The sequence below is a fragment of the Callospermophilus lateralis genome, chromosome 8, assembly GCF_048772815.1.
Source record: "Callospermophilus lateralis isolate mCalLat2 chromosome 8, mCalLat2.hap1, whole genome shotgun sequence".
NCBI classification, from domain to species: domain Eukaryota; kingdom Metazoa; phylum Chordata; class Mammalia; order Rodentia; family Sciuridae; genus Callospermophilus; species Callospermophilus lateralis.
Window position 1 is genome coordinate 88,166,860 of NC_135312.1, and position 286,499 is coordinate 88,453,358.

General features: G+C 35.8%; 2 protein-coding genes and 1 pseudogene across 3 annotated transcripts; 2 read left to right on the forward strand and 1 right to left on the reverse strand.

Annotated features, from left to right (window-relative positions):
- Nucleotides 1-768: 768 nt before the first annotated feature.
- Arhgef38 (Rho guanine nucleotide exchange factor 38) lies at nt 769-140,489 on the reverse strand. Its single transcript, XM_076865152.2, has 14 exons — nt 140,294-140,489; nt 112,261-112,448; nt 86,635-86,758; nt 45,918-46,065; nt 40,375-40,392; nt 30,760-30,959; nt 27,712-27,845; nt 22,806-22,910; nt 21,112-21,234; nt 17,709-18,020; nt 11,112-11,255; nt 10,080-10,278; nt 9,679-9,938; nt 769-954 (listed from the first exon to the last, which is right to left on the reverse strand). Exons 1-14 carry the CDS (start codon nt 140,487-140,489, stop codon nt 769-771), a joined length of 2,337 nt encoding a protein of 778 aa, XP_076721267.2.
- On the forward strand, nt 116,350-117,152 carry LOC143406392 (bifunctional methylenetetrahydrofolate dehydrogenase/cyclohydrolase, mitochondrial pseudogene; annotated as a pseudogene).
- A 61,015-nt stretch (nt 140,490-201,504) lies between the features above and the next one.
- Ppa2 (inorganic pyrophosphatase 2) lies at nt 201,505-273,606 on the forward strand. Of its 2 annotated transcripts, none has more exons than XM_076864361.2 (12): nt 201,505-201,719; nt 211,022-211,089; nt 213,372-213,416; nt 217,715-217,768; nt 222,103-222,222; nt 229,401-229,487; nt 243,994-244,120; nt 256,808-256,935; nt 259,270-259,355; nt 261,639-261,708; nt 272,281-272,320; nt 273,355-273,606. In XM_076864361.2, exons 1-12 carry the CDS (start codon nt 201,545-201,547, stop codon nt 273,435-273,437), a joined length of 1,083 nt encoding a protein of 360 aa, XP_076720476.2. In that variant the 5' UTR covers nt 201,505-201,544; the 3' UTR covers nt 273,438-273,606. The 2 variants fall into 2 exon arrangements, with proteins under 2 accessions (XP_076720476.2, XP_076720478.2); XM_076864363.2 differs by having other exon boundaries at nt 201,507-201,719; nt 273,409-273,606.
- Nucleotides 273,607-286,499: the final 12,893 nt, after the last annotated feature.

The window sequence follows — 286,499 nt, forward strand, 5'->3', positions numbered from 1 at the left end:
AGAACTATTTGTACTCTATAGTATACATTCAATATCAGATATTAATATATTTTTCAGGGTTTTTTTCTTTGGGTTGAAAACCTATATTGGAGGAAGTTTCTATATCAAAGATTTCTAGTTGGCTGTTTATTAATCTTATTGTGTATATGTAGTATATGCTATGTATGATATTTGTATAATCTGTATTATACAGATGTGTATAAACTGCATGGGCTGATGATGTAACTCAGTGGTACAGCATTTGCATAGAATGCTCGAGGGCCTGAGTTCAATCCCTAGTACCACGCGCACAAAAAAATAATAGTGTTTGCCTAAATTGCGTAATTCATATGATGTACATGTATATATAAACATGTGTATATGCAAGTGAGTAGTATGAAAAACAAAAACATGTTTGAGGCAAAATATATAACCGTGAAAAAATTACAGTAAACTGAAAAACCTTATTCTTAGATCCAGTCTTTCATGATGATAAAAGAACTACATTTATTCTTTCAATAGATCTCCACCTTTAGCTGGTTTATAATTGGAGCTTGGGCTATTTCCTTTGCTCTTCTGTTGGCTTAGTATTTCCTTCAACATGTATTTATTGAACACATTCATGAAATAATCCTGTTAGGAAATATAGTCTTCCTTAAAACCTGGTGCAGTATCAGTTCATGAATTTGAAGCTTTCTTACTTTCTGGCCCAAAGTTTCAGAATGTCAGTTTTATGAGGTAGTCAATCATCAATTTGCCAGGAAAATGAAGGTCAAAGGCTTTATTTCCTTAAGCATAAGTCATCTTCCCAAGGTAGTTAGCTGGCACATATCCTTTCTGTCCTTGAGTTTCAGCTAACCACCACTCTTTATTCCCACTTAGATCACAAAATCTAAGTATATGGACTCTTTGGTACTCCTGAAGGCTGAGTTCATGGTCACTCCGTGCTTGAAAAGCATGAACTGCATAGAAAATCTAGACAACAAAGCAAATGACATTATTAGAACAAAACCCAAAAATTTAGAGAAAAATAATAAAGATTTTTTAAGATTTTTAGAAGCAATGTCAGTTTTCTTATTTTTCAAAGTCATTGCCCAGATCTTTCTGTTGGGCTTATTTTGCTAAAATATGACCTCAATTAAGAATGGGGTGAAATAGTATTCTTACTCTGTTAGAATAAGTTTAAATTGTCCATACTTGAAGGCAATTAGGCAGTTTCTATTAAAATAAATTAATGTTAATTCCTTTTGAATCAATAATATCTCTAAGAATCTCTTCAACCAAAACAAACTCTAGCAAATAGTCTTACACAGTAATATTACTGTAATATTTATATGGAAGGTAAAAAGAGGGATGTGGGAATGTTCTAAATGTGCAAGAAGAGAAAAGTTCAATTCTAGACTCTCATACTGAGAAAATTTGTAGTCATAAAAATGTTATTTCATGACACTAATAACAGAAAATGCTTATGATGAAATAGTAAAAGAAAAAGTATAAAATTAGGGTAAACAATATATGTCTAAAATTGCTAATTTCTTTGAATGGTGGGATGATAGGTAATTCTCATTGTTACTTCTTTGTTTCTTTGTTTATTTTCCAGAACTTTATGACATTATATGAAATTTACAAGTTTAAAATTACTTTAAGTGACTTAGAAGAACTAACAAACCATATTGTTTCTGTTCTCAAAAGAACACTGCATAATTAGATAGGAAGCTCTAAAATAGAGCTTCCAGTAAAATCATATCTGATAAAAAATTTAGCTATATATAAAATAAATCAATTGGCTAATAATGTTCATAAACTAATTTATTTAATCAAACATTATGAAGTGCCCACCAAGTGCCAGATGTTATTTTATCAGAGACCCTATTAGAGTTCAGCTAGAAAAATAATGTCAACAAGGCAAAACAAAACAAACAAACCCACAGCACCTCCACCAACAACCAAACCACATATAGGTGATATATTAACTAATTGTGAACTGTATTTCAGAAGAAATAACTACATAAATGACAAAGTTGACAAAGGCAGAAAATATGTCATGCAGAGATAAATATATGAAAACAATATATAGAGAAAGGCAATCAGATTAACTTTCAAAATTTAGTGCTAATTGATAATGGGAACTATGAGCAATAAGGCGACTTTATTGAGCAAGGAAAAGAGGCTGGGCAGTGTGATATGGGGGGACTATGTTGTAATTTAAGTTCTATTTAAATATTTAATTATTTAACTTCTGATTAAATTATGATTCTATTGCTTGCTTTATTGTCTTAGCAACTAGCATAAGCTGCTCTTCAAGTAGAGGAATTGCTATTGTCTGATTATTTTCTTCCTCCTAAAATTTGTGTGTTGAAATGCTAACCTTCCAGATGAGGATATTGAGATATGGAGCCTTTGGGAAGTGATTAGTCATGAGGACAGAGCCTCCAGGCATAGGATTAATTCCTTTAAAAAAAGAGGCCCAGGAGAGACATCTATCCCTTCCACCAGGTGAGACCCTCACAAGAAAGTGCCATCTATGTACCAGGAAGTTGGTTCCCACCAGATCATAAAAATGCCAGTGCCTTGAACTCACACTTCCAGCCTCCACAATTGTGAGAAATTCCCCTTATTTGTAAGCCACCCAACTTATGATAGTTTTGTTATAGCTGCCTAAATGGACTAAAGGTCAAAATTAAACTTGACTTCACTCACATCTTGGTACACAGAAAGAATTCAAATATTTGTTGATTTGACTGCAGTTAGGCTGAAAGTCTTGGCTATCATACAGGAGATTGTCTTGTATCATACAAGATAACTACAGAAGATATTGTTGGACATGCATTATTGTATAATAAAAAGAAAGAAAAAGGGAACACTATAAATTCATCAGCATTGGAATGGTAGAAATAATAAAGACCTTTTATAGAGCTCATGTTAGTTTACATATCACTTGGGCTTTATCCTCAATGATTCTGAATTGAGACTTGGAGAAGAAACATACTTTTAATCATTGAGCTAATGAGTGCTACTAGGTCCCATATCTTCTAACTCTAAATCCTACTCTTGGTCCATGTTTCATAATGCTTAAACCATATTCTTGTTCTAGCAAGCATATTCAGAGTGTATTCTTGTGGAAAGGAACTGGAGTCCCTAATAAGGGACTGTTTGCAAAGTGAAAACACTAAACAGATCCACAAAAGCCAAATGAAAGATTTGGTTTGCAAAAGCATTTAGGAATGTGATGTGATGTAATACAGCCCCTGAAATAATGTTCAAGAGCCTACATTCATAGTTGCTAACCATCTATTGGAATTTTTGAAATAATATGTATCCTTCACCAATGAGGCAATAGATTTTTCAGCAGGATGGATTATCTACTAAAATACCATTCCTAAATATTTGTAGTAGTCTTTCACTTTGGCACAAATTCTCTCAAGGGGAATATAAAATCTTCTACCTAGATATTTAGTATGATATTATAGTTTATATTTTAAACATTAAATATAGATTCTCATGAAATCATAAATTTAAACTATAAAACATAATGTGCATTCGATACTTTAGGTGATCATGGTTCAAATTTATTTAGGTTGAACTTTTTCCAGTTTTTATATAATTTATGTTAAATGGAGACATATATCCTATACTCAAAATGGAAATAAATTTTACAGTCATCTTTTTAAAGTCTGTCTCTTATTTTAATCTTTTTTAGTATTTTTTTAATGTTAGACTACAAATTAGAAGTTTTCCAACTAAAATGTATTTTGGGAACTGAAAGTTTTCTCATTATTTTCAATACTTTAATTTTTTTTATTTTTCTAACTTTAAATTTTATATTTTTTGGTTCAGATACATTAATTAAAATGTTATTAATTTGAACCATTGTAATCTAATGCTCTTTTATTTTTCCTTAGTATTTACTAAAATATATTTTATTGGTAGCTTTTTTGCACTCAGAAAAACTCTGGCTCATTTTATTGATTCTGTGAATAAAACCCATTTCTCCATGGTATTTACTGTTTCAAAAAAAATAGCACTCTGTATTATTGACTCATACCCAATTTATTACCCACTGTTGAGAACCATCAGATCTTTTCCTGTGGTACCATTGTCAGTACAGCATTCCCTTATTCTATATATTTGTGCATTTAACTTCCTCTTGTGGTAAGTCACATTACCTGTCTCCACTAAATCTCATTTTATTTATTTTGTCACTGTTCTCCAATTAACAACAAAATTCATATTTTAATCTTCTTTTCCAAAACAATATATATATAGTGAGCATTTGAAAATGTTTTTATATCAATAAATAGCTCTCCAAATCTTCATTTTAATGACTACTTAAATACATTATAATTCTGTCAAATTTTTGAAGGACTTTCTAAATAATAACATTCTAGCCATGTAGTATCAAAATGTAGATATTGAAAGGGAATTTGAGAAACTCAGAAACTAGGAAGAAAAAGAAATGACTCAATATTCTCAAGCTTCAAAAAATAATGACCAACAGTGGATTAATGAAGCACTAAATCCATCTCCATTAAAATAAACAATAAGAGAGGGAAGTCATTATTGTCATTTTCATTCACCATTACTTCAGTGATTCTAGTGAATTGATCAAAAGTTGCTAAAAAAGGTACAAGACCAGACTATGAACTTAGAAAAAAATGATAGCAAAGCAACTGACTTTTTACCAGTTTTTAAAAAAATGTACTTTCAATAATATTTATATAGAAAAAAAGCACTGATTCTTGGATAATTATCTGCCCTCTAAAACTAGGTTTCCATCATTATTAAGCCTGATTCTCTTTGCAAACTGCCAAGGACAACATTCCACTGACCAAACAAGGCACTTAGATGTGGTGGACCCCAAGATTCCCACCTATATAATCACCTTCCTTTGATTATAGATGGCACTTGTTAATGTGATGGGATTTCACTCCTGTTGTTAGGTTGTGTTACATGGTTACTGTTAAGACATTTTGCAGAAGTGCCTGATAAGGTTCCTGAGAAAATGACTGAATTAGTCAAAAGGGAGATTATTTGGGGTGGGCCTGACCTTATCAAAAGAGACCATTAAAAGAGCATTTGGGTCTCTCAGAAGGAAAGCCAAAGAGATGTTCACTAACATGAACTAAACAACTAACAATGAAGAAATAACCAACTCTGTAAACTGTCTATAGATCTGAAAGCAGCCCTTAGTTGCTGTCTAATTTAGCCCTGTCTAATTTCCAGCAAGAAATTGAATAGCTGAGTCCTGCTGGAATATGAAACTGAATTCTGTCAACAATCATGAGCTTACTAGAGAACTTCAAGTTTCAGGAAAAAGCCCATGCAATGCCTACATTGTAGTTCTGTGAGATTCTGTGCAAAGCATCCAAGCTTGGACTCTTGACCATGGACACTAAAATAATAAGTTTGTATTGTTTTAAGTCACTAAGTTTGTGATGATTTTTATGCAACATAGAACACTAGTCATATTATGCCATTACTATTTGATGGACAAAGGAAGAGAATACATTAGAAGTAGTAGGCATATTTGTTTGACTGCTTTGGTTGCATTTGTTGATCCAGCAAAAACAGTGAGTGCAAAAATTAAGTCCCTTGGTGTAAATCAGTACTGTCAGGTTGTGAACATCTAATAGCTCATTCCGATTATTCAACAAAGGCTCTGGACCTTAATTTAGGAGCACTCCAAAAAAACACCCAGAATAAGTCCATGCTTTCTTTGTGGGATGAGGATGCAGGACCCTGAGTGGATTGGTTCTGAGGTCCCCAAAAGTAAGGTAATCATACCTCCTGATTATACCACAGAATGTCCTCCATTAAGCACTTCCATTAAAATATGTATCCCATTAAAAATAGTAAATAATGTTTTTGCCCTTCCCATAAGACTCCTGATCCAGAACTAACCTAGAAACTATCCTAGAAAATGTCTTTCCCAACAATCTCTCTTCTTGCTTGAGAGGGAGAATGAATAAGCAAATTAAACCTCTAGAGAAGTGATTTCTTTCTTTTTTTGGAGTAGGGTATCATGGATTGAACTCAGGGATACTCAACCATTGAGTTACATCCCCAGACCTATTTTGTATTTTATTTAGAGACAGAGTCTCACTGAGTTGCTTAGCACCTTGCTGTTGCCAAGGCTGGCTTTGAACTCGAGATCCTCCTGCCTCAGCCTCTGAGCTGCTGGGATTATAGGTGTGTGTCATCATTACCAGCTGCAGCAGTGATTTTTAATCTTTTTAAATAAAATTACCCTTTGAAAACCTGTTGAAATCTATTAACTTCTTATACCATAAAAGTGTACACATTTTTACATATTTGAGGAGACTCATGCGACCCAAGCACATTCATACACTCCTTAGGTTCTTGGAGTCTAGGTTAAAAAATTGAGCTGTAGTATAAAACTTACAAAGCCACTGTAACCTAAATGAGTCTGAAATTACCTGTATCTGAATGATTTTTTTTAGGACCCCATAGATGCACCATGAATAGCAGGTAGAGACCCTGTCCTTCTTGTCAGGCTCCACTAGAACAATTTTTAAACAATTTAAATTTTTAAATTGTTTTTTAAACAATTTTTAAACAATTGAAAAATTACAGCTTACAACACCCTTTTGCAACAATTCTCTGCAAAAGAAGTACTTCCACAGTAGTAAAGAATAGGAAAAGAAATAGAGGCTAAAAGGGGCACATAATTAAACCAACTTAAGTTGCAGTTGATGTTCTTGATTAAAAATACAAACACATAATCAAAACCTAAAAAAGACAGAAAGTTGCTTTTTAGGGTATCTCAAGTGTGAGATATTATATAATGTATTCTCATTACTCTCAAAAATGATGCAATTTACTCCCACTTTTCAATCTCCTTCTAGGGATCTCTAGAATGTGTTATTTTCTTAGACTGTCACACCGTAAACATAAGGGATTAACCATCTCTTTTCACATTTTCTAAGAGCCATTAGAATGGAAACTTCAGCCTCCTGACAAGGATTGTGAAAATAATATAATCCTTTCCCATTTCCAAGGTATGACAAGTAGTTTCATTATGAGAGGAAACTGAATACCACTTGCTCATGTGCTTCTATTGGCTAGAGTTAAGAAATAAAGAGAAATATTCCTTAGTGGACTTTTTTTTTTCTCTCTCATACTGGGGTTTCCAACAGGTGCCTTCTCTTCTCCTTATAATAAATTCATTGGGATAGATTCTCCCTTTGCAGAGGGAAGGTCTTCAGTTTGAAATGGGTCATTTTATCTTTGAGGGAAGATTCTAGGAATCCTATATGCCACAGAACCCTCATGTATACCTAATAAGAAGGTTGTGAAGATAGCATACAATAAATATTGAATAAATATTTCCTATTACACTCAACCTTGACCAGTATGGGTTGTGATATAGTTTAGATATGAGTTGTCCCCCAAAAGCTCATGTGTGAGGAAATACAAGAGGGTTTAGAGGTGAAATGATCAAGCTACAAGAGCCTTAACCTAATCAGTGCATTAATCCTCTAATAGGGATTAACTGAGTGGTAACTGTAGGCAAGTAGAGTGTGGCTGGAGAAGTTGAGTCCCTGCGAGTGTACCTTTGGGTATATATTTTTTGCTTGTTGAGCAGAGCTCTCTCTGTGCTTCCTAGTGCAATGTCCCTAGATGCTTTCCTCTACCACACTCTTCTGCCATGATGTTCTGCCTCACCTCAAATCCTGAGGAATAGAGTCGGCCATCCATGGACAAGACCTCTGAAACTGTGAGCCCCCAAATAAACTTTTACTCCTCTAAAATTGCTCTTGTGAGGTCCCTGGGTCACAGCAGTCAAAAAGCTAACTAAAACACCCTCTAATTAGAAATTACCCTAATGTTCATCAACTGGTGAATGGTTAAAACATACTATATCCATGGAAGGGAAAATTACTAGGCAATTAAAAGCAATAAAATATGTATTTATACACAGATGAATCTCAAAAACATTATACACTAAATGAAAAAAGGGAGTTGTAAAAACCACATATTGCATAATGCCATTTATATGAAATATACAGAAAAGGCAAAACTGTGGAGATAGGAAATAGTTTAGTGGTTTCCTAAAGCTGGAGATGGTAAAGAGCAATTAATGCAAATAGGTACAAAGGATTTTTGAGAGTGAAAGAAATGTTCTTAAATTGAATTAATGTGATGGTAACACAATTTGGTAAAATATACTTAAAGTCATAGAATTTTATACTTAAAATGAATTAATTCATATGGGCAAATAAATAAGACCTTAATAAAGCTATTTTGGAGAAAAAGTCATGAATTGAACAGCAATCTACACTGTAAATGGAATAAACAGAATACATAAAATTTTTTTGGAGGGCAGTACAGCAATGTCTCTGAGGTTTTATATATACTCTCTGACCCTCCTATATTTTTAAGGATTTTCCTCATAGATATGTTCACAAAAGAGCACAAAACAGGTGAAAAAGAACTTTCCTAAAATCTTTCCTAAAAGATTCTAAATTTTTTTTGTTAGGGTAAGAGTTCCAAATATGACTTATTCTATAAAATAAAATACTATGGAGAGTTTTTAAGGAAAAATTAAGCTAATTAGATATAGTTTAGTTTATGATGTATTATTTATTGTTTTAAATATTTATTTTTTGTAGATGGACACAATACTTTTATTTTATTTATTTATTTTTAATGTGGTGCTGAGGATCAAACCCATGGCCTCACATGTGCTAGGCAAGTGCTCTACCACCGAACCACAAACCCAGCCCTGAAATATTATTTTTTAAGTGGAAAAAATATGTAACACACATGATATGTTTCTTACTTGTATAAATATATGTGTTTGTATATGCATGGAATATGTCTGAAAAGTTATACATAAATATTGTTTCTGAAGAGTAGGAGTAAGAAAGCAATTAAGACCTTTACTTTTACTTTATATATTTCTTCTGACTATTTTAACTTTTCAAAAGTAAATTTTATCACCCCCATATAAAAGAATTTTTTACTTAATAAAAAGTCAATAAAGAAAAAAAACCAAGTTGAATAAGAATTAGTTGGTCACCAACTGAGAATTAACAGTGAAATATACTGAAACTTTATACTGAAGCAAAAATGAATCCTACATTATAGTTAACATACCATCTTATGATAGGATTATACCAGTAGCCTTTGCATCAGTGCAGTGAGGGACGAGTAGCCCTTAAAAGTATCAGTATGTAGTATATGGAACATACGAGTGATTAAAAATGGCCAATTATTAGACAGCTCAATGAAGATGTTGCTTTTAGAGGAATCAGGAACAATTTCCTACATGCTATTAATGGTCACAATCTGTTCAGCATTGAACTGCATTTCTCTAATGGAGGGGTGTACAAAGTGCATTTTCACTTTAAGTACATAACAACAGAGTTGTAACAGCAACAGCTACTATTGAGTGAGTGTCTACTCTGCTAGGTACTTTACACACACACATTATCTCTAAAACATCAACTCTGCAACATAGGAATCATTGTCCTCTTTGTTTCATTTGAGGAAACAGGCTCAGAGAATTAAATTCTTTGCAAAACAGTCCACAGAGAGTACCCACTAATAGAGCTGGGACTTTTTGATGACAATACTGGCGCTTTCCTATCAAGTCCTACAGTAAAATAGTGAGCATTTAGAGATTCTTTCAAGTTTTGAAGAGCCTATTTTTTTCATTGAGGTTCAAATTCTTACCTGCTCATCTACCTCTTGAAAGCTGTCAACATCTGTGCCGTTTGTTTCAAACTTTCCACAGGTGCCACTAAGAGATGAGCTGCTATCACTTATGCTGCCTTCTGGGGTCCCTGTGACACTGTCACTAGCTGGCCGAGAAGACACAAAGAGGCTGATGTTGTCAAAATCATCATCACAGAACCTGTTCTCAGCATCAGCCTTCTGCACTTTTGCTGGATTGTACGGTTTTAGGAAGGAGGAATACACATATCCTTTTACAACTAGGTAGGAAATAAAAAGAAAGAAGAACCAATGTCAAGTTCATACTGTTCCCAAATGCCTGGGTTTAGAGAAGCACACAAAGACCATTGGGAAAAAAATCTCAAACTGAGGAAGGGTGGTAATTTTGGAGAAAAACTTACTTCCCGTGTCAACAAGCCACCTGCTAGTACTCCCCAGTGGATCTTTCTGTTCCATCACAGCCACCAACTCTCCTTCCAAAAGGTTGATGTCATATTCTTGTGTGGCATTGCACTTGCGCTTAGCTTGGTAGAGTTCCTCTGCACTGTATGTGGACAGAAGTTTGGAGCGATGAATGTCAGTTTGACGTGGCACTTCTGGCTGGGAAAAGCAAGGAGAATATTTGTTTTATGTGGATGTATAATGAAATCCTCAGTAAATTCGTAACATTTTTCTCTATAGATTCTTTAAAAACATATACTGATTGGGGCTTATTTCAAGGTGAAGTCTTAGATTAGGCTCTCATTGTCGAGTGCTCCAGTAAGTCATGCAGTGAAAAATTCTCTAGTAAGCACAGGAGGGCAGTGTTGTAGAAAAGAAAGAAAATTCATGTGAAAAATCAGGAGGCAGAGGTTCTAATCCCTCTTGAACAACATTTTAACCCTTTGGTATTTTCTGAGCAACATTTTAACCCTTGCTATATTAAGCACTTGTTAAATAATATTTCATTCAATAAATTGCACACTTGCTTGTCTTTTTTAGAAAATAGCAGTGAATTCAGCAGGAGTAAGAAGCCATCGACCCCTTCCAAGCTCCCGCCCATTAAGTGACTTTGAGAAAACCACTTTATCTCTGGAACCCAGGGTGCCTTAGCTTGAAAATGCAAGGGTTGGATTACATGATTTACCTCTAAAATACTTGTAAACAAATATTTAGAGTGCCTATCTTGTGTCAAGCACCATTTTAGGCATTTTAAGGATATGCTATATACAAAACAGAAACCCAAATCCATGATTTTATGGAATAACAAAGTCATAGAACAAAGGCTACAGAATATATTTAGTATACAGGGTAGAAATAGAGAAGAAATTTAAACATAATGAACAAATTATAAGATTAGAATGAAATTAGTGATAAGAAAAATAATATGATACTATGATTCAGACAAAGTGAAGTAGTGATATTTTAACAGTCATGGATACTCCTATACTCACCAGAACCGGCACAGGCTTCTTCTTTTCAAAACTGAGTTTCCTTTCAATAAAGGTGGCACTATTGTCCTTTACAAAATTCAGACTGTGAACCTCTTCTAGTACTCGATTCTGAATCTCAGAGATGCTTGAGACCAACAGTGGTGCCTATGGTAGAAATAATACAGTATCATTTCAAGACAGCTATATAACCATACTAGGAGTTAAATTTACCAGAGTTGCAATGAGCATTTGAGAAAGTGTAAGAGAGCTCATAGTGAAAAATTAGGGTGATTCTAGATCCTTTTGCATGAGGATAATCTAATTTGCCGTACCTAGAAACCCTGTGAAAATGATAGGAATATATGTATATATAAAAGTTTCAAGTCTAAATAAAAGGAGAACAGAAGAAGAAAGAGGAGGAGGAAGAAGAGGAGGAGGAGGAGGAGGAAAAACAAGCAACAAAGTCATGGAACAAAGGTTCAAGAATTAATGGTGGAGAGACCCTGCACCTACTAGAAGAAAAAAGTAGACCCAAATCTCCATCATGTAGGCTTAGGAACTGATTCCTTAACATGACTCTGAAAGCACATGGAATAAAATCAAGAATCAATAAATATAATGACATCAAACTAAAAAGCTTCTTCACAGCAAAAGAACAATCAAGAACATAAACAGAGAGCCTACAGAAGGGAAGAAAATCTTTGCCACCTGCATATCAGAACATTAATCTCCAGAATATATAAAGAACTCAAAAAACTTAAAAACAAAAAAACAAATAACCCAAACAATAAATGGGAAAAGAAACCAAATGGAGACTCACAGAAGAAGAAATACAAATGGTCAAAAAATATATGAAAAAGGGTTCAACTTCTTCAGCAGTTAGAGAAATGCAATTAAAACTACACTGAGATTTCATTTCACTCTACTTAGAATGGCAATTATCAAGACTACAAGCAAAAATAAATGTTGACAAGGATGTGTGGATAAAGATTCACTCATACATAACTGATTGGACTGCAACTTGGTATAACCATTCTATAAAAAACAGTATGGATATTCCTCAGAAAACTTGGAATGGAACCACCATTTGATCCATCTGTCCCACTCCTCAGTTTATACCTAAAGGACTTAAAATCAGCATACTACTGTGACACAGCCACATCAATGTTTATAGCAGCTCAACTCACAATAGGCAAATTATGGAACCAAACTAGGTGCCTTCAACACCTATTTTGGATAAAGAAAATATGGTCTATATACACAATGCAATATTACTCACTCTTAAAGAAGAATAAAATTATGGTATTTGCAGGTAAATGGAGGTAGCTGGAGAATATGCTATGCAAAATAAGCCAATCCCAAAAAACCAAAGACTGAATGTTTTCTCTGATATGCAGATGCACAATAGGGGGCTAGGGAAAATAGAGGTACTTTGGATTAGGCAGAGGGGAGTGAAGGGAGGGGAGAGAATATGGGGGTAGAAAGGATAGTAGACTGAATCAGACATTATTACCCTGTGTACATATATGATTATATGGCCAGTGTGATTTTTCATCATGTACAACCAGGAGAATGTGAAGTTATGCTCCATTTATGTATGATGTGTCAGAATGCATCCTACTGTTATGTGTAACTAATTAGATCATTTTTTAAAAATTTAAAAATAAATAATAAAAATAAGAATTCATGGTGGTACATATCTTCCACACAGTGGAGTGGTATAGTGGCAGGGGAAAAGAGTCTAAGAAGCACTAATTGAGTGTCTGTGCTAAGATTTAAACAAATCAACAGATTCCTTGACATGCTTCCCATCAAGATGTAGAGTCTAGGTTCCTACCTCTCAAAACCAGGTCGAACTTTATGGTTGTTTTATTATGTGTGGGATGTTGAGACTACAACCCAGAACCTTGTTCTGGTTAGGCAAGGGCTCTTCCAATAGACCACACCCTCAGTGATAAGTGGGTCTTTACAGTGACCTCAGTGAATAGGATGCTGGAAAGAACAGAACCATGGAAATGATGCCGTCTGACTTTAAAGATTAGATTAGAAACAGTCGTGCAGTTTATGCTGGTTTTCTTGGGACACTCACTCTGGAAACCTTCACTCACTTTGAAGAAGTCCATCTTCTCTGTGGCCACCATGTAAGAAGACCACAATGAAAGATGAGAGAGAGTGGGGGGAACTCCCCTTGGGACCCCAGCTATTCCAATCCAAACTGAATGACCAACAGCCCAGTGAATCCCTGAAACCATGAACTATAATAATACCATGTTTGGTATAATCTAATTTGAGCCCCAGATTTTTTCACCATTTCAATGAAATTGAATGATTATCTCTTCCCTTCCTTGGCAGAAGATGAAGATTCTTTTTCTGCAAATGGTAAAACAGTCTCTAGAATGAGTGACGCTATGCATTAACAAGGATAGGGGACCCATATTGAAAAGGGGGAAAATAAGAAACAGATGTGCGTTGACCTTGAAACCCTTTTCCATTTCCCCACCACCAACCTTAGAAATCACACTGCTTCTCTGCAGACAGAAGACTTGAAGAATTGTCTGTGGGTTTTCTGACCAGTCTGAGAGGGAAAAGACCTAACGAACCTATTATGAAGGGTTCTCAAATGAAATGACAGATCACACAATATGAAACACAGTTTTCAACTACCTATGTGCTCAAGAGTGTCATTTAGTCCTCAACTTTTTCAGTGGTCAACGGATCATTAGACAACCAAGGCATGCCTCTGATATGAGAGAATTTGATAAATAGAAAAGCAACTTGTCTTAATTTTAAGAAAACAAAGAGCCCTTGAATATTAAAATAAGAGCAGAAATAAAAGGAAATAATTGATGGATTAGAAGACTGAAGTAGGAAAATTTCATAAGAGATTGAGAAAAGTGATAGAAAATAAGTGAGAAAAGATAATAAAATTAGAGGTAACAATCTAGGAGGTTCCGAAAAAGAGAAAAGGAGCAAAGAAAGAAAAAATCATCAACAAAATTGAGTTTCATCAAGGAAATTGAAATTGAATGAATTTTGAAATTAAGAATTTCAAAAGTTTCTAGAAGAGGAAGAATTTTCTTGTTAAAAGGATCCCACCAAGTGTCCAAAATTTCAGATGGGGAATTCCTAGGTGCTTCCAATGGTCCAATGAGAGGACATATATACATAGAACATACATAGAACCAAGAATCGGACTGGGTTGTACAATTCTCAGTGAAAGAGTGGAAGCCAGATTAAATAGAACAATCTAATGTTTTAGTATGCACAAAGAACAACTTCTACATCCACGGAAACCATCAGTGAAGCATGATGATATTAAAAAGACATTTTCTGGTTTACAAAGTATCAAAATATTCATCTCCCAATCACTTTTTCAGAGAACCACTCAGAAATATGCTTCTCCCCAGATAAGGGCATAAAGGAATAAGTCAACATGGCATCATAAAATAAGGAATTGGGATCCCACCCAAAATAGAGAAGAATGATGATGAGGTATGATCCCAGGATTATGGATAGAAAGGCAGTTCAGATTGGAGCAGATCAGAAAGCACTGGGAGAGATTTCTGCAAGAAGGCACAATTTATAGAATACCACACACATCTGAAAGTCTTAAAAGGCTAGTCAATTGAGAGATAAAATTAGACAAAGAAAAATGAAGCAACTGGCAAAAGAAAAACAATTACTAACTTCAGGAAAAAAAAAGCAATACATGAAAGAAAAATTAATTGTGGTGTTCTGTGTAGCTAACCAGCATTCACTTTATGTGCTGGGTATCTGTGTACATCTTCAAATTTATTCTCCTTTCTTTCTACCCTGCTCTATGTGCCAAGAGTCTCATCAGAATTAAAAAGCAACAGGTCACTGGGCATGGTGGTGCATGCCTGCAATCCCAGCAACTCAGGAGGTTGAGGCATGAAGATTGCAAGTTTGAGGCCAGCCTCAGCAATTTAGCAGGTCCTGTGCAACTTGGTAAGACACTGTGTTAAAATTGAAAAAATAAAAAGGGTTGGGGATATGGCTCAGTGGTTAAAAGCCCCCAGGTTCAATCCCCAGTACCAAACAATCAAATAAACAACAATAACAACAATAAAACAATGTTGCACTCTGGTTTTCAGATGGGTTCAATGAATGAAGAGTACACACAGGAAATCAGAATGAGAAAAGGAACAGAGATAAGGATATTTATTTCCTAAATTTTCTTTCTATAGTATTAACTGAACCACACAGACCTATCAGATAGTCCTGTGCACATCCCTCTCTTTGTCCATTCCTATGCCAACCTCTTCCCTTATCCATTTAAACCTAGGTGTTATATGGCTCCCCTCTTTTGCTACCCTTGGGGCAGAACACTGGCTGCAAGGATTTCCCCATAGCAATCTCACATTTTTGTAAATAATCCCTTTATTAATTTTTCTCCAAATGATCAATTTGAGTGTTCTGGTTTTTTAATACTAATATGATGACTGATACATAAGTTAAACAATTTAAACAGCATGTAAACATAGCTAAATTTATGGTAAAACTACTGGAGCTCCATAGCAAGATCTTCTGTGAATATATATGTTGTGAGAACATAAAAAAAGAGGGCTAAGTTCTCATTTTTCATACATTATGCCTAACAGTGAAAAATAATGAAATGGAAAAATAAAATCTTATTTTAAAATATGAAAGTAAATACCAAGAGAATCACCTAAAAGAATTGAAAAATAGTTGTCCCAGAGGAAGAAGAAATAGAATAAAGGGAGTGAAGGACAACTGTTTTTCTTGGCCAAACTTAAATAACTACTTGAATCTTTAAATTATGTGCATGCATAATTGATAAAAATGAAAATGAAAAAAAATAGGACTTTGGATTCTTCAGAACATTAAAAATAGAGTTTCTATATGATTGAGCGTCTCCCTTCTGCATATATATATCCCAAATAACCAAAAGTAAGGATCTTAAAGAGATTTTACACACCCATTATCACTGTAACATTTTTCACAATATCCAAGAGAAAGAAACAGCCCTGAATAAAGAAAATGCATGAATAAACAAAAATGTATCTACATACAATGGAACATTATTCAGACTTAAAAAGAAAAAAAAATTCTGCCATATGCTACAAACTAAATGAACCTTGAGGGCTATTTTAGTTAGCTTTTGCATTATTATGACCAGAAAACCAGACAACAATTTAAAGAAGCAAAAGTTTATTTTGGCTCCTGGTTTCAGAGGTTCAGTCCATGGTCTAACAATCCATAGCTGTGGGCCCAAATGAAGCAGAACATCAGGGCAGTATAGTGTGGCAGAGGAAAGCAGCTCAGGACATAGTAACCAGGAAGCAGAGAAAGCCCCATTCACCGGGGATAAAATATAAACCCCCAAATCATGATCTACTTCATCCAGTCACCCCCTACCTGCCTATAGTTACAACCCAGTTAATCTCTATCAGTGGATTAATCCACTCATTCGGTTACAACTCTCAAAACCTAATCATATCACCTGTAAACATTCTAACATTGTCTCACACATGAGCTTTTGGAGGACATCTCATACACAAACCATATCAAGGGCATTATGTTAAATAAAATATGCCAGTCACAAGGAGACAAACACTATGATTTGATTTATATGAGGTATTTAAAATAGTCAAATTCATAGAAACAGAAAGTAGAAGGATGACTTCCAGGAACTGGGGCAGGGGGAAAATGAGGACTTGTTTAATTGGTATATTTCAATTTTGCAAGATGAAACTGTCTTGGCACTGCATTGCATAACAATGGAAATATACTTAATGCTTCTGAACTCTGCACTTAAAAATGGTTAAGATGGTAAATTTTTTATACTTTTACCACAATTAAAATTTCAAAATGACCAGGTGTGGTGGCACACTCCTGTAATCCCAGCAGCCAGGGAGGCTGAGACAAGAAGATAGCGAGTTCAAAGCCAGCCTCAGCAACAGTGAGGCTCTAAGCAACTCAGTGAGACCCTGTCTCTAAATAAAATACAAAATAGGGTTGGGCATGTGGCTCAGTGGCCGAGTGCCCCTGAGTTCAATCCCCAGAAAAAAAAAATCAAAATTGTATGCTATTATTATTATTCTAGTGCCAGAGACAATTCTCTAATCACTATTCATTTCTGCCTTTCAGTAATATAGACATAGTCATGAGAGATGTTACCATTGGGGAATTGTGGAGTATCAGGATTTCTGTGGTTTCTTATAACTACATATAACTCTATATCTCAAAACAAAAAGTTTAAATACACATATATATTACATATATACTATAGAATGAAATCAGTTGAATGAGGATAAACATCTCTAAAGTGATTTTCACTTCTTTAGTACATTAATAATTTCTAAAAAAAAAAAAACCTCTGTTCTTCTGTTTTACCATGGACTACAATGTGAAAGATGCCCAGATAACCTAAAACAGAAACTGAAGTACCTTAAAAATTTTCTGATTCAAAACGGGGATCAAGGAGGAGAAAGCATCTGATTGACTGTTCTTAAATAACATATACATGAAGACCACACACACACATGCGCTCTTGGAACAGGGCTGCTTTCTCATAGGTGTGGTTTCTAACAGACCTGGGAGGCCAAGGTGGCCAGGTGCTGGTACTGTGCTTACCGGCACAACTGTGGAATAAGCCTGTTGTGCTGCATGCATCAGGTCCCTGAGGAGGGTGATGAGGTTGCACAGACAATTCAACAGAATCTTCCGGGCAGCCTGGTTGAACACCTGGAGCTCTTCCACCAGCTGGGCATTGAGGGCTTCATATTCCTTTTTGGCCAAGTCTGACTCATCTCCTGCTGACCGCTGCAGGTAGCTGTTGTAGTCTAACAATTTGTCATAGCGTTTCTGGATGAGCTTCTGAGGTCCTGGGAATAAGGACAGCAGGGCTGACAGGGGGTTCAGGATGAGTCTCTGCAAGAGAGATGCCTGTCAAAAGAAATGATGATCCCATTACAGAGAAGGGAATAGCCCATACCATGTCCAGCTTTGATCTGGGTAGCCTGCCTCCTCTCCGCAGGAGCACAAAGGAACCAGGGCAGCATCTATCCGCGTTGGAAGAGAAACTCATCATTTTTGTCTCTAGCTAAGCCTTTTCAAGGACTTAAAACAAAGACTCTAACATGGAACATGTAGAGTGAGCAGGGAGAGGAATACAAAACACCTGGACACCCAAAATCCAACTCCAGCTTTCTTTCTGAAGCCATTTGGTTTTGTCACCAGAACCTGCCCGTTTTCCCTTCTTTCTTATCCCAGAGCCAACCTGAGCTATTTCACACATGGGGGGTGAGGTTAATCACCCAATTTTGACTACCAGAAATGAATGATTCACCCTATCACTGTGACCACTTGGTGACAGCAAAAGTTGTGGTCTTAGAAGAGACTATAACATACTCCCCCCAAGGTGGTTCCAAATCCCTAACTACTCTGAAGACTTTATTTTTGGTAGTGGAATTGCATCCCCCATACAGATAACAGCACTTTAATATGGGTATTTACTCCTGTAACAGAAATGACCAGAGATATACACTTCCTCATTTAAATACATTAAAACTGGTGCTGGTCCCTGTATCTTAAATTGTTACCTTTTTAGCTCTGAATCATAAAAAATAATCTTTGAGTTCATTCCTAATCCTGTGTTGGCATTGAAGCACCCTAGATTTAATTTATTCTATTTCTCTATTCTGAAACACACTAGTATCCTATGTTTGATGATTGCCCTATGTTATAGTTTGGATCTGAAATGTTCCTCAAATTTATTGTGTTGAAAATTTTTGTCCCCAATGCAGGAGGATATAGAGGTGGGGCTTTTGAGAAGTGATTGGATCATGAGGATTCTGACCACATCAGTGGATTAACCCATTGATACCTGAGTGGACTACTGGGAGGTGATGTAAACTATAGGTAGGCAGAGCACAGCTAGAGGAAGAAGGTTACTGGGAGTGTACCCTTGGGGACAATCATGCTCCAGTCCCCCCACCCTCTCTCTCTGGCTGTATGAGCTAGGCAGTTTTCTTCTGCCATGCTCTTCTGCTATTATGTTCTGCCTCATCCCAGACCCAGAATAGTGGAGCTGGACAATCATGGACTGAAACTTCTAAAACCTTGAGCCAAAATACTTCTTCCTCTAAGTTGCTTATATCAATTATTTTGGTCAAATGTAAAAAAAAAAAAAAAACAACAACAACAAAAAACAACCCTACTTTACCCTATAAACTTAGGTTACAGGACTACATTAGAATGATTTGGTAGCAGGTTTTCTTCCGTACCCTCGAAGAGGTCTCAGGGAATCCACATCTGAGCAGCAATCTGTATTAATTAATTTACAAGCCCCCTGATAACTTTATCTGAACTCATGGGAAATCTAAAAGAGAGGGGAACCAATCTCTTATTGGCACTAGCAAGAGCCAACACATATTAGATTTGATGTCTACTTTATAAAATAATCAATATACAACCGCATACTGTTTAATGAGTCTCTTGACTAAGAATCTGTTTACTATATCTGGTATAAATTACTATGTTTGTTAAATGACCAGATTCTACAGGTAATATAATTACAAAATTAGTATACAAAAAATTTATCTGCCTTTAGATTTTTGAGTTCTTAGTGTTTCATTTTTAAAATGTTCTATATATTATTCATAAAATGTTACTTTTTTGAGCTTTCTGATTATTTATTTTAACTTAGCCTAATTAGTGTATTGTAATGCAAGGCAGGTAAGATAGCTTCTTTCGTTTTTTTGTTGAATTTTGGAGCAGGCTTGCTAAGGGAGAAACTACCATGCTCTCAGATAGTGCTCAATAAATATTTATTGACTTAATGGATTTGAATTAACCTAAAGAGCAAACCCTTAGGGCTTTTCTAAAATGTGCTCTCTGTAATTAAACCCAGAAAATACATAGAAAACTACCCATGCTTTTCCCATTAAACCTCTGATTTATAAACTTCTGTCATCTACTCATCCATCCTTCTACTCACCCATCCATCCATCCACCCATCCATGAGCAACTTATCTATGGATCATGTATATTTGTCATGTATCATTTATATGTATCATGTATATTTGCTGATGTAATCCTGAATTTTCATTTCCTAATGCCAGAAATGCAAGATGCTTTTATGTGGTTTTCTAGTGGGGTGAGGAGTGTATCACTTCCTAGGGTTTGGAAATATGTGGAGCTATTCATTGATTATCACTGTGACTTGACATAGGGGGATGTTATTGATATTTTCAGGCTGGTGAGCTAGGAATGCTAAACAATGTCCCATACAAGAGCCTCTCTGAAGACCTATATGAACCAAAGTGCCAATTACACCAATGCAAAAAATTCACCTTCAATATGGTGGAATCTATTATACCTTCTATAGAATACTTGAAATATACTATGACATAATAATAACCATAGAAACTCAAGACATTAATTAATTAAAATTTTTATTACCCAGACTAGCTTACCACCCAAATATTTCATTGACTCAAGCATGTTTTTATGATTCCTAGCATATATTTTATAGAACTCTTAGAAAATAAATATTTTATCATGGAAAAGAAGAAAATTACACATGACTCTTAAGTGGAAAGAAAACTTTGCTGTCAAGTGTGTATCGTGTTAGTAAGAATCACATCCTCAGAAAATACCTGTGCTCCCTCTGTAAGGACATAAGACATTTCTAGAGATACGTTAAGAAAATCATAGCTTTCCAACTTAATAAATCCTTGACATAATATATGCAAACTCCAACTAAACATTGATTCTAAAAGCTACACAGGCACTAACTACTGCTAGGAACACAGTCCAGAGTTGTCTTAAATTTCAATTATAGTAAAATCCTCAACTAATCCACTTAAGAAATATTTAATTTTAAAAAAATCCCTATTAAAATCTCCTAATTTTAACATTAGTATTTGCTTTAGTGCATATTTTATTTCTCACTCTGGAAAAAAGAAATGAAAATCAGCATTTCTTTTTAGCCTCCCTATTTAACTTGTATTTCCTATGAATATAAATAACTTACAAAGTCATGACAGGGATTTGGAGCATTACTCAGAGTCTCTGAATAGCCCACCTCCTCCTCATCTTTGTTGTACGAAATCTCCCGGAGCTCCCTCACACTCTGGAGAGCGATAGGCATGGCATCCTGAAACCCAACAACAAGGTAAGTTCTGAAGTTATTACAAATAAATGTCTATCCAAGGCAAATGTCACCATTATTTCTTCTGAGAGATCAAAAGGGGATAAAAGGGGGGACTGGAGTTGTGGCTCAGCGGTAGAGAGCTCACCTATCATGTGAAAGGTGCTGGGTTTGATCCTCAGCACCACGTAATAAACAATCAAACAAACAAACAAATAAATAAAGTTATTGTGTTCAACTACAACTAAAAAATTAATTTTTTTTTAAAAAGGGGAAAACTATGAAACTTTTGTAAATATTTTGTACAATCAGGTTACTTAATCTCTCTTCCTTCTTCTCCCCCCAACACTTTTTCATAATATTCTGTATAATGCCCTTGTTGATTCATAGAAGTTCTTATTGGTCATTCTTTAGCATTTGATTCACTGCTCTTTGATATAATCATCACTTTTCCTTAGTGAATTTAATGCTCTCTTTACAAGAAGATTTCTCACTTTTTTTGTGGAATCAATCAGTTACAATACAGGATTTTCCAGTAAATGTTCCCAAGAGACATTTACTCCTCAAAGGATATGTAAAGGTACACAAAGGACAGTCCCCTCTGCCCTCTAGCTGTTATAACTGTTTTGGTTTCCTTTTCACAAAAAGCAGTGCTTTAGAAAGAGATTAGCAAACCTAATTGTAAAATCAGGATTTGTCTCAGACAATAAATAAAAACAGAATAGTGCTCCTTACTACAGAACATGGAACTCTGTCTCCAAATCAGTGTGCTGGTCACCTTAACCCTCAGCTGGTGTAATACTTCATCTCAGTGTGCAAGCATCTACTTCAAAAACAGATAAGCAAGAGAATACGTTTCTGGCAAAGGAAGGGAGCCATTTATTAACTGATTTACATGGAACTCCACTAATTTCCTGTGTCTCATAGTCATAACCACTGTCAAGATGCTGCCTAGGACACCGTGTCCTCGATAAGATCCATTAGGAGAATCTCCTGACTGGCCTTGCTACTGAGAATAATCATGCTATACTCCAACAGGAGTTTGTTGAAGTCAGTGATTCTCAAGAGGGTCAGAACAACCTCCTAGAGGACTAGAAATTTTCGGAGATGTTTTTATTTTCTGGTATAATTGTGTGAGAGCTTTTGATTATTGTAACTGCATATTATTTTGTAGTTTAACTTATTCTCTTTTATATTGATTTTTATACTTACTTTAGGTGTTAGGAAGAGAGATTAGTAAAATCAGACAAATAAGTAAACTTTCTGCCCAATGCACAATTTTGAGTTAATGATGTCATCTTTATTGTAAAAAAAAAAAAATGCTTGTGGTCCTTGGGGCAATCATCTGAGCAAGACCCCTAACAGGGCAATTTGGGTTGAGGGGAGAATGGAGCAAATAGGGGGTCAAAGAGCAGAACCCAGACCCTTGACCTGGCCTCCCTCACAGCACTTTGCAGTCTTCCCAATTTGATATAGTAAGTATCATCATACAAATGAATGAACAGTCACACTCCTCATAGAAACCACGGAAATTAGTGCATTCTGGAAGGAACATCAACAACTTGTATCTCACCTACCTGTATGTGTTGGAGACAGAATGAAATATTCTTTACACAGTGCCTCACAGTCTTTTCTAAAGCTCTAAACAGCTTTTCTTCTCTGTTAAAGGTATTATCTTTCACCTAAAATACAAATGAAATTATTTATTTTCATAATTCAAAAGAATCTGATACTTGAAAAAGAAAAAACAGGATAGATCATATTGGTCCAGCACAGTACACAAAAGTTCTTGTTTATATTGAAACCTTCTGTGATAGCCCACTATTGTAATGCAGTACTTCCCGGATGGGCACACTGCACATCTGATATGCCACCAGTGTCGCAAAGCCACGTGATTCAGCTTTGTTGATTTTCACACAGCTTCAACTATGTCACAATAGTTGTAAAATTATAAGAATTTTCCCTGCAGTTTTTAATTATGTTACTTTGTGGGTTTATAAAATAGCTAAATTTGATCTATGGACTAAAATGTATTGTTTTGCTCAGAAGACTCACACCAGTTTATTTAGAAAGTAATCCTTAGTCCATGGTTAAAGAACTGTGATAATTATCACTTTTAATTTGAAAGATGATATATAATCCTAGTTTCTCTGTAATAATAAATTTTCATAGTGATGATGGTGGTCACATAAATTCAGTTAATTTTTGTCACCTTACATGTAATATCTATTAGCATTCAGAAAAGTATGCTTTTTATATGCTTCTGGTGTTTGTTTGTTTGTTTGTTTTTTGAACCCCTGCTCATTGCTATTTCTTTTTTTAAGTGAGTTTTTTTAAAAAAAAATTTTTAGTTGTATATGGACAAATTATTTTTATTTATTTTTTATGTAGTACTGAGGATCAAACCCAGTGCCCCACCCATGTGAGGCAAGCACTTTGCCACTGAGCCCCAGCCCTCATTGCTACTTCTTAGCAATCAAAATGGCTATAAGACAAGATCAGAACCAGTCTCTGGACTGGTGAAAGTCATGTGAACATGCAAACGTTTCATAGAACAGGTTGACTCTTGCTCAGTTAGGCACTAGATAATAATTGTAGCTGTTTTGGTTCATATGGTTCTTGATTTCAGATAGTTGACCTTAGAGCTGTATAAATAGAAATCATAGCATTTTATTTTTAAACCTCTTAATATTGTTGATCTAGAAAACTTTTGAACAAATAAGTAATAGGGTCCTTTGCAATTCACACAAGATCCAACTCAGTTTGGTGTGTATAAAAATATGCTGGGCCAGGTAGTCTTAAAGTCAGTTTCCAAGGTCACATTGCCAGATATTTTATTTTGTATATCTTGGCTAGAACCAGATGACTCTAAAGAGGGAGGTTTAAGGATCACACTGTGAGAAATATGGCCCAATTCTACTTCCCCATAACCAATCCTTTCTCGTGCTGTTTTGCTGGAATATGTTGCTGTCCTTTTTCTCCCTTATAAAACATTCTGTTTATTTTTAAGAACTAGCTCATATGTGACTACTTCCATGAGTTGTCCTTCCATTGCTCTTCTTCCCACTGTAGAAAATTAATTTCTCCCTCCTATGTGCTCTAGTAACCCTAATTAATTAGTTATACAATTCTCTCTTCTGATGAATTTCACTATGCCTTTCTTCCTCCTTCTCACTTTAATATTTATACAATACTGTGGGTTAGCTATTATGATAAACACCAGTTTAGAGATAAACAGCAGCTTCAGGAGGTGGCAGAGTCTGTTGACTTTCTCCATTGTCCTTTTACTGATAGAACCCACACCTCTCATTTAAGTAGGACACATGGCTGACCTACTAGAGACAGTTCCAAGATTTCCTTGCAGCTAGCTCAACCCATGTAACTGTTTGGATGACTGGGTGTGAGTGATGCAGTGTTTCATTTCTAAGTCTTAGCCTTGCAACATTGTCCTTGAGACTTGAATGAAGACATGGCAATGACCTAGCCTCAACCAGGCAGATGAGACAATGTGTTCAGGAAAAGCACTGCACTGAATTGGATAGACTGGATTCCTGAAGGATCTTATTAAGCAGAGCTTGTCTGCTCACATCTCAGACTCTGATTACAGAAAGAAATAAATGGCTACCTGACTTCAGCTACTATGCTTTGGAATCTCTCTGCGACAGATGCATAGCCTTTATCCTAACAAAAGGGGTTAGAGAAACTTACCCATGTTTATAGGTAAGATCAATATTCAAACCCAAACAGTCTGAATTCAGAACCTACACCTGTTCATCTTTGTATTCCCAATTTCTTATACAGTGCATGGTACATGAGAGTTCAATACATGTATGATGAATTGAATAGAATCTTCCTCTTGGGTAATAGCTTTAAACCCTAACTCTACCAATATTTCACCTGAGCTGCTGACAAGTGCAAAATTGATTGATTTGAGATTTATCTCTTCTCCAGTCCAGCCTATGCAGCTGATTTTCTGATTAACAGTGAAATGCTTCATTGCTGACAGGACATCCTCTAAAAAGATTAAGGAGGAAAATCTAATTAATATCCCTTCAGGCGACTTTAACTACAATTCACTTTTAGTTCACAATTGAAAAATATAAGAAGCTGATGATAAATATGCTAAAGAATATTTTAAAAGCTTGCCCCAAATTAGAACTTCCCCTATTGTTTCTCAATAGAATTGTCTTGAGTCAGAAATAAAATCCCAAAGAATGGGAAAGAAATGTTTATACTAAATGTATATATGCCTATAGGGCACAATAATCTCTTCTTAAATAAATTCCCAATTTGATTTTATTATTGTTGTCTTATTTGAAACATTCTAACTGTCCTTTCCTTTATCTGTTACCATACACCATTAATGTCTCAAACTTCCCATATCAAAAGGAGGGGCCTCCCATATACAATCAACCAGGTGAGCCCCTAGAAGGATATAAAGAAGTGAATACAAACCATGTATTCTAAAAATGCACATGTTAACTGTGGCTAGCATATGGTAAAGTCAATGCAGTCACCAAAGAAAACGAGAACAAGGCTTGGAAACAGGTCTCAGAGATCAGGTCATCACATGCCATACAGGGTCACAGGGGAAGTACCAGGTTTTGGTCAAGTGGCAGAAGACAAGAGTGAAGAGAGAGTCTAGGCCATAGTCTTTATTGGGGTTTTCTTGGGAAGTACAAAGCAGGACAAACTAAATGGGATTGGTTGCTTTGAATAATTCCCATGGGCTAAGGGTTACAGGACTAATCTCTCCTTGCTTTGTACCTAGCTGTGAAATAATTCAGGGAGGAGAAGTATTGGTTCAGTGTGTAAGTCTTAGGTGAGAATATGAATGGAATGATGGGATGGGGTGATCTGCATGTGAGAGTTGTTTGCCCAGCTATTTGCTCTCAAAGAATTGCCTAGCCCTGAAAGGGGCAGTCTCTCCTAAAATACCAGCAAGGTATTTTATGTCAAAACATTATAAAATACAGAAAGTAAAAAAAAGCATGATTAATACAGCATATATAAAGGAGTTTACACCCTCATGGGAAGTAAGACAGCTGAACAAAGGCAAATAATAATATAAGAGCAATCTAAAGCAATAATGCTGATGATTATGCTAATCTTGACAGCCAGTATATACTGTTAGGTGCATTCTTTATATATGAATCAATTCATTTAACAGTCACAACCTTTCCATGTGTCAAGTACTAGTGTAATCCCCAATTTATAGATATTCCATTAAATTTAAGCCATGTGCCCAAAGACAAATATTTATTAAGTGGCAGAGAACTTAATTTATTAAGTTCAAACAAAGATTTAGATAACTTCAAAGACCTTGCTCTTAATTTCTGCCCTATGCTGTCTCCTGCAAATATGAATAGTTTCAAGACTGCAAGCTAGACAGCAGATTTATTAGACACTTGAAGGAAGAAGCCACTTCTACTACAAAGACTTAATGAGAGAAGGAAAAAAGACCACAGGAACTAAATAGTGAGATAGATCCATCTGAGTCCAATGCTAAACCACCATAAAATTGCTTCTAGTTCAAACAAAGCAATCTTACAGATGTTAAAATATTAAGTAATGAAAAAAAAGCAAATGAGAATAAAAAAAATAAGGTCAAATATAGTGTGCCAAGAACTGTGCTTCCTAATTTCAACTAAAGTCCACTGTATGGTAATACAGTGGTGCCACAATGAGCCTTCTATCTTGTGATTCTCAAAGTATGTTCCATTGATCACTAACTTCAAGGCCATTAGCTTAAAAACACCTGGAATATTTGTAAAAATTCAGATTTCTAGGTTGCACCCTTGAAGCAGGTGAAAGCCTAGAATCTGCCTTTCAGCAAGCTCCTTGGGTAATTCTTCTTAAGCACATTAAAGTTTAAGAGCCTTTGCTAATCCATCCATTATTTATTAGGAGTTGAGATGAAAGTGGTTCCAGCCAGGCTAAACAGCTGACAAAGAACAGTTATCCACGAATACAACATGCACCTGGGGAGTGGGGAGACAGATGATAAGGGGTAAGAAAACATCACACTAACTCATGCATCTAAACCCTTCTTTTTTTTTTTTTTTTTTAGAGATGAAATAAAGATAAAATGAACATCAAGGGAATCCTAAAGGAAAGCGAGATTTTTAAAAGCAGAAATAAAGTAGAGATGGAAGGAGGAGATTGCCTTGAGGGAGCTTCTGTGCTGGTTGATTGTGAGTGTCAGGACTCCTGAGGCACCCCAGTGCCCCATGTCCTCATGTCCTTCTTTCTCCTGTGCCTCTGCAGTGGAAGCATCACAGCTAAGGTAGTGTCAAAACCACCCCAGCCATACTCCGAACTCCATTTTCCCCCAGGAGAGAAAAAAAGGAAGAGCATAAGGTAATTGACTTTGATTCTCCACATTCTCAATATAACCCTGGTAGCAAGAAAACAAAAAACCCACAAAAATGTCAGTGTTCATGTTCCCTGGGGAAATGTAGGTGGTCCAAAAAGAAAAATTACCTGCGATTCTCCTCTGGTCAGAATCTTTAGATGATTTGTCACTCGTTTTGACTTCTTGCTAATTGAATGAATATTTAGTTTGGATAATTTGTCTTTAAGAGATTCATCCTCATCATTCTTCTTGTATTTTAGAACTGAAAAAAAAAAGGATGTGATGACATATCCGAACATGTGCAGCACACGTTTCACTCAGAATTTTCAAAGTCCATATTTATATTCAAGATAGAAATCTATATATGTTTTGATTCTCTTCTGCAGGTGCCATATATTCCAGTCCTCCTGCCCATTTGTCCCAGGCACCCCACTCTCCTGACCTTCAAAAATAGCCCATTCAAGGACATGGCTCCTCAAGGCCCAAGATGAATTTATCTCCTACATTCAATAAATCCCTGATCCTAGGAAAAAAAAAAAAAAAAAAAAAAAACCTTTAGCTCTCTTCTCAGATAACATGTCTATTATCTGAGACCTCCAGGATGGAGACTCTGGCCCTAAGTGATGACAACTGCATTCATCATAAGGCAATCTCAGAAGTTGAAGGGACTCTTCCCTCCTTGAGAGATTTGGTGCAAGTTGAATAACCTCTGAGCTTTACTTATTTGCCTTTCAAATCATTTTCAATTCTCATGTTGTTCAAAATGTTAATATTCCTAACATCCATGTTGGTAAGGGTGTAGAAAGATGGACAATTGTATCCACTGCTGATGAAGATTAAACCAATGCAGTTTTTGTAGAAAAGAGTATGGTAGCATCTAACAAAAATGAAAATATTTGTAGTCTCTGACCAGAAAGTTCATGCAGATAAATCTGCTTTCCGTAATCAAACATATGAAATTTTGTTCTATTTATTGCCTCTTGTTTTCCCCATCAATGAGATATTGGAAACAAAATCTAATGCTTATTCACAGAGCAGGAGTTTAACAAATGATGGTGCACTCAAAATTGGGATAGTATGGAGCCAACAAGAAAGGCATATAAGCTGGAAGAATGATACAAAGTTTCCAGAAACAAAAAGCAAACTGTAGTATCATTCATGCTGCTGGGAGCAAAGAAAGAAGAAAAGAGAGAATCTGAAGAAAATGTAATAAAACGTTTGCTTTACAAAGTGGAATCACAGGAGTGGGAAACTTTTACTCTTTAAGACTTTGAAGTAGTTTAAGCAAACAGAAACATATAAAAAGTAACATAACAACAGTTTTTTTAACCTCCCAGCTATGTCCATTATTAATATTTAATATTTAATAATCTCTAATCTTTTTAAATTTTTTTAAATTACCTAACAATTGAAGCCTGATCCCCATCTTTGATCTTTAAAGGGAATTGTTAGCCTAAATAATGGATAAGAATTATTTTGGTATCTATTTTGTATTCCTTTACTGCCTTATGTGTGGAATTGATACAATACATGGTATTATTTATAAAAGTGGTAACATTGAACATATTCTTCTCTCACTTGCTAAGTTACTTTTTTTAAACTCAAGATTGTGTTGTTGAGGTTAATGCCATTATACATAGTTTTATTTCATTAATTCTTATGGTCTTTTCATGGTATCATAGTAGAAAATACACAGTTTCTCCATTACTCTGAATAATTACATAAACTTTTAAATGATTTTATGAACAGTGTTATAACTAGTACATATTTGAGCCCATGGACAAGAATTTCTCTAGGAAAAATTCCTAGAAATTTATTTTCTGGGTCTCTGTGTGTACATCTACAACTATAGTAGATACTGTCAACTTTTTCTCTGAGGTGGTGATTCTAATTTATGCTCTCAGCTGCAGATTGAAATGCTGCACTCAGCACATAACATTATCTGTAAAAAAAGAAAATGGGTTTTTTTGGTCAATCTGTTGGATTGGAGTGGTGTTTCATTATGATTTTGATTTTCATTTCCTGATGATTAGTGAAGCCAAGGATTATAATACTACTTGGTCTTTCTGTGAATTTATTTTTATTATTAACCTTTTTTGCTTTAGAATTTTTACTTTTGATTTGACATTAAAAATCACAGGGCTGGGGGTATAGCTCAGAGGTAGAGTGCTTGCCTAGCATGTGTGAGGCCCTGGGTTCGATTCTCAGCACCACATATAACTAAGTAAAATAAGATCCATTGACAACTAAAAAAAAAATTAAAAATTAAAAATCACAAATTCTAGTCAGTAATCCTTGAGTGCTAACTTTTTATTCACTTTTGGTGCCTTTTACTCTAAACTTTCACTTATATTTTATGTGTTTCTTTATGATTTTAATTTATTAATATGAATATATTACCAGAAAATTAAATCACTTAAAACAAATAAACTGGTTGGGTCATTGAGACCTAAAGAACTGCCATTGCTTTAATGTTAGATTGAGATTTCATATTAGAATTTAAAAGTCAGTGGAAAACTTTATGGAAAGAAATCACATTGGGGAAGGACCCAGGTCTATCCAAATCACTGTTACTTCTGGAATATACAGGAACCATGAAATATCTCCTGTTTTGAAATTTACATTTTATATCAGACTTTAATTTTATATCTTAGCTTAAAAATGGCTAGCAATCATTTATTGATTCTAGTTAGACATATACTTGCTCCTATCAAAAGAGCAATTATTGTCCCCAAATCTCCATTCTTTGTGTGGCAGGACCAGATGAAAGAACTAGATGGGTTCCTTCATGCATATCTGTTCCTATTTCAACCAATTCTGACACTACCTTCCCATGGCTATAGTACCTGGTCATGTCTTCTCACCACATAGACCTTCACTGATAGGACCGTATGTTTGGGGTATCTTAAGTTCACAATATACCACCAAGACTGCAGTGATCAAAGAGGCTGAGTAGTTGAGCAGAGCTGTATGATTTTTTGGTGGGTGGGGTGGGGTTTTGTTGGTGGTGGTGCATGATCTTCTGAACCCAGTAAGAACCACATATTCTCTTCCCTAATCTCTGAGTCTAGATTTCTAATGATCTTGTTCACTGCTGTAACCACTCAGACAATGTGATTTTCAGAATATAAACAGAGCAGTCATGTAAAACACCCAATCCATCATATTCTTCCTACCTAAATCTTTCCTTCTTTTAAATTCATTGATGTTCACATTAATGTCCTTTACAGCAGCAAAGGCATCCTCCAGCGCTCTGTAATCTGGGTGAGAAGGAGGGGTAGAATTCCGGAGTTCGCACAGTAACAGGGGATATTTCATCACACGCTGAATTGGTTTGATCATCAAAGAGCCCATGTCCAATAAGTTTGATTTGCCTCTATAACAAAGATAAATATCAGTTTTACAAACACAATGTGGTTTTCCATGACAACCAAGAAATATGCATTTTCCTTATGGTATATTTGTGATCAGCAAGGAAAATAGGCTCATTATATAAAAATCTAAACAGATGTCTTGGCAAAGTATGGTCAAAAGAAAATACTGTCCTCTCTCTTCAGATTGAGATGTTGCATTTACAGTGTTTCAGAGGTGCCATCACAGTTTCCAAAAGAGATTGATAATAAATATAACAGTTCTCTAATTATTCTTACTACCATGGCTATCCCTAAACATTGCTATCACACAGTGACCTTCTGTTTGAAATTCTTTGCCAACAGATCTTTAGGAACTTCACAAAAGTGAGCACTCATGCCTGACTTTTTCTTTGGGTGCTTCTGAGATGAGAGCAGAGCCATTGCACTGAACAGGCAAGTCACAGGAGGAAAAGTCCTATAAGTTTGGTCAAGCTACTATCCAGCCCACTGCCATTGATCCTTCACCCAGAAGGCACGGATTTCTAAAAGCCTCTTTATGCAAACAGTGTATTTTCTATACACTGTTTTCAAATCCCAACAAATGGATTTTTCATACTTCTATTTTCTGGGGGGTGGGGGTTACTAGGGATTGAACCCACAGGCCTTTAACCACAGAACCACATCCCACAACCCCTTTTAATTTTATTTTATTTTTTAATTTTGAAATAGGCTTTTGCTAAGTTGCTTAGGGTCTCACTAAGTTTCTGAGGCTGGCTTTGAACTTGTGATCCTCTTGCCCAGCCTCCCAAGCTGCTGGGAATACAGGCATGTGCCACTGCGTTTGAATTGTACTTCTGTTTTTTAAAGTACTCATATGGGTAATCAATATGCCAAAAGTAGAAGGAATACAGAAATGTTGAACAACATTAGAAAAGCTGTATCATTGGAAAAGTTCTGAAGCGCCCATAGAGACCATCTAATTCAACCCTTCACTTGAAAAATGAGAAACTACAGAACCTCAATTTTCAAGTGTATATGCACATCTGCAAATACATGCACACACGTAGGCACACAACATACACACACCACTCACTATTCCATGTCCCAAGTTGATTTTCATCTTAGCACTTATCACTCTCTGGAGTTATCTTGTTTCTTTATTTATCAGTTTATGATAAACTTTTCAGTGGATACTATGTCTCCACCAGGACCTACCATGTTCTCTCAATGCATAATTGTAGTCTAAGAAATGATAGAGTTTTCATATTTTCTGTAACATGCTTTTATTTTATATTGAACTCCTCATCCCTTAATTTGACAATGGTTGAATAAATGAGGCCTTTTATTCACATTCTGAGAATATTATAATAGCATAACAGAGACGAAAACTAACACAAACTAAAAGGCGACATTTTTAAAAGTCAGGAAACATCAAAAGTTTGCAAGAGAGTGAACAATTGCCTTAATATACTTTATCTTGTACTTCCTACACATTTAGAAACCGATGAAGGAAGGTAAGAAAAGAATGACAGAGAGAGAGAAAGAGCATCAGAGACGGAAGAGTGGAAAAAAGACTGATTATTGGTTTTCAAAAGAAATAAGTGAGATGAATTAAAAAATGTAAATAAGTATGGATACAGAAAAAAAATAACTAAGAATCTTTTCTAACTGATGGCATTTCAGTAGCAGAATCTTAAACATGAAGGACAGCATTTTCTTATATATATCTAAAGCATAGATTTTTCAGGAATACATTTTTCATACTTAAGTAAAATAAGTAAATAATTAACTAAGGAATGTGGAAGTTAAATAAGTAAGTTAAATAATTAGTCAGGAATGTGGAAGATACTAACTTGATTAGAGAGAATTATATTATATATATGATTATGATTAGAATTTCTTCTGAATTTTTTCTTTGATTATTGCCAAAATTAATTTATTTAGTGTGCTATAAATCACTAACAATACTATAAAAATATAAATATAATCAGATAATTCAATGAAAGAAAATCCAACTTTAATAAAATAGTTCACTAACACGGTCTATTGTTTTATATACACACAAATACAGATACATATATGAACATATCTATTTTTAACTTTAAAAAGTGCCCAAAGCCCAAATGAATTAAAGGTTGTATTTGTACCTCTCAGCTGCCCTCCTTTCTCCCTTACCTATATCTGTCACAAAACCCAACCCAGGTCCTTTAGTTGAGTCCAAATGTTATCATTACTTCTTTTCCATCACTCTTTGGCATCAAAGTTCTATTTTCTCCACTTCATGTTTCATATGACAGTAATCACAATTATAAATGGTTACTGTTTCCTTTAAAATCATCATAGATACAAGACTTAAAATGTCTTTCTCAAAAATGAGAAATTTCCCAGGCACTTTTGTCTTCACACTTACACTGTGCACAGTTGCCGAAGTGATGAGAAACGATGTTCCAATATCTACATCAGACAGACAAGCAATATGGTAGAAGTGATAGAGGATGCGTTGTAAGATAATGACACTCCACGCATTCAGTGTCATAAAGTTCACCTGGCCTAATCCCACCTAGTAGGATTAAGTTTTGATAACCATGTGAAGCAGATGAGTCCTGTGTGTGATATAAACGACATCAGCCAGGAATCCATTTATCACCTGCTTGCCCCATAGTAAGTAACCAAATGTGTAACAATTCCCCATATTGGGTTGAAATCTAAGGTAGTTATTAATTTGAAATTCTATTTCATCTTCTTTTGCCTTATCACAAATACTTTGGCAAGTATTTCATGCCATAAATAGCTACACTAATCTCATTACAAATTATTATTGGAACTTTACAAAGTGAAGTAAACACAGCTGGTTTTGTTTTAGCAGCATCTAGTTTTGTTGCAAAGAGCTGCACATCAAGTACAAGAAAAAAATGTGCAATGAAAATATAAATGACATTTAAAAATGTAACAACTATAGCAGAAAAGAGAGAAAAATGTCAAATTTTCAACATGAGGAATATCTGTTTTTTAATTACAGAAAAAAGGAGAAGAATAAATATGTACTATACCATATTTCAATTTTCTCTATTTCATTGACCACAATTAGCCTATTTAATATTTGTTTTACAGTAGCCACACCATCTATATAATCACTGATCTTTTTGTATGTGTGTGTGCCAATTTATTCTCCTTTTAAAATGTGAGTCAATGTTAAGGGAAACTGTGTACTGAAACTGTATATACAAATAACAAATAGCATTTGCTAGAAATAAATAATAACTGAAAATAAACACAGAATTATCAACAAATTTTAAAAGACGAATGAAGATGAATGAATGATAACTGATATAGCAGACAAAAGAGAGCCAATGTTTAATCATTCCCCAAAAGTTCATTAATTAAGGTCACTAAATACCTATGGAAATGGGGAGTAAAGGATTGGGTATCAAAATAAGGATCAGCCTAAAACCTGTTTCAGAAACTATCCAATTCTTAGGGTGCTGTAAAAATAAGGGATATATTTTTAAGGACTAAGAATGAGCCCTTAAAAATTAAAAGAAAAATAATATTTAAAAAACCCCTCACAAATGTCAGAATAAAAAGTCCAGGAATTTTCCAGAAGAGCAGAGTAAAAATATAAAGGGATAGAAAATATGAGAAAAGTAGAGGACAGGCTCAGGGAATCAATATCTGATAACAGGATTCATCAAAAGAGAACAGTACAAATATAACCAGGAAGTCATCAGTGAAATAATTTAAGAGAAGTGCATATTTTAGCATATTGTGAAAGAATTCACTACGTGTCCAGAACAAAGGATGAGACACAATCATACCTTGCAATTCATGAAACTTCAGAAAACTGGACACAACCCTTGATAGAAACAAATGGGTTCCAACAGATGACTAGGAATCAGACTAAGTTTCTAATTTCTCATACTAACACTGAACGCTAGAAAATAATGAAGAATCACCTTTAAATTCTGAAGATCAGTGATTCTCAATTTAGAATTCTGTACGAAACCAAACTATTAATCAAGTAGGAGGGTAAAATAGACATATTTTTGGTACAAAAGTTCATAAAATTTTATTTCCTATTATTCCTTTGAGGGCTGAAGGAAACAAAGGATGTACTCCATCAAAGTCAATGTAGGAAAGAAGCTAAGGGAAGCTTGAGGATGATGGGAGGAGGGTCCCCGGAAGACAGTTGTGCCCAGTGTCAGCAATCCAACCTCAGGAGGCCTGAGGCTTTAGGAGAGGCTTTTTAGAGAGACAAAATTGATACCAGACATAATGCCTCTGGTTGTCTTGGATGATGACTTAGCTGGTTTTGAGTTTGTTATCAATGATTTGTACACAGAAAAATGAGATGAAGAGGAAGAAGAGAGGGAGGAAGAGGAGAATCAACAATTGTCAACTCTCAGGAAAACAGTAATTAGTTAGTTGACTCCAAGATTTAACTCTGTAAGGTATCCAGATATGATAGAATAAAACACGGATTATTGCTTAGCCAAATTATACAGAGAGGATGGAGAGTTGGGAAGGGAGCATGTATGTGTGTGTGTTGAGATGGAGATCAGAAAGACAGATTCTTGTCTTCCATGAGGGAAATTCAATCGATAATACCTGACTAGGAAAAAAGTTAAGCATGCATTTACAGTCATAAAGATAAATATCAAAAGAATCAGCTAAAAGACACAAAAATAATGTGTCCTACTAAGGAGCATTTATGAATGTTATGGTTTGGATGTGAGGTGTCCTGGCAAAAGCTCAAGTGTGAAACAATGCAAGAAGGTTCAGAGGAGAAATGATTTGGTTGTGAGAGTCTTAACCCAATCAGTGAATTAATCCACTGAAAGGATTAACTGAGTGGTAACTGAAGTGGTAGGGTATGACTGGAGGAGGTGGGAATTGGGGCATGGCTTTGGGGTATATATTTGTATCTGGCAAGTGGAGACCTCTCTCACTGCTTTCTAATCGTGAGCTGGTTCCCTCTGCCACACCATGTCATGATGTCTACCTCACCTTTAGCCCTGAGGAATAGAGCCTGCTGTCTATGGACTGAGATCTCTAAAACAGTAGGCCCTCAAATAATTTTTCCTCCTCTACAGTTGTGCTGGTTGGGTCATTTAGTCATAGCAGCGAAAAAGCTGACTAAAACAAAGAAAGGACTACCATTTTTCATAACAAATCTTGTAAAACTATGTTACTTTTAAAGTCATGAGTATGTATCATTTGGGGGAAAAAAAGAGAAAAAGTTTTTTAAAAGAGGAAATATAAGAACACTTAGAAAAATTTATGAAAAATTAAAGTGCTGAATTGAGACTAGTCATAACTATTAAAATGCACAAATGAAAGCAATTTGATCCTGGTACATATATGAACAAATGAATAGCAAAAACTAGAAAATCAAGAAATATATGTAAGTATGTATGGACATTGAGTACATGATACCTGACATTTCTATGCAATAAGAATATTATTCAGTATCAAGGATAAATGGCTAGCCATATAAAAAATAAAAAACAGATTCCTGCATCATTCTTTACACCAAAATAGTTGCCAGGTAGATCAAATATACAATTGTTAAACATAAAACCATAGGGGGGCTGAGTGTAGCTCAGTGATAGAGTGAAAACTTAGCATGCAGGAGGCCCAAGGTTCAATCGCCAGCACCAAAAAGAAAGGAGAAAAGAAAAAAGCTATAAAAAAGAAACCATGCAATAAAGTGAAGGAAACATGAGATTCTACTTTAAAAACTAACCTTGGAATCACTAAGCAATACATAAAATCCAGAAACCACAATACAAAAAATAACGATTAATAAGTATGTTTAAAATTGAGCTCTGAAAAACCATAAAAATAAAAACAAAGCAGAAGCAGCCATAAACTATGTTAAAGACCAAATAATAAGATGGAAATATGTTTATAGTAAGTAATAAAGCCTTAATATACTTGCTAATCAAGGAGACATTAGAAATCTATTAGAAAAAGAACATCTCAAAAAAGGTGTAAACCATTTAAAAAGATCATTAGCAATGAAACACAAATGGCTAAATACACATGAAAATGTTCAAGATTGCTAGTAATGCAAATTAAAACAACAGATTACCATTTTTAGCCTGCTACATTGTCATAGGATAAAGATACAAATATGAATTATATCTAGTGTTGGCCAGTAGTGGATAAATGGATGACTCACATATGAATAATGGGAATATAAATCAGCTCATAAATAACTTTTTGAAATTTTCTGACAAGCATCAGAAGTCCTTTGATCTAGCAATTCCACTTTCAAAAATGCATCCTAAACCAGGCAAGGTGGCACATGCTAGCAATCCCAGTGACTTGGAAGGTTGGGGCAAGAGGATCAAAAGGTCAATAATGCCAGCTACAACAATTTAGCAAGATCCTGTCTCAAAATAACAACTAAAAAGGACTGGGGATGTAGGTGGGTGTTCAACACTCCTGTGTTCCATCTCCAGTACCAAAGAAAACAAAACAAAATGCACTATTGAAAAAAAAATCATACTATTGTAAAAACATCATCCATAAGAATGAACGTATAACATCAATGTTTATAACACAAATAATTCAACCATCAGTAAAAGTTTGGTAAACTAAATTATGGTATACTATATTTATATCATATATATAGATACACACATCATAATTTGCTGTATATTTGAATATATTAGTGCATATAATATATACCAGAGAATATTATACAGTTATAAAAATATTAATTTGTATTTACTGACATGGAAAGATGCCCATGATGAATTTATGGATAAAGTAGCAGGCTGACATGCAGGAAATAAAAAATGGTCCTATTTTACTATGTGTGTGTGTGTGTGTGTGTGTGTGTGTGTGTGTGTGTAAAGAAAAAGCTGTAGTTACGTAATAGACATTGCAGTGTTACAGTGATCATCTCTGGAACATCACTACCCATTATCTTCACTGTACTCACTTGTATTTTATTTATTTTACAATATTGCTCCAATAATTTTAAAAATAAAAAGAGAAAATAACCTATATCATTTTGAGGCTGGTAGGAACTGTGAGAGCCAAAGATGGGAACTATATGGAAAGGGGCAGACAAGAAACAAATAGAAAAGAGCAAAAACATGGAAATAACAAAGCACTGTATTTCAATTTTCTTTCTTGTTTTAGAATGTGGGACCTGGATCAGATGCTTTCTTTATGGAGGATTCTACAATTCTTGTCAGTTTAATGATGTCTTTGATGTTTATGTAAGATTATAATTCAAAGTAAACAGTTTAGAAACACAATTATTATTTTTTTTTTAAATGCAGATTGTAGGAAAAAACAGACAGTTTTCTCTTGGCATGTGTAAGGTGTTTTTTGGATGCCATTAAAAAGCCCACATCTTCCCAGTGAACTCTCGACTGCAGCGTGCCTGGCCTTCGCCATGAAGGAGCCCAACAATTACACAGCACTTGACATTGCCTTTTACCCTTTCCTGTAGCAGCATGTGTGCTTCATGACCCTAGTGAGGAGAACAGGAGGAAATAACTTGAGGCGAACTTGACTTTGATTTCCAACCAGCCACATACTGGGATTGCTCTTCTCTAAAGATGTATAGAATAGGCTAGAGGGGGCATAACCAACTGGGCTAACTCCTACACAGCAGGATTGCTGTGAAAACTTGGCAGTTTTTTAAGCAAGGGTTTCAATACAATGCACTGTTTTAAGTATTCTGTTTGAGGGAGCCTGGGCATGCTAACTGCACCAGGAAGGATATTTTCCTTTTCCTGCTTCGAATCTCCTTTTCTGTCTCTCCTCTCTATCTTGTCTTTTGGTTATAAAGATCTAAATCGTAGGAAAAGAAACCTTAATCGAATTTTGGGCACATGAAATTCTTCTCTAATATCCAGCTATGTTGAAGCTCCAGTCTTTGGCACAATGACAAGAATACAGGCTTTATAATGAGGCAGCTGTCCTGCCCTAACCCCCATCATTTATCATTAAAGGAAGCCCTGGAGCCTTCTGATGTGTGAAAGAACCAAAATAATCTTGCCCATATGCAAATTCAAATAACCTAAGAATTGAAAACATAAAACAAATATTGAATTATCCTAAAACATATATTTTCTTTATAAAAGAAAAGACTTATAAATGGGTGCCTGTTTGACACCTGAAAAGATCAGCTTCCTCACTTGAGTGAGACAGACCAATAGCTTGGCCTAAGGGCCTGATTCCTCCACTCATTTCTGGAATTCTGACTTTCTTCAGGGTTGCTTTGCACCCTACTTTGAATGTTAGATATTTATGTCTTAAATTGACATAATTTCCATTTTGTAAATTTTGTATTTAATGTAACACTTAGGAGTTTAAAATTCTGTCTGTCTCTTTTAAACACCCCCGCCCCACTCTTACACTGACAAGCAAACCAGATGAAGAATCTCAGAGAGTCCACGACTATGGTGACACAACATGTGCTTTTTAAATTCCTGGTAAATTTGAATGGAAATTTATATCAATATCATTGTTTCAGTCTTTAACAGGCTAGAGACATATATTTCTTCTAGAAAAGTATACATCTTCGTATACATACTCGTTTTTATAAAATGACTTCTATATTATCCTATTAGCCAATTATTTCATTGTAACATTTCATGCCTATGCCATATGAGTATAGGCTTTTTTCTCTCTAAATCATACAAGAGTCCAAAATAAAAGAAACTCAGTATTTTACTATAATGCATAAGGAAGTTTTTCATGTTTATTAATCTTTGAAACCTTCGAAAATATTATGGCATTAATCTGAGATTTTTAAAAATATTTTTAGTTGCAGATGGACACAATACCTTTATTTTATTTATTTGCTTTTACATGGTGCTGAGGATAAAACCCAGTGCTTCACATGTGCAAGGCAAGCGTTCCTCCACTAAATCACAACCCCAGCCCCAAATATGAGATTTTTTTAAGACTAATGTTCTTAGGAAGAATTGTTTCTGGACCCAACAATACCCTTAAATATACGTATGATTAGTATTACCCAAGAATTCCTGGCACCAGCAAACTTACTTAAATTATATATTAAGATTCTTCTAAAAAGGTTAGTAAACTATATGTAATAATTTAATTATGCAAGATAATCTCATAAATAAATTGGAAATAATGTAAAATTTAAATTAGATGCACCAAAAATGTTTAGGTAAATGACTTTGCAATCTTGACTAATCTATTAAAATTAATAAATTTAATAATACTCTTCATTGTAAAAACTAAAAATTTTGATTTGGATAGGAATATTTAGTAGCTTCTCCCCATGACTTTTATATTTGATTTCTGTTACTTTAAATGTTCTTAACATAACCATTGCCTCTAACTGCCCTGTATACATGTATACACAATCTATACATGTATCAAAACATCAAACTATACACCATAAATATGTATAATTACAAAGTGTTGATTAAAAAAAGTACTTACTCTTGCACATATATTTTCCTGTAAGAAAGAGAGAAAAGTAGATTCATGTAAATCCATATATTTGAGGTATAAGTCAAACATTACAAAACCTTTAAAATTTTATTATGTAAAATAAAGTACTAAGTAATTTTCATGAATGACCTATGAAATTAATCCCCTTGTTTGGTAATTAGGTCCCCAAAGTTTTATTTTATTATATTTACCATATGCTTCACACTTTGTTTAAAATTTAAAACTGTTGATTCAGACACAGTATATTTTGATCATTCAAAAATGGATTTAAATGTAAATTTTTGTTTACATTATGAAAATATGATCTAGTAAAGTGATGGGAGAATCCAAGACTGCAAGATTACTAAGGAAATGTGTAACTGACTTCTAAATCATTATCAAGTCATCTTTACTATCTCTCCATAACTAGTTTTATGCAGATTCTGAATAATTTGCTTATTTAATGAATAATTCTCAAAAAGCCTTCACTAAGCTAGATTCTGTGGTATCCATTTTGCTCAAGAAAAACTGAAGTCCTCCAAGGGAAAAGCAATACATGGTCTGCCTCTCCTTCCATCTCCTCTCTACCCTTGTCTAGTATTCACCTCTTCCTCCAGTCTCTGACAGCCACACAGGCTCCTTGATTCTTCTAAAGCCTGCCAGGCATGTGCCTCCAGGTCTGTACACCTTGTCCCTTCTGCCTGGGTTGCTCTCCCTCTGGATATTTATATCGTTTACTCCTTTATCTCTTTCAGGTTTTTGCTCAACTGTCCCTTCTCCATGAAGCTTTTCTTCACCAACCTTTAAGAAAGTGCATCCTGCCTCACACTGTGCTCCTTATCATCATTCCTGGCTTTCTTTTTTCTTCCCAGTAGTTGTTACTTTTTCATATACTATGTAACTCTCTTATTTATTATCTATACTCTCCCTCAACCCTATGCATGAATTTATGCTTGATTTGTTCACGGCTGTGACCCCAGTCCTAAAAAGTGATGGCATTTGGTTAGAGCTCAAAAGATTTGTCAAATTAACTAGTTAGCAAAGTAGACAGGAATTTTTTCTCTGAAAACCTCATCTGGCTATCAAGAAATTATATAATAACCTATGCTCATACCTTGACCAACATAGCCTCTGGTTTTCAATATCTTCATCTATTTCAACCAATTAACCTAAATATTTTAACACAAATTAACAATTGTTTTTAATGTAGTATAACAGTTGATAAAAAGGATCCTGAAAATTTTCCCAGTAGGGGAACCCACAGTCTATAGGGCAGGGCCACGGCATTATAACATCTCTTTTTTACTTACTCATCATTTTAAACTATCTTACTTGAGGTGAAAATCTGCAGAAGTTATTCCCAGCCAAGGACAATTCAGGATGGAAGAACTTAAATAATGTCCAATTATCTTTAATGGGGCAAAGTAATTTAATATCCCTATCCCTGTACCTGCTCCCTCATAGGCTTGGTGTAATTTGACTCAAGAAAGTTTTTATGTGAAAATTTCTTAAGGATTATAGTTTTGTTTCAAACTCGATGCCATATAACAAGAAACTGAAAGAATTTCCAAACGTGCTTTTATTTTTTTTTTCACTTGGAACATTCCAAAAGAATACAATGTGGTGAATATATTGAATTGCATTCCTTTAGATTTTGTATCATATGAGCTTTTACCTTCTTCTCTGAATGGAGAAGCTACAGGAGTAACGAGAGCGAAGTATCCAGATACTAAAAGTTTGTCATTTCTTTCTTTTTCTATTACAAAATAAACAGATCTGTGGGGTCTCTCAAATGCAAAAGGAGTATTAATAGTGTTTATATCTGGAAAAACAGAAAAAGGCAGCAGCAGACAGGCTATTCTAATTATAGCTCTGCTTGCATTTATAGTTAATCTATTTTCACTTTCCTCATACAAATCAAAAACCTTATATAACCTCAAAGAGTCTAAGTAATCAGATCTTTAGCAAACAACTTCCAGACCTTTAGAGCCTGTATTAACCCAGTGTTGCACACAATCTTAGGGATCATTAATGCCACTCTGTGAACACTTTGAGTAAATAAAAACTTGCAAATTTCTGATTTGTACGCTGCAGATACAGATGTGCACTGTATTTCTGAATAGTTTTAAAGTCTTTCTAAAGGTCTCCAAATTCCAAAGATTTTGCTTAGATTGCATCTATAAAGATGAAAAACACACTCATCTGCTTCAGGAAAAGCAGCCAGTGAGCATTGTGGGCCTGATTTATCTCTTTAAAGTAGCTCTTGCGTGTGTGCCAAAAACTACCTGAGGGTGCTCATTAAAGATACAGATCCTGGATGGGCCACCAGCAATCCTATTTGTTTGGACTGGGGTGGGGGAAGCATAGGAAACTGCACCTTTAAAATAGATTTCCAGTGGATCTAGTGCAGGAGAACTCAGACACAAGAAATGCTACCCCCACATTTCAAAAAGATTCAAAATTATTTTCTGGATACTAATATTATTTTCCCTTTTGAATAACAATGGACTTCAAAGAATAACCAAAGGTTATGAGCTTGAATCTATTACAGAAGCAGGCAATATCTCTGCCATCCTTTTGGAAATTAGTCATGAACTGCACCCGCTGTGAGAGCTTCTGATACGTTACTTAAAGTAACTTTGCGTTGTTATTAAACTTCCCAGAGGTTTTGTTTATCTCCCCAACTAGAATTTGTATTCCTGGGAGGAAAGAACTATGCTTATGCATTTAAAAATAAAATATTTTCAACATTATCTAGTGTTCTTAATAAATATTTATTAGGCCTTCAATAAACACATTTTAATTTTGGTTAAAGTGCAACCTAAGTTGCTTTAAAATCCACTTTAGCTTCTGAAGCTTGAAGCTACCTCTCTCGTGGATATTGCTTCAAACCAAGTTGTTCCAAATATTCCTTTTCATGGTAGAAAATAGAGGCTGCACCTAATATTCATTAGAAATGGCAAATGCACTTGGGTTCTGTTATTTAGCCACTAGGAAAAGACAGAGTGACAGTAATAGCTTTGACTGATTACTTGGCAAGGGAAACCAAGCCCTCAGGGTGTTCCAGACTCTCTTTGGCCTATAAACCTGTTTGAAAACCTGTTTCTCAGAATTTAAGGCTTAGCTCAATTGAGGTCAGTATTATAGTAATGTCAATAATTCTACTGCTCTTAGCCTTCAGGCAGACTAGCACAATTCATCATTAACTTTATTTTCATGGAAAGGCAACTTTTTGGAAAATAGCTCTAACTTAAACTATTTTATTTTGATTTTATTTCCTTTAAGAAATAGTTCTGCCAATATTGCTTCCTTTGGATTTTTTGCTTTCTAAACCTTAACACCTTCCAGGGACTGAAATTATTCCTTCAAACCAGAATGGTTCTGAATACACAAAATTTGGGGCATGAAGATAGAAATCGACAATAACTCAAAGATTTCAGAAAAAGACCAAATAAGTCATTGGGTCTGGAAGCTATTTTCAATCATTGGCATAGGAGTTTTCAAAATTACCTCTGCCTTGAACTGCTTTTTAGGGGCATGACACTGAGCTGCTATATGACCTTGTGGATATCAGGGCAGGGATTATTGCTTTCTCTTAGAAGTCAAACATTTAATGAACAATAAATTATTGTTCATCCTCCTAAAAACAGCTCTACTTCCTGTGAGCAGTCAGAAGTAACATGGCTAACGTAGATTAACCATATCTCCAGATGAGAACCTCCATCTCCAGGATTGGATTTATCATGATGATACAAGGAGCTAGCTTTTCATCTGCTAAGAGATTTCTCTCTTCTAATTCTAGAAACAGAAGAAGGAAAATGGTTCAAGACAGACATTTATTGGATCAGATCTTTCCATTTGTTTAAGCTAAAGAAGGGATTCATTCATATCCAGAACATCATTATTTTTCCTGAGGAAAAAGCACCTATAACTTTAAAAGACTTTGATCTTTATATGTAAATTTATTAAAATGAATGCAACTTCAAACTTTAATGCTTTTATGGATTGATACTAACACTGAAATAAAATAAAAATAGAATTAGTTACAACATTTTATTTAAGAATTGTCTGATCATATTGAGTTTCTTGTGGGTAGAACATAAAGTCTTATTTATTTTTGTTTTTGGACAGCCAGACCTACCCTTGCCACAACATAAGAACCAAATAAATTTTCACAATTTAGTGACTTGAATATATTCTTTTTCACTGTCTGGGGGTGGGGGGATGTGAGGAAAGATAGATGGGCAGACGAAAGAATGGCAATTTATTACTGGCCAGTAGAGGGCAATAAAATTGAGATTGCATTTATTTATTTGTTTGTTTATTATTTAAATTCACTGGGCTCTAGTTAAACCCACTTTCAGATCTGTTCCTATCTTGGAAAGACTTCCTCTACAACAGTCTCATTTCACTGTAATGCTGCTACAAACTTTCTGTAGTACGTTAGGACCCCTCCTCCTCTTCCCACCCCACACAACAGAATAGCAAGGAAAGTGTGCTGGAGTCAGATTGGTATACAATGGTTTTTAATCAGCTCTCTCTGGTTGGTTAATCCCTAGCCAAATCACGGTCATCCAACAGTGGGTAATCCTTAAAAATGAAAAATCACAAGAGAATTCTAGGTAAGATTGTGGACCAAGAGAATAATTTCAGTCTTAAGCTTCATATGGTAGGAAACTGTGAATAGACAGTTGCCAATTTCTTCTGAAAGGATCAACCCAAATATAGTCTCATATTTATGCATATAAAAATCAGAAGATAATGTAAACGGTACTTACTAATTGATGGTGAAATTGCTAAGACTTTAAAAGAATACTTTATCATACTTGCTTATTTTTTAAAATTTTTTTTAGTTGTGTATGTACTCAATGCTTTTATTTGTTTTTATGTGGTGCTAGGATTGAACTCAATGCCTCACACTTGCAAGGCAAGTACTCTACCACTGAGCTACAACTCTAGCCCCACTTGCTTATATTTTTCAGATTGTTTCTTCTAAAAAAAAAATAATATTATTAGGACCTCCAACAACATTTTAATGATGAGGAAGGAAGGCCTGACTAAGTGTCCTGAAGCTAATTTTAGGACAGCATGACTTATCTTCACAATCTCCATGCTTTCCCAAAAATGAATTGGGAGAAGGAGGAGGGCCATTCAGGGAGTCTAAGTCATTCCACTAACCCATGTGCTTCAGGGGTCATGGGGCTACATGTTGTTTCACATATTCCTTGAACTCTGAAGGAGCAGACACACTGCAATAGCTTTGAGAAAGGATTTTTCTTCCATACTTTATTTTTTGATATTGCATTTTTCTATCTCTACAGAGCCCTGAATCTTTTCCCATGTTATTTTTAGTCAGTCTCTCAGAGGGAGAAAAAAAAGTCAATCCAGGCTTCTAGCATGTCAGCTTTTCATAAAGGAAATACAAAGCAGAGTGCCCAGCAAGCCTCCTAAAACACAGAATTTATGTGAGATCTTTTATCTACATCCATTTAAAAATGTCCCCTACTAGGCAATGAAGAGAAGATGGGAATCACCATTTGAAAAGGGCTTACTTTAAGGACTGGATACAGTGGCTCAAATGTTGCTTCAGCTCTTCCTCCTTTTCATAGGACTCCAGCACACTATGCGCTTCATCATGGTGATAGCAGTAGATTTTATATATATCTTCCAGCGGCTCCTTAATCTGCAAGAATACCTCTCCTGATAAATGCAAAGCAAAAACAAAATGACATCAAGTCAGACCAAAATGGCACTTCATAGTCTATTATTCAAAAATGTTGACTAGTGTAAAAAAGATATTTTTCTCTCCCTTCCTCCTTTCCTTCCCTCCTTCTTCCTTTTTTAACTTCCTTTCTCTTATAAAGAGAGAATGAAGAATTTTACAGAGATAGACAGCAAAAGAAATCTGGTTTTCTAAAAGGTGACTACACACCAGGTAGGCATATAGCATCATGGTTAATAGCATGGAGTTAAGAACAGATCAATTTAGAGTTATTTTGTTTAAGTTTGAATCAGGTTGTACTACAGATTTTGTGACTCTCTGAATATGTAAACTCTCTTAATGAGTTTCTTCATATATAAAATGGTAGCCATAATAGATTCAATTTTATAGTTGTTATAAATATTGAGGGATGCAGTGCATGTAAAGTTCAAAGTATAGTTTGTATAGGATAAATGCTTAAAATGGAGTAGTTTTGTAAATTTACTAGAGGTATAAGAGGTGAAATTTCAGCTAGTAGGTAAGTGATTTTTCAAAATGTATTACACTAACATTTTCTGAGTTTCTCTGAAAGGCAAGCAAGAGAAATAAAACATTTTTTATATGTGATAATAAAAATAGGTTATTATTCCTTTTAAAAATCAATTGAATTATACTATGAGCCAAGGTTATAATGTATCTTCATGAAGCAACTTGGGCTAATTGTGTCCAGACATTTAATGAATTCTCTTTTATATTACCATAAAATTGGCTCTATAAATGGTACTTCAAGTAGATATTGGACAATAGTTTGATTTAATTACCCACTTTATCACTTTAAGATGAGTGGTATGCATCCACTACCCAACCAGCACTGTGTGAGATAAAATACAAAAGAAATATGCGACAGGATCTGCTCTCCAAAACATTGCATATTTGAGATTGATGATGATTTGGAGGCTGAGTTGATTGACAGTGATGTGGACCTATTTATCTGGGCCTATTACAGTAACAGAAAAAAGTCATTCTTCCTAGAGAAATAGAAGTTTCTTTAATATCTAAAAAATGTTTTGCACACATTAACTGCTTCATTCCCTATATGCACAAAGAAAGAAGAGGTTATTTATTCATATTAATTAAGGATGAACAAATCTGAGTTAGTAACACATGCATTATTTTCCAAACGTCCTGTTAGCCAGGATTATAGGTCATTGTTTTAATTTTTCCGTGGGTCTTAGCTTCTCATCTGTCAGAACTTTGCTGGACATTGTATGAGTGATGCAGTTGGAAACAGTGACATATTTAGATTCAGAATTCAGGGTGCCCGTGGTGACTTTGGGGATAACTTTTTAAAAATGTTTAAGCCTTTCTTCCTTTATAATGTTTGTAGGATGGAAATAAAAGTATTTATAGCACTGTTGATATTAATTTGAGAAATAAATGGGATGATGCATGTGAAATATGGCTGCCACGGACTAGTTACTCAATAATTGTCACTTGTCTCTTGAGTCTGTTTACTATCTCTAGAATTTAAACACTAGTACCTTAAAGTATCACATTCCTTTCTAATTTGTATCTAGCTAATAAAAGATTTTTTTCCTCGTAATTATATGGGATTTTTTTTGGTGTGTAATTATAGTTCAACTCTCATTGTGTATGTGTGTGTGTTGTGTATGTGTGTGTGTGTGTGTGTGAGAGAGAGAGAGAGAGAGAGAGAGAGAGAGAGAGAGAGAGAGAGAGAGAAGATCCTGAGTGTCTGTTTTTTTTATGCTTTGTGTGGCTTGTAAAGACAATTCAATGACTGCAAGCATCTTGGGAGCTCAAGGGGTGAGGGATTGTTTTGTTTGTGGGATTTTACTGAGTTGATTCTTCTACCAGTGTAGGTCTTACAGATTTGCCTTTAAAAGACAGCAACACAAGCAATAAGAAATAAAACAGTTAACAAAAAGATAAAAATAGGACAGCAAATGAATATAGGGTTGGGCACAAGATGAAGAGATGAGAGTGGAGATATTGGCTGGGGAGGAAATTCAGGCCCCGAATAGGAATGAGTGACAGACTGGGATGGAGGCTCTGTGGCCAGTCAAGAGCAAAGGATCCCAGGACGAACGTTCTAGGACAAGATGAAGCTGCAAATACATTATATTTACTACAGACAAGGTAACAGTGGGCGTGGGGGGGGGTGGAGAGAGAGAGAGAGAAAGAGAGAGAGAGAGAGAGAGAGAGAAACAGACTCAGAAACCCATGCTTTGATCAAATCAGAAAGCCAGAAAACAAAGAAAAAGTCACTCATTTTACAAACAATTACACCTTTAATTGCCAACTCCCTCGTATGTTCTTTAACAGATGTGTTCCAGTTTAAAAGAATTTCTAACTCTCCCCCTTAACAGCAGAATCCATTTCTTTACTCTTTTCCAAGTAAAATTCTGTTGGGGCTCTAATAATAATTATCAAAGTTGAAAGATATTTAAATGCTCTAATTGAAAGTCATTTATTCGCCCAAAGGCCGAGTACAACACTGACAGGCAGAATATTTGATTCTCCTCCCAGCCCTACCAATGTATTCTGCTTCATAATAGTGCCGATGAAGCGAGGTGTCTTGCAGCAAAAAGTGATTCTGTTTCCACGGTAACATAAGTCTCAGCTGCCTTTCTTTAGTGGTGAAGGACAACTGCTCTGTCTAATGTGTGTGGGTTTGAAGGGATGATTAGGAGCAGAGAACAGACTGAACCAAGAACAGTGAAGGTAATTTCACTTCTGACTGCCTGTCACAAAGACACCTGAATCCTATAAAATACAAGCAACTGCTGTGTTCTCCTTTTTAAGAATTTTGCGACTCAAGAATTTTTGCATCAACTTTCCCAGAAAGCAACCCCATGCAAAGGTACCCTTTTACAATTCCTTAGTTATGGCCTTTAAAAACAACCACCAAAAATATTGAACATATTCTATATCCCAATATAACTATTCCTAAGTTGTAAGTTGCCCCCTTTCTTGAGGTAAATATATGCATGGTTTTTTTTTTCTCTTGAACCACCTTTTTTCCTTCAGACCCTCCTGTCCATCTCTAAGAAGTGCCATATCAGACAATGTGGCCTCTGTTTTATTGTGAACCACTCCAAGATACATTTCCCCTGCATGTTCAAGGGATCTCCTTGTTTTAGGCTTTGTTTAGGAAAACATCAGGAAAGAAAAGGAAGCAGTCACATTCTTTAGTTTATCTTTATTTGATGATTTACTGGGTAATGATTTTGCACCAAGCCCAATGGTGGTACTCCAGACACAAAGAACCCACACTTCCTTCAAGAAAGTTATTCAGGCCAGTAAAGGAGAGAGAAGAGTACATTTACCTTTTTACCATGCTGTGTGAAAAGGACAATAATAGAGCTGGAAAACCCAAGGGGCACCCATTCAACCCTTGGGAATCATGGAGCTATTCTCATAACAACCTGACCTTGGTAGGAGTTATGAGTGAGTGCAAAAACAAGGAGTGGAGGGAGGGGGAAAGTGTGTTCAGAAACTTTGAGTGCTCTGGTATGGCTGGGTGGCTCCATGTCTGTGAAGAGTTTCAGAAGAGGCTGTAAAGGTGGCAGATCCTGAAGTAGTATGTGTAGCATTAAAGAGTTGCAACTTGAGCCTGAAGGTGACAGAGAAGCACTGATTTTAGGCAGCAGACGAATTTCTATGGTGTAATATCACGAGAGAAATGAAATTTGGAAGAGGAGTCAGTGAGACTAGAGAAGAAAAACTAATCAAGAAACTTTCCATAATATTAAGTAAACAGTGACAGTGAAAATAGGAAGTTAGAGCAGTTGAGTTCTCTAGATTGGGGGTATAGCTCAGTGGAAGAGCATGTGCTCAATGTGTGTGAGGTCCTGGATTTGATCCCCAGCACTGCCAAAACCCACCACCAACCACCACCACAGCAACAAATATGAGCAAACAAACAAAAACAGCTCTAGAGTCATTGCCTTGGTTCAAATCCTGGTTTTACTATTTATTTAATGTACATGTGGAGGCAGGCAAAAAATGGGTTAGGCTCCCTCACTGAAGCTTTCAGTATGTAGTCAAGGTCCTGAATCAGTTGTTATGGTTAGTGTGTAGTCAAGGTCATTAACACTTTGATTTAACATACGTACTCAAGGTCATAACATTTTCTTATGTGACCTGTTGGCAGTGTGCCTTCTTTGTTTGACCTGCATATAAAAAGGGGCCTATGTAAATGGCTTAGGGACTGGTTAGGGGCTATTGCCACACTAGATAAAGGATGACCAATATTCTTACAGAGCCTTGCAGCTTCTTTTAACTGTGGGATCCCAGAATCTTGGTTCCTGGGCCTGAGTCTCCTCCTCTGCCTGTCATTATGATATTTGGGAAAGTTATTTTGCTTCTGTGTTCCTTAATTTCCTTATCCATAAGTGGGAGCAACAATAATAGCAGGGTTATCTAAAGATTAAAGGAGTTAAAATATGTAACGTATTTAAATCAGTAGCTGGCACATGCAAATACTTAAAATACATTAATTATAACAATTAGAGCAAAATTAGGGAGACTGGAAAAAAAGAGAGGGAGTAAATGGACATTGATAGATGAGAAGGATAACTCAAAACATGTCCCAGGCTTCCAGCTTCAAGGACTACATGGGTAGACAAAGGTGATATGACAAGAAGAGAGGAGTTTGGTGGAAAGATGATGAGTTTAATTTTAGAAGTACTAAGCTTGAGTTGCTTATTGTATATTCAAGTGGGAAAGTCCTATGTGGAATTGGATATATGGTCTATACGGTGATATATGCTCTATAAATCTCAGGTAATAGAAGTCACAAATTGGATGTGGTGTGAAAAATTCCATAGAGGGAGAAAGGAAGAGGGTCTGAGGATCCAATGCTGGTGAATGTAATGAATGTGAAGTCTGGAAAAAGAAGAGTCTTCAGGGAAGCCTGAGAAAGCACAGCCACAGAGAAGAAGGGAAAACCAGCACTGGTGTCAGCAAAGCCACTCTCAGTCATCTGTTCCACAATGACATGTCAATCAACAAGAGTTGTGTATCTTTTTTTTTTTTTTTTTTTTTTTTTTTACTGTAGCTTAGTCGAAGTTTATTTTTTTAATTAATTTTTTAAGAACTGAATATCTGCCAATGGTTTCTTAAGAATATATGGCCCTGTGATGTCTTGGATTCTGCAAGTTCACTCTACAATGTTCACACAATAACAAATTGTGATTACCTCCAGGGACATTTCTCAGAATGTATCCCCATTGTTAAGTAACACAAGACTGTACAAAATAGTGAGAAATACAGCAGAGATTAAGTTTGTGGATGATGGATCATGTTAGTCTCCCCTAGCAGTACTGTTTCTTCTAAAACAATAGGATTTTTGCTTGGCCCAAAATAAAAACTAGCTTCCCCAGCCAACTTTGCAGTTGATATTATGTAATATTTAAGGCCCACAAATGGGATATAAATGAAAGTGTCCTGTGACAATATCCAGGAACTTGTTTTAGGGGTCAGCAAGTTCACCCTTGACCCTTTCTTCATTCTTGCCTGCATCTGCTGCTGGAACTTGGAGACTACCGTGTCCTTGAAGATGAGGGCCACTTCCTTGGTGAATGGAGCTGTGAGTAGGAAGGAGCTTAGCTCCCAGAGGACCTTGTGGAGCAGAGCTGCCATACAGCTCCAGATTACCCATCTTCAGGGGTTCAAAATAAAGAGATAAGCATGTTTTGTTACGCTAGTAATGATTTGCTTCAGTTTTATGTTTGTCCCAGCTGAATTTAATTCTATCCAACATGCTGTTTTTTTTTCTTCTTCAGTAAGAAAATATATTTGGAACAAATTCTGACTAGTCAAAAGCCCCATCTTTACTAGTCATAAAATTTCATTCAAGAATTCTGTAAAAATATGACATAAACTGCTACTTATAAAGAGTTTCAAACTGAAAGTTATTTGTATTAACAATGAAATAGAAAAAAATTCTAAAAACCAACCAAGATGATGTTAAAAAGAATTTTAGTTAAAAATCATAGCTCCAAGATGTATCCCAAAAGAAAGTTATCTGTGATTCTAAGTAAAACTTGTTCGTCAATAGAAAGCATTAAGAACACAGAGAGAGGGATGGGATGGCTCTCAGGACAGAGGGTAGGTGAGGCTCACTTGGAGATCTCCATGACAGGCCTTTGGCTGTCATTTCCCTGGGTGACACACACAACGGAATGAAAGAGCTGGGGCATGTCATCACCAAATCAAAGAGCTTTAGTGGCAGCAGGTGCCCACCGTTCCAAGGAGCTCCCCACGGTCTCCTTATCCTTCCTGGAAGGGATCCCAGATGCTGGGACTAAGTGAAGAAATAGATAAGCCAGGACATTGATATGCTTTCTCATTGTCTTTCTTAGCCAGATTCTGTTCTCCAGGAAAAGATAAAGTGAGGAAAGGAAGTGAGAGGAAATTGGAAAAGCAAATGCTGCTTAAGAAGCCACAGTCCTGTGCCTTTCGTTTCATTTAGCCTCTGGATAAAGATGATTGCTGAGGATACCCAAGAGACCCTGGTTGGGGTTATAGAATTCTAACCAAATGCAGGTGGCAGCTGGGATGGGCGGCCATCGGCTTAAAACAAGTATATCCCTTGAGTAACAATTCTATTAAGATATTTGAAGGGAAAAAAACCATTATTTTCATAGTAGACTGGAAATGTTCTGTTAATCCTTAAGATAAAACAAGACTTCAGCATTCTAATGCCTGTGGCTATGGCTTCAGGTCACACATTTCCTGAGACTCATAATATTTCTTTTCCAATATTAAGAATAGCTTGCTGAAAGTTTTTCATATTTGACAATTCTGAGGTCCCTGGGGAAGGGCTACCTGTATTCTCAGAGCAGTGGTTTTAAGAGGAAAGAGGGGAGGAAGTGGGACCAATGAGAGGAGCTAGACCATAAAGAAATGAACAGGAGCAAAGGAACTAGGGTGGGGGATCGGGTACTGTCCACGACCACTGCTGTATCCAGGCCATAGGTGAAGGGCCCTTTTTGTAGCTGAGGTGGCATTCTCCTAGGCCATGTGGACATAGGAGGTGGTCTTGCAGCTGGGTCAAACTTGGGAACATTAGAGAGCAGTGGAGATAAACAATTAATGGGGTGGAAAGAGCTCTGGCCTGTATTTGGAAAAATCTACAGTCTCCATTTTTTTTTTCTTTTGGTACTAGGGATTGAACCCAGGGGTACTTTACCACTTAGCTACATCCCTAGTCCTTTTTTATTTTTATTTCTTTACTTTGAGACAGGTTCTTGCTAAGTTGCTGAGGGTCTCACTAAGCTACTAAGGCTGTCCTTGAACTTGCAATCCTCTTGCCTCAGCTTCCAGAGCTTCTACAATTATAGGTATGTGCCACTGCACCCAGCTCCTTGGGTTCATTTCCAACTATTTTCAGAGTTAGTGATATAACTTGTGGCAATTCAAGCTCTTATTTTTGTTTCAACTATGGAATAGATGCACTTAAGTATTAGTCTAGTACTAACTTTTAAGAATGTACAGGAAACAATTAGGAATGTGAAGAGAGAACCTACAGAATGGGAGAAAATCTTTGCTAGCTACTCTTTTGACAGAGAATATATATATATCTAGAATATATAAAGAACTCAAAAAATGTTAAACTAAAAAAATGAAATAGCCCAATTAATAAATGGGCAAATGAACTAAACAGATACTTCTCAAAGAAATACAAATGGGAGGGATCCAACATGGCGGCCAGCGAGGAAGCTGCACTTTCAATATCTCCACATTAACGGGATCAGAAACACCAATTAAAACAGCTACATTCTACCTACTGAGGATCTTCTAGCAAAATTCCGTTGAAAGGAGACCTGCCGAGAATTAGTAAGTTTATTAGACGTGACAGTTTGCCCCAGACAAGTGAAACTTGACCGTCAGCGCGGGCTCAGAGTCCAATCCCGCGGCCACCCGCCGCTTCTGCAAGCGGCAGGCGGCCCAGAGCAGCGCGGCAGAAGGGTCCCCGCCCGGCCAGCAGACAGCTCCCGCCATCCCGGCTACCCTGGCGGCCCTGCTCTCGCTCGGCGAACAGCCACCCCACCCGGCTGGTTATTAGCCACGCGGCTGCAGTCACCCGGCTTTACAAGCGGCCCCTGGCGGCCCTGCTCGGAGAGAAGGGTCCCCGCCCGGCCGGCAGACAGCTCCCGCCATTCCACTCTTGTTCTGCAAACAGCCACCCCGCCCGCCTGGTTCTTAGCCACGCGGCTGCAGCCACCCGGCTTTACAAGCACCCCCGGCGGCCCTGCTCGGCGAGAAGGGTCCCCGCCCTGCCGGCAGACAGCTCCCGCCATTCCGCTCTTGTTCTGCAAACAGCCACCCCGCCCGCCTGGTTCTTAGCCACGCGGCTGCAGCCACCCGGCTTTACAAGCACCCCCGGCGGCCCTGCTCGGCGAGAAGGGTCCCTGCCCGGCCGACAGACAGCTTCCGCCATCCCGGCTACCCTGGCGGTCCCGCTCTTGCCCTGCAAACAGCCACCCCGCCCGCCTGGGTCTTAGCCACGCGGCTGCAGCCACCCGGCTTTACAAGCGCCCCCGGCGGCCCTGCTCGGCGAGAAGGGTCCCCGCCAGGCCGGCAGACAGCTCCAGCCATCCCGCTCTTGCTCTGCAAACAGCCACCCCGCCCGCCTGGTTCTTAGCCACGAGGCTGCAGCCGCCCGGCTTTACAAGCGCCCCCGGCGGCCCTGCTCGTGGAGAAGGGTCCCTGCCTGGCCAACAGACAGTTTCCACCATCCCGGCTACCTTGGCGGCCCCGCTCTTGCCCTGCAATCAGCCACCCCGCCCGCCTGGGTCTTAGCCACGTGGCTGCAGCCACCTGGCTTTACAAGCGCCCCCGGCGGCCCTGCTTAGCGAGAAGGGTCCCCGCCCTGCCAGCAGACAGCTCCCGCCATTCCGCTCTTGCTCTGCAAACAGCCACCCCGCCCGCCTGGTTCTTAGCCACGAGGCTGCAGCCGCCCGGCTTTACAAGCGCCCCTGGCGGCCCTGCTCAGTGAGAAGGGTCCCTGCCTGGCCAACAGACAGTTTCCGCCATCCCGGCTACCCTGGCGGTCCCGCTCTTGCCCTGCAAACAGCCACCCCGCCCGCCTGGGTCTTAGCCACGCGGCTGCAGCCACCCGACTTTACAAGCGCCCCCGGCGGCCCTGCTCGGCGAGAAGGGTCCCCGCCCTGCCGGCAGACAGCTCCCGCCATTCCGCTCTTGCTCTGCAAACAGCCACCCCGCCCGCCTGGTTCTTAGCCACGAGGCTGCAGCCGCCCGGCTTTACAAGCGCCCCCAGCGGCCCTGCTCGTCGAGAAGGGTCCCTGCCCGGCCGGCAGACAGCTCCCACCATCCCGGCACTCCTGGCGGCCCGCCCGCTCTGCGAAGGGTCACCCCGCCCAGCTCTTAGCCACGCGGGCGCCATCTGCCTGGCTCTGTGGGCGCCCCCGGCGGCCCAGCGCAGCCAGAAGGGTCCCCGCCTGGCCCGACAGAAGGCACGTGCCCTTCCGGCTCTGCTAACGGCCCTGCCCACCCGGGAAAGGGCTCCCCCCCTTGAGAGGATGGGAAGGAAATCTAACCAAGCCTCTATGAATTAGCGAACTGGGATCTAAAACCAGAGATTGTGTCAGACCAGAGACAAGCCAGTTCCACCTCTCCCTTCGGTCACTCCTGCAAGGAGCCAGGGGCCCGCCATAGCAGAGAGGGGAAGTCACCAAAGATCGGCCAAAGAGATTCCTTCCCAGAGGATTCTAAATTAGCAGGAGCGGCGAGGGAGCCGGCCGGAGCTGGCGGGAACCGCAGCAGCGGCACGGGAACCGGCGGGAGCTGAGGCGGTGCTGACGCAGGAGCCGGCGGGAGCCGCGCGGCGCGGGTCTCCCAGCTACAGCTCCCACCAGTGCTGACAACTGAGGTCTCTTGCACCAGATACGGGGGCGTGGCTACCAGAAGGTAAGCAAATTTGCTGGGGGTTCTCAGCCCCAAGCTCTACAAACTTAGGGCCTGAGGGAGGCAAACAAGGAGAGTGTGCCCAGGCACTAATGAAACAGCTGCTCCACGCGTGTGCAAGGTAGGCGGAACCGTGACCACCGACAAAACAGGCCCAGTGGCCCGCCAGATACATCGCCCCGGTTGGGGGAGGGGCAGAGCCGCCACCAGCGCCTTTTAGGTAGACAGATCTGCAACCGACAGACAGAACAGGCCTAGTGGCCAGCGGAGGGGCAAAGCCGCTGCTCACGCCTGCAAGGTAGGCGGACCTGTGACCACCGAAAGAACAGGCCCATCGAAAGTACAGGTACAGCGGCCTCCTGGCGTGGAAGGCACATTGCCTCAATTGGAGGAGGGGCAGAGCCACCGCCAAAGCCTGCGAGGGAGACTTTGCAGCTATACAAGAGCAATATAAATATATAGGGGGAAAAATCAATAACACAACAGTTTCACCAAGTAGAAAGAAACGCGATCAGTATGAAAAGACAAGGAAAGAAAGGACCACAAGCAATGCAGATCAACTCAACTTTAGAAGAGGTAATATCTGCAGCAGATGGAATGTCAGATAAAGAATTCAGGATATACATGCTTCAGATGATCTGGAGTCTCAAGGAAGACATTAGACAGCAAAATTAGACAATGAAAGACCACTTCGACCACTTCGACCACTTCGACAATAAATTACATAAACAAATCCAAGAAGCAAAAGATCAATTATACAGGGAGATAGAGGTTATAAAAAACAAACAAACAGAAATCCTGGAAATGCAGGAAACAATAAACCAACTTAAAAACTCAATTGAGAATACTACCAGCAGAGTAGAACACTTAGAAGATAGAACATCAGACAATGAAGACAAAGTATTTCAACTGGAGAAGAACATAGACAGCTCAGCAAAGCTGTTAAGAAACCATGAGCAGAACATTCAAGAAATATGGGATAACATAAAGAGACCCAACTTAAGGGTCATGGGGATACAGGAAGGTATTGAGGTCCAAACCAAAGGAATGAGCAATCTATTCAACGAAATAATACGAGAAAACTTCCCAGACTTGAAGAATGAGACAGAATCCCAAATCCTAGAAGCCTACAGGACGCCGAATGTGCAAAATCATAAGAGATCCACACCTAGACACATTATAATGAAGATGCCCAACATACAGAATAAGGAGAGAATTTTAAAAGCTACAAGAGAAAGGAAGCAGATTACATTTAGGGGTAAACCAATCAGGATAACAGCTGATCTTTCAACACAGACTCTGAAAGCTAGAAGATCCTGGAATAACATATTTCAAACACTGAAAGAAAAGGGGTTCCAACCAAGAATTGTGTATCCCGCGAAATTAAGCTTCAGGATGGAAGATGAAATTAAAACCTTCCATGATAAACAAAAGTTAAAAGAATTTGCAGCTAGAAAACCATCTCTTCAAAACATCCTCGGCAAAATATTACAGGAAGAGGAAATGGAAAATATCAATGAAAACCAACAGCGGGAGGTAGTACAGTAAAGGTGGGGGGGAATAATCAAAGAGGAAAACAAACCATGTTTAGTAACATAAATAAACAAATATGGCTGGAAGAACAACCCATATCTCAATAATAACTCTAAATGTTAATGGCTTAAACTCACCAATTAAGAGACACAGGCTAGCAGAATGGATCACTAAACAAGACCCAACAATATGCTGCCTTCAGGAGACGCATTTGATAGGAAAAGACATACATAGACTGAAGGTGAAAGGTTGGGAAAAATCATATCACTCATATGGACTTCGGAAACAAGCAGGAGTGTCCATACTCATTTCAAATAAAATAGATTTCAAGCCAAAGTTAATCAAAAGGGATGAAGAGGGACACTACATACTTCTCAAGGGAACCATACACCAACAAGACATAACAATCATAAATATATATGCCCCAAACAATGGTGCAGCTGTGTTCATCAAACAAACTCTTCTCAAGTTCAAGAGTCTAATAGACCACCATACAATAATCATGGGAGACTTCAACACACCTCTCTCACCACTGGACAGATCTTCCAAACAAAAGTTGAATAAGGAAACTATAGAGCTCAGTAACACAATTAATAACCTAGACTTAATTGACATATATAGAATATACCACCCAACATCAAGCAGTTACACTTTTTTCTCAGCAGCACATGGATCCTTCTCAAAAATAGATCATATATTATGTCACAGGGCAACTCTTAGACAATATAAAGGAGTAGAGATAATACCATGCATATTATCTGATCATAATGGAATGAAATTGAAAATCAACGATAAAAGAAGTAAGGAAAAATCATGCATCACTTGGAGAATGAACAATAGGTTACTGAATGATCAATGGGTTATAGAAGACATCAAGGAGGAAATTAAAAAATTCTTAGAGATAAATGAAAACACAGACACAACATATCGGAATCTATGGGACACATTGAAAGCAGTTCTAAGAGGAAAATTTATTGCTTGGAGTTCATTCCTTAAAAAAAGAAAAAACCAACAAATAAATGATCTAATACTTCAACTCAAAATCCTAGAAAAAGAAGAGCAAAACAACAGCAAAAGAAGTAGAAGACAAGAAATAATTAAAATCAGAGCTGAAATTAATGAAATCGAAACGAAAGAAACAATTGAAAAAATTGACAAAACTAAAAGTTGGTTCTTTGAAAAAATAAATAAAATCGACAGACCCTTAGCCACGCTAACAAAGAGAAGAAGAGAGAGAACTCAAATTACCAGCATACGGGATGAAAAAGGCAATATCACAACAGACACTTCAGAAATACAGAAGATTATCAGAAATTATTTTGAATCCTTATACTCCAATAAAATAGAAGATAGTGAAGGCATCGATAAATTTCTTAAGTCATATGATTTGCCCAGATTGAGTCAGGAGGATATTGACAACCTAAACAGACCAATATCAATTGAGGAAATAGAAGATACCATCAAAAGACTACCAACTAAGAAAAGCCCAGGACCGGATGGGTATACAGCAGAGTTTTTCAAAACCTTTAAAGAGGAATTAACACCAATACTTTTCAAGCTATTTCAGGAAATAGAAAAAGAGGGAGAACTTCCAAATTCATTCTATGAGGCCAACATCACCCTGATTCCTAAACCAGACAAAGACACTTCAAAGAAAGAAAACTACAGACCAATATCTCTAATGAACCTAGATGCAAAAATCCTCAATAAACTTCTGGCGAACCGGATACAAAAACATATCAAAAAAATTGTGCACCATGATCAGGTAGGATTTATCCCTGGGATGCAAGGTTGGTTCAATATACGGAAATCAATAAATGTTATTCACCACATCAACAGGCTTAAAAATAAGAACCATATGGTCATCTCGATAGATGCGGAAAAAGCATTCGACAAAGTACAGCATCCCTTTATGTTCAAAACTCTAGAAAAACTAGGGATAACAGGAACATACCTCAACATTGTAAAAGCAATCTATGCTAAGCCTCAGGCTAGCATCATTCTGCATGGAGAAAAACTGAAGGCATTCCCTCTAAAATCTGGAACAAGACAGGGATGCCCTCTCTCACCACTTCTGTTCAACATAGTTCTCGAATCACTGGCCAGAGCAATTAGACAGACGAAAGAAATTCAAGGCATAAAAATAGGAAAAGAAGAACTCAAATTATCACTATTTGCAGATGACATGATTCTATACCTAGCAGACCCAAAAGGGTCTACAAAGAAACTATTAGAGCTAATAAATGAATTCAGCAAAGTGGCAGGCTATAAAATCAACACGCATAAATCAAAGGCATTCCTGTATATCAGCAACAAATCCTCTGAAATGGAAATGAGGACAACCACCCCATTCACAATATCCTCAAAGAAAATAAAATACTTGGGAATCAACCTAACAAAAGAGGTGAAAGACTTATACAATGAAAACTACAGAACCCTAAAGAGAGAAATAGAAGAAGATCTTAGAAGATGGAAAAATATACCCTGTTCATGGATAGGTAGAAGTAACATCATCAAAATGGCGATATTACCAAAAGTTCTCTATAGGTTTAATGCAATGCCAATCAAAATCCCAACGGCATTTCTTGTAGAAATAGAGAAAGCAATCATGAAATTCATATGGAAAAATAAAAGACCCAGAATAGCAAAAACAATTCTAAGCAGGAAATGTGAATCAGGCGGTATAGCTATACCAGACTTCAAACTATACTACAGAGCAATAGTAACAAAAACAGCATGGTACTGGTACCAAAACAGGCAGGTGGACCAATGGTACAGAATAGAGGACACAGAAACCAATCCACAAAACTACAACTATCTTATATTTGATAAAGGGGCTAAAAGCATGCAATGGAAGAAGGATAGCATCTTCAACAAATGGTGTTGGGAAAACTGGAAATCCATATGCAACAAAATGAAACTGAATCCCTTTCTCTCGCCATCACAAAAGTTAACTCAAAGTGGATCAAGGAACTTGATATCAAATCAGAGACATGGCGTCTGATAGAAGAAAAAGTTGGCTATGATCTACATACTGTGGGGTCGGGCTCCAAATTCCTCAATACGACACCCATAGCACAACAGTTAATAACTAGAATCAACAAATGGGACTTACTCAAACTAAAAAGTTTTTTCTCAGCAAAAGAAACAATAAGAGAGGTAAATAGGGAGCCTACGTCCTGGGAACAAATCTTTACTCCTCACACTTCAGACAGAGCCCTAATATCCAGAATATACAAAGAACTAAAAAAATTAGACAATGAGATAACGAATAACCCAATCAACAAATGGGCCAAGGACCTGAACAGAAATTTCTCAGAGGAGGACATACAATCAATCAACAAGTATATGAAAAAATGCTCACCATCTCTAGCAGTCAGAGAAATGCAAATCAAAACCACCCTAAGATACCATCTCACTCCAGTAAGATTGGCAGCCATTAGGAAGTCAAACAGCAACAAGTGCTGGCGAGGATGTGGGGAAAAGGGTACTCTTGTACATTGCTGGTGGGACTGCAAATTGGTGCGGCCAATTTGGAAAGCAGTATGGAGATTTCTTGGAAAGCTCGGAATGGAACCACCATTTGATCCAGCTATTCCACTACTCGGTCTATTCCCTAAAGACCTAAAAAGAGCACACTATAGGGACACTGCTACATCCATGTTCATAGCAGCACAATTCACAATAGCAAGACTGTGGAACCAACCTAGATGCCCTTCAATAGACGAATGGATAAAAAAAATGTGGCATTTATACACAATGGAGTATTACTCTGCATTAAGAAATGACAAAATCATAGAATTTGGAGGGAAATGGATGGCATTAGAGCAGATTATGCTAAGTGAAGCTAGCCAATCCCTTAAAAACAAATGCCAAATGTCTTCTTTGATATAAGGAGAGTAACTAAGAACAGAGTAGGGAAGAAGAGCATGAGAAGAAGATTAACATTAAACAGGGATGAGAGGTGGGAGGGAAAGGGAGAGAGAAGGGAAATTGCATGTAAATGGAAGGAGACCCTCAGGGGTATACAAAATTGCATACAAGAGGAAGTGAGGGGAAAGGGGGAAAAATATAAGGGGGAGAAATGAATTACAGTAGAGGGGGTAGAGAGAGAAGAGGGGAGGGGAGGGGGGAGGGGGGATAGTAGAGGATAGGAAAGGCAGCAGAATACAACAGACTCCAGAATGGCAATATGTAAATCAATGGTTGTGCAACTGAAGTGATTCTGCAATCTGTATATGGGGTAAAAATGGGAGTTCATATCCCACTTGAATCAAAGTGTGAAATATGATATATCAAGAACTATGTAATGTTTTGAACAACCTACAATAAAAATTAATTAAAAAAAAAATAAAATCAGCATACTACAGGGACAGAGCTAAAAAAAAAAAAAAAAAAAAAGGAGCCTGATTCATAGTGGGATGGGGAGTGGGAGTATGGGAGGAATAGAGGAACTCTAGATAGGGCAGAGGGATTGGAGGGGAAAGGAGAGGGCATGGGGTTATTAATGATGGTGGAATTTGATGATCATTATTATCCAAAGTACAGATATAAAGACACAATTTGGTGTGAATATACTGTGTATACAACCAAGGATATGAAAAATTGTTCTCTATATGTGTAATAAGAATTATAACACATTCCACTGTCATATATAAATAAAAAAAATTTTAAAAGGGCAAAAAAAAAAAAAAAGAAATACAAATGGCCAACAAATATATGAAAAAATATTCAACATCATTACCAATTAGGAAAATGCAAGTCAAAACTACACTGAGATTTTATCTCACACAAGTCAGAATGGCAGTCATCAAGAATACAAATAATAATAAATGTTAGAGAGAATGTGGGAAAAAAAAGAAACACTTTTATACTGCCGGTGGAATTGTAAATTAGTACAACCACTATGGAAATCAGTATGGAGTTTCCTCAAAAGACTAGGCATGGAATCACCATATGACCCAGCTATACTGTCCCTCAATGTTTATCCTAAAAAATTAAAGTCATTGATGCATACCCATGTTATAATAACACAATTCACAATAGCCAAACTATGGAACCAGGCTAGGTATCCATCAATACATAAATGCATAAAGAAAATGTGGTATATATACACAATGGGGTTGTATTCAGCCAAAAAGAAAAATGAAATTATATCATTTGCAGGGGAATGGATGGAACTTGAGACCATCATGGTAAACAAAATAAGTCAAACTCAGAAGGTCAAGGGTTGTATGTTTGTTCTCTTATGTGGAAACAAGAGATGGAAAAAGAAAAAGAAATGTGGGTGCTGGATCTCATGAAAATCAAAGGGAAATCAATAGAAGAAAGGTATCCTGGAAGTGGCAATAGAGAGGGAAAGTATTGGGGAGGGATATTGGCCAAAATATATTGTTATACTGTGTATGACAATATAACAACAAATCCCATCAGTGTGTACTACCATAATGTTCCAGTAAAAAATGTGGAGAAAAAAAGAGTATAGCTGATTATTTTGATGACAGCTCATGCTTTCTTCCTGAACTTTATTGACTTCCCAGATAATTTAATTCTAGGTGGGAAGTTTTATAACTAATACATTTAGATAACATTGGCTCTCTGAGAAAGTTAGTTTTTGCTGTCTGGATTAGGAAAAGATATAATAACTTTTCCATATTCAAGATTAATAACACTGAAGAAGTCCCCATTCTTAGAACAATCCATGATTATCCGTTTATCTCACCTCTTTGAGTCTTCTTATATCTGCTACAGCTAATGGCTCTGTAATATGTAGCAGCCTCTGAAAATGATACTGGCAAAGATCACAGACAGATTCGGTAACAGCAGCACCTACAATGATCTGCTGAGTTCCCTCTGTGTGCCAGCCAGTGTAGTCCACACTTACTCTTATCTCTGCATTTCATTTATCCAGTTAAGTACTAATGGAGGACAATGTTTTGGGTACTGGTGACATAGCTATCAACCACAAATAAGAATTCCTCCCCCTGTGGAGCTTACTTTCTGGATGGGGTGTGCCTTGCAACTTATGTCCTTCTGCATGGAGGTCTTGCTGTCTTCATTCAAAATATGGAACAAATGAATGTGAATCATTGCTAATTGCTTCTCCATTCTTCCAAACTCTTCTTTCAAATTCACAGAATGTGCACCCAGTTATAAATACTAACCTAGTTTTCTCAAATCTCTTATAGCTAAAGGTGGCCAAGTACGTTCACAAGGTGGCATTTGAAATGAAATAATATGTGTGAATGAAATGAATTATAGGTAGAAGTCATTGAGAATGGGCTATATTTCCCCCAAATTAAAAAATGCTTAATCGAAGGTGGTTTTTCTCATTGCCTGCAAGAAGTGGTGCTGGGTAGTGGTGTAGGATGTTGATGCCATGAATTCAAAGCCATATACTAAGGATTTTGAAGGAAAAAGATGTAAGGAGCCCACAGCAACTAAACAGTCCTGGACTGTGGTGTTATGGATTTCTTGCTATGTGAGAAAACTAAGTCCCTTTTTGGTTGAGTCCTTTGGGTCAGTTTTCTATTGCAACCAGGCAAATGTACTCCTCTTTGATCCAAGAGACTTGTTAGAAGCCCAGAGCTAGTGGTGACACAGCCATAATTAAAGCACAAATCTGTCTTCTTCCAAAGGCCAGATTCCTTCTGAGCCATTGTGCACATCAAGGTTTGCTCCCTACACACGCATATCTCTTTTTAGCATCTTAGAGACTAGATGTTTGGAGATTAATAGGATGCTCAGAGTCCTAGCATTCTGGGCTTTATATCCATGTATATTACATGCAATATGTGACTTCTCACAGGTCCATTGAAATCTACTGCAATTCTTTAGGACTCCTCCCTGCAAGCTAAGCCACTGACTTCCACAAATGGTTCAATCAGCATAACATCCCAGAACTAACATTCCTCTCAGAGAATAGAGTTGTAGGATTTTTTTTAAAAAAACTAAGCAACTTTTGTTTTATTTTTATTACAAGTGATAAGTCCTAGCCACCCTGGGACTCATGCTGATCTCATTCAGGAGACTGGAGGCACAACCCCCACATTGTAGCCCAGCAACTACTTCCACTGATATTTCTTTTTCTGTGTGAATTTGTGGAATCTTGACTTTGAAACCCCAACTTCTTTTTCCCTTGTCGTTTCTCCAAAGATGACAGCTTTCCCGATATTGCTTACATTTGAGAAAAAAATGCCCTGACCTTTTAGCCCTGCATCTATGACACTCTCCAAACCGGCCTCACATCCAGTCCTGGGACTTCCCAACCTGTCCCAGGTGACCAGAATCAGCTAGGGCAAACCTGTCTGCCTGAATCAGTCAAACACACACACACACACACACACACACACACACACTCACTCACTCACATGTACGCTACTGGAATACTCATTCCAGTGAGCTACGTCGTTCATTTCCCACGTGGCATTATAACATGAATTTTCAATGACACACTCTTCTCACAAAGTCACTGCTAAAAACCCAGATTCCTACTTTTTACAAGAGACATGGCTTTAGGAGAACAAAGTATTGCTGTAGAACAGCAGCACATCACATACCACATCTTCAAAGAATGGAAAACTCTAAATCGTCCTTTTCTCCAATGACAAACTCACCCTCAGGAAAAAGCATATGAGAAATTACAATTCCCTAATCAAAAGCTTCTTGCAGACTGCTTCTCAGCATAATGCACATGAGGTAAGCAAGGAAAGTAGAATCAGACGTATTAATGACAATGTTTTAAAAAATATATTTTTGATATGTTACAACACGTAAGCACATGTAAGAGGACAGCAATTGCTGTTTTGTTTCTCTATTGCTATGTAACAAGCTATTCCAAAGCTTAGTGGCTTGAAACAACCAATCTGATTTTCTTTCACAGTTTCATGGGTTGGCTGGGTTCAGCTGTGAGGTTCTTATGCTTCACTTCATGTCCCCAGGGGTTGTAGTCCTTCAAGGGCTTAACTGGACGATGATGTCCAAATTGGCACCTCCACAAGTTTGTGTCTTGGCAGAGGCAGTGGTACTTTGGCTTCAGCTGGGATGCTGGGATAGCAAGGCCACTCTCTCACAATACCTAATCTCAGTCTTCTTTCTTTCCTTGTGGCCTCTTCATATTATATTTCCAGCAAGATAGCTAGCCTTGTTAAATGGCAGGTTCCCCAAATTACAAGCACAGACGTTGTCCTGCTTTCCTGAGGTGTAGGACCGGTTGCTAGCACAGTGGCATTTCCATTAAAATGGATTAGTTAGTGTGTCAGGGTCAATGTGGAATTAGACTATACTACATCATGAATGCTACCACGCATGAGTCATTGAGGGCCATCTTTGGAGTTTACATATTGCAGTTACTGTTCACTCTCCAAAATGTGGAAAGGACATTTGATAAGCTAAATCTCCTTTCCTAAAGAAAATGTGCAATCATATTAGATGTATGAATTAACAAGATGCATAGATATTGAGAGTATCTAGAAACCCCACACACCTAGCAAATCTAATTTGTTTGAAAACCACAATCAGGCCTTCTGGAAAAATTTGTATTTTATTCATTTGTACCTATATTTAAAAATCAAGCTTTGTAAATAGATGGATAAATTTAGTATTCTCAGGATAATAACATTTTAGTAACCTAACTTACTATTTATTAAAAATAGACACTGGGCTATTATTCCTTATACTTGATTTTATTTAATCTTCATAAAATTATATGGGGTGGGTATTATTTTCTTCAATTCCTACATGGGAAACTAAAATTTAGTGAGGTTTTATAACTTGCCTTAGATCTCACATCTAGCAATAGGATGAGCCAGGCCCCAATTCAACCTGATATAAAAGTCCACATTTTTTAAATTCAATCGGATCATTTCATTTTGTCCTTCCTCTCTATTTTCATTAATTGCTACATAATGATGTTCAACTTAAAACAGAAACAAGAGCTCTCATCTCTAAAGATTTAAAACCCATTTTCTATCTAGACACTCTGTTTAAACCAACATTTAAAAATCTACTTTCTGGGGGACCCAACATGGCTGCCGGCAAGGAGGCAGCACTTTCAATGCCTCTGCAGGAACGGGAGCAGAGAGGACCATTAATTCACCTGCATACAGCCTGCTGAGGGACTTCTAGCAAAATTCCGCTGAAAGGAGACCTGCCGGGAATTAGTAAGTCTATTAGAGGGGTCACTTTGTCCCAGATGAGTGAATCTCAGCGAGTGAAACTCAGCAGAAACTCACAGCCAACGCCGAACTCCTGCTGCCGCCCACACTTTGCAGCGTACTTACAAACGGCCACAGCCTGCTTGGGCCCCAGCCGGCCTAGCGCAGAGGCGGTTCGGCGCTGCAAACGACCACCCCCTCCGATCACCCCCTCCCCCCCCCCCCCCCCCCCCGCCGGCTCGGCGCTGTGAACAACGACCCCCACCCCCCACCCCTGCCCCGCCGCGCTCGTGTAAACAGCTCCCACTGGGGCGTGGTCCCGCCGGCTCAGCCGAAAAACCGCTGCTCACACATTGCAGCGAGCATACGGAAGGCTGGGTCCTGCCTTCCCAGCTCTGTGAGCCGCCTTTGGCGGTTCGGCACTGGAAACAACCACCCCAACCCCCAACCCCGTGCTCGTGTGGACAGTCCCCGCCTGCCGGGCGCTGCTAAAGGCCCCGCCCGCCCGGCTCTTGCACGGGGGAATCAGGAGTGGCGCGTGACCCGCGGCGCGGAATTCCGGCTACCGCTATCACCAGTGCTGACAACTGAGGTCTCTTGCACCAGCTTCCAGGGGCGTGGCTACCAGAGGGCAAGCAAATTCGCTGGGGGTTCTCAACCCCAAGCTCTACAAACTTAGGGTCCAAGGGAATGGCAAACAGGGAGAATGTGCCCAGGCGTTCTTGAAAACAGGGCTCACAGGAACAGCAGACTTGGTGTGTAGCCAATATTGTGGTGAGCTTCACCGGTGCACTCAGGATTAGAGACCCGCCCAGTCCAGGAGGAAGAGCTGATGCACAGCAATTGGCTCCCGCCTACTGAGAGGAGAAGCGTGGCCCGGTGGGCACAGCTCCACCTACTGGAAGAATAGTGAATCGAACTCTAAGACTGCATTTTTTTTTTTTTTTTCTTTTCTCTGGACTCCTGTTTTATTCACACTATGGATGATCTCTCTCATACCAGAATTGTAGTTAACAATCTGAATTGATGAGTCTAAAAGACTGCATGTATTAAAATTTTTTTTTTTGGTTTTGTTTTGTTTTTGTTGTTGTTTTCCCCAAATTTTTATTAATTCATTTTATCTTATTTTTAATACTAATTTTCATTTTTATTATTGCAATTATGATTTCTTTTTAATTCTTTTTAATTTTCTGTTTCCTTTCTCTCTCTCTTCTTTTCTTCTGTCTTTGCATTTATTTTCAATTCTCATATTCCCCCTTCCTTGAATTCTGCCTGCTTACTCTCATTCTCCTTGGTGACTTATTCCCTCCCCCTATAATACCTTTCCTCCCAAGCAGCAAATAAATTTATAGGAGTAATCAACAACTCAGTAGTCAAACAGAACAAGAAGCAATATGAAAAAGCAAGGAAGGAAAGGAGTACAAACAATGCAGGAAGGCCTAAATACCCAGGAGAATATAGATTCATCAGAAAAATGGTCATATAAAGACCTCAAGGAATACCTTAGACAGATGGAATGGAACCTTAAAGAGGATACGAGACAGCAAATTCAAGCAGCAAAAGAACACATTGAGAACGAATTACAAAAACAGATAAAAGAAGAAGTTAAGCATCTTTATCAGGAGATAGAGATTATAAAAAAGAATCAGACAATAATCTTAGAAATGAAGGAACTTATAAACCAAATTAAAAACTCAAATGAGAGTAACACTAACAGAGTGGAGCAAGTAGAAGCCAGAACGTCAGATAATGAAGACAAAATATATCATCTTGAAAAGAGTCTAGCCAACTCTGATAGGCTGGTCAAAAATCACGAGAGAAGCATCCAAGAGATATGTGATAACATTAAAAAACCAAATTTAAGAGTGATCGGGATAGAGGAAGGCACAGAGATTCAAACCAAGGGAATGTGTAATCTACTACATGAAATAATTACAGAAAACTTTCCAGAAATAAAAAAGGAAACAGATATACAAATTGTAGATGCATACAGAACACCGAGCATACAAAATCAAAGTAGACCAACGCCAAGACACATTGTTATGAAGATATCCAATATACAGAACAAAGAGAAAATATTAAAAGCTACAAGAGAAAGGAGGCAGATTACATTCAGGGGTAAACCAATAAGGTTAACAGCGGATTTTTCATCTCAGACACTGAAAGCGAGAAGATCCTGGAACAACGTATTTCAAACACTGAAAGACAATGGATGCCAACCAAGAATTCTGTATCCAGCAAAATTAAGCTTCAGGTACGACAACGAAATAAAAATTTTTCATGATAAACAAAAGCTAAAAGAATTTGCAGCCAGAAAACCAGCATTGCAGAATATCTTGGGCAAAACACTACACGAGGAAGAAATGAGAAACAATAACCAAAGCCAACAGTGGGAAGTGCCCCAGTAAAGACTGACGGAGGGGGGAAAGCTAATCATGGAGAAATAAACTAAATTTAAAAAAAAAAAAAAGAGAGAGACAAATAATCAAACATGGATGGAAGTACAAACCATATAGCAATAGTAACTCTAAACATTAATGGTTTAAACTCTCCAATAAAGCGACATAGACTGGTAACATGGATTAAAAAAACAAATCCAACAATATGCTGCCTCCAGGAGACACATCTGACAGGAAAAGACATACACAGGCTGAAGGTGAAAGGTTGGGAAAAAATATACCATGCACACGGTCCTCGCAAACAAGCAGGTGTGGCCATCCTCATATCGAACAAAATCGACTTCAAGACTAAGTTAATCCAAAGGGATAAGGAAGGCCATTATATACTGTTAAAAGGAACCATTCACCAACAAGACATAACAATTATCAATATTTATGCACCAAATAATGGTGCTGCGACGTTCATAAAACAAATTCTCCTCAAGTTCAAGAATCAAATAGACCACAATACAATAATTATGGGTGACTTCAACACACCTCTCTCACCATTGGACAGATCCTCCAAACAAAAGTTGAATAAAGAAACTATAGATCTAAATAACACAATCAATAACCTAGACTTAACTGACGTATATAGAATATATCAACCATCATCAAGTGGATATACTTTTTTCTCAGCAGCACATGGATCCTTCTCAAAAATAGACCATATATTATGCCATAGGGCAAACCTCAGTAAATATAAAGGGGTGGAGATAATACCATGCATTTTATCTGATCATAATGGAATGAAACTGGAAATCAATGATAAAAGAAGGATGGGAAAATCCTATATCACATGGAAAATGAACAATATGTTACTGAATGATCAATGGGTTACAGAAGACATAAAGGAGGAAATCAAAAAATTCTTAGAGATAAATGAAAATACAGACACAACTTATCGGAATCTATGGGACACAATGAAAGCAGTTTTAAGAGGGAAATTCATCGCCTGGAGGTCATTCCTCAAAAAAAAAGAAAAACCAACAAATAAATGAGCTCACACTTCATCTCAAAGCCCTGGAAAAGGAAGAACAAAACAACAGCAAATGCAGCAGAAGGCAAGAAATAATTAAAATCAGAGCGGAAATCAACGAAATTGAAACAAAAGAAACTATTGAAAAAATCAACAAAACTAAAAGTTGGTTCTTCGAAAAAATAAACAAGATTGACAGACCCTTAGCCATGCTAACGAAGAGAAGAAGAGAGAGAACTCAAATTACTAACATACGGGATGAAAAAGGCAATATCACAACAGATGCTACAGAAATACAGAAGACAATTAGAAATTATTTTGAAAACCTATATTCCAATAAAATAGAAGATAGTGAAGACATCGATAAATTTCTTAAGACATATGATTTGCCCAGACTGAGTCAGGAGGATACACACAATTTGAACAGACCAATATCAATGGAGGAAATTGAAGAAGCAATCAAGAGACTACCCACCAAGAAAAGCCCAGGACCGGATGGGTATACAGCGGAGTTTTACAAAACTTTTAAAGAAGAATTAATACCAATACTTTTCAAGTTATTTCAGGAAATAGAAAAAGAGGGAGCTCTTCCAAATTCATTCTATGAGGCCAACATCACGTTGATTCCGAAACCAGACAAAGACACCTCAAAGAAAGAAAATTACAGACCAATATCCCTGATGAACCTTGATGCAAAAATCCTCAATAAAATTCTGGCGAATCGGATACAAAGGCACATCAAAAAAATTGTGCACCATGATCAAGTAGGATTCATCCCTGGGATGCAAGGATGGTTCAATATACGGAAATCAATAAATGTTATTCACCACATCAATAGACTTAAAGATAAGAACCATATGATCATCTCGATAGACGCAGAAAAAGCATTCGACAAAGTACAGCATCCCTTTATGTTCAAAACATTAGAAAAACTAGGGATAACAGGAAATTACCTTGACATTGTAAAAGCTATCTATGCTAAGCCTCAGGCTAGCATCATTCTGAATGGAGAAAAATTGAAGGCATTCCCTCTAAAATCTGGAACAAGACAGGGATGCCCTCTATCACCATTTCTATTCAATATAGTTCTCGAAACACTGGCCAGAGCAATTAGACAGACAAAAGAAATTAAAGGCATAAAAATTGGAAAAGAAGAACTTAAATTATCATTATTTGCGGATGACATGATTTTATACCTAGAAGACCCAAAAGAGTCTACAAAAAAACTACTAGAACTAATAAATGAATTCAGCAAAGTAGCAGGTTATAAAATCAACACACATAAATCAAAGGTATTCCTGTATATCAGCAACAAAACTTCTGAAATGGAAATGAGGAAAACCACTCCATTCACAATATCCTCAAAAAAAATAAAATACTTGGGAATCAACCTAACAAAAGAGGTGAAAGATTTATACAATGAAAACTACAGAACCCTAAAGAGAGAAGTAGAAGAAGATCTTAGAAGATGGAAAAATATACCCTGTTCATGGATAGGCAGAACTAACATCATCAAAATGGCGATATTATCAAAAGTTCTCTATAGGTTTAATGCAATGCCAATCAAAATCCCAAAGGCATTGCTTGTAGAAATAGATAAAGCAATCATGAAATTCATATGGAAAAATAAAAGACCCAGAACAGCAAAAGCAATTCTAAGCAGGAAGTGCGAATCAGGCGGTATAGCGATACCAGATTTCAAACTATATTACAGAGCAATAGTAACAAAGACAGCATGGTACTGGTACCAAAACAGGCGGGTGGACCAATGGTACAGAATAGAGGACACAGAGACCAATCCACAAAGTTACAACTATCTTATATTTGATAAAGGGGCTAAAAACATGCAATGGAGGAAGGATAGCATCTTCAACAAATGGTGTTGGGAAAACTGGAAATCCATATGCAACAAAATGAAACTGAACCCCCTCCTCTCACCATGCACAAAAGTTAACTCAAAATGGATCAAAGACCTTGATATCAAATCAGAGACTCTGCATCTGATAGAAGAAAGAGTTGGCTACGATCTACATATAGTGGGGTCGGGCTCCAAATTCCTTAATAGGACACCCATAGCACAAGAGTTAATAGCAAGAATCAACAAATGGGACTTACTTAAACTAAAAAGTTTTTTCACAGCAAGAGAAACAATAAGAGAAGTAAATAGGGAGCCTACATCATGGGAACAAATATTTACTCCTCACACATCAGATAGAGCCCTAATATCCAGAATATACAAAGAACTCAAAAAATTAGACAATAAGATAACAAATAACCCAGTCAACAAATGGGCCAAGGACCTGAACAGAAACTTCTCAGAGGAGGACATACAATCAATCAACAAGTACATGAAAAAGTGCTCATCATCTCTAGCAGTCAGAGAAATGCAAATCAAAACCACCCTAAGATACCATCTCACTCCAGTAAGATTGGCAGCCATTATGAAATCAAACAACAACAAGTGCTGGCGAGGATGTGGGGAAAAGGGTTCTCTTGTACATTGCTGGTGGGGCTGCAAATTGGTGCGGCCAATTTGGAAAGCAGTATGGAGATTCCTGGGAAAGCTGGGAATGGAACCACCATTTGACCCAGCTATTGCCCTTCTCGGACTATTCCCTGAAGACCTTAAAAGAGCGTATTACAGGGATACTGCCACATCGATGTTCATAGCAGCACAATTTACAATAGCTAGATTGTGGAACCAACCCAGATGCCCTTCAATGGATGAATGGATTAAAAAAATGTGGCATCTATACACCATGGAGTATTACGCAGCACTAAAAAATGACAAAATCTTGGAATTTGCAGGGAAATGGATGGCACTAGAGCAGATTATGCTTAGTGAAGCTAGCCAATCTCTAAAAAACAAATACCAAATGTCATCTTTGATATAATGAGAGCAACTAAGAATAAAGCAGGGAGGAAGAGCAGGAAGAAAAGATTAACTTTAAACAGAGACATGAGGTGGGAGGGAAAGGGAGAGAAAAGGGGAATTGCATGGAAACGGAGGGAGACCCTCATTGTTATACTAAATTACATATAAGAGGTTGTAAGTGGAATGGGAAAATAAACAAGGTGAGAAATGAATTACAGTAGAGGGGGTAGAGAGAGAAGATGGGAGGGGAGGGGAGGGGGGATAGTAGAGGATAGGAAAGGTAGCAGAATACAACAGTTACTATTATGGTATTATGTAAAAATGTGGATGTGTAACCGATGTGATTCTGCAATCTGTACTTGGGGTAAAAAAGGGAGTTCATAACTCACTTGAAGCTAATGTATGCTAATGTATGAAATATGATATGTCAAGAGCTTTGTAGGGTTTTGAACAACCAATAAAAAAATAAATAAATAAATAAATAAATATTAAAGATTCTCTTTCTCTTAAAAAAAAAGGACTAATGCTTTAAATTGGTATAAAATGCTTTGTTGTCTCTATTAATATTTGAGCTTCATGAAGGCAGAGCTCCTCTTTTTGTCTTGGCCACTGCATCCTTAATGCTCAGCAATGCTTGAGATGATGTAGGTATTCAATAAACTTGAAGAAACATGAGAATGAACGAGTGAAAACGGATCTGTTTGTTGAACTTAGAGACAAATAGCTATCTTGAAGGTCATTTCTCAGTTCCCTACGTGCCTATTCTTGTCTTTGTTTCTAATTTCTCTGATACATTGGTCACTGTTCAAAATTTGCATAAACTTCTACTCTACAGAACTAGTTCTGCCCTGGTTGTGATATTGAAAGAAACATCGATAGTCCTAAGGGAGCCTTGTGATGAGGAGGTGGGAGTAATGTATGCCCAACCTCTTTCTCTGCCATCCTCTGATCTCCAAACCAAATGGCAGCCAGCATGGAAGGGGGATCCTAAGTAAAAAAAATAAATAAATAAATAAAAAAATAAAAATAAAAATCTACTTTCTGTTTTGGCATCATAGTCCAGACAATTCCCTTGGAGCTCTCAGATCTGCAAGCATATATTTCTGTATTTAAACTTGAACGTCATCCAAACCCCAAGGTTATTATTGAGTAAAGTTTTCTTCCTGGTTTATTTAGGTATTAGGAAAATTTCTCCCTTTGGCACTAGAGCTGCAAATCACAAGCTCTTATTTGTGTCATCTAAGGATTAGGAAATGGAACACCTGTGCTTATGTTTTGTGATACTATGATTTTGGAAACATCTCACCAAAAATTAGTTTATCTTATGAGATGTAAGTACTTTGGTAAAAGAGTTCATCATGGAAATTTCCAGTGAGCTCTAAACTGGACTCCCATGCATTGATCATGGAATCCACTTGGCATTGTGCCCCAGGTGTGTTCTACTAATTCTGTCCTTCAGGGAATTTCCCATACTCTATTGCCTTTAACCTATTCTTGTTTAGAAGTCCAACTCAAAGGCTACATTCCCAATCAAGTTTTTCCTCATCAGTTGAATTGAAATAAATTACTCTTCCCCTTTTAAACCTGTAATCTGTAATTGGTTATTACTGCAGTAAAAAAAAAAAAAAAAAAAAAAAGTCACCATAAACCTTAAAGATTAAAATAGCTCTTTGTTGTTCACAATTCCATGTGTTTACAGTTGGACAAGGTTCAGCTGGGATGCCTTGTTTCTGTGTGGTGTTGATGGGTTTACCCTTGTGTTTGTAGTCAGTCAGTGGGCCAACTGAGGAATGCTGTTTGACTGAGGAAGATGGTACTGCCAGTTCCAAGGCCTTGATTGTGATAATTGGAATGGCAAGGTAGTTTGAACCTTGAGCATAAGTCATATATTGTTATAAAACATTATTTTGCTTCATTTTACAGGTCAAAGCAAGTCACAGGGCCATTTCAGAAAGAAAGAGTGATAATATTAAAGTAAAACTTCAACTGATACTTACTGAAATGGCCTTACTGGTTTTTTTCCATAAATTTTTGCTGTAATTGTTTTTTGAACTGGCAATTGAACCAAGGGGTGCTTTACCACTGAGCTACATCCCAAGGACTTTTTACTTTTTACTTTAGTGAGGGTCTTGCTAAGTTACTTGGATCCTCTGTAAGTTGCTAAGTCTGGTCTCAAACTGTGATCCTCCCCCCTCAGCCTCCATGCACCAACCATGACCAACTATTTGCTGTATTTTTATGATTGTGATTTTTGATAAGTAAATTTGAAATTATGAATATATTCAACTGATTTTTCCCATAAACCATAATATTTTAATATTTTGGATTAATTTTAGATGTATAGAAAAGTTGCAAAAATAGTACAGTTTTCAAATATCCCTCACCCATCTTTCACAATGTTAACATCTTTTTTTAAATTTTGACATTCTTTTTTTTATTTTTAATGTTAAATTTGAATGCATATCAAAGTATATCATACATAGGTTTATCAATCCATTCCCATACTACAAAATATATATTCAGTGGACCTCAAATTTACTTTCCCCCCTCTCAGATCCTGTATGTTTACAAATATGTTTTCACAAAAAATTTCAAAACTACATTCTTATGAATATTCATATTTCTTCATATTAATTTTAACTCCCTAACTGTAGGTCAGTACAAAATTCATATTGTCCTTTCCATACCTCTGTATGATAAGACATAAATCCATATATAAAAATGTGAAATTTAAAGTGTATTTTGACTTTTAATTTCAGTTTTCAACATCTTATATAACTATAATGCATTGTCAGAAAAAGGAATTTAACTGTGGTGCACTGCTATTACCTAAACTAAATATCTTGTTTGAATTTCAGCAGGAATGTTTTTTGATTATTTTAGGACTTATTCAGATTCTCACTTGCCTTTATTTGTTACTTTTCCTTTATTTCTTGCAGTCTATAACAGTTCCTCGGCCTTGCCTTGACTGTTTTTTTTATGACCTTGATACTTAAGTATCTGGTCAGTTTCTTCATCAAGTGTCATTTGAATTCCTTAGTGATGTCTAATATTTCCTCATGATTGAATATCACTGGATACTTTTTGGGCCAAGATGCCATAGTCATGATGTCGTATCCATCTCAGTGCACAAAGTCCATGATGTTCATCCATGTTTTTTCCTGGTGTTGACCTGGATTACTTGGGTAAACTGGTCTCTGATGAATTTCTCACTGTAAAATTACCATCTTTCCCTTCAAGGTTAAAAAAACTGAAGCCCAACTTTGAGACTTGAAAAGTATGTTTCTCCTCTAACATTCAATCACTCAAGAGAGCTTTGATTAGTGGGCTTTGTCTACAAAAAATTATAGCCATGGTGATTTTCTATTTTTATCTTTCTGTCTATATTTATTAATTGAAAGCTACTGTAGGAGTCATTCTTTCTCTCCGCTTAATTATACCAATATGCTTATTGATATTTATTATATTCTATGGATTATAATCCACTTCTAGGATTATTTATTTTACTTTTCAAATTTGCAAACCATAATATTTTAAATTAAACATATTCTCTATAGTCACAGAGATATCTAATAAGCTCAGATAAATTTCTGCTAAGTGGGGATATTAAAATTCTAAGTATATATCTATATAAACATGAGCTCTTATTTAATTTTTACCTCATTCATTGTTTTTGTAGGGATAAATTTCAAAATCTTTCTGTTTACAATTTTGTTTTCAATCATCACAATGTATAAGGATTAGAAATCTTAAATTAATAATTCTGTTTATTAAATTCCATAATGAAAGACCTCCAATTGATTTTGAACAAAATACAATACAATCTCAGAGATCTTGTTTACAAAAATAGCCCAATATCATCATAGAACACTTTGGTTGATTTGTAAAGTGGTGCTTCAAAGAATCAAGCAATCCTAAAACCTGATTAATAACTGGCAACAAAGAAACTATGTTCTGTTGTGCATCAGATTATATTTTAATTCAACATTAACTTTATCCTCCAAACATTTTCATTCACCCTAATTCTGTGAATATTAAAGTATATTTAAATTTAGACTAGTTTCCGTTTTAATTAGTAAAACATCACAGCTTCATTACGTGTGTATCACAATCAGTGATAAGGACACTTCTGCTCCATAGATTTCTGTTTTAGTAAACCTTATTTTACCATGATGCTATGCTCCACCATTACTTGTATTCATTATATCATTTGCATTCACAATGTTTAATTTTTAAGTTAAAGTGACATTTACAATAAGGTCAGACAAACAATTTTGACAAAATAAACTTCCAAATACTCTTTGGTTTTGTAAATTGCATTAATTAATTTTCTATTTGCCTCATCTGCTCAAACTGATGTAAACATCATTTAAATGTTTGCAAAACTCTCCTGCTAATGTTTTCAACTCCTTGTAGTCATTGCTTTATATTTCTTGTAGGCTTAAGGAAACTTGGAAAAAAAATTGAATGAAATTAGTTGAGGACAACTGTCATTTGACTAAAATAAAAAGTCATGCTGCATGAAGTGACATGTAAACACGTCTTAAGCAGCTGCTTGTGTTAAATCACTTACTTTGAGCAGTCTGAAAATAATGCTAATTTTTGACTTAGCTGTTGCTGCTTCATTAGCAGATCTCTGTCTTCTGGGTGTCTTATGGTCAGTGACAATATTAAGGACCCTATGGTAGATGTGTTATTTTGTATGTTTATCATCAACTTCTGGGGAAACATAAAATCAATAATTAATTTATATTAAATATGAATACATTAAACCTTTGTTTTGGAAGGGGTTTTTTTGCACAATAAGATAAGCATAACCAAACAATAAAAAAGAGTTGTAGTTATGTATCATAACAATAAATAAATTGCTACAACAAGAACATTCAGATGCTCTGTAGCAAGCCTGCTCTCCTTCACATTCACGTATTTCATTAACATCTAATCTGTAATTCCCCACGGATCTCACTAACCCCATTGACCCAGCATGCTCGTGGCCTCGTGTTTCTCACGGGTCATGATGTGGGCCATGACACAACCGGCTGCTGTACCCAGTGATGGCAGGTTTTACAGCATCAAGTACATTTCCCATCACCACCAGAACAGGGGTGAGTTAACTGCTTCTAATTGCTCCTGTCCAGGTGTTATCATTTTGTCAGCCTTTGCCCAGCTGTAGCACTTCAAAGGAAAATGTGAGATTCCTTGAAACTAGAAGAGCTGGGAAAGGAGAAATGGGGTGTTTCAGAGTTTACAAGGTGAAGACTCCATTATATCAGAAATTGAAGTATGATGTAGAGGCTTATCAAACTTATTATGATAACTATTAGTAATCATACTTCTCAAAAAAGGAAAAATTCAGAACAAATGCTAACCTGAACTGAATAACTTAAAACAATAGGAAACCAGCATGTTCTAGAACTGTCTTTGACTCCAACACAAGCACCCAACCGCTAAACCTTATTTAATCTTTCTTCCACATAGTTTTAAAGCAACCTCTCTTTTCTCTTTCCACTGTACCCACCTTGGCCTCTATGCTGTTGACACAGGCCTGTCTAATTTATAAGAATCTATTTTGCTGGTCTAGGCTTCAATTTCACCTTCTAATCATACTCTTCATACCTATCAATTTTTTTTTCCAGAAACTTTTGTGCCTCATGTCCTTGCATAAAAATCTTTTAATGGTTCTTTATTACATGTAGAATAAATTCCAAACTTTTCTTTCAAGTACAGACTTTCCCTATTCTGCATTTCCAGATTAAATTCTCATACCTGCCTTACATGAATACTTCACTCCAGCTTGATCATTCCCCATTTCCCAAACATATTTGGTATTTTCTGTTTATGCTTTTACTTCCATCTATAATTTTTGCCCAGCATAGAACCTACGTGCTAAAATCTTTTTTAAAAAGTTTTATTTGTTCTTTTTACTTATACCAGACAATAGAGTGTACTTTGACATATTTTACATACATGGAGTATACCTTCCCATTCTTGTGGTTGTTCATGATGTGGAGTTTTACTGGTCGTGTATTCATAAATAAACATAGGAAAGTAATGTCCAATTCAATTTACTGTCTTTCCTATTCCTATTCCCCCTTCCTTCCCTTCATGCCCCTTTATCTAATCCAATGAAATTCTATTCTTCTCTACCCCCAACCCCCTGCCCCATTATTGTATATTAGCATCTGCATATCAGGGAGAACATTCAGTCTTTATATTTTGGGATTGACTTTTTCACTTAGCACAATAGTTTCCAGTTCTATCTATTTACCAGCAAATAACAGAATTTCATTTTTTCTTAAAGCTGAGTAATATTCCATTGTGTATATGTACCACATTATCTTTATCCATTCATTGCTGATTGTCACCTAGGTTGGTTCTATAGCGTAGCTATTGTGAATTGAGCTGCTATAAACATTGATGTGATGGTATCACTATAGTATAATGATTTTAAGTCCTCTGGGTACATACCCAGGAGTGGGATAACTGGGTCAAATGGTGGTTTCATCCCAAGTTTTCTAAGGAATTTCCATACTTCTTTCCATAGTGCTTGGATCAATTTTCAGTCCCACCATCAATGTATGAATGAACCTTTTCCCCACATCCTTGTCAATATTTTTTGTTACTTGTATTCTTGATAATTGCCATTCTGACTGGAGTGAGATGAAATCTCAGTGTAGTTTTCATTTTTTTCATATATTTGTTGACTATATTTCTTCTTCTATGAGGTGTCTGTTCAGTTCCTTTGCCCATTTATTTGATTGGGTTATGTGTTTTTTGTGTGTGTTAAGTTTTTTTAGTTCTTTATATACCCTGGAGATTAATGCTGTATTTGAGGTTTAGGTGGCAAAGATTTTCTCTCATTCTGTAGAGAAGTCTTACCTATACTTTAGACCAACTAACATCTTCTTCAAGAATCCTTTCTTATTGGATGTGGTGGCACATGCCTGTAATCCCAGCAACTCAGGAGGCTGAGGCAGGAGGATTTCAAGTTCAAAGCTAAACTCAGCTACTTAACGAGGCCCTGTCTATTATATATATATATATATGTGTGTGTGTGTGTGTGTGTGTGTGTGTGTGTGTGTGTGTCTATGTATCTCAGGATGTAGCTCAGTGATAAAGCATCCCTGGTTCAATCTCTGGTACAAAAAAAAAAAAAAGGAATCCTTCCTTGATTTTCCATTACAAATGTTCTCTTTATAGTTAGTTACTTTTAAAGTTTTCTTTTTTTTTTTTTTTTTTTTGGTACTGGAGATTGAATTCAGAGGCACTCAACCACTGAGCCACACCCCCAGCCCTATTTTGCATTTTATTTAGAGACAGGGTCTGAGTTGCTTAGTGCCTCACTTTTGCTGAGGCTGGCTTTGAACTTGCCATCCTCTTGCCTCAGCCTCCTGAACCACTGAGATTACAGGCATGTGTCACTGAATCAAGCTAAACTACTTTTAAGGCAAATGGATAATCAGATAACTTGCTAAAAAAAAAAATTGGTGCACAGACCCTGAGAATAAACACATAGGAATAAAAAGAACAATAAAGAAAATGCATCAAGAAAGAAAGACTAATGGGACTGACTTTTGATGGGGTCTACTGAAGTGAATGTAAAGCTTGGAGTTGTGGCCATAGATATCTCCATGTATCTTGGAAAGTTTTCTTTAGTAACACCGGCACACTAAAGTAACTTTTGACTTGCCACTGACCCCATACCCACGTTAATATAGGATCAACAAACAGAGAAAGTCTTCCTGAGTAGGATGGCCACGATGACAGTTCCAGAGAAGACAAACTAGGGTCAAAAGCTCCACCACTATGTGTGAAGCAGGAGCTGAACACCTGATTGGAAAGAATGCAGAAGGCAGTCCTCAGATTCAAGAAAAGCATAAAACAGCAATAAATCTGGAGACAGCACTGTTTCCTTTATTCTCTGCTTGGAGAGAAACCACTCTCTCTTGAGAGTGCTCTTTGCTTGAGCCTTACTTTACTTTCACTTACAATAAAGTTCTCTTGCGTGGATTTTGGTATCCAGCTTTAAATTCTCTTTTGTTGGAACACAAGAACAGAGGTTTGGTGCACTAGCTCCCCACTCTCCTGTGACAGCTAGCCTGGTGCCTCGACTGAAATCAACAGCCATCTACAGGACAGATTTTTTTAATTCACCTTGTTCTTCTCCTAGCTTTGTCTGAGATGATGTCTAACTTAGCCTCTGATATCTCGCCTTTTTGCCCTGGACTTCTTTCTGTACACTTTCCTCTGTCAAAAGCTCTTTTGTATGTCACACCTGTGCTCTGTTTGTCTCATGTCATTGTATTTGTTCGGCTTTTCTGGCATTCAGTAACCACAGTGACAACCCACCCCACCCCACCCTGCTAACATGCAGACTTGCATGCTCTCTTGCTTTTTGTAGCATTTTTTCGGCAAGGCCACTACAGAGGCAACAAGATATCTCCACTGTAGTGGCTGTTGTCTATGGCATATGGCTGAATCTCCTCAGTAATGGGCATTATACCACCTTCTTAAAGACTATATCCAATATCTAGAGAGTGATTAGTTCACCATCTTTACCTACTTATAAATCATCTCACTGGACGCTTGTTAGCTTAAGATATCTCACAGCTAATAAGCCTTTTCTCAGCTGGTATTCTTTTTTCTTCAACAAAATGGTAGTTTTGTCCTTACTCTATAGTGACTCTGCATGGACAGTATGTCCCTTCACATCTATTATTCAAAGGAAAAGCTGAAAAATACTGTGACTTGCCCTTTTCTACATCACTTCTATGTTTCCAACATGATGACACAAAAGCCTCTGCTGCCCTCTTCTTTCCTATGCAACTCTTAAAATTCTACACAAAGGAATTAAAGGTCACATCCCCAAGTTATGTCAACTGGCTGACATAAAGTTACTAAAAATGTTTCTTAAATTGGATTACAAACTTTAGAGACAGAGGTTGAGTAAATAAGTCACAAGTTATAAAACTTGGACAGGCATGCTACACCAAATTCTCAGGAACCTTGCAGGAACACTTCATGGTTCTGAGTTTAAGGTATAGGAGGGATGCCTTCATGCATCCATCTCTCTTGGATGTCAATACTGCTGAAGGATTGACAGACTCTGGCTTTATTAGTTTTACAGATAGAAAATCAACTGCTGATATCAGCTACCACCCACTGTGTGTTACATCCCGAGACACTGGGACTATTTTGATCCAGAGACCCTTAAGAAGGAGAGACTGATTTTCACTTGTAATTTTTGCATGGCTTCAATATGAATTTGGGAATAAAGAGAAATAGCCCCTCAATGGGAGTCTAAACTATAATACTCTATCCCAATTAGATTCCTTTTGCAGAAAAGAAGGACTTCTTGTCAGAAGTCCCCTATGTATAGGTTTTCTTTTTTACTGGGCAATCAAAAAGATTTATGTGCTCAGTAGGACATTGGTGATTTCCTTATAGCAATTATGAGTCAAGACATTGTTGACCTAGGGGATCCCCCAAACTTTACCTTCCTCCCTCTCAACAGTGCATTTCACACTCATATCTGTCAAAACCTAACTCTCCCACTCTCCCTCTGTAGCCACCATCCCTTCCTACTGCTCTCACTCCTCCCATCCTGGTTTGACTCATCATAAGCCTATCTCCAGATTACGCCCATTACAAGAAAGAAATGGAGAATTTGGGTCAGATTACAGATTTTTCTATGCTAGATCTAAAACAAATCTAACAGGCTTTGGGGAAGTTTTCTTATGATCCTGATAAGTATATAGAAGGATTGCAACATTTAACCCAGGCTTTTGATCTAACCTGGAGAGATATAACAGTAATTTTGAGTCAAACTCTAACAGACACAGAGAGACATCTGGTGACAGAAGCTGCTGGGGCTTTGGGGGTTGACTTTGGGGTTGATTTTGGGGTATATATTTACTATATACCCTGTGGGTTCTTCAGCTGTTCCAGTTGAGTACCCTAATGGAATTATGATGAATCAACTGGCAGGTGGCATAGGGATCACATGATCATTTGTTTCATGGCAGAACTTAGAAACCTATTGATTACATGAAATTGACCACTATCTATCAGGAGTTACAGGAAAATCCCATGACTTTTCTAGAAAAAGTGAAGGAAGCCTTGGTAAAATCTACACCTTTAGGTCTTATGTCTCTTGAAGGCAACATATTTTAAAAGATAAATTCAATATTCAATCCATCTCAGATATTGGAAAGAAATGACAAAAATTGGCAATGGACCCTGGGGCTTCTCTTGATGATCTACTCCAGGTAGTCTCCCAGGTTCTTTTATAACTGAGACTGAAAGGAAACTTTGAGGAACCAGTTAAAGGAGAAAAAGAGAGGCAAAAGATGGGTGCAATTATTGGCTGCACTCATTTAGAGGGCACTCATTTCCTCTTCCATGGGGCCCTCATGCCCTTAAATATGTCTGTCATCAGGACACTGGAAGAAAAATTGCAGTATTTTTTTTTAAAGAGAGAGTGAGAGAGGGGGAGAGAGAGAGAGAGAGAGAGAGAGAGAGAGAGAGAGAGAGAGAGAGAATTTTAATATTTATTTTTTAGTTATCGGCGGACACAACATCTTTGTTTGTATGTGGTGCTGAGGATCCAACCTGGGCCGCACGCATGCCAGGCGAGCGCGCCACCGCCCGAGCCACATCCCCAGCCCCGAAAAATTGCAGTATTAAGGGCAGGCTTCCAAAGACTCCTTGCCATATATTTGGCAGGAGAGTCTTCTTGAAAGCTGATTTCCCTGAGGACAAAAGAGGCCTCACAGATCAGATATTCTTCAAATGATGGCCTAAGAATAAGGATACCTTCAGAATCAGGTAGTGCCCCCAAACAGTCAACATCAGTGGGGCAGAACTGAAGGTAAAATTGGAGGTAAGAAATGGGGCCATTCAATTCCTTTTGGATACCAACCCTACCTATATAGTGTTTTAACCTCTTTCCCTGAACACCTTTCTGCTTATTCCTGCTTGGTAGTGGAAATCAGTGAAATACCCAAGGTAAGACATTTTACTCATCTTTGTTGCAGTTGGGAAGATATAATATTCACTCATTCTTTTTTGGTAATGGCTGAATATCCCACTCCAATATTGGGTCATGATATCTTAACCAACTTAGGAGCTTGTCTGTTTTTCACTCAAGGCACTGTGTTCTTTTCTTTTGGTGTTGTCAGCAGTTGAGCAATCAGAACAATCGATTGACACAACCCTGTTGGGTTTCCCCCTACAAGGGAATGACTAGATAAATGACAATCTTTAATGATAGAACAAAAGGAGGAAACATATGCATTACAAACCACTACTCATGCAGATTTTAAATTATGGCCTGAAATAAGGTTTTGTCACACCCAACTCATGGAAAAAGCCTCACTTTCTAAACCAATTTTGCAAACATTAAGGCCCATTTGAGCCAATCCACTCTTCATCTTCCACTATCAATGCCAGAATATCAAAGATATAAGGATGGTTACTATCAAATTTGGGATGGATATATATGGCTTATGCACACCATAGGACAAAATCAGAAGGCCCCAATCTGTTGGGAAGAATGCAGTCACACTTATAAACGACTAATTCCATATGAGAGTTAGGATGAACACCAGAATCTCAATGTTAACATAGTATAATTTTACAGGCTGATGATTGGTTTGGGACTAACTGGTTCCTCAGGCCTGGAATTAGATGGCCAGCACCCAGTTGGACCATTGGATATGTGGTACAAACTCATGGCCCTAGATTCCTCCAGGCTGGAGGGGAAGATGTACTATTGGGTATTAAAGGATGCAAGGGAGGTGGGCCCCCAAAATAGGATAACCTACAAACCTCCCCAATCTCAAGCATAGACGGGGATGATCTGTTTCTCATTGGAATGATCATGTAGCTTCACTGTTTATCTCACAAATTGGTCTAGAGAATGTAATCTGACCATTTACATCCATGCAGCTCTCCATGACACTGAGAAAGGTGGCATTCATAAGAAAAGCTGTTTTACAAAACTGAGTGGCCTTGGATGTTCTCACAGTAGCTCAGGGTGGTACTTGTGCCATCATTCAGACAGAATGTTGTGTTTATATTCCCGACAACTCTGAACTCAAGTTCTCAAAGATTTGCACTTTCAAATAGATCCTGTGTCCTTCCTGGCCTTGCCATGAGGACAACTTTTAGTTCATGGTTTTATGGAACTTCCTTGTGGAGGAAATTGCTAGTATCTATAGTCATTCTCAAACTCACTGGTGTATTTGGACATTGCTGTGTCTATTTTTTTTCTATCAATCTTATTCTAATACTTAGGGTTTTTTTGTTTTTCTTGTAGGGCATCCGCCTCCCAAATTGTTTACAATATGTTTCTACTAAATCAGAGATTTACTGTGGTTTCCTGGATAGGTCTTACTCATAATCCAGACCATTTCACTGACAGAGAATACTTGGGATACCTACCCTATAGGCCTCTGCCCCTATTCAGCAGAAAGTAGCTAATGATCTGACTTCATTGCTAAAGTGAATTAGGGTCTCCAATCCTTGAGAGGGGGAAATCTTAAGTAGTAGTTACTAATAAACAGTGAAATGCAAGGTCATGGTTTTTCTTTAAATTACTTTTAAGGCAAATGGGTCATCATATAACTTGTAAAAAATAAAAATCAGGTGTACAGACATGTACATTTAAAAGTGGCCAATTTCATGCCACTTTTAAACTTTTATTTCTAGTAACAAAAAGGACATAGTCAATAAAAATATAAGTTGTATGTTTGTGTCTATGTCTGTATATTTCAAAGAAAGGATTCCATCAAACTGATGACAACAGTTATTTATGGCTTTGGAGAGGTGTATAAAGAGAACTTCCATCCTTACTTTAGTTACACTTCAAATGTTTTGCTGTTCTTGTATTGAGTGTATATTGTTTTATATTACTTATATTATAATTATTGAGTGTATATTGTTTATATTGTATATTATGTATGAAATAGAAAAGCGTTAGTTTTTTTAAGAAGAATTCTTAGTCTCAGATATACAAACCAAGAACTTCAAGGAATTTTTAGGAATGTCCAAGAAAGGGAAAGAATTAAAATCTGTCTCAAATTCACATGAGCTTGTAGTTGTTTTTAAAGATTTTACCAGAGTAAGAAAATGACTGTATCTAAGACTATTTGAGAATAAAAGGGAAAAGAATTGAAAAAACAGAAACCTGTGTAATTTTTTTTATAAATCTTATAAACTTCCCAAGTAAATGATTTACTATTTAAAAAACAATCAATTCATAAGCATAAGATTTGAAAACATTGTGGCTAAAACCAGTAAAGCTATTAAAAGATTTAATTCTTTAAGGATCAAGTAAGTGTTAGCCATAAAACAAAATGAAAGAACATCTGGAAGGCAAAGAGGTTGAAAGATTGGAAATTAAAAAGCAAATTGTATGCTTAGTGCTACTGAGGGACTTCAGCAAATGGATTTGAACCCATTTGAAAATAAATACAGAGTTTGTGTAATTACAATGAGCCTGAAGATGGATTTAGCATTTATATATCTCCTGGGAAGCTTTGTGAGTTAGCAACATAAAACCAAAGTACCGTGAGGTTATTAAAATATTACTTCCTGTTGTATCATAGAACCTGAGAAGAGAATAAACATACCGATTACTTGTGTGGCTGGTTCCACATCAGTTGTGGCCTCTTCCAACAAGGACAGCAGCTTGGCTGATATCTGATGCACAGATTCAATGTTGCTAAACAAACTCTCCACATCCAGCCTGTCGATCTGAAGAAACACAAATATTGAGTACCAGCTGATGGAAAGAAAAGCCTTCTATGTAGGATGCTTTCTCCTATAAACAGTAAGCATTAGATTTGCCAGTACATGCTACCTCCATTAACCATTTCTGTAAACATTTTGGATTCAGAATTTCTAGAATAGATGTGTAGTTTTTCATTCTGGAAATTGAGATGGTGGTCTATTATTTTTGTCTTTAAGTATGTAGAGTTGAGAGTACAGCTACATAGTCTGATAAAAACCAGAATGGGAAGAAAATTTAGTCCTAACTGGTATTCTTAATTAATGCCCTTTAGGAAGATATTTACCAGTGTGTATAAATTTAGAATATTTTGCTACTTTCAAAACAGAAGACAAATCTTACCCTTTTCAAGTAACTATGTTCAGAGCTATTTTTATACCATACATATTCTAAAAGTGATGAAAAATAGATGGGCTGGATTGCTTCTGGTTCTTTTCCTTAGAAATAAATGTGAATGGAAATATTCACCAAACATATACCATTTAAGGATTTATCATATTTGTAATTTCATGTACACCCTCAAAGCCATTCTTTCGATCAGTGTAATATTCCTAGATCTTATAGACAGTGCTTATAATAATGGATAATTATTAATTTATCCATTCTTTCATCAAACATTTCCTGAGCATCTTCTAGTTACTGAGAATTGGAATAGAAGGCAGACTCTGTCAAAGGTAGCAGCTGATTAGTAGTGGGACAGTCAACTATCCTGTGCCATCTCAGTGTGGTGAGATATATGCCTGATTTTGGTGGATCTGATTCAGAATTCATCCCTTGAGTCAGCTCTCCTTCCATGGTCAAATAGTGCTTATCCAGGGCATTACTGCACTGGTGCAGGCTCCACCAGGCACATCAGGGAACAGGAGTGGGTACTATTTACCCATAATACTTACCAATAAGTATTGTTCCTGAGGTCATCAGTGAACAACTTAGTCATCAATAATCGGGGAGTTCGGTTAAGGAAAAGGAGCTGATGAGCTAAGGGAAATTAGGAACAAGATGTATAAGATAAAATCAAGACCTGGAGGAATACTGGAGCTAAAGACCAACGACTTCAATCTCTTTCCCATGCTTTCAGAATAACTTTCTTAGGTATGCTAGGTCTGTTTGAGGGGAGGAAGTGTGAGAAATATGCTTACCTGTGAGAAACACACTCACTTAACCCAAACCCAAAGAATGGGCTCTGAGACACAGGTACAGCAAAAAAAAAAAAAAAAAAAAAGTGAAACTTTAATGACAATCTTGCAAGATCAGGTTTCCTGGTGGTCAGGGGCCCTCAGAATGGTTGCAATCAGCATTTTATCCCTAGTGCTAAAACATTCATCTCCCCTCCCTGATTCCTTATTGGCTCAGTACTATGGGATACGTAGTCTTCCCAAACGTCACTAGACTTTACTATATCCTATTGGGTTATTTAAAGAAATAAAGCTTTAGTTTTCCCCATCTCCCTTTGTTCTCTTGTGGTGGGAAGTTCTTCTGAGGGTGAATTTTGACATGTACACAGATCTTACTTCTTTATGTAAGTACTATTTCTTAACTGACAATTCCTATCTCTATTGGTCCATTACCCCACCTCCTGTTTGCCAAGGGGCTGTTCAGGCGTGTGGACTTTGGATCTGCCGCATCCATAGGCTGTGGTGCTATTGTGTAAGTTAACTGCTTGTAACTTTCCATTCAGTTCTATTTCCCCTATTGCTGACTTCTTTACACCCCAATTTTACTCTTATGGCTAAATACTGTATTCTGAAAATGGACCACCGAACTTTCTATTTCTCACAGAAGGAGTCTGTTGGTTTTTTTTTTTTTCCATTCCTTTTTTGACATTAGCCCATCTATTGCTCTTCATATTGGACACATATTATTTTGGTAAGGATATTTTGTCATTGAAATTAGAAGACTGACTTCAGATTCCACCTTTTAAAAACATGCAATTAGATCATGCTAAACACAGGTTTTTAACCATCTTGAAAAATTCCTCACTTTGCTATCATCAACCCTGTCTCAAAGATAGCTCCCAGTCTCATTTATAACCAAACCCATATGACTGTATGCAACAATTTATTTCAATGTTGGCTTGGAAAAACGTATTTTTTCACTATTTTAAGTATTCTAAAATTATCTGTATCTGCATAATTATCAATATATTATGATCATTGTTGACTCTTAGGGTTCTTACTTCATTGTCTCCCCAAATGTTTCTTCAACTAAACATTCACTTTCAAAGAAAAGAGCACATGTGTTTCTTTTGCCTGAAATGTAGGGATATTCAGCACTTCCAGTTTCTATTTTAGGAAGTATATCTAAAAATTATACAAAATATCTAAAGGCATATAATGGTAGTGACTCTTGTTAATTACCACTTATGAAATTGTCATTTAATGATAACTTGCTTGAATTTTAATTTAATGATAATCCTTAATTTAATGTTTAATGATAATTTATTATCAATTGTTCGGAAGTCACATATTTTTGCCTACCACTGATTTAACACACTAAAAGAATTGCCTTCTGGGTAGTAATTAAATTCACAAAGGTATAACTTTGCATAGGGCCATACGTTTTCCAAAACTTGTGTAGGAATCAAGTTTTTGTACATTGATTTGTTTTAAATGTACTGGCTCTTTATTTCTTCAAGTCACTTCTAAAATGATTCCTTCCAAGTGTGAAATTTTATCCCCTAATTTACTCACTTTATAAGGTAGAAGATTAAATGTGGTTTATATAATATATCCCTATTATTATTTCATTTTGTCGTGGACACTTTATTCTGTGGACTTGAAGTGCTTCATATTTATTATTTCACACATTACTCCAACTTCTCTGGAGAATGTGAACCAGTTTGAAGATAAGAAAACTAATGCAAAGCCAAAACAGGTATAATACTCAAAATTATGCAAGAAGCTCGACAGAGTTAGGACAGGAAATTGACCTTTTAGTTCTATTCCTTAATCCACTATCAGCACTACTTTGCCATCTCTATTTCAACTGTTTTGGTTTGTTGCTAATTTTCTTTCCAAGTTGTTATTTCCTCAAATTTATTACCCAAGGTCACTATTCTGCATATCTAATTTGGATTATAAATCCATTTAGCATGAATCTAAATTCTACATCCTATCTATAATCTTAGCTCAGTGCAAAAAATACTAAGTAACGAAAATTTAAGTTTTAATTCCATTTCTTCCTGAAGGACAGAAAGGATTAAAACATCAATTGGCCTGGTTTCAATCATATCACCATGGGCCCATGGGGATTCTGTGAATCATAAAATGAATTCATATCAAGTCACTGCTGTTCTGAGGAACAAACAAATGTCTGGTCCAAATAGGCTTTTAAAACTGACAGATGATTTTATGATTACCGACATAAATCAAGGAAACACACACATATATATTTATTAATCATTTATTAGAAATAAGCAATGCTCTAAGAGCTTAAAAGTTGAATTATATTTTAAGTGGATTAAAAGTTAGTTTTTGAAAAGGACTTAGTGTAAAAGTATACGCTATTCTAGGCCAAATTAATATATAGTAATTCAGACTTCACCAAAAAAAAAAAAATAATAATAAGGTCAGTGTTTACACTAAAAATTTAATTAGTTGCTTTATGAAAGTATTCATCATGAAATATACTGCAAATGACAAGTTTTCATTACATTTAAATAATGACTAGATTTTAAAATTAGGTGGCATGATGACTCCAGCTTTGTTCTTTTGCTTAGAATTGCTCTGGCTTTTCCAAGTCTTTGTAGTTTCCATAAAATTTCTAGGACTTTTTTTCTATCTCTTTGAAAAATGTCTTCAAATTTTTGATATAAATTGCATTGAATCTGTAGGTTGCTTCGGGTCATATGGACATTTTAATAAGATTATTTCCCAGTTCAAAAACACCTGATATCCTCCCATTTTTCTGAGATGACTTCAAATTTTTTCATCAATATTTTGATATAGAAAACTACTATAAAGCTATAGTACTCAAACCGGTATGGCACTGGCATAAAACTAGATGTAGAGATTAATGGAACAAAATAAAAACTCAGAAGTAAATCCACACACTTATGCTGCATTGATTTTCAGCGAAGGTGCCAAGGACACACAATGAGGAAAGGACAATCTCCTTAATAAATTGTGATGAGGAAACTGGCTGTCCACAAGCAGAAGAGTGAAAGTGGACCCTTTTCTAACACTACATACAAAAAATCAACTCAAAATGGATTAAAAATTTATACATAAGATCTAAAATGGTAAAACATTGGGGGAAAATCAGAGAAAAGCTCTGTGACATTGGTCTGAGTATTGATGCATAAATATATATTTTGGTACCAGAGGTTGAACCTAGAGGTGCTTAATCACTGAACCACATCCCCAGCCACTTTTTATTTTTTCATTTTGATACAGGGTCTTGCTAAGTGCTTAGAGCCTTGCCAAGTTGCTGAGTCTGGCTTTGAACTTGTGGTCTTCCTGCCTCAGCTTCTCAAGCCACTCTGATTACAAGTGTGCACCACTGTGCCTGACTGATATTAGATCCAAAAGCATAGACAACAAAAGTAAAAATCAACAAATGAGATTACCTCAAACTAAAAAGCTTCTTCACAACAAAGAAAATAATCATCACAGTAAAGAGACAATCTATGCAATGGAAGAATATATGTGCAAACCCTACCTCCTATAGGGGTTAATGTCCAAAATACACAAGGGCTCAACCATACCATATCACAGTAAGGAAAATGGACAAAAGACCTGAGTATATAACTCTTAAAAGAAAACATTCATGTCCAATAAGAATATGAAAAAATGCTCAATATAAATCATCAGGAAAACACAAATTAAAAATACAATAAAATAGTACTTCACACCTGTTAGAATTTCTATTATCAAAAAGACAAGGATGTGATGAAAAGAATATCTTTGTACTTCGAAGGTCAAAGTGTAAATTAGTGTAGCCATTGTAGAGAACGGTAGGGAGATTTATCAAAAATTAAAAATAGAACGCTCTATGATCTAAATTCCTCTACTGAATCAATATCCAAAGAAACTGAAATAAGAATGTCAAAGAAACATCTGTACTCTCATGTTTATAGTAGCATTATTCACAATAGCCAAGATATGTAGTCACCCTAACTGTCAATCTGGATGAATGAATAGAGAAAACATGGTACAGAATTTTATTCAACCTGTAAAAAGAAGAAAATCCTGCTATTTTGACAACATTGATGAACTTGGAAGACATTATTTTAAGTAAAATAAGCCAGATACAGAAAACAAATACTGCATGAATCTCACTTATATGTGGAATATAAAGCAATCAAATTATAGAAACAGAGAGTAAAATGATAATTACCAGATGCCGAAGCCTGGAAGCCTTCAAGGAAATGTTGGTAAAAAGCAAAATTTTAGTTAGATAGGAGGAATACATTCAAGAGATCTATTGTACATTACAGTAACTGAAGTTAATATATTGTATACTTGAAAATTGCTGAGAGTAGATTTTAAGTGTTTTCACTACAAGTACAAAGAAGATAAATAGGTGAGGTAATACATAAGCTAAATTGCTTGATTTATGAATTTCACAATGTATGCATATATCAAAACATCATGTGTTCTACTATAAATATATTCTATTTTTCCTTGTCAATTAAAATGTAAATTTTTGAATCACCGACTTTATAGTAATATGTGTGCAAAAATTCCTGGATATAAAAGTATAAGCAAGGGAAAACATACTCATAAAATTACATTAATTTAAAGATATAATCCTTGGTACAAAATTATTTTGTCCTCCATGAGAATCTTACTTGAATTTTCCTACTTTTATATCCCATCCTAAAGTTTTTGGTTAGCTCAAAAATGCTTTGCCTTTATGTAACTTTCAAACATTCTACCCACCTGAAATGGAATCAGGTAATAATAGTGTTTGTCCAGGAGTTTTGCCCAACTTTGTCCCTTCTTTTGCATTTTTGGGGGCGGGGGGCATGGCTTTTTATCTTTATCTGATTCTGTCAGAATTTTAGTCACAGTGCCTGGCTCTCTTCCCCATTCCCTACAGAGGTGGGCATGGGACCTAGCTAACTGATCCATGCATCCTGAACTGTCCAATTAGTAATTAGTCTAAGATGAGCAGATTCCCAGGCAGAAGCAATAAAAATCTTCACTTTTAATAAAGGTTACATAGGGCCTGGGCTGTAATCCTAAATCTGTGCTGTGTTCTGAATGATTGTGTGTCCCCGCCCACCCCTGCCTTGAATTCATATGTTAAAATCCTACTCCCACACTCCTACCCCCTACAAGGCAATAGTACTGGGTGGGTGGGACTTTGGGTGGTCATTAAGTTGTAGGTGCAGAGTTCTCATGACCCTTATAAAAGAGACCTGAGAAAAAACCTTTTGCACCTCTTGCCATGTAAGGTTATGGCTAAAAGAGAGTTTCCTAGAAGTGGCCCATCCCCAGACATTGAATCTACTGGCACCTTAATCCTGGACTTCCCAAGCTTGCAGGATGGTGATAAATAAATTTCTGTTGTTTAAGCTATCTGGTTTATAGCATTTAGTTATAAGAGTCCAAAAGAACAAGTCAGTATGTAAGTTTTTGTCTTCAGTAGTCATCTTTATGTAGAACTTGATTATTATAAAGTGAACACAGAGGAAAGCTAAGCCTGATGACATTGCAGTAAGCCCCTGGATCTAGACTTGCCTAGAGAAAAACATTCATATTACATAAGCCAATAAATTGCATTTTTAATTTAATCTAGTTTGAATTTTGTTACCTACAACCAAAGAAGATTAATACACTTTAAATTCTAGCCAAAATCTTACTTCTTCCAGGAAATATTTTCTGCTGTTTTGTTAGAATTAAACGCTCCCTCTCCCACCCATTCATAACTCTTTTAAAATTATTATTTTAATTATACAAATTTATGTGGTACCATGTAATAATTTGATGTTTGTATCCAATGCATAATGAACAATTCAGGAAATATAGTTAATATTTCCATCTCCTGAAGCATTTTTTTTTCAAAATTTTTGATCAATATGTGACAATTTGTATTTTAGAACATTCATGGAGCACAGTATAATACTTCGATACAGGTATACTGTATATACCAAATAGGGGTAATTGACATCCACCTCCTTATCATTGCTTTGTGCTTGGAGACTTTGAACTCCTTTCTTCTAGCTACTCATAAAATATATAATGGGTATTGTGAACTGTAGTGCCCCCACTGTCTGTAGAACCCTAGAACTTATTACTTCTATCTGTGTCTAGGTACTCATTAACCAACCTTCCATTACTCCTTTCGTTCATTTACTCTAGTAAACACTTTTATTCAATCAACACCTTTTTAAACATCCACATATGAGAAAACATGCAGAATTTGTCTTTCTATGTCTTGTTTTACTTAACATAAAGTCTTCCAGTTTCATTCATTTTTCTGCAAATGATGGGATCGCATTATTTTATAACTGAAAATTTTCCATTGTGTGTGTTTGTGTGTATTACATTTTCTTTATACCATTCCTCCACTGATAGGCATCTAGATTGATTCTACATCCTAGCTTTGTGAAAAGTGTGGCAACAGACATAGGTGTGCAAGTGTCTGTTTGATATGCTGCTCTCCTTTCCTTTGGATATATACCCAGAAGTGGGATAGCTGCATCATTTAACAGATCAATTTTTAATTTCTTGTGGAGCTTTCATATTGTTCTCCATACTGGCTGTACTAATTTATATTTTCACCAAAACTGTAAGAGAGTTCTCTTTCACTGCCTTATTCTTACCAACAGTTGGTGTTTTTTGTCTTTTTGATAATGACTATTCTAACTAGGGTGAGAGGACATCTCATTGTGATTTTGATTTGCATTTCTCTGATGGCTGATAAAGTTGGGTATTTTTTTATAAATTTGCTGGCTATTTGAATTTCTTCTTTTGAGAAATATTTACTCATATCCTTTGCCCATTTTACAATTGGATTATTTGATTTTTAAATTGCTTACATATTCTGGACATTAATCTCTTGTCAAATGGACAATTTGTAATTTTTTTTTCATTTTGTAGGGTGCCTCTTAACTGTTGATTGTTTCCTTTGCTCTTACAAAAGTCTTGTTCTGTGTTATTCACTGCTTTTATTGAACTCCATTTTATAGGGACTGGGGATATAGCTCAGTTGGTAGAGTGCTTGCCTCACATGCACAAGGCCCTGGGTTCAATCCCCAGCACCACAAAATAAAATTATATATATAATATATATCATATGATATATATTATTTATATAACATACATAAGGGATACTTACTAATTCATCTTTCTCTCTATTAGAATTGTGAGTTCATCTATATGATTTATTTTGATATCCTATGGTATCTAATAGAATCCTAGGCATGTACGTAATTAATAAAATTTGACAATTTGAACTGAATTGAATTTCTACAATTTAAATAATCTATTTACTTTTGTGGGAACCATTAATAAATCTTTTAAAAAATATGACCATTTCACAGAGCTCTGCATAATAGGCAAAGATCTAAAGTAGCTTTAAATAATCAAAATGACCTAATTTGCTTGTTCAAACTATCATAATAAGTGAATATATTATAGTTTCCCACTTGATTTTGTGTACAAATTTCAGTTCTTAGTTTGGCCAATTAGTGTACCTGGCAAATTTGCTGACAGAGCCAATCCTCATCCTTAGCTTACACTTGACAAGATCCTGTTTATGGTTTTCCGTTTAACAATAAACAGTTGACTGGGTGACTCAGCTTAAATCAACTTACAGGGAGGAATAATCAAACATCCTTAGGTGTCAAGCAAACTCCAAACACTAATACCTTTAAAAATGAACATTGAAGTCTGGGAACAAACTCTAAAAAAATTCAACTACTATCATAAGAGCAGTTCCTGTTCATTGTAGAAAATCGAGGATGGATAGATACAAGAGAGTAAAAAAGAAAATGCAATCACCCATAATTCACACAGTGGTAAGTACTGATGATACTTCCAGGTGTATTCTTCCAGATTGTTCCCCCACCCAGTATGTGCATGTTACATACTTCAAATAGAATTTAAATTTTTTTAAATTTAACACGCACATCTTTTCATGACATTAATTTAGTTCCACCACTATTAATATGAACATTATGTGGAAATATGGTCTTCTTAACTAGTCACTAAATCTGTGAAATCTAAACAGATTGCCTTTTATATTATTACAAACAGCTAGTTCCTTGATTATTTCTTTATGATAATTTCATAAGTATAATGATTGAGCTAAAGTTATTAATATTTTTAAGAATTTAAACAAGTTTGGGCAATTCATAAACATTGTTTTCTTCTAACAACCAGTGGATTAAAAACCCTTAGCTGGATATTACTAGCCTTATTTTGGAAATACATTTTAAAAGCCCCTAATTTCATGACCAAAATCACAACACTTAAAATCTCTACTATATATACATGACTTTTATAAAATAATTATAGAAGACAGAAATAAATAAGCAGCATTGCTTTTGAGGAACATGGCAATTACCAAGAATCAAATGCTCCTCTGGAAATTGTTTCTAGAAAAGAGTTAAAATTTTCTATTTTGGGGTGGATTGGTAATAAATGCAGATCCAAATAGGACCCAGTCTGGACTCTCTGCACTTACTCTGGTGATGAATATTATAATTCAATAGGGAAAATTCACTGTGGACATGATTTGAAGTGGTTGGACAAAACCTTGGTCCTATCTATTCTTTTATACCACAGCTCCATGCACAACATTGTGGTGAGACCTGGGTGTATTCCCTAAATTAGGTCACTCCATTAATAATGCAGAAACTGTCAAAGCCCAATGATAAGGAGACTGTAACAAGTAAGGAGGAAGAAAGCTGGAGATTTATAAAATATACACTTAAGAAGCAGAGACCCAATAGGGACCTTCAGAGAGGAAAAAACTAGACCTTGTTTTATTTTTTAGTGTAGAAACTGAGAAGGGGAATGCTTGGGAGGCAGAAATTGCAGCAAGAAGAAAAAGAGGATGTTGGCAGAAAGCCCTGGCAACCACTGGGCTTAGATAATTATCTAATTACCATGGCATTTACTGAGACAGTTGGCTTCTAGATTACAACGCTTTTCGGGGTAAACTAGCCATTATTTCATCAGGTTTCTCAAAACTGCAGATTTGTATGTGTGACACTTCCTACTGTGAAACTAGATTCCAAACTGGATAATTAAAGTCAAACTACAAGTTGAATCAATATCACAGCTAGACAGAGAGTTTTTTTTTTAACCAATCTTGCAGTTAAATAGCCAAGTTACCAGATAACTGCTCAGAAACATTCCAGGCCAGAAGATAATAGTGTAAACAAACCTACACCAGTTCAGAGATGTCAGCTCCTTTGCAGAAAGAAGGGTTGTTGCCCTGAAAGGAAGTATGTGTAGAAGAGAAGAGTCAATGGAGGTGAAGAAAGGCCAGAACAGAGACTGGTCAAACTCGAGAATTCCCTGAGTTTTGAAGTCCATCCCGGCTTGTTCAGACTAATAATTGAAAAGTAAGATCCTTGCACTGATATTCCTGGATGAAAAGTAGGTGGTTGACAGGTCCCTTTCTGCCTTTATTGCTCTTAGGAAAAAAAAAAAAAAAAACTTAGTTGGTGGTGATTTGGAATGGTTATTTGGTCTGCAGGTTTGCCATCGTTTCCTATTTTGAATTTTGAATTGAATTATGAAATGCTAATATAAAATGCTCAGAGACTATACAGTACTGCTAGGAATAACCCTTCTGATCTGAAGGGCCAGTACATTTTTGTGATCCTTTCAGAAATTCTGAAAACAAAAGTGTTGAAAAAACACTGAGGTTATATGGTTAAAATATAAAATAAAATAAATTGGAAATTATAAGAAAAATACACACATTATGTATGCCCCAAGTTAGCCAAAAATTATTTGTAAAGGCTTCTGGCTGGTCATGATGAACAAAGGAAACATTCTGTGCTTGATCACCTGAGTACTCTCGAGTGTGTGTGTGTGTGTGTGTGTGTATGTGTGTGTGTGGTCTTCTGCACATATACTCAAATGGAGAGCTTATAACAGTACTCTTAATATTTTCAAGATATTCTTCAGACCTACTATCTTTAGGCCTACTCTCTGATATGAAGAGTGATTTAGCTCAACACTACTTTTCCTCCCACATATAGTAATAGAGTAACAAAGTTCTAATTTCCAATAATACTAGCAAAGACTACAGGAGTCCTGGACTCATTACAAATAATTTTGAAAAGTTAGAAAAAGATTTTGTAAAATTTTAAAAAGTAAAAGAAAAATTTCCTTAAGAGATTGACGAAGTAAGAAAAGAAGAGTATGAATGAATTTGAAAAAAAGATGTGGTGGGCAGGTGAGAGATGGTAACTTGGTGAGAGCAAATATCTTAAAGACTGTAAGTTCTGGAGTTTCCAGGATTGGCCATTTAGTCACTAGCATTCCCACACACTCTCCTGCAGGGAATCTCACATATTTGAGCACTGTGATCACTCTCTGGAGGTGAGTCATGACCATTTAAAACATTCAGTGGATTTCCGGGCTCCTGGTATAGGAACTCTGTGTGGTCTTGTCTTTGCTTACATTTTCTGCTTTTCTGTGAACTTGGCACTCCAGGAACTGATCTCAGGCTGGTCCATGTGATATTTCCTTTCCCAGGTGGTCTTCTCAGAATCCAATGATAGTAAACATAATAGAAGGTAAAAATCACACATTTCCTGCTCAACTGAGGCATTGATTCCTCAGCTGTCAAATACCAAATTGATATGGTTTGCCAAATACAAAACTTAGGAGATGTCATTGGACTGTTTCAGAATCACTTGTGTCGGCCACAAGCCTGAGAAATCTAAAAGAGGCAGTGGTGGTAGAAAGGAGCTGGCTCAGTTGGGTTGAATGCATACTCTGACACGTTTTCAAGGCAAGGGCTACAGGGATGGGACGTGGACCCTGTGAGGGAATGAGCAGTAGTGAGCTCATCTGAGATATGGCCTACAGGACTAAAAGGGAAGAGCTGGGAGGTACCTTCTGGATGCCTGAGGACTGAGGAAAGAGATGCAGTCAAGTCATCTTCAGGACAGAGCTTCCACCCTCAGAATGGAAATTTGCAGAAAGAGGTCAGGAGAACACGTATAAGGGAGCACATTATTACATCTGGCAGGTCCAAAGAATGTGAAGCCAGTCTATGATGCCTCGCTCCTTGGTCTTTTGGCTGAGATCAAGTGCAGTCTATAATGGCACCCGTTCAGGTAGACCTTTCCCCTTTCTTATCTCTCCGTTCCCATCCTCCCATGGGATCAGAAGCTGGTTAATAAGCTAGCTGTAGCACCAGGAGGACAAATTGGGAGGAAGCCACCCATACTTCCCTCTTCCCCTTCAGTTTCCAGGAAGAGAAGGCCTGGTCTGAGGGACAGTCAGTGTTCAAGTCACAGCTCAAAGTAATATCTGGGACTGGCTTTCTAATTTCTGAGGCAGGATTTTGCACTGTGTGCACTTCAAAGATTTGGTGAGAGATAAATATAAAATTACCTTTTGATTGAACCTCAAGTCATCTTTGTTCAGCACACAGGTTTCAATCATATTTCAAGAATTCTGCTGTATTTCTTATCTTTTATTCCATTCATTCCTTACAAAATACTGTTATATCTACTTCTTCCAATGAAGAATCAAAGCTCAGAGAAGTTAAAAACATTTGACCCAAATCACATAGTTGTGGTTCATAGAGCCAAAAGGAGTAAGACTGTCTGTCATGAACATTCTAGAATTTAATTAACACCCCAGGCCATTAAGTCTCTGTTTTGATGGGCTAACTTGGAGTGTTCCCTCAATAGTCAGGGAACATCTCCTCCAAAAAGCCTGTCATAATCATGTACACAAGGCTAAGTAAGGTCTCTGCCCCCACAACCAGCATGTATCTCTATCAATGTAGTCGATCACAATATTGTGAAATTATTCATGTGCATGTCTGGCTCTCCCACTTGACTATAAAGTGTGAACACTAGCTGCTGTGTTGTACACATCTCAGTTTCTCTAGTGTTTAGCATTTAGCGCCTTTGCTATAAAGATACAGTGAGAAAGATTACCGAAGATAAAAAAGGTAAGTGAATGGTTGTTAGGCTAAGTACTCATGTGGGTTTCACCACACTACAAGGCATCATGATTAAGCCTCAGGCTTTGGAGTCTGGCTTCTTAATTTTTAATCTTATTCTGCCACATTTGGGTAAATTACTTAACTGCCAAGCACCAAGAATTTCTCATTTATAGAGACACCTATTTCATGGGTTGTTGGGAGGAATATATGAACTAATATAGATAAGATGTTTAGAATAGAGGCAGTACATAATAAGAATCCAATAGATTTTAGCTATTGTTTTTATTAGAAAGAAGACTATGGAATGAATTTTAACCAAACTGCTAGCTGAAACAGGCTGCCCTCCAAACCAGACAAGAATGTTCCAAATGTTCATTGATTTGTAAAAATGGACCTCCCAGTGTGTTCATCCAGAACCAGGCAGGATTTTCCCACTAGAGAGTTTACATGTGCTCCTCATATTACTCTGAATCCTGAGTGTCACACAGGAAAAAAAGAAGCAGTTATGAGATTTAATTTGGGGAAGCAGAGCCAGTCACTGAAACATCTTAATAACTTCTCACTTCCCTCTTTTGGGCAACTACATGTTTGTTAATCACATAATTGTGGATCATAGAGTCAAAGGAGTAAGGCTGTCTGACATGAGCATTCTAGAATTTAATTAACACCCAAGGCCATTAAGTCTGTTTTGATGGGCTAACTTGGAGTGTTCCCTCAATAGTCAGGGAACATCTCCTCCAAAAAGCCTGTCATAATCTAACCTAAAGGTACTCCAGCCCACAGTTTTTAATTTGCCTGAGTTCTAGAAGAGGCTTAAAATTCAGCTGCCTGATTTTGCTGAGTACACTCAGAATGATGGAAACAAGTCTGAGCCCTGAGTGGGGGCAGATGTTTGAGTCGCCATGTATTACCTGTACTACCAGATTGCAGACTCCAAATTCTAAAGTCAACACAGGCTCTCCTCTGTTGCCCCTGCCTCTGATATTGATAGATGAATCACACTATCTACAACATTCCGTTAGCCTCTTTTTGGTCAGTCCCTAAAACTCTGTCAGGCTCCACTTTGTGTCTCTGAAAAGGCTTTTAAACTCATCTTCATTCCCCCTAATCCCTAATCTGTTTACCTGATACTTACAGATTTGTCTTCATAAAAACTAAGTCTAATTTAAAACACAATTATAAATCCTTCTGTTTTAAAATATTTATCCTCCCAGTTACCTACAGAAAATACCTCAAGTTCTTCAGCCTGGCAGTTTGGTAAGACCAAGACCTGTCTTATCTTTCTTCCATTATTTTTATTTTTATAAGAATTATCTACTCCAACAAACAAATTGTTTTCAAACTTGCCTAACCTAGAACTTTGCTCTTGTGGTCTCCCCATGGGGCTACTCTGCTGACCCTGCCTTTGCCCATGATGTGCCTTCTCAGGACAGATACATTCTTTTTCCAGAACTTCCTTGACTACCCATCCAGCCTGAAGTTAGTCCAGTCATTGATTTTTTTTAAGTCAATAAGCCATGAAGTCATCTTGGGGAAGAGCATTCAAGAAAAAGAAAACAGCAAGAGCAAAGCACTTTAATGCAGGAAGGCTCGTGGATGGAACAGTGGAGAGGCCAGAAGGGAGCGATAGATGGGGTCAGAGATGAGCTGTGAGTAACTGAGCGACATGATCTGTCTGATATTTTAAAACATCACTCTGGCCGCTTGGTTAAGATAAGGGCAGAGAAGAAAGATGTGTTACAAGGTAATTTTAAGGCTCTAGGTGGTCATGGAAGGATGAAAGTAATAAAGAAGTGAAACATCAGGCTAGGGACATAGCTCAATTGGTAAAGTGCTTGCCTTGCATGCACAAGACCCTGGGTTCAATCCTCAGCACCACAAAAAAAAAAAAAAAAAAAAGAGAGAGAGAGAGAGAGACATGGGAGACATGGTCTAATTCTGGACAACTTAAAAGCAGAACTTGTACCATTTGATGGAGGACCTGTTTATTATTCCAGGATTTTTTGACTGAGCAACTAGAAGAATGGAGCTGCCGTTGACTGACATGAGATACACTGTATGGGGAGTGTTTTAGTCCATTTTGTGTTGCTATATCATAATACCTGAGACTGGATAATGGATAAATAACAGAGATTTCTTTATTACAGTTCTGGAATGTGAAAGGTCCAGGGTTGAGGGGCTTACATCTAGCCAGAGCATTCTTGTGTCATCCCAAGAGAGGGCCAAACCTCTTTTATTATAAACCCGCTCTCATAACAACTAACACACTCCCACCATAAAAGCATTACTTCCATCATGATCCAAGCACTGATCACCTCTCATTAGGCCACACTTTCCAAAACTATGGCACTGAGGGTTCAGTTTCTAACGTATGACCTTTAGGATACATTTTCACACTGAAGCAGGGAATAAATTTTAAAGAAAAGATGAGAAGCTCCATTTTGAACATGTTCAATTTGAGGTCCCTTGCAGTCAACCAAGTAGAGATTTGAGTGGGAAGTTAGGTAAGCAGGGGAAACATCTAGGCTGCAGTTAACAATGTGCCAATCATCAGCATGCAGACGTAAAGCCATGGACCCAGATCAGAGACCCAACAAAGTAAATGAAACGAAAGAAGGCCACGGCCTAAGCCCTGAACCACGTCAGTTTTCAGAGAGAAGAGGATCCATCAGTGAAGGAGGTAGAAAAGGGGCACTTAGAATGGGTCGGGGAGCCAGCAGAACCTGGAGTACTGAAAGTCAGAAAATGGGAGTGTTCCTACCAAGTGCTGCTGACAGGTCATGGAAGTGGCTGCCTGCTTCTGCTAATGTCTAAAGCAATTACTTGCTGCATATCTAATTAGCCTAACTAATCGTGAACTGCCTTCTGTCATGATCACTTCTAATATCCTCTTGAAATAAATTGTTAATTGTTATTTGTGCTTCTATGTGTTTATGAGTCATTTTCTTGACCAGATTATAAACTCTTCCAGGGCAGGACTAGGAAATAAATTTCCTTGATTCCCAAGCAGAACTCAGCAGCAGGCCTTGCTTGCAGTACACATTTGACAAACATTTAACCTTTTAATTTGCATATTCAACTAAAGTATTACGTTCTCCATGAAATATTACCCAGTTAATCTGTCTGCAAGTGATCTGTCCCTTCTCTGAACTCCAATTGCCCTTATTAGTTGCACTTACCAATGACTACTTTGCACTACAAGTTATCTTTTTATAGCTATAAGAGGCTTATCACTTCTAACTAGGAGTTCTTGACTTTTTTATTTTATTTTATTTAGTTCTTGACTTTTTAATGGTAAGGAAAGTGTTTCATTGGTCTCTGCATACTCCAAATGACCTTTAACTAATTAATTAATTAATTAGCTCATGTAATCATCAGCTTTGTATGTGTTTAAAGTGCTTTAAATAGATTCTTATCAATAAATATTTTCTTCCCCAATTTGTGCTTCCTTTCTGATCCACTATTATTCTTTTTAGAAAATTATACATTAAAGTTTATCTGTTCCTAGTCAAGAGTTATTCATTGGAGACCAGGATTAGAACCCTGTACTGATATACACGGCTCCATTAATCTATGCCCTAGTAAAGCTGCCTCAACTTTGCCTGCATTTCATTAGGGAAGTTTCTGACATCATTGTAATAACCACAGACACTGAAACATTGTCGCTTATCCTTCACAAGTACAAGCATATTAAAATAGATTATGCATCTCAGTTCAGAAAGGCGAAGTGATGAGCGCAAGACCATTGTATCAGGTGCAAGGGACCACACTCCCGGATATTCAAACACATCTGCATGTCATATCTCTCTTTTTCAATTCTGAACATTCTAGCCTTAGCCCTGAACTGGGAAATACCTTCATTTATCTTCTTACTCAGCACAGAAAGTTCAGATCTGTATGAAGATTATAATAATTAGAGAAAACTGAAGCTTTCCTGAAATGAAGTTTAGGAGATGCTTATAAATGTAACAACGGGGAGGAGGGTTCCTGTCAGAAAGCTATAATAAAAGAAAAAAAAAAATTCCCTCATTTTCGTAGGCTGAGGTTTTCTGAACAAGAAGAGATAAGGGATTTCCTTCCCATAAAAAGAAGTTTCACATAGTAGAATATAGATATATCAGTTTCACACTCAACTGACTCTGGACTTGATCTGACAGCAAACTAAGCCTGTGTCTTCCAGGATGATGACACTGAAACATCCCTCCTGGGGAAAATGGGGAAGTGAGGGAAGCTCCATGACTCAGTGTCAGGACCCAGGAGAGGCCAGTTGGACACGTCTCAGTGCAGGCACCTTGCGGTCAGCAGCAACGCTTACTTGTATGATTTTTGAGTTTGATATCTCACAGCAATAATCTTCTCTAATACACAGGAACTTCCCTTACTAGCAAAGTTATTTAAAAGTAAGGAAAACTTCATTGAGGTTCGTGGAATGGATTCAAACCAAAAAGCTTCTTCTCAGCAAAGGAAAAATCAAAATGTGGAGAGCCTACAGAATGGGAGAACATCTTTACCACATGCCCCTTAGATAGAGCACTAATCTCCAGGTATATACAAAGAACTAAAAGAAAAAACTCATCACCAAATAAGCTAATATCCCAATCACTAAATGAACTAAGAAACTAAACAAAGAAGGAGAAATATGATCAACAAATACATGAAAAATGTTCAACATCTCTAGCAATTAGAGAAATGCAAACCAAAAATAAGATTTCATCTCATTCCAGTCAGAATGGCAATTATCAAGAATACAAGGAACAATAAATGTCAGCGAAGATGTTGGGGGAAAGGTACACTCATACATTGCTGGTGGCACTGCAAATTGGTGCAACCATTATGGAAAGCAGTACGGAGATTCCTTGGGAAAACTTGGACTGGAACCACTATTTGACCCAGGTATTCCACTCCTCAGTTTATACCAAAGGACTTAAAATCAGCATATTACAGTGATGCAGCTACATCAATGTTTATAGAAGTTCAATTCACAGTAGCCAAACTATTGAACCAACCTAGATGCCCTTCAACAAATGAATGGATAAATAAATTGTGGTATACATACACAGTGGAATATTACTCAGCCTTAAAAAAGAATGAAATGATGCCATTTGTAGGTAAATGGATGGAGCTGGAGAATATCACACTAAGCAAAATAAGCCAATCCCATAAAACCAAAGGCTGAATGTTTTCTCTGATATGTGGGTGCTTATTCACAATAGGGGGACTAGGGAAAAATAGAGGTGCTTTGGATTAGGCACTGGGGAGTGATAGGAAGGGAGGGGCATGGGTGTAGAAAGGATGGTAGCATGAATTGTAAATATATATATATATGATTACATGATCAGTGTGATTCTACTTCATGTACAACCAGAAGAATGTATAATGTGTCAAAATGTATTCTACTTCATTTATATTTTAAACAAATTTATATATATAAATTATTTGAAACAGTTTATACTAAAGTCACAGAATAATAAACTCCACTACATAAATTTTTTTTTAAAAGTAAAGAAAACTTCTTTGGGATTTTGTTTTTACCTTTTTAACATGAATTTAAGTATCTAACCTTATAATGAAAGAACAATGGTCCAGATAATGTAATAAACTCTAGGATTCCACATAAAGGGAGAAAATGAAATTTATGATTTAAAAAATGTAGAGTTCTAAACTGGTCATATAGATTTCAGGATTATTCATTGTGATGCAATGACACTCAGCATGGAAATCAGTATTTCTAAAGGACTGAAGAATATTCGCATCAACATGTAAAGCAGACTTGCAGCAAGAGTTTAAAATTTTAAAGTCAGTACATTGGCTCAGAAAAACTACTATAAAAAAAGAATCAGAAATTCACTGTATATCTTTTGAATCATTGCTCTAATACCTCAATTTTAGTTAGCTGGAATTGCTTTGAATTTATTTTTTTAATTTAGTGACCAAATTCCCATTGATGTTTTTTTCTGGCTTTCTGGGCATCTTTTATTTTGACAATATCGTCCTGACTTAGACCTGTGTGTTCCCTTAAACCTGAAAGGCCCTGTGACTGAGGAGTTTGACTTCAGGAACTGCTGGACTCCACAGTGGGAATAGGAGATGGAGGTGGTGAGAGGGACTTAGTTGGCTTTCTCCCTCAGCTTGTTCGGCAATCTAGAAGGATTTCTGGTATTCTAATGAGATCATGAAATAGTCAAGGTAAACAGGAGATTCTTATACATTATAAATTTTTTCCTTCAATTTTCCTACAATTTTATCTTTATATCCCCAGAATTCCGATGAAAAGAGAATTGATTTGAAAATTTGGAAGAATAAACAAGGTAAAGGATAAGAAAAAATTTTTATATTTACATATAAAATTTTATACATGTATTTAGGGGGATAATTTAGAAAGGAAGGGATATAGGGAAAATAAGGATATTATAATTTTTAATGAAACCTTTTATTTTGAAATAATTGTAGATTCATCTGCAGTTATAAGAGGGATCCCATATACACCCTTTACACAGTTCCACTCAGCGGTAACATCTTATAAAACTATAGTACCTTTGCATTTGACTTTGTTGTGGGGTAGAACATATTACGAATGAAGTATTATAATTGCTTATATAAATAAGACCTGTCTATGAGAAATCAACTTAATCATTCCACTAGTGCACGGAAGCTTTGTGGGAAACTGGAAGAGAAGGGGTTTTAGAGTAGCTGACTTTAAGAAAGTTGTCAGTGAGCCGCAGTGGAATGTCTGCTCCCTCCCTCTCTCCCTTCCTTCCTTTTTTAGTGCATTGTAGTTATCCATAATATTGGGGTTCATTTAACATGGAATATAATTTGCTCCAATCAGTCCCAGCACTTCCCCTTTCCCTCTCCTCCTCCCTCCCACTATCCCTTTCCACTATTCTACTGGTCTTCTTCTGTTTGTTTATAGTTTTTTTTTTAATTAGTGCTTTATAGATATACATAAAGGTGAAATTCGCTGTGTTACGTACACACACACACGATAGTTTGGCCAATTTCATTCCACAAAGTAGAATTTATGCTTTAGTCCTGAAATTTAATTCCAAAATTTTGGTAGTGAATAGAGACATGAAGATTAGCTGAGTGATAGAAAAAATACAAGAGGAAAAAAATTTTGATTGCCTACTAAGTAAAAATAACTGTCTATTGTTTCTGGAAACAGTAAAAGTCTTTTGATGCAGGTGACAGAGGAGACGATTTTGATATGAATACCTCCATGACACAAAAACCTGAGATACTTGCTTATGTATGTTTTCCTCTATTAATTATTATAGGCAAAGTCTTAGGAAATTGCTCTGCGAAGCTGAAAAATTCCAGGAAGTTCTTGCCAATACTAAATTATAGATTTTTTTTGCCATTTTCCAGAAAATACAACATTTGAAACATAATGCACACAATTAGACCATATGTGAACAAATTCAAAATAAATAAATATCCATAACTTTCTTATAATAAATAAAAATCTAGGGCTGGGGCTGGGGCTGGGGCTAAGTGCTAGTGCACTTTCCTGGCATGTGTGAGGAAATGGGTTTGATTCTCAGCACTGCATATAAATAAATAAAATAAAGGTCTATCAACAACTAAAATAAATGAATAAATAAATAAATAATCTACCTAGTGTGCATTCAAAATAAATGCTTATAAATAAAATAACTTTTACCTTTTGGAAATCTTGAGATCTTATATCCCTCTTGAGATCTTAGGTAGATTTGTACTATGTGAATTTTAGAAATTAAAAAACAAACACAAATTAAAAAATATGGATTTAAATTCCTCTAATGTTTTCAGTCACCTTTTTGTTCTTACACATAAAATCCTTATCTATCATTAGATAGCTTTCTCCAGTTTTATTTATTTTGATCTACTGCCAAAAAATGGGGAGTCTCCTCCTCTTGCCGTGTTTGGATAATATATAACTAGAACTTGTTAGCCCAGTGAAAATTTCAACATTGAACGTTGTGAATACTTTTGCCATCTTTGCAAAACCTTTCATAGTGCTGCTGTTAAAGATGATGTAACTGCTTAATTTATCCTGTTTCCAGTTAGGTGATGGCCTATTTGTGGAAAAAACTTGAAGTTAAGATTAAAAAGAAGTCGATTGTCCCTGCACAGTTGTCAGTCAAGGCTGGATCTAGTCATTCATTTGTACGCTGGTTCATTCACACAAATTCACTCACATAAATCCAAAACGTGTAGTGCTTTTTTCAGTTTTCAACTTCCTTCCACCAATCTTCACTTACATAAAATGCCATGTTTTTACTGGGAGTCTAAGTTTAAGTTTACACAGAGAAAAGACGGTGAGATTAGATGACTTTCCAACATATCTTCCAGCTGACATATACACGTAAAATATTTACTTATGTTGCCTGAGGTTTAACTAAGCATGGTTTGCAGATGGTTCCCATGGTTACCTGAAAATTGTATGAGTTAATTTACATATTTTGACACTAACTGATGACAGGTGGGTAGCGTGCACAGACTGTGGTATTTAAACGGTTAGGAGGGAAGTGAGGACATGAAGAGGCAGTAAGTTAATGAATTGCTGGCATCAGTTAACCAACTCAGCCTCATATAAATGTTTATGAGACTCACATAAGTTCCTGAGCACATATTTACTTAATCAAAGATTAAGGGCTGGGGATGTGGCTCAAGCGGTAGCACGCTCGCCTGGCATGTGTGGGGCCTGGGTTCAATCCTCAGCACCACATACAAAAAAGATGTTGTGTCCGCCAAAAACTAAAAAAAATAAATATTTAAATTCTCTCTCTTTCTCCCTCTCTCTCACTCTCTCTTTAAAAAAAAAAAAAAAAAAGATTAAAAGCTTTAAGAGGTGGGGAAAAGGCAGATCTGACAGGAGAATTCTGAGAAACCTTAAAAGATTTGCTATTGCATTAGTAGAAAGGACAAATAGGCTGCTAGAATGCAACTGATTTCCACAAAGAGGAAGAAAAAAGAGCACCAAAAGATACCAAAACCAAGAGAAGCACCCAGAGTGAAAAATCAACAAGCTATCCACAACCCAAATAGGATAACATGGGAAATGTGAGTTAGAATCGTGAGAACCGGAATTCAAAGCACTGGGAGCAAAAGTCAAACATTGCTAAATTACCATAAATGATACCATAATGGAAATGCTTTATTTGACATGGTCTGAGTCACCTATACTGAGAATTGCATATTCTAACAGTTACTAGGAAGCAAAAAACAAGGAAAGCAACAGCAAAAAATAAAACACAAAAATTAGAGAACAAAGTACAGATGAATTCTAGAGAGGGAAGAGGGGTGGGAGGAAAAGAGAGGGGGCAGGGGATTAGCAAGGATGGTAGAATGTGATGGATATCATTATCCAAAGTACATGTTTGAAGACTCAAATTGGGTGTCATCATACTTTATATACAGAGATATGAAAAATTGTGGTATATATGTGTAGTAACAATTGCAATGCAAAAAAAAGTACATGTATAAAAGCATGAATTGGTGTGAACATACTTTCTACACAGAGATAAGAAAAATTGTGCTCTATATGTGTAATAAGAATTGTCATGCATTCTGCTGTTGTGTATTTAAAAACATTTAAAAAATTAAAGAGAGAAAAAAAAAAGAGTGCAGCTCAGCAGTGTATTCCTATTGGTAGGCCCAGTTTGACTCAACTGTGTAGCAGATAGTTTGAAATGGGCATATTTTCAACTGAATGAACTTCTCATTCCATGGGAGACAAATGTGGATGATGAAATCAAGGGAAAGAGTTTTCTTATATATTAGGTTTTGGTTTTTTTTTATCACTAGAGCAACATAGGCATACTGTGCTTATTTAATTTAATTTAATTTTTTTGTACCAGGAATTGAATTCTGGGGCCCTTAGACACTGAAACACATCCCCAGTCCTTTTTATTTATTATTTATTTGGAGACAGGATACTGTGTTTATTTTGAAACATGTTTCAGTCGTGTGCTTTTGCACATATTACATATTTTATATTTAACTTTTTAAATATCTTTATTTTATTTACTTATTTATTTTTATGTGGTGCTGAGGATTGAACCCAGGCCCTCACATGTGCTAGGCGAGCACTATACAGCAGAGCCACAACTCCAGCCCTTTTATAGTTAATTTTAAAAGAGAAAGAAATACAGAATATGTAGTTAAATCTCTTAGGATTGAGGGAGGATTTTGTTTTTGTTTTGAGATAACAGATAATGGGAATGACGATGATCCAATACAGCAGGTAAAATTAATTATTCAGGACACAGAAAGGATACATGGAAGAGTAAAGCCCTAGAGTAAGCCTGAAGAGGTCAGATCTGCTGTCTTAGTAGAGAGGTTGTCCTTCACTATAAGCAGGATTTATTGATATTTTGAAATAGGAGGAAGTCAGATTATGTAGGTAGAGATGCAGGTCGTTTGGTAGATTTGGTGTTGTAAGTGTGTGCCTCTTCTGTATTATGTCTACTTATTCAATAAAGTGGTAAGAAAAAGACATTAGGAGAGAAAAGGGAGTGTTTGAGGTGTGAGGGAAAGGACTTGAGAGATCCCCCCTTAGAGACATTACTGGGAGACCCATGTGAAGAAAGTGGTCTTGAATTTTAAGAGACTATCTACTCCATACCTTTACTTATGCCAGAAACGTGAAACCCTCCAGGTATGATCTTTCAGGAGAGTAAGTAGAAAAGGGAAAAAGAAATCAAACTCATATACAAGCAATGATTACAGTGAATGACCCATGGGCCCTAAGCCAGCTGAGGAACTGATGAACAAGGAAAAAGTACTTGGAGGTCTAGGTGGCACTAAAAATTTGTCAGAGGCAGGGAGAGGTGGCATATATCTGTGACTCGGGCTGAGGCAAGGAGAATCGCAAGTTTGAGGCCAGTCAGGGCAATTTAGCAAGACCTTGAGTCAAAATAAAAATTTAAAAAGTTCTGGGGATGTAGCATAGTGGTAGAGCTTCTCTGGGTTCAATCCCCAGTACCCACCCCTGTACCCTCAAAAAATTGTCAGAGACAGGTTACCAGCAGGAGTGGGCTGAAAGAGAGGAGGTAAGAATTAGAGAAGAGTAAGCTTGAAATTCTGATTTGAACAGGTTGAAATTACTGGCAATGACAAATTCTAAGGTGACCTGGAGTGAGTGGCTGAAATGGGATTGAGATAAGGGGACAAGCACCCGAAAGGTAAGTGTACCTCAACATCAATAACAGTAGAAAAACATTCACAAGTATTAAAAGTCATGAAGAGATATATATGGTGGAATGAAACACTTATGTTACAAAACAGCATGTGTAGTTTTGATCACTTTATGTGGAAATGTCCTGTGTGTGTATTCAAAAAAATGGTGATTTTTTTTTTTAGTAGTAGAATTTATGACCATTTTTACTGTCTATTTTATGTTTTCTAAACTATTTGAATTGTATATGAGGACCACTTACCCCCTAATGGTTAGCTACTGCTTGTTAAGAGTCTTTGCTCCTCCTATTCTACTTGGAACATTTCTTACTCCTTCAAGTCTCTGCTCAAACGTCTCCCATTAGAAAGGCCTTCCTTTGCCACAGTGGTTCAATAGAAGAACCGAAACTCTGTTTTCAAGCTGTATCCTTTTCCTCTGCTTTGGTTTCTGAGATGTAACATCTAATATACTTTAACTTTCTCTCTTTCTTGTTTACCATCTGACTTCTCTCTTTCTGCAGTACAAAGCATATCCCACAAGGGCAGGACTTTGTTTTTGCTCTGAACTGTAAGGTCAGTACTGGGAACAGTGACGATTACGTAACACGCTATTAATAAGTGTTAAATGGGTGAAATAACTCTGTGTATGTATATTTACTTTGATTAAAGGTGATAATGATTAACTTATAAACACTTCAAGTTTTGTCTGTGGCCACTCAAACAGAACAATTTTACTTACATTTAATGTTATTTTTTTCATTGAATTTTATTTAAATACTCACAAATTTAATCAAAATCTTAATGGGGAGAGTAGGCATATTTTTCTCTTCTAAATCCATGATTACTGTTGAATTAAGAAGTTTGTTCTTAGCCTGCTAAAAACCTGTTGCTCATATTTTGTTACCAGTTTCATGGAAATTTAAGGCAGAACACAGAAATTTCAAAATGGAAAAAAGCTGTGAATTTCCTCATGTTTTAGAATACAGTTTCTGTGGCCGAAGGGAGGGTTTAGAGTGTCTCTCTGCTTGACACAAGAGGTACAAATCTGGTGTGTTCTGTGGACTTATGACTGGAAACTAGGAAAAAGACACATCACCTTACTGATAAACTAGGGTGCTTCAATTTCATGTGCTTCTGATCTTTTTTAGGATATAGGAGAGAACATCAAAAAAGTTTTCTAAAAAAAAAAAAAAAAATCTCAAGTTGCATTTACCTGTTTGTTTCTCAGGGGCTGAACCACTTCCCGAACACAAAGCTCTAAATCATTGAGATAATCCTTTTCTGTCTGTATTAACTCCTTGATGATTTTTGCCCGCTTTGCCATCATCTTCCTTCTCTGATGCTCCTCCTCTGGGGTTGGCGTCTCAGTTTCAGAACACTCAGCCTGTGGAGTCATCTTTTCTGTTAAATGAAAACATGTACACATGAGATATTCTGCTGAGGTTTCTTTTGCCTTCATACAAACAATGGAGGATTACTATTAGCAAGGTAAAAGGCTTATGGTATCTTCACAGTGTGTTCCTAGGAGGGTAACCTTAGCTCTCCATAAGGTCAGAATCCTTTAAAACTATGGACGAGGGGAAAGTGAGAATGAACTGCTTCAAACAAGTCATTAAATGATTCACAACTGTCCTGGCTTCTTTAAGATAGCCAATTGCCAGAATCTTGGGCTATAAAAGCTACTTTTCAGCCTGGAGGTAGACTATACAAAACACAGTTCAGAACTTCTGGACATGTTAGCTTTTAAACCAAAGAAAGTTTTTCTTTAGTAAGTGAAACACTTTCCAATTTTGCTTGTCCTTATTATTATAGTAATAGGGACATCATCAGGTACCCATCATCATCAATGGGTAATAAAGAAATGAAAAACAATTACATTTTTAAGATCTTTCTTTTTAATTTGCGATCAAACCCATGAGGAATAAGATAGGGGTAGATTACATGAATTTCAACTAAGATTTTCATGACTCATCCTCATACTATGTTTATCTTGTACTTTCAAAATTTTTAAATTATCAAACTACCTGGCATTTTTAATTCAAAAACAGTACAGTACTAAAGCTGGGGATGTGGCTTGGTGGTAAAGCTTGCCTAGCCTGTTAAATTCCCAGCATGACAGGCAAAAAGAAGACCAATTCTGAGATACATGGTATGTCTCAAAAGTTCCAAGATTTTTGTATAAAAAATTAAGATAAGAAAACTAAATATCTCCAAGGACAAGTTTCACAGCAATTTAAAAAATTTGGAAGCCACAAACTATAGACCATGAACTCAAACAGACTACAGACCATGAAATCAGAAAAATCAAAGACATCAAGGCAGTGCGTGTGTGTGTGTGTGTGTGTGTGTGTGTGTGTGTGTGAATGGATTTGTTTCCAGTTTGAATCATAATTTTCATCTTAGTCTCTGTGGTTGCAGAAGTCATTTTATTTCACTTAAGGTCACTATGATTCTAGTAACTGATAGGTGAGACATCTTCAGTGTTGACACCACTTTCTGAGAATATAGATCTTTGCAAAAGGACTTAAAAGAGTCTACATATAAAAAAACAAAAGGCAGATCACAATATATACAAGTGGAAGTAAAGAGAGGTGTTTGTTTGTTTGTTTGTTTTTTTTTGGCTTACTCTAGAAACAAAGCTTTGACAACTGGAGAAACATGATAGTAGAGTTAGTAGTTCAATTGAAGGAGGCTGCCCCAAGAATGTGAGCAGGCACTTCAAAACGTAATGAGCCTTCCTCTCTCCCTGGCCCACTAATTTCAGGAGCATAAGCAAAGGCTCAATAATTAAACATCCATGGAGAATGCCAGAAAGGTAGCTCAAACATCAAGTTGTACTAGATTGTGCTTTGGACAACCCAGACTGGCAGGTGAATATGTTTCTGGACCAATTGCCTGGTATCAAATCTTCCTTCCTTAGGAAAGAAGGTGATTTTGATAAATGGTATCCAAAAGCACATGGTTTTACAAGACTCCAGCCATTCAATGCCAAAGCAATAATTCACATGAGCTATATACAAGAGAGAGCCCATGTAAGGAGAGAGAATGAATGCATGGGGTGTAATGTAGCCTTTACATCTTGTGCTATGTTATGAGAATTCTAGAATGCCTGCTAATTTGTACTATTTTTATTAGAAAGTAGGCCTGCCTCTCAGTGCCCCGAATTTGAAAGAACAAGTTATAATCAGTGGGGAGATGCAGTGAGCAGAACATGAACAGAACCATTGTGAGTTTCTACAAATTTTTAAAATTATATATATTTAAGGTATACAACATAATGATTTCACAAATACTTTCATGGTGAAATTATTGGGTGGGGGACTGATGGGAGTGATAGGTTCTTTACTCCTGGGATATATGAAATAATATGTTGAAAGGAATCTCACCAATAGGGAGTTCACAAATCAGTATAGAGAGTGTCCAATTATTACTTAACATTACCTTGAAAATAAAAGGACACTATTGAAAAACTGTTCTTATCAATGCTTTTCCAAGTTATAAACATTTTATACCTTATAAGAATAATCTATCCGTTATTTAGGAGCTTAAAAATTTCTTTCTTTATCTGTGGCAAATAAATATCCCTAAAGCACATTCTCAAATTCAATTACTATGTCAATTTAACTTATTTCACAGATGTTACAGCTGCTGCACCTTAAAACATAACACACCAGATTTTTTAAAATTAAAAACTACTTAGGTTTTCTAATACTGCCCAGCAACTTATTCATCATCATGGTGGAGGGGCCAAAGTAGTTGAAATAAAGTGTGAAGTCAAGATACTCCAAAAATTTCTGCTTTCAGATGTAAAAACCTTGGGGCATTCCAGGTTGAGCAACCTTATGAGATATCTGTGTTTGTTCTTTTGACTCAAGTTTACTGCAAGAACAAAGACTTGACTTGCATCATTTTATGGTCAGGTATCTGAACACTTTTTATGTTTGCATTTCTTAAACAAACAAACATGAGCAATGCATTGTGGACACCAAGTTCTGTTTTTATAAGATTCTAAGATCCTTCTCTGCCTCTCAAACTTTTTTTTTAATCTTTTAACTACACTAAGTTTTACATGTAAAGGTATCTGTAACTCTAACACATGTCACCCAAATCTACATTCAGCTCTGACAATCTTTTATTTCTGGATAAACAGAGAAGCTAAGTATTTAGGAAAGAAGAAAAAGTAGAGTTTTAGTAATGAATTTTTTCCCCAGTAGTTTAAAAAGACTATATTGAAGCCAAAGATAAACTAAAAGGATGCATAAATTGTAACCAGCCTGTAATCCCAATGGTCAGGCAGGCTGAGGCAGGAGGATGGTAAATTGAACTTAGTGCTCAATAGGGTTTCCTGTTATTTTGCCCAACTGTAGGCTAATGTAAGAACTTTGAGGACATTTACTTAGTCTAGGCTAAGCTATTATGTTCTTTAGGTAAAGTGTATTAATTGCCTATTTTTCTTATATTACTTTCATTTTATAATGAGTTCATTAGGACATAGCCCATCAAATCAAGGAGTATATCTATACTCTGAAAGTTTTCTATCATCAAAGGCAAACAATTACCCCTAGTTTTAAAATGACCAACTTGTCAAGAAAAATACATGATTCTAAAGTGGTTGGACAGCTTTTTTTTTCAGACAGGAGAGGAAGAGGAAAATAAAAAAAGGAAGTGGTTTAAGGAAGAAAGTCAGAATAGTGCTGAGATTTGAAACTCTGAGCAACTTGCTTGGGTTGATTACACACTGGAGGAGGATCCTGGTCTTTTAGAGAAAAGAAAAAGCACCCAAAGGTAAAGGAGTGATGAGAAAAAACTGAAGACATCCTCAGCAACTTAGTGAGGCCCTGTCTCAAAACAAAAAATAAAAAGGACTGCGGTTTTGCTTAGGATTGATTGTATCCTCATTTTGCTTTGTTGTTATTGTCAATTTGGCTACTGCTATCTGGGGATGGATTTATGGAGAGACAATTGCTTCCTTTAATTTTTTATTGAAAAACAATATGTTTGTTATATATTATTTGTTATATATATATATATATATATATATATTTGTTGTTGTTGTTATATATTAGCATAATATAAAGAATAGGTATATAGACTTGGGAGCCAGACCATATGGATTTAAACTCTGCCTCTTTCATTCATTAGATATTTTACCTTAGACAAGTTATTATAACTCTTTATACATAATCCCCTCATCTGTAATTTAAGAATAATGCTAATAAAACTTTATAAAGTGGTTTTAAATATTACATGAATTAACATTTAGTAAATTCGCTCCTGGCACAGGCACAGGCAGGCACTGGCGATGATTACAACTTTCTCTATCTGCTTTGGTGGCAGACTGCTTTGTGCAAAGCTACCACCTCTGCCACCAACCTTTCCATCTGGCCACAGTTCAGAATCAACAGTGAGACGATTGTGCAATCAGCTTCAATCTTCAGAGGAAGAACTGTTGAACTTAATCAATAATCTAAGTAATGATGAAAATCTAGACAGTCTCCTTGTTCAGCTGCCTCTCCCAGAGCACAGTGATGAGATAAAGATCAGCAATGCTGGCCCTCCGACAAGGATGTTGATGGCTTTCATGTAACTAATGTAGGGCGAATGTGTTTGGACCAATAGTGCATATTACCCACTACCCCAGGAGGTGTGTGGAGATTAATTAAGCAAACTGGTATTCCAACCCTAGGGAAGAACATGGTTGTTGCTGAAAGATCAAAAAATGTTAGAGTGTACATTGCAATGTTACTACACAGAGATGGGACTCAAGAACAACCTGGAGGTGATGCCGTCTTTCCAGTATGTATCTCATTGATACACTCCCAAAGAACAATTGAAGAAACACACAATTCTTGCAGATATTGTCATATCTACTGCAGGCATTCCAAGTCTGATCACAGCAGATACGGACAAGGAAGGAACAGCAATCATTGACATGAGAATAAACAGAATTCAGGATCCTGTAACTGCTAAACCCAAGTGGTTGGAGACTTTGAAGGAGTCAGTTATATTACTCCTGTCCCTGGGGGTGTTGGTCCCATGACAGTGGCTATGCTGATGAAGAATACCATTATTGCTACAAAAAAAGTACTGAGGCCTGAAGAGTAGGAAATGCTGAAGTCTAAAGAACTTGGAGTAGCCAGCAAGTGTTGCGTCTACTGTGCCAAGAACAGTGCTTCAAGCCAGTCCACGAAGAAATAAAGCAGGCCATTAGAAATGCAACATTTTAAATTTATTCTGCTAAAATGGTTTAACATGATGCTTTGTATTTATTGAAAGCTTAAATGGATGTGTGCACACATGGCTCTGTAGTACTTCACCAGGGAACACTCCAGTGTCCCACTAATATCTCTAGCCAAGAGAAATCATTAACCTAGTGATTAACATGGGAGACCTTGTCTCATTGAGAATGGATGCTTAATTTTGTTAACCCACTTTGGTTAAAACTTTGTCTTTTCTAGGATTACATTTCCAAGTGCTATTCCAATAAGAGTTGATATTCATTGTAGGTCCCAAGCCTTTGATTTCAACGGGTCAAACCAAAGAAGGAAAAATGTTTTTAGAAAAAATTAGGGGAAAGAAAGAAATGGTAATAGAGTGGAGGGAAAAAATCACCTTAATTTTTGTACATATTGATCAATGACCAAATTTATCAGAAGAGAACTGAATTGGATGTGATAAAAGAAAAACTACATGTTACTAGCAATATTTTTACTTATTTTTTTAGGGAAATGTTTCAGGTTGTTTCATGTGCTATTCCCCTCATTTTGAGTACATTAGCCTTTAGTGAGCTCTTCCCATGGTAGTTTTCTAGGATTGAAATGCTTGTTTCATAAATTATTCATGTGTACTATCTATTTGGCTATATCCTTTTTGCTATAACCATTGTGCTAAATCATTAAACTTCATTATTGGTTTTCTCTATCATTAGTGGGTATCTGTATAGTTTCTTTGGTATATCTTGAAACTTATTTTTGAAAAAGAAAACTTGGACTTGATAATCACTGGGCAGCTGGTGTAAGTAGGCACCTTTTCCACCAAAGAATTGTCACAGCTGCCTTCTTTTCTGTCAGCTTTCCTGAAAGATTATAAAGAGCTTGAGTTAATATTGAATTTAGACTTTCTGATGAAAAGGGTTCTTTGTTGTTGTTGTTATTGTTTTTTTTTTTAAGTTTTTGTTTTGTTTTGTTTTGTTTTTTAAAAAACACACATTTGTCTGGTGTGGGGAAAAACATTTATTAAATTCTTACCAAAGTGCCTAACATTATGGGATATATCATGCAAATGTTTGCTATTACCATTAGAAACTCTAATTATTAGTTTTTTAATATAATTTTACTGTATTTTTAGTTGTTTCATGGGCTAGTATACAACACTCCCAAAATATTTTCATGCACACAAAAACATAATTATAGCAGTTTTATTTTTAACAATCATAGGCTTATGCACATGTGCTATGTGTATATGAATACACATGTTCATATACAACTCACAATAAGCAGAGGATCTCTCCTCTGACATGCCCCTCTGCCATCATGTTCTGCCTCACTTTGGGCCTTGATCAATAGAGTTGGCCAACCATGTTCTGAACCTGTGAAAACATGAGCCAAAGTAAACTTTTCCTCCTGTAAGATATTCTTGTGATATGCCGTATCACTTTAGTAAGTTGTTTTTAAGTTCTTTGGATATAGACCAAGGAGCAAAACCAAAGACCAAATGTTTTCTCTGATAAGTAGATACTAATCCATAATGGGGTGGGCATGGGTTGAGTGGAGGAACTTTGAATTGGGAAAAGGGGAGGGAAGGGAGAAGAGGGGGCATGGGGGTAGGAAAGATGGTAGAATGAGATGGACATCATTATTTTAGGTGCATGTATGATTGCACGAATGATGTGACCCTACTTTGTGTACAACCAGAGAAGTGAAAAATTGTATTCCATTTGTGTATAATGAATTGAAGAGCATTCTGCTGTCATGTATAACTGATTAGAACAAATACATTTTTTTAAAAAAGATATTCTTGTGAGGTTTTTGGTCACAGTGATGAAAATCTAACACAAGTACATTTTAAAAATGAATGTGAAAACTAGTATTATTGTCATTTTGGTTTCTAACTCTACATTTTGCTTTCTATGTAATTTAGGAGAAATCTGTTTTAAAGAATTATTAGTTTGCTTTGGGGTATGAAATGCATATAGTTTTTGTGATATCAACCCCTGAAGGGAATGGAGACAGAACTGTTAAAAGAGTAGCGTTTCATATGTAATTGAAGTTGAACTGGCAGAAATTAAATTTAGAATGTTATTACTTTAAGATTTTAAATATAATCCCTATTGTAACTGCAAAGAAAATAACTATAAAATACTCAAGAGGAAATGAGAAAGGAAATTATGTGACCAAAAAAGAAAAATCAATTAAACATAAAAGAAAGAAGACAGTAATGCAGAAAATTTGGAACAAGAAAAGCTATAAGGCACATGGAAAACAAAAACCTGAATAACAGAAACAAAGTCACTTTTTATCAGTAATTACTTTAAATGTAAATGGGTTAAACTCTCCAATCAAAAAAGATAGATGAAGAGAATGCATTTAACAATATAATCCAACTAAATAGTATTCACAAGATACTTATCTAATACTGAGAAACAAATAGTTTAAAAGTGAAAAGATGAAAAAAAGATATTTCATGCAAATAATAACCAGAAGAGAATATGAGTGGCTATGTTACTATCAGACAAAACTATGTTTTAGATTTTAAATGTTACCAGATGCCAGAAAGAGAAACTTGTATATTAGCAAAAGTCAGTACAGCAAGAAAATATAACAATTTAAACATTTAAGCACCCTTGGCAGGTCATCAATAAATGACTCAGTGATGGTTAAAATAAAAACTGACAGAACTGAAGAGATAAATAGACAATTCTACAATAAAGGTTGGAAATGTTAATATTCCACTACCAGTAATGGATAGAACAACCACATAGAAGATACATAAGGAAATGGATGACTTAAATAACACAATAAACCAAATAGATTAAGAATGTTCTACTCAACAACAAGAGCCCACACAACTTCCGCCAGGACATAGGAGACAACTTTCAAGGCAGATTATACGTTAGGTCACAAATTAAGACTCAACACACTTAAAAAGACAGAAATCATACAAAGTACCTTTTCCAATGAAAATGGGATGAAGTTAGAAATCAGTATCAGAAGTAAAATTTGAAAGTTTACAAAATAGTGGAAATTAGATAAGGCACTCAACTAATGAATCAAAGGAGATGCAGCAGGAGAAATTAGAAAATACTTAAGAGACAAATAGAAATCAAAACATCATGATTCTGTCATAAAGACAGATATATATAAATTGAGTAGAGAACCAGAAATAACTCATCAATAAATGTAATAAATAAATCATTTATTGATGACCTTCCAAGGGGTGCTTAAATGTTTAAATTGTTATATCTTCTTGCTGTACTGACTTTTGCTAATATACAAGTTTCTCTTTCTGGTGTCTGGTAACATTTAAAATCTAAAATATAGTTTTGTCTGATATTAGCAGAGCTTTTCATACTCTCTTTTGGTTATTATTTTCAGGAAATATATGGTCTACCATCTCATATGTTGTACAATTATTTTTACAAAGAGATTGAGATAATTCAGTGAATAGAGGATAATTTTTTCAATAAATGGTACCAGGAGAAGTGGATATTCACATGCAGAAGAATAAAGTTGAACCCTTACTGACTACCATATACAAAATTTAACTCAGAATGGATCAAAGACCTATAGCTGTAAAACTCTTAGAAGAAAACAAACGTTTCACAACATCTTGGAGATGATGCTAAAAGCCCAGATGACAAAAACAATAACAACAAATAGATACAGTAGATTATATGAAAAAATTTTGAATTTGAACTTCTAAAACATAACAATAGAAAACAACTTGATTCAAAAGTGGGCAAAGCACTTGAATAGACATTTATCCATAGATACACAAGTCGCTAATAACATGAAAAGATTCTCAATCATTAACCCAAGGGAAATAGAAATCAAATGAAATAGAAATAGATGACTACTATTTAAAAAAAACACCAGAGGTGTTGTCAAGGATGTGGAAAAGTTGGAACCCTTGTGTTCTGTTAGTAGAAATTTAAAATGATATAGCCATTGTAGAAAATTGTATGGTGGTTTCTCAAAAAATTAAAAATAGAATTACCATATGATAGAGAAATTCTACTTCTGAGTATATACCCCAACAAGTTAAAATTGGAGTCTCTAAGAGATATGTATAAACCTGTGCTCAATACAGCACGATTCATAATAATATCCACCAATAGATGAATGAACAAGCAAAACATAATATACAAATAAATAGAATATTATTCAGTCTTAGAAATTTTGGCATATGTTAGAACAGGGATGAACCTTGAGGACATTGTGGTAAGTGAAATAAGCAGGTACAAAAGGGCAACTATATGTGACTCCACTTATATGAGGTTCTTAGAACCATCAAAATCATAGAGGCAGAAAATAGAATAGTAGTTGTCAGAGGCTGAGAAGTGGGGACCAGAGAGTTGTTAATGGGTATAGATTTTCATTCTATATTGCCCAACATTATAAACATATTTAATACCATTGTACTGGACACTTAAAAATGGTTAAGATAGTAAATTTTGTTCTATGAATTGTACCACAATTTTTAATTAAGCAAAAATTATGTAATGAGACTGAAGCAGATGCAAATAGACACATACAAAGCCTTCTGAGAATACTAATCTCATGCCCATTTAATATTTATTATAGTAATTGAAAAAGGAGAGAAAGAAAAAAGTTTCAATGTCAAAAGAAGTTATATTTTAAAATTCAAAATGGTTTAGAGTTGGGTTTGGAGTGCAGGCAATTTAAATAAAATAGATCTTCTTTAGGGGAAAAAAAAGGCCCTATGGGAATTTCAAAAATCACATAGAAAAGAAAGCTTATAAAAATGAAGAGTTGAAGTATAAATAGAGTAAACTGCATAACTGAATACATCTTTGTTCCAAATATTATACTTGTGATGGAATGACCTTCATAGTTAATTATATCCTGGTATCTGACGGCTGTTCAACTGTACATCATGTGCCACACACATGACTGATGTACTGGAGCTTGGCTTCTTTCTGTCATGCACGGTGGTTAGGCTGCATCAAATTTCCTGGCAAAAAAAATGTTATTTCAAGGTAATGTGTATAATAAAAATGTTCTATTGGTGTCACAACAATATTATTTTTCCTCTGACAATATTGTTAGACTGATAGCTATGTTGATTAATACTCACCTGCCAATTCTAATAGGAACATATGTTAAGGGTAAGAATAGTCATGCACACCTTCTCATTCTTATAAAATGGAGGGACTAAAGTGACTCCTTGGTGGAGTTCAACATAAAACATCAAAAATCTGACTAAAGAAACATGAGCTAACTCTTAAGACTATCATTTCAATAATTTCAACCATAGTTTTTTTTTCCTCCAATAGAAGGTTATATTCCTTTTCTCCATCTTTTTCATTACAGCAAAATATGCATAATGTAAAATTTACTGTGTTAATTATTTTTAAGTGCATAGTTCATCAGCATTGAGAACATTCCATTGTTGGGTAACAATTGCCATGTTACACCTCCAGAACTTAATCTTCTGAAACTTAAACTGTACCCATTAAACAATTCCCTCTTCCCTTTCCTTAGTCCTTGATAACCACCATTCTACTTGTCTCTGAATCCAGATACTCTACACACCTCATTGCAAAGGAATCATCCAGGTTTGTTGTTTTGTGCCTGGTTGATTTCACTTAGCATAATGCTCTCAAGTTCACCTATGTTGCAGTACAAGTCAGAATTTCCTTGCTTTTTAAGGCCAAATAATATTGCATTGCATGTGTATACCACATTTGGTTTATGGGCATATATATTAAAATATTTAATAGTAAAGCATTATACATTATTACTGCAGTTATATTGATTATAATATATTGTGAAAGCCTCTAATAATGGCAAGCATTTTCAAGTATATTACATACCAATTTTGTAATATGCATTATCGGGATATTATGCTAATTTTAGAGATGAAGAAATTGAACACAATGAATGTAAGTAGAACTTATCCAGTGGGTCACAGAATATGCAGAAAAATTTGGATTCAAACCAAATGTCCTTAGCTCTGAAATCTGCGCTCTCTCACTTCACCATAACCAGTAATGTTGCCCTCGTGTACACAGTGTTTCACGTAATGGAATTTACTATACTGAGAGATAGAGTTCAATTCTGGCTTTGTGACCTTAATCAAGCCATTTGCTATCACTAAGTTGCTTAATCTGTAGAAAAGGAATAAGAAAAATAAAAAGAGCAATGATAATAAAGGCTAACATTTCTGAGGACTCGCTACATGCTAAATACTAATTTTGTTATGCATTAACTCTGCCTCATAGAAGCTCTCATTAATAGGGGTATAGATATATTCTCTTCTTTTTATACATGAAAGAGTTGAAACGCTTAGAGGTTAAGCAATTTTCCCAGGGTCTCACCACTGTAGGTTTTGGGGTCAGGATTCAAACCTGAACCTGTGTGGCTTCCAAACCTGCATTTTAACCACTACTCACTGCTAGGAGGCTGTGAGAATTGAGATAAAGCATGAAAATCTCTTAACACAGAAACCTCTAAAAAAAAATGTCATTCGTTATTTTTATGACTATGATTTACTGCTATTATTCTGTATCTGATTCTAAATGGCTGCACCTGCTTCTGCTCCTCCCCCCACCAACAACCCCAGCTTTAGAAATTTTCCAAGGGCAGGAAGGGAGATTGAGCGTCCATCAGGAAATTGCCCTCCTTGACTGGAAAAAAAAAGCTCAAACAGCATGGACTACTACAAAGTCAGTTCAATACCACTCCTAATGTGCACTGTTATTACTCAGATTGAATTCAAATGAGGTGGGGATATAGCCTTTGCATGTTGTCTGGTGTAACATAATAATGCCTGAATTTTAAAAATCTTGATTCTCTCCCATTTACTCCAAAGCTAAATAGCCAATGCAAATAAGGTTGTGAGAATTTACTGAAAATGTGCACCTCAAGAAAATTTAAAGAGCAAGATGAATAAAATAGCCGTGTAATGCTAAAATACCAAAGTTATTATTTCTTTTAAAATTCTAAATACTTATTTATTTACATTAAGTCCCTACCTGATATTATTTGTTAATGATTATCAAAAATAATCATGTATTTTAAGTTTCATAACTATATTGGAATACTGGTTAGTAATAAAGAAGAGTTGGAACTAATGATTTCGTGTACCAAGCTTAGGGTTTTGCATAATGTCTTGCTTAACATCACGTACCTTCACCCTCTCCCCCATTCCTTCAACAACAGCCCAGGCGGGCATGTTTACACCAAGCAACATTTATTTATTGGGCAACTTGCACAGTCATTTGACTGTTGAACAGAAGGGTAATATAACAAACGTACCTAGCCCTTAACTAATTTATAATTTTATCACGATAACAAATATATTTATAATTAAATAAGAATCAATAAATATCAAAATTTAAAGTAAACAATTTAATGAATTCCCTAGTTTGGGGAATTAAAGAAACCTTGTACCTAATTTTGTATCAATATTTAAATTTTGTATTGGATTTGAGATGGTACTGAGTTTTATGTTTTGCATAGAGTGGTGAATAAAACAACAGTTCTTACTATCAAGAAATGTATAATTTAGAAGTAAGGATAGGTTATTTAAGTTACAGGATAATTCAGTATTTTCCATTCTCTAAGACTAAGCACTTCTCTTAATGATAAAGTTGTACAATTTTCTAAGAATGAATTGGTGCTCAACAACAATCCTGATCAAATCAGTTGTACTTCTTATTGTAATTATATTAATTTAACTAAGCTTACATAAAGTGATGAAATGTGATCATAAAAGAGCATGCACATATTTCTATTAAAACTGCTTTAATGTTTAGACATAATCTGACAAAGTCAAATTACCTAAATGCTGAGGCTATATTTGGAATTGAATAAGAAAAATATAAGAGACTGAGGAAAAAAATTATTCTACAAAGACTCTTCAAACAAATCTCATTAATTAATATTTATTTTTAAATTGGTGTACAAATATAATTACAATAAACTGTGGCCTGTACTAACAGCCTTGAGATAGGGCCTACGAGAGATGTGAGCCATTATTGGAATCTGGAAGAAGCAGGAACCGAAGAGAAAAGAGAATGTGACATCAGCAAAGGAAGTAGCATATCCAAAAGTTTGACTGCTAAATAAGATATGGAAACAGCTTTGTGTGACAGAAGCACAAATGTTAGAAGATATGAGAAGGTATTGAGTCTAAAGAAATTGTCAGGGAACAGATTTTGTAGGCCTATGTGAGGATCTGGGGTTTTTAAGAAAAATGGGGAGGTTTTAAACAAAAGACATGCTCAGATTCTCTTAACAAGATAACTTTGGAGCAGGGCCCTGGGCCACACACCTGTCATCCCAGGTAGGGAGGCTGAGGCAGGAGGATCACTTAGGAGTTCAAGACCAGCCTTGGTCTTACACATATGAAAATACCTAAGTGGATCCCACCATGATGTCTATCCACAAGAATGGAGTCCTAATTAGAATCAGATATACTCCATGTTTGTATAATTTTATCAAAGTGGATTCTACTGTCACGTGTAACTAAGGAGAACCAACTTATTTAAAAAAAAAAAAAAAGACCAGCCTTGGTAATATAACAAGACTTTTTAAAAAGTTAATAATCTCTTTGGCCTCTGTAGGATGGTATTTGTGAGAGAAAGTAAAGAGCAATCCTGGAGGCAGGGAGGCAGGAGTGATCATTCACCTGGACAGTCACCAGAGGAGAGAAGGAAGTTGTTAAGCTGAGTCTAGTTGCCAAGAAGTTGAAGAAAACTGGACAAATCAAAAGGAATTGAGGAATAAAATTGGCATGCGCTGGTCATCCTAAGAGGTAAAGGGGATGAAAAGTGGAAGCTGATTATCAGATTTCTGAGCTGGTTAATTGGATAGTGGTACCATTTAAATAAATAGGGAAAAGAATGGTGCTAACTTTGGGATATGAGGTGTCCCCCCAAAGCTATAGCAGTGAAATAATTTGATTGTCAGAGCTACGACCCAACCATTCCACTCTAATTTGAATGGCCTGACAGAGTGGTAACTAGTAGGTAGGTGGATTTGGCTGGATGAGATGGGCCACTGGAGATGTGCCCCGGGAAAGGTTCATCTTTCCTGCAGCACCTTCCCCTTCCTTTCTCGGCTTCCTAGCAGCCATGAATGGAGCAGCACTCCTCCACCAGGCCCTTCCTCCATGATGTTCCATCTCATCTCAGGCCCAGAGGGGATGGAACACACCAACGAGGGACCGACCCTCTGAAATCCTGAGCCAAAATAAACTTTTCCTCCTCCAATTTGTTCTTGTCGATTAGTCACAGTGATGAAAAGTTGACTAACATAAACAGGTTGAGAAGCTGAGTGGTAAGTTCTAACCTTTATTTAGAAAAGTTCATTTCAAGAGAGTAAGCCTTTTTAAGTAACAGAGCCTGAAATTGAATTCAGATCCTCTGATCATCATTCCCAACCTACCCCCATCAGTCTAGTTGCTTTCTACCCATGAAGTCCAAACACCCACCTAGAATTCAATCTACAGTTTTATTCCAGACGGATTGTTACCAAACCCCCAGATAGGATTATAAATATTCTTTTGTACCATGCTGCATTTCATATCTGCCCCTATAAACCCCCCAAAATCCTTGGCTTAGCATTGCATTGAACCCTACTGACATAAGTTTCACACGGTAAAATCTTTTTATCAGTTTCAGTAGAAATCTGACCCACGGAAAGATGAATGGAGCAGGCCTTCTGTGAAATAGGTTGAAAATAATTGCATGTCAGGCAGGTTTTGGAGAGAAGCCAGTGAGGTATTAAGTGAAAATGTGGAGAAGCAGACCCTTCACTGCTCTGAATTTGAAAGCTCAAACATCGGGGCAGGGAAATATTTTATCCTCATTTGAAATGCATGTGATTTATTTCCTCTGACTGCTAATTGCTGCAGAAAGTGTAGAAGTGGATTTCAAAAAGAAATTCAACCAAGCTGACCTGGCTTGAAAAATAAATTTAAGAGGAAAAAAAAAATATTTAAGAGGTATTGGTTTGAATTTACTGGCTCCAACAGTGATCATCATAGCACAGCCAGAACAATGAGAAGCTAAATAAGTGTATTCAAAGTTCTAAGCAGGAGAATGATGAACAGGAAATGACAGATTCCAAGCCCTGAAATAACTGGGAGCTTAACTTGGTAAAATGTTCCCTGTGTTCAATTTTTCTGTTGTAATTATTCAACTATTGAGAACATAAAATTTTGGCTGGATGAGACATGGATTTTATCCATTTGTTCATTTATTCATCAAGTATCTACTAAGTTCTCATTGTACAAGACATTTTTCTAGATCAGTGGTTCTTTTTGTTGTTGTTCTAATTAAACATACCAGGAGAGTGCATTTTGACACAGCATACATAAATGGAGAATAACTTCTCAGTCTTCTGGTTGTACATGTTGTAGAATCACACTGGTCATGTAATTACATATGCATATAGGCTAATAATGTCTAATTCATTCTATTATCCTTCCTACCCTTATCCCCCCACTTTATTCCTGTCTAATCCAAAGTACCTCTATTCTTCCCTAGTCCTTCCTTATTGTGAATTAGCACAATATGAAATATGAAATATGGCATTTGCCTGTAAATGGATGGATCTGGAGAATATCATGCTAAGCAAAATAAACCAATCCCCTGTTAGAGTCTGTAAACAAGTCAGGATGGCGCCTGGCATTTTGCCAGAGGGAGTGGCTTTGTGAAGTAACACCAGCGAGCCATTAAGTGTGGAGATTCCTTATTGGTTGACTGCTGTATCTAGTTTATGTTAATTAAGATAGGCTGTGTGGAATGTATATATACCCCTCCTGTCCTACAATAAACGGCTCCTACTCCTGCTGTATCAATGTACACAGGTTCCTCGTCACCCCCTGGTTATTTTGCTGCAGCCAGACTGCGGCAATCTCCCCAAAAATAAAGGCCAAATGTTTTCTGTTACGTGGATGCAAAATCAGTGCTTCTTAACCTGGCTATTTCACTCCTCTAGACTTTCCCCCACTAGGATATAATTGGTAATGTTTGGAATCATTGTTGGTTATAACCAGGGGAAGGGACAGAAGGCTACCAGCAGCGGATAGATTTAATGTCCTACAATGCAGTTAATATCCTATAATGCAGAGGACAGCACCCTGAAAGAGAAATATCTAGCCCAAAATAAAAGTAGTATCATTGCTGAGAAATTTTGTTCTAGCTGTTAATCAATATAGCAAAGAAAGAAAGAGGAAAACCACAACTCTTTTGAAACATCTTTAAGCGTTGGGGGAAAAATGATTAATGAACTATACGGCATACAAGATAGCAATAAGATACTATGAAGGAAAATATAGCAGATGGTGGTCATGGCTGATACTATATAGAGTGAGGTCAGGGAAGGTCTCCTTAACAAGATGAATTTTGAGCAGGATCTTAAAGAGAAGCAAGTCATGGCATGAAAGTCAGGTCTCATATCAACATCTTCCACACACATTGGCAATCATGCATGAATTTAAAGTAAAAATGAACTGGATAAGTGTGAGCATTATTGCTTTTCTTTTGCCCTTTATTGGCAAAACATTTATGCTGGTTTAGACATGAAAGATATAATACTACTTTATGTGTGTGTGTGTGTATGTGTGGTACTGGGAATCAAACCTAGGGCATCACACATGCTTGGGAAACACTGTACCACTGAGCTTAATCCCAGCCCTTCATTGTCCATTGTTTTACATTTTAGACATGAGAAACAATCCCCTCGACTAATTGAAACAGATACTTCTAATTCCAGTTAATCAATTATTGCAGATCACAGGTTCAAAATATCTACAAAACAATTTTATATTCTATGTAAGTGTGTACTATATGTGGACATAGTGTACACAGTGATTCTATTAACATGCTCTTACCACACAGGATTATCTGAGGGTCTAAAAGGTTATCAAGAATTGAACCCAATGTATAAACATGGGAAAGTCAATATTGCCATATTTTACTGTGTAGATGTTGATACTTCATTAGAATATATCATGAATATTCTGTGCTTCCTAATCTTGCACCAAAACCAGTTTAGTAGTAAATGATTTTTAAGTAAAACAGGCACAATTGTTTTCTTAAAAAAAAAAAAAAAAAAAAAAAAAAGCTTTATATGATGGTTATGCCCCACATGCAAAAAGAAAAAAAAAATTGGCATAAAATCTGCAAGGATTATGTGGTGGAATGTGGTACAGCTTGAGTGTTTTGGTGTGAATTTTTTGTTGTTTTTAATTTGTATACATCTTTATGAGACTATATAGCGAAAAAAAATACAGGAGTTGAGTTTTCCTGATAAGCTTTTCCCATTTCTAAATCTTGCTAATGATTCACTGAAAAAAAAAGTTTAAATACATTTACGGGTTGAACATAGTCTTCATATAAACAGTAAAAATACAGCTGGGTTCAGTGGCATACACCTGCAATCCTAGTGGCTGGTGAGGCTGAGGAAGGAGGATCATGAATTCAAAGCCAGCCTCAGCAACTTAGCAAGGCCCTGAGCAACTTAGTGAGAGCCTATCTCAAAACAAATAAAATAAAATAAAATAAAATAAAAAGAACTGGGGATGTGTGTCAGTGGTTAAGCATCCTTGGGTTCAATCCCTCATACCAAAATCAAAAATAAATAAAATACATTAAAAAAAATTTTGCTTGCAATGGCTAAGTAATGAAACTTCACTTTTCTCAGAGTATTGACTGTTTTCTGAGTACTCCTTCATTGAAAGAAATCTAATTTTACATCTGAATTTGATATTTCCCTTCTATGCAGAAATAGAGTAAGAGAACAAAACACACTGAAATTATAATTGTAATATTTAAAAATATTAATCGAGTTTTGAATATTTTAAAAACAGTAGCACCATTTGCAACATAAAGGCAATCCTAAATGTGTGGCATTAACAAGCAATTCAAATTCTAAGAGAATATTTATTTTTAATATATTATTTTTATTTTTAGATGTATAATTCTTTTACAATATAAAAGAAAGGAGAAAAGTTATTCTATTTAGAAGTTTGATTATCCCAGAAAATAATTATTAATTTGTTCACTCCTGTCTGGTTATAAAATTTGATATTATGTTTAGAGGGATAACCTATCTCTGTCTTCTAGTATGTGGTAGATATGATTTTTGTCTGCCTTTGCTAATAATGGCAGAATTTCAAAAACATAATAGAGAGAAGAAAAATACGACATGATAAAAATGGCTAATTCCCTCCATTGAGTTAGACCCACACCCCAGAGCTGTGCTTGTGGCACCAGTGAGTAGTAGTCAAGACTCAGTTAAGATGAACCAACCATGGGGCAGGGCCTTTTTTACCCAGCAGGGTTTTTATTGCACACTGTTATTGCATCCATTGATTGTAATACGTATGCATTCATACATTTACTCACTCATTCCCTTAACAAACCTAGCGGTGGAGTACATGTCAATCTTCCATGCACTGAAGACATAAATGTCCTGCCTTCCAGAAGTTCAGCCAAGAAAAAGAGACAGGTAAATAACAAACATAGGAAACGCAGCAAGGTTGTAAGACACGAAAATACTTTGGGTGTGAAGACTCAGAAAGATGGACTTGAAAAAAAATGAGTAAGAACTTAGAGAATAACCAGGGTGTGGACAAGCACTCTAGGCTGAGGTGACAGCGTGTATCAAGGCCTACTGGTCCAAAGTAAAATGTCTGCAGTCAGAGACGTGAACTGAAAGAAGAGTCAGTTTGGGTGAAGCCTTAGATTCCATTTAAATGTAGGTGATCTCCAGGCTTTTTCTACTTCTCATTTAATTATTATTTTTGGTAAAATATACAGGACATAAAATTTGTCATGGTAACTATGTTTAAGTATGTTCACATTATTGTGTAATCATTACCATCATCCACCTCCAGAACTTTTTCCATTTACCCAAACTGAACACTTATACCTATTAAGCAGTATCTCCCCTTTATGCCCCTTTTTCTAGCCCCTTACAACTACCCTTCTACTTTCTGTCTGTATGGGGTTGACTACATCTTGTAAGAGGGGGAATCACACAATATTTGTCCTTTTGCATCTACTTTATTGGTCTTAGCATGAAGTCTTCAATATTTGTCTGTTGAATGTGTCAGAATTTCATCCACAACTTTTATGGAGTTTCAGTTAAACTTTTTTGAGCATTTACCTCCAATATGTGTATAACATTTACCCATCATTATAAAGCATACACAAAGGATAAGATTAAAAATTAACTTTTTTTTTTTCTCACCATGGATGGTCTTTAAAAACTCCTGGAGTATATTTACCCTTCTTTGGGGTAAATTTGCCACTGCTGGAGAAAATGGAAATTTGAGGAATGTTTGACCTGAAAGCAATGTAGTTTGATACTCTGACCCAGTTTTTCATTAAACACCCTCATTCAGGTATGTGAAGATGAGCAGTTTTCAAAAGTTAGATAGCTCGGATAATCACTATTGTATTTGTAGAGTGGAGTATTATAGTAATTCTATGAAGTATAAACTTTATTTGGTAAAATTGCACATCTTTCTAATTTATATGCACATAAAACATTTTGTTGAAAAGCATAAAAAACACAGCTCCTGGAAAATACTTGGTCATTGTTTACTTCAATATTACGAATGAACGTAGGTTTTAAGGGTATCTTGAGGTTTTGAAGTATTGTTTAAAAGTCTAGCAAACTCAGTCCATTCTTTTAAAACATCACAAAGCAGGTACTACTAAACACTGAGGTTAGAACAATAGAAAATCCATGTTGGTTGAAAGCACATTGATCTTGAAGCCAAGTGAACCTCTGTAAAGCTTATACTTAAATGTAAAATAGAGACAAAAATAGAATAAAGTAATTTCAGACAATAATCAGTGAAGGCCACTAAGAGGATTTGAACATATGCCCTTGAATGTGCCACTTTGGCATATTGATTATTTTGAGCTGAATGCACTTGAGTAGATGCGGAAAGGATTCTCTGCCCTCTTCTTTCCAACTCAGAGCAGGGAATAAATTTCCAACTTTCAGAAAAGTGACATCCCTGAATCAGGTAGAGGAGAAATACCTACCACTGGAGATGGGAGCTGACAACAAACCTTATGAAAATAACCCTTATCTTCCTTTGGTTTCCCCCATATAGTTTGTAATCACTTTCTCACAATTTACTGCCCCAGCCCAAATCCTTTTGTTCTTTGCTTTTTGACATCTCCATAATTTATGCTATGTTGTTGTTGCTGTTGTTAAAATGGTGCATAATCCCCTACCCCCCTCCCACCTCACACACACCCAGGTCTGACTGCTTCTTTGGGATTTTTAACTTCTTTCTATAAAGACCACGCACACCACATAAAAATATTATCCTCAAATAAATTCTGCATGTTTTTTTTCACCCTGTTAATGTCTTATTGTTACAATTCACAGGGCCCAGTCACATAATCTAGGAGGGCAGAAGAAAAACATTTTTTTTTTCCTTTGCCACTTAGGTAGGATGGTTGCAGGGATGGATTCCGCAGGAAGGTGAGCAGACACCTCAATGATGAGAATTTGTACTGGCAGAGATCTGGGGGGAGAAACTTTCAGGCAGAGGAAAAAGCCAATACAAAGGCCGGGAAGCAGGTATAAATTTAATTCTAAACTCTTGATTGCTAAAAATAGTAAGTTGCTTGTTCTCATCTGGGGAAGGAATGTGTTCTAATTCTCAAAGGGAGTCAAAGTTTTTCCTTGAATAAAATCTGGATGGCACTTAGAAATGTAAACAATGTCTTCATCAACCTTTCACAACAAATACAGCTTTTTGTAATGACATTGCAGACTTAACATTAACAGGCATTCAGGAAAGACAATTTCTGTGAGGGGCTATAGTGACTCAAATACTTAGACCAGTAGCTAGATGACATGACCTTTAAGTTTTCTCTTTTAAGTGACAGCTGCATGCCAGACAGTACAAGATTTCATTCTGTATCAAGGACCTTAGTGCAGGTATCCCAGAGTATTCATTTATTCCTAGATTCGTTAATCAAGAAAGAAACTGTTCAGAACCTTGGACAAAAGCTTTTAATCATAGCACTATTTTCCTGCTTCATTTAAGTTATGACTCACAATTTAAGTTGGCTTCATAGAATTCTATTGAAATATTACCTGCCCACATAAAGAGCTGCTTGTTTCCAGTATATAATTCCATTCTTTTCATTTGCAAATGTATTCCTCCCCCCTACCTTTGCTATAGAATAGGGCTTTCACTTTATCAGATATATATTAAGTTTTAGTGAGATGCAAACAAATGACAACCGGCATAAAATTAAAGAAGAATATTGAGATATTCAATGAAGTGGGAAATAAACATCATAGGGCAGGTTTGCGTAACCTAAGTTTGTAATTTTGTTCCCTGATAATTAGGCAGAGAAAACAAGTATTTATAAAACAGTGCCACTGGCAGGAACATGCCACGGTAATTTAAAAGAAAGAATGCATATTTCAAAGCATAAATTGACAGCAGGTCAAATTTTAATATGACAGCGAAAGAAAGATTCATATTAAAAACATGTATGGAAACACCCAAATTGCTTTGATTTATTAGTAAACCATACATAGAAAGTACTTACTGAGTCACTTAATTGGATGCATTCTATTTTACGAATATTTAAATCACCTGAATTCAAATCTAAGCTTTACAATTTTACCATAACTGAAGGTGTTAGGATTAAGTAACACTGTGAAAGTCCCTGGTTAGCACAGTCCCTCACAGGTAATAGATAACAGTCTATCCCTTCTCTCCCTTCCTTTCCTCTTCCTGTCCAGGACCTAGTACAGAAGGTGAATGAAATCCTGAACATGGAATATGTGCCTAACCACTCACAGCAGCTTCTCTTGTGGGACCTGGAGGTAGAGTCCGACAATAAGGCTGACAAACTAACAGCTCTCCCACTTAAAGGGGTTCTGGTATGAATGTCCCAGCAGGATCAAGCTCCAGAGACATCCCATTATCAATTGTCCCTCAAGCCTAAAAGTTTACACACCCACAAACACAATCTATCCTTAGGAGAACAGGATAGGAATAGGCTCCTGTAGGCTGAGAGCCAGTATTAAGGCCTTTTGAACATAAAATTCTATGGTCTCAGGTAGATGCTAAAAATGAGGATAGGGATTCTAAAAGGTACTAATCTTGGCCTCAAGGATGCCTCACCTATCTGGTTGGGAGGGGACTGCAGAGGGATATTCTGAAGCATGCTCGAAGCCAAGTCTTACCTGTTTTTAAGTGTGATATTGCTTGCAAGTTTAACAATTTTTGTGACAATCCTACTTTCAGCAGGAACTCAATGCCCACAAAAGTCCTGAAGTTAATATGATCGTGGCATCAAGAAAAAAGTAATTCCACAAACAGAAGGGTTTTTTTCCTATATCAACAGAAATAAAGATAAACTTATCTGAACTGTTTCTCTCTTATTCATCTTTTTCCCAACTATATTTATTATATTTTAAGGTACTATTTTAAGGTACATTTCTATTCATTTTTGGTACATGCCTTGTACCCCCCACACTCTTTCTTCTTCCCTTATCTTCCATTCTGCCCTCCCTCTTGATTTCTGATTTTATGTTTTGATAAAACAATAACTTTTGTAGATAAAAAAAAAATCACAACCAGAAGTTAGATCTAAAGCCACAACAGTCAAACATGGAGGAATAATTTTGCCTTTCACAATGCGATAGTGTAAGAAGACCTCCAACCTTCCTGATTTCTGAGGCTCACATTTTAATACACATGGTTCTTCTCAACACTATGAAATACCTTTACTGAAAAAGAGGGAAAGTAAAATATCAGACTTCACTTTGGTTTTCATGCATGAGTGAGACAGAAACGTCTTAAAGGGCTTTGACTTTCATCAAGGTTTGCCCTTCAGACAATGACACACCCCTATTTGTACTGGTGTCACATTACTGATTCAGGCACTTCCCATTTCACTGAATGGTGTTTTCCACTGGCAGGTAAAGGGAAGGAGCTGCTCAATACTCAAAGGACAGGAAGGAATAAAAAGGACTCTTAGCCCTGGTTAGAAACATGCACAGAGAGCCCAACGGCTTGTTTCATCCCACCCTTTATAAGGTCAGAATAAAAGACAACGAATCTTCCATGTGAACAACTCCTGCTCATGTACAGAATCTTTACAGTCGTTACAAATTATGTGGTCTCATGCTTTTATCAAGTCTAACTTATTAGTGAAGCCATTTGTCCTTATACTGAACAATATTTATTTTTTGTAGCTGTAGATGGATAGCATGCCTTTTTTTTTATTTGTTTACTTTTATGTGGTGCTGAGGATCGAACCTAGTGCCTCATACGTGCAAGGCAAGCGCTCTGCCCTGCACAACATTTTATTCTGTATAAAGTTCCTGCTATCGAGTGATTCATTATTTTCAATATAGTAAGAAAACTAACCAATCCTTGCTTAATGAGAATAAAATGATTAATAATAATAATAATAATAATAATAATAATAACAACAACAACAACAATAGAAGGTACCACAGACCTGCTATGAATTGAAGACAGGATTTTTGACATGTGTTACTGCAACAATAGTGACATTTTATCCATTTTCTCTAATTCTTGCTTTCGGTGCTTAATTAGCAAAAAATACATTGGCTAAAAAATTAAGCAGAGGTGACTTAGTGCTACCATAGAAGGTACAGGTGATTGACCGTTGTCTTGCTCAATTTAGTCTGCTTTAACAAACAGATTGGGTGGATTAAACAAGAAGCATTTCTTTTTCATCATTCTAAATGCTGGAAAATCCACAGTCAAGGTCCTGGTAGATCCATTCCTAGTGAGTACCTGCATCCTGGTTTGCAGATCTCCACATCCACACATGGCAGATAGCAAAGAGAAGCAAACTGCCTCCTATCTTTTCTTACAAGGGCACTAATCTCATTCATAAGGGCTCTACTTTATAGTTCCCAAAGTCTCCACTTCCAAATACCATCACATTGGGGATTAGGTTTCAATATACAAACTTAAAAGGGATACAAACATTTAGTCATGGTACCAATATTGGAAAATAATGTCAATAATCTTAATCATTTAGGGTTTTCAAAAATATTGCTTAATGTTAATCAATACAATTTTTTATTAAAAGTTTAGTCATTGCAGAAATGTCTCAAGTATACACCCATGCACACACACCACACCCCTATGTCTACATTCTATAGATATCTTCATCTGCATATGCACAGACATGCTTGTATATAACTTTAAATCACGCACATTTCAAATGTGAAGTTAACATGCATCATCAAATACAAAATCCTTTCTAAGTTTTTAACAAGTAGATCACTAAATTTCCCCTATTTAAATCATCTCTAAGGCTTCCGGTAAAATGGGGATCATGAGTTGAGCTAGCCTGGAAGGATGACATAGCTCTTGGAATTAATGGAAGAAAAGGACTGAACTGAGGTCTGATCATTGTGTGCTCTAGAAGGCAGAGTCTGGAATGAGATAAGCTTCCACTAACAATTACTCATTATATTGGAAATTCTGTATATTTCTACCTCTGATATGTTTACATATACTTTTTGCTGAGGAATTTCCTTTATTGATGGAGACATGTGTCTTCATGTATGAAGACACATATGTACAAGAACTCTTATTTCCCACCCGGGTTCCTTTCTTTACACCAGCTCCCAGCCTGGGCCAGATCATTTAAGGAATTCATTAATTCTTTTTAGCAGTTACTGAGCAGTTACTCTGTGCTTGGCATGATTGTGTGCAAAGATGGAACAGTTAACAAAACAGATACATTTTTTCATGGAGTTTGGGGGCAGGGATTTGAGAGAAATTGGATGCAAAATGAGTCAATAATAGGCAATAAGTACAAAACAATATAATTTCCGACAAACTACAGTGAAGAAGTTAAAATACTCCTCCTTCTCTTCCCATTCTCTAGCTTCTCCCCATCCCCAACTCATCATCTCTTAAAGGCCCAAGAACCTTCCCCACCATTCCTCTCCTGCGGATCTGCTGGTCCCATCTACTTCCGTCATGCCACTTCACTGCATTGATTTGTTTACCTGTCTTGTTTTTCCCAGCTGGACTATAAGCCTCTTTGCAGTAAAGGTCAAACATATTTTATTAATCATTTTGTAGTTGTGATTCCTAGCACACAGTCTGTTTTCACTCACCATTGTAACCTCCAAGACACAGCATATAACACGTGCAATAAATGCCAACAAACTGAATGATTCTGTTGAAGGGACGAAAAAAACTAACATTAAGTTAGCATTGAGCTATGATTGTGCAACTTAAATAGTCATGACTTGGCAGCCTTGATGTCAATCTTCGACAGAGGCTTTAGGATAACCTCTTGAGAGCCATGTTCTATTGTTCTAATCCAGGCACTCTTATCCAGGGCACCATTTTGTAAAGTTATTATTGCAATTTAAGATTTACAGTGCTAATGTGATATCAGAAAGTAAGCAGATAGTAGTCTCTGTAGTTATCAGTTGAGGCAAGCTCACAAGCACTGAAGAAAGATCTTATATTATCCAGAATCCAGAGACTGTGCTTCTAGAGAGAATTAGAGCAGTGAATACTAAAGTACCAACACAGCACTTAAGAACAACAGTTGAATAATTTGAGGACAGTGGAGGTACTAGAAATTCCAGTCTTCGAAAGAACACTGTGAAATCACAATGACTTTGGGCCAACAGTCAAAGGGCTCTAAACTGCCCAGGTCTTTATTTAATGCCTCCTTGAGGTCTACAAGTTTCAAGAAAGATGGATGAAAAGCCCTTGCCATTTCAACAATAAAGAGTTTCTTAAAGAAATATTGGAGTCATCTTCATGGTAGTAGACCTAGTACAGGCCAGGAAGCAAATCAGAAGAATTAATTTCTTTGAACATTAATCAGAAAATTCCTCATAATGTTGGCAAAACAGTTAGAGCAGAATCATTCTAAAAACTCCATTACATACTAGATCTCAGCTTGGATTTTATTGAGTTACACCTAAAGAATTCTTTTTTTTTCAAGAGGCCAGTCAAATTAACAGCTCTGATGCACTCTTACATTCTCCCTACTAATTTTTCTCAAGCAACAAATAGTTCTAGGAACATGGGTGAGCTCCTGTGTCTTCCTTCTACCTTCAAAGACAGAAACAAACAAAGTATAGAAACCCACAAATTACATGGAGTATCTAAGAAGCCTGAGGTCTCCTGTAAAGTAACAACATGCATCCACTCTGGTTTGTGGTTATAGACTTATTTTTAGGTAAATTTAGGAAAAGAATAGCAAATATTGAGTAGCAAAAAATCCTTTCAATTTTTATTCTACCAATGTAAAATCTGAATCACAACATTGCTGAATTAGAAAAACTCAGACAGAAAAAAAACATGTTATTAGGGATCAAGTAATGAACTTTTCCTGAATTTCTATATGTAGTGTCTTTACCAAAGAACAAAGAAGAATTTAAAAAATGATCAATAAATTTATGTGAATTTAGATTAATATAGGATAACCCTGTTCTATTATTATAGTACCAAAGAACAAAGAAGAATTTAAAAAATGATCAATAAATTTATGTGAATTTAGATTAATATAGGATAACCCTGTTCTATTATTATAGTACCATTATTCCTAGAATTTTAAATAAATACAGTTTATTGAGCATATAACTTGTGTTGGGCAATATACTAAATGTTTTATGTAATTTTCTAATTTTGTTTCCTCAACAACACTATATATGGAGTAAGTATCGTTAGTTTCACATCCACAAATATGGAAATTGGGATTCAGAAATATTAGGTAATTAGCTCTAAATCTTGTAGGTAGTAAATTGAAGAGTCAGGATTAGGAAGCAAATGTGTATGAGTTTAAAGTATGTGTTCTTTCCAATGTATAAATTGCCTTCAGAGAAATTAAACTCAGAGATCAAACAATATTCTTCCTTCATTAAATACAAAATTTAAGGATAAGACTGACAGTGCTTTTTAATGCTAAACTATATAATTTTTAAACCATTAATTCATAGTAATAATTTTTAAAGATTTAACTTAAATGCATTTAACTTATTTTATTTAAATTGATTTGCATTACTGAGTCTAAGCTCATTTCTGAGGAAAGCCATATGCTAAGTGCAAGCATATTTCATTGGTCTTTCTAAGGTCATTACAGTTTTTGAGTCCAGAATGACGGTTCACAATGTGATGGTGAGAGTTCAAACACACATTGTGTTTAAAGCAGGAGAGGCGGGATCTGGAAGAGCACCTAGCAGGAACTACAGCAGAGACTTAAAACACTGCAATACACTATCAACATTAAATGAAGTTTTACTAGAGGAAATGACATTTAGGAGAACAAATAGATGAAAAGAGACAGAAATTCAGGGCCTGAAACAGATACATGTTATAATACCTGTGTCAAAATGTCAAAATAAACTGAAGTTATTTTCTCTAAAGTCATTCAGCATAAGCATGCTAAATACCTCTTGCCATATTTGGGTGTTATTCAATTCATTCTAAGGGAAGGATCACCCAAGGGATTGTCAGCAAATCCTCGTATATATACCATCCTGTGAACTATTACATGATTTACTTTTCACAGACATGATGGTACCTTCATGTTGCTTAAGGTAACCACAATCACAGTTCAGCACGATTACCTAGATACACCGATTTCATGGTGTAACATCCCACATCTACCTATTGAGATAAACTATTTTTTGTAGGTTTCTAAATCATTTGCTTTCTGTTGCTTCCCACTTCTTAAGTTGGGTTGGAAGGGAAGGCAGAGGAAAAGGGAAGCAGAAGAAAAAAATATTATGTGTATACACACAAAACAAAACACAAAAAAATATTAAAATAATTCAAATTTGGCTCTTTAAGTATTGATTCCCGTAATGAATTCTCCCTATAATTTATAAGACACATTTACTTGCATTTCTTATTTTATGAGAAGGAAAGGGAGTATTAATTTTCTCCTCTGCTTTAAGTGTTTCCTTTGCAAATGGAAGTGTAGCAAAAAACAGAGCTGGAAGTGCATTAACATGGGACAATTGATTTCTTTTTTTTGTTACCTTGTAATTTCTGGTTGTATTCAGTTCTGTCAGACTGGCTCCTCCTCAAAGTACCAGAGTGGTCCCCAGAAACACTGCTCTCAACCACAGTGTCAGTCTTCCGTCTCTCCAGCATATACATCCTGGGCCTCAAGAAGGTCAGGTTCTTTCTCTTGGTGCCCATGTTTTCTTTCCCAGTGGCACCTTTGGGCTCCATCTGGGGCAAAGACAACCTTCAGGGGTTTGCAGGCAACAGTGCTAAGGTGCTTCAGGGTGAGGGTGAAAGCCACTGGAGTGAGGAGTTTAACTGCCCCCTTCTAACTAAACAGCTTCGCTCCAGGGTTACCTGGCTGTGACTGCCACCTCTACAGAGTCCCAGAGCTCCACCCCTATGAGGTCATTCTATTTTATGCCTAGAATCCGTCTGGGGAAGCTGCCACCTGTTACCTGAGAGACTTGCAGCACAGAGCTAGGCAAAGCAGGGACTGTGCTGTCACATGCTATTGAAGCAAACAAAAATCCTATTGTGTGGGGCAAGGCCTGGGGGTTGATGTGGGGAAGAAAAGTGAGCAAGGTGAGGCCAGGAGGAAGGAAAGTAAGCATTAGCATAACCTGCGGCTTTTGGGTTTAATGTGTGCCTATGGGTGTGTACAGGTGCACTTGGGACACTATGTTGTGCTTTACTGCCTGAAGGAAGACAGGATCCTGTGTAGCCTCTGATGAGGATCATTCACCTGCAACCCAGGGAGTCTGGGCTGTGAGAATTTGCATTAGCATGACAACAGAACAGATTGTTTTTAATTTTGACTCTAAGTACTCAAAGTAATGCTTCTGCTTTTAAAAATCAAACATTCAGAGGTTATTTATTAAAAACATACTTGCCAAACCCTGATCCAAATTCCTGAGAAAAAAGGATTCACGTTTGAGAGTGATCTGGTAGAAGTCATAAGAAGCAGAAGGGAATGCCCACAGAAGCCTAGAACCTTCTCAGTTTCTTGTTTTCCACATACTACTCTTGAATTAAATCAATTCCTTGGTGTTTGAAACCCTATTCTATGTCTTGGTCTCTAGGAAAACAAGTGCAGAGTCAGGTTTGATTTCTTTAATCTGCTCCATAGATGGATTTCCAGGAAAGGGCAGTTTGTTTGGGGAAAACAAGAGAGGGAAAAATGTTTGAACTGAGGAGGAATGCAGAAAGCAGAAAAAAATGGTAGCAAGCATTGAGAGAAAGAAAGGCAAATGGTGAGAGGCCTTGCATAAATTTTTTTGAGGTTGTTTTTCCTTGTATTTACTGAGATCTCTCAAGGGGGAAACTCTCCGAAGCTCTGGGAATATGCTGAGAGTTTTGTATTCCCTCATTAAGGAAAAGAGACCCTAACTCAGAAAATATATTCTTTTCTATTGTAAAGGGACCCCCAAAATACAGCCTTGTGCTGCCCATTCTGAATCTTGCCAAACTCCTGTTAGACAAGATTTATAGATAAGAAAAAGAGATTAAAAAAAAATTGGAAAATGGAAAAACTCAGAATGTGTGGGCTGAATGCAATTTGCATAATTATCTTAAAAGATAAATGACAAATCTCTACTCACCATAGAGACATCTATATATAGCTTGGTATATTGAATGCCTTATATTTAATATAATTGACAGTCTTTTAAAAATAAACCCTCCCAAATATAGTTAATAAATATTTTTAAAGGCATATTCGCCTCTAAGATATAAAATGAACTTTTGAAATTTATGTAAAAAAGTGTCTCAAGCTAGGTCCTCAAGCACATACCTGTAATTCCAACAGCTTGGGAGGCTGAGGCAGAAAGATTATGAAATCAAAACCAGGCTCAGCAACTTAGTGAGATCCTATCTCAAAATGAAGAATTTTTTTAAAAAGGGCTGGAGATGTGGCTCAGTGGTAAAGTGCCCCTGGTTTCAATCTCCAGGACCAAACCAAACCAAATCAAATGAAAAAAAAGTGTCTCAATTATTTCCTAATCTAGCATGTATATCACATATATGTATTACATATGTGTGTATCTGTGTGTATGTGCATTACTCCAAATAACTACCACAATTAAACTACTTAGACATAGTACCATGGCAAAATCGTGCAACTAAAAACTGCAAGAATTAAGAAGTTTAGGGATACAACATTCAGAAATTTTCTCAGTGGTTCTTAAAAACCAGATAGAAATCTAATACAACCAGATAGATACCACTTGTCACGGTTTATACATGACCAATGTTTAAGACATACACAAATACTATAAAAAATGCCCCTTTATGTTGAAAAAGGCCTGCCTTTTGCTTGAGGACATTTATCTCAGAAAGGTTGCTGTGTGTGAGTTGTTGTGAAATGGTGGAAGATGTATCTTTTGAAATCAGAAACAGCAGCAGATGTGGGTGGGTGTGGCTCCTAACACAGGCAGAGACAGAGGCCACTGGAAACATTTAAAGTGTACATGTGTGAGGTTTGTGTATTCCTGTGCCAGCAGGTTATCCAGATACATTTTTCTACATTCACCTACGGTTGTAAATGAACAAATTCACAAACAAACAAATGTGAAATTGTGTGATGCTCAAATGGTTCCCTAATACAGCAATCTTTCTGGAAAAAAAAATTTCTCTTTTTAAAATAATCATCATAGCAGAAATTATTCTAGTAGCTTTATTATGTTTTTTAAAATTTCAACAATTGTAAAGAGACCTAGCATAGCTACTGGGAATTCAATGGTCAATACACATTTTTTTGTTCACAATAATTTTCATGTAAACTTAAAATGAATACATAAGTTCTTTCAAAACTGCCTTTTATTCAGCCAATGAATGGGGCAGACACTGTTGGTTGTTCACTCAATCTTTATTCCTACTACCTCCTACCTCCTCGTCTTCATGTGCCAGGAGAAACCTTAGTGTCCGAGGCAGCATTTGAATTGTCCAATCAATTTTAATTTTGTTTCTTCTTTTTCTGTTCTCTTTTGCAGCAAAGAGTGATCATGTAACCCCATTCCTGGTAAATGGGACCTCAGTATAATCTTCTAGAACGAGGGGCAGCATATCGATTCTAGGAAAGAGTTTGCTTCTCTAATAAAAGTGGTGGCCTAGCTGGCTTCAACATTCCCCCTTTCAGAATTGATCATAGGCACAATGCACGGAGCAGTAACAGCCATCCTATATCTACGAGAAAAAACTAAGAGATCCATGAACTCTTATTGAATTACTTTACCAAAGTCAGTAGTCATCTACATTTATACTTCTTATTATTAGGGTAAAATAAACTTCCCTTTCCTAAGCCATCATTAGATTTCCTGTTTGAACATATTTCTAATGGATTTAGTAGACAGTGTGCAGGATACAGATTTCTTCATTGTAAAATGTAAGGGAGAAGTAGTCATTAGTGCAATTCACCCAATATTTTTGGCTCTTCCTTTAGGCATATGGGAATATTGCTCTGCCTTTCAGTCTATCCCTGCCCATGTAACTTCATTTGGTTAAAGAAATTGATTGAAAATGGTATATGTCATTTCTGGTAAAGTGTTAAGAACCCAGTGTGTTTCTTTCCTTCGTCTATGGGAATGAGCAAGATTCCAGGCAGCAGCTGCCTTGTCAGGATGTTTCTTAGAATGTACATGACTCAAAGCTCCTGGCCACTCCATAATGTTGTATAGTTTGAGCATGAAAAAATTCTTTGTTGCTTTGAGCTACTGATATTTAGAGATTTTTTGTTACTGCAGCATAATTTAGACTATTCTCAAAATGCAGGATATATAGGTTAAATGATGCATAAATACACAAATTATTTTTAGGTCTAATGTTATGTGATTTCAGGATTTAAAACCCAGGTATATTAGGTTGTATAACTCCTAATTCCAAAACAGAAATAGCATTAGTCAGGGAGCCAACGCAGATCCAGGAAAGAGAATCAGGATGCCAGCAATTGGAAGATGCAAGACACAATTGGGATAATAGATATGCTTTATCCAGAGGTGGTTTTAGCCCCTAGACAGCCCCCAACCAGACCCAGCTCCGGCTTCAGCCCCCAGCCAGTTCCATTTTGCCCCTACCCCCAAGCCATTTTCATAGGGCTTTTTATGCCCAGGCCAGACAAAAAGGTTACATTAGTGGGCACATGCTCACAAGTAAATGTCTATGACCTTGAATTCATATTCTGAATCAGGGTGTTCAATGACCTTAACTACACACTGAACAGTCCACTGAACGTCTTGTTGAGGGAGCCTAACTATAGCCATTTTGGGCCTGCCTTACAATTCACCCCTTTAGGATTCCTTGACATACAATCTACATGTCTAAAGTCTTATGCAAAGAGCCCTTATGCAAAGAGGAGGGCAGAGCTCTGTATCCCCAGGCCACAACAATATATGTTGTAGCCACATATAATCAGAAAACAAGCCCCATCATCTAGGATTACTAAAAATCATTGCCAGTTTCATCCCATATTGAGGTAGCAATGGAAGTTTCCCAATCACATCCAACTGTCCAGGGACATAGACTGGATTTGCCAGGCTAATCCAGGGGCAGAACTCTCAGGCATCTTTCTGCCTAACCAGCAGACAGAGGTGTTTGCTACCCTGACATAGGTATGTGCCCAGCCCATGACAGTGTTAGTGAGAACACACCTAGAGTCGAAAGGACAAAGCAGTTACAGGTACTAGTACAGGTAAATCACATCCATCTGGGAGAATGGATGCCAACTTTGAGTCCCTGGAAAGCAGAGTAGCTGCCTGTGGCATCTTCCCTGAGTGGTGATAACACATGGCACAGCTTGGTCCTGAACTTTAGCAAGTTCAGTGGGCACTAGCACCAGAGAACTTACAAATGGCCAAAGAGAAATGACAACTGTGCCTATCTGCAGAACCTGGCCAAGTAGGGGGAATGGGATTCACTGGTCACCCAGGGTGTCACAAGAAGATCACACTTAAACCTTTTCCCCATGGGACTAACAGCGGTACCTAAGGAAGGTTGGGGGGTAGATGTCCATATTGTTTAGGGCCATGTCTAATCCACAGTTTTTCCCCTATTCAATCCAGTGGGAGCAGGCAAAAGAACATTCCCTTGCTTCCCAGATCCCAGCTTAAGTACAACATCCTTTATTGCCACCTGGACTTGTATTGGTGCTGCTGTATGATGCAGCAAAGCATCCACAGAAGCTGGTTCCTGTGAGGATGCTAATTCAGAGCTCTCACAACTGCCAACAAATGTTGTGCCCACCCCTTCATAGAAGATAGATTGATTGCAATCCTAAGTCCTTGCTTAGCAGGCCATTATATCTCTCTATCTTGCCTGAAGCCTATGGGTGGTATGGGATGCACAGCTTCTGTTGAATCTGTAACTGAGTTGCCTTCATTTCACATTCTGACCCGTGAAATGGGTACCTAGATTCCTCTATGTTGTAGTGGATTGGCCATTCAAGGTTGTCAACACTGTCAGCAAATTGTAGTACGTTGATTTGCTTGGCCACTGGGCCAGGCAAACAACAAGCCTGTAGTTATATCCACTGCCGTCAAGGCAAACTTGGCTCCATCTGACCTTGGTAAAGGACTAATGTAGTCAACCTGTTATCATATCAAAGGGATGTACCCATGCATTACCTGGCCATCCGTGGCTCCAAGTCATCAGGGCTGTGGATACTCCTAAGCACAAACCACACAAACTTGGCATGGGTCTCCCAGAGCATTTCACATTAAAGGCATACCCCCAATTGTTTGACTACATTCCACATAGTTTTCACACCTGCATTCTGTAGGCAGTGGTACAACCAGGCTGCCAGGTCAGTGCGAGGTGCCTACCTTGACCACCACATCCCAGTCAAAGCATCTGCTTCATCACTCCCTGGGCTAATCCCAGGGACATGAACAGTAACATGCCCTATAGTCACTTGTTCCTGGTGTCTTAGCTCCCATAGCTCTTGCCACAGAACTTCCCCCCAGTACACAGTACAACTGTCACTATGGGAGATACTTCATTTGCTATCACCGTTTAGCTCAACTCACTGGTTATTTTGTTTTGTACTGGTATCACACCAGAAAGTGTCTATCTCTGGTTCCACAGCCACTGCCATCCACGCAGGCAGTTGTCCATGTGATCGTCAGTGTATCAAACACAGTATGGGCGCCTTACCTCCAAGGTATGGGCTTATTTCTTGTTTACCTATATAGGTAACAGACTCTAGTACCTCCCGAAGTCTCTTTTCTCTGTTGGCTCATAGTATACCTGGGTTTTTTCTTGGCCTCTACTGGCTCTTAACACATCTGGGCTCTCTTGGTCCCTGCTGGCTCCTGGCAAACCACTTTGCCCCTGGGAGCTCCTAGCACATCTAAGTCACAAGGTTGTGCAGGATAAATATCTTGTAGCACATGGAGTGTCTTGTCCTGTTGGCTCTCACCACCCTTAAATTTCACAGGCAAAAGAACAAAGCAGCCAGGGGTTCTCTTGGCCTCTGTCTAAATTGTTTTCCCAAGTTCACCAACTCCTCTTGACAGGTGGAATGTGGTGAACTCGGTTACCCGGGCCACCTCTGTGGGTGGCTGCCCATTAGCTGCTGCTGTTTCATTTTCTGCATTACCACTCCCTGGGCTTGCAGTTGTTAATCTTCCTTCTCTTCATGACTCCATCAGCACAGGGGAGACCAAGGGATATTTTCAAGGTATGGAGATCCTCCTCCAGCTCTGACTTCCAAGGCCTCCTCTCTACCTCGTAACTCCTTCATCTTTCATAAAGCTGCATTGGTTTCTGCTCTCAGAGCTGTACGGAACACCCATCCCATGTCCCAGCGGCCATGTATGAGGCTCCTCGGTCATTTTTCCATCTCATCTGCATCGCCATTCCCATCTTTGTCCTTGGCTACAGCCTGGTGCTTGGGCTTGGTTGCCAGTTTATTCTGCTCTTCCAGGTTCATGTTCACCACAGGGCATTCAAAAGCCTTCTCTATGTTCACAGGGAACCCACTACTGTACTTCTACTCTACATAGAAGTCCATGTTAATAGGACCTTGGCAACAGTGTTACATGTTGCTTGGTGGCAACAGGGTCCCTCCCATCTGCTGGGTTTGATGCATCTCTCACCTGAAGAATATCCTGCCAACTACACCAATCATCAGGGAGGAGGCTCAGACCCAGGAAACAAATTCAGGATCTTAGCTGTCAGAAGAAGATGCAAAACACAGTTGGGATAGTAGACATGCTTTATTCGGAGGTGGCAATAGTCCCTAGCAAGTCCCCTGGTCTAGGTTCAGCCCCAGCCAATTCCATGTAATTCAGTCAGTTCTAAATTTTACCCCCTGAGTCCTTTCCATACCCAGGCCAGACAAAGAAGGCACACTGCCAACAGAAAATGTTCATGACCTTGAGTACATATGATAAATCAAGGTGTTCATGACCTTGACTACATACTGAAAACATAGTCTGCTGGAAGTCTTGATGAGGGAGCCTAACTCGAGCCATTTGGGGTCTGCTCAACAGAATCTTTTGAATAAATTGGGAATAAATTAGATTAGAGGAGGGAAAGAGAAAAGTTAGGAAATTATTATAAAAATTTAGGCAAGAAAACTTGGGTTAGAATAGTGAGGGAAAGAATGATGAAAAGTTGATGAATTCAAAATACATTATTATAAAAGTTGAACTGATAGAATTTATAACTGATTTGATTTTGAGGTAGATGAGGAATTCTGGGTTTTAAGACTGAATAACTAGGAGGATATTAGTGTCATATGCTAATATAAGACGAAAGAAAGACAAAAGAAAGGTTAAGTTTGGAGGAATTGTCAAGAATTCTATTTAAGATACAATAAGGTTAAGATGCATGTAAGATATGCAAGGGATATGTCAGGAAGGTTTGGGATGAATAAATTTATAGTCACTTATAGATTTTAGATTTTAAAAATTAGGGGTCATTAGAATGTACATATATTTAAAGCCATGGATTGAGGAGATCATTTAGGAAGAAATAAATCTAGAAGAGAAGGACCAAAATCAAGTCCAAAGGTCTGTAATTTAGATGGGTTAAAAGAAAACCCAGCAAAGAAAATAGAAAAAAAAAAACTATTGAGTTAGATGAAAAGTAATAGAATATGGCTTCAAAGAAGCTTACAGTTAAGTTTTTTAGAAATGAAGAGGTAGTAGGTCTGTCAATGACCAAATAAAACGGAAACAAACATCATTCTTTTAATTTGATCATCTAAAATCTTATCAAAAGGAATGTAATAGAGGGGTAGAGATACAAGCCAGAATGGAAGGGATTCCAATAAAAAAGACAAGAAAGTTAATCCATTAATGATACTTCTAAGAAATGTGAAATAACTTACTATTATTGAGCAGTTAGTATATGTAAAAAACAAACAAACAACAACAACAAACAATGCTTTTGCCTAGGTAAACTAGTGAGGAAGGTAGAATGATTCCACATTCTTTTTAGTTGTACAAACAGGTTTCGCGAAGTAATGTTTCCTAAATCACACAGCCAGAAAATAATGGAGTAAGGATTCCAGTTCAGACTGTCTTGCAGGAAAGCCTCAGATATATGTCAAGTATCCAGCAAACTTCCTAATGGTTAGCAAATTTACAACAAATGTTCCTTTTTCAATTTCACTCAAGGCATCTGTGAATCCTCCCCATCACCTTCTTATAAACTTTGGGATTAGTCCAAAGAATCTTGAAATTTTATCAATCATTTCAAGTGATTTTTTATTCATTGAAAATTCCCGTGACGCTCTCCTTGTCTCTGGTGTCTCCCCATTCATCTTGCCCAATGCCTCCTGAGTTTCAGATCATGTCATTCCTCAGATTTAAAAAGCTTGATGGAGTATTTCCCACTGCATGTGGAAGGAAACCTGATATTCTATAGGCATCAATCAGTGTTTCCAGTTAATTTCCAATTATTGTACTAGTTATTGATTGCTAAAAAACAAATTATATCCAAAACACATGAAACAATAATTAGCTTGAAACAATAATTATCTTGCTATCAGCACTCACAGCTTCTGTGGGTCAGGAATGTGGAAAAGGCTCAGTCAGTTAAGCAGCTCTAACTCTATTCTTTCTTAGAGCTGAAATAGTAAGTAGCTGGAACAGCTATGGGTTGACCCAGGAGCTTCTTCATAGACGCAGAGTCTCTCCCTGGGACTTAGTTTGAGCTTCTTTCACAGGATAGACACTTGAAGGAAGTCAGACACTTATATGGTGGCTCAGGGGTCAAAAAGGAGCATCTCATGAGAACCACTAAGGAACAGAGCCATCTTTTATAACTCTCCCTAAGTCACTTGGTGTCACTTCTACCATGGTCTCAAAGCCACACAGAATCAAGAGGAGGGAACATGGGCTCTACCTGCTCATGGAAAGAAGTATAAAATTCACATTATTAAATCTTATGGAATGAGAGAAAATTGTTGTGACTAGCTCTGGAAAATGCAGTCTAGCTCACACACCCATTACATCTTGTGTCGTTTATTCTCTTATGATTGACCCTGTTCAAGTTGTTTCTTTTACATCACTTCCCCATCCTGGCAGAATCCAGTACATCCTTCAATATCCAGTTTAAACATCCCTTTCTCTGAAACAGTTCCCTCCTGTCCTCTGAGGAAAACCACTTCCTCCCCCTCTGAAACCACTTTTCAGCATATTTCTTTCATAGCAGAGGAAGCTCTATGACTCCTGTTAGACTAAAAAAATCTTAAAGTTACATGTCTTGGATCCCCTCATGTCTAGCAATATGACAGTAAATGTTTATTGTTTAAGATTAGGCATAGCATCTTAAGATCCTGTGCATCCTATCATTTTATGGGGAGAAGCTTATCTGAAAGCTGCTGATTTCCACCCCTCCCCCCTATATTGGTACTCTCTTTCCTGGAAAGGGAGACTATAGATCTGAAAACAAAGGAGAAAATCAGAGAATATCATTTCCCCAAAGATGAGGTCATTAATGCATTTGTGAGATGATCATAAAGCCAGGTTTGAGAGCTCCCTTTTCAACTATAAATTGTTCATAGTGGCCCTGCTATCTTGTAGCTGTATTTTTATATCCACGGATGTGCTTCCTGAAAGCAACAATTTCTGTTAATGCACTGACCAAGCAGCAGCATAATAACCCTGTCAGCAAACAATGGATGGGAGCGGAGGAAAAGAAGAAGGTAGACCCTCTAATGTTTTTATCCTCTTGACTGAAGTAATTTTAGCAATGACATATGATCCTAGTTGGGCCTTTGTCTCAGCTGTAATGAATCATCCATTACAAGATTTTCAAGGTTGTTGGGGGAAAATTTATCTTGGGAAGAGGAAACAACTTTGCAAGTGCATGGAATGGCCTAGCTATGAGCAAAACCAGCCACATAAGCAAGAAAAAGTGCCATTGGAATCTTTGAAAACTGCCTTTTTAATAATACCAGGGTCTAAGTTGGATCATTGGATTCGATTTCCAATTGTATATGATTGTCTAGAGTTCGTTTAACAGTTACTCAGCAGAACAGCAACCTGGGCCAAAATAGTTCATGCTGGAAATGAACTATCCTCATTTTTCCAGGAAGAATTTAGAAGTTTTTATTTGTTTGTTTGTTTGCTCTCTCTCCAATTTCTTCCATCTCTATACCCCCAAATTTGTACCATATTGATATTATATAATTTCTAAGTATGACATAGAGCTATAGGTAGTTTTAATTTTACCAATTTCCTGTTATTTATTTATTACAAGTATGAATAATTTAGAGAAACTTATTAAAGAAGAAAATATTCATATTGTGGTTGAATATTTAAATGTGCCTATCATACTGCCATATTTTTTATGCAAGGTTATGTGCTGTGAAGTCAGTCATAAGATATGTCCATCAAATGATCCCAGAGACTCAAAGTTAAGACAAATGACCCTTAATTTTTCCACTCTCATAGCATATTCTTTTCCACTTCACTTAATTTTCATTTGCCCAGAAACCAGTTTGTTGGGACAGCTCTTTATACTGACTCCAAGTGGATGGTTGTGCTTTCTTAGCTTGGAGGTGAAAACCAGTAGTTACAGATGAGTAGCAGAGAAAGCATAATAAGTGAAGCAAGGACTCATGTAAATCACTTAGGCTAAGAAACTTTTTTTCATGGTTTGAGCGACGTTGGAAAACATATTGTCAACTGAATTAATCATTAGACCTTAACTTCATTAATTCTGAGATTTCCCTATGCATCATCCAATTTCCCTGTTGCTGTCGGATAAACCTCTTAGTGTCTATGACTCAGTTTCTTCACCTTTCAAGGCTGAGCTTCAGATTGATCTCAGCATTTCGTAGAGCTGTATTGCTACTCCTTTAGAGAGCATTATTAAATTCAAAATTATGGTATCCATGACAACCATAACTAGGTCAGCGTGCACTTAGAGGAACAACATCCGAGAATCTGTATCGTTTTCCAACCATCCTGTGTCTGTAAAACCTTGTTAGGCTGCTGAAAGTAGCTTTGCAAGAAAATAGCCTAGTAGCATCTAGAAGAGTTATTTTCTTATTCATTTGTGATCCACACACATAAAACTTTATGCAAATTAGGTGTTGTTTATGTGATTTTTTTTTACTTCACCCAACCAACATGAATATTTGAATAATACTTTTTCGTAGTAAGGCTTTAATTATTTTTTGAAAATATTATGATTAATGTACAATACAATTAACTCCTGAAAAATTCTATAAAAAGAATTGGAGTGGCACATCTTTCCTCTTGGTCATAGTTAATTTTTTCCCTCCAGAGCTACTGTTTTCTTATTGAACCAAGAGGTAGTCATAGTTCCCTCCCACTCATCACTCAAATATTTTTATGCAATAATATGTTACATGATCTGATTGATTTTAATAAAATCAATTACATTTTTATATAATTTCACATATTAAAAAAAACTTTGGACAGATATAAATATGATCAGTGGAACTAGAGGGAAGATGAGGGAGATTTTCCCTTTTTACTTTAAACATTTCTGTGTTTGATGTTTTTAAATAACCTAGCAGTTACTAAGTTGTTTATATCAACAAATTCTCTTTCAAGTCATAGAGTTTAAATACTACATTGTCTTCAAATCTACATGTAGAACAACAGCATTAAAAGAAGCTTATTAAGCATCAATTTTGTGCATGACATTTGCATATTTTGGGGGTTGAATGATCAATTTTGTGGGATAAATATTATTATCCCTGTTCCATAGATTGAGAACTGACATGGAAAGAAATAACCTCAGTCTCTCATCATCTGGCAGACAGCAGAAATAAGCTCAGGTATGTCAGGCTCCAAAACCTGCATCCCTTCTATCAGAGACCATTTTCTTCATTATGGTGGCAATTTATACCTTGCCTTCCTGTAGTCTCTGAATAGTTGATTCCAAAAGAAAATAGTGCCTGATTGTGAGAGCAAGTGACTGTTAAACTAGATTTTCCAGTTTTAACCTACATAATTAGTGTCACAGGAATCTGAGATTCAAAGTTTAAGTACTTGTGAATGGTCATCCAATTGGTTAGTTGCCAACCTAGAACAAGAAAATGAGTCTACTGATGCCTAAAATATTCTTTTCCCATTGCTTCAACACATTGTTAATCCAGAAAGTAATTTCTCATTTATTTCACAGTTGCAAGCTGTGACATAATTTTGAGTGGATTCTTCAAAGCAAACAGTTCATTTAGGGTGTTTTTTTTTCTTTTTTGAACAACCATTTTTTAAAAATTTGTGGCAAGAGGTAATCACAGAACATTCAGGGAGAAAATAAAAACAAATATGCCATTTGGTTTCAAATATGCTAATTTTTTAATATCCCCTAGTATGAATAAAACATAAGGGAAAGGTACACACCATTCTGGGGTGGACTTGTAAGGCTCTGAAAATCCAGAATTGTAAAGTAATGCTGTTCCTTCTTCCTCCTTCTTTCCTTCCTTCCTTCCTTTCTACCTTTAAAACAAAAGTAGGTAGAGAAAATAGTAAATTTTGAAACATGTAATGAGAGAGCTATGTAATACTATAAAAGGCAAAGGAAGAGAAACAGCTTGGATACTCTGAACTGAGAAGATGTCCACCTCAAAGGGAGTTTATGCAGGGAAATTGCATAAGCAGACTGTTAATGGGGAGCTATTGGGGGAGGGTACTGGGATTGAAACCCAAGGTACCTAACCACTGAGCTACATCCCCAGCCCTTTTTATATTTTATTTTGAGACAGAATCTCACTGAGTTGTTTAGAGCCTCACTAACTTGCTGAGTCCAGTCTCGAACTTGTGATCCTTCTGTCTCAGCTTCCCAAACTGCTGGGATTACAGGAGTGTGCCACCACATCTGGCAATGAGGTACTCATTAATTAAGTCCTGGGCAGACAATGAAATAGCAGCTTCAACCTATTACCAAGGAAAGAAGCTGGATCTAAACAAAAGGAATCTAGACCCTTCAGTGACCAAAGATTATGAGAGAAACATTTAGTATGTAATTATAGTGAGATATATGATTGTGTGAGTGTCTGGGAGCAGAGGAGGAGTGTGTGAATACTCAAAGGGGACAGAAAGATGGGTGTAACAATGTGTGTGATGATCTATAAAGTGTCATCAGAAAGCCATATGTGATTGTTACCTTATGACATGGTGAATTAACCAACATGTATCTATGCATTTGAATCTTAGCACTTTTAATGAAACACATTTTGATTTTAGTTTCAAGGAATTATTTGTTCTGAAAAAAAAAATTGTTCTGAAGGTAAATCAAAGTGAAAAGAGAAGACACTAAGTTAAAATACTTATCCTGTGCCCAATATTTACTGGCTTCACTGGGAGTCTGGCTTCACTGGGAGTTGCCAAAATGACTTCAACTAGCAACCATGTGGCAGAGTAATCTGTATTTATACTGATGTTGGTGACATTTGGCAAGTGCATAACCTTAGTGATATTCATAAAGTCTTTTTTTCAAAGATGTGTAATTTGTAAAAGTCAAATTGGATCCAGAGCATAACAAGGTTTTGCTTTTTATTATTTCCCATACACTAAGTCTCATATGAGCGTTCTAAAACTTTGTATTGTCCTAAAAAGTGAGTAATGGAAACATTCAGTTTACTAATATTACACCTAGTTTCTTACTTCATTATTTTCTACTGTCCTTCATGCATCAGAAAGCAAAGACAACCAAAGAGCCTGTCTGTAGCAGATTGATTCCATGTTTCTCCCATTGATAAGCATCTACTCTCATAAAAATATAACAAAGTGATAATAAAGAAGGGGCCAGTAATCTCTTGCATACTGTTTAAGTGGTTCCCAGACTTATTCAGATACAGTCCAAGGTGATTTAAAATAGTCATGCTAAATTTTCTTTCTAGATCTCTGTAGCCTATCCCCATAAAAAGCCTGAAGTTTTCCTCCTCAAAATGACATTCTCCCTGTAATGTTTTCTATAAGTGATTTAATAATAATATTTTATATTTGTCTACTATTTTATGCTAAAGTTAATATCTTGATTGGAATTTTTGATGTTTCTCAATAATAAACCACCAATTTATTGAATATTGCTTGGGATAAATTTGCTTCTGTCACTATCTGATTCCACTCATTATATATTAAGTTTTCAGAGTTTCATTTTAGACAATATTATTAGGCAGCTTTACATTACTTGATAACAAAATACCTAAAGTAACAACAATTTACATAATAACAAAATACCTGAAATAACAAAAATTGACTTATAAACAGAAAATTTTTATTTTGGCTCATGTTTTTAGAGCTTCTCTGTCTATAATCAGGAAGACCTATTGCTTTTAGGCCTCTACTAAGGATGCCAAATGGCAACCAGAGAGAGCCCATGGTGGAATGAACCACTTACCTCATAACTATGAAGCAAAAAAGGAAGAGGAAGAGATAGGGGTCCTATAATTCCTTTCAAGGGCAAGTCCCAATGACCTGAGAACCTCTCACTAGTCCGTGCCACCTAAAGATTCCATCACCCCCAACAGCACCACCCTGGGGAACCAAGCCTTCAACACAAGGATCTTTGGGGGGACAGTCAACAAACAAACTGTAGCAGACAGTAGGTAATCTCTGTTTTCGGGGGATTTTGTACATCTTCTATTCATCAGCCATAGCCTTGGGAATAAATGATACAGTTTAAGCATACAAGTTAAATGTTATAAAATCATGACTGTGCACAATGAGCTGATTTATCAAGGCAGGTTGATGGGTAGATGTACCTGCTAGGCATAAGAACTTTCTCTGGCCAGGCTGAGAAACTCAGACTTAAGCAGTTCATGAGAAGGAGGAAGGAAGGAGAAATCATTTACCCAGGTCGTACCTGTCTCCTGAATCAATTGTCTTTTTGTTTCTGGATGTTATAACCTTCAGGGTTCACTAAGACATATCTTAGATTAGGCCACATCTCTCCAAATTTATTGCTAACAACCTGAATTTAGACACTGTCACCTTCGCGTCCTGGGTTATTATACTAGCCTGCCAATTATTGTTCTTGCTTCTACTCTAAGTTCTCATAATTAATTCTTTCCAGAATTAATAAAATGATTTGTTGAAAATGTAAGTTAAACACTATCAATCCTCTACTGAAAACTCAATCCTATTTAATCTGGCCCCTGCCCACATCTTCAACTGAATCTCATGCTAACTCTCTGTCTAGATTTTTTTCAATCTGATGCACGTTGGTATAAAATTTATTTTTATTTATCCTGTGCAGAACTTGTGCCCCCTGAATTTGAAGATCCATGTTTTCCATCAATTATGCAAAAGTTTCCAACATTATCTCTTTGAATATTGATTCAAATATTGTGGAAATTTTGATTCTTCGCTCTATTTTCTCTTTCTCTACCACGAAAAATGTCAAATCTTAATGTATCACTTATCTTAATTTCTGTATATTTGGGTGGTATTATAGCTAATTCCTTTGACCCTGGTTTCCAGTTCACAATTTTTTTTTTCTCAGACATATCTAATTTGCTATTAAATGTACCCATTGGATTTTTAATGGCTATTTTACTTCTTAAAAATAATTTTGAGTCTCTTAAAATCTGCTAGTCTTTATTAAAAAATAGTGTCATATTCTTGTCTCATGTTTTGAATTCTTTTTTAACTGTAATAATTTTATTTATTTTTTTTACCATTTCAGCTTTTTTCTACCATCTGAAATTCTTAAGTCCTTATAACATCTGCTGACACTCTAGTGGCTTATTCCCTTTTATGTTTTGTACAACATGTATATTTTAGATTCTATAATTATTTTTAGTGAGAAATGTAGAAAATATTGGATAAATCTGTGTCTTTTTGTTACTTTGAGCCTCTCCAAACGTATCACAATTTGGAAGTGCTTTTTATGTTAATATCTTAGATTGAAGGTTAGCAAACCTCACATGTGTTATCAATTTCAATTTCTAAGCCTTCAAATGCATGCAAGGGCAGGCCAGTGGCTATAAATTCATGTGAGAAAATGTTTTCTCTTCACTTAGAGCCCAGACCCATTCATTCATTCATTCATTGAGCCTTTAATAAATTTCTGCTATCTGCTCTCACTGTGCTAAGGACTAGGGATACAGCAGTGAATTGAATAGGAAAAATTCCGCTACTCCCATAAAACCTATATTTTGGATGGGTGGGGAGATTTTCTAACTCCCTAATAGGAATCTGTTTCAATTCCCTGACTCCATTGTGTCTGTGACCTCATTTCCTACCCTTATGGTTATTGCAACCCAAGATCAGTAATACTCTCCCCTTCACCACCTGTCAATTACCAATGTCCTGAGTCCTCTTCGTTTTTGGCAAATGGAGACATGACTTACTTTATTGTAACCTTATAACAGCTTTACATTTAAAAGTGAATATGTAATATTTTATTCATCATTTCTGTGTATTTGGTGACAGTGAGTGGTATGCAATCGAACATAGTACAAAATATAGAAGTCCTCAAATTACTAATGCTCCAGACAAAAGTCTCCTTTCTTTTCCTCAAACACATCAAATTACTTATGCCACAAATGGAAATTTACCTCCATTCTCTTTGGAATCCCCCTTCCTAGGTCTTCACTTTGAGGTTTTTTCCCCCTCTTTCAGGCAGTACTCAAATGCCTCATCATAGAAACTTTCCTGGACCACCTGGAGCACAGTAGCTTATTCATTAATTTCCTCATTTTATTTTACTTATATTATTGCTATTTGATGAGGGGAAGGGCTCTTTGCCAGAATCTCTGTATCTGGAAGACAGTAACCATAGATTTATATGCACATTTTTGGTAAAGACTTGTGTTTATTGTGCACAAAGTTCATACTTTATTTCACAACATCTAAGCTTTGGGGATGTCTTGAGGTGACAGTGTATCATCAAAAGTAGAGCTAGTGAATTAACCAGCTTGTAAATATCTTTTTGTTATGATTTATAGAAAAGATGCATCTTGGACATGAAATTGCTATACCTCTGGGCAGTGCATACCAGGACGTGTTCATTAAGCTGGCAGCAGAGGGGCAGAAGGAAGTACACAGGGAAAGATGGGCACAAGTGTTCAAGGATTTATATTTTGATGTGAGCTATTGATGTGTGTCTAGTTTCTGACTGTACAATAGGAACACTCTAATTCACTGGAGGCTGCTTTCTTGCTAATATTTTATTAGTAGAAATCCGATAATGAACTCTCTTAGAAACATCATTCAGGTGTGTTGTGTTTCTTTATGTCATATTTTAAATTGAGCATAAGAGAATGCACTATTTTAGTTGTAACTCTTCCAGAATGTCTACATGGAGGTTTATTGCTGTTTCTGTCTTCAGTAAAATTTCTGTCCTAAAGAAAGGCAGGATTACAATTTTTTCTAAGAATTTGAGTTGGTATGGTGTATTCTTGGTTGTCAAAAATATGCATGTAGTTTTGGAATTCAAACTGGTTAATATCCACTTGTGTGGAAAAGCAGGATGCACACCACAGTCTCAGTCACAAAAAGGCGGCTGTAGTATGTGTATCCATGGGACCTGGAAGAACCTGTTCAAATAAGTTGCTTGTGCCTGGATGACTTTGTTTTTTTCTTGTGTGTTTTTTGTTTGTTTCCTGTAATACACCTATTATTTTTAAAGCTATTTTAAAAAATAAAATAAAACATTGTTGCTATTTGAAATTATTGCATTTATTTATTTACTTATCATACCTCTATCCCATTAGATTATGAAGCAAGGATCTGCCTTGTTAGCACTGTTACTCTTGGGTAAGGCTGCCAGTACTTGCACTCTGTATTAGCAGAATTAGGTGTCTCCTGATGCAAGAAGTAAACATAATATGATCAATGATGGCTTTTAACCAAGATTTGAATTCTAGACTATAGACACTACAGTAAATGAAATCAGAAAGAAAATTTAAGACAAAATTTTAGAGATTGGGCATTTCATGGAATAAATTGTCCACCCTCTTTAACAAGTGGAGTCTAGTAAATCCTGTAGTTAGTACCTTTAGTGACGGTCTCTGACATCTAAATGGCATCATGTCCAGTCATTCATTCTTGGCCTTCTATTGTTTGATACAGATGAAAAAGTTAACTGGATCTCATCCTAGAAAATGTACATCTGCCTCTACTTTATCTATCATACAACAATTGTTAGGAGCACTTACAGATAGGTGAACATACTCAATTTTACATAGCTAGTGGGACTATTTTTGCCTGCTTCCTAGTAAATGATCTTTAACAAAATGTGTGTGTGTGTTTATGTTTATGTGTATGTGTGTGTGTGTGTGTGTGTGTGTGTGCACGCACTCCAACACACATGCAAGAGATAGAATTTGTTGTAGGACTAGTTTGCATTATAAATTAGACCTGTATCTATTTACTGATAACAATAGACAACCACTAGAAAGTGCCCAAGAGTTTCAGATGACATTAATTGCCTTTAAGGTACAACTTTAGTTATTTAAAATGATAGAATAAACAGACAAAATTTGGCACATCCAACTCTACCAGTGAATTTATATAAACCTTAGAAAATTGACGCCATTCTCAGGAGCACATTGATTATATTAAATCCAAATTAATACCTTTATTTTAGTTTATGAGAAGCTTCTCTTAAATATAAATGCTCAGTTACTGAATTCAATTTCATTATTGAAATACAGTTCCTGCTTTTAGAAATTCCCTTCTTTAGAATTTATTCTCCAGAGTACACACTGGGGAATCTGTTTTATCCCATTAATGATGTAGAGAAAAACAATATTTTAACTGTAAACAGAATAAAGAAAAAAATAATCATCAGTCTGGTAATTTATTTCCTTCCCTCAGTGTGTACTTTGAAGACATAGACTCCTCATGTTTTTCCATTAGAAGGACGAATAAATAAGGATAAATATTAAACTAAAAATTAATTAAATTTTATTTGATATTCCATCTGATTTGCATCCTGGGTAAAAATGATAATGGTTATTAGGACAATTATGAAAGTTCAAGGTAAAAAGAGTAGAGAGGAAAATTTTGCATTCATAAAAATTGGTGGCTCAACTATTTTATTAAAGTTTTGTGAAGATTTTATTTTTAACTCCTGTTGATAAACGGTTTTGAAAGCTCTCTTTCTTTTTGTGAGTGTAAACATTACAAATTAAAGAAAAAGGAAGACATCTCTACCAGGGCTTCAGGACCCATTAGAACACAGGAGTTTCAAGTTGGCACCAACATATGCAATTCCTCAAGTTTTGTAGGGGTTTTTTTTCCAGATAAAAATGCCTGTGTTAACCAAAACATACAACAGACATGTAGGAATCAAATGTGTCTCTGAGGCAAAAGGAACTTTTATTATTTTTTTAATTGGTGGAGAAAAGTTCATCATTTGCAGATTCTAGAAGCACATTCTCAGAATATCCATCAATCTTGCTCAGAACTGTCACACACACTAAGTTCAATTTGGATGCTCTGAAGATATTATTAAATTCTTTAGCCAAACTTAAAAATACCTGCTTGAGAAAAATCTCAACAGTTTTAGCACTTACCAGATAAAGCTACTGCTTATCTTTTCTGTTTAGTGCATTGCCTTCCAAAGAATAAGAAAACTTATCCCATAAACAGATTATTGAGTAAAAGAGAATCAAAACATAAATGGCTTTCCAGTGCTCCAGAGCCCTCTAATTGTTGCTCATGGATGATGGTGCTTACTCTTATGGAATGTGGTGAAAACATTCAAAAGTTTACTCTTATGGAGGTAAATTTTGTACTCTTATGGTACAGCAACTCTTGTGTTACATTATGTCTTGAAACATAATGTTAGTTAAATTAAGTAATTTGACCTAATTAATTATTCACAATTAGGGACTTCCCTCACTACCCAAGTAGGACTAGCACATAGTAACAACAGTAAATATATTTATTATTAATATAATTTTTCAACAAATAAATCACATCCTTACTGATTCCATTTTTCTCATTGAGAAAGAAGGGAATAACTTAAAAAATCAGATCATGTACTTAAACACAGACAAATTTTGAGCCTGCTTCTAAGCAATATTATTGGCAAATACTAATCTATATGTGACTGCAATAATGGTTCAAAAATAGTCCTTAAATCAATAATAATTCAATCCAATAAAACATTATAGACATCTCTTAAAGTTCATCCAAAAGTGAACATTTTAAATTCACAATATGTGCTTTTAAAAAATTTGTTAATTCAAACTTAAGGATAGAAAAATATTTAAAATTTTTAGTGCAAGCATTAGTATGCAAATCTGTAAAACACTTTCACTTATTTTTTTTTCAAATATTTGTCCAGTTGATTAACATGGAAAGTGTGGTTTTCCTTTATGAGATGAGCAAGCATCATTCCTTTGCTTTGACCTATAATTTAAAAATCAAAAGCTAGAGGTGATGTAACATAAGTTGATTAAACTTTTAATCCATATGTTTATTCCCCAGTTATTGCCATTGAAATTTATTAGGAAATAAATATTTCAATATATTGAAAATATGTAAATGAATAATTAGAATTATTGGTAATTTCAAAACCCAAAAAGATAATTTTTTTCTCTATGTGTCTTTATATATACTTTCTTTACATACATAAGATCATACTTTGGTAACTTTTTCCAAAATATTTTGTCCCATCATTGCAGAGGTGAAACACCTGTAAAAATTAAAATATAGTATATAATTATATCATATGATGATAAAATTATAATATTAATTTATATAGTAGTATATGTAAACTCCTTGTTATTATTTTCAACCTATTTAATGCACCTGTGTCACTTTTGTTGAAATATTTGCAGAATTGAAAACTTGAGACTTAATGGGTTAATTAAGTGTATGTAATGAACATATCCTTACATCACATATATTGAAAAGGTATAAATTATATGATTAATTGTCTCAAGTTAGAATTTGGTGATTCTCATTTTTATTATAAATATGACATTGAATAATCTTTCACATAAATCTTTGTATGCATACTCTTCCTTCACCTTAACATAGACCATAATAATGTCTTTCTAAAAACTAAAATATGATTCCAGAAACACCAATTTATTAACCAAGTGATATTTTATAAATTACTTATTTTTATATTAGAAGACATTCTTTCTTTGAACTTTTTTTTTTCTTTTTGTAGTACTAGGAATTGAACCCTGGGCCTCAGGCTATGCAGGTGATTTATCACTAAACTATATTCCCATCTCCCTCTGAATATTTTGAGCAGTTTTTCGTAACTTAAAAATTACTTCCTACTTTTTAATGAACAGTTTATTTAATAGCAGAAATGAAATAGAGTGGCAAAAAAAGGGTTTGACTGAGAGGAGAGGAAGAAAAAAGGAAAAAACTCTTGAGGCTCATTTTCTTCCTATTGCTGTTCCTTTGTTCTAGAATACTCGTCCTCAGAGCCTTTACTCAGCCTCTTGAATTTACACTCAGTTGTAACATCACCTTCCTAGGAACCTTTCTATTATCTCCCCATGTGTATGAGGTGGTTCTCTGTTTAAACTCTCAATTCCTATTTACAAATCATAGTCCTGTCTCTAATATATATTTTAATCCACATGCACATGGCATCACTATAATGATATTTTGTAGCTCTGACTTTCCCTCTGGAGTTATTTTGTATGAATACTCTCTCAGTCAACAGAGAAATAGCAATGTGTAGAAGTCTTTGCGGGCAAGCTTTATATCCCTAGTGACTAAAAGGGAGATTATATCTACAAATTTCTCTATAAATATTTACATAAGGAATGAATAAATGATGATAAAGTCCACCATTTCAAAAAGAGGCTATAATTAGTTTTGATAGTTAGGAAAAAGGAAGGAAATTTAGAATTTATTGCCTAGATTTCTGGATTTTTGCTTGAAAGGACATAATTGGGAAGAGGAGACAGAGACAGAGAGAACCTACTGTCAAAGTTCAACTGGATGCCCTTCAACAGATGAATGGATAAAGAAAATGTGGTATATATACACAATGGATTACTCAGGCTTACAGAAGAATGAAATTATGGAATTTGCAGGTAAAGGGATGGAACTGGAGAATATCATGCTAAGCAAAATAAGGCCAATCCTAAAGAACCAAAAGTAGAATGTTTTCTCTGACATTCGGATGCTAATCACAATAAGGGAGGTAGGGAAAAATAGATGTACTTTGGGTACTTTAGACAGAGGGGTACAAAGGGAGGAGGTGGGTTAGCAGAATGAATCAGGGGCCCATTGATGCTTTCTTGTGGAAACAAATGTTTGGTGGGCTTGTGTTTGCAAAGGAGATGTATTCATAAAATTATGCTAATATACCATCCCTACCATTTTCTTACTATTTTGTTAGTTGTTTTTTTAGGTGACCCAAAGGATCATATCTGAATCAAATGGTCAGTTCCTAATGTTCTTTTAGTCAATAAAATGTTTTGTTCCACTTGCATTGAAAGTGGTAAAAACAAATGTGACTTATGATCAGTAAAATTCTCTTGCAAACTAATTGGGCAGAAGGGATATTGGGGATTCAGCCAAGGCAACATGCCCTACTTTCTCTTCTCTTTTAAATGCAATAGACCACACCATCCTAGAGAGATGAAAATCTCTATTAAGACATAGACATATACACAGTCTAAACAAAGCTAAAGAAGGAATGAAATAAGAAAGAATGAAAAAGGAGAGTAATTTATATACAGGACGATTTTTTGAAATTTAAATAAAATCTACTTTCAACTGATACATAAAATAAAACTCATAGATATTAATAGGATACCATGTGATATTTTGACAAAGGTGTGTATAATGGAATGGTCAAATCAGATTGAATACACCTATCTCCTCAAACATTTATCATTTCTTTGTGGTGAAAACATTCAAAAGTTTTTCTTGTAGCTTTGTGAAATTTACAATAAGTTGTCCTCTATGTTCACTCTACTGTGCAATAGCACACCATAACTTCTTGTTCCTATCTAACTGCAACTTAGTAACCCCTGATCTACCTCCCACATCCTCCCCTTCCGACTGCTCTCCCCAACCTCTGGAAACCACCATTCTAGTTCCATCTTCTGAGAGATCAATGTTTATAGATTCCACATCTAAATAAATGAGCAAGATCATGTGGCACTTGTGTTTCTGTGCCTCAGTAGGATTTTTTTTAATACCAAGTTATTCTACTACCCTTTGCTTTGTACTTTATGAAGGTCTATATTGTTTGAATATTTACAAGCCATCTGTATTACATTCATAATAAGAACATACATACAAAAGACTCAAAGATATAAAAATAAAATTATAGGACAAATAATAAACTGAAACAATTCTTCACAAATATGAAACAGAATTAATATTTTTAGTAATATCTTGATGGAAAGAGTTCAAGGAAATTGAAAGAAAGACACCAACACCTCAATAATAAAATAGGGGCAAAGGTCATGAACAGACATTTCACAGGAAAGGAAATGCAAATAGTCTTTCTGCTACCAATATGCTGGGTATTTTCTTCTTAATAGAATAACATTTACTTCCCTGCAAAAACACATCTATCTTTGCTTTTATTTTCTTGGGAGATTAAGAAGAAGAAAGTTAATATCACATGGTGAAAGATTGTGGAATGAGTTATACATCATTACCCTAAGCACATGTATTAAGACATGAATGGTGGGAAAATACTTTGTGTACAATCAGTGTCTTGAAAAATTGTGCTTGATATGTGTAATATGAAATGATTGCATTCTGACATTATGTATAACAAATTAGAATAAGTAAGTAAGTAAGTAAGTAAGTAAGTAAATAAATAAATAAAAAAGCATCTGAGGAAAGCACTGGACAGGGTATAACTCGTGGCAATGGAAAGTCAATTTTAGAAAAGTAAATGACATAAGCCAGATTTCTGGATATTATAGAGACAATTGAGGAAAATAAATGAAGGATAGAGCATAGACCACACATTCAAAAAGCTTGTCCATGAAAGGGAATGTAACATGACAATAGTTAGAAGAAAAATTGGATATTAACCTATCCAGGTGTCTTAAAACATCAGCGACTATCCTGTTTTGTTTTCTTACTTTTTTATTTGTTTGTATTTATCTTTTTTTGGTGCATCATTGATGTAATTCACAGTCATGGAAAAAATTAATTCAAAAATGTTTAACTGATACATAAAAATTGTATATTGATAGGGTACCATGTCATGTTTGGATACAGGTAGACGTTGTATAATATTTAAATGAGGGTAAGCTCCTCTGTCTCTTTAAATATTTATTATTTCTTTGGGGTGAAAACATTCAAAACTCTTTCTTCTAACTTTCTTGGGAATATTTAGTACGTTATCATTATAGTCACCCACTGTGTAAGAGTACTCCAGAACTTCTTGCTTCTATTTAACTGTTGATGAATAGCTCAAACACAGATTTTTTTTTCCAAATTCAAAGGTTTTCCTTAGGATACCGTCTTCAAAGTAGAACAACTGGGTTAAAAGTATTAATATTTTAATTACTTGCTAAATATTGCAAAGCTACTTGCCAGGGAGATTGAATCATTTCTCAGTTTGCTTTTGTTCTTACTTTAGGCTTATTACTTATCTCATTTTTCTTTTCTTTTCTTCCTTTTTTTCCTCTCTCACTCCCTCTTCAGAAGCTTCTACTTTCAGCCTGTCTTGGTCTTCACACTCTGTGTTGTTCTTTGCAACTAAAAGGTCAATTGCCAGTTTCTTTGTTCCAATAAATATATGATTGAGGAAGCTATTGTCCTACCTTGGTTTCCTTCATCTGCCTCAGTGTAAGAAATACACTGTGTACTTTTTAAAAAATTCACACTTTAAGCAAGACCTTTTTCCATGGAGTGAGATCATTTTCACTCTGCCATAATATGTGCTTGTTTATCTCCAACCTTGAAAATACATTTTAAGTTTTAGTTAGGATGCATGATTCCTTTTTTTACATTTACATTTTTGCACTACTGCCAGAAGCTTTCTCAACATTTGCTTTGACTTCAGCCTTCAGTGCATGTCTTTACTGATTTTATGTAGATCTGGGAGTTTTTGAGGTAACTGAGCTGGGATGTTACCAATACGTCCACCATGATGTCATGACAGCAGGAGTATATTGGTACACATCTTGAAGATCTGTTTAAGTGTGATTCAGGAGTCAACATAGCCAACCTGTTTGGAAGGTCAAGGGCCAGAAAATAGAAACATCTGCAGCAATTTTTGTTTTGCTAAGGCTAATAGAATAACTTATAAATGCTTAAAGTAAATATGATAAAATGGTCCCTTTATGTTAAAATTTGCTAATAATAAAGTATAATAACTTTTGACATTGAGTATCAATGACTACCAACACAAAAAAGAGAGATAAACAGGAACTGTCTTCTTAATGGAAGAACACATTTTGCCACACAAAAAACAATTTTAACATAAATATGGTTCAGATATAGATGACAGAGAAACATGTTAAATTATACCAGCAATCAGGCTAATAAGGACCTGATTTACTTAGTAAAAGAAGATAAGAAAACATGAATTGGAGAGGAAACTGGAAGATTTTAAAATCTTGGAAGTTATACAAATGTTACTTTATAAATTTATTTGGAACCTGATTCAAAAGAACTGGTAAAATTATGGTATGTCGGAGGTAACTAAAAGCTTGAACACTGATTTGATATTTTGTCATCTTAAGAAATTAATTTGTTTTGCTGTGTTATTATTGTGGTTGTGCTAAAAAATGGTCCTTACTTATTAGACATACATACAAACATATTTATAAATAAAAGACATGATGCTAGTACTCCAAATTGGATTTTTCCAACATCTCTTTTAAGAAATGGTAGTCTTACCCTCATGCAAATTGGGACAAACTAAAACATCAACATAAAAAGTATATCCAGGTGGCAAAACTCTTGGATCACCAAACAGGAGGAAATATTGAACCGCCCTGGATTTCATTTATTTCAGTACTTTCCCCAAGGTTATCACAAAGAGTGCCCTTTAAAGTCAGTCTTTATACTGGCTTTTCCAGTTCAACTCTCTTTTAAATCCCTAATCCAATTCTCAACCCCACCAAGAGCTCTAATTCGTTGATTCTATCATCTTCTCACCATCCTGCATCTAGATTACCTCACCCCTATCCTGACCCAGCCTAAATTCCATGGTCAGGCATTGCAATTAGGTATATCTATTGATTCTCTTGCCTCTTTCTACCTTTATGGTATTCAATGGGCAGAACTGCTACCCTGTTTCAATCTACCTATATTTTCCACATTTGCATGCTGCAGCTGAACATTGCTGAGAAAAATACTGAAACCCTGGTTCCTCTTCAAGTTCATGACCTTGAACTTCAACTGGCTTCTTTGTCCCATCACACTACATACCTAGTCTTTTCTCTTGTCCATTCTTCTCCACCAGTATTCTATGCCTTTTGTCTCCGGAAGGTCTGAAGACCTTCCCTCCCATACCTTCAGATGATAACCTTGCTTCTCTGATGAGAGGTTGTGGCATCAGAAAGATATCCACAAACTTTCACCACCGTATTTACTCACAATAGTCAGATTATCAGTCTTTATTCTTAACTGTAGATAATGTTCGTGGTTTAACATTTAGACTGGGCACTGGACACAATCTTGTCCTAATTATTTGAAGAAATTGCTTTAGCAACTCTCCCTTCCTTCTGTTACACCATTAATCTTTCCTAGTAACCCATTTTTCTGAACTCTTGCAATTAAACACCTAGAAAAAGTAACCTGTATTCACTAACTCCAATTCCCTTCATGGTGTCAAGCTTTTGCTACAACCAGATCATCCTAACCATACCCTCTATGCCTAAATCCAAAGGTCAGTTTTGGTCCTCATTTTACTTTGCCTAACAGTATTTGACACAACTGGTGATTTCCATTTCCTTAAAACAGAATTTGTTTGCTGTTAGGATTCCACTGTCTCTTGTCTCCTCTCTTATATCTCTGGCTATTGCCAAGTCTCCTTTGCTAGTTAGTCTCTTTACGTCCAATGTCTTAACATTAGAGTGCTCCAAGGCTCAGTCTTTTGATTCTTTCCTCTCTTTATACACAATCCCATGGTAATTACATTCTGTCTCTGACTCAATATTTATATATCGTGATTCTCAATTTCAATTCCCCTTAAAATTAATATCTATAACATAAAGAACTCAATAATATTTATACCAAAAAAAATAAATAACCCAATTAATAAATGGGCAAATAAACTAAACAGGTACTTCTCAAAAGAAGAAACACAATGACCAACAAATATATGAAAAAATGTTCAATATGATTAGCAATTTGGGAAATGGAAATCAGAACTGCACTAAAATTTCATCTCTCACCAATCAGAATAGCAGCCATCCAGAATACAAATAATAATAATTGCTGGGGTTGTGGCTCAGTGGTAGAGTGCTCACCTAGCATGCACGAGGCACTGGGTTTGATTCTCAGCACCACCTTAAAATAAAGATACTGAGTCCACTTATAACTAAAAAATAAATATTAAAAAAAGAATACAAATAATAATAAATGTTGAAGAAAATGTGCAGAAAAAGGAACACTTTCACACTGTTGTTTGGATTGTAAATTAGTATAACCACTATGGAAATCAGCATGGAGTTTCCTCAAAAGACTAGGCAATGAATCACCATAGGACCTAACTATACTACTCCTTGATATTTATCTGGAAGAATGAAAGTCATCATACTACAACTATACATGTATACCCATGTTTATAGCAGCACAATTCACAATAGCCAAACTATGAAACCATCTTAGGTGCTTATCAATGGATGAATAGATAAAGGAAATGTCACTCACACACACACACACACACACACACACACACACACACACACAATTGAATTTTATTCAGCCATAAAGAAGAATGAAATTATCTCATTTGTAGGAAAATGGATAGAAGTTGAGAACTTTATGTTAAGCAAAACAAATAAAACTCAGAAGTCAAGGATCACATGTTTTCTCTCGTGAAGAAGCTAGAGAGGAAAAATTAATTTTTAAAATTTTTTAAAAATTCTACCCAAAATTTGGGAACTGAAAAATGACAAAATGCAAAATAATTTACACAAATATGTATAGGTTAAAGATAGAAAAAAACAATTAAAAGCAAAAAATAGAACTGATATCCCAAATAGAAGTCAACTGTTATGGAGAGTAACTAAACTTTTACTAGGGATAAAATTTTAACCTTAAGTATTATTTTTTTGAAAAATGAGAAATATTCAAAATTAGTTAAGCATTCTAATGAAGAAGCTGTAAAAATAACAGTGAAAAGAATTTAGAAGGAAATTATTTTATGAAGATACAAATTAATAAATAGTAGACCAACCTAAAAAATATTAATCAATAAAATACTAGTAAAATCAAATTACTTAGTAAAACTAACCAAAAGAATAGGGAAAGCAAATAAATAATTTCAGAAAAAATGAAAAGAATGGATGCTTTCAAAGTTTCAAGAGAGCACCCCTGAGCAACTTTATGCTAAAAAACTGGAAAGTGTTTCAATTTTACTTTTTCTAGAAAATACAAATTATCAAAATACTTCAAAAAGGAATTGAAGATATAAATAATCCAATAACAATTACAACTTAAAGCCCTGGTCAAGAATATCTCAGTTGAGGCCTAAGCAGAGCGCCTGGTTAATAATACTCTTGATGGGGATCTCCTGAAAGTTGTGCTGGCACAGGTGCATTCCATGAAATCTGCTAAAGTAAGGTGATCATGAAACTCTACTAGACCTGATCACCTGGGAGCTGAAGTTGTTGCCTCCTGACAGCTTGACATGGAGCAGAAGATCCAAACTATCACCAAATGAAGACTATCGTAAGTCTTCACAGAGGGACAGCAACTGATTCTTAGTTTTCATTTGGTACCAGGAGTTCATTGGAAGCCAGGTTCTGAGTAAAGAGAATATCTTAGAATTATAGATGAATAATCACTCTTTAGTTCAAGAGGTTGTTGGCAACAAGGCACTGTAATCTACTTGGAATATTTCAAGGGCCAGAGAACGTGTATTAATAACACGAGTTGCTGTGTAAAATAACTTCTATGTCTCAGTGGTCTAGCACAATAAAAGTTTATTTTTTTCTCAAAAAAAATTCTCACCTTAAGATCAAACAAAACAAATATAATTTTACTAATGCTATTGGATAATTCTTATCAATTTCTTAACCTGAGTCTTCCTGACACTCCAGTAACAGCAAACACAATTACTCAAAACTGCTTACAAGTTCATTTTGCATTATTATCCAGTGTTAACAAACAATATGTGAAGTATTAGTAGACAATGGTAAAAACTTCTAATTGAAGGGTTATAAGCACTGAAAATAGCATATTGAAGAATGATGATTATTTTGGGAAGGTAAATGGGTAGAGAATATGACATTTTGGGTATATATAACATCATTGCTCAATATTCCACACTTTATGGGTTCAATAATAATTTCTATGATTTTCAAAATATATGAGAAGAGAGCACCAATCAGCTTCTATAGTTCTCTCTGGACAATAACAGTAATTCATATTTCATATATAAAATAAAAAGAAATATTCTACCTAATGACAGATTCAGCAGAAATTTAAAGCTACCTAGATTTAAAAAAAATCTTTCTTATGATTTTCCTCTTTGACCAATTTTTTATTTAGATAAAAAGCAACTAAGTAAGCTATAATATATTGAAATAAGGTGACAGATATGTCTGAATTTAAATAAGATTGTATCCATTTAGAAATAAAGATTGTCTCACATTAATTAATTAATAATTTATTTATTTATTATTATTTTGGTACCAGGGATTGAACTCAGGGGCACTCAACCACTGAGCCACATCCCCAGCCCTAGTTTGTATTTTATTTAGAGACAGGCTCTCATTGAGTTGCTTAGCACTTTGCTGTTGCTGAGGATGACTTTGAACTCAAGATCCTCCTGCCTCAGCCTCTAAGCCATTGGAATTACAGGTGTGTGCCATTATGCCTGGCCCCTCTATATTTATTGGTGGAGATTACCTGTCACTTTTAGGCTGATTTTTATTATATGATAGAATACCTAAATGTGCTCGCCTCTTAGTTATATAAGTTTGGTTTAATAAACTCTGAGAAACTAGAATTTGTGGCTTTTTCTGGAGGGCCCCAAAAATGATTTTGTACATATTATAACAATCATGAAGACCAACTCCAAGAGTAGCATGGAGAATAACCAGGAGTGGCAAGTACACAGGTGGCCAAGGTACAGAACTAGGCCACAACATGTAATTGATGCTGTAAACTTCTAGGGAATATTACATGTGCTATTCTGACATAGCTACTGGGCCTGCATATAAAATAGAGTGGTAACTTCAGTGCCCATCATTGACCTATGGGGCCTGATTACAAAACTGGCCCAAGAAGGGTATTCTTCCAGTATATGTCAAATTGACAGGATCTTCAAATGGTGACATCATAAGTTGGTAAGAAGAATCAGCATGAATGCCATAGGTGTAGACCAAATGTATGGCATTTGTGGATGCTACAGTTTGGATTTGGAGTATCCCCCAAAGGCCTATATGTTGAAGGACTGGTCTTCAGCTTGGCACTTTTAGAAAGTGGTGGACACCTTGAAGAGGTAGGGCTAAATGGGAGGTTTTAGATCCTTGGGGGCATAACCTCAAAGGGGATCGTGGTTTTTCTGGGCTCCTCTTCTCTTTCTTGTGATTCCCCATCAAGAGGTGAATGTGGAGTCATGATCCAGGCATGATGTACTGTGGCTTCTCTGACCAAAGTGATGGAGTCAATTGGTCATGGACTGACGCCTCCAGAACATTTCCTTTTTAAAAGATAATTTATTTTAGGTAATAATTAAGAAACAGAAAATTGTCTAATATACTTGATAACCAGAAATTAGTGAGTTTAAAAAAATGGAGATTGTGGGATTGATAGAAAACTAAAGTTATGTAAGCTTATATTTGTAAGCTAGTTATGCAATTTTAACATACTCAAATAATGGCATCAGACGGGTAGCTAGAGAATAAAAGGTAGTAGGGGAGTGAAAGTGTTTTGGATTAGGAATCAGGAGATTCCCAATTAAATACTGCTTTCTTCATTATTTTTAAGCCAATTATTTTAAAGGTGAAGGAATTAACAGTCACAAAGCTCAGGAAGTTAGCAAATCACCCAAAGATACCTAACTTCTAAGTAGCAGGAAACTTAAAGTGCTGAATAACTCGGCTGACAATTCTCACTGCATTTACCTCACTTCTTGATATATCCTTTTGAAGTCTAACATACATTTTAAACTGGACTAAACAAATTAAGGCTTTTGATTTCTCTGGCTGCTTCATATTCATTTCATCATAGGTTTTCCAAACTTTAGTTATGACATCATCCCTTCCATCTAGCTGCTCAGGTTCCAAGCTCAAAAGTCCTCCTTGATTCCTCTTTGTCATACATATAACTTCATCCAACTTGTTAGTAGGTCCTATAAGCTCTATCTATATTATATGAGTCAGGTGTGGACTTCTTGAGCTGACTTGAAAGGGACCTCCCAAGATGACTTCCCAAAAAGGTGAAATGACCCCAACAGAGAGTCTATTAAGAATTCACAAAATCATCCAATAAGAAAAAACATCTTTTTCATAGACAAATGCCAATAATTATACAACCTAAACAACAGTTCTGCCTTTGATTTATTTTCCTTCTCACTGCACCATTTCTAGAAAAGCTATATACTGAGTAGAAGAGGATATGGCAAAAATATTTTCCTTCAAATTTAAATCTGTTTCTTTCTTCATGTACACATTTAATTTTTTGCCAAGACTTCTGAAGGAATTGATGAGAAAGCTACCCCGCATCTCTCTGCCATGGACAATGATGCTTTCCTTAAAGTATGAGGAAAAAGTCACCTATAAAATATTAAAAGTTTAATATTATAGATAAAGTTGACCATCTGATCCCTCACATCCAGAGCTCTAATGCACTACTCCTTTCAAAAAAGTTGTATGATTGCTAAATAACCACAGTTATATCATTGATTGGCTTCTACTCATGCAAGAATAAAAAACAAGTCAAAAGCCAATAACTCTTCATTAGAGTTCCATTTTGTACCTTAGACCAGGAAGCCCCACAATGTTTCTCACCTTATTTCTGCCACTATCTGAAACAAGAATTGGATTGATTCCATCTTTTTGTCTTTGCCGACTGAACTCTGCATGATGACCCTGGAACTTCTATCTCCATGCAAATACACCCTCTTAAAATTCTACTTGTTTTAAGAAGCAATCTCTCTACCCACTTCCCTTAACTAACATTGGCAATTTTTTGACAGCTTCCATCCTCATTATTGCTTTTCAACATTGAAAGCTCTTCATTCCTCCATATATGCCCCAGAATTTGCTGGAGTATTAGGCATTTCTCTTTTCTTTCCTTGCAATGTTTACTATTTTATTTATTCTGTGAACTAATTCAGTGGCTAATTGCTACCTGTAGCACCTGAAGTGTGACTCATAGGACTGAGATTTGCTATATATAAAAATACCCAATGTTTTGCATAACGAAGATGAAAAATATGTAAAAATATAAAAAATGTTCAAGTATCAATAATTTTTATACATATTAAAATGATAATGAATTGGATATATTGGATCAAATCAAGTATATCAGAATTAATTTCACATTTCTTTTTACTTTTAAAAAAAATGGAGCTATTTGCCAGGTTTAGTGGTGTACACCTGTAGTCCCAGCAACTAAGGAGGTTGAGGCAAGAGAATTTCAAGTTCAAAGCTAGCCTCAGCAACTTAGTGAGACCCTGTCTGAAAATTTAAAGAAAAAAAATTTTAAAAAGGCTAGGGATGTGGCTTCATGATTAAGCCCAATATTAAAAAAAAAGAGAGAAAGAGAGAGAGAGAGCTATTAGGAAAATTCACTTATATAGCTCATATTATATTTTTATTATAAAGTGATGGATAAAACTTATGTGTTTACTTATTTCATGAAATCTGCCAGGCATTAATCATGGGGCAGGGGATAATGTCCTTGTTATGGAGCTTACACTGAAGTGAGAAGATATAGATTATATATATATTAATAAGTATATACAAAATAAGTGAGAAGTTGATGCTTTGGGGCAAAAATTAAGTAGTGTCAAGAGTAGTGAATGTTCTAGATGAGAGGATTAGTTTCTATTTTATATAAAACAATCAGGGATGGATTCACTGTTAAGGTGGTAACTGAACAGAGAACTTAAGAATTCAGAGAATAAGCTATGTAGATACCTGGGGGAGGGATATTTAAATCAAGAGCAAATACAAAGGATATAAATATGGTGGTTTTAGCAACAGCAATGGGACAGACATCACTGGAATGGAACAAGTAAGGCAAGAGTCATGAAGAGAGAAAACCATGTAAAAGAAGAAATGTGTGGAGCAGGGTGGGGGAAGAGGATCATATTATGTAGGGCTTTTTAGACTACTGGCAAGATTTTAACCCTGAATGAGATGAGAAGCCAATGGAGGGTGTTGAACAGGGGAGTGACATGCTCTTAGTTAGATTTTAAAAGATTACCCTGGCTTTTACATTGATAACAGCATGGTAGTAAAGGAGACTATTACTTAAATATAGCAATAAGTGGTTAGAAGCTAGATCAGCATAGGTAGTGATGGGACTGAATTCTGGATCTATGTTGGAGAAACAGATGGCTTTGGATGTGTTGAAGGATTGAATATGATGAGTAGTATGGAAAAAGGAGCCAAGGATGACTAAAGTTTGGCTTGGGCAACCACCAGAATGAAATGGCCATTTAGTGAGAAAGAGCATCCCATGGGGAGTGGAGGAGGAAATTGGTAGAGGTCCATTCATTTGAGGAGTAGATATCAAGTGCTAACATTCAAAAGAAGAAAGGAGTGACCCTATTTGCCTCACATTTCAGAAAAGGTTCCAAATAAGCAAATGGCTTTTTAACTATTCCTTAAAACATGGGTGAGATTTTCAAAGGAGAGAAACAGTCCTGTCTTTAAGTTAGGAAGGATGAAGGTGAAGAAAATAGGAAAGCATGGGTTATATGTGGAGTGGTGATTCCTGTAGTTTGGTTGTGACATATAACACATGCAGGGAATTGTAGAGAAATAAGTTTGGGAAAGCAGACTGGAGCAAGACAGTGATGGCTTTGTGTGCTCAGATAATGGGTTTAGCTTTGATTTGTTTGGTAACTAGGATACACTGAAGAACTTTGAGCTAAGGAAGGAGAGGATAATATTGTTTCCCACTTTTAGAAGTTAAGGATGGACTGTGAGGTAGATTTGGGGTGGGAGGAGTGAGGGGCTTGAAGAAGGAAGGTAATTAGCAAATTATATTGAACATTTTCCATTTACACCTCACCCCCAGATTCACTCTCTATCCTTCTCTACTATGCCTTATACCCCTGAAGCCTGACTTTAATGTACTATTTAAACTGACCTACCTCTGTCAGTCAGTTTTTCTGTTACTATGACCAAAATGCCTGACAAGAATAACTTAGAGGAGGAACAATTTCTTTTGGCACACAGTTTTAGAAGATTCAGCACATGGTTGGCTGGCTCCAAAACAGAAACATCATGGCAGAAGGGTGTGGCAAAAGAAAGTTGCTCAGCTCCTCGAAGGCAGGAAGTGGGATGGGGGGAGCAGAGGGCAGGTGGCAAGTGAGGACAGAGTGATTGTTATCCTGAGCACCTTCCTGAGGGAGTTATCTGATGGAAGGCTACGCTTCTAAGGGGGGCTTCTATCAGCCAACTGGGTCCAGTAGCTGCTCGCTCTCTCTCTCTCTCTCTCTCTCTCTCTCTCTCTCTCTCTCTTAATGTAAGTGATGAACTAGTGGGAAGTGTCTGGTTTTGTTTAAATTTTTTTTAGTTGTAGATAGACACAATACTTTTCTTTATACATTTTTATGTGGTGCTGAGGATGGAACCCAGTGCCTCACATGTGCTAGATAAACACTCTACCACTGAGCCACAACCCCAGCCCTCTTCTTTATCTCTTTAGGCCTCTGAGTAAACAGGCTTCTTTGCTATAGCTAAAGTGGGGTGCTTCACCATTTTTGTTAATTTGCCATAACCCTACCCCCACCCTTGTAAAGTGTCCCTTCATTAAACTCTCCTCAGCACCCCTGGACCTGTCGTCATTCTGGAGCCACCTGTAATGACAAAACTGGATTTTCCATCGAACTAAATAAGCATCAGAGAATGGAATGGGCAATATAATCAATGGCTGTTGAATTATGACCGTCACACACATCCCTGTCAGCAAAGCTCACTAGCTCCAAAGAGGCAAAGTTCATTGTTATTGATGAACATTAACCCCTCCTTAAGTCTTCCGGTCTGAACCTGTGGGATATAAGCTTCCTTGATGAGCTAAACATTAAGTGGGGGGGAGTTAATTTAGTCTTTCAAGTTTTAGTTAACGTACAGCATTTTTAAGATCTTATGTTTTTAATTAAGATTTCATATTCCTTGAAATACAAGGCAGTTCATCTGAAAGCTATGTGAGTTTTACGTATAATATACTTGTACATTTTCACAGCATAGTTTGTTTGGTCCAGAACATTGTTCTGATGTAAATATAAGAAAAGAGTCTCCACCTTTAAATACATTGTAATCCACTGTTATTCCCAAAATTTCTAAAATAAAAACCAAATGTATAAGTGTGTGAAAAACTGTAGCCAGTTCATATTTTCATTGAAATACATATTTGAGTAGGGTCATGGTGACTGGCTTTTTCAATGAAGTGATAAATGTATATTCTAATGTAGTCTACCAAGGGCTAGATTTGATATTAGGAATCTCACATCTATTCTTCCCAAGAAAAATTACTGTCTCTGAATTTTGTATTATGATTAACTTGTAATTTCCTGAATGTGAGCTAGTCCCATTGTGCTTTATTTACTTTTTTATTTTCACAAAAGACTGTTCTAGCTTGGCTTCCCTCTGTTATCCATCATGCTTCTGTGTTGCCATTAGATAATACATATTTGTAAATCATGTCATTGCTTATATGCCCAAAACTCTATGATTCCTTTCTCCCACTATAGTTTACCTTATAGTATTCACTTAATGAGTATTTATCAAATCCCCACTACATGTCAGTACTAGGAGCTAGGGTGTAACCTTGAGCTGTATGTGTTGGTTAGGTCTACTTGTGTGTGGTTGATTACATGTTTTTAATGCACAAGAGTGTTTTTGTGTATTGAGAGGAACAATCAAAAACATTTGTAATTTTTAGCTTATTAAGTTGATGTTTCTAACTTTCTATAGTTATACACTGTTTTCAGTGGTAAAGTTGAACCCCAAAATTTACTTCAAACACTTTAAACAACAGAAAAAATTCACACAATAAAAGGACTATAAAACCTATTATTACATATACTTTAAATCTATTTTTAAATATTAGTATTATTGAGTTTGATTAATATCTTCCATATTTATTATTGTATAATAGCTTTATTTTATTTAATTTTATATCTTTCTAAAGTTTTAATAGTATGTTTAAATAATATTTCCAGGCATCATCATCTTTCTTGGAAAAGAAAATTCTGATTTTTTTTGAAACCAATATCATAGGATCTGTATTATCATTTATTATGATAGAGATTAGAACTTATTGTTTCTTCCAACATAAAATATAACCAATCATTTTCTTCTCATGAGTATGCTTAACAAAAAGAAAAAAAAGCCAAAAGATTTGCTCAGGTCTTTAAAGAGAAAATGCTTATCCATAGCGTAGGTATGTATAATGATTGCTAACTTGTGGAAGAGTTCGTGCCATAAAGAGAACTCCTCTGAAAACCTAAAGTGTCACTCAATAACAAAATAAGAACAAAGAAAAGAGCAAAAGGCTATGGGATGATTTTGTGCTCCTGGGGGAGGGAAATAAAAAATAAATAAACAGTCTCAGTGACAAATCGGTTCCTCTTCTGAAATAAAGGTGAAATAAGGGGCTGATTACAGAGAGGGGCCTTAGGATTCATGTTGGTTTCCACTGTGCAGGATAGTCAGATATAAGGGTGATTCCTGGCACTCAATGTGACAAGGGACAAAGGCACTAGGGCTCTGACCACTCTGAAACCTCATGTTGCTTGTTTGAATCAAAAGCAGCTTTTTGATTCCTAGGAAGTCAGGACACTTTGTTGCAAGTGACAGAAAACCAACTAAAGCTGAGCAACAAAGCTATGTGTGCGGGAGGTTCCTGGCAGAGCTCTCAGAGCCAAGGCAAGATGAAACAATCCCCTCTTGGAAAGGTGGATTAGGGCAGCTCCAGGAGTCTCAATAACTGAAACCAAGGACTTGAACGCCATCAGCCATCAGCATGGACTTCATTCCTCTTCCTGTTTCTTTTTCTCACTACTGCCATAGTTTTCTTCATACTGTAGAGAGTGAGGCATGGTAGCTCGTGCGTCTGACTCACATCTGCATTACTTTCACTCCTATTTTAACAATCCTACTCAAGGACTCGGATTGGCCTAGTGTTTAGTCCTTTAGAGTTGTTGTTATGGCTTGAACATGAGGTATCCCCTGGAAGCTCAAAACTAGATTATGAGAACTATAACCTATCCGTGGACTAATCCATTTGATATATTAATAATTTGAAAGAATTAATTGCGCTGCTGGTAACTGTGGGCAGGTGGGGCGTGACTGGAGGAGGTAGAGTTGCTGGGGTCTGTGTTGGGGAGTATGTATTTTGTCTCTGGCTCCTCCTTTTCTCTCTGCTTCTCTGCTAACATGAGGTGAGCAGCTTTCTTTCACCATATCCTTCCACCATGATGCTCCACCTCACCTGTGGCCCAAAGCTATGGAATCAGACAACCTGAATCTCTGAATCCAGGAACTCAAAATAAACTTTTCCTCAGCCAGGTTGTTTTGGTCAGGTGTTTGGTTAAAATATCCTAAACCTAAATAACATAGCTGCTATAACAAAATATCATAAACTGGGTGACTTATAAACAAAAATACTGCTCACCATTCTGAGGTACTTCAAATACTCAAAAAGAAAGACAGAAAATTCTTTCAGGGTTCTAGGTAGACAGAACTGAATCCATGACTATCTTATAATAAGTTTGCATGAACATCCCATCCAACTCAAAGTGAAAGGGAAGTATGGAAAGTTGGATCCTGAGTCACTAGTCTCTGCCCTGCTTTTTGAAGGCAAAAGAGACAAATATTTTCTCAGAAGACAGTGATATTTAAAAGTTGCTTGTTATTTATAACATCTACTGCTTTCCTAAGAGGGGAATAAAGAGGACATTGAGGTTTGATAAATTGAGGGCCTGTGTTTCCTTGCTACTTCGATGGTTGGGAATTATATGAGTTAACCACTTGAGAATTTCCTCCACATTTTTTAAACAAAAGAAAAGGCAAATGTATTTTATTTTTTAAGTATGTGTATGTAGAAAGATACATTTTATATTCTATGGCTCATTTTATTGAAAAATATGTAATTCACCTTCTGAAGCAGGTCCACAGTGATCTGAGTGTGATATACTTAAGTAAAACAGACAGAAGACAATATTTGCTAATTTCATTTGTTTTCATAATAATATGAAAATAATATGAAGCTAAATTCAGAAGTATGGGATTTTTTTAACCTTTTAAAGCAAGAAAAAATCCAGTTCTTACATCACTGAGAAAGATCTGTTAATATGTCACTTAACACTTGAGCTTAAGGCTAATGTCAGTATAAACTAATATTAGACCACTCTGCAATCACGGGTTATAAATTAGTCATATGGGTATTAGATAATGTGCTTCACAATGATTATTGACAAATTTGAATCTGTCAAAAGATGCTAGTATATGCTGCACATTTACCATAAATTAGCCTCTCTGCTAAATGATGTACATATGGAGTGAACATCCGTACTACTCCCCTTACTTTGGGGGGTATATTGCCCTTTTTAATGGAGTCTACATTATCCTCTCTCTCTACCATATACTCTGTACAGGAGCTGCTGTCCTATGGCCTGTGACCACAGGGACACAGTTTCTGGGTTTAAGGCAGCTTGCCTGCCCCCCAAACAATCAATTAGAGCCCATTGCTGAGAAGTGAGTTTACAACCAGAGAGAATATGGTAATGGGAAGCACAAAATGTCAAATATCAGGAGCAGTTAGCATTTGCTTTATTGAGGAAGTTAATAAAGAAGAATAGAGCTGGCATTCCAAGAGAAATTGATATTTTTTAAAGACTTGGAAATGGAGAAAACAAGAGAAAAAGAGTCACAAGGTTATTTAAATACCTGGGTTCCAATTGTTTTTAAAAACTGGCTGTATTCTTATGGCTAGATTGTTGAATGTTTCCTTCAATTATATGAAATTGTCTTTTCAATTAATTTTTATTTTTGCTTAGATTAGCTTCCCCAGCCCCTTGTATTCTTGTTACTTATAGAAAAAGCATCCTTACTAACACCATGGACTACCATATTTAATTCTCTCAACAATCCTTTTTGGCAAATAGCATTATTTCCTTTTTATAGCTGAGGAAAGTAAGATTGAAGAGAGTCCAATCTTGCCCAGATGATACAGCTTGTGATTAGCAGACAAGAGTTACACCCCAGCTAAATCCAGCCACACCTTTCAAAACAGGAGACCAGTTAATTAAGACTACATGAAGACTGATTATTTCAAAGAACAAATTAAAATTTACATATATTAATAATTATTTTTGTGAATGAATTCTTAAAAAGAATGTTATGTGCATATGTAAGTATACCACAGGGAGTTTCACCTTTATGTATAAATAAAAAGAACCAATCAAATATAAATAAATAGACAATCAAAGGAAATCTAGTATAAAAGAGGAAGGAGGACACAGGAGGGAGGACAAGAGGAAAAAGGGGGGATTATGATCTGAAATTGAAATTCATGAATTTCTGAGTTTTTTAGGATAAACCCAATTATTATAAATAACTATAAAGCTCTAATAAAAATAAGTATTTTATTTTTGTTTATCTTGAGTGGATACATATGCTATATACACATATTTTTAAGAAGCTTAGTATATTAGTGAACTATTGCTGAAGAGCAAATCACGCCAAAATTCACTCAAAACAACAATTTATCATTTTTCAAACATTGCAGTTTGGCTTAGAGTCAGCTCATCTAGGCTCAACTGAAGTTACTCCAGTCCACACATCACTCATTCTCCTTGGACCAGTAGACTAATCATAGCCAAGGCATATTTTCCCCATGGAGATGGCAGAAACAGAGAAAGCTCAGACATACAAGCTCATTTCACACCACAGCTGATTGCGGTACATGTACTAATATCATTTTGACTAAAAAAGGAAAATAAAGTCATATAGCTGAACCCACAACCAAGAAGCAACCAAATATACTACTTTGGGAACTGCAAGGGAAAGGAAAGAAATCCAAGAAGGAATGAAGAATTTGGATAACACTGCAATCTACCACATAGTTATCCAAAATATTTTGGAATGTTCTTTGACAGTGTTCTGGTTAACTGTTGCTGTGGATTTGGAACATGGAAAATCCTGGCTAGATGGTTCAATCTCAGGGTTACTCATGTAGCTGCAGTCAGATGATGGCCAAGGTTTAAACAGAAAGGATGCAGAAGTAGACAGGGACTGGCTGGGTATCTTGTTCTCATGATTTATCATGTGTGTTTCTACATGGGTTAGCATGAGCTTCTTCACAGCATGGTGGACTTGGAGCACATGGACCACTTACATTAAGAGTATGGCATTAACATTATAAGAGCAAGTGTTCTAGTTCTCAAAGCAAAAGCAAGTCTCAGAAATTATACATTTCTGCCCCAGCCTCTCATTACTTACAAGTAAGTCACAGCCTGCCTAAATTCAAAGAGAAGAGAGTTACACTTCATTTCTTTATGGGAAGTGCCAAGCTTCTACAGCATGTAGGATGAGAAAAACTGGTGAAATTTTTATGTTTGGGAATATTTAATCTCTCACAAGTAATATGATAGCGCAGAAATTGGTTTCCAAGCTACTAGCCACATAACATTGAAAATATGATTTGATCTGGTAGTGTTAGCCCCTACTAGGCATCACACAAACATTTCTTTATGAATGAATGACTTCAAGCCCCAGTATATTCTCCAGCACAGGACTTATCATACCTCAGGAAGATCATACGAATAAATGAGAAAATTAAAGATATTTTGAAAACTTGAGAGGACAACCATCTACAGACATTCTTATCCTTTTTTTTTTTTTTTTCAGAAACTAAGGTGTTACTTTTGGAATATTCTCAATAATGTTCTCAAATTTTTTTTTTCTGAAGAACTTGGACTTTGAAAAGAACTAAAGATCAGATGGAGATATGAACAGGGAAAATACATATACTAGGTAATAACATTTCGGGGTTTAAAATGAGATATTGTTATGAGGTGACGTGACTCATATTTTTAAAGTAGCTGATAGCCTCCTCTGGAAGACATTTCCAAGAAAAGAGTATCTTACATGTTTTGAGCAAGGCAAGATAATTCAAATAACTATGATTACTATAAATGAAGGCATAGATGCTCATTATAATGTTTGTGAAAAACAGGACTGAATGCTTATCATCATCTCTTTTTTTGTCCAGTGTCTGAGAGATGAGTGAAGCTTCATTTCTAGAATGAGGAAATTTGAACTTTTTAAATGATTGGTTAATGGTGGTAATTAGAGAAGCTAACAGGAATTATAAATAATTATAGCTAAGGACCAGCTATAGATTTCCAGAAGTTATAAGGAACGTACCTTAGTTCAGTGGTCTGTATGTTCAGACTAAATTATTTTGATATTTGATTTTACTTATATGTTTTTTTTCTATTTATAATCTTGGAGATGGTGAATGGGAGGTTATTTTAAGCATTAATTCTGAAGTTTTACTTACAAAAATATTCTTAGTTGCTGAAGTTAAAAAAAAAAAGGGAAGTGATTTCAACAAATGAGGCTAATCAGTTGCCATTATGTTCTTTGTGAAAGCACATGCAGCAGTTGGTTCTCTCAAGGGAAACCCCATTTATCTGTTGATCAAGTAGATGGCACTGTGACACTAAGGCCAGGCAAGAAAGGTCAAAGAGACCAATTAGAAAAATTTGATGGGATTTACATTTCAAGAAAAGCTTACAACAAAAATTTTGGAAGACAAAGTGAAAGATCTAAAAACAGAAATAAGTAAAATAATATCCAATAAATAATATTCTTTAAACATTATATGTAATAAGGTAGACATATTTTATAAGTAGGCATACTAGAAATATGTCCAGTTTTTACAAGTATATAAACTAGTATTATTCATTTTATTAATATAATAACTGATTTTATACTCCTAAAATCATCACTAAAGACCAATCTTAAACCTGAAGGGCCATGAACAGCTCTCCTCGAGTGGCTTGTGGTCTGCTTGACTGTGAGCAAGGCCTTCACCTAATTCCAGTTATTTATTCTTCCCTGCCCTTCTTCAGATGAGGCCCAGCTCTGTCCTAGATGGCACAGACAGCCTGCAACGAACTGCTGATAGATTTCCTATCTCAACTGGTAATAAGGAGGATCTGTTGTTGGCATCAGCCAAACATCACAGGCAGTGATGAGCCCAGATGTCTTATATGAGAAAGGCTGAACATGGAAGCCATGGATCTTGCTCCATAAAAGAAGCTTTTTTCTACAGCACGAGAAAGCATGGTGACAGTTTCCTTCCTCCAGATCCCAAACTCTGGGAGACTTTTCCTCAGGAAATTTCAACCTGAAACAAGGAATGGGACAGAGGAGAGTCACTTTTATATAAAATTTTAGACTCTAGTTATGGCAGCTGCCATGAATGACCTTTAATTCAAAGGCTGTTAATTAAGGCATACTTTGTGTTAGAAGTATCAGTATTTGTTTCGTTTGGAACTAGAAATCCTCTTAAAGAATATAATATTAAATGTTTCTATGGGAAAAATTATATTTTGTAATTAAGTAATTTAGAATGTAAATCAAGAAAGATGCAATAAATTAGCTTCAGAAGTGTCTCTTCCTGAACTGGAGAGTCTGTTCCTATGTGCTATGTCACATGGGCACCACTAAGCAGATGAATGTGGCAATTTTGAAAATTTAGGACAAAGAGAGACATTCTTCAGTAAGAGGGAAATAACTTTTATAAACACAGTGGCAGATGCTGATTTTTCTAATGCAGTTTTTAAAACAGATATAATTCTCAGTTTTTTTATTGCACACAAACATTTTAATCTCTCTTTAATTGGTGCTTACTATAGACTACTACTGCTTTAAGGCCTCCAAATTACAGCCCTGCCCATCTTAACAACTTTATCTGCATTTTCCCTTAAGCTCATTCGTTCTCAACTTCAAAGTTCTTCTTAATTTATTCTCCCTCACCTCCATATGCAGAGACCTTTATCCTCCTTCTTCCTGTAGAATCTCCTGTTTTCCTGTGTGCTGAATTTATTCTTTCTTCTCTGCCCTAGGAATACCTTTTCTCTTTCAGCTTCTCTATCTTTTCCACTAATCTAAGGGCTGCAGGAGAGTTGTTTCTTCCACCCTCCATGCCCTGCCAGTGTATATTGCTTGGATTACCCTAATGGCCTCCTAAGCAGAGTCCAAAGTTCTCACAGTTGCACCTGTGCAGTTGATTGGCCACACCCCAAGTGTGATAGCTATGAAACAGAAATTGAATTATAGCACTACCTGTTTGAATTCCCTAACTGGTTTCCTACTCATATAGGATAAATCCCAAAATCCATTTTTAAAGGCCCATAATGCTCTACAAGATTTGTCTACTGCTTTCTTTCGTTATTTCCAGTGAGGACCTCTTTTTGTTCTCTCTTCTTTCTCTGCTTTCTTCCTGTTTAATTTTATTGGTGGAGAGGTGGGGTGATTGTGGTATTGCTCCTTCATGAGTGTCTTAGACTGATTAAAACATATGTTGTCCACGTGGGGTTTGGATGAAATTCTGCAAATGGTTAGCCAGTGCAGGGTTCAGAAAATGCTGGCTGTATTTGAAGGCATCACTTCCTGGAAGACCTACACGTAAACGCACATAAATTCATTTGGAGACAAGAATATTTTAACTCCTGGAAATGGCTGAACCTCAGAATAGGAGAAAGCTAGAATTTGAGATGTGTTTATGACAAAACCCATGTAAAGATATATTTTTTTAAATTTTTCCTTTGAACTGTGAGACAGTAACATGAATAATTCCAATTAATAGTAGTTGGTATTTTCTCTCTCTAGTGAGAAAATTCCCTTGGTTTTGTTAAACTCTGATACACTGTCGTACAAGGAAGTTCCTTTTCTGACAAAGTTGTGCACTTTGAGGGACATTTTCCAGTATCCCAGAATTAGTAACAGTTATTAAACATGATGTTATTAAACATTCATCCACCATAGATATTATTGTCATTAAATTGCCTATGCAATGCACAAAAAAACGTAAAATACAAAAAGTGTTCTTGTTCTAATTTTCATTTTCCTTATTGCCCTAATATTGGAAGATATTTTATGGCTACTTTATTGATAATTATGAATTCCTACTATTATTTTCTACTCAGTTTGTTATGTGGTTATTTTTATTTGATTTTCTAATTTATTTACCATTATTTTCATTAAATTGAGTATCATGATGTGTTGTGGGGCAGATCTCTCACCAAGTCCCAGTTTTGTCCAAATTGAAGACTCTTTATTTAGCTGGCTGGCCAGTGACTGGTCCCTCTGCAGGACCAATAACTGTCTCAGCAAGGAATAGTCCCAAGCCTGAGGATTTTAGGATATTTTAAGGGTGGGTTGATGTAGCTGCAAGCAAGCAGGTACAGAAGCTGAATTGGGCAGTTAGTGAGACAATGCAATGGGTACAGTGGTATTTCCCATGGGACTTTCCAGGTTGGCATAGCAGCAAGCAAGCAGAAGGGAAGGAGTCAAAATGACCCTAGTCCAGTACATGTTAGAGAAAGGTAGCTAATGTCTAGATAGTCGATCTCTGACAAGGTAAATTGCCCAAGAAAAATGGAGACCAAAGAGAACAGTTTTACATTGTATAAAAATTGCTATTTTGTGTTGCCAAGTATGTTATGCTAGGTAACTATTAATAGGTACAGAGGTGAGGCTTTCTCATGGGAGAAGCATTTTTTACATGATATGGAGTCTCAGGGTAAAATGGAGTCTGTTTGGTCCTTGCCCAAATAGCCTAGCCCATAACATTCCCCACTGGTTTTAATGAAATAATTGATTAATTAATCATCATTGGTATACAGTTGATTATGAAAATGTAGGGTCCAATTAAAAACCCTAAGAGGACTAACAGCAATGGACTGGCTACAGCTGATGTAAGAGTAGTCAGCCAAGGAGACCAGGAGAACAAATTTTGAAACCAATTTCCCTCATGTTGTCTTGCATCTTCCCTTTCCTTTCAGCACTTTTTGATCAGAGATAGACTGTCTCTTACCATTACTGAGTGATTAGTATAGAAGCAACATATTTCCCCTAATTCCATACTTAGGCCTCCTTGTTTTAAGAGCAAGAGATCTAAACTTCTTCTGTTGTATAATACCACTTCTGCCAGGGAATCAAGAGAGGTCTCAAGTCTGCTCATTGATTGTTCTAGTTCCCCCAAATTCAAATCTATCTGTTTGCTCAGGGCTTTGAAACTTTCATTTCCAGTTAAAGGAGCTGATGTACTCAAGGGCTGAAGATCCCACAACCCTTAGGCCCATTAGTAGGAGAACTAGGATGGGGCTGTTCTCCTAGCATGGTGTATGAGCACCAGATGTTCTCATTTAGCTTCTCCACTGTAGTAATACACTTGGGGAATAATGTGAACAGTTACACAAAATTTGTTCCATCCTGATATGCTAAAAAACTATAAGGACAAACAAGGAGTTATTTTGATAGGCAGGCAAACCAAATACCTCTGGAAATTAGAAGACTCATGGGGTGTATTTGACACCTGAGTGGAAAGACATTTGGAAACTTATGGTATGAAAGCATAAGCCTTTTTCTTGTAAGTCTGCTAATGTTTAAGTCCACCTATTGTAGCCTACCACATTAATCATAAGTGGCCCTTGTTACGATTTGAAAAATAAACAAATATCATGAGATCTAAGATCATAGTCTGAGCAAGAGAAAAACATGTTAACATTTTCTGTGCCCAGCTGGCCTTCACTTTGTGATTTAACCCAATTATTTCTCTATACTGACTGTAATTTTCTTCTGTAATGTTAGGGACCTCCCACTGCTGTAAGGAAACAAGAAGATGACTGCTCTTGCTTTTTCCAGCTGAGAGGGGTTGGTGTGCAGTGTGGCAAATGGTTTGGAGTCCCTTTTTAGAAACTGGATCGGTTGGGTGGGGGTGGGCATGGCAAATGGTTTGGAGTCCCTTTTTAGAAACTGGATCGGTTTTGGGGGGTGGGCATGGTAAAAATCTGGTTCAGGAAGAACAGTTGTAGATTTACCTGGGAGTGGGCACTTCTATGAGAGAAACAAAAAGACATGGGAACTGAACTAAGATTAATACAAAATAGCAGTTGTAGCATTTGGAACCTGTCAATGAATATCATGAAGATGATAGGAATCAATAATTGTTTACCAGGAGGTGGAAGAGATGAGAAAATTTCCCCATAACAAGGCCTAACAAAGCCTAATAAAGTCCTCCTTTGGGGAACATACATCTTCAACATTGTCAGAGTCATCAGGAATGTAGAGACAACATTTAGTTAAGTTATTTAATGTCATCTGATTTTTGTAAAATATCTTTTTTTTTTTTTATTGGAATGAACTCTGTGTTCAGTAGAGATCCCTTTATCTTTGGACTAGATAATTATACTAGCAAACATTGATTAAGTCTACCTGTATAGGGGGTTAGGAAGATCTGAACTGACTAAAAAATTCTGGCTCTGGCAGTTTCTATTGATAATTATCAGGCATTCTTGCCTAAGAATCTCTCTTGGTTTTCTTGGCCCCTTTATTTTAACTTTAATCTTTAAACTTTAATCTCCAGTCTTACTTATTCTTGGGGCGGCGGCGGGGGGGGGGTGCTAATGCAAGTGTACATCTTAAATTACATTAAAATAACTATTGTTTCTTTTTAAGTGCCCAGGAATGGCTGTGCTTTGGTTTTAACTGTTTTTTTTTTCTATGTTTAAGATCAAGCTGATCAAACTGAACTTGGTCCTACCTATTGTTAAGAGTCAGCTGAGTTCCCTTGGAGGACACTCGTGGGGAACTCATGAGCAGCCTTTTAGCTCCACTAGTGCCATTTACGTTAGAATAGGTCCAGGTCTTGCTGACCATATGGCTTTCCTTGGAAGCTTCAGGCATTTCTCCCCTTTTATATGAACCTCATCTTTTGCAGCATGCACACTGATTGGCTGTTCATCCTCCAGAGGTCTCATTAATCCCCCTTATTGGGAGGTTATGTGGTCCAGACTTGCAAAGCTTTTCTCCTTTTCCCTGGATTCAGGCTGAGTCAAAGGGTAAGAGCCAAATATTGGTTTTCTTGGCCCCTTTATTTTAACTTTAATCTTTAAGCCTTGGCTTTAAACATCCAGCAAGTCAGTCTTACCAGTTTCGAACTATAATGTTTATAATTCTACAGTTATTTTTATCCCTTTTAATTATTATCTTTCTATAGTGATGGCTTAATATCTCAAATTAGGTTAGGTAGTGTGTTCTTGAAGTATTACCTCTGCAAAACATTAAAAGGCAATAGTTATAAGGAATATACAAAGTGACATTAACAAGAGTAAAAACATATTTAGCTTGTATATAATCTTGAACCTTGGCTGATTTAAACATTATATACCCTGTTTGAGATCACAGTAACGTTTACAATGAAATCAATCTTTGAATACAACTTTCAATGAACTAAAGTCTGGCCCGTTTTGGAGTCATTTTGACATGTAGTCAAGTGGAAGATAAAGCCTTATCTCAGGTAAGCCGGGCTCTTTACAAATCTTAGGAAAAGTGTTCTAGTTCGGAAGCTGATCTTTGTCTCTCTTTTTCAGATACCATTTTATAAAGTTTACATATATTGTGTCCTGAGTCTGTATGAATGTTAGCAAAGTGTATATGACATTACATCTAAAATATGAATCAAGGAAAGGATGAGTGCTCTTAACTTTTCTTTTGTGTGGAAAATTGGCAAAATGTTTTACAATATTAACCTTTAAACAGATCAGGCTCTCATTATCTTTTAAAATACCTTTAAATTTTTGTATTCCAGTGTAAAAGGTAACATATGATATAAATAAATCCCCAATAAAATCTGTTATCCTTATAAGTTTAAAATTACTGTTACAGAAAACTTTAGTTTGGAGAACACCAACTTGATGAAATGCTCCTTTAAACCTTTTACCTTAAAGACTTGTATACCTGAAAGATATGAACACATTTAATGTGTATAGAGGAGTAATGGTACCACAGTTACATTGATGTTTTTATATTAACCAAGTTTATCTTTTAAAGAAAAAATGTAGACTCTATAATGTAGTTCAATACTCTAAAATAACATTTTCTGTTTAACCACAGATGTACAAACCTTAATTTCTCCAAGATTAGTTGCTCTAGGGAATGAAACTTAACAGACACAATGTAATAAATATTTTAAGAAGTTTTTGTCATTTTAACATATAAGTCAAACTTTGGTTTATATCAGCACATTAATATTTTTTCTTAGGGTACAACCTTGAATAGTTTCAACTATTTGTGTTACATGTATATAACCAACTTAGTCATATATAAACCTTTTAATATTTATCCTTTATATATAGATTTTTATATTACTTAATTAGACCCTCTTATTGTTTATTTAGATGTATTACATTTATACTTTACCACATAAAGACTTTCTTACCTGGAAACATTTTTTTTCCTTTTACTAAATAAATCTTTATATTAGAAACTTTTAATATTTTTTAATCCATTGGTCCCTCTTTCTGTTTATACTTTGAAATAATCCTTTTATATTTTTGAATTTAGATAAATTATTCCATTTTAATAAGATGAAATACTATGTTATTTACAGTTCTAATTAAAGTACAGTTGAAAGCTTTGTTCCCCTTGTATATAGAATTATACCTGTTGGGACTTTTAATTTTTAATAACCTTGTTTTAGTGATGACACACAGTAATTTAAAACTCCTTTTTAATTTACCAATTTATGAAAACACCTATATTTTTAAAGTGTTTTACTTTATGGAATTTAAGGAGTTAAGAGTACTTGATGTTATATTTAACAGTTAGCATTTTAACTTTGTAAGCCAATCAGAGTTCTCTAACAAAATATCCTTGATTAATTCCATACATGTCAGATCTAATTCACGAATTTAAAAAAAAAAAAACACAAATTATCAGACAAGTGCATTGAATAGCATTAGTCATTTTTTTCTGTTGAAGAAAAATCCTAGAGACAATGGATATTAGACACTTTTTGGCATTAACATTCATTAACAACCATTTGACCACCTAGAAGCAAAACTGTGCATTAGTAACTTTAAAGACATTTTTACTTTTATTTATTTACCCAATTGAAATTGAACCTCACAAATCATATGAACCAAAGGTATTTGGATCCATTTTTTAAATTTTTAATTTATGAGCTCATACATCAATTTTGGTACTAAATATATGTAGTCATGGCAATACATGTAGACGGACAGTACATGGTGCATCTACACAAAACAAACAAAAGCCTTGTAGGTTATTTTTTTAAATCCTATTATATTGAGAGTCAATCCTTGTAAATTGGCCTTAGAACAAAGCATACTGTAGTCAGAAAAACATTAACCTAGGCATATCGAATCAAAATCATGAATTTAACAGATATAGAATTTGAAAAGCCTTCCTGGCCTTTGTCCCAAGCTGGTCCTGCTCATCAAAGGTGAAAAGAGTTAAGGGAACATAGACAAACAATGAGGCCTTATTCTTCCCTGAGGGAACTTCCCAAAGAGGCAGCTATAGTGGTATCCTTGGAGATAGTATATCCTTGGATGAGTCCCCCGCCCCATTGGGGTCCCATTCTAAACTGTTTTTTTCTGATTTCTTGGATAGCAGCCACAAAATTTTAGCCTGACATTGAAAAAATCTTTGGACAATTTTTAATATTTGGGAGTTATTCATGCTTGCAAATACTGAGAGACAAAAGACAAATTTCCTAGATAAAATTAGGCTTTTTAAAAACACAATTTAGAATAATAATCTTATGAAACTCTTTAGTTTTAATCTTCCCTCTATAGGAACTGACACTGTCTACTCTGTTGGTCACCTGGCCGCCCAATTCCTAAATGAAGGCAATCTCTAGAATGCTTTTTTTTTTTTTTTTTTTAACCTTTAGCTTTTACTGTTGACATTTTTTTTAGTCCTGTTGGAAGCCGTTTACATTTTAATGCAAGCATTAGTGAGCACAGTTAAAACTTTTTTAACCATTTTTTTAAAAAAAAACTTTAGAAACAAACTGACATAGAAATTAACACAAAACAAAATGGGGACAAACAATAACAAACAACAAATAAGACAAGATAAAAACACAAGACAAACAATAAGACACACAACAAGTAGGCACCAAAGACAAATTTAACTGACAGAAAACCAGACTTGGATCAGAGGAATGAATAAAAACCAGACTTGGACCAAAAGACCAAGGAAAAACCAGAGCAGAGGACCAAGAGACTTCTTGCTACAGCCCTGGACTTGGGGAAATAATGCTGTGTTCAGCTTTCCCTGAAGTCTCTCCAGATGCGGATCCACCCAGATCAGTCATCTATCTAGATGACTCTTAGCAGTTTTAGGTGGGTGGGGTTCCATGGAGGGATGGTGTGGGACTGAGGATCATCTTCTCAGAGGCCTTCCCCTGGGTAATCTCTCTGCTACCACACTTCCCTTGGTGGTCCTGAGAGATCTCCAGAATGCAAGAAAAATAGATCTCACTGGAGCCTCCAAATATTGTGGGGCAGGTTGCTCAGAAAACACACCAAGTCTCAGTTTTATTCAAATTGAAGGACCCGTAACTGTCTCTGCAAGGAACAGCCCTGAGCCTGAGCATTGTGGATATTTGAAGGCAAAAGCCACATCTGGGTTGATGAGGCTATAAGCAAGTAGGTACAGACGCTGAATTGGGTAGTTAGTGAAACAATGCAATGGGTATATTGGTATTTCCCCCAGGACTTTCCAGGTTGGCATAGCAGCAAGCAAGCAGAAGAGAAGTGGGTAAAAATGACCTTAGTCCAGTACAAGTTAGAGAATGACTAACATCTAGACAATCAATCTCTGACAAGGTACATTGCCCAAGAAAAATGGAAACCAAAGAGAACAGTTTTACATTGTATAAAAATTGCTATTTTGTATTGCTAAGTATGTTATGCTAGGTAATCAGTACAGAAATGGGGCTTTCCCATGGGAGAAGCATTTCTTACATGATATGGAGTCTCAGGGTAAAATGGAGTCTGTTTGGTCATTGCCCATATAGCCTGGCTCATAACAGATGGACATGGAGATGTGCAGTTTCCCATTCAAGGACTTACTTTTTAAGTTGTAGGGAATGCTATTAGCAGAGAACTTTCAATTGTCAGTCCTCTCAGGCATGGTCTCCACTGCAGAATTACCTTCCCAAAGTGAGTTTTACCCACCGACTGATATGAGGGTTATAAAGATCCATCAAGGCTAATGCTCACCAGCCATTTTACCTCTAGTGCTCCCTGTAAGTTCAGCCAAAGCTGTTGTTTGGGTCTGTCTTACAAATATAGTTCTCTTTCTGCTAAATCCTGAATCTTTTGTCTTCTGCAACTGTTATTGACAAGGAACCTCCCTGATAAATACCCTTTATCAGAGCCTCCTTCTCCCTGGAGAACCCAAAACGTGGAAAATACAAATTTTATGTATTTTGGCAAAGATTTTGTCAGAATGTATTTCTCAGACAAATGTTGTGTCAGGACCCATGCCCATTCTTTTCTGTATACTACACTCCCCTTTACTATTGCTATCTCCATTTTTTTTTTTAAAGCTGCCTACTGAAATGCTACACCTTTACAACGGCTGCCTTTGAATCTCAGACTAAATCAGATATCCATATGATTCTGTAATAGCTTCGTATATTTTCTTTCATGGAACTTATTTTGTTTTAATCTCATCTATAGGTTTACTTGATTATTTTTCATGCCTGAAACTTTAACAAGACTAATTACATATTTAGTATATTTTAGTCTAATGAATGGTTGAATAAATGACAGAAGAAAAAATGAATGCTCCTAAAAATGTAATTTTTAAACAAGAAAAACTCTCCAGCTGCTAAGATTCTAAATGCTTCTTATCACAAATATCATTAACCGAAATTACAATACTATTCTGTATTATTTTGGGGGAGATCTGGGATTCCTCTTTGGTGTGGAAATAAGGTCTGCTATAAATTAATCCTATTCACATTTTCTAGCATTGAATTATATCAGATTTATTTCAAGGAATTGCCTTTGGAATTTTGAATCCAGGGTTCTTTTGAATCCAATCTGAAACCCATTACTCCATGTAATTAGAATATGTATAAAGAGGAAAAAAATAGTTCTATAGTTAAATCATTTAAAAACAAAATTAATTCCCATTGCTCAAGGCCTAAAAAGAAAGTCTAGAAAGTGGGCAGAGAAAATGGGTTGTCTCATTAGATTTTGTTCATGACCTATTATTACCAATTTAGTAGCTCAACCCTTGAATTGGATTAGAGTATTACCATGATTACTATATTTATAATATTACAAGGGATTTATAATGTGTCATTTGGAGCTGAAATTCCTCATGATTATTTTAGCCTAGAAGCAATAATAATACTTAATCAAGCAAAACTTTCTGTTTTTCTCATGCTACTTAGCAATGTGTAGTTAAATTACGTGATTCTTATATGATAGATAAATTTTATTATGTCCAATTTAGTAAATAGCCAGGAAGACTGAAAGCTTAATACCAAATATATTCTGCAAATCATTGGGACTTGGTAAAATCAACCTGATTGTTCTCTTTTCTATTTTTAAGAGGAATATGGGCCTCAGGACATGGGCTTATTTTCACTTAGATAAAATCAGTTTGAAAAGGATTTCTATATGCTAACATTTTCTTTTTCTCTCTTTTTTTCCAGTCACAGGAAAATTAAACTAATTTCTCATCTCTCAACCAATTATGTCTCTATTTGCTATAGATGTTGCAGAATCTACTTCTTGGGTCACTTGTTTCATTGAAAGTTCTAACAAAATCTCTTTTAAAGTAAAAAAAATCTAAAATAAAATTAAAGAATAGATCTTTTATTTGCTCTTTAATCATGATAGTCTTTTTTTTTTAAAGAGAGAGTGAGAGAGGGAGAGAGAGAGAGAATTTTAATATTTATTTTTTAGTTATCGGCGGACACAACATCCTTGTTTGTATGTGGTGCTGAGAATCAAACCCGGGCCGCACACATGCCAGGCGAGCGCACTACCACTTGAGCCACATCCCCAACCCTCATGATAGTCTTAAAGAGAAACCCAATGTACCAATGTAGCTGCTTTTATTTTATTTTGTTTTATTTGTCTAATATATTCTCTTATTGAGCTCTTCTTAACCACTTACACTTAACTACTTCTAAGGGTGAAGGAAAAATTAGGTGTTTGTAACTAAGGTAGAAATAGGAAGTTAGTGAACTTTTTTTTTAAGATTTAATTTTTATTTTTGTTAACTTCCAGCTGAAGCACAGCAATAAAGCCTATTGTAGTGTTAGTAGTACCTCTGATTTTTATCTGTAATAAAATGGCATGTAATTATTATATTGCTTTCTAGATGTTGCAAATGTCTGTAAATATGATCTACACCCATTGCTATTTCAATATTGTGGTATTTACTAAATCTGCTGCTAGGTCTGATCATTTAAGTCCTAAAAGAAGAGGCAAGTATGTCATTAGATCACAAAAGATTTTTTCCTAAAATACTTTGTAGATATGTTTCAATATAATTGGTTTCTTCTTTATGTATTTTATTTTATGCATTTACAAACATTATTTTGAGAAGAATTTCATAGTCCTAATGAGGCTGCCAATAGGGTGCATAGAACAAAAATAGTCAAGAACTCTAAAGCAGTTGTTTTCAAACTTATTAGACCTAACTTCCCTCTTTCTAAAAAATTGAGGTGAAATTCACATAACACTCACTATTCTGGAGTGCAGAATTTAGTGGCATTTATAGTTGTGATATTGTGTAACAATTACTTTTCTCTGATTTTGAATGATTTTAGTCACCAAAATACCCATACTCTTTAAGTAACGTTTTCCTCTCCACTTTCTTCACAACCACTAATCTGATCTCTATCGGTTTGAATGTCCTTTATGTTTCGTATCAAAGAAAAAAATACAACATGTGACTTTTGGGTCTGGCTTCTTTCACCTAGTGTAATGTTTTTGATGTTCATCCAAGTCATAGCACGTATCATACCTGCATTCCCTTTACAGTGAAGTAATATACATTGTCTCACAATTTGTATATCCAACTGAACAACAAACTTAAAAATGAATAGTGAACTTAAATAGAAGTTTCTCCAAAGAAGATATAGAAAGACCAAAAACCACATTAATAGGTGTTCAACTTTATTGGTCATTAAGGAACTACAAATCAAAATAAGAATGAGATACTTCTCACCAGAATGGTTATAATAATTTCAAAAATAAATAAAAAACAACAAGATTCAACAAGGATGTAGAGAAATAAGAATATTTGCATATTGCTGGCAGGGATGTAAAACAATACAACTAATATGGAAAAATTGGTGATTCCTCAAAAAGCTAAACATAGAATTGCCAAATGATCAAGCTATTCAACTCCTAGGTGTGTGTGTGTGTGTGTGTGTTTGTATCAAGGAAATGAAAATGTATATGTACATAGAAAGTTTTATATGAATGTTTATACCAGAATTATGATAATAGCCAAAAGGTAGAAACAATTTGAATGTTCAATGATAGATGAATGGATAAACACAACCTACCTTTTAATAGGAAATATTTTCTAACAGCTTTTTAAATTCTTCTGAAAGGGAATTCATACATAATAAAACCTGCCATGTTCACAATTTTCAGAAAATCAATTTAATGAATATTATATAAAAAGAAGTAAAAGTAATTTGTAATAAAATTATATGCATTTTGACATTCAAATACTCAGGCTTCAGTACTCTGGACAAATGTAGTAGTCATATGTTTGCAACTATATGCATAATCACTGGTGAATTGAAAGCTCTAAATGAAGAATGATACAGTGTGTATTATCAGTGACTTAAATACCATGAGCATATTAAAACAAGGCAAAAATAAGTTTGTGTTTATATCCAAAATGACATTAGTTTTTCTGCTGAGATAATTTTTAAAAAATATTTTTTTCACCTACATAAATGTCCAGTGAGACATTTGACAACAAATGACACAATACACATGATGAGTCTCTTTTGTGGGGGCTATCCTATGAGTTATAGGATGTGCAGCATCCCTGGCCCCTACACACTAAATGACAGTAAAGCTCCTCAATCATTGTGATACTAGAAAATACCCTAACAATTTCAAAAATGCCTCCTTGGGGGCAATACTTACCTTTTGGAACCTTTGATGCAAAGTCTACTTTCTAATTCTTAAAATCTCTCTAAAGATTCATATTTTACTCTTAAAATTAAATGCAAGTTCTGTATTCTATGATATCACATAAGGGTGATTGTTTAAATCTATACATAATTCTCATATATCTAAACTGCATGGAGGAAGATACATTGTTTTAAAAACAAGGCCTGCCTCCAACAGCATTAATGAGTAATATTGATGGCCCTATAAGCTAAGGAAAAGTTTACACTTCATCACACACAGTAAAACTTCCTTAAAATCCATTCAAAAACCAGGTGTGGTGGTGCATGCCTGTAATCCCAGTAGCTTTGGAAGCTGAGGAGGGAGGATCACAAGTTCAAAGCCAGCCTTGGCAACTTAGGCCCTAAGCAACTTATTGAGACTCAGTCACAAATTTTTAAAGCATAAAAATAAAAGGGCTGGAGGTGTGACTCAGTGGTTAAGCAACCCCTGGGTTCAATCTCCAGTACCAAAAAAAAAAAAAAAAAAAAAAAAAAAAAGACCCAAATCCTCTACTCTTTCCTCAATCTATTGTTTAGATTTTGCAGCCAAACTGACTTCAAGTCAAAATAAAATCTCATGACAGGTTTTCTGGTCCCTACATCCAGATGGACACAGACTTCTTGGAGAATGAACGATCTCTGTATTGTCCTTTTGTCACTTTATAGTGAGGGAAATGGTCAAATAAGGTGATTAGACACCTGGGATCTAGTGTTTTAAGTTTTCGGAAAAGACTTGGGGGAACACTGTGGCCCTCAGATATGTGCTTTGCAGCCTTGCCTCCTAGTAGCTCAACCCTTGAATTGGATTAGAATATTACCATGATTACTATATTTATAATATTACAAGGGATTTATAATGTGTCATTTGGAGCTGAAATTCCTCATGATTATTTTAGCCTAGAAGCAATAATAATACTTAATCAAGCAAAACTTTTTATTTTTCTCATGCTACTTAGCAATGTGTGGTTAAATTACGTGATTCTTGTATGATAGATAAATTTTATTATGTCCAATTTAGTAAATATCCAGGGAGACTGAAAGCTTAATACTAAATACATTCTGCAAATCATTGGGACTGATTGCTCATGGAATCATAGTGTTGCCACTCTACAGTGGCTTCCTCTGAGTAGGTAGTTAAAAATTGCTTTAAACTAATCAATTTTCAGAGATTTGTCTGATAGCAAAAAAATTAGGAAAATAACTTTAAAAGGGTCACTTCAGACAGGATGTACAGCGTCCTGAATTTTTTATAACAGCTTTTTAAAAAACCCTTCCAAAATGAAGTGAGTAGTTTTACTTCTACAGAATTCACAGTTGGCTTTTAGATGTCTTAGAGGCTGAGCCACCAACATTGAGGATTTAGATACTCTCATTTATTCTTTGTCACATGGTTAGAAACATCAGACCTACTGAAATTCTTTTTACTTGGACCAAATATCTATTTTCTTAATTCAAAGTACCCAGAGCTATGTCCTAATATTTGAGTTGAACAATCTTATCACAAATTCTCATGAAAAAATACTTTGCTGAATTATCATACAGGTGTGGAACTACTAGACATATGAGATCTACATAATACAAAGAGAAAATGATTACCAGTGAAATATGGCCTCATTCAGAAACTCATCCTATTCATATTAAAAATCCCTGAAAGTGGGAGCTAAAATTAGTTGCTTTTCAATAGCTGTATCTATTTTAAAAAGAATTTTTGTATTTCCAATTAGGTGTTCAGAAACTTTTCAAAAAAGGGCCTCTAAGAATTTAAGCTTTTATTCATTAAGCTGGTAGAGGTGTGGGAGGGAAAGGTGAATAAAATTCTATGAAATTAAAATTAGCAAAGACATTTGCTTGAAAGTAAAAGCAGACAAAATATTCTCAATAAGGAATATTGAGTGAAATCATCTAGGGATGGCCACAAGGAAACCTAGTTACACTTAACATATAAAGACTAACAATTTTGCAGGCTACGCTGCAAAAGTAGCAAAACATGAAGATGCTTAGCAAGGGAAATTCAACTTAAGAGTAAATGAATGTTAGAAAGAGAACATTTAAAGGTACTAATTATATTCTAACAAACAACATTAGAAAACTGAAAAAAAAAAAAAACACTGTTTTTCATTAGATGATAAAGAATAGTAGAGGGCTGGGGATGTGGCTCAAGCGGTAGCGCGCTTGCCTGGCATGTGTGCGGCCCGGGTTCGATCCTCAGCACCATATACAAACAAAGATGTTGTGTCTTCCGAAAACTAAAAAATAAATATTAAAAAATTCTCTCTCTCTCTCTCTCTCTCTCTCTCTCTTTAAAAAAAAAAAAAAGAATAGTAGATAATCATAAAAAAGGAACAAAACAATTTCAAAATTTAAATTACCATGCTAGATATTGGTTCTCTAGTTTTTGAGATGTCTCTTTCCATCCATTGTTTTGTTGACATTAAGTTTGTTTCTTCATGTTTTAAATACTTTATATTTTTAGACCAGTTTGGGGTTCACAGCAAAATTGAGCAGAAGATAGAGGGATTTCTCTGCCCTATACAAATATACACAACCCACTCACTACCAATTATTGAACACCAGAGTCCTATATTTGTTTACAAAGGAATCTACATCAACATCTCATTAGCATCCAAAAGGGTTCACTTTTGGCTTTGCATATTTTGTAGGCTTAGACAAATGTATGACATGTATTCACCATTCTAGTATCCATTCATAGTAGTCTTACTGCCCTACAGTTTCTTTGTATCCCAGGATTCAATAAATGCCAGTGAGAATGAGGAGCAACTGGAACTCTCACACATTGTTGGTCCATTGCTACTTTGGATTTCAGTCATATATTGAGGCCGTGTGTACAACCTACAAAAATTTACTCTGTCCAAGGTAAGTCCAGTCTCACATTCTGCTACTCAGAGACCCCTACTGGTGAAAGTAGTTTTATCTTTAATGAAAACTGCATTGTGTTAAACTCAACATATTCCAAGCCAAGTGTATCATCTAATCTCCAAAAGTTTTAATCCATTTTTATTTCTTTATATCTGGGAACAACACAACATCTTTTTTGGTTGGTCTGTATAAAAAACTGTGGATTTTTTTTTAACTCTTCCATCACCGTTTCACCACTTTCAATAGGCATCAAAAATTGGTTACTTTTTCAAATGCAGTGTTCCTTTCTGTTTTTACTCCCAGAACTACTGTGTCCTGTCTCTTTATATGTGAGATACTGTCAATACGTAGACAGCTTATCTCCTATTTCCTATTCTGGCCCTTTCTACATATAAATTATAAGTCAGTTTCTCCAAATCATAAAATTTATAAACTCAATTCTTTTCAAGAATCTCTAGTGGTTTTGTATTTTGTAAACCCTGGACACATTATTTAACAGTTTTATGTGTCATTGTCTTTATGCTCTACCTTATAAATTCCTAGAATTGAGATTTATACTTGCTACATGATGATAACAGAGGATGTCAATGAAGGAAGTCCAATGAGTTAAACCCCCAAATGTCAAAATTTGCAATAATTAAATATTGTAAAATAAACATTGTCCTCAAACTCGTATTTTAAAATTATTAAAGAAGTTAATCTGATTCATCTATTACTATTTTATATCAATCACATTACATACTCTGACATTTGATATTCAAATATTTTAGTAAATTATAGAGAATGGAAAATGGGATTCTAAGTAATTATAAACTTATTTAATAAACATTGTTTCCTTTTTGGATGTATAACTTTGCAACATTTAAAATGTAATTTACAAAATAACAAGTTAGTGTCAAGATTTCATTTTAAGTAAATATTACATTTTGAAATGCTTAATATTTTCTTCATTAGTTTTTACAAATCAGGATGCACATAACTTGAGGGTTACTAAAAAATGCTCCCAGAATTAAGGAAAGCTATTGACAAGAGAGGCCTCAGAACTACATTCTAGATTCTCCCAAAGGATAACTACAAGCATTAGGATACAGAGAATGGTGTTAATTTGAGAAATAATTCTGAGCAAATTTTTCTCTTCACTGTTTCCTATAGGAAGTCATTGTTTGTAATGTCACAAAGCAATATGACTAAAAATCAGACATTTTGCAAAGTTTAAAAATCTGTAGATTTTTAAAACAACCTAGATTTTTAGCTACCTTGTTTCAGCAGGAATTCCTCTTGTTGAAACATCTGATCATCAAGGTTAATGGAACAATTAACTTTTTTTTTTCATATAAAGAAACCATAAAATTATACAACCACCATGATATATGCACAAAAGAAATGTTCTCTCCTTTTTCTGGAAGAGTCTACCTCATAGTTCAGTCTAGTCAAGATGACACATAAGAAAGCCACCAGTGCCGACAAAAATATTTTAGAATCTACAGTTTAGTCAGTCTAAGTGGTCAGTGACTTCACCTAGATATCCTTTCTGGAAACTTGGTAGAGCAGGTTTCTAATTTTAACTGTCACAATATAACTGGAGATAAGTGGAAGAACCTGAATGCCTAATGTGAATCCTGTTGTCATCTAGGGTAGAAACTTGTGGAGTTTCAGAGGTCTTCCTAGTGGCCTAAAGGTCCCTAAGTAGGTGGTCTAAAGGAGGGAAAACTGATATTTGTGGCAGACTTCTGCTTGCTTGCAACATCTATTCTTCCATTCTTCTGTAGTGGTATGGCTCCCATTTTTTTTTTTTTTTTTTTTTAACCTGAGCCCGTGACCACTCAGAGTAAAAGCTACTGGGTTATAGTTAGTTGTGGCCACTATATTAAGTGCTGTCCAATGGGATATAAGTAGTTACAGGTCGTGCAGGCTATTTCTGGAAAGTTGCCTCTACTTGGACTAAACAGCAAAAGGCTTCATGGAGGAGGTAAGGAAATTACTTATAACCTTTATGTAAGTCAGCGTCAAGGCCAAATTTTCATATGGAGGCATGATCATTATGTCTTACTGGGACGTCTTTGTGTAACTACACTCTTGTCTCCTATGTTGGACAGGGTCTAGAGCAGCCTTTGGCACAGAGTAATCATACAGTAGTACATTACCGCAGCAAAAATACAATATGATAGTAAAGGTTAATGGGGGTAAGTGAAGGATTGAGTGGACGAATGAGCGCTCCTCTGGGGTGGTGGACTTGGTCTTGCTCATCTTTCAGTGTTGGCTTGGCTATATATACCCTGTGCACCGCTGGCGGGGCGCTGGTATTCCACTAGTAAGGGTGGGAATCTTGGTCCAAGGCCCAGGGTGGGAGTGACGACTCCCGAGCGGTAGGGGGCGCCGTCGTGCGGCCGGGTCGGGCCGGGTGGCTACCACAGCCCTGCACAGAACCGCACAGTCTACGCCATGCGCGCGCTGCTGCCGCTGCTGCGCACCGGTAGCGGGTGGCGCGTGGGGGCCTCTGCCGCCGCCCGCCTGCCTCAAGCAGCGAGCGCGGGGAGCGGGCCGCGCCGCGCCATGGCCCTGTACCGCACGGAGGAACGCGGCCAGCTCCACTCGCAGGATTACCGCATCTTCTTCAGTAAGTAGCTCGAAGAGGTCCGCGGCGGGGCGCGCCGGAGGAATGTGGCTGAGTAGTGAACCAGGGGGACCTGCGCCGCCCGCGCGGCCTGCCTCCCTCTTTCAGGCCTTCCGCGGTCGCCGCGCAGTCCAGGCCATCTTCTTGCACGCGGGAGCCCGCGCTGAGCCATGGGAGCTTCCAGCGAGGGCCTCTGACCAAGACCTCAAACACGGATTGTGGAGACTTAGGACGACAGGCATCCCCGGCGCCGAGTCACTCTCGGCCCAGCCAACCGCCCTTTCGGACCGCATCCGAGCGCGCGGCCACCCCCGCGGCCCGCAGCCTTTCGCGGAACCCGGGCGGCAGTCTGGGTTCACACCGCTTAGTTGTGGACGGAGGCCGAGTCCGCCAGCGCCCTCCCTTCCGATGGCGTAAGAAAGCCCCTCCTTTCGCGCAGTGGAGAGGCAGGCGGAACTCTGGAGATACAGGGATCTTCTCTCAAAAACACACGTTTGTGCTCACAAGTTTGCACCCTGAGTGCTATCCACAAGCAAGAGCCGCCCGGGCCTTCTGGTAGGGAGATGGTCCTACTTCCTCTGCAAATTGCACTAGCTAGAGGGTCAAGCGACATGTCGGGCACTGAGCTGGCCAACTAAGACTTTCGGAAAAGGACCCAGGTCTCCCTGACTGTCATTTATTTTTCTATGCACCCCAGGCTCCCCTTTGTACGTTAGCAGCACCCGGAAAGTAGCAGCGTCGATTGATTGGTTTTCACACTCCATTGACTTCAGAGCCCCGAGGGGAGCTGTAAAATCCACCTGGTACCCTCACTCACCTGTTAGTAATCGAGGTCCTGGAGTAAACTGTGAAGGGCTTCTTCACTGTTTAGCTCTATAACCCTGATCCCGGGCGAATTTCTTACTTTGCCAAACCTTGATATTTTTCCCCCCTCCTCTTCTGGAAAACAGGGCTGCAAACATCATATGACATATAGTGTATGTAAAGTAATTAGTTGCAGGGCCTAATATGAATTATTTAACAATAATAATATATTTAAACATTTTTGATATCTGCTATTTTTAAAAGGTTTATAGTTTTCCTGCCTGAGATTACCGTCTAGGGTTATTTTATGGAAGAGATAACAGAGCTTGCCTAAACTCTTGTGAGGCAGCTGGTACTAAAATTTGTTTTCTTCAACATTGGTTGTTCTTTTCCTTTATGCTACAAGTTTTTTTCTCCATCCTCCTTTGGTCAACATTGATCAGGTCGTGTTAAAAAAATGCTGAACCAATGTTGTGCGCACCTGTAATCCAAGCAATTTGAGAGACCGAGGCAGGAGCATTCAAAGTTCAAAGCCAGCTTCAGCAAATTAGCAAGGCCCTCAGCAATTTAGGAATCCCTCTCTCAAAAAGTAAAATGGGCTAGGGATGTGGCTCAGTGGTTAAATACCCCTGGGTTCAATACCTGGTACTCCCCCACCCTAAAAAAATTTACAATGTAATTTTCACTGGAACTAGTTTTCCGTAGAAACAATGCTGTACTGTGGCATTTAGCTTTTTAAGCAGATAAAAGCTTGTCCCCTACTGCATAATACATGGAAGTAACCTAGATCTGCAATAAGTGTAGTAATTAACAGGCAAAGTAGTTAATATCTATGAAGTGTACTAGATTTGGTAGGCATGGCACAGAGGAGGTTTCATCGTGGTCCCTGCCCTCAAGAGATTCATAATATTAATGTAACTCATAAATGAGAATATAAAAACACTAAATATGTTTTACTTGAATCTTGATTGAAGAGAGGCAGGGGAAAAAGTGCAGAGAAGTCTGGAACTCACAGTGTAGTTGAACAAGCACTGGATTTGGACTGAAGAGTTCTAAGCTTTAATTCTCATTCTGCCTTTAACTTGCTGTGTACTGTTAGGCCAGTGTTTGCTACATTCCTTTTTCATAGGGACAGTTTCCTCAACTGTAAAAGGAAGTAATTTGCCTTGAAGTGATCCTCACCCAAGGCCTTCTTGGCACTGGTATTCCTCGAAGGCACTGGATGAATGATAGAGATCCTAATGGTCTCTGTTGTTGCAAGACCTCTAACCCCTTATTTTGGAGTCTGTTGGCCTGTTTTTGTGGTTTCTTTAGCTGCAAATGTACTTAAAATCCTTGATTTTTCTGTGACTTACATAAGTAAGAATTACTTAAGTAAGTAAATAAATATAAAAAATACACACACATACATTTATTTATATATATATATATATATATATATATATATATATATATATATATATATCTTTTCACTCAGTTGAGAAAATGGCAGGTAGGAAAAAAGAGGTCTTACTGAGGTATATGAGCAACAATTGGAATAAAGGGGAGTATGGTTTTGGGAAGAGTCCAAATGGTGAGATTCCAATTGGAGAAGGCATGTTGGATTAAATAATTCCTGAGCTAACCACCAGATGGCAGCCTTGGCAAAGAACTGTTTACTACTGACTGGAAAGAGTAGGGCAAAATGATAGGAAGATGCTTGGGGGTAAGTGGGTTCACAGGAAAACAGTGGACAAATTACTTTTTTGTAAAGAGGGTCACAATAACTAGTGGATGGGTTTGAAGGATCCCAATACATAGAAGTGATAATGTTTGAGAAGATGGAAATGCTAATTACCCTGATAGGATTAATACATGAATTGTATGCATGAATTGAATTATAACACTCTACCTCATAAATAAGTACAAATAATATATGTCAATTTAAAAAAATTTTGGTTTCAAATTGGATACATAGTACCAGCATCTGTACATACCTTCCCAAGTAATTCTGTCTCACTTTAAAGAGGAAAAAACAACAACAACAAAAACAAAATAAAACATCATATAGCACTACTGGCTCTGTTCCGCATTATTAAAATGGAAGTTTTTCCACAATACCAGTGTAGTGAGTGACACAACATTTTTGAGCTTCTTCTCTGTAAATGGTTGCTCTTTTGTGCCATTAAGGAGAATATTGATAGATATTCTTTTTTTAAAAAAAATTGGTATAACTTTGTGAAAATAGTATCAAAGTAAGACAGGATGATTCAGGGAAAGGAGCATCCTGGATCATCAGGCCTCCTTGGTGACAGCTTTGGCCCTGTTAGTAACCTGCTGCACAGCCTTGTATCACTTCACCATTCTGTACCTCATTTTATTAAATCATAGAATGAAAAGTTTAGACTACATCATTTTCCATTCTGTTCCATAACTTGAACATAAGCATCTCATTATTAGAATATCTTTTAAACAAAATATTTCATGGTTTAACAAATTAAAACACTCATTGCTTTATTGCCTTCTTATAGAGTAATATTATACATGTTAAAGTACTAGGAAATTCTGACATAAATTGTTCCACACTTTTGAACCATAGAATACTTATTTCACAGAACATTGTTAACATCTTAGTGATATTAGAGTTTCATGGAACTTATTTTGGGAAGTACTGTGTAGGACAATTTCTACAACTTCTAGAAGCAACTGGGTTGTGATAACAGTTCTAGACCAATGGTCCATTAGATTGTAGTCCTGACTTCACCATCTTGAACAAGTCTTGGCTCAACTAACCACTAGATGGCATCTCATAGCTCAGATGGTGTCCCTTAGCTCAATTTCTCCATCTGTAAAGTGGGTCTAGCACTAATAGTTCTATAGAATTGCTGTGGCAGTTAAATCAGACTGTGTAAAGATCAGTATCTTACACACAGTAGATATTAAATATATGCTATTTCTTTTTCAATGTTAAGACATTAGACAAATCTTATCACTAGATTCCAAGAAGGGTGAAAGGTAATGGAATATGTGTAAAAGTCAATATTTTGAAAATGTTCCACTTTATTAATTTCTAGGTTTCAGAATTTTAGTGGGTACTGCCCTACAATCTTTTTGTGTAGTCTTTAACTGTAAAACAATAATGAAATTAAATTTGTGTATATGAGATCAAGCACCTACCACTGCATGTTATTGTACCTTGATATATTGGATGTTTTTGTTTGTTTTGTTGTAATAATAAACATTTTAGATTTTAAACTTTTCCTACAGGATAGGGAAAAGCTGTGTTTTCCATAATTTGAATTTTTGTTACTATGGGGTAAGATAACTGGTTTATTTAGAGAAACAGTGCTGTGGATAGTTGAAGATACTTTTGCGTAGACTGAGAATGAATCATGTAGTTCTTCATCAGTTTGATTTATCATTTATGGTATGCATAGGCTTGTGTTTAAATTATGGTAAGTTTTCTCTAAGTGCATAATTTGAGTAATAGGTGGAATATGACATTGAATGTGCTCTATATTTGAACCTAGTAAAGCTTCCTGTGAATAAGTTCTCATGACCTTTTAATTTTTAAGTTTTCCCATATAGAACTCAAATTGACACATTAAAAGATAATGGCTATTGTGTGAATATAAAAAAATTTGATTTCCTTTTTTTAAATCCTCTTAAAAACAGCTTAGTTTCCTAAATGAAGAGCTCTGAAATATAAATCTTGTGATCTATAAACTTCTTTAAATTTCTGGATCTTACCAGAAAATAAAACAAATACAGTGAACACACTGATCTTTTTAAATGTTCAGACTCTGCTCAAAATCCTAGTGACTTTCTACTTCATGCTAAAATAAATAAATTTGAAATCCTTTACTGGTACACAAGATCAAATATTGGTCTACACCTCTAGTTTAACTGCTGCCACATTCCCTTTGTCACCTTCCTATCATCCTGGCCTCCTTGCTGTTTCTCAGATAGCCTGAGAAGTGCTCTCCTCAACACCTGTGCTTTCTGTGCCTTCAGTGCTCTTCCCTCAATGTCTGCTTGACCTACCCCCTCACTCCATCAGGTCTGTGCTGACATGTTACCCATCGGGGATATCTTTCTTGATCATTCAGTATGAAACATCACCCCTTCCTTTAGTCAGTCTGTACACACCCTGGTTTGTTTTCCTTTAGAATGCTTATCATACTGCTATAGTATATACATATTCATTACTTCTGTTCTCCCACTAGAATGCAAGTTCTATAAGAACAGGGCATTGGAATTTGTATTCCTGGTACATAGAATAGTGCTTGACATAGAATATGTGTTCAGTAAATATTTACCAAGTGAATTAATTTAAGGAAAACTTACAAGGTAAATAGGAAAAATAGAAAGCAGAAAGAAGAAAACTTGAATTCAAAGTTAATGGGTGTTCTCTGATATTTTTAAAGGCCAAGGCACCCATGCAAAAGGAAGAAGAGGAGATGAAGAAATAGCCAAATTGAGCTCTTGAAAACTAAAATGATATTTTTTTTAAAAAATACAACCTTAACATAAAGTACAGTAAGCTGAATTGTGTTGTTTCAAGCTACAAAATTTGCGATAATTTGTCATAGCAGACTAAGAAACTAATATAAATGAATCAGAAGAGAAAGTTTATATGTGTGTATATATTTTTTATCAGAAAATAGAACAAAATATCAGAATAGAAAAAGGAGATAAAAGGAAGAGACATGGAAATTCTAGGATGTCTCACATGTGACTAATGTGAGTTTTAAAAGGAAAGAACAGATACAACAATGGAGAGGATATTATCAAAGGGATAATAGGAGAGAGTTAACAATTGAATGACCCAAGTACTAGACCCCCAGTCACTTTGTTGTGCAATCCCAGAAAAATGGAGACTGTGAAGAAGATCCAGAAAGTGACTGGAGGGCTGGGCAGTAGGGGGATAGCAGGCCACTTGCAAAGGGATGAGAATCAAACTGTTATCTGACTTACAGCACCAGAAAATGCTTAAAGACTGTGGGAGTAATGCCTTCAAAACTCTGAGAGAACATAATTTCCCTCCTAGAATTCTCTACCCAACCAGCCATCAGTCTGGGTAAGGACCAAATAAAGATCTTTCACACACTCATGTACCTCATGTGCATTTGTTTTTAGAGAACACATGTTAGGGAATGGTCCCCCCAAACAAAGAAGTGAACTAAAAGAGATAACTGCATGGGACCCAGAAAACCAAAGGTCTTAGGATGCCAATAAAACATCAAATCCAGATAACAGCAAGAAAATAGAGGGCTCCAGAGAGGATTCCGGTTTTGATGGTATCTGTGAGGTATTGGAATAATTTGTAGATATGATTGTGACAGATAATTCAAGAAAGGTAATTAGAAGCATAAGGAAAAGTAGAAGTTGAACAAGAAAGGAAGCTTAAATTATAACATCTTATTTGTCAAAAATCAACACATGAAACAGTACTTCTCAAACTTGCCTGAGCATAAGTTTTAATGAGTTCTCATCCTTCCTTTGTGTACCAGGGGAAATGACTAAGTGTGTTGGGAGGACTCCTTTATGTTTAAGCTTATTTAAACACCTTTGTAAGTGTGCATTACTTAATGGAAGAAACTACTGAGAAAATTAAGTGATTTACAGGAATATTACCCATTAAAGCATTATCCTTACCTGAGATCTAAGGATATATTTATTTTTTTCCAGTAATAATTGTTTTATTATTTTTAATTCATTATTATTTATGAATGCTATTTTATGATCCAAGTCACTTCTAATCTATGTGGTTATCTAAGTCTATACACTGACAATTTGTTCACTTATTTGATAATTAATCACTGACTAATGACCAGTCAAAAATTATTAATTTTATTATTTATAAAAATTTTATTATAATAAATAAAATTATTTATTAGTTATTTATTTTGTTCTTTTGTTGATCATAGATAACTTTGAAAATCAAGTAAATGATTTGAAATTGGATGTGGAATGCATTAGGGAAATTTTTGTTTTGTTTTTAAGGTTTATCCTTTTAATTCGTGAAAAAAGCTTACAGGTCATAGCCAAAATTTTGTAGACTTTGCTCTTTGTATGCTTTGCTTCAATTTTATCTCTTCCTTATACACATATTCTTTAGAAGTTGCCTTGCTGTCAGGGTGGAAAAAGAAAAATTAACAGTTTGGAGGGGAAAAAATGAAATAGCAGTGGAGATATTTATTCAACGAATCCTCTCTGGGCAGGTATTTATTGAATGTCAATTTACATGCCAGCTAGTTTTCTAGATACCAGGGATCCAAAAGAAAGTAGAACAAGACAAAGCTGCTAAAGAGATAGCAGTACAGAATTAAAATCTAGATGACTTAAGAAATTACCAAATGAAAATTTTGTATGTTTGTATTAAGCCTAGCTTTTAGAAACAGATATTGTTCAGTACAACTGTATATTATTAGGTCATTGCACTTGTTTAAATAATATATACTTTTGAAAGTATTTTAAATACATATTTCAGTATATAACTTTTAAGATAAAGTAGTTTCTGTTATTGAAGTTTGTTTTGTTTTAAGTTTAATATTAATATTCTTACCACTTTGAGTGGAAACAAATGATTTGTTTCTTTCCATAGTGAGACCATTGGATCTTTCTTCATCTTTTTAAAAAAAATATTATTATTTGTTCTAAATAGTTTTACATGAAAGCAGAATGCATTTTGATTCCTTGTACACAAATGGTACACAACTTTCATTTCTCTGGTTGTATAGGTCAAGTCCCACCATATGTGCAGTCATACACATACCTAGAGTAATGATGTCCATCTCATTCCATCATCTTTCCTGACCCCAAACACCTTCCCCTTCCCTCTCTCCTCTTCGCCCAAACAAAGTTCCTCCATTCTCCCCACAATCCCTCCTCCCCCGACACGGATCAGCACCCACTTATCAGAAAGAATGTTCGACCTTTGGTTTTTGGGGATTGGCTTACTTTGCTTAGCATGATATTCTCCATCCCCATCCATTTACCTGCAAATGCCATAATTTTATTCTCTTTTAATGCTGAGTAGTATTGCATTGTGTATGTGTACCACAGTTTCTTTATTCATTCATCTGTTGAAGGGCGTCTAGGTTGGTTCCACAGTTTAGCTATTGTGAATTGAGCTGCTGTGGACATTGATGTAGCTGTGTCACATAGTATGATGATTTTAAGTCCTTTGGGTATAGACTGAGGAGTAGGATAGCTGTGTCAAATGGTGGTTCCATTCCAAGTTTTCTAATGAATCCCCATACCGCTTTCCAGATTGGTTGCACCAATTTGCAGGACCACCAGCAATATATGAATGTACCTTTTTCTCCACATCCTCACCAATACTTATTATTGCTTGTATTCTTGATAATTACCATTCTGACTCAAGTGAGATGAAATCTTAGAGTAGTTTTGATTTGCATTTCTCTGATTACTAGAGAAATTGAACATTTTTTCATATATTTTTTGATTGATTGTATATCTTCTTCTGAGAAGTGTCTGTTCAATTCCTTAGCCCATTTATTGAAAGTGCCGAAAATATACATTAGCAAAAATATGGCCTCTTCAACAAATGGTGCTGGAAAAACTTGAAATCCATATGCAACAAAATAAAATTAAACCACTCAAAGTGGATCAAGGACCTAGGAATTAGACCAGAGACCCTACACCCAATAGAAGACAAAGTAGGCCCAAATCTTCATCATGTCGGATTAGGTCCTGACTTCCTTAACCAGACTCCTAAACCACAAGATGTAAAATCAAGAATTAATAAATGGGATGGACTCAAACTAAAAAGCTTCTTCTCAGCAAAGGAAACAATCAGTAACATGAAGAAAGAGCCCACAGAGTAGGAGAACATCTTTATTACACATACATCAACTAGAGCACTAATCTCCAGGATATATAAAGAATTTAAGGGCTGGGGACGTGGCTCAAGTGGTAGCGCGCTCGCCTGGCATGCGTGCCGCCGGGTTCGATCCTCAGCACCACATACAAAGATGTTGTGTCCGCAGAAAAACTAAAAAATAAATATTAAAAAATTTTCTCTCTCTCTCTTAAAAAAAAAAGAATTCAAAAAGCTTGACACCAATAAAAATAAATACCCCAATCAATAAACGGGCCTTTCTTCTTATGCATTATAGGTAAAAATTGGGAATTCTGTTACTAGGTCTCCTAGGGAAATTGTTGTCAGTTTTAGTCTAGTTCACTAAGTAATGAGTCTCTTCAAAAGTGAATTTTTTTTCATAGTTTGGATTTTAATTTATTGTAGGTGTTTTCTGTTTGGGGTGTTTTAGGTCACAGGAATAAGTAAATGATTTCAGCAACCTAGTACTGTTTAGTTGGTATATATTTTTCTTTGGTCCTCAAATAGGAACAAATTTTAAAAGTTGAATTAAACTTTAAATCAGGAGTTAATGCTAATTTGAAAAAGTTGGGTAAACTTAAAAAAGGAGGAGGATATTATTGCTATAAAGAACAGTGTGTCCATTGATTTAATTCTGTGTTTTTATTCTCTACAGAGAATGTAGCTGGTCACTACATTTCCCCCTTTCATGATATTCCTCTGAAGGTGGACTCTAAGAAAGAGGTATTATTTTAACTTGTCTTGGGGGTGAAAATAGGTACTGCTAGTATTGCCATAAGATGATTTTTTTTGAAAGCCCCTTGAAAAAAAAGAATGTGGTTGTTAATCAGGAGGAGAAACTGAGGAGTCATAACAGGATTGCAAGTCTCCTTCATGAATTAAATTTGCATGAAAATAGTATTCTTCCAGAAAGGATTGGGAGGAAATGATGTGAGTGGTTCATAAAACTTAGGCAATCTGGTAGGAAATAAGGATTAAAGGTAATAGCTTAGGAAATTAACAAGAGGCTTATAATTTTAATAATAATAATATTGTTAAATTTTTGGATTATGTCAGTTTGCTAACCACTATATGAACATATGCTATTTTATTTAATCTTTGTGGTTCCTCTTATTTTCTCCAAGACATTAAGGCTGCAGGCATTTTATTGACTTAATATCTCACAGCAGATAAGTGCCGGAGCCAAGTTTTAAAGTAGCATTTCTGACCACAGAGCTCATGCTCCTTGACAGTTCTGAATCAAGAACTAGAAAAATAAGCCAGGGGCTGAGGGAGGTAGCGATGGTAATGTTTGAATAGAACCTAGTCAGTTGACAATTGTATGGGTATAAAGGATATTTGTTGAGGATGAATAGGAGGAACCTATTGTAGGGAGAACTGAGAAGGCCTCGAAAATATGCACTGGGACATTTTGATACTAATACCTTTGGGCTATTAGTCACCTTAGAGGCTAAAATCACACATGACACTGAGTTTGTGGAACACTGAAGTGGGGTTAGCAAAGAGTACCAAATTGTCATTAATAGTGGCAGTAGGGTCAATGGTAGGATCTGTTGCGTGCTTGTGGTACTTGACCAGGCACTGTGCACAGCATTATCTCAATCCTTTTGGAACTACTGTGATTCCCTTTATTTTGTTAATGATGTTAAACACCTTACATGGTTACATATATAGACAATTGTGGAGGTGGAGTTGAATTTAGGTGCTTTAATTCCAAGAACTGCCTCCCTTCTCTCATGCAATGTCTTGTTTATTACTGTAAGTGTTTTTACAGGACAAGGGGTCACATAATCTGTAGAGATAAAAAAACCAGAGATGGCAGAAATAACTCAGTGTTTCTGTGTGTGTGTGTGTGTGTGTGTGTCCATGTGTTTTGTTTTGTTTTAGCCAGGGAACTATTAAACCTGAATTTTTCCGCTCTCCCCACACCTCTCTTTGCTTTGGCTAAAGCATTCATTCATTCATTTATTCATTCAATGAATAATCATTGCATGTTTATTATGAGGCAGACATTATTTCAGGGACTGCTTGTGCAATGGAAGTGTTTAAGTGTCATTCACACTCGGAGGAGACAGACAAGCACAAAATCAATCAGATAATGGTAAGTTCTAAAAGGGAAGTGTAGGACAAAGAGTTGACTAGTGGGTGATATTGTTGGGGTATACCATGGCAAATCTGTGTACCTTATAATAACACCACAATAATGGGAAGTCATGTAGTAGGCAGGAATAGAATTAGAAGAAAGTGATATGGAAACATCTTGGTGGGCATAATATTCCAAAGATTTGGGTGAATGTGAGATTCAGGATTGGACAAAATTGAATAGGTTTCCCTAATTTTCAGCCAGTGAGGATTGGAATTTTTGTACCTTATACTTTGTGATGTAGAGTTTTAGTAATAGAAATAATGTTTCAGGGCTGACCTGGAGTAATTATTTTTCTGTTTGTTTTCCTCATTAGTTGTCGTTTTGTGTGTAAATGTTACGTATACTGGGTGAGCGTCTGTGAGTGGCATGATTTTCCTTCCCAACACACCACGTAGTCTGGTTTAATTTAAAAATGCTTAGTGGAGGCGTAATAATCACACCTTGGTAGAATTCACAGGCAGGAGGTGCAGCGAGTACTTTCATGGCTTGTTAGTCATGCTCCCTGGAGTTTCATTTCAATAATGAAATGACTGTTTTAAGCGTAATCACTGGAAATTGCCAGTCTTTCCTTTAAGACCGAACAGAACCTTTGCTTATTTTATAAAACCTTGGAAAATATACTTGAAATAGATTCAGCTTTTCTGATAATTTATTTTATAAAACATCTATGCTGTGTTCACTGGAGATGCTAATACTGAAGGAAAGACTATGTGGGCATTTGGTAGGTTCTCTGTTGAGTCAGTTTTCTGGACAGCCTCTGTAATAGAATGGATATATAATAAGCATACTTCTATTGCTGTGCAGTGTATCTGTATTTTGTGAAATATTACAATCATAAATAATATCTTTTCTTTTATAGGAAAATGGCATTCCTACAAAGAAAGCACGAAATGATGAATCTGAGGTATATCTAAAAGTTTTTATTTCTGAGAATCACTTTTTTACTGTCTCTTAAAGGCCTTGATGATCGTTTAGATTTGTGAAAGTACATCTAAATTTTTTCCCTGCAAGACTTTCATATGCATGGGTTTTTTTTTTTTTTTTCTTTCTAATCTCTCTTTAAGGCAGCTAGGACAGAAAGCACCATTTAATATTGTTTATTGTGATTAAATATTTATAATATAAAATTTGCCATTTTAGTCTTTTAAAAGTGTATAGTTGATTGGCATGAAATACTTCCACAGTGTTGTGCAACATCACTACCATGTATTTATCCCAAAGTGTAACTCTAGACCCATCAAGCAGTGGGTTCCAACTTCTTCTCCCCCAGCCCCTTGTAGCTACTCCTGTCTCTGAATTTAACTTTTCTAGATACTTTATTACTATTTCATTTTTTATATTTACTTATTTTTAATTTTTTTGTAGTTGTAGATGAACAGAATGCTTTTATTTTGTTTATTTTTATGTGGTGCTGAGGATAGAACCCAGTGCCTCACACATGGTAGGCAAGTGCTCTGCCTCTGAGCTACAGCCCCAGACCATCATTTCATTTTTTAAGTGAAAAAAACTAGAGAATCAAAGCATGAACCCAGATTTTAGTAGCAAATCATCACAGTAGATAACCTAAAGTAAATGTATGCCATGAAAATTATTCTGTTAATCTGTTAAAAATTATAATAGAGAAGATTTGGAGAGCAGGTTTCAGAATTGAGAAACCTGTCTTTTTGGAATACAGGAGAAGAAAAAGTTACATCAACTATATGCCAAAATAAATATATTCCAAATATATCTTTCAACTGTGTGACTGTCAAAACTTTTATAGTTATTCACATAGGACCCAGATCATTTGATTGACATCTTTTCCTATCTCCTACTCTGGGTGCCCTTTTATTGTGCTGATGCCAGTCAGCTTTTCTTACCGTTCTTTACTTTTATGGCCTTATCTCCATCTATTCTCTATCCTTACTGAAACTTTTGACTCTAGTGTTTCTACACTGGAACCACTTAGAGCACTTATTAGAAATTCACATTGCAGGCCCCATCCCATAGCTGCTTAATCAGAATCACTACTTGGTGGGCCCTGGATGAACTACATGCTTAGCAAGTATTTAATGTATATCCTAAACATGAAGTTCGAGAATTATTGCCCGAGATGTTGGGCAAACAGACCCTCAGGGGCTTGAGACCTTATAGTTCCTAACAACTTGTATATTAACCTGAAACAGTTATTTCAGTGGCAAAAAAATATATTTTGTGTTCAGACAATCAAATTAAAAATTCTTACACTGCAGTTTCTATGTTGGAGACCATCTAATACATGTTTATTTCAAAGACAGAAGAAGGAAGGCTGATTCCCAAAATACAGAAAATGTAGTGACTCTCTTTTCATATTATTAGTTTTTCTTTTTTTATTTCTGCAACAAAAATGCAAGGAAAAAAAATGGAGGAAAAGAAAAGGGCTGGCTGAAGGAGAAGTTCAATGGTCCTGCCATATGCACAGCTTTCTGATTTGATTTGAGTTCCTTTTATCTTTTTGGTTTTCTAATAAATTCTGGCAGGCCATTGTCAGTTTATAATTAACACTAATCTTAGGAAAACCAGACTAACATTGACTTTTAAAAATTACAGGCCAAATGCATTTTAGCTGTAGAGAAGAAAGGCAGGCTAGGAATAAGCCCAAAGTGATCAGGAGCAAATGATGAAGGAGAGTGTGGCTTTTGGGGTTAAAATTCAAACCTATTCTTCATCTATTGTTCTTTTGGCCTAATTCATGTCTGTGAGTGGTTTGGTAGGTGTCATTGTGTGAAACGATTGTCACTAGCATGGTCTCCTCTGTCATCTCTGAGTACTCATCCACATGCATTTGTCCTCTTACAGCTAGGCTTTCAAGGATGAATAAATTATGTGAACATCTGCCATTTACTTTGGTTCTTCTTTTTAACAGCTTCTTCAGACATATTTAAACAGGTGCAGGGGTACCTCATGAAAGAGCATAGAAAATGAAACATAACAGCAGGACTGTGTGTACCGTTGCTAAGATAGGTATGAGCCTTACTTCTGAGGAGCACTGTTGAGAATTCATTTTCAGCTTTGTTTACTTCCTTAATGGGTTTGCAGTTTTGCCATTTGTAATATTTAGTCTTCTCTAGAAAAACTTGATAAAACCAACATTACTTTTGTGCTTTAATGTATTTTTATATTTAATTGTAAAAAATGGCATTCTTTGAATTAATAGCTTTTGTGTTTCACTAAGAAACCCCCAGGAACTTGTTTAGCAGTGCTTTAAGCCAACTCTGGCTGCATATTAAAATAGCTTGGAAAGATTTTAAAAATAAGCAGTGTCCTGGCTCCACCCCAGCTCAACGGAATTCAAACAGGTGGGTGGTGGGGCTCTAGGCATTCTTTTAATTTTTTCCTAATTCTTTCAAGCTCACGGGGTAATTTTGATGTGTGGCATGATTAAGTATATTAAATTACTCAAATGTTCACTGGTTTTTTGGTTTATTTCTATCTGTTGTGAACTAATGATTTTTTTTTTAAAAAAGTACAATCCAAATAAGTAATTAGAACAATGTAATTCAAGTTGTAATTTTTTTATTTGTTCTTTTTAGATACACATGGCAGTAGAGTATGGTTTGACATATTATGCATACCTGGAATATAACTTATTCTAATTAGGATTCTATTCTTGTGGTCGGACATGATGTGGAATTTCACATATATGAACATAGGAAAGTTATATCTGATTCGTTCTACTGTCTTTCCTATTCCCATCCTCTTCCCTTCATTCCCCTTTCTCTAATCCAAAGTACTTCTGTTCTTCTTTTCCCTACCCTCCCTTGTTGTGGGTTAGCATCCACATATCAGAGAGAACATTTGGACTTTGGTTCTTAGGGTTGGCGTATGTCATTTAGCATGATAGTGTTCAGTTCCATCCATTTATCGGCAAATGCCATAGTTTCATTCTTTTTTATGGCTGAGTAATATTCCAGTGTGCATGTGTGACATTTTTTTTATCCATTCACCTGTTGAAGCGTACCTAGGTTGGTTCTGTAGCTTAGCTATTTGTGAAATAAGTTGCTATAAACGTTAATGTGACTGCATATGCTGATTTTAAATCCTTTGGGTATATGTTGAGCAGTGGGATAACTGAGACAAACGGTGGTTCCATTCCAAGTTTTCTGAGAAATCTCCATACAGCTTTCCAGAGTGGTTGCACCAATTTGCAGTCCCAACCGGCAATGTGTGAATGAACGTTTTCCCCCACATCCTCGCCAACATTTATTGTCATCAAGTTCTAATTTTGGATGATTAGATTCAACAGACATAAAAATTACTGTCAATTTGCTACGAAATTTTTAATGAGCCAAATACCAACCTGTTTGCAGACTGGCCCTGATGCTGGGCCACACTTGGAGCAATGCTGTTTTAAACCATTGCTTCTTCCTGATCACTCATTGGTTACAGATATAAAAAGGCAGGCAAATCACCTTGAACCTTATGGCTTTCTCTTTGTAAGGCAAGTTGTGGGAAATTGTTTTTATTCCCCATTCTCCTTGGTTTAAGAATTCTACAAAGTTCAGTTGTAAGAAAAGAAGACATAGTTCTTTTGTAATTTTAGCAAGTCTGATATCGTTAGCTAAACTTGCTAAGGTTAGGAAGGCATATCTAACTCTTTGTGAACTTTGTAACTACCTATCCTGACATCCTTAATTTTATATTATGATTGTAACTTGGCATAAATATTCTTTTATAATATTCAAATATTTAACTTAATAATTGTCTGTGGACTTTCTTTTAAGTGATGTAATTGATCTTCTTTCCAGCCTCATGCTGACTGGGACAGAGATGAGAGGTGTGTGAGACAATGTGTGTATGAGGGACCCAGTCTCTCACTGCATTTTAGCTGGAGAATGAAAATCAGAGCACATTTCTTGACTTCATTCTAGTTCTGCCACTACATTGCAAAGGTACTTTTGTGTAGTAACCTCTAACACTGCAGTAGGGGTCAGATGACATATAAAGGCTTTCATTCTGCTGTTTGTGTTAGACAACTTCTCCCATTTTTAGAAAAAAATTAAGGCATGAGTAGACAAATGATGCAGACACTGAGCATTTTTTGTGAGATCAAAACCTAAAGCATGTTTTTAAAGTCTCTACTGATTTTCATTTAGCAAAAGTTTCTCCAAGTGAAAAAATAAGAGATCTGTAAAACTTTTTATGTTCTGCTTATCTTTCTCTCTCTCTTTTTTTTAACCACAGAATTTGTTTAATATGGTTGTAGAAATACCTCGGTGGACAAACGCTAAAATGGAGGTATGGATGTATTCTGTTAAGGAAAATTGAAATGCTAACTTAATGGTGATCTACATTGTTTTTAACTGCTTGGCATAATACTTTGAATTAGATGATTGACAGACTATAATGAACACAATTAAAAATATTGTTATGCACTTAGACTTAAATTTAAAAAAGGAAAAGTATTCAAAGCTGAGAATACACTTTGGATAGAATGTATTTAAAATTTTTTAATTTTGTCTGTGTACTTTGTTATATGTATACTTTTTATCGCCTTTTCTTTGACAAGATGGTGATCCTTCCTACATTTTCAAGGTTTCCTTAAATAGATTTTGAGATGTATTCAGTTCATAGACACAAGTGAAACATTTATTTAAGGTTAATGATAGTTTTAATTTCTGAGGACTTAATTCTCCTTTAGATTTTTACCATGCCTGTAATGAATGTGTTTTCCTGACTAACTTAAGTTATTGACACTATCTAATAGCCTTTGTTGTTGACACAGTGAGTTTTTAAAAAAAATTATTTTAAATTTCCAATGACTCCAGGAGGCTGAAGCAGGAGGATCACAGGTTCAAAACCAGCTTCAGCAATTTAGTGAGGCCCTCAGCAACTGAGTGAGGCCCTGTCTCAAAAAAATAAAAAGGGTTGGAGATACTGTTCAGTGATAAAACACCTCCCTGGGACCAATCCTGATACTACCAAAAAAATAAAAATTAATTTTAATCTTTTCCATGAGACATGAATCTATCAAGAATAGTTTTTTTTTCAGTGTTTTATGTTCTTTCTTCAGTTAGATAAGATCCCTTATGTTTCAGAGCAAAATTTAATTTGTGACCCTTACATTGTTTAGTTAATTAAGTCTTCAATGACTAGGGATGTGATGGCAAGTATAATTTTCTGAATCTGTATTCAGAAAATTATTAGTAATTTTTGTTAACATTTTAATAGAAGGGAAAGGTGTTCGATTCTTCTTTTTATATTGTTGTAAGTATAATGTTTCATCATTCTTGCTATACTTCACTTCAAATATAGGAGCAAGGGTGTGTGAGATTCTACCTATGTTAAATAGCATTTCTTCATTCAAACATGGCTTTAACTTTTTTTTTTTTTTTAATAACAGATTTGGGTTTTTGTTTTGTTTTTAAATGACAATATGAATGTGTTTGGTAGGAAAGTAACTTAGAAATGAAATCATCTGGTTAGATTGGGTTCTTTTAACCATTTTATAAAGTTGTATAGCAAATGAACAATTTATATTTTATATATTTATGGAATACAAAGTGATATTGTCATTGATGAATACAATATGGAGAAACTAAATCAAACCAATCAGCATACGTACTACCTTAAATAACTATCGTTTTTTGTGCTAAAGGCATTTGAATTTACTTGGCAATTTTGAAATATACAACACACTATTAACTATATTCACTATGCTTTGTAATAGGTCAAGAACAAAACAAAATCTTACTCATTTCTGAGATTTCGTACCTTTTGACCATCATCTACCCAGAACCCTCACAGCCAAGTGTCTGTAACCACCATCCCACTCTCTGCTTTTTTAAAATGTTATATTGCATTTATTTTTAATTGATACATAAAAACATGAAAATTACACATATTAGTAGGGTACCATGTGATGTTTTCATACATCTGTACATTGTGTAATGTTTAAATCAGATTAAATATTTCTATCTCTGCAAACATGAATCATTTCTTTATAGTGAAAATTTTCAATATCCTTTGTTCTAGCTTTTGGAAATTTATAGTCCATTATTGTTTTCTGTTGTTGCACTACTGTGCAATAGCACAGTAGCATTTCTTCTGTCTAACTGTAAGTTAGTACCAATGACTCCTCTCTCTCCACCCCCTGTACTTTCCCCAGCCTCTGGCAAGCACTGTTTGAGTCTCAAATTCTAGGAGATCAACTTTTTTAGATTTCCATTATGAGTGAAATCATTTGGTACTTATCTTTCAGTGCCTGGCTTATTTCACTTAACATAATGGTCTCCAGTTCTATCCATGTGTTACAGATGGCAAGATTTCAATTTTTTTTTATAGTCGAATACTATCCTGTTGTGTATATATACAACATTTTCTTTATCCATTCATCAGTTGATGGAAACTTAGGTTGTTTACATCTCTTGGCTTTTGTGAATAATACTGCAATGAATATGGGCATGCAGATGTCTCTTCCATGTACCAATTTAGTTTCCTTTGGCTATATATTCAGGAGTTTATTGCTGGATCTTATACTAGTTCTATTTTTAGTTTTTTGAGTAAGATCTCTACTTTTTTCTGTATTGTACTAAATTACATTTCTACCAATGGCACACTTGGGTTCTTTTTTTCAATATCCTCACTAGCACCTATTATCTGTAGTGTTTTTTTAAAAATATTTATTTTTTAGCTTTAGGTGGACACATATCTTTATTTTATTTTTATGTGGTGCTGAGGATCGAACCCAGTGCCTCACGCATACCAGGCAATTCAGCTACTACTTGAGCCAAATCCCCAGCCCATCTGTAGTGTTTTTGATAATAGCCATTCTTACTGAGATGAGGTGATCTCTTTTTGTGGTTTTGATTTGGATTTCCCTGATGATTAGCATTGTTGAGCATTTTTTCATATACCTATTGGCCATTTGTATATCTTTTGAGAACTATTTAGGTCTTTTGTCCATTTTTTTTAGCTAGATTACTTTTTAAATTAATTAATTAATTAATTTCCTGTTATATGTTCTGGATAGCAACCCCTTTGCAGATGTGTTGTTTGCTAATATTTTCTCCCATTGTGTAGTTTGTCTTTTCACTCTTGTTATTATCTCTTTGCTGACCAACAGCTTCTTAGTTGGATGTAATTGCATTTGCCTATTTTTGCTTTTTTGCCTGTTTTGAGAGTCAAGTCCAAAAACATCATTGCCTAGAATAGTGTGTGGTTCCCCCCCCCCTTTTTTTTCTTTTTAATAGTATCTGGTCTGACATTTAAATATTTACCCTTTTTATGTTGCTTTTGTGTAACTATGAGGTATCAGAGTTCAGTTTCATTCTTGCAAATTGGATATACAGTTTTCTCTAATAAAATTTATTGAAGAGACTGTCTTTGTAACATTGTGTTTTATTGGCATCTTTGTTGAAAATCAGTTGACCATATACATGTGGGTTCATTTCTGGGCTTTCTAATTTATTTTACTGATCATTGTTTCAGAATTTTTTTGTTAGTATCATGCTGCACTATTATTTTGACTTTGTGGTATAGCTTGAAATTAGGTAGTATCATGCATTCACTTTTGTTGTGTGTGTGTGTGTGTGTGTGTGTGTGTGTGTGTGTGTGTGTGATTTGCCTTGGCTACTCAGGGGTATTTTTATGGTTACTTATGAACTTTAGGATTTTTTTTTATATTTCTCTTTAAAACAATGACTTTGAAATTTTGATAAAGATTGAATTGAATCCAGTTTACATTACTTTGAATAGTGTGGATATTTTAGCAGTATTTTTTTTTTCAATTCATGAACATGGGATGCCTTTCCATTTACTTGTGTCCCCTTTGATTTTTTTCCAAAAGAGAAATCAAGAGAACAATCCCATTTACAATAATAACAACAACAAAACAAAAAAACCTAAATTACTTAGGAATAAACTTCATCAGGGAAGCAATAGACCTGTATGCTAGAAAGTGTAAAATGTTGATAGCGTATAGAAGTGCTATTGATTTTTTGTGCTGGTTTTTTACATTACTTTATTATTCTAACAGACTTTTGGTGGAATCTTTAGTCTTTTATACATATATGATTGTATTACCAGGAAATCAAAATAATTTCACTTCTTCCTTTCCTATTTGGATGCCTTTTATTTATTTCTCTTGCCTAATTGCTATTGGAAGGACTTCCGATGTTTTGTTCAATAAAAGTGGCAAGAGTGAGTATTGTTGACTTATTTCAGATCATACAGGAGAGGCTTCAATCTGAGAATATAGTGAAAATCTTTGCAATAACTCAAGATTGTTGGTAGGTAATAAGAGGACCAAGATTAGTAACAAAAAAGCAAGTTGATTAATCTTTATTTTCTTGCCATTTGAAAGATTTTATTATTTGTGTTAGAAATAATGGAATTTATGAATAGTTTAATTCCTAAACATATAATTAGTTGTTTCCTTTCCAGACAGCTTTCTCTTACACAGTGCTCTAAATTAGTGATAAGAACTGGCTTTATTTTAAGTCACCTTTGATTGTTAAGTTGGAATATGAAAATTTAGTTTGAAAAATGGCAGATTTAAGAAATACTGTTTGGGTATAGGAATAATCATTTCACATCCCCCTCTACCTTCTTTCCCCCTGTGATCTGCTTAGATAGCCACCCAGGAGCCATTGAATCCCATTAAGCAAGATGTAAAGGATGGCAAGCCACGCTTCACGGCGAATATCTTCCCTTACAAAGGTTATATATGGAATTATGGAGCCCTCCCTCAGGTAACATTTTTGTTATAATGGTAAAACTTTTCTGTCTTCTGAAAAATTGCCCTGTAAATCCTGTGAATTATTTGAATTTAAATTGGTTCTGAGGACATGTCAGTTTGAGAGATTTGTAAATTTAAGTTTTTAATGTAGAGTTTTATTGTATCAGTAAATTTTGTTTCAAACTATGTATATGTCTATATTCAAGTTTTTAGAGTACGAGGCATATAGAATGCTCAAATTTGATATTTTGAGCACACTTCTTTTTCTGGGCTTGGCTATTGTCAGTGAAAAAAATTTAAGCAAGGCTTTATCTGTAGTCCTTCCTTTAATTGTGCTTTTGTACACATTCATATCTGATATGATGAATTTTATGTTTTTAAATACAAATCTTTTAGGCTATAAACTTTTTTCAGAACTCATTATAAACAGATGACTTGTATTAGTCACTGTTTTGCATTTACAATTTCCTTGTGAAAACAATGAAAATGGGGACTAATATTGATGGAGAATTTTTCTTATTGTTTTTAATCCTTTCTTGCCCCTGTGTCCTCATTCTTATTAAGCAGCAACTCTTCCAGATTATTTAGTGAGTAGAATTCAATGTGCTGGGTCCAAAGTCTAGATTGAAATAAAGAAGCATTTGCTTTTATGTTTATAGAACCCTTTTGGTCATCTGTATGGAGATTTAGTTTTTATGTTTTTATTTATTAATTTTAATATTATACATTAAATCTAAAGATGCTACTGGGGAAATATATGAGAAGGGGATGGGGGTTCAGGCTTAATCTATCCTGGAAAACAGCTGCCAGTGTAGAATAAACATTCACAGGGAAAGAAAAAAGAATTGTTCTCTTTAAGAGCTGCCGGCCTCTAATGCAGTCGGACCACCCACTTGGTTAAATTTTTGGCTGAAGGGGAGCTCTTGAAATGATGTGCTAAGAATGAGAAAGTCTATGGAAACCATGAAAGCAGGTTTTTTGACTTGCCAGGTGTATAAACAGACATTCTGTTTGACCCAGCAGTTCAAGGTTAAACAAATCTGTAAAGCCTAGCGGGTACTGAGAGAGAGAGAGCGTATGGATGAGGGGATGGCCAAAGAAGCCCACTGAATCAGAGATAGCATAAACAGGCATATAAAGTAGAGTAGTTGAGGGAAAACTAAAATTTATGTATTTGTTCATGTCTTTAAACATGTGTTAAGGATTTACATGCTCTGCAGTATATCAGATGTTGGGTATTCAGACAGATGAGATGCAGATATGCAATCAAGGCAGTGTAGTAATTGGCTAACTGTGAAAGTGGGAATCATTAGTGACATAACTTTGGGTAGGATGCTTTATGTTCTGTGTCTCACTTTCTTCTGTAAACTGGAGAACATAAAATGCTTATTGCCCATAGTCGTGTTGAGGTGAAATAAGTTTGTTTTATTAGAATCCTGTGTAATGGATGCTAATCAGTTATAATTACTATTATTATTATGACCAGTATTTTTATTATCATCTGGTCCTTTCTCTGAACCTATTTACAGTATGAATAGGATGATTCCCAGCTAAGTCAGTAGTTACAATGTAGCATAATAGGTGCAACTAACACTAATTTTATTATTTTATGATGGAAAAAATAATAAAGCAGATCTACTGACAGCAGGGAAGGAGTGAGGCATGAAGGCAAAAACAAAAGAAGCTTACATACTTTTCTGTTTAAAGTCATGCTAAATTTTTGTGTTCCTCTACGTTTGAATTTTCAAGATGCTCTTTTCTGTTGTGATATTAGACTGTTAGATGCAGTAGTTCTTCTCAGATCTAAGGAAAGTAAGGACACGAGTAGCCTGAACATTGAGAGCAAAAACAGTCCAACAAGAAACAGCAATTGTAAGGGCTGAGGTAGGAGGAAGACAGTGTGGCTAGAATGGAAGTGAAGGAGAGGAAGTAGACCTGCATTCTCTCTGCCATTTTTAACCAGAGATCAAATTGATCTTGCAATGTGTGTGTGTGTGCGCGCGCGCGTGTGCACATGCACACGCTCCTGCATATGCATGAACACTGTAGATGGCATGTGTTCATTATCTGTCAAGCAAAAAATGACTAAATTCAATATGTTTTCCACAGTTGAAGTCATGCATATTGGTTAAGTGAAGGGATAATATAAGATAAAAGCCAGCCTCTAGTCCCCTTTACCTTTTTGATGTTGTCTGTGTCTGTCCTCCTCTCTCTCCTCTTCCTCCCTTTCCCTCACTCCCTGCTGGCACTCTGATGTACAGGCGCACTCCCTCCTCAGGCCTTCCCAGCTACTGGGTCCTCTCTTTGGAACATTTTCTCAGATATGCATATGCATATATCTCCTGAAATGTTTGCACAAGTCACCTTCTTCATAACTCGGCCACCTGAACTCATTCTTGCTTCTATATTTTTTCCTCCTTTTCATAACATCTACCAAAATGTAACCTACTATATAGTTTCATTATTTATTATGTTTATTGTCAATTCCTTCTATCCAGAATGAAGATTTCACAAGAACACGGGTTCTGTCAGATATGTTGATGGATATATTCCAACTGCCCTGCTTAATGCCTGGTACTGAGTTGATGATCAATAAATATTTGTGAAATGAATATTTGTGATAATAATTAATTAATGCATTGTATGTGTTTAGTTTCATAGGCATATATAATTATTGGATTTTGTTCTTTATTTCTGATTTGCCTTGTAACAGCAGGAAATTTGTCAAGAGCAGTTACCAAGCCAACTGCTTGGAAGAATTTAAACAACAAAATACTGTTTAAGCAGAAGTATCTGTTTAGCTTGTGATTCATCAGTACACTGTCATTTCAGAACTTCAGCCATCTAGATTCTTAACCTTAGTAATTCTCCCATATAGTGCCTTCCTCAGAGTTTGAGTTTTCTTTTTTTTTTCCTTCCTCCAATTTATTTATAGTACCCAGTTATATTATTCCAGTGTTATATCTCTCTGAGTGAATATTTAGAATATTTGTCTAGATAATATTAAAGGATTAAACTTACTTTAAAGTCAAGATTTCTTCAGTCAATATAATTCTTATAGGTTTATTATTATAAATTTGATTTATTGACCCCCTCCCAATATTATACAGTATAATTTATCAGTTTTAGAGCCCGAGACAAGTGACTAAATCTCTTTAGGCCTGTTTGTCTGTATGATCATGCCACTACACCACAAGGATACTGTAACAAACCAGTAGATCAAAGAGAATTTTTAGCTCCATAGCAAGTTCTCAATATTAGCTCAATGATGCCATTGTTGCTGCTAATGGTAAAGGGACTGTTAAAGACTTTTGCTTTAGTTTGAAGCTGGAAAAGAGCATGTAAGTGGTTGAGTAGCTTTTATTTCCTTTAACTTCATGATAGGAATCCTGATTAATAAGGAACGAATTCTCAAGACCCACCTAAATATACAGCTTTGTGTAGTTCAGTGATTTTTCAGAGATCTAAGGACCCAAGCACAGTGATTAAAACATACCAGATAATATTTATAGATTATAAGGGTCTCAAGACACTTGCATGAGGATAAATAAGGTTTGTTTTAAGTTAGATCAATAACATTTATTCCAATTTATTCATTTTCATATGGTCATGCTTTGTGCATCACTTTATTTTCCCATCAATAGGTTGTTTATAGCTTTTTGTTATGCCTTTCTTGGGCCCTTTTTAATATTTTTCTGTATCCATAGAATGTATTTCTAGGCATATACTTATGAATCAAATTGTGAGTTATATACCTTGCTTACTTACCAAATTGTTTACAAAAGAAGTTGTAGGGGCTGTGGCAGTGGCTCAGTGGTAGAGCGCTTGCCTGGCATACTTGAGGCACTAGGTTTTATTCTCAGCACCACATAAAAATAAAATAAAGATATTGTGTCCATCAAAAACTAAAAGTATATACATATTTAAAAAAAAGAAGTAGCAAATTATGCAATGTGCATGTATGAGTACATCACAGTGAACTCCACTTTTGTGTATATAATGTACCAATTTAAAAAATGAGTAAACAGAAGAAGGATCAGTAGAGAAAAAGGATCAGGAGGACAGAGGAAGGGTGGAAAAGGAACGTTCTGGGGGTTAGAATGGAGCAAATTATGCCTGTATGAATATGTCAGAATGAATCCCATTATTATGTATAACTATGGTGAACTAATAGAAACATTAAAAAAAAAAAAAGTAGCAGTTCACACTCCTACCTGCAATACAGAAATCTTAGTAGTAATGCAGTGGAAAATAAAAGAAAGAGTTGACCACAGGCATAGAGAAGGACTGATGAGAGCAGCCACCCATGAGACTGTGAGTTTCCCTAGGAGGGCTCAGCCACTGGAAGGAGGAACAAAAAAGAAAAGGTACCAGTTGTTACCAGTTTCATGTGCCCTATATCCTAACTAGTATTTAGTATTATCAGATTTTATTATATGTTTGAAATCATGTTGCATTGTGATTTTGATTTATATTTCTTTGGTCATTGTCTTTTAGTAAATTTACAAGTCATTTATATTTCTTTTTCTCTGAATTACCTGTTCATGTCTTTGGACCATTTTGGTTGGGTTACCCTTCTTATTTAGATGTTCAAGTCATTTTTAAAATTCTGCATACTAAATGTTATCATTTTTATTAATAAATATTGAGATTTTGAACTTTCTCTTGACATTTCTTCTCAAGCTTAACTGTGCTTGTCCAGTTGTTTCTCTGCCTAGTTATTCACCTAAAACTCCACAAGAGGGCATGCTCAAAGTTTGGTCAAGATTTCTTCTGATGAAATTATATTTTCAAGTAAAATTGAGGCCATTTAATGTGTATTTTTGGCAATAAATCTAAAACCTTGGGCTGGGGATATAGCTCAGTTGGTAGAGTGCTTGCCTCGCACACATGAGGCCCTGCATGTGTTTAATCCCCAGTATCACACACACACACACACACACAAAAAAAAAAAAAAAAAAAAACAAACAAACAACAACAACAAAAACCTAAAACTGTTAATAATAAATTATTAAAGGCAGAAGTGGAAATAGGAAGATCAGTCTGGATATGTTTGCTGGTATGGAAAATTGTGAAGAAGTGGCCCTAAAGTCAACAACATTGTATAAGTTAAGAATTGTATACTTGTATACTTATTTTCTCAATAGCAGGAAATAAACTGGTAGATAATATTGAAAGTGGAGTTCTTAGGGGAATGCAGACCAACAATCAGGACCCCCAACCCAAACCAGATCCTATACAAGTTATAGGAAGATAATTTTTGTCTCCATATAAAGATGGGCTTTCTTAAAATTAACACTGATCAAAATGGGCTAAATTAGCTCATGAATTTGTAAACACCTATTCACTGGTTGTGTTCATACAGATTATGCATGACTATTAACAATCACAGAGTTTTAAGGCTAAGATATACCTTAAGATTTTCTTATTTGAGTCATTCTTTTTTTAGCTGAAGAAACTGAGATGTCTAAGATCTAGATGTCTTAGTCAAGGCAGTTTGTGGCTGAGGTAGGATTAAGATCTAGTTGTCCTAGCATATGGTGGTGTTCATTCTGTGAGAAGGAGTGAGGTCAAAAGGGGGTCCAAAGAGGTTCCCAATTAGAGAAAAGGAATGTCTCAGATATTTTCTGATTTTTTTATATAAGTTGTTGAATTTCAGTTATGCCTTGATCCCATATTGCTTTCCCCAGCACAAATACTATACCATGACACTATCCAGGGTAGGATGTCCTATTGACTGTGTCTTATACATTTCTATTTCTGGCTTGGAGTGGGTTCTATTTGATTAGATGCCTGGAAATAGGAAAATAATAACAGTAATGGGAAGAGTAGGGGAAAAGAGAAGCTCCACAAAAATATACTTAGGAGATTCTGAAAATAAGAAAGGAGATTTGAAAGATGAGAACCACAAAATAGAATTGTTATTGTTATCAAAATTTGGATATCACAGATAATGAGTGAGAGTATGAATTCTAATTCCATTCTAATCTACCATTTAGAAGCTGTGTGAGCTTGGGCAAGCTGGAATGCTGTGTTTCAGTTTGTTTATCTGAAAAATAGGATTAATGGTACATTCCTCACAAGTTGTGTATGTGTGTGTCATTTAGAAAGTGTCTGTCACATATAACCAGTCTGTAAGATTAGCACAGTTGAGGCAATGAAATCTTGTTGAACATGATTCTCTTTAAAATAAGATTGGGTTAGTTTATTCCTAGATGTACTATACTAAGTACTACAAGTAAAATATTGGAGTTTGTCTAGGGTTGTAAGTCAGTGTCCAGTTTTAGTTATCTACATAAAATTAGAGAAATTAAACTTAGGTGTTCTGAAATCCAAGATAATATTGATAACAACCTTGAAATTACATAAATCTCTTCATCTCTTACAATGTAAATTGAAGACAAGTTTAGCAAACTCATATGGTTCCATTCAGAATCAAGTAATTATGAAAATTTGGGGAAGCCGTAGTGCCTAGGGGATATCTAAACTTGATAGCCAAGTTCTGTTATGCTACTTGTTTATTAAAATGCAACATGAGTTTTGTAGCCAACAGAATAAAATTTTGCCAGTAAACTGGAGAGTTGACATCGTTGCATACTTTTAGCAAGATCTTGAGATATAATGGCAAAGATAAAGGATTTCTTTTTTAATGGAATAATGTGAGACAAAAATAGGTTTGTCTTTTATGTAATGGATAATGTCTTATTTTTTTCATTTGTGAAGGGAAAAGTGTGTTTTTGCTGGTGGAAGTCATTTGAAGAATAGGAAGCTTATTTTTTAACATGGAAAGCTAGATCCCTATGCTGTCACCATGTCAGAGGAAGCAGTGAGTGACAGAAGCCATGATTGCAGCATCAGTGGAAACACAGAAACAAGGGCCTAGACAGTGAGAACATCCAAACTGAAACTCTGAGAGTGAATGTGAATTTAGTCACTGACTAAACTTGGAAGACAAGTGTGTCTGGAAATACCACCCACTTTCAGATGGATGAAAGACAGAAGGGGGAAATACTATAAATCTGTTTTAATTATTATGATGCTTAGGGACGTACTGGCATGTTGGCCTTGAGCCTATGTAATTTCTGAGAATTTTTGCTTTGCATTATGACTGGCTGTAAAACTTCATGATCATTTGGAAAGATTAAGATACATTACAGTGAGTATTAACCTACATTTCTGCTTTTTTTTTAGACTTGGGAAGATCCCCATCAAAAAGATAAGAGCACAAACTGCTGTGGAGATAATGATCCTATTGATGTTTGTGAAATAGGCTCAAAGGTTTGTTTTATAGACTGTGTTAATTCTAACATGTGTTTTGTTTTATTCATGCCATAAAATTTCATTTTAGCCTCTAGTTCTTCCATTCTGCAAAGTTTGAGCCTTATGATTCCTCTGATCCTCAGTCTTTTCTATCTTTACTTTCTTCTCCATAAACAGGAGAGAGTAATCTATAGCACACAGAATCCAGCACACTGCCTGATTTGGTAAATAACACAGCTGGGCTTGTTCTCATACACATTGTCTATGGCTGCTTTTGCACCACAGGGACAGAGTTGAGGAATTGTAGCAGAGGTTTGCAAAGCTTGAAATATTTACCATTGACCCTTTACAGAACAAGTTTGCCAAGCTTTGTCTTGCTACCTGGCTATTAGCCAAACAGAAACTTTAATACTGATGAAAGCCAACTGGTACCTTTTCTTTTTTGTGCCTCTTTCCAGTGGCTAAGTCCTCTTAGGAAAACTTACAGACTCATGGGTGGCTGCTCTCATCAGTCCTTCTCTATGCCTATGGTTAGTTCTTTCTTTTATTTTCTACTGCATTTACTACTAAGATTTCTTGGTATATGCAGACACTTAGCTCTTCTTACTCTGTTCTCATTCCCAGCAGAACATCTCATCCTTTATCTTGTATAGTTTGTGGACACCGCAGATAACTCCCTTACCTTCCCTCTCAGACCTAAGCCTGCAAGTGTTCTTTGCTCCCTCCTTCCACTTGTGCCCTAAATTCTGGCCATCCTCCATCTTAAATGCTGATATTTTCATATCCTTTTGCTTTTCTGTATTTATTATTGGCTATTTCCCCTTTACACAAAGACTTGTGAAGAGTTTGCAACACTCATTTCCTTCTCCTACTTCCCTTTTAATCTTGAACTCATTTCAAATTGTTTCCATCTCCCACTTCCCTCCATGATTTCAATGAAACTGTTCCCACTAATGCTACCTGAGAACTTTTCTTTGAGTCAAATTCAACAGGCTCGTTTTATAGGCTCTGTTTAACTTGATTTGTTTTAGCATTTTATATTGTTAGCTTCACCGTATTTCTTGAGTTAAAGTCACTTCTGCTTTGATTATACCATAATAACTGGTACTGTATCTAATCATTCTGGTTTCTTCCTCCTGGCTCCTTTTGAAGTGTTCTTTTCTTCTTCCTGTGCCTTAAATATTGGCTAGGCTGAGGGTATGTTCTTGTCTGACTCCTGTTCTTATGTAGGATCTCTCTTGGTGTATCAGACCTTTGGATTCATGGTTGCGCTCTCAAGTTGTTAACTTCAGCTCAGATCTATGTGCTTAACTGCCTCTGTGTACACTTGGATGTCTCCCAGGCTTCTCAATCTCATCATGTTCTAAACTGTTTTCATTATTTTCCTCTCTCCAATTTATTCCTCTCAATATTTGAGTCTCAGAGAATGACATCTCTTCTCCTTCCTTTTCCATTTCCAGATTCTTGAGGTAGAAACTAAAGGGTTATATTTTCTCAATCATTCTTTGCTTTTCTTCGTTCAGTTAATCATGAAATATTGATTCTGTTTCCAAAAGAGCTTTTAAATCTGATTCTTTCCATTCACATTGCAGCTAGCTTTGTCTTGTCCATTTTTGTATCTTATTTGACTTATTCCTGAAATTAACCAGTTTCCTTGCTTAGTCTTATTTTTACAGCCGTCACTGATTCCAGACTCTTATCCTGCTTTACTCTTTTTAATACCTGTCCCCTACCTCTTTTTCTGGTTTCCTTTCTTGCCACTCCTTGTTTCCATACTGCCATTCAGCTGTGCTGGTCTTCTTTCAGTTCCTATTGTGCATCTGTTCTCTTGGGTCCAGGTCTTCATTACCTCTATGAAGAATGGAACATTTCTCCTCCCTTCACATTATTTACTTCCCTATTATTTTCACTTCTCTTCCAATCACTCATCTTTAGATCTCTGCTCAATTATCACTTCTTCTGGGAGGTTTGCCTTGGTGTTCCATAAACTGCTGTAATCACTGTTCTTGCTTCTGAAGTGCTAACCATGCTATGTTGTCTAGGTTTCCTCTCTATGGACTGACTGCAAGCTTAGGGAGGACTTGACTCATCATTGTGTTTGTTACTAGTGTGGAGTGCCATGCCTGGCACATAGCAGGTATTTAATTTAAAGAATGCCAAATAGGACCATTATCTGTTGCGTTCTTTTAGTTTAGATTAAATCCACTGTTTTTGGAAACTCACACTAGCACATTGGATGAGGAAAACCTCTTGTTCTTTGTTTACTAATATTATTTTGTTGCTCTTCTCTGTTTTCTTTTTCATCTTCTTCATTTTCCGTATTCCTCCTCCTCTTCATCCTCCTCTTAGTTTTTTTCTTCTTTTTTTCTTTTCCCATACTTCTGCCTCCTTTTCTTTTTCCTCTCTCTTCTCTTTCCATCTTTCTTGTCCCTGTTCCAACTTATATTTCTGGTCTTATATAAAGATAAGTTAGAATTCATATGTGCATGACTATAATTCCTCTCACTATACAGCAGAAATATGACTGAGTAGTAAACTTTTTTCCCCAAACTTAAGCTATAGTTTTAGGAATTCCATTTTTTAAATATTTTTCTTTCCAGAGGGTCAGCAAAGTATGTATAAAATAAATAGATTAGAAGGAAGGAGGATAAAATATTTTAATGAGTACCTCTGACCCAGATTCACATCACATTCCCAGAATCTTATTTGATAATAATAACTAAATAACATTGCACTGATCAAAAGATTATATATTAAAAAACCTATTCTGAGGATCTAATCCTGGGGGCTGTTCAGTTTATACTTAGTACAAATTATTAACCCATTTTGTCCCATCATCCCAGATGTAGAACGACTGTAAAAACTTAAATCAAGCAACAAATGTACCACTTATGGTAATTTTTAATAATATTTGAATACTTTTTGTGTACACTGAGTTGAAAACTTGGGACCTAATGGGTTAAGTCAGACTAAATGTTAGGCAAGGACTAAGTGTGAGTGAAAAGAATAAATAAAAGTGTCTTATTTTCACCCATGTAAAAATGTGTCACTGTATATCTAATTAATGAGATTGTTATCTAGAAGAAATCATACAAAAACATTAAATCAGATCAGTTGGTTCAACTTAGTAACACTAATTTGTTACCAACAGAAAAAAGAAATAACTCTCAGAAAACTTGATACAAGTTTTTAAAATAAATGTGTTAAAGTCACTAACTACGCTGATAAAATTAATTATTTTAAGTATAAGTGATTTTTAATGCAGTATATATAATTACCACTGAAAGCATATTTTTACACTTTATAAATTTTGGTAGATAGTAGGTATGTAATACATAATTATTGAAAAATATATTGACTAATTGTTGTTATGCTTTGTGTAGATGCAGTATTAATTATACATGATCAGAGGAGTATACTTCAGTGTAGACCAGAATATTGTGATTTACAAGGGAAATTATCATAAAAAAAGAGCAGGGGACGTATACTAGAATATAACATTATTAGAAGTCTTACAAAAGAGAATGAATTCCTTGGCACTACAGTTGCCAGAAAGTAAAATATTTCCAGTATATTCTACAATTTATAGTTTTGTAGACCTGACTACAACTTAAACCCAATAAGTACTAAAATACTGGGGGTTTTGTTGTTGTTGTTGTTGTTGTTGTTTTCTTCTTCTGTAAGAACAAATTTCTTAGTTTTGTCTGGTTTTGTTTTTATATTTCACCCAGTTTTCTTCAACATTTTGGACTTTTTCCTTCAATATTCAATATATTAAAAATTATATTAATGTAAGTAAAACTAAGGACAAACCTTCCCTTGCAATCCTGCTACCATAATAAATTATGTTTTTTTCCTCGTTTTCTTCCTCCTGGGATAAACATATAAATATTTTGTGTTTATTAGACATTTTTCCAGTGTATTTTTTGTTATAGAATTTATATACAGAAATTTTTATGAATGTAGCTTTTCTCTTTTAATTTTTTTTGGGATAACTAGAGGTATCTGGTGGAATTTCTAAAATGATGCCCCAGTGATGTCTGTTCTAATCCTTGGAGTCTGTGCATGTAGTGAGATGTCACTCCCTGGATTATGTTATTTATCAGAACAGTTTAGAACAGGGTAGTTATCCTATATCATCCATGTAGGCTTATTGTAATTACATGAACCCTTAAAAACAAAGTTCTCTGGAAGTGGGCAGACCAGAAAGTGAGAGGTTTGATTAAGTAGAGCACATCCTTTCTGTTAAAAGATGGCTGAAGGGAAGGTCAGTGAGGAAGAATGCTGTCGACTTCCTGTTGCAGAGAGCAGTCCCTGTTTGACATTCAGCCACCACAAAAAATCAAATTTAAGTAGTTGTTTGATTTTGACTTGTTTGATTTTGACTTGGTGAGGCCCTAAGCAAGAAAATCCAACTACGCTGTGCCTGGATAGAAACTGGAATGATAACTTTATACTGTTTTAAGCCTTTTGAGTTTATAACTATGCGGCAGCAGAAACCTAATTCAGAGGATAGCAGGCTTTAAGCAGTTTTACTTTCCATTGTATTCTTGAGTTGATTGGATCCAGGTGAAGTTTAATCTCATTTGAATTCTGAATCAACATAGAACTTTTGTTATAGACACACATTGTATTCTGCTTATACAAAGGTCCTGAGAGTTGGCACTTGGTCAGTGTGTGCCAAAATCCTTGTGGAGCCAGAGAGAAAAAATTACTATCTATTGAAACCTCTTATGCTCTTGTTTATATATCTGTTGTTTCCTTGGCTCTTTGCTTCAACTCTATGGGGAATAAATGATATAATCTTAATTTTACTGTTGAGAAACTAAAGCCAAAATATTGTGTAAAATAATTTGTCTCAGATCACTTCTTGGAGAAAGAGAATTCAACCCCACAGATTTATGAGTTTAAAAATCCTGACCTTTGAAATTTTTCCACAACAGCCAAAAAAGTTAGTAATATTCTTACTGTGATTATACCTAAAACCTTTGAGGGATACCTATGCTTTTATTTTGGAATCTCAATCACTTTTAAACATGTTGAACTATATTATTCCCACAGAATTGGTAATAAGATCTATTATATACGTTCATTCCCTCAGAAGGGTAGGCTGATGGGAGAAATGGGAAAGTAGACTTCTTATAGCAAGAGCAGTTTATTCTTTTAGTTAACAAGATTCTCAGTCATAATTGTTCCAAAAAAAGTCATAAATACACAATCACCATCTAAAGAATAAATCTTGGTTAGGGGCACCCCACTTTCTTTTGTGCATAGTCATGAGAAGAGTGCTTAAATCTGCTGCAAGGAACATTTTGTAGAAAGTCTGTTTTTAACACCACATTAATAGGCAAAGGAAAAAAGCCAACTCCTGAAAGTTGATAATAGACTGAGAACCACAGACATAGAGATTTTTAACATTATGTTTTTTGAGGGATTATGTATTATTCATTTGGTGTCTGACAGAAGACTAAACATTATATAGTCAGCATAAATTTGTTGAATTGATTTAAGTTGAATTGATTTAGATTGAACTGAAGTGTAGAGGTTTCCTAGGAACTTTACCATTCATTCCTAAACATCTTTTCCAGAATTTTTGATTTGAGTTTTCCTTTCCAGTTTCTAAAGGTATTGTAGCAGAGAAGTGGTTTGTTTGAAATAAAACTACCCCTTTCTGTTACCTTTGAGATCAAAGTGTCTTATCATTAAATGAAACTTGATGTTCTCCTGGACATTCTTCCTGCTTGCCTTATAACCCATAAAAAATCTGATCTGTTCTTATGCTATTTGAAAATTCAAAACAAATTATATTTGAGAAATAAATAATATTGTACTTTTAAAAAGTGTATATGATTCCCAGGAATTCTAAAAGACACCTCTCCACCAGCTTCAACACTAGATACATAATATATACCTTCAATATATAATATTGAACTGTCCTGGAACATCCCTGGCTTCCTCCCACTAGATGCTGGTGATGCTTCCTCAATGGTGAAAATCAAAAATGTCTCTAGACATTGCTAGATGTCTCCCAGAGGAAAAAATCTCTGGTTAAGAGCTATTCTTCTGGTACATCAGTGAGTTAACTAGTGTAGCCAGCTTTTCACTGGTAATTTGAACATTTTTGTTTTATTAAGGATCTTACAGTTCTTTGTATGGTGGCTTCTAGAAGCCTTGTCCTCAAGGCTACTTTCTCTGGTTCTTCTGAGAGGGTGCTAGATCCTGGTTCGGCCTGATTCCTTTTCACCAGATCTTCTCTGTATATGTCCTCTTTAGAATAGAGAACCACCACCACTAAACACTTTCCTAGGCAGCTATAAAATCTTTCTGTGAAGTACTTCCTTCAGTTTTAGTACGTGGCACACTTGGATCTATAAATATCACCCATATTTTTATAAGAACTTATCAAATCTTCCTTTTGGACTTGGGAATCTTAAGTACTTGTCAGATCTTCCTTTTGGACTTTAAAAATCTGGAATTTATGAACCCACAGTCCAGACTTGAAGGCAAGTACTTGAAATATTTTGTGATTGCAACTGATGAGAAGCATGACCCTTGGGCTAGGAGGGGGATGGGAAGGGTAGAGGCAGCCTTTCAAATCTCAGACAATTGAGACCTAAACTATAAAGGTAAATTCTTTGTTAATAATGTCGCTTACTATGAACAATGATGCTGTTGTATTTCTTTCACAAATGTGGCTTTAACCTTTAACCCCTGGAGGCTTATAAAAAGAGCAGCTGAGCTGATCAAACATTGTCTTGTGTGAGTTCCTGCCAAGATTAGTTCAGAGGAGCCCCTATTTAAGTCTGCTTGTTTCCCATTGCTCATCTCCAAAACCAAGAACATTCAGAGCCTCCAGGAAGCTTTCCTTAGTTTCAAAGAGAAATGTTGGAGTGTATGAAGTTCACCTTAACAGGCAGATGCAAGGAAAATATGCTTCTTCTGTTAAGACATAGAGAAGTGGATTAAGAAATTAGATCACTGCAGGAAATGACGTATGAAATGCCACTTGGAAATCTGATTCCCTACTTTTCATTTTTTAGGTGTACTTGAAGGGCAAGCTTTTTTTTTTTAAACATACCTTTGCCAACAAATTTGTAGTTATACACAATAAAATGATGATTAACAGTCTGTAGGGAGGGAGACCTAAGGGATGTCAGTTGCTCATTTATGAAAATATGACAACTATTAAGAACCACCTCCATTAAAATTTAATTTGGGATTAAAAATTTTAATTGATATAAAACTCATAACAGGAAGTTAATCATTTGAAAGGGTGAAATAAATGAAGTGGCATTTAATTCAGTGTTGTACAACCAATCACCTCTATCTAGTCCCAAACATTTTCATGACCCTAGAAGGAAACCCAGTAGCAGTCATTGCCCATTCCTTTTTCCCACTCCCACATGGCCTCACAACTACTAATCTGCTCTACTGATTTACCTATTCTGGATATTTCATATAAATGAAACCATATAATATGGAACCTTTTATGTCTGGCTTTTTTCACTTAGTGAGCTTTTGAAAGTCATTCATATTATAGCACATGTTAGCATGTCACTCCTTTTTATGACTGAGTAATATTCATGGAATATTTTTCCATTTTATTCATCCATTTATGAGTTGATGGACACTTGGCTTATTTCCACCTTTTGGCTATTATAAATACTGCTTCCTATGAATATTCACTTACAAGTTTTTGTTTGAATACCTACCTCCCTAGGAATAGAATTGTCAGTTCATATGGTAGTAAGTTTAACTTGTTAAGCAGTCACCAACCAGGTTTCCATAGCATTGTCTATCCTCACCCACAACATAAGAGCGTTCCAGTTTCTCCACATCCTTAGCAAATTTCTTATTTTCTGGGGACTTTTTTGTTTGTTTGTTTCCTTTTTTTGTTTTTGATGATTGTCATTCTAGTGGGCATGAATGGTATTGTGAATAACTTTTACTTAAAACAAGTTTACATGTCTTATATTATGTGAAGCAAATGTGGATAATTATTTTTAAACATTTAATTTTTAGTTGTAGTTGTACACAATGCCTTTATTTTGTTTATTCATTTTTATATGGTACTGAGGATCAAACCCAGGGCCTTGCACATGCTAGGCAAGTGCTCTGCCGCTGAACCACAACCCCAGCCCTGGATAATTATTTTATCCAGGAAAGTAATACATCTATTTTTTAAAGTTTTATTTATAAAAGTTTTATTTATAAAGTTTTATTTATAAATTTATAAGTATACTATTTATAAATTTATTTATACATAAATATATAAATTTATTTATTTATATTTATTTATAAATGTTACATTTATAAATAAAATTATTGAGGTATAATTGACATATAATAAATTATGTTGACTACATATTTAATGTGTACAGATTGATGACTCCGCATAAGTATATGTAAAATGATTACCAAATCAAGAAAAGGAACATTTTCATCACCCCAAATGTTTTCCATTCCTTTGTAATCTCTCCATCTCCAACCTCCTCTGCCCTCAGGCAAGGACTAGTCTTCATTCTCTTACCACAGACTGGAAAAAGCAGAAGCTTTGGCTCAGTTTTATGTGAATTGCAAGTCTTTCATTCCCTGGCTCTGATTTCAGGCAAAAATTATAACTGTTGTTAAGTTTCAGTGTCCTCATTTCTAAGGTGGGGCAATCTACCCGGCACAGAACTGTTTTGTGATGTGAAATAAAATGATATACATAGAGGGAACAGTTTAGTACCCATATCACCATGTTTGGTAAATGATTACTTCCTTTTCTGCCTTTGCTCTTTTCCCTTTTCCTTTTATGGATTTCACTACCCTCATCTGGATGATCCTCCCTAATGTAGATCCAAATCAGCTCTGTATCCATAGTATCCAATAGTCTGTGACTTCCCATCTCCTCTCCTTCCTTTTTCCACTATCTTGCCCTGTTGGAGAACCTACTCTGACACTCTGTTCCAAGGGCAGATCAGTAGTGCTGAGAAAAGGAGGGTACAGAGGTGAGAACCAATGCACACAGTGTTGATGCCACTTATTGAAACTCACATGTATTCTGTCTTATGATATTCTCCTGGCCTAGAGTATGTAAATCTCCCAAATTGTTGTGCTCAAATTCGGGACCCCCAAAAGACCACCAGAGACCAAGATCAATGTAAGCAGCAAAGAGGTGTTTATTGCAAGCTAGCTCAGTCCTCCGCGCACACAGCAACTGGTGACGCTGAGAGGCCCCAGCCCAGGGTTTGCAGCAGTTTTATACACTCTTTGGGGAAGGCAGGGACTTCACATACATCATAGCATCTCTTAGCAAATCATCACACATCTCGGGAAAATAATAAAAAACAACTCTAAAATATGATTAGCACATTGACTGGCGGGAACAAGTTGGGTAAGGGTGATTGGTTAGTACAAGAGGGGGATTCGTTTGAACTGATTGGTTTAAGCCAAGAGGGGTGTACATGCTGAACTACATGGTTTCCCAACATGTTATCAACCACCATAAACTACTGGGAGGGTCATCTGGCATCCCAGTTACTTTTTCTTTCTCATGCTGATTGGTGGTTGCTAGGGGGTTGCTATGAGTCCTCACCTAGCCTGACTGAGTCAGGGACACCTTGTGCTGTAGATCTCTCCTGTTATTTATAGATAAACAACTCAACAGGGTGGGTATGTGCCTCCAGTGCTCTGTGGTTTTTTTCCAAGGACAAGAGTCATGCTCCCTTCCTTGGACTGGCTTTGCTCTGAGGTAGAGGCTGGTTTTTCAAAATAAAATAGCAAATCTTTAGGAAGAGGAATTCATTCTTTTTTATATACAGTGCCTAACATACTTCCTTTTCTGCCTTAGCTAAACATGTGAGAGTCTGGTTGATATAACTATATATCTACTCCTAAAATTGAGATTTCCATTTATTTATATAATCACATTAATCTGTTCTGTAAATTACTTACAGCTTCATGCACATTTGGTTCAAGATTTTAGGATCATTTTGTAAATATTCTGAAAGCATTTATTTGACTTAATATTTTTAAATCATTTTTTTCCTCAAATAATTTCAGAACACAGAGTGACTGTTTTATGAATACCTTATTTTCTAAATGTAAAGCTGCATTTTGAATCATGAAGAAATTTATTCTGAAGCATGTGTTCAAATTTCAGCCTTACAGTGAAATTCGATAGCTAACTAAATCTTTAAAATTAAAAGGATAGGGCCTGGGGATGTGGCTCAAACAGTAACGTGCTCGCCTGGCATGCGCAGGCTTGGGTTTGATCCTCAGCACCACATAAAAATAAAAATAAAGATGTTGTGTCCACCAAAAAACTAAAAAATAAATATTAAAAAATTCTCTTTCTCTCTCTCTCTCTCTCTCTCTCTCTCTCTCTCTCTCTTAAAAAAAAAAAGGATATAGAAAAAATGCAGGCATTGGCAACTCGAGGGAGTCACTGACATACTTTCTTCTTCCAGGGATGCTTTACCACTGAGCCACATTCTCAGCCCTTTATTTTATATTTTATTTAGAGACAGGTTTTCGCCACATTGCTTAGTGCCTCCATAGTTGCTGAGGCTGGCTTTGAACTCGTGATCCTCCTGCCTCAGCCTCCTGAGCCACTGAGATTACAGGTGTGAGCCACTTCACCTGGCCAAAATGATTTTCTTAAGCACATGAAACATCTGCTTCCACATCTTGCTCTGTTTAAGTTTTTTTTTTATATAAAATATTTTTAAAATATCTCATAAAAAGTGTTGTTTATATCTTTAACATTAATAAGTTTTGTTATTCATTTTAATGTTTTTCTTTTCACTAGTAGTTGATTAATGTTGTTTGGAAAAAAAAAAAAAGAGGTATTATGAAGCGATTTAAAAGGATTTTGAGTACACTTTCCCTCCCAAGCAGCTGGAGCCATGTTCAGATTATGTGATGATGTATGTATGTGAGTTTATATTTTATTTAGTGTGAGTTTGTGGGCTTAGTAGATATTAAATTTTAATATGTATAAATAACCTAAATTTCAGCATCAAATGAGTAACAGGTTTAAATTGTCTACTTCCTTCGTGCCATATTTTCAAAATATATGAATTATGATTTTACTTATATAAAGTGATTTGTTTTGATTTTTTAAATTAATTGTGTGCTGTACTTAGTAAAATTACATTATTTAACTTTTCAACTTAAATATTGACTATCATGTGAACCTTTCTGGGTAGCATTAGGGAATGAGTTTTACTTGTACAGAGAACTTCATTTCTTCTCAGAACAACAAGAGGGTTATTGCTTTGTGAACACAGGATGCTTTGTTTCTCTCATCTCCTCCTTTCTCTGACTTTACTCCTTATTTGTCTTTGATTCTCATTTACCTATAGATTTTCTTGGTAATAGAACAAGAACACACTCAACTGTGCAATGTAATTTCCACAATTTCTGGGCTTGTTGGTAGAATGAAATCACAGGTTTTATTTCAAATTCTCATTCTTCATAATGTAGCAGACACAGACAGAGAAAGTCCCTCCAAAATTGAGAAAGCAAAATATGGATGGGAGGATCCAGCTACCAGGCAGCTTCATATTGTGTGAGAACTCTAGGAACACTAAGTGGGAATATTGGTTCAAACCTAAAGGTGGTTGTATTACGAGTGAACTTGAGCATCTCTCTCTTTTTTTTTTTTTTTTTTTTCAGCAAGCTGATGGAAGTCTAGAATTACAGATACCTACCACAATCTGGCACAGTTTAATCTGCTTTAGGTAGAGTGAAATCAAGTGCTAAAAATCATCACAGAAATTTCAGAGCCATCTCAGCAGCACCAGAGAAGGGCAGGGAAAAGTATGTATTGTTAGCCAAAGAAAAGCAATGATTCCTGCAGAACACTCAATTTGCCCTCCTTACCAGGGAGCTTTAGCCAAGGGGCTATAGACAATCAAGGTATTCCCTCAAACCCTCCTGAAAACATTTAAGTACTACCCTGTTTACATAATATAACTATAAAACTGGTGTGATTCTACATCATGTACAAGCAGAAGAATGAGAAATTATACTCCATTATATATGATGTATCAAAGTACATTCTACTGTCATGTATAACTAATTAAAACTAAATTTAAAAAATTAACAATTAATAGTAAAGAGTCTAAATACTTCTTGCCAAGATATTTGAGATGGAGAGATTTCTTACTGGGCCTTTCAGTTTTGGACTCTGCCAGATATAGGGAGTAAATATATAGTAAACATTCAAGCTTTGACTACAATGACCTCTGAATGTCTCTGGGTGTGGAGGTAGTAACTACACCAGCTGTCTCTGTACTAGGTTGTAGAGCTGTGTTTTCAGTTCTTCACCTGCCTAGCTCAACCTTCTTTTTTTTTTTTTTAATAAGCTTCCCAGAACTCAGGTTGTTATGCCTAACCAAACTGACTTTGACCCACCCTCCTCTGGCATGAACCTCTCTGGCTCCAATGTGTCTATGGCATTTCCAAGTGCTTAAATGTTCTTAGGAAGGTTTGAGTATCTCTTTATACCATTAAAGGTTGCTTTTCATTTTTTATCTGTGAATTGCCTTCATGGTTTCACATTTTTCATTGAGTCTTTGGTGATGATTTTTTTAATAATTTTTAATAGCTCTTCGCATATAAGAGATCTTATATTTTTTGTTTATATTTTTTATTATTAAACTTTATCAATACACAATGTAGCCAAGCACAGTAGCCACAGCTGTAATCCCAGAGGATCAGGAAGCTGAGGCAGGAGAATCACAAGTTCAAAGCCAGCCTTAGCAACTTAGCGAGACCCTGTCTTAAAAAGGGTTGGGGTTGTGGCTCAGTGGTTGGGTGCCCCTGAATTCAATCCCTGGTACCAATAATAATAATTTATATTCAGTAAAATGTACCCACTATAGGTATAAAATTAAGTGACTTTGGACAAATGAAACATTCACATAACCTACTTCTTCTAGTCAAAATATAGAACAAATCCATCACTTCAGAAAGATTCCTTTTGGCCCTTTGCAAAATCTCTTTGATCCCAGGCATTCTAGATTGGTAGCGTTTTTTTTAGAATTTTTGATACCCTTATATATGATCTTCCCCATCCTGTAATATTTATTCTGTGCCACTGGTTAAGTGCTTTTCTTTGTTTTGGTTTGGTTATTTTTTGTTGTGGGAGGGATTGTTGTTTTTAGTGCTTTCCCACTCTTGTACGTTTGTACTTTATACCAATTTGGGGGGCTTTTTGGACATTTTTCTTCAAATATTTTTCTGCTTCTTTCTTATTCTAGGATTCCAATTATACATAAGGGAGTATGCTTGATGTTGTCCCGCCGGTCGCTGACATAATTAATTTCTTCTTAGCCTTTTTGTCCTTGAGCTTCACTTTGGAAAGTTTCTGTTCCCACACCTTTTAACTTTCTCCTTTTATAATGTTTGTTTTGTTGTTAAACACGTCTAGAGGACTTTTCATTTCAGATAATGCATTTTTTTCTGCTCTAAGGTAGAGTTTGCCTTTTTTAATATTTTCCATTCCTCACCTTCACATTTTCATATTTTTCTTTGACTCCATGAGCATTTTTACAACAGTTGTTTTAAAGTTTCTGTTTGACAATTCCATCATCTGTCATGTCTTGATTGATTTCTGTCAGGTGATTTCCGCCCCCCCTCCCCTGTTTAGGGCTTACTTTTTCCTAATCATAGGCAGAATTTTGGCTGTTTTGATTGTTATGTTATTGAATAGATTTTGTTTGTCTTTAAACAATATTTGTTTTGGCAGGTGGTTTGCTTATGGACCATTTCGATTGTTTCTGGGTATTTAGAAAAAAACAAACCCAACTTTCTTAGGTCAGGTCTAGAGTAACCTTTACTGGAGAGCTAGTTTAGCTCTATCATTAAGGCTTGCCTCTGGACCCCCTAGTGAATGTTGGTCATGCTGAACACATTTTTCTTGGGCATTGAACTCCTGCTCATATAGTTCTCTGGAAGTTATTGATCTCATGGAGTCTCAACTCCTTCATACACAGGTCAGTATTCCAGCTGTCTCAAAGGATTCCCTCTGATTTCTGAAGGTCATTGTCATCTCCAGTACTGTGCCCCACAAATTCCAGCAAACTCATCTTCCTTGGTTTATTTATACACACACACACACACACACACACACACACACACGGTCTGAAGAGTGTGTTAAGCAGAAAACCAGGGCAGCCACAGGCCTCTCCTAGTTTGTTTACTTACTCTGGGGTCACAGTCCTGCACTGCCTGTTGCTCAGTGTCTGAGAAGAGTGATTTTGTATATTTTGTCCAGTTTTCTGAGAGGACAAGTTTGTTTTGTTTTTAACACATAATTCCATCATGGGTGGAAGTGAAAGTTTTGAGATACATAGTTCTAACTTTTAGGACTTTACAAGATAGTCTATATGATGGTTTTTACATTATTTTTAGTTATTGAAATTTTTTATTAAGTTTCAGTCTATAGTACTTTTAATATTTCCTATGCTTTTTCTGATATGGATAAATTCTCCAAAGTTTTGTAACTGTTGAGTTTCTTTTCCATTTGAAGGTTCTATCTCCTGGAGAGGTTATTCATGTGAAGATCCTTGGAATTTTGGCTCTTATTGATGAAGGTGAAACAGATTGGAAATTAATTGCTATCAATGCGAATGATCCTGAAGCTTCAAAGTTTCATGGTAAGTCTAAAACTTGTCAGAAAATAAAATAAATGAGTATATCATTGATATTCTTAGAACTTAATGTCATTGGAATTCTTAGGACTCAGATAAAATACAGTTTATGTATTTGGGAGTTATATATTTGGTGTTTTATTCTCTTTTCATGGAATGTAAAGGGCAATTCAATATGTTTTTGTCTGAATAGTATCATAAAGAGAGAGCAAAAGATGTAGGCAGACACATGATATTTTTCACTAAGCAAATATATTCTATGATTACCCTTATAGAAAAGGTCCTCTCTGTCTCTTATTCCCTCTCATTCTCTTCCTTCTTCCCTCTTTTTCTTTCTTCTCTCCTTTCTTCCTATCTCCTACTTCATCTTACTTCTTTTTTCTCCATATGTTCATAGTTCTTTTGAGTGTTTGCTTCTATTTTGTAAACAGTGTGTTTATACCTCTATTTCTTAATCCATATATTTTCCTTTCCCCCCATTTTTTCATATTTTTTTTTATTGACTCTAGTTGCTACTGTGAAAAGACATGGAATTTAACTTCTTGAACATTTCTCAATTGTGTTATCATATTTCCTCTATTATCCTAGTAATTCTAAGTATTATACTTCAAGCTGTATTTATTGTTCAGTGACCACAAACAGTAACTGTTGATTTTTGCAGTATAGAACTTAGGACATTGAGATTTCATTTGTATATTTTTCTCATGGTTAAATTATCTACCTTCTATAATATAGAACTTCAGAAATGACTAGAAAGATGTAGTTTTCTTCTCTGCCCCTTATGACCCAACTTCTCTTAGCTGCACTTCTTGTTCTACGTGTCAAGAGTTATAATGTTTGGGGATCTAGCTCAGTGGTAGAATACTTGCCTAGCACATATGAGGCCTAAGGTTTAATCCCCAGTACAATAAGAAAAAAAAATGAATTTATAATGTTCAAGTAATGTTCTTTAAGTATAACTGTTTTTCATGTTGTGTTTCATGGTTGAATATGAAAATTAAAAACTAACATCATTTATAGCATCATTCTGTAAATATTAGTCATAAAGATTATCATACCATCTGTTAAATCATCAAATTTGGACAGACTCTTCTGAATCTGCTGGGTAATTATCTTGGGGTTTCTTTCCATTGCTTTCCTGGGTGACTTCTACTCCCTCTTAGATTCTATCCTTTTTTTTTTTTTTTTAATCTTTCTTTTTCATGTTGGTGGTGTACACTTTCCAAAAGTTTTTACAGAAAAATTGTACAGAAGATTATGAGTTAAAACACTTGACATTCATGGCATTTTTGGTAGACAGATAAATAAAGGGAAAAATTAAAAATGGAGGTAGGGGTTGTGACTCAGTGGTATAGAGTGTTTGCCTAGCATGTGTGAGGCCCTGGGTTCGATCCTCAGCACCACATAAAAATAAAATAAAGATGTTGTGTCCACCGAAAACTAAAAAATAAGTATTTAAAAAAATTTTTTTTCTCTCTCTCTCAAAAAAAAAAAAAAAAAAAATGGGAAGGGTAGCCATCTGGAAGCTTTTTTAAAAAATTCTATCATTTTCTGAGCATGTGTATAATATAGTAATTTAGAAAATTTTTCTATATATTTTATTGCTATTTAGAAATTTTAAATATTTATAGTACCCTAAAAAAAGAAACTATTATTTGGCATGGTTAGTATAAATTTTTCTTCTATGGAAAGTTAAGAAATCCAGTTTATACATAATGTATCCATCTTTAAAAAGTCAAAATAACATTTGAAACCAAATTCCTTATACTTTCTGAGAAAATTGGTCACTTTGGCAGGCTCATTTAACACTCGGAGAGCACAGAGACCATTTAATACACTGTAATTAGGTTCCAGGCCCTAGTGCTCTTAATGGTACCTTAATGGCCTGAAAGAGTTAATAAGACTCCCAGGGCACCTAAATTGTTACTGGAGAATGCCTTGGCCATTAGAGATAATAGCACTTGGTTATGAAATAACCAAGTTCAGAGTTTTTTAAGATTGAAATGCTGGGCCTTGTGTCATTTTTCTCTTGGTTAAATTAACCTTCGGTAATATAGAGCTTCAAAAATTGACTTGACAGATGTTTGAGCCTCTTCAGAACTTCAGGAGAGAGAGTGTCATGAGGAGGTAATTTAGGTCTAGAAACCATTTCAACATGTAGAGCAAGAGGGAATTTTTTTATCTGGTCTTTAAATCAATGAAAACCATTGTCTTTTGTCCTGCAGAAACTATTACCTGTACAATAATTTTACAGTTTTAAAAACAGAAAATTAAGAAACAAAAGTTAAAATTTAAAAAAAAAGTTACATTGATGAAGATATATTCTGGATGAATAAATTATAAGACCATTAAAGGGATTATTTTAAATTGGGCATTTGGGAATTTTCTAAAGGCCAGCATCAAACTAATCCTGAAGTTATCAGTTTTTATGCATTTCATATATGTTGAATTTCAATGTGTATTTGAGGTAATTTAAAAGTTAAAGTCATTTTATAGACTTTCAGGGCAGGAATAAACATATAGAAAATGAATCTACTTAAATTTTCATTTATTAATAAACACTTATAGTGCCCTTGCAATTATTTTTTTAAATAAGCAAATAATTACGGTATTTGATTTTCTTCTTAATTCTGTCATCTAAGAAAGGAGAAAAAAAGAAGGAATAGCATAGTTATCTTAAGGGGAAATATTCATATTAACCTTTGATAGCAGAAGGAGGAGGATTCAGATTGCTTTCCTGAACATGTTAGAAGACAGTGAAATAGTAATACTCTCTGGTTTGGAAGAGAGTAGCAAATCACTGTGGTCATCCAAATAGCACCAGCTTTGTGAAGCATCAAGTGTGTGCCTGGGAACTATGCCAGGGGTTCTTTTGAAATTATCCATTTAATCATCATACAACTTCAATCAAGATATGCAGGTCTCATTTTTTTTTCAGTTAAGGAAACTGAGGTACCAGGGGAGTGGATGCTAATAACTTGTCTAAAATAACATCAACCCTTCGAATCCAGACCCCATGTTCCTCATTGTCACATTGCATTGCTCTTCTAAAAAAAATTCTGGGATGATCAATTATATTTTTGTTCTCTGGGAATACTGACCATTTTCTCTTAATTAAGCATCAGTAAGATAATGATAATTAGAGGTCCAGTTTAAAAAACAAAATGTAGCTCTTCTGATCTTTATCCCTTTGATTTCATTAATAGGTGTGCCTTAAGAGGCATGAGTATTAGGGATGGGTGGGAGGAGGCAGTTGAAGAACAAGAACATGTTCCAGTTAAATACACTGTAATTAACAGGTAAATTACTGGGAGTTTTTTTGCCTCTTTAATGAACCTTAACCTCTTCACAGGTTTTTTTTAGGTTTTAGTCAGGCTCCTGTGATGTGACAAAGTATGGGGAGGCTTAAATTCTAAGATCCTGCCCTTTGTTCATTATCTGACCTAGGAGAAGTCACATAACCTTCCTAAGCCTGGATTTCTTTATTGATAAAGTTGCAGGGAGGGTCCTCTAATTAGTAAATGGTCTCTAGGGTTTTCCCCATTTGAGTTTTTGTTATAGAAGTACTTTTAAACCATTATTTTTAGTCTGTTTTCCTCTATAATTAGAAAGACCTAAATTATCTTCAAAGTTAATGCTAAAGGAAACAATTTATTTTTTATTATGAACACATACTAATTGTCCAGATTAATAAGATTCACTGTGATATTTCTGTGCATGCATAAATTGTGAAAATAATTGTTTAAAGGATTGTGACATCGATTTCTTGGGGACATTGGCACATTTTTTTGAGTGCTTTAGGGTAGCTGGAAGTTCAATGGATGTCTCTCTGACCCAAAGTCTGTGCTTTTAGCCACTTTACTATATGCTTTAAATCAAAATTAGGTTAGAAAAATGTTTTAATTTCTTCTATGCACATTCCATTGGTCATGAGAAATTTCTTATACACTGGTAATATGAATATTTATTGTTGGAAATCTACCAAGCCTTTCCTAAGAATTGTTTAATAATTCAATAAATATGGACCTATAGGTAGTATGACCTTGTTTGATAATACTTATTTTGAAGTGTGTTAATTTCCACTATTTTTTTTCATGAGGTTAATGTATGTTTTTGTATATCTTTGACTTCATGAAAGTAGAATTTGCAGAAAAGGAGAACAGAGAAAGAAAGGGCAAGCACAATGAGGATAATGTTCACTAGCCTACATATGTTACACATGGACATGCAGAACAGTCTGGAAAACATGAAAGTCTTTAGAGATCCTAAGTAAGCACAAACCATTAAGAAAATTAGTTCTCTGAGCAGGAAGCTCTACTTGTAGTGTAGAAGATACAGTGAGTGTGTGGAATTTAACTGTTGTTTCTTGTGAATATTTGTAAGAAGACATTAGAAACACATGTTCTTGCCTCCCACGGATTTTGTTTAGTTATACACGTTTAGCACTGTGAGAGTAGCACATAGAGTACTGAGAGTTTTGTGCAAATGATTGTGGCATCATTTTCTTTGGTAAAATCCCATCGAATTATAAGTTCCTTGTTCAAATTTATTATTTTTTCTTCTTTTTTATCCCCTTTGGACAAAATGTTAGCATTAGGCCTTTTATGTTTTTCTTTCTTTCTTTAATTTTGAGATGGGATTTTGCTAAATTACAGAGATTGACCTCCACCTGGGATTCTTCTGCCTCAGCCCCACTGGTTGCTGGATTAACAGGTGTGTGTACCACCCTGCCTGGCTTTCTTTTGAATAACAAGGACAGAGATATGGTGTTAAATTTCTGTTATTGATTTTTATCTAAAAATAGAAAAAAAAAAACTTCCTGACTATATACTTTCCTTACTTTGTATTTTAGTTTGATGGAAACAGTTCAGATAAGAGTAGCATTTTAATGTTTTTGTTTTGTTGTTTTCTGATCTCTGTCCTCTATTTGTGCATATGTATGGTAAGGTTAGAGATGTGAGTTTTACAATTTGATAATGTTCCCTGGGTAATTTCATATATTTCCTGGTATGATATAGATGCTTAATAAATTTTTTGGAACTGATGAATACATGTGCATTGATAAACCAGAGATGTTTAAACCAAGACTGAAAGTATCTTCAAATTATCCATTTGGAAATACAGTTGCGGGCTGGTGGATTAACAGGTGTGTGTACCACCCTGCCTGGCTTTCTTTTGAATAACAAGGACAGAGATATGGTGTTAAATTTCTGTTATTGATTTTTATCTAAAAATAGAAAAAAAAAACTTCCTGACTATATACTTTCCTTACTTTGTATTTTAGTTTGATGGAAACAGTTCAGATAAGAGTAGCATTTTAATGTTTTTGTTTTGTTGTTTTCTGATCTCTGTCCTCTATTTGTGCATATGTATGGTAAGGTTAGAGATGTGAGTTTTACAATTTGATAATGTTCCCTGGGTAATTTCATATATTTCCTGGTATGATATAGATGCTTAATAAATTTTTTGGAACTGATGAATACATGTGCATTGATAAACCAGAGATGTTTAAACCAAGACTGAAAGTATCTTCAAATTATCCATTTGGAAATACAGTTGCGGGCTGGAGATTTGGCTCAAGCGGTAGGTAGCGCGTTCGCCTGGCATGCGTGCGGCCCAGGTTCGATCCTCAGCACCACATACAAACAAAGATGTTGTGTCCGCCAAGAACTGAAAAATAAATATTAAAACTAACTCTCTCGAAAAAAAAATAAAATAAAATAAAATAAAAATACAGTTGCATTTTCAATTATTTTAAAGATAATCTTTATTCTCACTTGAAATTCTGAAAAATATTTAACAATTACAGTTGTTTCTTTAGAATCGTATTACATACCTTATTATTTTTTATATGAGTGACATTCTAACCCTTATCATCTGTGTTATTAGTGATTTTTCTAATTAACTCACAGTCCAATACATCTTACAGTCTGTCACCAATACTTCCTGATTTGACCTCAGAAATATTTTTCAAATCTGTTCTCTCCTTACCATTGCCTTTAATTATTGTATCTTGTTTTTTTCATTGAAACAATGTTAACATTGCTCTGCTCACAGCCTCCTGCTGCTAAAATTTATATTCCACACTATTTACTACACTTACCTGATTTTAAAGAAAACTTATCTTACCTTAAAGGAAAGTAGAAAACCTCCTGACCCCTCACTCTGTACAGAAAAATCCACATTTTCTAACTTGGTAAAAGCCTTATGGTGATCTCCTCCCACCTATTTTTTTAGACATTCACTTAATAAAGTTCAAAACACACCAAGCTTCTCTACCCCCTCAGATATGCCAGGCTCTTTGCAGCTCAGTGGATTTGCCTGCATTTCTGCCTCTCAGGAATACTCTTTGTCTACTTGGAAACACCTGCTCATCTTTTAAGAATGAGTCTAAATGTCATTGTCTCAGTGAAGTGTTTTCTGACTCTATAAGATGAAGATAGTTGGCTAGTTACCAACTCCTTTTTTTTCCCTCCCACATTATTTTGTTTAATTCTATGAAATGTCTGATTTCACATATTTGTGATTTGCTTGTTTCTATGTCTGCCCATCTCTCTAGATTGTGAACTCTTTCAGTGCTGGGACTCTCTCTCATTTACCCTTTTTTATTTTATTCAGCTTTATTAAATTTACATACAGATTCACTTCATTTTAAGTACATAATTCAAGGAATTTTGACAACTACATATACTTGTCTAACAGCTACCAGTCATAATACAGAACATTTTCAGTACCCTGCAAATTCCCACATACCCCATGGAGTCAATCCCTTTCTCCTTCCCTAAGTCCATAGCCAACACAGGTCTCTCTGCTGCAGTGATTTTCCTATCAGTGGTGTATGGTGTCAGTGATCTATTAGTGAGGACTTTGGCATGTGAAACATGATCTTGGTTGTATGAATTCTTGTTCTTGCATGCTTTGGAGAGCATGCATGTAGCCACATCTATTAGAGTGATTTGTTCCCTTTGTTGCTGAATTATTCTGTTGTATGGTATGCCACAGTTTCAACTGTTGTTGGAAAATTGTATGCATGTGTATGTCTGTGTATATATATGTGCAGATGCCTTTTATGTATGTTATTTTTAGTGTTTATATCAATTCCTAGCTACAGTGATTTTTTCAGGGCCATTATGCATATTAGAAATAAAGTTACCTTTAGTGAAAATGTGGACTATTTTTCTAATTCATTGGTTTGTAAGGAGTTATTCACTAAAAAGGTTTTAGGACATAGGAGAGATGATAATTCTTTTAAGAATTAATCTCTTATTTTTTATTAGATGATTTTTCTCTATTATTTAATCATAGCGATCTTGATTTTTTTTCTCATTTGATTTGGATTTGAAGAAATAATATATTTTACAACATGGCACAATATGTGAGTACCAGAACTGAAATTTGAACATAGTGCTAATTCCAATCTTTTTTGTTCTGGCTTACCTTAGCTCTTACAAATTTCTGCAGTATACTCATTGTCATTATTTTCTGCATATTTTAGTCTTGATCTGCTTTTGGATCAGAAAGTTTTATTTAAAAAGACTTTTTACTTTTTGCTTACTTATTTTATTATTGATCTTTATATTTACTGTGCTTACAGAATGTGTTGTTCTATTTTTTTCATGTTTAAATTTCTTGATTTTTTTTTCACTTTTAGTAAATAATCTTTTTTAAAGTTCATTGTACTTTAATAAATCTCTAGGTTAAATAGATCTTGTACTTTAGATTTCTCTACTATATACTATTCATGGGTTATGTTGATAAAATATACCTTATTAATTTGATTTTCCAAGTTATTTATATCACTGTTATTTGTTTATTTGGGAAAAACAGTGTTGTCTTAAATAATTCTGAAGTTTGGGCAATATTGAAATCTCAGCAAATAAATGTGATTAGAAACGCCCTCTGGTGTGAGAATATATTTTTAGATTAAAAAAATAGAAAGAATTTTCTAATTTACAAAATACTTTTTGTAGTGTTTTATTTTTGTTTGTTTGATTAGTAGGTTATAATTTGTGGCAGTCTATTAGATTTTAGAAACAAGTGTATTGATTTACACTGAAAGGATATTTGATTTTATAAAAGATATACCATATTCCTAGTGAAGGAAAAAGATGTCATAGAGACTGCTTTTTAAAAAAATAAAAGTGTTACGTTTCTGTCATCTACAGAGATAGAATGGTGGGTTTTGAATAAGGTATTTTTAATTATTCATTTTTGTAGAAATATGAATTTAAATTAAAGAAATTTCCAAAATTTCCAGTGGGTTCATTTTATTTTTTTCCAATGGGTTTACATAGAACTATGATTATTTATAAAACATTCTTTTATTTTTTTAATATGAAAATTCTTAATGATCTTATAATCTTTGTTAATTAAACTTTCAAATATGGAAACAGCTCTGTTTTAAAAAGTAAGTCACCCCACTGCACATTATTAATCAGAAGTTAGGACACATTTTATGGAACCTTTAAAAAAAAAAAAGAAGAAGCTAGGGTGATATGTGTTTTGGTGACTAACTGCTTTTACTTTTTCTAGAATTTAAATTGTCAATATTACAGACTTGTTCTTTTCAGCTCTTTGATACTTTGAATCTTATGTAAGAGTCTGATCTTGACTGATATAAACCATTTTTCTTCCATTGGTGGTTCCTCTCAGTTCTGCTTTCTAAAAAAATACCCCAGATCTGACAATTTATCCCTGCTCCACCCTGCATCCCTTGGCATGCCTCATCAGAGTTCAGCAGTTGTAGATGCTCTCGATAGTTCTCACTAGAGCTCTCCTTCCCTACTTACTCTATACAGTGCCGTCCTTTCTACACATGGCAATTGGAGAGCTCTGTCTAAAACATGTACTCCTCTGCCCAACACCATCCCTGAGTAAAAGCCAGAGTCCTTGGGTGGCCCAGCAAGATGTGCATGATTTGTGACTGGCTAGTGTCTGCTTCTCTAATCTCATCTCTTCACGCTTCTCTTTCTCACTCTGCCCTAAGGATAGTCTTTCCTCTTCTGTTCCTCAAATGTTAAAAGCTCACTTTTACCTCAGGATATTTGCATTTACAATCTTCATCTCTGGAATACACTGCTTCCAGAAACTTGAATGAGTTGCCTCCCACACTTTGTCCAAGACTGATAAAATATGTCTTATCAGACACTGTCCCGACCACTCTTGTCTAAAATCCTCTTCCCACCCCAATTGTAAAGCAGGCTGTCTATGTGTCTTATTAGATTTTTTTTTCCCTCTAGCTTTAACTATTTTCTTACTCAGGTCTAATTTGACAACAGATATTTTTAGCAGTTTTATTGAATTCAAAACATTCAAATTAATTTCACAAAAACAAAAGCTCTTTTTTTGTATTGATATATGATATATAATATTATATACTGGCATATATAATATGTAGTTGAATTTCACAATTATGACAATAGATACATGATTATAATAAAAAGTAGAGTTGACAGAAATACTTTGGGAATAAACATACCTGATGTGTGGTAAAGCTAAAATTTAACTGACAGAAGCAGAAGTGTGGGCTTCTTTCTAGACTACAGTTTACACAAAACTAGAGCTTGATTGGTAATACAAAACAAAAACTGAAATTTGGCTAGATTATATAAAAGAGCTCCTTCCAGATTCTTCTAACTTTCTTAGATTAGTTCATCTTGATATAATTATCTATGATAGAAACTTTCACATAAAATTCCAAGAGTGGTAATAAATGACTGCTAGAGAATTATTACTTTTATTAAAATAAAATATTTGTAAAAAAATATATTAAATAGAAAGGTTTTGCAAATGGATATTGATCATGTTTTCACAAAATCATAAATAATACATAATCCCACTGAGTGATACTCTTAAACATGATTAAATTGGCAAATTTTATACTATGTATTTTACCACAATTAAAGAACCTTTGGATAATGTTACTATGTCTATAAGAGAAAAAATAGAAGTTATGGAATTAGAAGACATTTATATAATACTGCTTCTGCCATGAATGAGTTGAGTTAATTTTGGTAAACCTTTTAAGCTACCTTAGCTGTAGAGTCTTTATATTTAATATGCATGCCTCTATAATGTCACTACAGTCTGTAAGCTTCAGGCACAATTTTTCATAATTTCAGAAGAGTAGCTCATGGAATTGACTTTGTTAATATTGGATATAAGAATTTGGCTTCAGGTATTTACTATTGAAGATTTTTAAATGTTGAATGTTAATTTTTTTATTTGTTTTGAGTTGTTTGTGAAAATGCAGCTGTTTTCGAGAATCGAAAAGTTCATCTTGTATTTATAGAATTATACTTTTTATTGGCATTATTAAATGTTTGATTTTTTTAATTATTCATGTGTTAACTGGTTCTCTTCATAACTTTTGAGGGAAAAGACCCCTAGACTGAGATAGATAGTCTTTCTGTTTTTTAATTTGAAGTCAGCAAATTAACTGGCAATAATCGAATAAGATGAATGGGAACAGAAAATGATAGATGTAAGTAATAGAAAATTATTTTAGTTTGGATACTGATATAATATGCATTTCTTTCAACTTCACTGGAATAAAAGATGTTTTTCTCTGAAAAAAATAATCATGAGTTGAAAAAACAATTTTCAGAAATGTTTTTTTAAAAATAGAAGTAGGAAGTAAGAACATGATCAATAGAAAAATCACCTTAGAATTCAATACAATTGGCAGGAAAAAAATCAGAATTTGAAGGGGGAACAACAGTAGATTAGGTGAAATATTTATTGAATGTTCTATTTGGGGCTTGACAAAGAATTATGTGACAATATACAATACATAATACTGAGGAAGTGATCTTAATCTTTAAAAAATAATATCTTGCACATCTATAACCAAACAACTCGGGAGGCTGAGGCAAGAGGATCACAAGTTTGAGACCAGCCTTGGTAACTTAGCAAGACCTTGTCTTAAAATAAAAAGAGCTGGGGATGTGGCTCAGTGGTAAAGTACCCTGGGTTCAATCCCCAGTACAAAAAAAAAAAAAAGACAATCTCCATCATTTACTGATTACTCAAGATGTGTTGACTGATTAATAAAGCATATGTGGCCTGTGTTAAATTTCAAATGATTTCCCCACACCTTGGTTAATTATAGCATTACTGCCTTTTATTCAAAAATTGTTTTAGATAGATTTGTGGGCATTGATGTCATTTTAAATTTTAGTTTGAATACTTTTGGGCATATCAAATTTGTATAACAGGCAGGAGGTCAAGTGTAAAAAAGCAAAAGATTAATTCTTTCTGTTTAACCAGTGGCTACAAAATGCTTGCCTTTTCCTTGTCAAGCCTACAGTGTGGAAATTCCTGAAAGAATTGAATGGCCAAGTCTGAAACCAAGTGTCTTTGCATTATCCCAATGTATGATATGATCTTCTTGATTTTAGTTTTAACTTTCTAATTTTTCAAGTGCTACCAAATTTATTTGTTAATTGCTATAATATATTCTGCATAAAAGTACTATGCTAAGTGTCCATTATGCCATGTCTCAGGCAAAGTGTTTGTTATACTTTTTGAATTATTATTTACTGTAAAGTATACCTTCCCTAGGGATTTCTTTGGAGGTGGAATTTTTTAGTATTAACACAGTAATTTTATCTCCAGCTATATTCCAATGAATGTCATCAAAACACGTTAGGGTTAAGCTGTTTGTGTGATAATAGAACTTCAAAGTGACTACTGAAAATCATTACAAAATTCAAATTTAAAATTCTATGTATCATTCAGATAACACTCTCTTTAAAATTGCAGGGTTACTTTATTTTTCTCTATGGGATTATTCACCATTGGACATATTTGTTTATTTGTTGTCTTTCTCTTCCTATTATATAAGTCATGACAGCAGGGGCATGTTTTTATTTATTAATCTGACTTACTGCTTCAAACAGGTTTGACACATTATGAAATATTTGGGTAAAAATGTGTGAAACCCTCGTCATCCACCTTCAGTGTGTTCTCTTGTGGGTGCTGCTCTCCTCATTGTGTGTTCAGTATTCTTTTAGTCTAACATTTCTTAAACACTGACCCTGATGTTGTGATTTCCCTAGTTTAAATCCTGCATTGTCTATAAAATGAAATCTTTCCCTTAACTTATGTTCTTCAGTGCCCCGGCCCTTCCTGGCTATATCCTTCCTCTCTGCTCCTCCTAACATCCACATCCTAATTTCACGGAGCCAGCTGTGCTTGAATTTTCTGAAATATGTTCTCTCACTTTGACGGGTGCTGTTCTTTCCACTTTCCCCCTTTTGTCCGATTTTTGCTGTGCCTCCCACTTCCATGATGCTCTTTCACTCCCTCTTTTAGGAGGTCACCATTCCTATGTATATCTCCATCAAAACCTTATTTCCCTTTATTGCTGCTGTTGTCTGTTTCTTGTAACTAGACCTCTGAGCATCTTGACAAAACGATTATTGTATTCATCTTCTTATTCCCTGTGCCTACCACATCATGTGAAGATACTCAGTAAATGTAGATCAAAGGACTACTATTTTGCATGTGAAAATAGATGTCTAGAGGGGATATGATATATGTCAACCATTACACCTCCAGTTAGCATAATTAATTATGATACTAGTTGGACTCGGACCCTTGTGTCCTGGCCCCCTCAGTCCAGTGCTCTGCTACTAAATGAAATGAATTTTGTTTTTTTAACAAAATGTCTTTTTGTTTTTTCCCTTACAGATATTGATGATGTTAGGAAGTTCAAACCAGGTTATCTGGAAGCTACTATTAATTGGTTGACATATTATAAGGTGCCAGAGGGAAAACCAGAAAATAAGTTTGCTTTTAATGGAGAATTCAAAAACAAGGTGAAAATGAGAATCTGAATTTTAATATGTGCCTCTTGGTGCTTGTACAGTACTTATTTCACTTGGACTATTTCTTATGTGAATCTTTATACATTGCTCGATCACAAAAGTGCTTTTTAATGACTCATATCTTTAAGGACATTATCTTATCATTTAAAAAATGTTTTTCAGGAGATTCTAGTGAATCAACAATGCTGAAAAATATCTGTTTCCATCATCTATGTATATAGCTCCTTTATATTCTCAGAACATAAAGGAATTCCACAATCAGTAACTATCTTTGCAAATTGTATATGAAGAAAAACCCTCCATTTACTATTTTGAGAAGGAGAAAATTACTCACCCTTAATGTAAATGCATAGGGTCTTCCCTCTTAAGGGTTCATTCTATGGTGACTGTATTAAACTGCTTAACAACTGCATTTGAGTTGTCCTATTATCGTAAGACTTTTCTATTAGAGTAACACAGAGTTACCATAAAGTATCTCTAATTTGACACAAATGCAGGGAACAGGCCAAGGAGTTAAAGTGTAGGACATTTTTTTAAAGTTATTACCACTAAGTAAATTGCATATTCTAAACCAACCTCTAAAGTGAAACATACTTTAATGAGTAAAGCTTGTCTTGCAAGTAAAATAAGGTATGTTAATGAAAACCTAAAATTTACTGTAAGTATTTTGTTTTTCCAGAATTGATTGCTGAACCCAGTACCCTTAATATATTGAGGGCTTTATTTAAGATTAGTAAATATAAACATGAAACTATTACTTTAGCCTAGATTCTCTTAAAAGTTAAATATTAAAACATTATTCGTATCTTTTTCCTCAGAATATATGTTGCATTTTATGTTTGAAATAAAATAAATTTCAATTCTATGTGGTACTTTCATGACCTTTTATTGCCTCCAGGTATATCTGCCAAGTCTTGAATTTGTAATGAGTGAGATGTCTTTTGTGTTTTGTTTGCTTCGGACAGACATTAGTTTTTCCTGTATGAAGATTAGGTCATTTTTAATTTTTTCCAGAAAATAAGCATTATACGTATTGCTTTTTACCACTGCTATTTGAGATATGGAGGCAAACTTCATTGTTTCTCTTTGACATGGTTGTAAAAGATGGCTTCTCTTTTTTTAATTCTAAGGTTTTCCTGACTACTCCTTTAAGCAAGTACTGGAATTGGTTCTAAATTGTCACAATTATCTGAATAATTAGGCTAAAAATCTTTTCTTGCATTATCCAAATGATAAATTGCATATCTTGTCCATGTCTTAAGCAGGATTCCCCAGCACCACTTCCTTGAGAATTAAGCCATTCTCCTTCATCTTGGCCAATAGTAGACCTAAGAGGTTAAATTTCCTATTATCATTATATCTCAGAACCCAAGAGTCTATTCTTTCTTATCATAATATGTTTAGTTGTCATTGAAGGAGAAAAAAGCTGATAACGAATTAGTTAATAATTAAGGACTATTCTTAAAGAAACAACATTTTGAGCAAAAACATTGGAAGAATTTTCTGCCTTGGAATAAGCAGATTTTCCTTAGATAAAACATCACATGTATATCTAACAAGTGTATCTCTCTCTTTTTTAAAAAATATTTACTTGTTTTTGTTGTAGTTGGACACAGTACGTTTATCTGTTTATTTTTATGTGTTGTTGAGAATCGAACCCAGGGCTCCGCCCATGTTAGGCGAGCGCTCTACCACTGAGCCACAACCCCAGCCCCGAGAAGTGCATCTCTTATTGATCATGCACTTTCAAACATATTATGACGTATCAATAGAAAAATTGGGGAAAATGTTAAGGAGGTTTACAACTTTCAGACAGTGCGTAGTCCAAAATTACTTTACAATTAGACTTTGCAGTTATTGTAGTGATAAAATAAGTGGGTGCATGCTTACTTAGAAATTAGGTTCTAAGGTAAGCCCTTACATACAACATCTTATTTATTCTTTTAGCAACTCTTAGCTTTAGATAAGGGATTGGCAGGCTCTATCTGGTGAGGTCAGATAGTAAATATGTTTGGCTCTACAGACTTTATGGTTTCATCACAACTGCTCAGCTCTGCCATTGTAGCACTAAAGCAGCCATAGGCCAACAAGAGGTGACAGGCATATTTGACCCCAGACCCCTGACAGTTTATTCCCATTGTGTCCCATTTTAGAGATGAGGAAGTTGAGGTTTCATGAGATTAAATACCGGCCCAAAGTCACACAGCTACTAAATAAAGAAGCTGGAATTTATACTCAAGATTGCCTGCTCTTAACAACTGTCGTGATATTAATTCTGTGTTAGAGTAACATTGTGATCACTGTGTCTTATTTTGTTGAAACTAGGCTTTTGCCCTTGAAGTTATTAAATCTACTCATGAATGTTGGAAAGCAATGCTTATGAAGAAATGTGATAGAGGGGCTATAAATTGGTAAGAATTTGTCTTTTCTATGTAATGTTATTTTATCTTTAATTGGTACTAAATAGCCATCTAATACTGCTCAGATATCAGATTTTTTTAAAAAAGGTGTTCTAATTATTTTTTTGTTTATAAAATACTTAGGAAGCACCTACTCAGTGTGCAGTACTGAGAATTGGGCACTGTGAAGCTATGAATTGACATTTACCTTAGGGATTTGTATTTTAGTAGGAGACAATGAAAAGTAAATAAGCATTAAATTGCAGTACATTGTGATATGTGCAAAGATGAAGTAAAAACAGTATCTTCATGAAAACGCATGATTACTATATGTAATAAATACCACTACCTCATCATATCTTGATAAGAATAGTAAAAGCTTTCTCATCCAACATGATCTGGGTCATTAGCTGATTTATTAAGAGGAATCAAATAGTAGTAACATACAGTACTCCAACATTTTATTTTAACTTAAGACATTTAAGTATGTTTATTCACCAATCTTTGGATGTAGGGCTATGACCTTTTCTTTCTATATAGATCTCATGTAGATTTTCTCCACATATTTTAACATAATGTATAATAGAAAAATAAAGATCCTCTAATCCTTAAGCTCCTTACAACTTAAAAATCCTTGCACATTTTTAGTGTTTTCTTTTCCAGACTTTTACAGTTGTGTTACCCACGCCTAATTTCACATCTAGCAATTTACCTTTATTGATGCTTTTTAGAACCTCAGTGTTGTATGTAGCCTGAATAGTCTGGGTATCATGTAAAGAAAAGAGGTTTATTTAGTTTGCAGTTTTTGAGGTTTGAGAACATGGCACCAGCATCTGTTTGGCTCTGATGATGGCCTTGTGGTAGATGGTATCATGTGTGGGAAGAGAAGCAAGAGGCTTGGCCTAAGCTCTATCTTTTATAGCAACCCACTCTGGTGGGAAGTGACCCACTCCTGTGAGACCAGCCTTAATCCCTTCAAGGGGACTGTCAGGACCCAGTCACCTCCCACTAAACCCCACCCTTTAAAGGTTCCACCACCACAACACCCTGGAGACAAGCTTCCAGCGCATGGTCCTTGGGGACAGTCATATCCAAACTAGCTATATTCTGTTACTTCTTCTATAGTTTTTTACAATAAAACAGTCATTTTTTAGCTTAAGAATTTTTAGCATATAAATCATAAGCATGTAGATAAATTAAAGTCTTCAGAATCTTAATTCATTTTTACTCATTTTTTCTTAATCTTAATTACTTAGTTTCTAAAATATATTCAGAATTGTTTCTTTTGCCTCTGTTTAATGAATTGCTTCTCTTTTAATTTCATATAATATTCTATTGTTGACTAAGAAGCCCTCCTTTTTCTTCCTTTTTTAGTGTTTTTCCCAATCGGTTCTGTTTAGGTCCACACTATTTCTCACAGCCATTCTCTCCATCAGTATTACATACAATGCCTCAGAAATATCTCAGCAAATTGTTAAAAATTTATTTGCAGGGTCCCTTCTCTAAACTTGATATACTAGGACGTCTAAGGGGTGGCCTTTAAGCAGGTATATATTTTAAAAGTTCTCACATGATTCTAATGAGGCTCTCTGCTTAAGAAGCATGAAATCTAAACTTTTAAAAAGCCAACCAAGGCTTCCATAATTTGACTGAGTTGTCTGTCCTCATTTTCCTCCACTTCTTGCCTCCTATTTCAATAAGATTTGAGATTGCTGGCCCTATAAATTTTATCTTTTATATATCTGTTTGTTCTTTTCAAGTAATTGTCTATTTCATTGTATTATTTCAAAAATGCAATTTGGGTTTGTTGTACACAACATTTTTTATATTATCGATTCTTTGTTCTAATGTCATGTCTGCTTATTTTGGTTAGCACAGTGGTTCATGTGTCATATTACATTTATAAATGTATTTATTTTTATGGTGTTGCATCCAATTATAATATTATCACTTAAAGGAAGATTTTTTTCCTTATAGTCCCTTCTGTGGGTCAAATTTTATTATTCTTTTAATAAAGCTGAAATGGAGTTTCATTATAATTTTGTATACATTCCAGAAAATTATTAAGATTTGTATATAATTTTTTGAAGTATTTTTAAGTTCTGGAAAGTGCCGTGCTATGGAGTATTCTATATTTGTAACTGCTTTAAAAATGTACAATAATTTTAGTTGTCCTATTTTATATTCATTGAGTTCCTTGTTTATTGACTGAAGTTATACAGTCAGTGTGAAATATTTGAAGTTCATTTTCTTTTTTTATCGTGTTTAATAATAATGTCCTGTTTTCTTCTTCAGCACAAACGTGCAGGTATGTGGTAGCCCTTTCCATTGCACTCCAGAGAAAGCAAGATCATTAGTTGAATCGGTAAGGAGCAAATGTCCAAGGCATCCTTTAATCATGTAGTTTTGTGGGAAATCTTGCAGAAATTCTGATGTCTAGCACTGAAATATGTTGAATCATTTTGGGAAGCATAAACTTAAAAAAATTTTTTTTGGAATTTTTTTTTTAATGAAGGGAATTTAAACAAAAATTTTAAAACCTTTTAGTTGAGTTTTTCAATTCTGTTTTCAAAAGTACATTAACATTTAGCTAGTATTATTTGATGCTATTTTTCTTAGCATCATCAGTTTGTTAGTATTTATATATATTTATTGTCCTCTATGCTATTCTGTTCCTATAAGTTGTCTGTCATCCAGTGGAACTGGCTCGTGGTACAAATGCATATCAGCTTAAACAAAATGAAATACATAGGACTTTCTTTTCTTATTTCTATTTGGTTTGGCTGTCTCACAAACTTGCTTTCTCTAAGCTAAAAAGAGTTCCCTAGATTCTTACATGTCTTATTGATAATTCTGCATAGAGGCAATTGAATTTATTAGTAAATTAATGCTTCATTTGGAGAACACTAAATAAGAAAATTAATATTCAGATAATTAAGTAATATCGCTATATAATATATATTCAGGAGGGATCTTAGGCTTAAAATCCCATTTATAAATTAAGGGTTTTTAAAAACTAATTATAAGCTAGAAACTAGTGAATTGTTCTTTACTTTAGGAGTAACTAAAATGTTCCTAAACATTAGTTGCTCATTATGGCTGCTTTTAATTTTTTGCTGCTGTTTGTTTTGTTTTGTTTTTTCCATTAATTCACCAGGTATTTAATTAGTGTCTGCTGTATTGTAAAATCTCAGTGCTGGCAATGCAGTATTAAAAATACAAAAGCCTCTGCCCTTGTAAAGCTCAAGTTTTATTTGGGGAGATGGAAGACAAATAAATATGCAAATAAAATATACAGTGTTTCAGTTGCAGTAAATACTATGAAAACAGAGCAGAGAGGGTAAAGTTCCAAGAGTGTGGCGGAGTTGTAGTTATAGAGGTGGTCAGAGACAGCCACATTGAGAAGACTGACGTGTGAGTCCAGGTTTGTAAAAGGCCAGAGAGTGAACATCTGGGGAAGAGTGTTTCCGGTCCAGGGTCCATGAGGAAAGAGGATGCCTGACACCCTGAAAAAATATGCAAGGAGCTACAATGGCTAATGGAGCAGAGTGTGGAGGAGAACAGAGGACATGAGATTACAAAATTAGGAAAAGCCCCTGTGCATACTGTTTGAAGGTTGTGTTTCTTAATCTGAATTAGGTAGGAAACCAATGAAGTGTTTTGAGCCAAGAGGTAGCATGATCCGACTAAGATTTTAACAAGATCACTCTGGCTGTATTGGTGGAAATGGACAATAGGAGACAAGGGAAGATGAAAGGAAGCTATCATAGAAATGCAGGTCACAATACTGATTTATTTTTCCAACTTATCAGTGTTGTATCTCTATAGGTTATTTTCTGAACTTGGTTTTCATCAAAATGTATTTCTCTTTAAGGAAAAAAGGAAAAGAAAACAAAAACTTTTTGTTTTTATTTAAGCTGTCTGTTTCCCAATCTCAGATTAAACTCTGCCCTTTATTTTATTTTGGGATTTATTAATGTAGATTTAATAGATACTTACCTTAAAATGATTTGCAAGATTAAAGTTTCTATGTTATATCTTATTTTTTTTATTTGCTTCTTATCATATTAGTGGGAAAACAGTCTTCTTGGAAAAGAAATTATTCGAGGATATAGATTTGATCTAGATAGATTAAGAGAATACCTTTAAAATTCAGAAACACTAACATTTGGCTTTAATTACATGTTTTGGTAACTTTGTTACCAAAAAAGCTTAATAAAGAAGGTATACTGTGCTGATTAATTTTGCACTAAAAATGTTACAATAGAAAATCACATTTTAGAGAAACTTATCTCATGTCACTAAATGGAACTTAACATATACCAGTTGAGTCATTAATTGAACTGTTGTAAGAAGCATATATTGGATGGAGATATTGAAAATCAAAGAGAGATCAGTAGAGGGAAAGGATCAGAGAATGGAAGGAAAAGAGGGACAGGGGAAGTGCAAAGGAGTGATATTGGCCAAATTATATTGTTATCTTGTGTGCATGTATGAATATGTAACAATAAATTCCATCATTATGTACAATTACAATGTACCAATTAAAAATGTGGAAATAGAAAAAATAAGATGTACTGCAGAAAGATAATTATTGTTGATGCCAGTGGTAAATTCATGAAAATTTAGTCGTCTTTTAATACTTTCCACATAATTTTTAAAAGAAAAAAAATACACAATTAAATATACTGTTGAAATCAAAACAATCATTAAGTAGTCACCCAACAATATGTACTGACCAGTTAGGGAAAATGTCACTATATCTAAGAAAAATAAAAGCCAACAATTGATGATGATTATTCTGTACAATTTTAGAAACACAGTAGAAAATATCTGTTGAATTTATCATACTTAGGTTAGAGATCTTAAGGGTAGTAGATTTAGAAGAATTAAAATGGCCTAATAGATCATTGGGTTTTGTTTATGATTATGTAAATGTTTGAATTATATATAACCATAAAAGGTGTGACTGTCAAAACCAAGCTGTTAATTAGATACCTGCACTATGGGAATACATAAGAAGCAGAGTCTCCGGGCCATAGCCTGTGACCCTAGCAATAGGACTGTTCTGCTAAATGGTTCAGCCATGGGACTACCCAATTACTTTTTTTTTTTTTTTTCTAATATTATGTGAACTTCTTTCCTTCCTTTCTTCCTTCCTTCTTCCTTTTCCTTCCTTCCTTCCCCTCCCCCTCTCCCCCCCCCCCTCTCTCTTTCTTGTTAAAACCTCTACCTAATTTTATAATCAAAAGGTATGAGCCTCCTTTTCAATACTTGAGAATGTTATGACTAACAGTTGGAACTTTATTTCAAAGAGCAATGTAAAGAGCATTTATAGTGAACAAAGAAATGTGTTTGTGTGTGCATGTAGACATACCCATGTTATTTGCCTTTCAGATAACATTAGTTGGTATTCTTTAAAGATATTTCAGTTAATTAGTAAGATTGATTATGCTACTTTTAGTATCCTTTGTTCTACTTACATGTTATTTTAAAATGTTAGAAGATTAAAATAGAATTATAATCTTAATCTAATAGACATAAAATTTGAGAATACATAGTCTTTTTCAAATATAAGAGCTAGGGATGTAATTCAGTGGCAGAGCACCTCTGGGTTCAGAACACACAAATCTATGTGTTTGAAATTTTTAAAAAAACTTTTAAATATGCCCCCAAAATTATAACAAACTATAAAATATTTAAAACTGAATGACAACTACTCAGTATGTGTTAAAACTTTGGCAAGTACAGCAAGACTGTTACTTGAGAGAAATTAAATGTATACAGCAAAATGAAGAAAGAAAATTAGCCATTCAACTCAACAATTACTCTGCTTTTTTTCTCACTTTATATTAGAAGAAAGAAAATTAGAAAGAATAGAGCCAATATTTAATTCAAAAGAAAGCAAAGAATGGCAGAGGATTGACTTTTTAATTTGGTTTCCAAAGGCTGAATTTTGTTGTTGTTGTTCAATAATAATAAAAATTTATGAAATAGAGCAGGCACAAATTAAGGACATCAGGAATTAAAGACATAACTACAAACAGGAGACAATCAGAAGGAAATACTAGGAGATGCTTTTGGAAGTACCTTCTAGACACAGATGAACTACCAATTAACCAATATTAAATCATGAATAAACAGAATCCCCAAGTAGACTTATAAAAAATTTTTTTCAAAAATTCACAAAGATGGCAGTTTTCTCCAATGGCAATTAATGATATCGGTCTATATATATATATTTTTTTTCATCAGAATCCCAACAGGGTTTTCACTAAATTTGACAAGATAGTTCCAGAATGTATACAGAATAGTAAATGAACAAAAATAACCTAGAAAGGATTTATAAATTTAAGTAATGAGGAAAATAATATAAGCAATTGACAATACCATAAAATGAGTTAAAAATAAGCCATTGTATGGAGAAATATTTTCATGTAATGAAACTTTAATGACAAATGCTTTAGCTTCTAAAATAATAAATGATGTATTCAATTCAACAAGAAAAAGATAATCTAGTAGGAAACAGGTGGGTCGACAACATGAGTGATCAGCTCACAAGAGAGCAAATGTAAATTAAATGGCCACTAAACAAGCAAACATTGGCTTTGTCTCACTAGTAATCAGTATGTCAAAATAAGAAATAAGGGCTGGGGTTGTGGCACAATGGCAGAGCACTTGCCTAGCATGTGTGAGGCACTGGGTTCTGATTCTCAACACTACATATAAATAAATTAATTTTAAAAAGGTCCATCAACAACTAAAAAAAAATTTTTTTTAATAAGACATAATACAGTGTTGTAATTATCTGATTGCTGAAAGTTTAGATGTCTGATGATACCAGATGTTTTCAAGCATGTGGGAAAGGACACCTCTCTTACTGGGTGGATATGCTTTATAGGGGTGTATGTGGTATAACTACTTGGAAGAACATTAATAATTTCTAGTGAAATTGAAGGTGCTTATAACTCACTGTTTAGAAGTTGTCTTTCTAGGTAGGTATATCTCTCATAGAGACATTAATACATGTGCTTATGTAATCAGATGTGGAAAAAACAATAAGAGACCAGGTAAATAAACTGTAGAAAATTCATAGTGTTATGTTTTTCATTATGTTTAAGAACCAGGAAATCCTTGACTGTAGGTGAAGAGTGAAGTAGCTGATGTTTTACATGAACCTATTCTTAGTATTGTTATTTTCAAATTTAAATATCATTCACTTTCAATATGAAAAAGATGTTTTTAAAAAATTACCTCCAATCCAAATCTCACACACACATACCACCCTCCAAATGTTCTCAACAGCTGACTATTGAACCTACCCATGATGCCATGATGTTTTTTTTTTTTCTATTGTTTTCTTTCTTTCTTTTTCCCCAGTACAGGGAATTGAACACAGTGCCTAGCACATGTGAGACAAAAGCTTCACTACTCCCTAGTCCTTTTATTTTATTTCAAAGCAGGGTCTGGATAAGTTGCCAAAGCTGGCCTCAACCTTGGGATCCTCCTGTCTCAGCCTCCCCAGTAGCTGGGTAAGCCACCATGCACCATTGTTTGTTTTCTTTTAAATAAAGCTTTGTATATTCTAAACATATTCTGCCAATCAATAAATATATTTTAAGCCGGGCACAGTGGTGCATGCTTGTAATCCCAGCGGCTCTGGAGGCTGAGGCAGGAGGATTGTGAGTTCAAAGCCAGCCTCAGTAATTTAGCACAACCCTAAGCAACCCACTGAGACCTTGTCTCTAAATAAAATATAAAAAAGGCCTGGGGATGTGGCTCAGTGGTTAAGCACCTCTGGGTTTCATTTGTACCAAAAATACAAATACACATATTTTAAGAATGAATAAATGAAAACATTTTTAAAATTATTTTTAAAATAATATGTAGTGATAAATGTCTTAGAGTAGCTTGCAGTTTCTTTTCTGTAATGCCTTTTAGGTTAATGAGAAGTTGCTCAATTATTCTATTTTTTTACACCATCCATTTTCTTCTTATGATATATTTGGCAGCTCCAGAAAGAAGCAGCTGTTAATTTTCAAAAGGAAATTTAACCGGATAATTTTCCAACAAACTTTGCATAATAAGTATCCCACACAACTTAAATAGAGCACAACAGTTTCAAAGAATAAGTTGGTTACTATACAGTCTGTTTAGAAAGCGGGAGCAATCAAATCCTCATGCCTAGTCTCAGTGAGTGGAGTTTTTAATGTTCCATTGTTACTATCACACTCAGATTCATGGTCTGCCATCCTCAAAACCAATAATGGTTAATTATTTTTTCTCTTCAAGAGAGGCAGATAGAATTTTTCTTCTTCTTTTAAGTACTTGGAAACATTTAAAGATATCATTTTTAAATTTTTTAAATGCTTAAATTATATAAGTGTCTTACTTATATGGTTATGTTATTCTTCAGTATAAGAAAAAATTTTCAAAGCCTTATCCTAAAATAAAGAGTTGAAAGAAAATTAACTGTAAACCATTTATGATTTATAGGAATGTATTGGAATTCTTCAAGGGAATAGAACAGATAGATATTTATACAGTTACACCACTGTTTGTCTAAATGGACCGCATATGACTGTGATCCCATAAGCTTATGATAGAGCTGAAACATTCCTATTGCCTTGTACCATATAGCTGGTGATGCTGGTATAAACTGCTATTCTTAGTCATTTAAAAGTACAGTTATGTACCGTGCATAAGTCTTGATAATGATAATAAATGACTATTTTCTTGATTTGTGTATTTGCTGTACTATACTTTTTATCATTACTTTTAGTGTTTACTCCTGTTTATTAAAAAAATAGCTACTGTAAAAGATTGTGCCATTGTACATGAGAAGCAGCCTCACACATCTTAAGTTAACTGAGTCTCTTGATTATATCAGTTATCATATGCTTGATTTGATCTCTTGTTTTGTTCATCATAGTTCCTAATTGTATAAAGTCTATGAGAATTGCCAGTACAGGACCACATCAAGTGATTGACCTGAAAATGAAATTAAAAGTGATTAAGGATTACTAAGGTGGAAAATCAGTAGTTACCATTTGCCAGCCAGGCATGTCCCATTCCACCATAGCTACAATCCTGAAGGACAAGAACAAAATGACGAAAGCTGTTAAAGGATCTGCTTCATTGAAGATACCAACACTAATGAAAATTTGAGAAGGGCCTGCATCAGACATGGAGAAAGTTGATGGATTAAAGATCAGACAGGCATATTCCTCTCAGCTCCATGATGATCACAGGCAAAGCAAAAGTTTGTTTGCAATTGTGAGAGAAAGGACTGGACCTGACTACAATGTTGAATTTACTGCCAGCTCGGGAGAGCTAAATGATTTAAGAATTTTTATTCATTACATAATGTGGAAGTGAGTAATGAATCTGTGGGAGCAGATGTTCAACCGCTGAACTTTTGGAAACTCTAGAGGAGGAAAATTCTATGCCAGAGCAGACATTCAGTATGGTTGTAACCCTCAGGAATAGTATATTTGAAAGGACTTCATCCATGAAGAGGCCAAGTTAGTGCCAGTTTTCAAGTATTTGAAGAACAGGATAACAGTCTTGCTTGGGACAGTTTTGCCAGCTACAAATTGAGACCCTTTGTGATATGGCAGAGTAAGAACCTCAGGGCCTCCAAGCATACCACAAGCACACAGCCAGTGAGAAGTCATAGATGGCCCTCTTCCAAGATGCCCCCTGAATTGCTGGGTCAATAAAATGGAGAAGCACTGTTATTTTCAAGAAAATAAAAAGCTTTTTAAGATATTGCTTATGGTACATAATCTTCTCTTGCCATCATCCAGTGTCACAGCAGTGTTTCTGTCTTAAAACTCCACCTCCTGGATCCAACCAAAGGATCAAGAAATAATAGATCAGCTTTTAACCTCTTCTGCCTGTGAAAAACCTTAGTTCAGGCTGCTGCCGTAGTTGAAGAAGACCTGATGCAATTCTGGAAGGTTATAAGATAACTGCACCAAAATGTTGCTTAGTATTGGCGAAGTCACCTAGGAGATGTCAAACAGCTTTAACCTGTGTGGGGGTGAAGATGACAGGACCTCTTAGAGGTGGTTCCTGAGTGTGGTGATTTGCGTGTGGTTTGTCTTTGCCATACTCATGTTAAGGCGTAATTCCCCAGTATAATAGTATCGAAAGGGATAGGTCTAGTGGGAGATGATTGGGTCATGACTACCCTCAGGAAAGGAATAATGCAAGTTTCACAAGGTAGATTTAGAAAAGTCCAAACCTGGTCCCTTCTCAGTCACTTGCTTCCTCTCTTGCCATGTAATCTTTCTCCACATGTACCTGCTTTTCTGCCATGTTGTGACAGAGCCAAGTGCCCTTACCAGATACCAGAACTATACTGATTAGATTTTCCAGTCACCAGAATTATAAGCCAAATAAACTCCTTTTTTTTATACATTACCCAGTATCAGCATCACAAAGGTTGTTGGAAGTGGAACAGGCAAGAGAAAAGGAAATTACAGAAGAAGTAAAAGAAGACCACCAAGTAAATTCTCAGTGAAGGGTTTAGCAGAAAATTTTACTGAACTCAACAAGCTCTCCTTACAAAGTTTGAAAACATGGCCCCTACACTGAAAAGTTTTCATTAATAGAATTGTTCATGGGGCATTACTGTTCACAGGTGAATCTATAGTGTAAAAAGATAAGCAAACCATAATGAACATATATCTGAAGAGTGGCACTGCCCCAAGAGGAACCTCAGGCTGGTCCTTCTGGAGGGATTCCAGAAGAAGGTGTAGTTCTCTTAAGAAGTGACAGTGTTATAGGAGATATTGCTCTGAGGACCTTGCAGTGGGTCAAGGTGTGGAGGTGAACACAGTGGTATTGATCCTGACTCTGGGGCCTAGGTTAATGTGCATGCTTGTATTCTTAGTGTTTAATGAAGAAGTTTTAAAAGGAAAAGTTAAAAATATAAGAAAGCTTATAGAACCAACGATATAAAGAAAAAAAATTTTGTACAGAAGAGTCAATATTTTAAATAGGATTGGGGATGTAGCTAAGTGATAGAATATGTGCATAGCATGCACAAGGCCCTTGGTTCAATCCCTAGTTCGTGCACACATCAATTTTTTTTTAAAGTCAAAAAATCAAGTTTATAAAGTGAAAATGTTACAGCAAGCTAAGGTTAATACAGAAACTATTTATTTTTGGTACGTTCACACAATTGAAATCACCCACTAAAGTGTTTTTCAGCATGTATGCCCATTGTTAAACAATTCAAGACTGTATTTATAACAAGATTTATTGCAAGGAATTAGTTTGTATGTTTATGGAAGCTTGGCAAGTTCAAATTCTGTATGTGGGCTGGTAGGCTGGACTCAGGAGAATAAATGGTGCAGTTCTAGCGTGAATGCCAGCAGCCTGGGAACCCAGAGGAACCATTTGTGTAGATTACGTTCTAAAACAGCCTTCTAAAGAATTCCCTCTTGATGGGAAGGTTAGTGTTTTTGTTCTACTCAGGCTTCAGGTGATTGGATGAGTCCCACCAACTTTATGGAAGGTAATCTACTTTACCCAAAGTTCACTGATTTAAATGTTGCTATTATCCATAACTCAGTCCAGGTTGACCCATAAAATTAACTATTCCAGAGAATATTTTTAATATTGCTGAAATTCATATTTTTCTTTTTGCTGAATTATTTCTATTCAATACTGCCCATCAAACTAAACAACAAGAGCCCTGCCTTGGTTCCTTCTTTTTTAGAGAGTCCTGCTTTGGCACTAATTCAGTCACATCCCTTTCCACGGAGCAAGAAGACCAAAGGGTCAAAGTTAGATTCACCAGGAGCCTTTTTCCAGGGCCTCATGGAAATCAGGTTGCACAACTCCCTAGATCCATACTCCTGACTGTGCCCACTCTTGCTTCTACTGGGGCCAGAATTGGGTGGTCATTGGAGGAGGAAGTGCATATAGATGTGTGGCTGTTGTTTTTGCTCATGTTTGGGTGAGGACTTAACAATGCAGAAAAGAGTGTGGTATAGGAAGAGAAGTAGGGCAGGACCAGGGCCATGTGCCTGTTTTCTTTATCCACCACATTCCAGCACGTCTCTGAGGTCCCCAGAATGCCAAAAGAGAGGTTAGAACAAAGATATTTATCAGAATAGTTGTATAGGGCATATTTTATATTTTATTCATCATTTCATTTCATTATTGTAACTTTAAAATATTTATATGTAGTCTTCCATTTTTACCTCTGCCAAGACCCTTCATGTTGCGAGTAGACAAATTTGGAGGATTAGAAGTGGATTATTAAATTTGCAATTATTAAATTTTTTGACTGGGGCAGAGATTACATAGATATTCACTCTATTGATTCATTAAACTAAATACAGAAGCTTTGTGCTGCCTTTCCAATAATAGAATGTTAAAATGAAAACAAAACAATGTTGTTCATAATTAGGGGGTGAAAATCTTGTTTCTTAGAAAAACCTTTTTTCAAACTTGTCTACCACGGATTACATAATCTCTGTTATAAGAGTCTGGGCCCAGCCATCAAAATAAACAGAAAAGGTGATTTTAAAACTCTAGAAGATAGCAAAATTGTATATTTACACACATTATATTATAGCTGTATTAAGTACATGCACATATATTTGAATGTGTGTTTGATATTTTGAAAGAAAATCTCTTCACATTTTCAGCTACAAGACCCTTAATAGTTCTCATAAGTTATTGATAGAAAATATTTTCCAGCATGCTTTTTAAATTTGACTCTATATCTGTGGTTGGTTTGTCGGAGATAAAGAGCAATGATAATAAAATGCAAAAAAAAAAAAGGGGGGGGATTTTTTTAGGTTAGGAAACAGTTGTATGTCAATTTTGTTCTACAATTTCATGAAAATATTTTAGTTCTGGATTCATCTTCCACCCATAAATATTCATTATAACAGACTGTGTTCTTATCTTTCAGGTCTTAACATCTTCATCAAATAAAGAAAGTAATATAGACGGTATAGTATATTTTGTTTCTTGAGTAACATATGAATTTATTTGTTTACAGTAGTAGAAACCAAAAAAATTAATTAAAAAATTATATAAACTAAGAAAACTATTTTCTAAAGAACATTTGAGTTTTCAGATAAAATATCATTTTCTAATTTCTGAAAATGAGAAAAACATTACTTTTAGGACAGAAAATGGTTTGATTGTGCAGTGGCTGTTTTTGCTTTGTTTTGTTTTTGTTAAAGTAATGAGATTCCAGCTAATTCTTATAATAAGACACTCCAGATATCTGATTCTGGAAGATTCCTTATTAGCTCTCATCATTTTAATATATAACTCATTTTTAACTAAAGCTCTTAAAATTTATAATAGGATTGAAAATAAATACCATGTTTTTTATTACCTTTACTTGAAACTGTTTTGAGAAACAAGTAAGGATATTCTATGGTAAAAATTCAACATGGGAGCATATGCACATAATGATTTAATCTTTCAAAATATTGCAAGGCTTTTGGCCTTTTAATATAAAATACAAGAGTCCCTTTCACTTTACAAATTTGGAGGGGAAAATGAGAACTATTTACTATGTGTTGAGTTGCAAGATGTTTAGAAAGGAATAAAATCCTAGATACGATTGCATGGGAAGGCAAGATGTGTTCCTTATATGCTAAACTAACAGATTGTTTCTTGCAATACTATCTCATTTGGGGAATTGGGTGGAACTGTAAAATTGGAATTTTACAGTAAAAGGTTTTCCTAGACCCTTCTTGTTGTAACTAGGATACTAACTTCTGTTTTGTTCATTAGAAATGAAAATGACCCTCAAATGGGGTAGGAAATAAGTTGGTAAGGCTCTCGAATTTTTAATGTAGTTTTATATGAGGCGTGAGTTAAATGAAAGAGAACATAGGACACGAGTTTAGAGGGAAGTGGCTTTAATTAGAGAAACATAACATACTACAAATGTGACTCTTTTCATCTGCTTAAATGTCTCCTAAAGGTCTGAATTAAATGTCTTATGCTTTCCTTCCTCCCTTCCCACCCCCACTCCTCTTCACCTCTTCCTTACACCCTTCTCCCCCCATGTTAAACACAGACCAAGTATGGCACTTCCTTGGCAAGTGATTTCAACGTTTGAAGTTCTGCCATCAAGATTTCAACTTCTATGGGACTCCAAGACTCATTTTCCCTTAGGCCTGCCTGTCTCCAGCACTATAAACATTTGCTGACTTTCTGTTGAATTTTCAATTGTTTTCAATAACGTAATATGTAAATAAACACTGAAATTTTTGAATTTGTCTCTTTTTGCATATTTATTGATACAAAGGAAAAAGATTTGGTTTAATTTAATAGCAAACATTTAGAAACATTGCATTTTGGCCAGTTTTAATTTTTATACATGAAGGAACACAGTTATTTTATTAGCATTTTTGTCTATATGGTAAAGGTGAAAATCACAAATTTAATAAGTCAGTAAACTTTTTACTGATCCTATTCATACTGTATTACTCTTTACAAATTCATTGCTGGTAAAGTTTTTGTTTAGGCAACTTCTGTCCTCTCTTATTAGTGCTTGTGTAAATATGTCACATTTTTAGGCTCTTTTCTATAATTTATGATTATGGAGATCATGATCTTTTTTGATTCTCATTCTTTCCCATTCTTTCAGTTCTCATCTCTACAGTGATGACTTCCAACTCTGCGTAGGAAGCCCAGATCTGTCTCCTGGGCTTTGCCTATTAGACATCTCTAAATGCCTCTGACCCTTCTTGTCCAAAACTTAACTCATCTTCTCTTGTCTCGAACAATGGGATTATCATTCTCCTAGTTCCCTTCTTGAAATCCTGTTGAATCCCTCTTTACTCATGAAAACACATTAGTTTCTTTCTTTGCCATTCTTATTCCTTTATACCTTTACTCTGCTGGAGTTTTCCCATTATTTCACTGCATTCTTGTAACAGCCTCCTATCTCTTCTCTGTGCCTCTCAGATCCAGCCTTTTCCACCAATTGTTCTAGTTCAATTTCATGCTCTCTTGTATCTTCACCAAGTGGTTGTCCTGCCTCCAACTTGATTCCCTCCATCCCATTCTCTACATACTACACAGTGATTTTCCTAAAACATACATCTTTTTGTTGTTGTTGTTCTAATTAGTTATACATGACAGCAGAATACATTTCAATTCGTTATACACAAATGGAGTACAACTTTTCATTTTTCCATTTACATGAGTCGCACCATTTGTGCAATTGTACATGTACCTAGGGTAATGATGTCCTTCTCATTCCACCATCTTTCCTTTTCACCATTCTTTTTGACTCATACCTCTTCCCCTCCCTCCCTTTTGCCCAATCCAGAGTTCCTCCATTCTTCCCATGCCTGCCCCCCAATCATGGATCAGCATCCATTTGTCAAAGAGAACGTTTGACCTTTGATTTTTTGGTATTACCACTAAGCATGATATATTCTCCACCTCCATCCATTTACCTGCAATGCCATAATTTTAGTCTTTTAATGCTGATTAATATTCCATTGTGTATATATACCACATAAAACATACATCTTATTATGTTTTTCTTATAATGCTTTCAGTGTTATCGTATATTCTTGAAAATAAAAATCGCATTATTTTCTCCAGAAACCCATCTTCTAACTGTGCCATGCTACTCACCCCTCTGTAAACACGTTATATTCCCAGCACTTCTGCTCTTCCCTTGCCAATTTTGTTCATGACTGTTGTCCCTTTTTCTATTATCACTATCAATACTGCATTTACTAATATATATTTTTTAAAGAGAGAATGGGAGAGAGAGAGAGAGAAATTTTAATATTTATTTTTTAGTTTTCGGCGGACACAACATCTTTGTTTGTATGTGGTGTTGAGGATCGAACCCGGGCTGCACGCATGCCAGGCGAGCGCGCTACCGCTTGAGCCACATCCCCAGCCCCACTAATATATTTTTGTGGTTCACAAAGCACTTTTACAATGATACTTTCCATTTAATGTAGAGTACCTATTGTGCAAAAGGTAATATTTTAAATACCACATGTGCATATATCCTATAAGGTAGATGTTGCCCCATTTCAAAGTTGGGGCTCTGAGAAGTTTTATAATTTGTCCGACTTTACACAATGACTAAATTTCAGAGCTGTAATTAGAACTTTTTGACTCCCTGGCTCTGAATCTCACCGTTTTTCCAACCTGCTGTGTATACTGCATCTCATACCTGATATAGGCAAAGCTCATAGCATCCCTGTTGTACAGATGAGGATATAGGCTGCGAGAGTTTAATGACTATCCCAAGAGTAAATAGAATGTTTTCTTTGAAATTACATGAACCTCTTTGAGGGACAAGAAATATTATAATGGGAATATATATATATATATATATATATATATATATATATATATATATATAATTAACATACTGACTTTTTAAATTGTGCAAATAAAACTTATAGAAATATAAAGAATAGAGGACATCTACCCTTGTAATAAAAAATGAGCTGAATTATCAAGGGATAGATTGATGGATTTATGCATGTGGCTTATTAGTCTCCCAAGAGTGGAAGAGAGAAATCATGTCTTATGGGCCTTACGTGAGGCAACTCATACTTCATATTCGCCCTTTGCCTCCCCTTTTCCAAGCAGTGAATAATAAAATGCTACCTAGTTCATCAGCCTTGCTGAAAAGGTGAGTCCATCCCTCTGCAGTATCCCAGTTATTAACAATTGACTTCAAAGTTTGTGGTTTTTCATAATTATAATCTTAATAAATATAGAATTTTGAATTCAATGATTGCAAACATCTTTCCACATTACTATATAGTTTTGTTTTTTGTTTTGCTTTGTTTCCCACTGCTGGGGATCTAACCCAGGGCCTCATATGTGGTAGGCAAGTAGTCTACCACTAAGCTGAATCCCCAGTCATCATTATTATAATAGTGACAATTTACATTTCATGAATGGGTCTTTTATGATTGTTTCAGAATGTTTTTCAGACTAGCTAATCTTTGCCAGCAGAATCCCATGGAACAATAAATTGAATGGGCTTTATATTAAATACTTAAAAAGGAAAACCACTGGGAAATAATAGAGTCAGTTATTGCTAGAACTCCCTAAAAGAGACTACAAAACCAAAACTGACCCCTGGATGGGTTCCACCATCCAGGTAACACCCACAGCCAGTTCCCATGTCTGTGAAAAGCCAAAGGACTGAACTATTCAAGATTGATTTTTCTTGAACTTGCTATTATTTCAAATATCTGATAAATGTATGAGCTTTTGGTTTTTTTCACATGGAATCACACAAGATATATTTAGTATCGCTCTATCATTCTTTAAAGGAGCACATTGAATTTCATAAAATCCATTCCTCCATCAATGACTGTGTGCACTTTTAGTAGTTTATATACTCATTAATAACATTTGATGACTAATTCCCAAGAATCTGCTGCTGCTCATTTGTTACTACCTTATTATTATCATGTAGTACATTACATGTTTAACTTTTGGTTAGTCTCTCATTTTCATCCTCCTTTCTACATTCTGTCTGAGGTGTATTTAAGGGTTTGCCAGTGGGCCCTGTGAAATTCTTCATCAGAACCACCTAGAATACTCAAAAGTACAGATTTGTAGTGTTCTCTAAACAGCTACTAAATGAGAATTTCTGAGGTAGGTCACAAAGACAATTTCCTATCCCCATGAGTTATGAATTAGAGTTCTAAGCCCATAGGATAGCTCACATTGCAAGTTTTTCAATGTTAATATTCTATTTTGATTATCTTCCTCTAAGAGGAGATAAGGAAAATCAGATGTCTGCCTGTCATATGGACACATACATAGACTGTTATTATTACCTCCTGTTAGAAAAAAAGGGGGAAATAAAAATTATATTAAGCTTAGTATTCAATATTATATGTGTTTTGGGTATAACAAAAAATTTACGTAGTAAGAATAAGTATTTCTGGGCTGGGGATGTGGCTCAAGTGGTAGCGCGCTCGCCTGGCATGGGTTTGATCCTCAGCACCACATACAAATAAAACAAAGATGTTGTGTCCACCGAAAACTAAGAAATAAATATTAAAAAATTCTCTCTCTCAAAAAAAAAAGAATAAGTATTTCTAAGAAAACTACTAGATAACACTGTTAATTAAGCCCATAGTAATTGAACTCCCCATCCGCCACACACTTGGGCTTCCTAACACCCAAAGAGAGGTAAGCCTGGGAAGCCTTTGTGACAGTGAAAAAGTGGAGCTACCCTGACAAGTTCTGGAGGGAACAATGATGGGCACAGAAGATAGAAGAGCTTTGTAAAATATGTGGGAACTAGCCACAGATCAGGGTTTCTGTGACTGACCTGACATCTGCTCTGTTCAGACGACAGTTGAGACCAAACTCTACTTTTCAGGTTATTCCTTCAATGAAAGAAGCTAGCCCAGTGTTGCCAGACATAAGCTGTTCTTTGTATCAGTCCAAAATATTATATTGAGCTCTCTTGTGCATCTGTCAGTCATTCCTGAATGCCAAAACTCTCAAAGGATCCTGGTTCACCCTGAGAGAGAGGATGTCACAGCTTCCTCTTCGATGTTCAAAATGCCCAGTACATAGGGCTCTCCCCCCTTGTAAAATAGCTGGTCACAAAAGATTGAATCCCACTGCAATGACTTCAGTTAGCCAGCCTCGTTAAAATTTATTCAACCATTATTTATTGACTGCCTCTATGAATGTGCCAGAAGTATTCCAAGTTTCCAGGATGCATCTGTATCCTGAAACAGAAAATCTCTGCTTTTGTGGAACTTGCATTGTGTGAAAAAGAACATAAACATAGTAATTTATATAATATGTAAAAGAAGAAGACTAGGATACAGAGGGATTAAGAATCAAGCTGGTTTCAGGGTAGGGGAAGAGAATTTTTAAATTTTTTTTAGACATGGATGGACCTTTAATTTATTTATTCATTTATTTATATGAATAAATATCAACCAGTGCCTCACACATGCTAGGCAAGCGCTCTACCACTGAGCCACAACCCCAGCCCGAGAATCAATTTTTTAAATGGAGTAGGTCAAGGCAGGCCTCATTGGAAAGATGAAAGGTGAGCAAAGGGTCGAAGGGAAACAGGAGTGAGACTCAGTGGGCCTTGGGGGTGAGCCCAGAGGTAGAAAATACTAAGAACAAAGTTCCTAGGGTAGGAGTGTATCTAGCTTGTTCAAGGAACAGCCAAGAGGCCTTTGTGGATGGAGTGGAAGGAGTGGGGCAGAGCATCCCACATGGGCCTGTAGTCCTCCTGAGGACTTGGCCTTTTTTACCCTGGAAAATGGGAAGCTATTAGGAATCTTGAGCAGAGAAGTGGATCACTGTGAAAATTTTTTGTGCTGGGCTTGTGGCACTAGGATGAAAACTAGAAAATCATTTATAAAGTTTCTACAGTAACCCAATAAACTTGTAAAGACTATATCCTTCTTAGAGAATCTTCTTAGTATAATCACCTACAATCATAGAAAAAAATTTTATAAGCAAATAAATTTTGTAAGGATTATTCCAAGTTATATTGCCACTAACAATATATTGGATTTCTAATTTCTTCCTGTATTTCCTAGTATAGGATAATTTGTTTAATTATTCCTAATATATATAATTTTTACCTATATGCTTACTAGTCACATTGTCTTTTATGAATTGTGTATTTTGTCTACTTATTTACTGGATCTTAGTTTTTAATCAATTTCTAATATCCTTATTAGTTTTATGTGATGAATACTGGATCCATGTCTAATGAGATTAGCCACTTTCAACCCAGAAATCTAAACTCAAGCCCTGAAAATATTTATGGTGAGATAACTGGGGGAGCCAAGATGAAATAAACTAATTTTTATTGTTTGAGACAGGATCAGTTACAGAGCTGTCCCTATTATTTTGTTGCTTTTCGTTCTCTGTTATAAGCTCAAAATGAAAAGAAAGTGACACTTTATAACTTTCAATAATACTCTAAACTAAAACAGGATAAGAGATCATTGTGGTTGTAAAAGAAATCATGAAAGAATGTCAAATAGTCTTAACCAGTGAAAGCAACTAACAGTGGATGGCAGATCCTTGGTCTTGAACTAGAACTTGGTAGTTCTTATATGTTAAAATTAGGCATTAAAATTTTTTTCCTAGTTGCAAGATTAGGGATTACCATCCTAAGGCAGAAGTTTTTCCCATTTGAAAGGTAGAACATGAATATTAGAATTTAGGCCCAAATCTCATTCATCAGTAGCATTTCTATCCACAGATAGACAAAAACTGATATGCCCACTGTGAAATCAGCAAGTCCACTCACTGTCACTTCCTGTCTAGCCAACAGCAACTCAGGCAGACTGGGTGCTTCTGGCTTCTGGCGCCAACACTTCCTAATGCCCTTTCCACTTGGCCATGTTGCAGCTGGAACTGGTTCTTATCCTGAAATCTCAGCTCAAATGCTGCCTTTTCTGTGAAACCTTCCCAATCCCTTCAGACAAATTAACATTTACTTCCCTGGGAGAGGCGAATTGCACTGCTTATTCTTCCATAGTATTCAGGTATTTTGGCTTACATGGGAATTGTTCATAGGGTCTTTACTGAATTATAAATTCATGGAGAGATTATATTATTAATATTTTTGCATTATTGTTTTACACATCAACAATTCACGTATCCTGTGAGGAAGACAGATATTCTTTCCATTTTACTTATTAAGTTTGGCGGTCAAGTGGATTCTTGGGAATCTGAAGCTTGCGCATCTCATACTCATACTTCTCCTGTCACTGAAGCTGAAAGCATTCAACGGGGTTTCTCTTTGTTCTATCCCAGAGAGATAAGGTAAGAATCTATTATGTTAAGAATCTCCAAAAGATGAAAGATGTCTACTCTAAATACCAGTTGTTTTAATTTAAATCATTTTTTTTTCTTTTTGGTTTGTTTTTAATGTATATAGACCAAATCACTACATTTAGAAAATTAATCGATCTTATATATTAAAATTAAGCATTAAAATTTTTTCCCCAAGTTGCATTATTCCTGCCTCCTAAAATCCCACTCACTCATCATTGAAATTTTTGTTAAAATCCTTTCTTCTTTTTTGGCTATGGAAACTCCAAATGAAGACAATAAACATCTGTCTAATATCAAAACAAAAGTACCTCATTCTTTATGCATTCCATATGCCTTTTTTAATGCAGCCTGGAAACACAATGTGTTTCTATTATTGTTTTTTTTTAAACAATGATTAGTGTTATCCATTCTGTTTTTTTTTTCCCTCCAAGTGAATAAATAATATCCAGAAAGTAAGATTCTCTGGAAGGGATCTTAGCAGTAGCAGCATTCAAGGCATTCTGAGAGTTCTCACATGAGATTCTTCTAATCCCCCCCGGGCTGAAGCTTGACCTATGGATGCTGATCATCACATGTTTTCTTGCTGCTTCCTTGGGGAATAGTAGACAAAAACAAATATATGAAATACTTGACAATAAAAATAGACTCAGGGCTCAAAGGCCAAGATTCTTGTTCCAGAACGGCCTCTCACATGGTTTTTAGTATAATTATTGGTAATAACTTCCATGTTTGAAACATGACCTCCTGAACTTGAAAGTAGAAGTCACATATTTTGATTTTCAGATCAGAAAGATGATGAGAAGCACAGGAGAGCAGACCTAAATAATCAAAAGAGAGAAGTCAAATAAGAATAATAAGTAGTAAGGGGGAAAAACCCATAATCCATGTGGATCTAATATAAGTAGTTCAATTGATAAACTCTTATGAAAAAAATCATTTAAAAGAGCATCTGTTGCACTTAAAACTACTTACTCAAACTAAACTATTTCACAGAATATTTTTCTTATAGAAACGTTAGTACTTCCTTTTCTTCCCACAATATTAAATTTATCATTCCTCTTGATATCTTATCTTTAGTTATTTTTTTTCTTACAACAATTTAAAAATTCTGATTTACTCAAGAAGATTGTGAAACTCTTGGTAGAATTTCAAACCAGAATTTAATTTTTACTAATCCACGCCCCAGCTCCTACTCTCTGACCCCTCAAAATAAGGTCCTACAAATGTCAGTAGCATTAGTGTTAATATTATGTCTAGAGTATACTTAACCACTTTAAATGGATTTTATGTAATTCAGCAACTGCAATTAGCTGTAGACCATAGGTTGCTTTTCCAAATCTAAAGAGGATTTGCAATATAGAATTTTTAAGACTGAAGATTTCTGCTTATAAGAGGCAGAATGTAGACTCACAAAGGTCATTGCCTGCTATGGTTTGGATCTAGAATGTCCCCTAAAGGCTCATGTGTTGAAGGCATGGCCCTTAGCTGGTGCCCTATTGGGAGGTGTTGGAGACTATAGAAGGTAGAACTGAATGGGAGAAAGTAGGTCCCTGTGGGCAGGCCCTGGAAGAGAATACATTGTCTCCCACTCCTTCTTCTCTCTCTGCTTCCCAGCTGCTACAAGGTGAACAGCTTTCTTCTGAATGACTTTCTGCCTCACAACAGGCCCAAAACAATGGAGCCAGCTTGCCAGGGACTGGAACCTGTGAAACCATGAGCCAGAATACATCTTTTCTCCTGACAGTTGTTTTCCTCATGTTGCTTGCCACAGCAATGAAAAGCTAACACAGAAAATTGGTTCCAAGAAATGGGTCATTACTGTGACTATACCCTACCATATAGTTCATAAGTCTTTGGAACTGGTATGTGGGAGGAATTTGGAAAAATTTGGAGATGCAGGCTGCGGAAGCCTTAGAATGCTGTAAGCAGAACTTACAGAGCAATTCTGGTGAGAGTCCTACAATGCTGATGGGGCTGTGGAAAATAAAGACTGCTCATGACGTTTCAGATGGCAACGAGGACTCCGTTGAGAACTGGACTAGTCCACATGTGTTACATTCTAGCAAAGAACTTGTGTGCATTTTGTCCAAGTCTTGAGACTTTATGTGAGGATGGTTTAAACATGATGGACTAATTAATCCAGTGGAGGAAATTTTAAGGCCACACAGCATTCAGGGAGAGTGGCATGGGTATTGCTGGTGACTTTTAGCCAGGTTTACTGCTAGGGAGCTCTATTCCCCAAGGCTGCCTATGAAGTTATTTCCCCAGGATTCATGTTCAACCATGCAGGCACTCAGAGAAGCCATAGCCCAAGTAGGTCTGGCTACTGATCATACTGTCAGCAGACCTACATGTTGTCCACATGGGGCTGTGATTTGCAGAAATGCAGAGTGCTGGAGTTACAGTGTCACAGAGGCTTCCACCCAGATTTAAAAGGAAAGCCTGGGAGGCCAAGCAGTGTGTTACAGGGTCAGGTGCCCTGTGGTCAGTCCCTGAGAAGGTAATGTGTAAACCTGTGAGAGTGAAGCCAAAACTGCAGTGGGGACCCTAGGGAGTTAGAAATGCCAGGAACAGAAGAATGGGTAAAGAAAATGTGGTATATATACACGATGGAACATTACTGAGCCTTAAAGAAGAATGAAATTATGGCATTTGCTGATAAATGGATGGAGCTGGAGAATATCATGCTAAGCAAAATAAGCCAATCCCAAAGAACCAAAGGCCAAATGTTTTCTCCAATATTTGGATGCTGATTCACAATAAGTTGGGGGTGGGTTGTACCAGGGAAGAATGGAGGTACTTTGGTTTAGACAGAAGGGGAGTGGAGGGAGGAAAGGGGATATATGGGTGGGAAGTGTTGGGAAAACATATAACGGCAGCAGCACCCCAGAGAAAAACCCCAGCATGGTGTCTAACGGTCCTCTTTGTTTCTTTCACTGGCGCAAAACGTTCCCACCAGCGCCAATGTTCAAACCCTGCTAGTGGGAAGCCTTAGCCCCAATAAGAATTAACTTCTTGGGCTCCAGAACTGACATATGGAAGAGCTTGCCAATAAACGGGCGACTTGTTATCTACCCCAGCCCTGCTACCTCTCCTTAGACCTATATAAACACACAGCCTTTTGTAATAAAGTGGAACCTCTTTGGTGATCTGTGTTGTGTGGTGCGGCGTCTTCCAGTCTTATAGGAAGGATAGTGGAATTAATCACACATTATTACCCTATGTGAATATATGATTACATGACTGGTGTATTTCTACATCATGTACAACCAGAAAAATGGGAAGTTACACTCCATTTATGTGTGATATGTTAAAATGCATTCCACAGTCAGGTATAACTAATTAGAACAAATGAAAAAAAAAAAAAAGAATAAAAGCCCTACTAGGGAGAAAAATAGTCTCTACATATGATAAAAGGAATAGCCTATTAAGGTATATCTACCATCCCTGCACCTAACAAGATCACCTTAAAATTCAGGTAAGCAAAAGCTTACCCATAACTAGAAGAGAATATTGACAAATCCATACTCATTGTAATTAGTAAACCAAGAAGACAGAAAATTAGTAAGATAAACTATTTGAATGACACAATTAATAATCTTGAACAATTATTATGATGATGTATTTTACATTCACAATTAGAGAATGTTATTTCCAAGCAAACACAGTAGAATTAAAGATTTGACTGTGTACTACAATAAAAAAGAAAAGAAAAAGAAATGCTAGACACATAGCATATCTGCTGAGGAAAGCTGCAGGCAGTGAGAAAAGCCAGCCCAAAAGAGAGGCCCCATGAGCTGCAACCAGCAAGGACATAGGTGCAGGGCTTCCCAAGCCCTTTTGAGCTCACATCTTGCTACCATGTGCCCCAGATACCAGCTACAGAGCTGTTTGCCCTGCTGGGTTCAGATGCTTTGGTCCCATTCCTTTGGGGATGCGTTGGGATGCTTTGTTCCCATTCCTCTTCTATGCCCCTTTCCTCCGTTTTGAAATGGGAATGTTTGCACCAGACTGTCCTACCATTGTATGTTGGACATATGTAACTTGCTTTTTAAAAATTATTTTTACAGAGGCTCACAGCTAAGAGTTTGCTTTGAGTTTCAGAGGACTTTGAACTTGATCTTCCAAGCAGTATTGGAACTATTAAGACTACAGGGGGGTGCAATTGTAGCTCAGTGGTAGGGTACTTGCGTAGCACCTTGCCTAGGCACTGGGTTTCATCCTCAGAACCACATAAAACTAAATAAATAAAATGAAGGTATTGTGTCCATCTACAACTAAAAAAAATTAAAAAATAAAAAAGACTACAGGGACTCTTGGAGATGGAGTGAGTATGTTTTGCACTGTGAGATGAACATGAGCCTTTGGGGGCCAAGAGCAGAATAGTATGTATTGGATCAGGAAGGTCGAGTGTTGAAGGCTTCGTCCCCAGCTGTTGACACTGTTAGGAGGTGGGGGCTCCTTGGAAGAAGTAGGAAGGAAGCCCTGGAAGGGGCTGCCATGAGAGGAGCTTTCTTCCACCATACCCTCTCGCCATGACTTTTTGCCTCATTTCAGGTCCAAAGCAATGGAGATGCCCAACATGGAACCTCTGAAACTATAAACTAAAATAGTTCTTTTATCCTTTAAGTTGTTTTTATCTCACCAATGAAAGGCTAACACATTGCTTAAAGCCACACAGTGATGAAGACTGACATGAAACTGGATCTTCTAAACCCAAACTTGTTTTGTTTTTACTTTTGTTTTGGGGTTTTGGTACTGGAGATTGAATCCAGGGGTGCTCTACCATGAAGCTAAACCTCCAGACCTTTATTTTATTTTTGAGACAGGGTCTTGCTAAATTGCTGGCCTGGACATTGTGATCCTCCTGCCTCAATCTCCCAAGTAGCTGGGATTATAGGGAACACAAACCATATCAAGTTGTTCTTTCTTTCTTTGGTCTCACTTTCCTTTGTGATTTGTCTCCCTTAAATTAGAAAGTAACCATTGCCCTTCGTGGTTTATGCATGTAATAATAATCGTAGGACAGCTGGGCATGGTAGAAAGTACCTTAGTCCCAGTTACTCAGGAGCCTGAGGCAGGAGGATTGCTTTAGCCCAGGAGACCAGCCTGGACAACATAATGATATCCCATTTCAAAAAAAAATATGTGAATAATTATGTTTTTCTGGCCAAGAGAATGAAGATATAAATCTTTTACTATTCTTTGTTGTGAATTTCCAACTGACAGCTATTTAAAATATTGATGTTAGTACAAGATAGTATTCGTCATAAGGAAATTTATTTTTGTAATAAGAACTTCTTGATAGGCTCTCAAATTTCAATTTGATTACCACTGTCCAACCTGGAAATATTTCTTGCAAACATGACTATAAATTAAGATCAAATATAAGTTCAGGAATATTATATATAGCTTAACAATTTAAATTAAAGGATGTACTTGCAATTAACTCACAGGAATGGGGGAGGGGCAAAATTATGTTGAATTTTTATGTAGGAGTCTGAGAGTAGGTTCTTTGCTCATCTTTGGAATGCTTACAGCTGTAGCTCCCCAGAGCCTATGTTAGGAACTGGGAAGAAATGACTGCAAATCTTTGTTGTCTTTGTCTTAATACTGACATTAGAAAATGAAAGTTATGTCAATTTTAGTTCTTCAGTATTGAAAATTAGTGGTATGTTAGTACTTTTAGCAAATGAAAAAACACAAACCAACCATTCTATTAAAAGTACTATCCTTGCCTGGCATGGTGGTGCACACTTACAATCCCTGTTACTGAGGAGACTAAGGCAGGAGGATTATAAGTTTGAGGCCAGCCTGGGCAAGTTAGCAGGACATGTCAAAAAATAAAGTTAAGAGGTGACATGTAGCTCAGTAGTTGAGTTCTTATGGGTTCAATCCCCTGTATTGCCAATAAAGAAGTAAATAAAAATATTGTCTTTATACTAGTATTTATGTGTATATTTCCCCATGCTATAAAACAAAAATTACAACAAATTAGATTTGCCACTTTTTTGGTGGGGTTGAACTCAGAGGCACTCAACCACTAAGCCAGATCCCCAGCCTTTTTTTATATTGTATTTAGAGACAGGTTTTCTCTAAGTTGCTTAGGGCCTGGCTAAATTGCTGAAGCTGCTGGCTTTGAACTCACGATCCTCCTGCCTCAGCCTCCTGAGCCCCTGGGATTACCCTACCTGGCGTGAATTTCCACTTCTTAATGCTCTTTTCTAAGTGTGCATTGAATGAAAGACAGAATTCCAGAGAAAACAGTTGATGTGGGAGCAGGAATTGATGTTGACCAGATACTCTGTGGCACAGATTCATTCTCTCTAACCA

What these genes read in the sequence shown, in the direction of transcription:
- Ppa2 (XM_076864361.2), top strand. Translation starts at nt 201,545, where the DNA reads ATGCGCGCGCTGCTGCCGCTGCTGCGCACCGGTAGCGGGTGGCGCGTG. An exon ending in GGATTACCGCATCTTCTTCA is followed by an intron (nt 201,720 to 211,021) that starts GTAAGTAGCTCG and finishes TATTCTCTACAG; the next exon opens with AGAATGTAGCTGGTCACTAC. An exon ending in CACGAAATGATGAATCTGAG is followed by an intron (nt 213,417 to 217,714) that starts GTATATCTAAAA and finishes TTTTAACCACAG; the next exon opens with AATTTGTTTAATATGGTTGT.
- Arhgef38 (XM_076865152.2), bottom strand. Translation starts at nt 140,489, where the DNA reads ATGGAGCCCAAAGGTGCCACTGGGAAAGAAAACATGGGCACCAAGAGA. An exon ending in CAAATCCCTGTCATGACTTT is followed by an intron (nt 18,021 to 21,111) that starts GTAAGTTATTTA and finishes TTCTTTTGACAG; the next exon opens with GCATCTCTCTTGCAGAGACT. An exon ending in CTTATTCCACAGTTGTGCCG is followed by an intron (nt 11,256 to 17,708) that starts GTAAGCACAGTA and finishes TTTCTACCATAG; the next exon opens with GCACCACTGTTGGTCTCAAG.